The following is a 282,908-nucleotide window of genomic DNA, read 5'->3' as shown; positions in this document are numbered from 1 at the left end:
ACCAATATTCATTTACATGTCACAAAGTGTCAACATGACAATTTAAGTAGTAACTTATTGATCCCTGCTGTATCACAGGTTTCAATCGTATTGGTGTCCTGAGTTTACCAATACAATAGAAAGATGATGGAGAAATTCGGATTGTAGCTTCCCTCCAGGGGACCCAGAGCAGGAGCCCCAACGATAACACATATCTATCCATACCTTGCTCCTCCTGTACTGCTGGCAGCCAAGGATATTGCTTTAAAATGGCACTGAGCATGGCACCTCCTGGGCTGTCTTGGACCACAGGAGGAAGCTTTGAGTTCTGTCTGGCAAACTCTCTGTTGGCATGAAGGCCTGGGTGCCCACAGAAAGGGCTCTGAGTGCCACCTCTGGCACCAGTGCCATAGGTTCGCCACCACTGCCCTAGGTAATTGACCCTGGTAGTATCCAAATTGGGCTGTCTTGTGGTGTGCTGGGATGGTCCAAAACATATGTATTTTACTGCCTTATTACATAATTGGGTTTTAATGTATAGCCCAGGGTAGAAGGGGAAAACCAAGTATGGTGGACTTAGTCTTAGTTGCCAATGGCCAATGGTCTCTGTGCGTATCGACAGACATATTAGTCAGCGCAGTGCGGGATTAGGGTACCGTTGGCCCACCAGAGGTGAAGATGCCCCTATATTCTCTGTTAAATAGCTCATGAGTTGTATGTTGGGGCGAGACCAATCCTGACAATAAAACACTTTAAGTTAGGGGTTTCAAAATGTGAAAGCCATGATACCAGTGTGGTTGAAGTCTAAAAGTGTGTCTACTGCCAACCTCCGTGCAAATAACTTACCACTTCTCTACACAGCCCCCCCCCCCCCCCCACTGATCCATAACAAACACATAATACTTCAGGTTGGCCCAAAATATGACTGTAAAAATATGTGAGGCACACAACACAAGCCTCACATATTTTTACGGTAATTTTTTGGGCCAACCTGAAGTATTAATAGGGTTTGTTATGGATCAGTGTGGGGAGCTGCGTAGAGAAGTGGTAAGTTATATGCAAGGAGGGTTGGTCAATTTAGACAAGACACCGTGGGATGTCTCAAATGAAGGCGGGGGATGAGGAAGAACAAGGCTGCAGTGGTGGAGGTGCCTTATGTACACATCACTGCAAAGTTTTTCCAGGAAAACTAAAAGGGCAAACAGGATTACAAAGGTATGTTGGCGATTTATGTAGGATTTTGAGTAGCACATGGAGGGGCAGTGGAAGTGTCGATAAACTTCACTAAATTTATCTTACCCCAGTAATGAGAAACGACATTAGATTCCCGTGATGGATACATCGCCGTTACTTATCTCTATTTTTGTGTTCTGTTTTATTGGTTACATATAGCACCCACATGTGGTTCCTTTTAGGATCTTGGCACTGATCAGGTTTGCGGCATGATCCCTGGATAAGAAAATCTAATTAAGTGTGGTGGAGGATAAAATGTTATGTTCTAGGACAACGTGAATTGTCAGGTCATGTCCTGCTCCAGACAACCAGCTCCGGTATGTCGGCCACTGACTCCAGAACACAAGAGCCTCCTTTCATCAGTCATTCCGCTCACATGCCTTAATGCCAGGAGTGACTAGTAATGAAGGTAATTAAACATCCATCTATAATTAATTTCACACACTTCCCTGCCTCCGTCAGTCTGCATATAAAATCTCGGAGAACGCGGCCATGTGCTGGTACATCTTCCGTCTACCGAGATCAGCAAACAATATTGTCATTAATAATGTCCTCAGTAAATCTCTTTCTTCTTTTATGGGAAATTTTCTAAATAAAAATCTGAAAATGCTTGGATATAGGATAATGAAAGAGGATTTGGGGGTATAACTTTTAGATAGCACTTTCCCATAGAATTGTACTGCCATGACAAATGATGAACAGGTTGGTCGAATTCGTCCGAACAGTATGAAAAAATTTGGTTTGGGACACAGACTTGACCCCAAACACGAACCCTATTGAGATCAACAGAGACCCGAATTTTAGGGTTAAAGGGCAAAAAAATGGTGGTAATAACAGAGTAATTGCCCAGAAAAAACGTGATATGAAAAGTACTTAAAATATTAACATAACATAAAAAATAAAGAAGTAATAAAAAATTGCTGTTAATGTTACTGCGCTTAAATATGGTATGGGTAGTGATGAGTAGGCCCAACCAGAAATGTTCGTGGCAGAGGAGGCAGCTAGAAATTTCAAATAATTTCCATTTTCAAGGCAATGTCAAGTACTGCGTGTCTATTTTCAGAAGGAGAGGCCAGACAAAGTTTAGGCATTGGTCAATTACACCGAAAAGAGTGTCTGAAGTTCTATTGGGTTGTCTTCAACCCACTCCACCTCTTTTTGCAGCCCTCAACCCCATCCCCGTTCCAAACAGCAAGGACGTTTCAGCCACATGTCAAGGAGCAGGTACCGATACTCTATGATAACTCTCCTAGTTGGGATTCCATGGGTAATCCACCTGCCCCAGCCCCACATAGGGGCAAATTAATCACACACAGAGGCTCCTGCCTCCTGATACATCCCAGCTGGTGGTACGCTTCTCCAGGTCTGACCTGGCTTAGAATAGTTTCCTAGCCATCACAACTCATAGGGGCTCATTTACTAAGGGTCCGAACGCAGCACTTTCGTCGGATTTCCAATTTACGCTGAATTGCCCCGGGATTTTGGCACACACGATCGGATTGTGTCGTATCGGCGCCGGCTTTCACGCGACAGAAATCGGGGGGCGGGGCCATCAGACAACCCGTCGGATTCGGAAAAACCGCAGAATTTAAACAAGAATTTGTGATGCAAGATCAGGACTTACATGCACCGGGACGAAGAAGGTGAACTCCGGCGGACCTTGGCGCAACAGCGACACCTGTTGGATATCGGGTGCACGGACCTTAGTGAAACCCGGCAGACCCGAATCAGCGTCGGACAACGCGCGGCGGGATTTCGACCGGACCGGGTAAGTAAATGTGCCCCATAGAGTTCCCAGATACCCAACAACTTGTGTTGGAGGATGAAGATATGGACAGTGGACCATCACAGGACTTTTGCCACATTGAAGATGACACCAAAGGGCCAACTTCTGCGTCTTTCTGCAGTGTGGAGACTGACAAGGAGGGCAGTAGTGAGGGGTTGCGCCATTTTTTGCTCAGACTTTGCACGTTCTTTGATGTGCAGACTTCTTGACAGGTATTTAAGAAGTGTCCGCAACACACATTTGTCACAGGCGACTCATTTGTGTCTCAGCTGCTATACACCAGATGCCACACAAAATTCTTCACTTAAAGGGGAGTTCCAGTGCGCCATATTTACCGTTCGATAGAACTGTGTCGCATGCCCCATGTTAAAGGTGCACCAAAAAATTTTGTTGCACTCTGTTAGAGCAGTGCAGAGGGTGCCAGATTCATGAAGAACATGCGCCACAAATCCTTAATCTGGCGCCCCCTGTATACTTCACAGGCAAAATGCACTGTTTTTGATAAATGTGCCCTTATGTCCTAGACCCAATATAAATTAAAGGCAATGATAGTTAAGAGGATGAAGTGGTGGTCACAAAACCCTAGGTAGCCAGTAGACCGTGTCCAGGGGTGAGCATACAACGGCCGCCCAGAGGATCTCCCTGGCGTGGCATTTTTTCAAGCAATTTTCAAAAGACAAAACACGTGTCATTTGCACGCTGTCCTGACAGGTTTGAAGCGAGCACCACATGTATGATCAGGTCCCTCTGCTGCTTCGTTATCTAAGCCTCTACTGCCCACTGAGTGAGAAGCCAAAGGATAGATGTGACACCACCGCTAAGCCTGTCCACACCATCCCAGGAAAGGGTTCAGCTTTCTATCTCCCAAAAAATGGCTACCATTCCAGACAGCTTTAAAAATCTTATTGCAGTGACAGTCCCTGACACTTTTCTGGAAAGGCCATCCCCACCCATCACCAACAGGTTGTGGACAAAAGGTGCCCATCACAAATCATACATGGATAAGCAATCATGGGCAGAGGGACATTACATCTCTTTAGAGGAAATCAACAACATAAAAAACCAAAAAATCCTATTAATACTCACCCCCACTCCTCTTCACGGTGAGCCCAGTGCTGATCTCCACTAAGCTTGACACACCAAGATCACACTGGGAGAGCGAGGTGACGTCACGCAAGAGGTGCTAATTCATGCCCTGCACGTGACGTCACCTCCCTCTCCCAGAATGCTCCTTTAAGGTATTGCGATATATGCAGCATACAGGAATGCAAACAGTACTAACACTTGCCCTGCACTATAGCAGCCTATCAGTAGCTTAATACAGTTATACAGAGTGCCCTAAAAAGGGCAATTCGGGATCCCGTATTTATATATATATATTATTGGGGGATAGATTGAGGAATTAAGGGCGAATGTGTCCATCCAGTAACCCCTTAATAAACTGTTGCCATTGATTTTCATATATTCTGTCAAGTAATAATAACACAACACCTTGACTAGAATAACCAAGGTTATAGCAACTGCTAAAAGGTTCAATCTTCAGTTATAGGGTGCATATGGCAATGACGATAGTAATGGAAGAAGTTGCATTACTTTTTGCACTGTTGTAGATTTGCGACATCACTGTGTATATTATCCCTGTACTGTGACATCACTGTGTGTATTATCCCTGTACTGTGACATCACTGTGTGTATTATCCCTGTACTGTGACATCACTGTGTGTATTATCTCTGTACTGTGACATCACTGTGTGTATTATCCCTGTACTGTGACATCACTGTGTGTATTACCCCTGTACTGTTACATCACTGTGTGTATTACCCTGTACTGTGACATCACTGTGTGTATTATCCCTGTACTGTGACATCACTGTGTGTAGTATCCCTGTACTGTGACATCACTATGTATTATCCCTGTACTGTGACATCACTGTGTGTATTATCTCTGTACTGTGACATCGCAGTGTGTATTATCCCTGTACTGTGACATCACTGTGTGTATTATTCCTGTACTGTGACATCACTGTGTGTATTATCTCTGTACTGTGACATCACTGTGTGTATTATCCCTGTACTGTGACATCACTGTGTGTATTATCTCTGTACTGTGACATCACTGTGTGTATTATATCTGTACTGTGACATCACTGTGTGTATTATCCCTGTACTGTGACATCACTGTGTGTATTATCCCTGTACTGTGACATCACTGTGTGTATTATCCCTGTGCTGTGACATCACTGTGTGTATTATCCTGTACTGTGACATCACTATGTGTATTATCCCTGTACTGTGACATCACTGTGTATATTATCCCTGTACTGTGATATCACTGTGTGTATTATCCTGTACTGTGACATCACTGTGTGTATTATCCCTGTACTGTGACATCACTGTGTGTATTATCTCTGTACTGTGACATCACTGTGTGTATTATCCCTGTACTGTGACATCACTTTGTGTATTATCCCTGTACTGTGACATCACTGTGTGTATAATCCTGTACTGTGACATCACTGTGTGTATTATCCCTGTACTGTGACATCACTGTGTGTATTATACCTGTACTGTGACATCACTGTGTGTATTATCCCTGTACTGTGACATCACTGTGTGTATTATCCCTGTGCTGTGACATCACTGTGTGATGCAATTCAAAAAGATTGTGCGCTCAATTTCCTGCATGTGTCGCTTCTCCGCTCAGGTCCGCCAGAGTTCACCATCTTCTTCCTGGTGCATGTAAGTGCATTGTCTTGCGACACAATTTTAAAGTTACATTTCCTACACTCAGTCCGAATCCGTCGGATGCGATTTCGGTTGCATGAAAGTCTGTGCGATTGTGCCAAATCCGATCGCGTGCGACACAATCCCCTTCTAAATACCTGTCACAGCGGCGCAATCCCCGAAAACGTCGGAATATCTGAGGAAAGTGCGGCCACAGGACCCTTAGTAAATAAGCCCCCTTTGCTGTAATATATCTGCATTATGCTGACTGCGCCTATTTTATCTCAACTGAGTGCCATTAAAACTAATCATCATCTGCAGTGAGGGGTCTGAGGACACAACATTTAACTTCCTCCCCTACACTCAGACAGTGAGAAATGTCCCTGATTATTAGCGGTGTCGTCTCTTATTGTTGTGTCCTGATCATTTCTCCTAGACAAAAGGTTAATGACAAAAATGTCTATTTATGAGAAGGAATGGTCAGATCACATCAATACCGGACCAGTCATAGGAGAGTAATGGCAGGTCAGTGACTGTCCCAGCAGAATAGTGAGTGCAGCTCTGGAGTATAAAACATGATGTAACTCAGGATCTGTACAGGATAATGCTACATTCACACGAAAGTATGGAGGACGTATATATGGCCGACATATATACTTCCCCCAACCACGGCAATGGGTGCACGGCGCCGTACAGCACACATGCGACACCGTACCGTTCCATAGCCGGGAGAAAGATAGGACATGTCATATTTTTTCCCGGAATACAGCACCATGCGCCATATATTACTATGGAGAGGGGAAGGGGTGAGCAGCTCCTCTCCCCGACGCCAACGTGTGTCCACCGTACTACGGTACAGCGGGCATATATCGTGTGAATGTAGCCTAAGTAATTAACTGCACCCAGGGGTGAATTAAGACCGTCTGTCACTTCCTACATATGGGACTAGAATCAGCTTCTCGCAGAATGGAGGATGTGTCCCTTCTGTCTGCTCTCATTCTGCGGTTTCAGGACTGTTGGAGGACCTTCAAAGGTCCTGAAATGGCTCCTGTGTACTGAGAGCAGGAACAGATGTATGAGGATTTCATGGGTGAAGGTCTTTCTCAGCATAAACTATGGTGGGTGGCCATGGGGCCCCAGGAAGCTTGGGACTTGGGCTACCGCTCAAACCGCCTATGTTATAATCCACTACTGACTGCACCACTAGCAGAATAGTGAGTGCAGCTCTGGAGTATAATACATTAAAATACATTTTTGGTTATTCTTTCCATTTCTCCATTAAACTATAGAAACATTTAGATTCACAATATATAATCAAGCTATAAGCTGTTTCCCATCATATCAGTGCATTTTCCATCCCTCTGCGGGGGCCTAGTTATCCCCTGTGATGGATCTGACTAGGGTCTAACCCTTTTGTGAAATTTCTGGCTGTTTATCATTATGCAGTCAGCTTTTCCATTAATTAATTTCTCCTAATGTTTGTGAAAACACGCAGACAGAATGTAGCAAATTGTGTGTTCATTACAGGGAAATAATGAGCTAATGATTTTCTGCCACTAAAGCTCAGCTCTGCAGCACATTATTACTGCACGCAGTGCCCCTGGTCGGCCACTAGAGGCCAGCATTGTACTGTAGGAAAAACTTTTTCTGAAGGAGTCCAACTGTGCTGGGGACTAATTCCATCCCTGTTATTAGATTACAAACAACGAGACTTAGTTTCTTATAGATAATTAGCAATAATTAACAATTATTACATGTAATCTGGTAAATGACATACAGGGCAACTCTAATTCTGTAATGGCTTAACCCCTGATTTTCAAATCATCTTTATTAGCCCTGACACATATTGGGGCAGATTTGTCTTAGTCTGATGCAGGTTTTTTGGTTGTATTTTAGTAACTTTTTGGGCACATTGGTTTATAGGCTTAACTTTATGCTACTTTTTCCATCAGTGCGCCTAAAATAGGAGCTAAGACCACAAAGACAAATGAGGTGCAAAAAAAGAATCACTAGAGGCGCAAAAACAACCCGCCCTCCTAAAGTTGCACACAGAGCCCCTATGTATACGTTCACATACAGTACCCCTCTAGCTATTGAGTGATTCCAGCTATAATGTCACCCTCATTCATTTATACATAAGTTCTCCAGACTATACAGCCATCCTCTTCAGCCCCATTCTACTATACAGCATTCCCCTCCATTATACAGCACTGCCTCTTTTCCCCCACACAGCAGCCCTTTCTTTCCTGTCTATACAGTGCCCCCATTTATACAGCACCCACAGCTATACCGTGCCCCTCCACCCTGTGCCCTTCTAAACAACACCCCCAAGTTTTCTGTGCTCCCCTTATATTCAACAACCTTAAGTATTCTGTGCCCCTCGTCCACCCCAACCTACTAAACAGCACCCCAAGGTATACTCTGCCCCCCATCTTACAACTCCCCCTTCTATATAGCACCCCATCATGTACCCACTTCATAGCGCACCCCCTTTATTATGGACCCCCATTAATGCAGCTGATAAAATAATAAATAAAAGTTTACCTTACCTCCACCCATCCCCCCCACAGCACAGGCGCTTCTGTAGTCGGTCTCTACTTCTCTGACTACAGAGAGAGGAGGTCACAGATGATGCAAAGTATGAGTCAAACACTGTGCTGTCTGTGTCAGGGAGAGGATGCACACAGAGGTTTCTCTACCTGCATCCTCTGCCATTCTAGTTACCATTCCTATTCCTGTCAGCATAGCTTTTGTCAGTCCTGTACTTGGAACGGCTGATACCTATGGGGCCCCACGTTTCCCCTAGAACCACAGGCCCCATAGCAGCCACATAGTCTGCCTCCTTTGTAGTTAAGCCACTCACAAGGACCTCTAAACCCATGACTGACACACTAGGAGTGATGTCTGTAGCGGGCAATGTTTGAATAGAACAGCAGAAAAGTGAATGGGTGGTGGAAAAGTGTAATGCAGACTAGTAAGAGTACCGTAGTCCAGCTACAATCCTGGAATATAAATCCACATTCCACAGTCCTGCTACTAACAACACACACATAACGGTAGAATTACAAATCTGTCTGGTTACAATATATAACACCGGCCACAGCTTTGTATGGTCAAAACTGCTGACACACTCCCTTTAAGTGTCCCCTCCAAGTATACGCAGCATCAGTCCACAGCCTCTTTCATCAATTCTTCAGAATTACACAATTACACTCTCTCGACTTTAACAAGCTCCTTTGGCTAAGGTCCCGTTCATTAGGAGCCAATGATAGGCGCCTGCCAGCAGAATGGGCCGCACTCGCGTTACATTCATCAGACTGAATCACCACATTGATTTTCACAAAAAAATAAAATCTTCATTTCATGCAGGATTGTGGCCACAACGTGAAGCTGCTTATTACAATTTACTTGTAAGGACCTCATCTAATAACTTACAATTGTGCCGTTTGATGCGGCGCCGGGTGCAGTCGCGCCATTGCGTAAGGATTTCAGACCTCGGCAGATACTGATTAAGTCTGACCCGTTCCAACTTGGCTCCAGAATTTGAAATCCAGAACCACCTGTCATAGCAATAATTGTACAAATATCCCCCCTTCTCCCAAGTCAATGTTATCAGTCACCCAAGTTCATTTAATTAAAACGCATTGGCTGGCGCCCGGATCCCTGGTAGCGGAGTAAATCTTCTGGGCCCAGTCTATTACGTTATAATGCCCAAATTACTTAGTTCTGCATGAAGGGAGCGGATACATGCCAAGTGCTGGAAATCACTGCTGGAATGCACATTGTGAGGAGACCGAACGCCGCAGCAGACTTATTAATCCCGTTTTATAGCCAGACATGGCAAACTTAGTCTAGATGGTCTTTAAAGGGATTGTCCCACCTAAGACCCCCCAATAGTTGGAAGGACATGGCATCAGAAAGCCTCCTGAATCCTCTCCGTGAATGAAGTGTGCCTATATGACCAACACTCCAGTCACTTCTATGGGACAGCACTAGAATACCGCCCCAGCAGTCCCATAGAAGTGTATGGAGCACTAGTCATGCATGCATACTATCACCTTCATCAAGTTGGAGAAATTAAGGAGGGGATAAAGGACGCAGCATAAAAAACACCTCTGAATCCTGTCCTTGAATGAAGTGCGCCTACATGACTAGCACTCTATTGACTTCTATGAGACTGCACTAGAATACTGCCCCAGCAGTCCCATAAAAGTGAATGGAGCACTAGTCGTTCATGTTAACTGCCGCCTTCATTTAGGAGGTGGGTAGAGAACCCCCCCCTGATTCCAGCCCTTGAATGAAGTGTACCTTCTCTGTAGCCACCTCGGGAATAAGTGGGTTGTCATCTGGAAACTGGAACCCTGCAACAGGTCCTGTAGGCCGAATAGTAGGGTTTCTTGGTGTGTTTATCTCCCTCCTGCCTCTTCTTTTTCCAAAAATCTGGTGCAAAATGAACCCAAAACTGCTTAAATGCCTTGTGCCACGTGTGGTTTAGACAAATCTCAGACACTTGTACATGAAAAGGGGGAATGGCTTGACAAAAATGTCTTAAGGTGGTATACACTCTGAAATACAGATGTGCCCATGAGCCAAAATTTTGACCCATTTACCCATCAGGGTTTGTACAAGCCAAGATATAATCTCAATACCTGTCATCCCGCCAGTCATTGGGCTTATTTTCATGTTTACTCCACCTTAATGCCCAGTGGGAGTGAAGGGGGGTACGGCCAGGAGAGGAGTTGGACAGTGCAGGCCGTCCTTACCCCGCAGTCCTTGCCCCAGTACTCATTGCACCAAGTCCTTATGGATAAACTGAGCCAACATATGCTAGGTGTAAAGTTAGACTAGACAGTCCAATATGAGACAGATTGCCGATCGACCATGATCCACCTGACAAAGGTCCAAGTGCTGGTGCAAAACGCGTTGGAATACTAAATTCTTTTAACTTCAGCACCTGCTGTTGGGATTATCCATCATTCCTACTTCTTATCCAGCATGAGACACTTTGACACTTTGCGCCGAATTGCCCCGGGTTTGTGCCCTTGGATTGTGGCGCATAGGCGCCGGCTTGCATGCGACACAAATCGGGGGGCGTGGCCGTCGGACAACCCGACTGATTCGGACAAACCGCGCAATTTAAAAACGAAATTGTGTAGCAAGATCAAGCACTCACATGCACCAGGAAGAAGAAGGCGAACTCCGGCGGACCTCAGCGGGGAAGCAACACATGCAGGATATGGGGAGCATGATCTTAGTGAATCGCGGCAGACCCGAATCCTCGTCGGACAGGACCGGGTAAGTAAATGTGGCCCATAATGTCCTTCACCCACATCAGAGGAGAACGCAGTCATATTCAGGGGCAGATTTCAGCCGCAGTCTTTGATGGTCTCATACTGCAGGTCTCTACCTTTTTTGGATAGAATAATAGATTTTTCGGATTTACCTGCACCAACTTTTTTTTTCCTTTTCTTTGTAAACAAAACCAGAATTTGGCAGCATAAAATGTGCAAATTCACATCATCCAGTTTACGATTACAAACGCCGCTGGCAGCTTTCTTTCTCAGATTTGCCGCCAAAAAACAGAGCGGCGTTTGCCAACACATTCGGAAAGATGGAGGGGAAAAAAAATTATAGAAAGTCTAATGACTTTCACATCGAGTCGACACGTTCTGTATTACAGATGTAGATCCAAGTGCATCTCTGCTAATCACATTACATTAAAGTGATATAAATAATGGTCGCCTTCCTGCAGTGGGATCTACGCCACAGAGAAGACGTAAAAGCATCATAGGCATAACGTTTGTAGACATTAAAGGCATCGAAACCTACCATCAAAGTAGAGAAAGAGGTACAAAAGATGCGGCACAAAAATGTTTTTGCCCTAAGCCACGGCCCCTTATGCCCCCCTAAATTCTCTCTTAGTGTACTCCATATCCCCCTAACTTTGATCCCTCCCAGCTCCCTGTCACATTACATATGGTGCCACAAGCTCCCCGTTATATTAAAGCTCCCTGTTATTGTGCCCCCAGCAGCTCCACCTTATATTGTGCCCCCCCCCCCCTAGTAGCTCCCCTTCTTATTGTTTCCCCCAGCAAGGAGCTGCCCCTCATATTATGCCCCTCCAGGAACTCCCTCTCTTACTGTGCCACCCTAGCAGCTCACCCTCATATTGTGTCCCACGAGAACCTCTTATTTTGCCCCCCCAGTAGTTCCCCCTTATATTGTGCTCCCCTCTTACTATGCTACCCCCTCTTTTTAGCCCCTACAGCAGCTCCCCTCTTATTTTGCCCCCAGAGTAAAATAATAGACACAAATACTCACATTTCCTCGTTCTCCGGCAGCAGCTCTGCTGTTCTCTACTTCTGTTTGCAGATGACATCATCCGGCTCTACTACACATAGCAGAAGCAGAGGCACAGGGATAATGCAGGGAGCTGCCGGCTCTACTACACACATCAGAAGCAGAGGCACAGGGATAATGTAGGGAGCTGCCGGCTCTACTACACACAGCAAAAGCAGAGGCACATGGATAATGCAGGGAGCTGCCGGCTCTACTACACACAGCAGAAGCAGAGGCACAGGGATAATGCAAGGAGCTGCCGGCTCTGCTACACACAGCAGAAGCAGAGGCACAGGGATAATGCAGGGAGCTGCCGGCTCTGCTACACACAGCAGAAGCAGAGGCACAGGGATAATGTAGGGAGCTGCCGGCTCTACTACACACAGCAGAAGCAGAGGCACAGGGATAATACAGGGAGCTGCCGGCTCTACTACACACAGCAGAGGCACAGGGATAATGCAGGGAGCTGCCGGCTCTACTACACACAGCAGAAGCAGAGGCACATGGATAATGCAAGGAGCTTCCGGCTCTACTACACACAGCAGAAGCAGAGGCACAGGTATAGTTCAGGGAGCTGCCGGCTCTACTACACACAGCAGAAGCAGAGGCACAGGGATAATACAGGGAGCTGCCGGCTCTACTACACACAGCAGAAGCAGAGGCACATGGATAATGCAAGGAGCTGCCGGCTCTACTACACACAGCAGAAGCAGAGGCACATGGATAATGCAAGGAGCTGCCGGCTCTACTACACACAGCAGAAGCAGAGGCACAGGGATAATGCAGGGAGCTGCCGGCTCTACTACACACATCAGAAGCAGAGGCACAGGGATAATGTAGGGAGCTGCCGGCTCTACTACACACAGCAAAAGCAGAGGCACATGGATAATGCAGGGAGCTGCCGGCTCTACTACACACAGCAGAAGCAGAGGCACAGGGATAATACAGGGAGCTGCCGGCTCTACTACACACAGCAGAAGCAGAGGCACATGGATAATGCAAGGAGCTGCCGGCTCTACTACACACAGCAGAAGCAGAGGCACATGGATAATGCAAGGAGCTGCCGGCTCTACTACACACAGCAGAAGCAGAGGCACAGGGATGGTGCAGGGAGCTGCCGGCTCTACTACACACAGCAGAAGCAGAGGCACATGGATAATGCAGGGAGCTGCCGGCTCTACTACACACAGCAGAAGCAGAGGCACATGGATAATGCAAGGAGCTGCCGGCTCTACTACACACAGCAGAAGCAGAGGCACATGGATAATGCAAGGAGCTGCCAGCTCTACTACACACAGCAGAAGCAGAGGCACAGGGATAATGCAGGGAGCTGCCGGCTCTACTACACACAGCAGAAGCAGAGGCACAGGGATAATGCAGGGAGCTGCCGGCTCTACTACACACAGCAGAAGCAGAGGCACAGGGATAATGCAGGGAGCTTCCGGCTCTGCTACACACAGCAGAAGCAGAGGCACAGGGATGGTGCAGGGAGCTGCCGGCTCTACTACACACAGCAGAAGCAGAGGCACAGGGATAATGCAGGGAGCTGCCGGCTCTACTACACACAGCAGAAACAGAGGCACATGGATAATGCAGGGAGCTGCCGGCTCTACTACACACAGCAGAAGCAGAGGCACAGGGATAATGCAGGGAGCTGCCGGCTCTACTACACACAGCAGAAGCAGAGGCGCAGGGATATTGCAGGGAGCTGCCGGCTCTCCTACACACATCAGAAGCAGAGGCACAGGGATGGTGCAGGGAGCTGCCGGCTCTACTACACACAGCAGAAGCAGAGGCACAGGGATAATACAGGGAGCTGCCGGCTCTACTACACACAGCAGAAGCAGAGGCGCAGGGATATTGCAGGGAGCTGCCGGCTCTACTACACACAGCAGAAGCAGAGGCACAGGGATAATACAGGGAGCTGCCGGCTCTACTACACACAGCAGAAGCAGAGGCGCAGGGATATTGCAGGGAGCTGCCGGCTCAACTACACACAGCAGAAGCAGAGGCACAGGGATAATGCAGGGAGCTGCCGGCTCTACTACACACAGCAGAAGGAGAGGCACAGGGATAATGCAGGGAGCTGCCGGCTCTACTACACACAGCAGAAGCAGAGGCACAGGGATAATGCAGGGAGCTGCCGGCTCTACTACACACAGCAGAAGGAGAGGCACAGGGATAATGCAGGGAGCTGCCGGCTCTTCTACACACAGCAGAAGCAGAGGCGCAGGGATTTTGCAGGGAGCTGCCGGCTCTTCTACACACAGCAGAAGCAGAGGCACAGGGATAATGCAGGGAGCTGCCGGCTCTACTACACACAGCAGAAGCAGAGGCACAGGGATAATACAGGGAGCTGCCGGCTCTACTACACACAGCAGAAGCAGAGGCGCAGGGATATTGCAGGGAGCTGCCGGCTCTACTACACACAGCAGAAGCAGAGGCACAGGGATAATACAGGGAGCTGCCGGCTCTACTACACACAGCAGAAGCAGAGGCGCAGGGATATTGCAGGGAGCTGCCGGCTCTACTACACACAGCAGAAGCAGAGGCACAGGGATAATGCAGGGAGCTGCCGGCTCTACTACACACAGCAGAAGGAGAGGCACAGGGATAATGCAGGGAGCTGCCGTCTCTACTACACACAGCAGAAGCAGAGGCACAGGGATAATGCAGGGAGCTGCCGGCTCTACTACACACAGCAGAAGGAGAGGCACAGGGATAATGCAGGGAGCTGCCGGCTCTACTACACACAGCAGAAGGAGAGGCACAAGGATAATGCAGGGAGCTGCCGGCTCTTCTACACACAGCAGAAGCAGAGGCACAGGGATAATGCAGGGAGTACCCAGTATTACCCTATAATAATATGTTTTACTGTTAGAACCTGTTTTCTATACCTGAATGTAGCTTGAAACGACAAATAATATTGACAAGGAACTCACAGCAACAAAGCAATTTCCCTACAGCGGCCACTTCAGGGCAAACGTAGTATTACATGGCGACCATTCATATGACTGCCTTTCTATGTAGTACCCGGACCTCCTACACGCGAGCTGCTTGTATAGTGCAGATCCCTGAGTGGGCTCACAGAGGTGGCACGTGGACCCGGGCTGTCTCCATGAGATAACACCTTTAATATATTACAAGTGACCTCTCACCACCTTGACTTTGCGCAGTGCAGAGAGGAAGGTCTTGTGACTGGTCGTACTGCCATTCCTGACTAGGTAGGAACAGACGAAGATTAATTAGAACATCTCCGGGCCTTGGGATTTGTTCTTTGATTAATGAGGCTTTACACCACCGGTTCACAGGATGTCACAATGTACTCCGGACCATAAAGCAATCAGATTTTCTCTTTTATCTGTATAATACAGAGATTTCTATTAGTAGGAAGGATGACTATGATGCTCCTTACTTTACTCAGAATTAGCACCAGAAAATAATTGTCAATTAGTGTTAATATTTAGAAACCATATTTTGGGCATTTCGTGTAGATGGTACAGAGCTAAATTTGTCCTTTAACTATTTGGTGTAATTTGTACAAATTTTCAGGTCTTTGAGATGACATAGTGGGGCACATTTACTTACCTGTCCAGTCGCGATCCCCGCTGAGCGTTGTTCGACGAGGATTCGGGTCTGCCGCGATTCACTAAGATCGTGCGTCCAATTTCCTGCATGTGTCGCATCTCCGCTCAGGTCCGCCGGAGTTCACCTTCTTCTTCCCGGAGTGTTGATCTTGCGACACAATTTTTAAATTCCACGGTTTGTCCGATTCAGTCGTGTTGTCCGACGTCCACGCCCCCCCACCCCGATTTGTGTTGCATGCTAGATTTTTTACTAGAAAGAAAGTATAAAACATACAGATTGAACACGTTGTTAAATCATAGCTGGCAGTCTTCTGCTGCACCATTTATCATGTGTAATATCAGCACTTACTGTAAATCCAGCAACTAACACAGGGTGACTTTGGTCGGAGGAATTCTCTTTTTTCTTCTTCTTCTATCTGGAGGATATGTCAGCATCTACCAGCCAGAACTCAGCTCTGAAGATTAAGAAACTAGAAAAGTTAAGTTCCTCATTTTATTATCATCTTCTCCACCTTCTTATAACAAATGTAATAATGTTCCATTGTTCCCCCTTAGAGATTACAGTTAACCTCCTACAGTGGCAATAGTCACAGGGCTACCCCCCAAGTAGCCACAAGATAGCCCCCAGAAACCAATGAAGAAGCCAATGTTGCTTCAGTAGCCAGTAGTCACAGGGATGCCTCAGAAGCCACTGTGATCCCCCCAGTAGTCACAGTGATCCCCTCAGTAGCCAGTGCTACCCCCAAGTAGTCATAGTACTTGCCCTGATGTAGCCACCATGCTTGCCCACAAGTATCTGCAGTGCTTGTCCCAAAGTAGTCACAGTGATTCCTCGGTAGTCAATAGAAAAAAAAAGTGTATTTACCTTGCTCCTCTCGGCTTTGGAGCCATCTGCAGAGCTCCAGCACAGGTGATGTATTATGACATCCACCTGCATCAAGTCACACTGCAGCCCCACATTACTTCCATGTTACACTGCACCCCCAAATTACAGCCATGTAACCCTGCACCCCCACATTATATACATATTACACTGCACCCCCACATTACTGATTAATTAGTACTGCTCATATATCTGCTACTGTAGAGGCATTATGATTATATTGAGTACTGTGGGAGAATAATGGTGATCTCTTAGAGAGCAAAATAAAAGCATTATGTTTAAGATGGGTGGAGGAGATGATGATGATGAAGTGAGGATCCTAAAATGGCAGGAAGAAGCTGACATGGTGCCCGGAAAGAATAAAATGAAAGAGACTTTTCTGATCAAAGACGACTAGATTTGTAGTAAGTGATGGTTTTACCCATGAGTTCACCACACCAGATATATCCTCCAGCATCAGATACTATGATAAATCTGGTGCAGTATAAGGCTGTGTTACTTTTCATGGAGATCATCGCAGCTGATGAATCCTTATGTGATACAGACCTCTGGCAGTAACTATCCTCACTGTAGATGTTTTGCAGCAGACATGGTTTGTCCCCGTTACATAGCGCTCTGTTGTTTCTGCGATTGTTTGACTCCTTTTAATGAGTTTTATAATGCCACATTGTCCCGGCATCGCTGGAATGTGAAATAAATTGCCTGTAATAAGCAGATTTTCCTAACGTCATCTCTCATTTGCAATATTTTAGTGTGTCCCCGGAGAGGAGTTAGTGCGTCTGACGGAGGAGTCCTCCGCTGGTAAACAACTTTTTATTTAGATGATGTAGACACATTTTTCACTTTGTCTTCTAAATTTTAGATGTAATTGAGAACATTTCTCCTGTTTCCATATGTAGAAAGTGAAGGGGCCCCTGATGTAAGACAAGGAGAAATCTACAGCCACAAAGGGCGTCAGGTTTTTCTCTCTTTTTTTTTATACTTGTGACTTTTTTGCCACATTTGCATATTTCTGTCAAAATTTGTGATGTGGATGTTTAAAAATGGCGCAAAATATGGCAAAATTGCGGTACAGTGGCACATTTTTGGCTCAAATTCTGGTTTAAAGGTTGCAAATAAACTCCAGTCCAAATCAGACATAGGAAAAACTTGAGAAAGGGTTGCAGAATAGTTTGCAAACAGGGACTCAGCTGTCAGATACATAAACTTCTAAGATATATCGAACAAGTCCAAAAAACGGAATAACCAAAAAAAAGACTCGCACAAAGATAAATGACCCCCAAAGTATCATGTGCTGCTCAGCGTTTACTTCCTGCAGTTGTCAATGGACTAGTCAGCAGATTTGTGTAGTTTTCTCTGCGATTTCGCTCTCTAGCGCCACCTTTCGGGAGATAGATATCCTCTAAATAAATGTGGGACCCTTTAAAAGACCTTGCCACTTGTCTAGGATGTAATCCCAACTAAATACTCTTCTGCAGATCTGCTCCCTTTTGGTTTGGCCTAGCCGGTTTGCAAATAGGGACTCCCATCGCTGTCCATCAGGTGGATGAAAAAAACGTTATGTGAATGCAGCCTTAGTGTAGAGTCGCAACAGCAATCCAATGTCTTGTCGGGACGTTCCGTGTTTTTGTATATTATCCTCTCATACAGTATTACAGAAATAACCCAGCGCTTCCATATAACAAGAGGGGGAGATCTAGGGTCCATCCATCTCAACACTAACGTCTTCCTGGACAAGGATGATGGCCTCAGTGAGGAATATTTTAGTAGATCTTGGTCATAGCCTTTTGTCTAAAATGGCAAACAACTTTGGACCAAAATGTTTGTAATACAGGATATGACCAATGAGCAGATCATGTGATCAAAAGCTGTTGGTAATTGGTGGTAATGGTGACATTTAGGGGATGGGGTACGGTGCATTATAAAAAAAAAATGTCCCGGGATAAGGTAAGTCCAGTGGATGATATGGAGTGTCAGGATCAGTGGTAGACAATGACGTAAGCCGATAGCTGGAGTGGAGTGGAGTCTAAGTGGTACCCAGTTTTCACCAGAGCCCAACACAAAGCAGGTTGGACTTGTTGCGGCGTGGTACCACCTGGTCGTTCCACAGGCGCGATTACGGAATCGTGAGGCAGAAGAGTGGTCGGGGACAGGCAGAAGCTTGAGACAGGCAGCACAGGATCGGAGCCGGGGACGTAGCAGAAGGTCAGGACGGGAGGCACAGGAGCGAGGTCAGGAATGGAATCAAGGTCACAACGGGAAATCAGGATCATTGCACAGGGCATCAGAAAAGCTTTCTCTAAGACTATGAGGCACAAAGATCCAGAACGGAAGACAGGAAGAGGCTGAGACTTTATCAGAATTGGCAGCCAGCCAGCGGCAATTATCGGTGCACCGGCCCTTTAAATCTCTGGAAGCCGGTGCGCGCACCCTAGGAGCCCTGTTGGAGCCAGCGCTGTAACGAGAAGAAGTGAGAGCCGCGGCAGGGGCCGGGGGGTACAGGGAGGAGCACGGGTGTGACAAGGAGCTTTATCATTTTACTGTTAAACTAGTAAATGAGAACATAAAAGTTCTTGCCCCTCATCATCAGTGGGATCAGCTCCCTCCTTTTGGCCACTGCGGGTAGTGGAGTACAAGAGGCCTATAATGCCCTCTCTATCACCCAAGTCTCGCTGGTGTAATGGTGCACGAGATCTCCACATCCCGATGCCTGTTATATAGATTTTTACTCTTAGATTACAGGAAAGCGGTTGTGCAATAAATACACATCTTTTCCACTTGGGTTTTAGAATAGAGATTTCATTAATGGAGCTTCTAATTATATCTAAACAGGACTGGAAATGTAAAATTAGTGGTAGAATTTATTTGTCAGTGTTTTTGGCTTTGCTTCCCTTTGGAACTCCACTAAATGGATCGTTTTATGGTGAAGGAAGAAGTTTCTTTTATTTCTTTTACAACTAATTAAAGTAAATCTGCAGTAAAGTGCTGCCGGGGAATTACTACATATCCTTAAGTGAGCAGCGAGAGACACAACAGAAGGATTAAAAAACGGAGCTTTACACTATCAACAAAATTTGTTTTAAGAGGGACAATTATATCTAAAAATGTACAGGCGGTCCCCTACTTAAGAACACCCGACTTACAGACAACCCATAGTTACAAATGGACCTCGAGATGTTGGTAATTTACTGTACTTTAGCCCTAGGCTATAATAATCAGCTGTAGGAGTTATAAAATGGGGCAGATTTACTTACCCGGTCCATTCGCGATCCAGCGGCGCGTTCTCTGCGGTGGATTCGGGTCTTCCCGTGATTCACTAAGGTAGTTCGCTAAGTGTCGCTGCTGCGCTGAAGTTCGTCGGAGTTCACTGAAGTTCACCAAGCCAGGCCGGGTGCAGGTAAGCGCGTGTCAAGCGACACATTTTAAAAAAAAAATATGGCGGTTTCTCAGAATCCGACGGGTTTTCCGACGGCCTCGCCCCACCAATTTCCATTGCGTGCATGCCAGCGCCGATGAGCCACAATCCGATCGCGTGCGCCAAAATCTCGGGGCAATTCAGGGAAAATCAGCGCAAAACGGTAAAGCTTTATTGTTAATTCTGGTTCTTATGACAACCCAACATTTTTAAAATCCAGTTGTCACAGAGACCAAAAAAAATTCTGTCTGGGGTTACAATTATAAAATATACAGTTCCGACTTACATACAAATTCTACTTAAGAACAAACCTACGGTCCCTATCTTGTACGTAACCCTGTATAACTTTAATTTAAGCTTTTCTATGTTATTTCTGTTTCCAGGAGAGTTCTGGGAACCACATAAGTTACCATTAGTTTCAGCAAAATTTGTATATATCAGTGATCCAGTATATGAGGGAGTAACACTATTAGTGGTCATTATGTGATTCTGCAGATTTTAGCAGTTTTCCCCCCTTCAGGCTCTATCTCTAATTCTCAGTTGTCTCAGAGCCGGTGGATGGAGACTAGATGCTATGATGTTCCCCTTATACTGCATGTGGGAAGTAATGGAGAATATACTTCATAAGAAGCATAAACAGGATCATAAAGCACAATATAGAGCAGTACTGTGGTGAATAAGAAATGGGGGTTAACTAAAAAACTTATTATTATTTTCAGCTGCATAGGTGTCTTTCATTTCTCACTCAACTTCTGCTTCCCCCCTCCCTCTCCATAGAAACCTCTGTCAGCAATAAGTTAATGAGGGGGAAGAGGAAAAGGGACTGATAATTAGAGAAAGAGGAATTTTTATAAGTTGGCCAATTTTTTTTTAAAGGTTAGTTACAATTTATGATCATCTGACCTTTCTCGTTAGGATGCTGTGAACTACGTTAAGTAACAGCAGCCTCTAACCAGTACAGGGGGGTTCATTTATCTTTAAATGCAGCTGAAAATTCAACTATTCTTATCTCCCTCTATATTATAGGCGCGTCCAATATTTTGGAAAAAGTTGAATTTACCTAAAAGTCTCTATTAGCCTTAAAGGAAACCTACCATTTGATTTGATGCATTATGAAGCAAACATACCTTGAGAATGCTGTAGCTACACTGATGCAGAAACATATCTTGGTTAATCCCTGAGCTGAGTGGTTTTGCTGATAAAACAGATATAACATTATGATAATGAAGTTCTGTAGCTTCTATATCTGCTCTGGCGCTTGCTTTGCCGCTTCTCATAGCAGGAGAGTTTCTCTCTAATTGTATCATCATCTCCTGCACTTTTCTTCCTGCCAGACAGAATAATCAATTGCTGCACCATCCCCCAGCTGCTGTGTTTGAGTCATTCAGCTCAGGTTGATTAGTGCTTGACTAGTCATGCTTAGTCATTCTTTACATAGCAGCCATTTGCAATTCCAAGATCCCATTAGCCAGTCTGTCCCAGCTTTCCCAAGGTCCTGAATGGTATAATTGTTTTTTTCAGCAAAACCACTCAGCTCAGGGATTAACCAAGATATGATCCTGCATCAGTGTAGCTACAGCATTCTCAAGGTATGTTTGCTTCATAATGCACTAAATAAAATGGTAGGTTTCCTTTAAGTTTAGGTGTCTAGAGACAGATAAGTAGCTGTCACGTGGCTGTTTTCTACATTGATTTCATACAATGGCTCTCTAGGACGTTGAAGTATCATTTATCAAGCGCTAATCCGCACCTGACACCACCCAAAACCACAATCAGCCGTCATTAATAATTTAGATCAATCGCAATTAACTTTAAAGCAGATTAATTCAGAAGTGAAAACACTGGCAGCGTGGGCAGACATAAAAATCCCAAAGATTTTACATTGCACTAAAAGTTTAATGTATGAAATAACGAGCAAGTTAAATTGTGCTTAAGAGGAGAAATGAGAACGTTTAGTCTTTGTTAATTGGACTAATGAGTGATGTCACCGTGTTATGGCTGGATACAGATCACTTTTAATGATCATTTTTAGAAGTCACATGTTACATTTATTCTATATCTGAAAGATTATTTTCCAGAGGGGGAAAGGAAGAAAAATCTGAATTATTCAAGTTAGTCCCTTCATTGCTTATTTTTGCATCTGTACCTTAAATAATTCAAAAGTATATAAATATATATGTAGAAAATGCAGATTTTAGAGATACTCTGATGAGCCACAGTATGGATCTTCTCCAGACCAGGTTTCCCACTTTTTCTGAAAAATGGGATCCCTATCGATCATATGATTCCGATTGCCTCTGGTGCTGGAATCAACACAACTCATCTCTCTTTACTTGATTTGGGGCTGAGCTGTAGTTACCAGGGCTGGCCACTACATAGAGTATGGAGTTCTGCATCCATTCTCCATCTTGGTACCAGCAAACAGAAGATTGGGGGGTCCAGAATAGAGATGAGTGGACCCAATGTTTGCGTTCAGGTTGGCTACGTGACCTGGACATTTTGCCAGATTGGCCATTGATGACCCTAGTAACTGGGTGAGTCAACTTGCCGGATTGGTTATTTGGCCGCCAGTCGGACAATGGAGCACATTTACTTACCTGGTCCCTGCGCGAACCCCAATCCATACTGGTCGACGAGGATGAACTCTGCCACGATTCATGAAGATTGTGCGTCCGATTTCCTGTATGTGTCGCTTCCCCGCTCAGGTCCACCGGAGTTCACCTCCTTCTTCCTGTGTCTTGCGACACAATTTTTAAGTTGAATCCCGCGGTTTGTCTGAATCCGCCGGATCGCCGACGGCCTGCCCCCCAATTTGTGTCACATGAAAGCGGGCGTGATTGCGCTAAAAAACCCTTTTAAATCCCTGTCCCAGCAGCACGAAACGGAAATTGTCGGGATGTCCGACGAAAGTGCGGTCCGCGGGGCCCTTAGTAAATGAGCCCAATGATCTCACGTGGCCAAACTCGAAAACAAATCGGGTCTGCTCATCTCTAGTCCTGAGTTTTGAAGGCTCACCAACTTGATATTATTGACCTACCCTTGTAGAGAAGCTGAAGATCACCTTGAAATATTTAAATATTATTTTTCAATATCAGCCTGAGAGGAAGCTCTCTGTCACACAAGTGTATAAAAAAAGTTCCACACATCTGTAGTTGAATCAGAAGCTCCCCCAAGTATCATCAGCCTCCCGACGGGTTACCAACTTTGTGTCTTCTAAGGCGCCCAAGAACTAGATTTTACCCCACTACAAAGAAGGGATCTACCAGTTCCGCCAACCATAATGTATTGTTTGTAATACAGGCCTCCTCCTATAGGACTCATCAGCTCTCTAAGTCATTTTCCTCACTAACTGAAGTTATGACCCAGTTTGGGTTCAAATTTATGCTATGTTTCAATGTAAATAAAAGCAAGTCTGATGGATAGAAGGCCCCACCCTTTCCTTTAAATCCCACCCACTTTTAAAAGTAATAAGAGTACCATGAAATGGCCAAAGTCACAACTTGTGTGCGCCAAAATTAGCAATTTCACACTGACAATAAATTTGTCTAAATTTTTGGTAATCTTTAGTTCCCAACCACTCCAATGGTATATTACCGGTTTATACGACCCCCCACGTAGATAAAAGTTCACACAATGAAGGAAAGTTTCACTTTTTTTTTGAAAAGTATTATTTTTTTCTGGTTTGAAGAGATTTTATAGATTTCATGTCCAGATTTGAAGATCGGGAAATAGAGAAAGTTATGGAACTGGAAAAGCCAGTGAGAAGGGTCAGCGGAGGGCAGAGCTTGTGTCGGAATAATTTAGAAGAATAACTGTATGTCTCCGGGTGTCTGACAGATCACTGCCTCTTATTCCATATGGATGGAGCTCGCGTGCCAGGGAAGATGTTTGCAGGATGCTGACTGAACTCACGGGGGAATATCCTGATCAGAGCAGAGATTACGGGAGAGTTTACGGGGTCAAGTTGTGAAGCTTTCTCGTTTTATCTCTGTTTTTTTTTTTTGCAGAGCAGTTGTTATCCTGCTACATTAACACTCAATAATCATTATATAAAATATCCTCATCCCGGGGAAGTGTTACTACAGATTCTATTAACAGATGCTCACTAAAGATGGCTGCCGTGATTGGGATTATATCCCATCCGTACAATACGTCTACAGGCAGTCCCCGGGTTACATACAAGATAGGGTCAGTAGGTTTGTTCTTAAGTTGAATTTGTATGTAAGTCGGAACCCCATTGTAACCCCAGCCAGAACTTTTTTGGTCTCTGTGACAATTGGATTTTAAAAATGTTGGGTTGTCATAAGAATCAATATTAACAATAAATCTTCATTACAGACGCCTCTGATAACTGTTACAGCTGATCATTGTAGCCTAGGACTAAAGTACAGTAAACTACCAACATCCAGAGGTCAGTTTGTAACTAGGGGTCGTATGTAAGTCAGGTGTTCTAAAGTAGGGGACCGCCTGTATTTGATTATACATGGATTTGACTGGCAATGTTGTAATTTGAGGGGGTTCAGTTGCACCCAGGAACCGTAGAAGTCTAAAAAATTTTCTCTTTCCCATTCAAAAAGACCAGTACTAGAAATTATATATCTTAGTTACGAATCGGTTAAAGATTTTGCAACGCTCCTCTTCCGACATTTCCTTGGTCTTTTGTTGACCTCTACTTCCTCGCTCCTCCCAACACATAACTGCTCATCCAATCAGTAGTTAAGGTGGAGACCTAACTCAGTCATGTGACTGACCAAATTCCTGTTTTTGAAACGGGAACAGGAAGTTGAGAACAGTGGGGGATGTTATAGGGTGGATACATAATTAGTCTGAGAATGGTTTTATGTAACCAATATTTTTCTTTTTACATTAAAAAGGGCCCCCTCCTCTATAGAGAGTTAGGAATATAACCATGCGGTTCATGGTAATGTTCTTAAGGATTTAAAGGGTTGGTCTCAAAAATACATTCAATTTTCAGTATAAATCCAGCAAAGCCAAACATAATCTATTCAAATAAATCTGCAGTATATGATATATCTGTCACAGGGGCTCCTGTGATCCATGTCCCGGGTTACAGGCGCACCCGTGCTCCTCTCCGCTGCCCTGGACCCCCGATGTCTCACTCAGTTTGCCTCAGCTTGCGTGCGCCTGCTGCCGGAGATTTCAAGGGCCAGAGCGCCGGTAATTGGCGCTGGCCGGCCACCCACTCTGTTGAAATCCAGCCCCTTCCTGTTTCCCCTTCTGGATCTTTGTGTCTCGTGCCTCTGAGAAAGCTGGTCTCTCATGCCTAGTACTCGTTATGTGAATTCCTGTTGCGACCTCGGTTCCATCCCTGACTACGCACTTTTGCTGCCTGCCCTGACCTCCTGCTTTGCCTTTTACGTTGATCCTGGGCTGCGTGTCTCGACCTCCTGCCTATCTCCGACCACGGTTTTGCCTGGTGACCACGCCTAGTACCACACCACAGCAAGTGTAACCGGCTTTGCAGAAAGCTTTGGTGAAACCCTGGTGCCACTTACACTCCACTACCAGGTGTCGGCTTACGTCATCGTCCATGGTGGCACAGCGGGTCCACTACCCCTGAAGCCTGACAATATAGATGGCCCGGTATAGAAAATATCAGCTCTCCAGTCAGGTCCAGAGCATAAGGGACCTCCTTTATGACTTTTATGACTTCAAGAGACAACCCCTCTAATAACTCAACATTTTTTCAAGCAATGGTCATTAATTCAGCTAATTTTTCTCCAATTCCAATCCGATCCGATTTTCCAACCCCCACATAGAAGTGAATATATAACTGTGCATGTGAGGTCATGTATCAGGTGATAGTAGCCATGTCTCCAGATATCATAGGGGTTGGGGAGCCTCAATCTGGAGGTAGGTCATGGTCTTAAAGGTGCGATACTCTTCTATCAGCCATATACAGTATCTATGGATGGGAAGACACCTTTCAATCCTAATAGTCAAGGTCTTTAGTCTTCTTTCATGGAGTCTTAATATGAATATTGTAAAACCTTCTTTCTCCTTACGATATTACATTGATACTATGGGCGGTATTATACTAGACTGCAGCACAAAACCTGCTCCAAAGCTTTGGCAGTGACTACAGTGTTCTGTGCCCCATAAAGTGTTTAATCATAATTTGATGAGTTTGCTTTATGGCATGTGCGGGGTGTAATAAAATAATAGGGGGCAATGTTAGGAATATTGTCGTAATTTGTTTACCAGAAGATAACGACTGTGTTTAATTAGCAAGAAGTTGGCATTTCCTGCACCGTCCTCATTATCTTGGTCAACATTATCAAAATGATGTATAATTTATGTTGAAGCCAGAGGATTATTACATAGTTTTTTTTATATAAGATTGTTATGATCTTATTTGCTAAATTTGTCATAGCCTCTCTTCTTATTGAAGGGGTTATCTCATTATTAATATTTATTCCACAGGAAAGGTGATACTTGTATGACGGGGGAGGGTTTGGGCTGGTGTACAATATTGGCAGTTTGGCTGGAAGCCCGGGGTCCAAATTATCTAGGGGGCCCATGGCCACCCAAACCACCCACCCATGAAATTCTTGTAAATCTGTTCCTGCTTTCAATACACATATACAGAGGAGGCATTTCAGGACCTTTGAAGGTCCTCCAAATGTCCTGAAACTGCAGAATGAATGCAGACAGAAGGGACACATCCTCCATTCCTGAAGAAGCTGATTCTAGTACCAGATGTAGGAAGTGAAATATAGATTTGTAGGGGCTATAATATTCATACAGCCCAGGGCCCATGTCTTAATCCGCCCGTGGGACTGCTGGACCCCCTGCGATCAACAATATTAGGGATCACAAGTCCCCCTGATCTGCTCCATAGCTTGTGGACTTGTGGTTTTAGCTGTGCTGTAAGCTGATCCGGATGGCCCCATAGAGGTCAATGGAGCAGAGGACGGAACTACATTGACTTTCATGGGACTTTTCAATCATTAACCTAAAGTCCAGGGCAGATCAGGAAAACTTGTGTGGGGGGGGTCCAACACACAAGATCCTTTGCGACCTGGTAATACGGAATAAATAGTCTTAATGACATAAGCAGAGGGGGAATGGCTTAATGGGAAAAGGGCAGTTCTTAAAGGTAAGGGGCATGACTTAGAGTAATGACTGGCTAAAAACTGTGTCAACAATATACTCTACATATGCTCTAAATTTGTTAAACATCGCTGTCAATGTAATAAATTTAGACAATACATATATTGTCTGGTCCCGATTTAGACATTGGACAACATCTTTGAAATGCTGAGTACCGTTAATATAGTAGACCATAGCCAGGACTAGGGTAGAGTTGGTGGAGGCCATTGGGTGAAATATACAATGGAGGAGGTGAGCATCCAACCCACATGATCCATGAGTGAGTGTCCCTGGTTTATCATGATGGATTTTGATGGTAGATTTCCTTTAACTTCAGCCTCTTCTGGTCCAAGACCGCTATTATCCAGAAGAACCAACATGGGGTTACACGTGTCCTCCGGGCCGTCATCAGGGGGTGTTTAGTGTGACTGTGTTCAGGGGGCCCGAGGAGGAGAAGGGGCCCCAAGTCACATAAAACCCTCCTCACTTCCCAGGTGCAGGGAACTCATTGTGCACACAGGTCTGGATTATCATTCTGTGGGGGGCCCACAAAATTTGCCCGTCAGGGGCCCCAAACCTCCTAGTGGCGGCCCTGCATGTCCTTCTTATAACCTGACCATTTTGACATCCCTAAAATTACTCTAAATTGTTCCAAAGCTTTTTGAATTATCGCACCAATAAAATCCTAAAATGTCAATTCATTTGTTTTAAGCGCCAAATAAAAATGCATTTCTTTGCCACCAAAATTTTTCTCTTCAGGCAGAAAAATGTGATTTACGTCTCTCTGGATGGAGCTGGTATCTACTCACCCGGTTACATTGAGCTTCCCAGTATTGTGTGATTACAGTTCAGGGAGGATTATGGAATCTGCTTGGCACCAACACGCGGGCAGAATTTATCGTCTTCCACGTTAAATGAGGTCATTTATAGAGCGTAATCTGCATAGCCGCCGCTCGCCGCCTCCTCCTGGCAGACATAATGGGCCCATAATGGGGAAATATTGTACAAATTTAGGTAATAAGCAATTTACTCATAAATAGCAAAAAAACAATTTTGCTTATGTTTTTGGAAACAATTATTAGTCGGCATTTGGAGTCTATTATTAAGAGCACGGGCCGTGATGGCGGGCAAATAAAAACGGAGAGAAGTCCCATTAAATTTAATGAAATGGCAATTGTTTAGGAATAAAACATATTTAGATAAAGGGGAGGAATAGAAGAAGAGGTTTTATGTTACCCAAAATTGGAACATTGGTCTATTATTGTGTATTAATATCCTGGAAACTGAGGCGATATCGCAATAGTGAGGCACAAGAAAAAAGGATAAAATGAAAAAAATAGCTGCGGGCGATCGCTGTAATATAGAAATACATCCCAGAATATTCAAAATTAGAAGCATTTTATTGTTCTTCCGCTTCTTTTCCCGTTGCTTTACTAGTGTGGGAGCAGTATATGCTTATTGTCTACCTAACTTTATCTCGGTTTGGAAGATTTTTACCAAAACAGCGATTGAGAGTTCCTTGTTTCCCAGAGAAATTAAGCGCGTAAAGGGTGCACTGCTCCTTATAGCCACGCCCATGGTTCACTCATTTGCATCTAAGAAAAAATGAAGGGTTTTCAAGATTTATATTTGCCTAATGCTAAAGTTTACATACACTAAAATTACTATCCCTTTGAACAATTTGGGGCAGGCGATATGATGTGGCGCTGTCTTTGGAAGCTTCTGATTTATTGGCAACATCTGAGTTAATTTGAGACTCACCTGTGCATGTATTTGAAGGCACACGTGACTTCACACTGCCAATATATCAAGAAGAGAATTGTGAACATGCCCAAGTCTGGTTCATCCTTGGGTGCAATATCCAGAAACTTGAAGGTGCCTTTTTTATCTCTATAAACAATTATGTGCAAGTACAAACAAGATGGGAATGTCCAGCCATTATACCGCTCAGGGAGGAGTATGCGTTCTGTGTGCCAGAGATAAACTTGTTTTGGTCTTCAATGTACATATTCACTCAATAATAAAAGTAAAAGACCTTGTGAAGATGCTGAAGCTGGTAAGAGTGTGTTATTATCCGCAGTGAAACGAGTTGTGTATCGACATGGGCAGAGGCAAAGTGGCTTAAGAATAACAAAGTCATTGGCCCAGATTTATCAAAAGTGAGGAAAACTGTACTATGTGCAGAGTGCGGCAGATTATTGTATAATGGGGCGCGGTCTTCAATTATCTGGCGCTCCCTGCACTTCTCGGGGAGTTGCACCATCTTTTTTTTTGGTACACCTTTAACATAGAGCGTGCGACACAGTTCTGTCAAGTCGCTGTATTAAATGTGTCTCAAACTCAGACTAAGCAGTAACAGCCCCTCTAGGTGCAAATTTTTTTTTGACTTGTTGGACGCAGAGCTGCCGCGACACAAAACTGGCGCAGACTCTTCATCAATACATGTACAAGATCCAAAGACGTTCTTTACAGTGCAAAGTAAAACAGAAAACCGGCGCTTCCAGAATAATAGATCTGGCCCAGTGTTTTGGAGCGGCCATCACAAAGTCCTGATCCAATTGAAAATTGATGATAAAGCTAAAAATGCAGGTTGGAGTAGGGCAGCTACAGACATGGCTCAGCCACACCTGTCAGGAGGGACAGGCCCAAACTCCTACCAACAATAGTGAGAAGCTTGTGGAAGGAGATCCAAAACGTTTGACCCAAGTCATACATTTTAAAGGGAATCTGTCATCAGAAATTAGCCTAATGAAATATTACCAGCATGTTGTCGACTAGCTGAACTAGCTGAACAGCTTCTCATGTTTTTTTTTTTTGGTCCAGCTTGGAGGCATCATCAAGAATATCAACTTTGAAGTCAGGTGTTAACTGGTTGTATAAAGTCAGGGAGGCGGAGAGTTTAACACTGAAGTCAAGCTCTCTCAGCTTTTAAGTGCCTCGTCCCCTGTGATTTATATCATGCACAGGACTTCAGAAGATCTGGTCAATGATGTCCATGGAGGCAGGATCAACAATAACAGTGCAGGGGGCTGTCTGAGGCAGGGAAAGCTTGACTACAGTGTTAAACTCTCCGCCTTCTTGACTTCATAAAAGCAATTTACACCTCACTTCAAAGTTGATTTACTTGATAATGCCACCACACTTGGCTATGAAAGAAACATGATCTGGAAGCTGCTCAGCTGCCTGATAACATACTGGTAGTGGTTAAATTGGCAAATTTCGGATCACGGGTTCACTTTAAGGTAACAGACATTAATGGAATCTATGTAAACTTTTGACTTTGCAGCAAGTAATAAAAATGCCTTAAAAATTCTCTCTCTCAATATTCTGGCATGTGGCAAATATGAATTATTTTGGTTTCTAACTGACCTCAATCTAGAAAGGTTTATTCTAATTTCATGTCAGATAGTGAGAAAAACATCATCTGTGTGTTTTATATGGTGCAGGGAAACAACTGTATCTCACAGAAGATACAATGTAGCAAAAGTATCTATCAATGTATCAACTGATTAAAATATACAGAATAAGTGCACATCCGGGATTCCACTGCCCTTGGGATGTGCTATCATCAATCCGTGATTGGCAGAGGACTGGAGCGACTAAAAATATGATTTTTCCCCACCTTTTAATAGATATTTTTTTAACTTGCGCTCCCTATGAATATTTGAGTCTATTCACGGCTCCTTCAGCTTTGCTCTGGTTTGTAGAAGCAACATGAGATAACGGAGAACAAAGCTCCTCAGGAGGCGATCCCCCATGATCGCTCCTCATCCTGGGATTAGAAGGACCTTTGTCAAAGGTGAAGTGAAGTGAACACTATTTCGACAACCCCCGGACGTGGAGGCCAACTTCTGCTATTTTCATCCACCACTGGAGACGTGTAATGGTGTCTCCGATGACTCGCCTCCAGCTAAAAGGCTTCCGCCTGGCCGCTCCACATCATGTAAGTTTGTTTAGGATGCATAATTCATGAAGGGTACATAACACCCCCCTCCAATAACTCACCACTTACTCGATGGGAATGAAAGTGACAGAGCTGAGGAGCTCCTAAAATCCGAAATTATCACGCGATGTGTCCAGGGACGGTTTGTAGGAGAGACATCACCTCATTATTTTAGCCTCCTTAACTTTCTAGTGTCTTCTAGGAAAATCTCTGCAGATGGTTCACTTGTTGGAATTGTTAGATTTTTTTTTCTAAGAAGTTAATTTTAAATTTTTGGTATAAAGGAGAGGAGCGTGTATAGACCTAATGTTACAGGTTATAGTATATTCTTCTAGATAGAAGATATTGGGACACATTTACTTACCCATCCCGTTGACGCCGTCGATGCGGAATGTCCAACGAGGATTCAGAGTTGGCGCGATTCACTAAAATCGTGTGCCCGATATCCTGCATGTGTCGCTTCCTCGCTGAGGTCCGCCGGAGTTCACCTTCTTATTCCCGGTGCATGTAAGTGCTGATGTTGCAACACAATTTCATTTTTAAATTCCGCGGTTTGTCCAAAAGACTCGGGTTGTCCGACGGCCACGCGCACCCGATTTGTGTCACATGAAAGTTGGCGTTGATGCGCCACAATCCGATCATGTGTGCCAAAATCCCGGGGCAATTCAGCGCAAAATGGAAAAATCCGGGAAACCCAACGAAAATGCGTCCGACGGACCCTTAGTAAACCCAGAATTAATTTGTAACCATTTGTAACTGCTACTGTCAATATACATCTGGTTTAATAGTACAGCAGTCACTAAGAGCAGACGTGTCTCATTGCAGAGAGCTAAGAGCACAGCAGTGTGAGGACATAATCAGTATACACTGGCAAGACTACAATACTGGAATATAAAAATTTTTTAGCTGTTTTGCTACTACTATCAGTGTACTGAGGCAATCTCCGCCAGTTTAATAGAGATGAATGGAACAGAGCGGGCATGTGCGGTTGTCTGCTCCATTCATCTCTGGGAGTGACAAGGGTTCCGACAGAGGTACCTTGGACCCCTTTGGACCCCCCATTCTTATCACTGAGATCCCCACCGATCAACAAGTTAGGCCCTATCCTGAATGGTGGGAAAACCCCTTTAACGAGAGCAAAGAACACAGTAGGACAAGCCATCCCAGGGCTTCTTATGGATATTACAGCAGTCACTCAGTAAAAAGGGCTGTGGAAAATATTTTTGCAGAGAACTAAGAGCACAGCAGTGTGTGGGCATGTTCTCTTGAAGAAGCTGCAATCCTGGAATAGAAATCCAGATTTTGCAGTCTTTCTGCTACTAACAACACCCAGTGGAATGATTACACACATCTCCAGGAACAATAACAATGGGGCAAATTTACTAAGGGTCTGCACTCCGCACTTTCATCGGGTTTCGCAATTATTTCCGTTTTGTGCTGAATTGCCATGGGTTTTTGGCGCACGCGATCGGATTGTGGTGCATCGGCGCCGGCTTGCATGCAACAGAAATCGGAGGGCTTGGCCGTCCGACAACCTGATGGATTCGGACAAACCACGGAATTTAAAAAAGGAATTGTGTTGCAAGATCAAGCACTCACATGCACCAGGAAGAAGAAGGTGAACTCCGGCAGACCTTGACACAGAAGCGACAGATGCAGGACATGATCTTTGTAAATCCCGAAACCTCGTCGGACAACGCACCGGCGGGATCGCGACATGACCGGGTAAGTAAATGTGCCCCACTGTCTACATAGAACACAGGGCACAGCAATGTGAGGCCATGTTTCCATGAAGAAGCTACACTCCTGTAATACAAATCCATATTTCACAGTGCTGCTGCTACTTACAACATACATAAAGGAAGGATTACACATCACTCCAGGGACAATACCAAACACAGTCTGCAGAGAGCACAGGGCACAGCAGTGTGAGCGCACAATGGGGCACATTTACTTACCCGGTCCATTCGTGATCCAGCGACGCCTTCTCTGCGCTGGATTCGGGTCCGGCCGGGATTTATTAAAGTAGTTCCTCCGCCATCCACCAGGTGGCGCTGCTACGGTGAAAAGCATCGGAATGCGCTGGAGTTCACCGGCTCGGGCTGAGTGATGGAAAGTGCAAGCTCCGCGACAGATTTTTTGTTTTAAATGCGGCGGTTTTTCCGAATCCGCCGGGTTTTCATTCGGCCACGCCCCCCGATTTCGGTTGCGTGCATGCCAGCGCCGATGCGCCACAATCCGATCGCGTGCGCCAAAATCTCAGGGCAATTCAGGGGAAATCGGCGCAAATCGGAAATATTCGGGTAACACGTCGGGAAAAGGCGAATCGGGCCCTTAGTAAATGACCCCCATTCTCTTGTAGAAGTTTCAATCCTGAAATATAAATCCATATTTCACAGTGCTGCTGCTACTAACAACATACACAAAGGTAGAGGTACAAATCTCTCCCGGGACAGTACCTGACACAGCCTGCAGCTTTCTATGGTTATTTATAGGCTTTTTTTCAGAGTTGGATAAGAAATTGGAAGCACATTAAGATTTTGTCATTAAAGTATCTAGATCTTTCCATGTAAGGGATTGTAGATATTTCTATCACAGTCTCTATTTTGGAGCTGGGTCACAGCAGGGATTGCTGAAGTGCTGCTTAATCTATGAGCTTTCTACGTGTCCATTTGTCGCAGCTGTTTTCCTCTCAGCAGATGTCCCACAGTCGCTACGAATATAAAACCGCCATCCGTCCCGGTCACGAGCAGAAGAGTGATCAGCGCTGATGATTCTGACGCTCAGGACACTTCTAATGGCTTCTAAATGACCGGCATTTTATGAGCGAGACTTCGGGATGGGAATATATACAGTCATACGGAATGACAACATATTACATTTCATATATATTCGTTTATGCAAAATTAAAGTAACAAAGAATTATTATAGAGTCCAATCTGCCATTTGGATGGAGGAGAAAATGTGAGAAAAATCCTATAAAATCTTATGCTCTGCAGGGAAAAGTCATCTCACAATCACAAGGACTCGTCTCTTCACCGACAGAGAAGATGAGAAGAGAATTTCTACCCAAAGTTACCCAGTGGTTATAACATGGATAGAAAAATGTACAGACGGTCCCCTACTTAAAGGAAACCTACCATTTCAAATGGTCGGTGTAAGCTGTAAACACCGAGCACCAGCTCAGGGTGAGCTGGTGCCGGTGCTTAGTTTCGTTAGTGTTAAAACCGCAGTATCGCGGTTTTAACACTTTTTAAACTTTATAGCATAAACTGCTTCGGCGCTGCGTGCGCACGATCGTGCGCGCGCCTACATAGGAAATGCCGCACGGTCGCGCGCAGCGCCGAAGCGGCTTCTGCTATAAAGTTTAAAAAGTGTTAAAACCGCGATACCGCGGTTTTAACACTAACGAAACTAAGCACCGGCACCAGCTCACCCTGAGCTGGTGCTCGGTGTTTACAGCTTAAACCTACCATTTGAAATGGTAGGTTTCCTTTAAGGACACCCGACTTACAGACAACCCATAGTTACAGACGGACCCCTCTGCCCACTGTGACCTCTGGTGAAGCTCTCTGGATGCTTTACTATAGTCCCAGACTGCAATGATCAGCTGTAAGGTGTCTGTAATGAAGCTTTATTTATAATTCTTGGTCCAATTACACCAAAAATTTTGAAACTCCAATTGTCACTGGGGCAAAAGAAAAAAAATTGTATAAAACTTCCATTATAAAATATACAGTTTCGACTTACATACAAATTCAACTTAAGAACAAACCTCCAGACCCTATCTTGTATGTAACCCGGGGACTGCCTGTATAGGAGGAATCTATAATCAGATCTACTTGTGATTCCTCATGATAGTTTTCCTTTAAGGGGTGCAGGGATTAGGCAAGAAAATATAATTATAAATGGCACATGATATGTGGGGGCCACATTACAGATCTTGCATGGGGGTTAAGGTTTTTCAAGTTACAACCCTGACAGATATCAACTAGCTAGATAGATAGATATGAGATAGATAGATAGATATGAGATAGATAGATAGATAGATAGATAGATATGAGATAGATAGATAGATATGAGATAGATAGATAGATAGATAGATAGATAGATAGATAGATAGATATGAGATAGATAGATAGATAGATAGAAAGGAGATAGATAGATAGATATGAGATAGATAGATAGATAGATAGATAGATAGATAGATAGATAGATAGATAGATATGAGATAGATAGATAGATAGATAGATAGATATGAGATAGATGGAGGATAGATAGATAGATAGATAGATAGATAGATAGATAGATAGATATGAGATAGATAGATAGATATGAGATAGATAGATAGATAGATAGATATGAGATAGATAGATAGATAGATAGATAGATAGATAGATAGATAGATAGATAGATAGATAAAAGTAAGAGAAAATGGGCAGCACTCCAAAAAAGTCCGGTTTAAAGGTGAAGTCTTTATTCCATAGTGCCAAGTACAATAAAGTGCAACGTTTCGGCTCGACTTGGAGCCTTTCTCAAGCGGACTTTTTTGGAGTGCTGCCCATTTTCTCTTACTTTTGTCTGCGAGAGACCTGAGGCCTGGTCTCATTGAGCCTGCACCCATCTACATTGAATTGTTTGTGTGCTGCTTACACTTTCTACAAGTAGATAGATAGATAGATATGAGATAGATAGATAGATAGATAGATAGATAGATAGATAGATAGATATGAGATAAATAGATGGAGGATAGATAGATAGGAGATAGATAGATAGATAGATAGATAGATAGATAGATAGATAGGAGATAGATAGATAGATAGATAGGAGATAGATAGATAGATAGATAGATAGATAGATAGATAGATATGAGATACATATGAGGTAGATAGATAGATATTATACAGATAGATAGATAGATAGATAGATAGATAGATAGATAGATAGGAGATAGATAGATAGATATGAGATAGATAGATAGATAGATAGATAGATAGATAGATAGATAGATAGATAGATATGAGATAGATGGAGGATAGATAGATAGATAGATAGATAGATAGATAGATAGATAGATATGAGATAGATAGATAGATATGAGATAGATAGATAGATAGATAGATAGATAGATAGATATGAGATAGATAGATAGATAGATAGATAGATAGATATGAGATAGATAGATAGATAGGAGATAAATAGATGGAGGATAGATAGATAGGAGATAGATAGATAGATAGATAGATAGATAGATAGATAGATAGATAGATAGGAGATAGATAGATAGATAGATAGATAGATAGATAGATAGGAGATAGATAGATAGATAGATAGATAGATATGAGATACATATGAGGTAGATAGATAGATATTATACAGATAGATAGATAGATAGATAGGAGATAGATAGATAGATATGAGATAGATAGATATGAGATAGATAAATAAGAGATAGATAAATAGATATATAGATAGATATGAGATAGATAGATAGATCTGCAACATCCCCCACCGGGGGCCTAGCCTTTTCTTGGGGCCTGGAGACAGCCAGGGCCCAGAATACTGGAGTGGCTGGCGGTTGCGGCCTAGGCACGCTGGGGACTGGAGGGCTGTCCTACAGCCTGGTCTCCAGCAGGTGGTGTGTCCAAGAATTATGGAGGGAGAGGCTGATGCACTGGTTCTCCCTGGGGCAACCCCTGGGTGTCTGTAGGATGAATCCCTGGGTGATGGATGGGGAAGCCTGTGGTGGTAACAGCCGTATCCAGGGATCAAACGGAGGCAATGTTGTGCAAATCAACTTACTGTTCGTTATTCAACAGCAGGCAACGCTAAACAATTAACAGCAGGTTCAGCAAGCTGGAAGAGTCATGGAGAGCTGGTCCACAGGAAGGTTACACGCAGTCTGGTAGCAGCTTCGGGCTGGGCTGATACAGATGGAGCTGAGTCCGGGTGGTGGATCTCAGCACTGGGGCTTAAGTCTCCTGACTTGCCCTGGGTGCTAGGCGATGGCCTGAGGCACCTGTGGTTCCTGGTATTAGGACACTGGCTGGTGCAGCACTGTCATGTACTGTTCACTCTGACTGGACTCTGCAGACCATGAGGTCTGGATATCTCTGAAGAGTCTAGAGAAAGACCATGTGCTTCCACCCAACAGGGGTTTATATACTCCCCTGGTCAGGTGGTAGCACTTGTCCAATCAGCTTCCAGCTTGTTTTACAAGAACATCAGTGGACGGTAACATCTCACGGTTAACTCTTGCCTTACCAGACAGTGGCTACAGCTGCAATCACTAAGTTCTCCTAGCAGTAGCTTCTGAATGAGTTGCGCAGCCTCACCAGATAGATCCTGACATGGAGAGGGCGCTATTTCAACTACAATCTTGCCTATGCATTGGCAGGGGTGTTGCAGATGAATGAATAGAGAGATAAATAGATATATTTACGAAATAGATAGATATAAGAGATAGATATGAGACAGATAATTAGATGATAGATACGAGACAGCCAGTAGATAGATAGGAGATATATAGATGAAAGATATGAAAAATAGGTATTATGGGGGGATTTATCAGCGCTTGTGCACCAGTTTCGGTGATTGCTCGGATTTCACCCTTTCATCACCTTCTCGCCAAGTGAGTGTGAAGAGGTGCAAAGAGGGGCGAGCCCAGAGGAACCAAGATAGGGCAATGCTACCCCACGCCTGTGCACTACCTATAACCTGCACCAGCAGAGGGCAGCACATGCAGGGGGCGGGGCTTACATGCGCCAGCATATGATACATCCCCCCATATGTATTCGTTGTCACCCCCATATTGATATATCGCCATCAGCTGCTGACATGACAAGTGCTCCCCCCTCCACTGTGAATCCATTTAAAAAAGTTCTCAACAATCCTAGAAACAATTAACAATAAGAGGCGGCAGAACAAATAATGGATTTCTGCACATTACCCAATGTGTTACTTTATTGGTAAGCGATCTAAATGACAAAATGATTTGTAATTTATGCACCTGCAATTACTGCCAAAAATTCCCAGCAGAAGAATAACTTTCTAATTAACGGATGCAATCTCTCCGTCTTGGTAATACTCGAAAATGTTAAAACTAATGTTCCATTTTTATGTGAGTCATTGAACGCTCGGGGAATTTCTGAACAAAAAACCTTGGTATGAAAGAGAATTGGATTTGAAGACTTTTACGAGTGTGATCCGGGTCTGAGAGCCATTCTCCCAGGGAGTGCTGAGCGGGCGCTGAGCAGCGGTGATAATTAAAATTCTGCTGTTTGTGTCTTCACGACGATGCAGTTTGATCTATGCGCGCCGCGCCCCGCTCAAGGTTGACTCCTTTTTGAAGAACCTACAACATATTTTGGGTTATGCTGTTTGCTCGTCTTTTGTTCTTAGTTTGTGTTTAGTAAAAGTAACAAAGGACGTTTTGCCAGGAGACGCAGTCACTCGCTTAGGCTGAGTGCACAGCAGCGTCACCGGCTAAAAGTATTCCTGTGTGAGGAGTATTTTCAGCTAGAATTTGCAGTAATGTACATAATAATATAGGAAATATACAATGTAGCATGACAGGAAATAAGAGGGAGGGTTCTGGAGAAGAGGTCACATGACTTCTTGCCCCATCACTCCCTTCTTCTTTCGGAGTAACCTCCCCACCGGCTCGCCCTTCGTGTGTGACTGTTTCCTGGTTCTGATCTATCATACAACAAAATTTACCATACAAAGTCCATCCTGATAAACCAGGGAGACTGGGTGTCATGGATCCCAATAAACCAATATGAACTCTCTCAGGCCCTTTAATACTAAACCACATTACCAAACAAATAACCATCAAAAACACGCAGACTCTTCTTTTGTTGGGTATAAAAATTGGTCACAGCTTTATTTTTTAAATAACAATTTTCCAAAAAACTCTTAAACTCATGAAGGCACTTGATTGTGAACTCGTTCCATTGGCCCGGCCGCTGTATGCCAGCTGGCCTCCCAGCTGCCAAGTCGGCCAACCGAGCCTTCACCTCCATTGCTCATTTTCCGCCAGCTGTGACTTGAGGAAACTAAAAGAACAATAAATTAACAAGAAAACAAACACACAAATAGGGCGGGAGGGCGGGACCGCTTCTCTGCCAAGCTTGTGACAAAGAGGAAGCACCCACCCCTTACACCGGCTTAAATACCACCCGCCAGTAGGCGTGAATAACTATGAGGTAGTAGGGTGGGGATGAGCTATAACCCACCCCCAATTAAAGTGCCACCAGCCCTTGAACATAACCTTGAGTTAAACTAAAAGAGCAGGCACCAGTCTAGGGGCACCTTCCTTAATTAGTCAGGCGTACCCCGCACATTACTCATAGATCCAGGCACCGGGACTGTGGGAATCTTCTTATATTTGTTATCCATGGCTTCCTCCATTCTAAAATCAAAATCTAAAGTTATGCTAATGAGCCTGAGGGGTTACCCTAGCCCCTCTGTGATGTGGCTTTACAGGCTGTTACACCGTTCCCCCTATTCCTTAGCACTTGTGCAGTAAGCAGGTTAGGCATCCGACTCAACCCCCCCCTGCCGTTAACACCTATGATCGGCGCTCACATCAAGCATGGGTGTTATCCGTGGCCTCCTTTCTTCTAAAACAAACTTTAATAATTAGCTAATGAGCCTCTATGATATGGATTCACAGGCTGTTACACTGTCTCACTTGTGCAGTGACCACTTCCTGCTGTGATGCCAGTGAGACAGTGTAACAGCCTGTAACACCACATCACAGAGGGGCTAGGGTAACCCTCAGGCATAATTTTACGTTTATTTTAGAAGGAAGGAGACCATGGATAAGAAATATAAGACTATTACCAGAGTTATGGTCCCTGGATATGGTCCCTGGATGGTACATTTCCATTAACTTCAGCCTCTTGTGCTCCAGGACCGCCATATCCTCTGGATATATCATAGATACACAAGATGGGAAAATCCCTTTGAACAACAACTTACCTTTCCAATATCCTGTATAGAGGTCATTATTAGGTCAGGAAAAGCCTTAATATAACTGTTTCCCATGTATGTAATATAAGATGATATCATTTCTTAATTTATCTTACTTATCTTAATTATCGTACACTAAATTCAAGATTTAAAGGATGTTTCCAGACCCCTAAGCCAGGATAGAACATATGGGATGTAGCCTGTACAGCTATACAATGGCCTGGGCTAGTGATGGTGAACCTATGGCACGGGTGCCAGAGGTGGTACTCAGAGCCCTCTCTGTGGGTGCCCCAGCGCCGGGTTTGCCTGGCAGAATTCAGGGCGTCTTCTTACCTTGTCTTGGGGATAGGCAGGAAGAATTAGTAGGTATAGAGTTGTTCGGCTTTAGGGCCTACGATTTTTCCTGTTTAGGAGGACCCTTGAGCAAAGCTACATTGATAATCCAAATATCTCCTCCTTATTTCAACTGTATTTAGGTCTTTCAGGCACCAATACAGTTGCAAGATGTGATAGAGCATGAAATAGTAAGTTACTGCCATGTTAGCACTAGTTAGTAAGTGAGTTTTGACCATGACCATGGTTGACCATGACTGGCCTAGGCCGTAGAGGAGGACCACCAGAATGCTTTCATACATGTGTCCTCCTGACCACCAGAGATGTTCCTTACCATCCCTGCAGTGTCATAGGTCACAGGTCATAGGTACTCATGATCCCAGAGCACCCTCTGACTAGTAGTGATTGGGCTATGGCAGTGGTGGCGAACCTATGGCACGGGTGCCAGAGGTGGCACTCAGCTCCCTCTATATGGGCACCCTTGCCATCATCACAAGGTAGAGTTTGCCAGACAGGACTCAGGGCCTCTTGCAGTTCCAGGCAGCCCAGGACCCCAGAAGGAAGCTACAAGGATAATCCAAACTTGACCTCCTTCTTTCTATTGTATTGGTGTCCTCGGGTGCCTATACAATTTAAACCTGTCACTTTGCAGGTAGTCATAAGTTACTGCTTAAATTGTTGCATTGGCACTTTGCGAAAAATATGTGGGTTTTGGTTGTAGTTTGGGCACTCGGTGTCTAAAAGGTTTGCCATCACTGGGCTATGGGATATGTGGGGCCCACACCCCATAGGAAACAGAAAGCTAAGTACTCGCCACCTACCACAGCCAGTGAGTGAGGAGCTCTGGATACATCACACAGCTCATGGCAGCATTTGGTGGGGGCTAGAAAATTTTTTGGCTTGCCTATTAAGGTTATTAAAGGGGTCGGAGGTGGTGAAGGTGATAAAATGTCCCCTTTAAATATATTTTGTCATTCTTGTCAAACTGACCCAAGCAGCGACATCACTGGGGACCAACTAAGTGGCCTCAGTGTAGGATTGTCATATCTCCCGATCGTGGGATCATTGTACCTTATCCGTACGTTATCCTAAATCTAAATGAAAGGAGACAGGATTGCGCTGAAGAGATTAGACAGTGGCCATAACCAGCGGCCGGTCCCTATGGGGACATTGGAAGGGGGACAGGTCACTAAACTGCAGTTTATCAATGTCACATCCTCTACAATGTGAAATTCCATTTACGGTAACACATTGCATAGACAGGGGATTTCTCACAATCTGTGTCTCCTATAAGGCTATAGGGAGACGTAGCAGTATAGGAGCTGTATGGGGGCCCTGTTACACTCTGTACAAGCAAATATATATATACAGTGGGTGTAAAGTCACAATTGTCAATCCACATGTGGTGTGAAAGTGAGTCGACCTATTTAAATGAAATGTCTGAAATCTATAATGCATGAATTTCAGATAATACACAAGCTGACATTTATACAGATTGTTCCAACAAAGTATAATGGCATTTAGAAAAATGTGAGAATATGTTCTGTTTTTACAATATTATCCTCCAATGTATTTTACTCTATACATTTCTGCTTCATATATACATTCAGAGATACGACTTGTATTATACACCAGAGCTGCACTCACTATTCTGCTGCTGTGTACATACATGACATTACTTATCCTGTACTGATCCTGAGTTACATCCTGTATTATACCCCAGAGCTGCACTCACTATTCTGCTGCTGGTGCAGTCACTGTGTACATACATGACATTACTTATCCTGTACTGATCCTGAGTTACATCCGGCATTATACTCCAGAGCTGCACTCACTATTCTGCTGCTGGTGCGGTCACTGTGTACATACATGACATTACTTATCCTGTACTGATCCTGAGTTACATCCTGTAAATCTTTTATTTTATATATAAAAATGAAAAACATTACAACAATAAACATAAATCAAGCCATAACTTCTGGCAAAACAAAACAATAATAATAATAACAAAACAATAATACAAACTAAAAGAGACTTACGAAAATCTCCTGGCCCAGCCACACACACACACACCACACAATCAGCATTATAAAACAAAACCTTCACCCAATCCCACCACCTATTTTTTTTTTTTTTTCCATAAATAACTAAAGAATACACAGCAAAAAAAAGACAAACAGGAAATAAAAACATTAAATATAAACTAACTAAATCCCACGCCCATCACCCTCCCACCCAGACACTGGTCTAACGTCCAAAGTCCGCGCTATATAGTCCAGACCAGTGCCCAGGATCATATTGTCCAAATCCCGTCCACCCCCCTCCCAACCTAACACCCTAACACCAACACCCCAAAACCAACCAAGCTATATGCACATTAACTATAACTACATAAATACACAAGATACAAACACATTAAACATATCAACATAACAAACCAACCACATAAAGCCCAGGTTCGGCGCCTGCAAGCCGCTACATCACTATAACCTCAGGACACAAAACAAAAATCTACAGTGCAGCATCAGCCCAACACCAGGAGAGGAGACGACAGACTAAGGGACACTAAAGGAGAACCCCCTCCAAAGGAGAGAGGCCCTCCCCGTGCCCCGCCTCTCATACTCCAGAGAGAGCACCTTCACCAGGTCACCCAGAATGTTCCTAACCACCTCATCCACCGGGAGGATTTTACGCTGCGTCGATACTAAACACCGTGCGTTCCACGTGTGGTACCTGACTACTAGACTAACTAGGAATAACGTGCAGCGGTCCCGGCCACCCAGGCCTCTGAATGCTCCATAGGCCCACTCCGCATAGGAGAGACCGGCCAACCCGGGCCAATGGAGGGAAGCGCCCACCCGGTTGTACACCTCTGTGTTAAAGGGGCACTGAAGCAGGAAGTGGTCCATGCTCTCCAGCAGGCCACCGCACTCCTCCCGGGGACAACCCCTTTCCTCAGAGCTCCTACACTTCAGATTGTCCCTCACACACAGCTTTCCATGGAAGCAGCGCCAAGTCACGTCCCAAAACTTCAAGGGGATCCTGATGGAATTCAATAAACTCAAACCCACCCCAAGATCCCGACTTGGGCAATCCCTGAGGGCCAGAGGCTTCTGGAAATGGGTCAACAGAACCCTTTTGTCAAGGACTTTCCTCGACATGGTCCTGATCTCCCACATTCCCAGACCCCACCGGCGAATCACCTTCAGAACCGGGGTAGCGTAAGCCGGAAGATGCCCATGCAGTGTACGGAGATCCTTCACTCGCCCTCCTGTCTCCCATTCCTGGAAGAAAGGCCGAAACCATCCCCTGCAGGAGTATACCCACGGAGGAGCCCTCTCTTTCCAGAGGTTTGCTACATTGATCTTAAGAAAGGTATTCACTAGGAACACCACAGGGTTGACCATACACAACCCTCCTTGTCTCCTCGTGCGGTAAGTAACCTCCCTCTTGATTAGGTTCAGCCTATTCCCCCATAACAGCTGGAAGAACAGACTGTAGACCCGAGTCCAGAGGGGTTCCGGCAACATGCACACACTGCCCAGATAAATCAGCAACGGGAGCAGGTAAGTTTTAATCAGGTTAACCCTTTCTCTGAGGGTCAAAGACCAACCCTTCCACTGATCCACCTTCTGAGCGGCGATCTTAAGCCTGCCGTCCCAGTTTTGCATGGGGTAATCCCCCTGGCCAAATTCGATGCCGAGAACTTTGGCAGAGTCTTGGGGCCCTGGAAGAGTGTCCGGGAGATCAAAGCCTGGACCTCCCTCTCCCAGCCAGAGACTCTCACACTTATCCCGGTTGATCTTGGACCCAGAAACCTCTGAGTAGCGGTCAACCTCTGACATCACCCATTGCGCCTCCCCTCCCGAGGACACGAAAACGGTGACATCATCAGCATACGCTACCACCCTCAGAGTGGCTTCCGGTGCTGCCCGATCCATCCCGACTCCCACCAACGGCCCACGATCAACCCTCCTAAGGAATGGGTCAATCGCGAACACGTACAGTAGTGGGCTCAGAGGACAACCCTGGCGAACACCAGACCCGACCTCAAAAGAGCGGCCAATCCAACCGTTCACAAGCGGGAAACTCTCTGCCCCTGCGTACAAAACTTTCAGCCAATTGACAAACTCCCCCGGCAGGCCATACCTCAGAAGGACAGACCAGAGGTACTCGTGGTTAACCCGATCAAACGCTTTTGCCTGATCCAAGGAAAGCAGGTACCCCTTCCAGTTACCAGCCCTGCCCTGCTCCACTGCCTCCCGAACACAAAGCACAGCACTAACTGTACTGCGGCCTGGAACAGAGCAGTGCTGGGTCCCCGAAAGGAGTCGGGGCGCAAACTGCACCAGCCGATTAAACAGCACCTTTGCCAAAACCTTTCTGTCCGTATTGAGAAGCGCTATGGGACGCCAGTTCTCAACACGAGATCGGTCCTTACCCTTTGATAGGATGATCAGGGCTGACCTCCTCATTGACTTCGGCAGAGTGCCCGAGGAAAGATACTCATTGAATACCTCAGTCAAGAGGGGAACCAAGGCGTCCTTAAAGGTCTTATAGAACTCAGATGTTAAGCCATCCGGACCTGGCGATTTCTTGAGGGCGAGCCCTTCAATCGCCCGGCTGACTTCCTCTTCCCTGATCATTTCTGTCAAAACATCAAGAGAGGGGTCTACTCCTGGCTCAGGGACAGTTTCAGCCAGGAAAGCCGACATCACATCCCGATCTAGATCCTTCCTGCCCAAGAGGTGTGAGTAGAAGGATTTGACGACCTCCAGGATCCCTGATCTGGACCTTTTCAGGGACCCCGTACTGTCAACCAGTGCCGTGACAACTTTACCCTTCACTGACATCTTGCAGTTTCTGTAAGGGTCGGGCGAGCGGTATTTCCCGTAATCCCTCTCAAAAACCAAAGATGTGTGTCTATCGTACTGACACCTCTTCAGCAAAGATTTCACTCTGGAGATGTCCTCACGACTACCTCCAGTCGAGACGAGATGCTCGAGTTTCCTCCTCAGGCCCTGATACAGGCGGTACCTGTCCAGGCTCCTGAGGCTCGAGAGCTGGCGGAAGAATCTCGCCACCCTTTTCTTGAGCATCTCCCACCACTCTGACTTACTGCTACAAAGGCCCAGTAAAGGTACCTGGCTCTGAAGAAAGTCCTCGAAGGATTGTCTTATCTCCGCTTCTTCCAGGAGAGATGAATTGAGCTTCCAGTAGCCTCTTCCCATCCGGGTGGTCTCTGTAACATTCAGAGAAAACAAAATTAGACAGTGGTCGGAGAACTCCACCTCAACAACGGACACTGCTGAAGAGATGGCTTCCTCCTTTAAATAAAACCTGTCTATTCTAGACCTGCAGCTACCCCTATAATAGGTGAACCCCGCGTGGCCTGGGGTGTGCCGGATGTGGACATCCATCAGGCGAGCCTCACTGGCTATGCTATTAAGAGCAACGCTATCATAGGTCAGCTTGTCTCTGGAACCTCCCCTATCCTGGGACCTCGTGACAGCATTGAAGTCCCCTCCAAAGACCACCTGCCGACTTGTAAAAAGGTAGGGCTTGATCCTCATAAAGAGACACTTCCTGTCCCACTTGGACTGGGGACCATAGATGTTAATTAGGCGAAGTTCTTGTCCCTTCATGAGGACATCCAGGATCAGGCACCTCCCCATTTCTAACTCAATAACTCATGCGGTAAAAAGGACCGCCACTCCGCTATACGGCTCGGCCGCAAGAGACCAATAGGAAGGCCCGTGTCTCCATTCCCTCTTAGCTTTAAACACGGCCGCCAAATCTGGCAGCCTGGTCTCCTGCAAAAATAAAATGTCAGCTTCAACACGACCGAGAAAATCAAAGGCCGCAAATCTAGCCGCATCAGACTTAATGCTAGCGACATTAATGGACGCCAGCGTCAACGGAGTGGGTGCCGCCATCATGAGTGATTGAGTTGGACGGCTTTCTTTTTACCCATCTTACCACCACCCTCGGGAAATGAACACCCCCTTTTTAGACATATTGTGGTGTCCATCTCCCGCACCTCTGATGCTTCAGGGGCAGATCCAGGACCTGCCCCCTCATCCTCGTCTCCAGACTCTGGGCCAGTCTCCCCTCCTGAGGACCCTGACTCCCCAGGGGGAGACTCGGCACCCCCTGCAGGCTGCGCCACCTCTGGCCCTTCACCCTCAGCCCCTCCATCGGCAGGAGAGGCTCCATCCAGGGCCAGAAATCGATTTGAAAGTTCGACCAGCGGGGGGTCGGTTGCACCTTCCTTGGGTATCTTAGTCAGGGAGGGAGAAGATCTTACACCTCCCTTCTTTTTACCCTTTTTCTTCTTTTTGGCGCCACGCTTACGCTTTTCCTCTAGCCACGCCCTATTATCCTCTTCCATACTCTCATAATGGGAGGAGTCTGAGGACGTGGCACCTTCCTCTCTCTCGATCCTCCTGACCTCCTCATCCAGTACATCATCCCCTGGGGCCTCAGCGACAGGTGTGGTCTCCAGGATAGCGCCAGAGGTCGTCCCAGCAGCCCGAGACTCCCCCCGCTCTCTCTCCTGTTGACGCTTCTCTAAACGCCTTAGCTGGGCAGGCGTCTTTTTCCTGTCTTTCTTCCCTGGCCCCTCCATTCCTCCGCCTCTGCTAGTCCCCTCCCCAGCAGATTCAGCCTCATGGCTTTCACCCGCTGAGGCTGAGCCTGCATTAGCGAAGGAAAGAGGACAACTACTGTACGGGTGACCGAGATCACCACACAGGTTACACCTAATCTGCCCTGTACAGGATGCAGCGAGATGGCCGACACCCCCACACAACGCACACTTCTGCACCGTGCAGTTTGCGCTGAAATGTGTGGGGTCACCGCACCTGTGACACAGCTTAGGCTGCCCCCGGTAGAAGATCAGGATACGATCCCTCCCCAGGAAGGCTGATGAAGGGATGTGGGCGACTGAGTTACCTGAACGTCTCAACTTCACCATAAAGGTCCAGGCCCCTGACCAGATACCATACTCGTCACGATTTTTCTCTGGTACTCCCAGTACCTCTCCATAACGATTCATCCAGGTCATGATGTCAAAACAAGATAGTGATTCGTTACGGGTAAGAACGGTCACTTTCTTGAGTTCGCTCTGGCGGGACACTGCTTGCACAGCAAAGTCCCGCCACTCGGGCTCGTTGTATCTCAGCTCATAGTTGGACCAGAAGAGCTCAAGCCCCTCCGGCCGAACAAAGCTGATATCAAACTCAGATGTACAATAGGGATGGATCAAGGCAAAGATGTCAGCCGCCTTGAAGTCCATCTTCAGCAGCAGCTCAATTACCCGTGCCCGAGGGGGACACACATCACTGCCACGCCACCGAAGACGGACCACATTCCTACGGTTAGCACCCGGCCCGGTTGTCGGGAGCGACCCTGCCTCTTTGCTCTCGGAAGGCAGACAGGCCGTGCCTCTCTATCCAAAATGACAAATCAACCTCCTGCCCCGCTACATTGATCGTCCTTTCTCCCTTCTGTAAGGCCTGCAGGAGGCGCCGTTGCAAAAAGCCGCCCCCAGAGCCCAGAGACGAGGATGATGGAACCCTACTTCCCCCAGCAGCGACACTGGCATAGCTCTTAACGGGGGCCGCCACTGGGGGAGCAACCGGACCAACCCCTGCACCCACCTCATTAACACTACCCACCTCAGCCGCGCCACCCACACCATCAGTCACTCCATCACTCACTCCCATAACTGGTAACGGTTCTGCACCACTCACACCATTCACATTATCCACCACAACATTACTGACACCATTCACACTGGCTGGACCAGCACCAACATCAGGGGACATGACCGCAGAGCATCACCCAAAGGGGACACTAACTCTTGTCACACTTGTGCCCTCCGCATCATTGGTAGCAGATGTTATTTTACTTTTTCTGTTGCTTGGTAGTATTCGCCGCTGATCTTTAGCCGGTGTGAGGCGCCGCTGATCTCCAGTCTCCACAGAATGTGCATTATCCCCAACACCGACACAAAATAATACTTTTTGTTTGGGAGGTTCGGAGCCCTCAGCCTCAGCGACCCCTCCACACTGCCCCCGCCTCTCAACTGAGTGATCAGCAGCGACAGCATGAAGAGGCGCCGAGGCACCGGAAGCTGCCACCAGTGCCGGGCTATCTCCCCCTCCCACTGGGGGACGCACCACAGCACTGGATTTTGATGTTATCGCCTCTGCTGAGCCGCCCTTACTGTCCGGCCTTGCGGCCGATGCCTCCCCTGCTCCCCCACTGTTACCACAAACAGAGACGGAGCCCATTGCCACATCAGATGTCAAACCTGTAATCTCCCTGCACCTTTGCACCGGGTCCACAGCAGAACTCGGGGGGGTTTGGGTAGCAGGGCTTGCACAGTGAGCTGACCCTGCGCTTTGCCCGGGGGGGTGTACAGGGAGGGGGGTAAAGATGAAACGTACCTCTTCTTGCTGCTTTGGCCTGGTCTTCTTACTCTTCCTCCGGCTGCTCCCCCCAGCGGCTTCCTCTGGGAGTTCATCACCAAAGGAAAAGTTCTCCATGCGCACTGGGGACTCGAGCAGCCGGATCTCAGCCAGGAGCGCCCCCTCCCTGGCTGCCGGTGTCACTGTCCTCCCCCGAGCGAAGTGTTACTGCTGGCTGTCCTGCAGGGGGCCCACTGCACGAGGCCTGCTGATCTTCCTGCAGGCTGCCAGGTGGGAACTGCTGCTCGTCATCATCATCCTCCTCCTCCTCCACCTGGCTCGCAGGCTGCAACCCCTTCAGCCTTTGCTCTCTGTTGTCAGCCATTTCTGAGAATCTGTCATCATTTAAAAGTTTTTCTTTAAACGGTCCGCTATTATCACAAATAAAGGTCTTTCTGGAATCCAGCTTTGCAATCTCTCCTTTTAGGCGATTAATCTCACCATTTATCTCCATCTTGCGCTTCTTTTGCACTGTAACAGCCCTGGCGCGGGCACATCGCAGCTCCTCACGGAGCCTCCTGATGGTCTTAGTCGCCTCTTCATACTCACAGAGGTGGCTCTGGACCCGGGAGGCATAGGTGGACAAAGACTCCCGGGGCCCCTGCACCGCCCAGCCTCCCCCCGCATGGTCAGCCTTACCTCTGTGAGCACTCCGCTTCATATCTCCAGCCCCGGAAGGACCGCTCTCACCCGCACCGACATCCAGCTTCTTGCTGCGCCGCTTCACACTAGACTCAGGGGGAGCAGGAATTGTATTACTACGACTCCTGGTGGAACGTCTCACCCCTGAGTCCTCCATAGCGCTGGCCGGTTCCTGGCTACCCCTGCCCCCCGCCGGCCTGGCCTGGGAAGCAGGAGCCTGGGGCTTGCCGCTCTGGCTCATGCCTGGAAACCCACCCCCTCCCTGGGAAGGGAGAGAGCAGGTCCCAGGTGGAGGTGGATTATTCCTGGAGCTCAGAGCAGCAGCACACAGCCTCTCACAGCAACAGACAGAGATAACGAGCTAACGAGATACACCTGAGATGCACTCACTATCTGCTGCTGGTGCAGTCACTGTGTACATACATGACATTACTTATCCTGTACTGATCCTGAGTTACATCCTGTATTATACTCCAGAGCTGCACTCACTATTCTGCTGCTGGTGCAGTCACTGTGTACATACATGACATTACTTATCCTGTACTGATCCTGAGTTACATCCTGTATTATACCCCAGAGCTGCACTCACTATTCTGCTGCTGGTGCAGTCACTGTGTACATACATGACATTACTTATCCTGTACTGATCCTGAGTTACATCCTGTATTATACCCCAGAGCTGCACTTACTATTCTACTGCTGGTGCAGTCACTGTGTACATACATGACATTACTTATCCTGTATTATACTCCAGAGCTGCACTCACTATTCTGCTGCTGGTGCAGTCACTGTGTACATACATGACATGACTTATCCTGTACTGATCCTGAGTTACATCCTGTATTATACCCCAGAGCTGCACTCACTATCTGCTGCTGGTGCAGTCACTGTGTACATACATGACATTACTTATCCTGTACTGATCCTGAGTTACATCCTGTATTATACCCCAGAGCTGCACTTACTATTCTGCTGCTGGTGCAGTCACTGTGTACATACATGACATTCCTTATCCTGTACTGATCCTGAGTTACATCCAGTATTATACCCCAGAGCTGCACTCACTATTCTGCTGCTGGTGCAGTCACTGTGTACATACATGACATTACTTATCCTGTACTGATCCTGAGTTACATTGTGTATTATACTCCAGAGCTGCACTCACTATTCTGCTGCTGGTGCAGTCACTGTGTACATACATGACATTACTTATCCTGTACTGATCCTGAGTTACATCCTGTATTATACCCCAGAGCTGCACTTACTATTCTACTGCTGGTGCAGTCACTGTGTACATACATGACATTACTTATCCTGTACTGATCCTGAGTTACATCCTGTATTATACTCCAGAGCTGCACTCACTATTCTGCTGCTGGTGCAGTCACTGTGTACATACATGACATTACTTATCCTGTACTGATCCTGAGTTACATCCTGTATTATACCCCAGAGCTGCACTTACTATTCTACTGCTGGTGCAGTCACTGTGTACATACATGACATTACTTATCCTGTACTGATCCTGAGTTACATCCTGTATTATACTCCAGAGCTGCACTCACTATTCTGCTGCTGGTGCAGTCACTGTGTACATACATGACATTACTTATCCTGTACTGATCCTGAGTTACATCCTGTATTATACCCCAGAGCTGCACTTACTATTCTACTGCTGGTGCAGTCACTGTGTACATACATGACATTACTTATCCTGTACTGATCCTGAGTTACATCCTGTATTATACTCCAGAGCTGCACTCACTATTCTGCTGCTGGTGCAGTCACTGTGTACATACATGACATTACTTATCCTGTACTGATCCTGAGTTACATCCTGTATTATACCCCAGAGCTGCACTTACTATTCTACTGCTGGTGCAGTCACTGTGTACATACATGACATTACTTATCCTGTATTATACTCCAGAGCTGCACTCACTATTCTGCTGCTGGTGCAGTCACTGTGTACATACATGACATGACTTATCCTGTACTGATCCTGAGTTACATCCTGTATTATACCCCAGAGCTGCACTCACTATCTGCTGCTGGTGCAGTCACTGTGTACATACATGACATTACTTATCCTGTACTGATCCTGAGTTACATCCTGTATTATACCCCAGAGCTGCACTCACTATTCTGCTGCTGGTGCAGTCACTGTGTACATACATGACATTACTTATCCTGTACTGATCCTGAGTTACATCCTGTATTATACCCCAGAGCTGCACTTACTATTCTGCTGCTGGTGCAGTCACTGTGTACATACATGACATTCCTTATCCTGTACTGATCCTGAGTTACATCCAGTATTATACCCCAGAGCTGCACTCACTATTCTGCTGCTGGTGCAGTCACTGTGTACATACATGACATTACTTATCCTGTACTGATCCTGAGTTACATTGTGTATTATACTCCAGAGCTGCACTCACTATTCTGCTGCTGGTGCAGTCACTGTGTACATACATGACATTACTTATCCTGTACTGATCCTGAGTTACATCCTGTATTATACCCCAGAGCTGCACTTACTATTCTACTGCTGGTGCAGTCACTGTGTACATACATGACATTACTTATCCTGTACTGATCCTGAGTTACATCCTGTATTATACTCCAGAGCTGCACTCACTATTCTGCTGCTGGTGCAGTCACTGTGTACATACATGACATTACTTATCCTGTACTGATCCTGAGTTACATCCTGTATTATACCCCAGAGCTGCACTTACTATTCTGCTGCTGGTGCAGTCACTGTGTACATACATGACATTACTTATCCTGTACTGATCCTGAGTTACATCCTGTATTATACCCCAGAGCTGCACTCACTATTCTGCTGGTGCAGTCACTGTGTACATACATGACATTCCTTATCCTGTACTGATCCTGAGTTACATCCTGTATTATACTCCAGCGCTGCACTCACTATTCTGCTGCTGGTGCAGTCACTGTGTACATACATGACATTACTTATCCTGTACTGATCCTGAGTTACATCCTGTATTATACTCCAGCGCTGCACTCACTATTCTGCTGCTGGTGCAGTCACTGTGTACATACATGACATTACTTATCCTGTACTGATCCTGAGTTACATCCTGTATCATCCTTTGTGTATACGGGTCTCCTTTAAGAAGAAGGATTGTTGAGTCTTTCCTCTCAGTAGTAGTAACTATGGCAGAACCCCAGTGAAACAATATAACCCAGCCCTAGATTTCGGCCACAATATTAAATAAGACCCCATTACAGGGAGCGTTACAGAGCAATTTCCTCCCATAAATAGGCAGAGACATTCATCTAGCATTGTGCTATGTGCTAGAAAGACAGAGGGGATTGTGAAAATATCCAATAATACACGGAACACAATGGCTGCGACACATGACTGATGATTTTACGAGTCAGTGACAATGAGGATTAATAACACTGTCCATCAAAAATACTTTTCTGACAGTCAAAAGTCAGAGGTGCAAATACAAAATTGACGGATCCTCAGCTTTTGTCAGCCGCAAAATATAGATGACTTTTCACAACGGAGCGATATGTTAACTCAAGCTCATTATAGTCACCAGACATCCCGTCAGCCACTGCTTACATTAATGGGCTCGGGGACCGTGGCTCTCTGCTGCCACAATACACAGGATACCATGGGAGGCCATTGTAATAGACTCAGACAGAGCCGGCATGACGGGGATGACAGCTACCTCCCATCTTAAAGGGGAACCGACAGTTACTTTTCAGAAACTGTTTTAAATATATAAATTTTGGTTTCATCAGGCCTCCGGTGGGTTAAAAATTGTAACCAGGTCCTTTGACCCCCTCCATCAACTTTGACAATCTGCATATTTTAATAGGAGATAATATTCAGAGTTGGAATGAATTAATTTAAAGGAAATCTACCATTCGGTTTTATGCATTGAGAACCAAACCTACCTTGAAAATGCTGTAGCAACACTGATGCAGAAACATATCTTGTTTAATCCCTGATCCGAATGGTTTCGCTCAAAAAACGAACTATAAAATGTATTACCTTGGGAAAGATGGATGCATACTGGCTGCTGTGTTTTACAGAGATTCCGGAACTGTCTAGACAGGACTAATCAACCTGAGCTGGATGACTCATACACAGCAGCTGGGGGATGGTGCAGCGATTGATTACTTCTGCCTGTCAGGGACAACACAGTGATGACGTATTCTTGGCTTATGCTGGGCAGGACAAGGCTTGAGCAGCGTAAAATTAGGGTAAGAGGAGAAGCGGCGGGGCAGCCACAGGAGCGACAGAGCCTCATTATCATAATTTTATAATTGTTTTTTCAGCAAAACCACGCAGTTCAGGGATTAAACAAGATATGTTTCTGCATCCGTATGGCTACAGCACTCTCAATGTATGTTTGGTTCATAATATATAGAATAAAATGGTAGATTTCCTTTAAGTAAATTATGTAATTTATGTTCAGATCTCTACTGTCCAGTGGGCGGAGCCAGGCTGTCTTTTCCACGACCACCGGTATGACAGTAGAGAGGCTAATTAGCATTAGGGTACTGAAAACAACCTGAAACGGTGCTGATTCGGACAAACAGCAGAATTTAAAAATGGATTTGTGTCACAAGATCAAGCACTCACATGCACCAGGAAGAAGTTTGGAAGTTGAACTCCGGCAGACCTCAGCGCGGAAGCGACGGATGCAAGAACTCGGGCGCACGATCTTAGTGAATCGCGCTGGACCCGAATCCTCATCGGACAATGCACCACGGGATTGTGACAGGACCGGGTAAGAAAATCTGCTCCACTGGGTCGACAAATTACGCCTCCTTTAAGGGTAAAGACTGATGCAGGGAAAACCGTGCAGCCACGAATAGAGGTTTAGAAAACCAAGGATGTTGCGGCTACGTTACAGCCAGAATGTCTAACCTTTCCCTAAAAGTCTCCCGTTAAACCTCCAATATTTTAACTTGTTTCCAAAACTGGTAGAAAACTCCAATATCATCCCTCCGAAACTCCAGCCCAATGCTCCATTACATAGCGTCAAGCCCCCCACCCCCCCCCACCCCCTTCACCCCCAAGATCTCGTCTTTTCAATCCACGGAATGTACAAACGACGTAAAATAGAAATCAATTTCCAAAAATGACAATACGTCCTCCGCAGCCTTAGAATCTAATACATTTCAGGTCTTTTTTGCATTTCAATGGGACATTACTGACCCGGTCCTGTTCTTTGTTGGGATTATTTACAATAACACGGGGAGCGCGGCGGCCGCCGATGGAAGACAAGATGAGGCTTTTGTATAATTGCGCAAATAACAATCCAGTGTAAATGACATGGCGCCGGTCGGGCGAGATGTAATACCTTCTATTGAAATCCGCCGCGCTTTCCCTATTTCTTGATTATATTTCCAATCCAAAGCAAAAAAAAATTTTGACGATGGGGAAATAAAATCAGAATGTGTTTATTTTTTTTGTTCCTTTTGTTCTGCAGAATCATGAATTTTTCAGCGCTGCTTGTCACGCCGTATTAGAGATTTGAAGCAATCTTTGGGTTTCGCCCGGTAACTTGTTGTGTCTGCGGAGGAGGCGCTGAGCGCTGAGAGAATCCGATCCTATCCGTGTTATTCCTCTCATGTTACATTAGCTGAAAGATGTATCAGATCTGATCTGGCATCCGGAAAAAATGATACGTAAATATGATAAAAACCTAGGAGACATATTCTACGCTGACGATATAATCGGCGCCACCAGGGATTTATTTCTATAGGAATGAGCCCCTTTTTGAATAGTAAATGAAAACATTGGGGCAGATTTACTTACCCGGTCCTGTCACGATCCTGTGGTGCCGTATCCCACGAGGACTCGGGTCCGGCGCGATTCACTAAGATTGTGCGCCCGAGTTTCTGCATCCATCGCTGCTGCGCCATTTTTAAATTCCACGGTTTGTCCGAATCCGTAGGGTTGTCCGACGGCCACGCCCCCCGATTTCTGACGCATGAAGGCCGGTACCGATGCACCACAATCCAATCGCGTAAGCCAAAAACCCGGGGCAATTCGGCACAAAACTGAAATATTCGGGAAACCTCATGAAAGTGCGGCGTTCGGACCCTTAGTAAATGTGCCCCATTGTCATCAGTTTCTAGGGGGTAACAAAAACGTTTTTGGAAGCAGAATTGGCACCTATTACGGCCTCATGTCTTACGCCCCCTAGTGTTTCTATGCCATAGCTTTCATCCCTTTAAACCACACCCTCTTCCGATTTTACATTTTTTGGTTTTCCAATTCCAACATTCCTAAAACCATAACTTTTTTATTTAAAAATTTACAGAGCCATGTGAGGTTTGGTATCTTCAGGTCAGTATAAACACAGAAATTCCAAATTTATAGAACTTTGTTATGTAACTGTGTTTTACCCCCTTAAACTTCCAGCCCCTTATGTAGCATAGGAAACGTGTTTTCAAGAATTCCATATTTTATGTTTACCTTTAAAAAATCTCCTTCAAAGTCATGCAAAAACTAGCAGAGAAGAGTCATATTTGTCAGAGAAGAGTCAGGCTTAGAGGCTGAAGAGGGAGGGTTTCTTTAGAAGCTTGTATATATATATATATATATTACGTGTAGCACTGGGTAATCTGTGTGCGCTATATAAAATATAGGAATTATTATTAGATTGGGTTCTATAGAAGGTTCACTCACCCCTGATAGGTTCCCTGGTTGTAGATCCCCATTATACATGTTCCGTACACAAGACAGCTCAATGTTGTTCATAAAAAGTCATGCCAATACATGGCAATACATACAAAACATTGATTAAATAAGCAATAGATAGAACCATGGATCTGGTAACAGTTTAAAGAAGAAAATCTCATTCTTCAAATTACATCTGTATCGTATTGTGGATCTATGATCTTCAGAACCGGAGATACAGGTAGATAAATAAATACACAGGAACTGGATTTTTATCTGAAGTTCAGATTTCCAGCAACGTATTTAACTGAATGTAACTCTGGTTCTGTAACATGAGAACTTCAAGCCTGGTGTGATCTGTAGGTTGAAATTCTTATCTTTAATATGACACCAGAATCATGTTTCTAAGTACAATAGAACTGAAGATAGAGGCGTCTGAAGTGACACTAGCCCTGCAACCTCTAAAAGTGACTCATCTCAGGTAAAATATGACTCTTCTCTGCTCATTTTTCCATCACATTGGAGGTGATTGGAAGTAAATGGGCGAGATTTCAAATAAAATGGAGAATTCTAGAATGGACATTTCATACTCCACCTGAGGGAGGTTGTGGTGGGGAGAACGTAGGTGATTTTCCCGATTTTCCGATTGATATATTAGGCCCCTCATTAATGTGGTGCTTGGATCCGTCTCACATTGTGCATGGATCTTACTTCTAAATTACAAAAAGACTCTGTTTCATGGGAGAGTGTGAGGATGTCAGCCAAGACGTCTCGCTCGAAATGGCTCTTTTCCCGGGAATCGTGTCTGGTGTGGCGAATAAAATATTCGATTACATTATTTTCTCATTTCTGTCTATTTTCTGTCAGGCTCTTGGGTGGTATATTTTCCAAAAGTTCTCAAATATTTTCCTGTTCACCATCTGGATGCTCGGACATGAGGGTTCGGATAAAACATCTGTGACCTGTGAGCGTGAAGCTGTCAGAACGTGGAGCTCGGGGGATTAGGATGTGAATTTTTATGATGTGAATATTAAAAAAGATCTTTTCTTAAACAAGTGTTCCAGCCAAAATTGTGTCGGAATTGGGGTTCTTTGACTAATGAGATGATTCTGGGTCCACAATCTACCATCTGGGGGAACTAAACCCTATAAGCCTCCAAACTGGGTGGACATCCAGAGGTCACAGTGGGTAGAGAGGTCCGTCTGTAACTAGGGGTCGTCTGTAAGTCGGGTTCATAAGAGCGTCATACCCAAGCACAGCAGTGCATTAAGATAAGTGCTGAGATCTTCCATTCAGGGTTCACTTCAGCTTTCCGTAGGCCACTGGGCGGCGGAACCTCAGTGGGCCCCTTTGCAGTGAATCCACGTGGCAGCATTCAAAATTCAGAAACTAAAAAATTCTCCTGCTTCCTAAAATATTCCCTAGTTTATCATAACAAACAGCCCCTCTTGGTTATTTTAAACAATCCCCCCTCTCACCCTACGGATTCCTTATGTACATCCTTATGTGCCCCCCCCCAACAGCTCTGGGCCCCGGCACTTGCCCAGGAATGCCCAGCGCTGGGGCCGGCCCTGCTTCAAGTCTATTTCTTCTGTTCCCTGCAGCGGCCAGTGAGTTTGAGGTTTATGGTGTTGAGCTGAAACATCATGACTTGTTTATACTCTACTGCAATAAAAAAGTTTAATTGATTCAACGACAAAGTGCCTGGATCTATTCTGAGTTCTATATTTTATACTTCGGTGCACAGAGCTGTGTATGGTGTCATTTTTGTTGCATGAGCTCATGTTTTCATTGATACCATTTGAGGACCTATACAACTTTTAGTTTCTATTTCTTTAACTTTTTTTTTAGTTATTTTATTTTACATATTTTAGGTCTCCTAAGGTATTTGAACCCTAGTGATTCTGCATGGCCATACAATACACTGAAATACAATTGTATTGTAGTAATAATAATAATTCCATTATATATATAGCGCACACAGATTACGCAGCGCTGCACAGAGGTTGCCAAATTAGTCCCTGTCCACATGGGGCTCACAATCTAATCGCCCTACCAGTATGTTTTGGAGTGTGGCAGGAAACCGGAGGACCCGGAGGAAACCCACACAAACACGGAGAGAACATACAAACTCTTTGCAGAGGCTGGAAGGAACTTGAGCTCCTGAGTGAAGTTGGCCCCCCCACCTTGTTCAAATCAAACAAAATTGTTGTCAAACGTTTGAGCTACATTTGTGCAGCAAAAATGTTCGTTTGTGCTGCTATCGTTTTTAAGATTTTAATGATAGTCTCTAGACGTCATCAGAGGTCAACCAGCCCCCCCACACACACATTGCCCACACCAAACAAAACTGGTGCTGATCAATTCTGCTACATTTGTGCTGGTTTGTGCTGCTCAAATTTTTGTTTGTGCTGCTTTTGTTTTGAATATATGAACAAAAAAAGGTCAAAAGTTCAAGCAGCCACCCCACATATACCCGGATCGAACAAAACTAGTGTCAAACGTTAGTGCTACGTTTGTGCTGGTTTGTGCAGCAAACATTTTTGTTTGTGCCGTTATCATTTTTAATATATTCATACTTTTTTCCAGAGGTCATCAGAGTTCATTTCTTCCAAAGTGCAATGTGTTTGCTAGCTCCCCCTGGTGATCAAAACAGGGAAGTGTCACTAGGTTTGTTTTTTACCAGTCCATCCTAAACACCTTTAACCTATATAAACACCTGAACATACCTTAAAAATGATAGCGGCACAAATTAAAAGTTTTGCTGCACAAACCAGCACAAATGTAGCACTAACGTTTGATGCCAGTTTTGTTTGATTCGGTTAATGTGGGGGGGCTGATTGAACTTTTGACCTTTAATTTTTTGTTCATATATTCAAAACAAAAGCAGCAAAAACCAGCACAAACGTAGCAGAATTGATCGGCATCAGGTGACTTGGGCCCAGGTCCCCCAGCGCTACAAGGTTGTAGCCACCAATTTGGGGGGATTTATCAAAGGTTATATATATGATATATGATATTGTAGATCTGGTGAGTGCCAGGGGGTGCTTGGTATGATAAATGTGTCCCCTTATGCATATTGTCTCTCCAGAGGAGCTGAATACACAAAACCATACAACATAAGAGCAAAAAATGAAGTGTGCAATGAAACTAATACAAATATGTTTCTTCTGAGTGATGAATAATTTTAGATTTTTCTCTAATGGCCTGTTTTCTGTCAATGAGACATCCAGATCACCGCCACGGTTTATGGATCTGAGCACAATGTTCTAATGAAAAGTCTACATCAGGTATAAGAAAAAGAGAAGACGTATTTACACATCTCTTCCCCCTGTGGATTCAGGATGCTTCTTTTAGATTGTTAAAGTCGAATACAATATGGAACATTGCCTTTAATGAAGCTTTAAGATCAATATAGAGGTCAGAGAGCCAACACCTTCGATAAAACGGGACACTTCCAAAATACAGAGAATGGAGAGAAGTGATAGAGATCAATATAATACACACAGGAGCTCCGTCTACTGACGGGTAGCAGGAGCCCATAGGGAATTACCCAGAATCCCCTATATACACTATCCTGTAGAAAGCATCACTGTCATATAGACATAATGGGGCACATTTACTTACCCGGTCCTGGCGCGATCCCCAATCCGGACGCTCCGACGAAGATGAAGTCTGGCGCGATTCACCAAGATCGTGCGCCCGAGATCCTGCATGTGTCGCTTCCCCGCTGAGGTCCGCCGGAGTTCACCTTCTTCTTCCTGGTGTATGTAAGTGCATGTCTTGCGACACAATTTGAGATGTTAAATCCCGCGTGTTGCTCGAATTACGTGAAAGCCGGCGCCAAAATTTGATCACGTCAGCCAAAAACCCTAGTTAAATGCGGCGCAAAACGGAAAAATTCAGGAAACCCGACGGAAATGCGTTCCGCGGACCCTTAGTAAATGTGCCCCAATATTAGTGGATTGCTGTCACGATGTTCCCCTCCTGACATGCCTGTTCAATGCTCTCCATGAAGTAACAATGGACTGTCCCTTTGTTATTCTTCCTGTAAATGTATGAGTAAGTTGACAAATGGGTTGGGTTGTGTCCCTGCATGATCTATCAGTGTCCACTCAGAACAGACAGGGGGTCATTCATCTTTTGGCTAGTTTTTGCCTGTCGTCTTTCTGTCGGCTTCTTTGGTAATGTATCAATCTCACTTTTTCCTTGTGTTAAATGAGGGATTTTTTTAGATCTCTTTTTGAGACATTTGTTACAAAGTCACTTCTTTACATTTTCTAAGTTTACCTTAAAGGGAACCTGTCACCGCTGTGAGAATTAGACAGGTTCCCTTAGAGCAGTGGTTCTCAACCTGTGGGTCGGGACCCCAGCGGGGGTCGAACGACCAAAACCGGGGGTCGCCTAAAGCCATTGGAGCCGCAATTTTACTTTGTTTTTACTGGGAGTTGCATGGTTTGGGGTCACCACAGCATGCGGAACTGTATTGCGGGGTCACAGCATTAGAAAGGTTGAGAACCACTGCCTTAGAGCCTTAACTAAGTTGATTGATGGTCACAAGTGGAGAAAATAAACTTTGATTTTCTGCCTGGAGGGTGCAGACCGCGTAAATGCTCAATGTGCATGAAAGCCGCCAGTTGCAAATTTTAGACAATTTGAAATGATAAATATCATTTGCGACATTTAGCACATCTGGAATAGAAGATAAATATGTCTCACTGACGAAAAACAAATGTCCGGTGGACATTTCAAAATGTCCCCAAAAAGGCGCAAAAATTGCAATGCGTCAAAAAATGTCTCAAAAAAGACCGAAAAAACTGGAAGAAAAATATCTATCTATCTATCTATCTATCTCATATCTATCTATCTATCTCATATCTATCTATCTCATATCTATCTCATATCTGTCTCATATCTATCTATCTCATATCTGTCTCAAATCTATCTATCTATCTCATATCTATCTATCTATCTATCTATCTATCTATCATCTATGTATGTATGTATGTATGTATGTATCTATCTATCTCCTATCTATCTATCTATCTATCTATCTATCTATCTATCTATCTATCTATCTATCATCTATGTATGTATGTATGTATCTATCTATCTATCTATCTATCTATCTATCTATCTATCTTTCCATCTATCTCATATCTATCTATCTATTAATATATACTCCACCTGTATTTTTTAGGAAGAAACTTCCAATCTTGTGTCTCACTTCAATCGGATGAAGAAGTGTCCCGGCTTGATGTTCCTTTAATGATTTGGAAATCCTATTATGCGCCTGTAAGTGGCGTCACGCAGAGACAAATGTGTTTTTAATGCTTTACTGTGGCTAACAGAGCATGGAGAAACTAAAATATACATATATACAGGGCCGCGCGCTGCTATGTCATAGAGACGGCGATGGGAAATACAGGGGATGAACATCTCACAAGACGTCGGGGTTAGAATTTTATTTCTTGCCTAATGAGCTCTGAAGGTATTAAAGTGTAAATCTCCAGCATCTAGAACAAGTGAGCGTCATATTATTCTGCTTATTAAGATGCAGGTGCAATGACGCCCCTATTGTCTCGATAAGTGGGGTCCTTGTTGTGAGATCATCTACATCTTACGAGGAAAGGTTGAAAACCTGACACAACCCCTTGACTTTTGGATATGGGATGGACCCTCACTTCGTCATTACAACTCAAGAGGAAACACTGGGGCACATTTATTTACCCGTCCGAGTCGCGATCTCCGATCCATACTCTCCGACAATGATGCACTGTGCCGCAATCCACATAGATTGTGCGCCCGATATCCTGCATGTGTTGCTCCCAGCTCAGGTCCAACGGAGTTCACCGTCTTATTCCTGGTGTATGTAAGGCCCCTTCTACACTAGCGAGTGTGATGCGATGAACTCGCATCACACTCGCAACGCAAGCTGCCGGGAACGCACGGCCCGAACGCTGCACCGCGGGAGTGAACTCAGCATGTCAGTTCACTCCCGCGGTGCAGGGTTCGGGCCGTGCGTTCCCGGCAGCTTGCGTTGCGAGTGTGATGCGAGTTCATCGCATCACACTCGCTAGTGTAGAAGGGGCCTAAGTGCTTGGCTTGCAACACAAATTTAAATGTTAAATCCCGTGCTTAGTCCGAATTTGTCGGATCGTCCGGCGGCACGCCCCCTGATTTGTGTTGTGTGAAAGTCGGTGCAATAGCGACACAATCCGATCGCGTGCGACACACTCCCAGACACGATCCCCGAAAAGTCGGGAAACCCGATGAAAATTCCCCCAACAAGACCCTTTGTAAATAAGCCCCCTTGTGTCGGGAAGAAAACCTGTTGTAGTCTGCCGAAGACCTAAGACTGGGACGGAGATTTATCTTCCAAAAAGATATCAATGATCCCAAACCGAAAGCAAAATCTACAATGGTAGGTTCACAAATAAACATATCCAGGTGTTAGAATGGCCAAGTCACAGTCCAGACCTGAATCCAATCCAGAATCCAAGGAAAACTGCTGTTCACAAACGCTCCATCCAACCTTCCCGAGCTCCAGCTGTTCTCCAAGGAAGAACGGGCAAGAATTTCAGTCTCTCGACGTGCAAAACTGATAGAAACCTGATACCAGAAGCGATTGCAGATGTAACCGCAGCAAAAGGTGGCGCTACAGAGTATTAACGTAAGGGGCCGAATAATATCGCAAGCCCCACTTTTCAGTTTATTATTTTTGACAAAAGTTTAAAATGTCCAATAAATTTCATTACACTTCACAATTGTGTCCCACTTGCTGTTGATTCTTCACCAAAAAATGACAATTTTATATCTTTATGTTTGAAGCCTGAAATGTGGCCAAAGATAGAAGTTCAAGGGGGCCGAACACCTTGGCAAGGCGCTGTATATAATGGAATATCATTAGGAAAGGCTTTCAATATTGGATTGGTGGGGGGGTGCCCCTACAATGACCCGCTGCCTGGTTCCGTCTGGAGAACAGAGCTGGAAGCAGATGCCTCTGTCATGTAGTGGACGTTCTGGTGTAATTCGGGTCAGTTTCTTTTAGCTTCTATTGAAGTAGTAGAGTAAGAACAGTCAGTAGTGATAGCCTTAAAGGCAAAGTTCATCAGATCAATGTTTGGAGGAGAATCATAGAAACTTTGTTACATTTATTACAGTGGTAATTTCACTCTTGGAAATCCCCAATAGCATCAAAACAAAAGTGCTGCACAGAATTGAGAAAATGGCAACATTGAGGCACATTTGATTACCCGTCTTTCCCATTCCCCGATCGGAAGTCTCCAACGAGAATGAACTCTGCCGCGATTCAAAAAGATTGTGCGCCCAATATCCTGCATGTATCCCTTGCCCCACTCAGGTCCGACAGAGATCACCATCTTCTTCCTGGTGCATGTAAGTGCATTGTCTTGCGACACAATTTTACTGTTAAATCCCGCGCTCAGTCCGAATCCGTCACATCGTCCGCCGGCTCACACCGTGATATCTGTCACATGAAAGCCGGCGCCGATGCACCAAAATCCGATCAATCCCCTTCTAAATGCCTGTCCCAGCGGCCCGATACCTGGAAACGTCGGGAAACAATCCGCGGGACCCTTAGTTAATAAGCCCCTATGTACTTTTCTCTATTCCTACAAATATGTGTTGCCCATTGTAATGTATTTCACCCTATCTTATGGTATAGGCTAAAATAATTCATCCATAAAAGTTCTTTGAAGCCCAGATGTAATCGGCAGCGGCGCTGTAGCCTCTCCAGAGCCTTTCAGCTCCACATTATAAAATATATTTGGTTCATGTTGTTGGACCATTAGCCTTTACATCTCCCCCTGACATTTCCGCACGGAGCCTTCCATCAACAGCCCCTTAAATTGCTTGTCCATATCCAATATGAGTTCAGTATAGATACCATCCACATCAGTAGACACCGAGCTTTATGAGAAATCATTTTCAGGAGTCTTCCAGCTTCTTATATTATACATCTTTGTGAGTGATTTCTCATCCTGACATACGCCAAACACTGAAAATGAAATAGAAAATCTCTGCCGGAAGATTCTAGAATTATCCATGGATGGAAGCCTGAGGAGCAGGGACCCCTGTGTATATGTACATTGTGCTCATACATAACATGGGCCGGATCCTGCCGGGTACTATGATGTTATTGTGCACTGGGAAGACACTGTGCATGATGTGTGTAGGTTTTATGTTATGGAATCCTTAGTATGAATCACATGGTTTGTATTTTGGACTATATACAGTTATTGTCCTTTGCGTGAGAATTTTTTTTTTTATGAAGTCGAGGCCCAGATTTCTTTTAATATTGATTGGGGAGCTTTGTCTAGTGACTGGGGTCTACACCAAGATAGTTGTGCTGGTGTTTTTTCATGATAGATAGATAGATAGATATGAGATAGATAGATAAATATGAGATAGATAGATAGATAGATAGATAGATAGATAGATAGATAGATAGATAGATAGATAGATATAACATAGAAATGCTCATCTCCTCTTTAACTTGATCCCGGCACTGTCTGTCATCAGTCTTGCCACACAAGGATCACCTATAAAAGAAAGTTCCAATTAGCAGCCCGGAACATGAGGACAAGATGTCCAGTGCTCCGGGCTGCTAATTATGCACACCACAGCACCTCCCTTACACATGCCTATTGTGTGACATTACTTCACTCTCTCAGCATGAGAGAGGGAGGTGTGTGGGTGTGCATAATTAGCAGCCCGGAGCGCCGGACATCTTGTCCCCATGTTACGGGCTGCTAATTATAACTTTCTTTTCTAGGTGATCCCATCATTTAGACTAGCGACAAACAGCACTCGGATCAAGATGAAGCTGAGCGGAGGTGAGTATTTGTAGGTTTTTTTTAATGTTTTTTTACATTGATTGATTTCCTTTAACAAGCTTCTACAGGTAATGATATAACTGTTTCATTAATCACTACATCCCTTACCCCACAGTATATAATATATGTGTATTATTATTTATATTTGTAGTTGGGAAATATTTGTTCAGGCTCGTTATGCAGATTGTTGGCTTGCAGTGTATTTGAGGAGACAGAACACAAAATAACCATGAAATAGAACAAAAATTGTGATGTATGAAGATAACCAGAGCCATCTAGAGGCGGCTTCAGCTCACCACAGGCACAGGACTCGAAACAAAGTCCGGGGATCAGAACATTCACTGGACATTCTATGGCTACGAAACGTTCCTAAACACCGAATCAAACAGCAGCACAAGAAAAGGTTTGGACTGTGTTCACACTTGAATTGGCTTCAATGCTGTTAAGGTATCTATTAAGGATGAGCAGATGTGTTCAAGTTCTGTTCGGGTTTGAGTTGACACCAATCGTGGTAGTTGCCCATTAAATGCTGCCGATAAAACATGAGCGCCACCATTTTACTACGGATCGGTATTTTAAGAGGTAACTCCGCTGCCTGTTGTGAGTGCCGATTGTGGGTGTTAACGGCAGAGGGGTGGGTCGGATGCCTACACTGCTTACTGCACAAGTGCTGAGGCAGCAGGGGGTAGGGTGAGACAGTGTAACAGCCCATAAAACCACATCACAGAGGGGCTAGGGTAAGCCCTCAGGCTCATTTGCATAACTTTAAAAGTTGATTTTAGAAGGCAGGAGGCCATGGATAACAAATATAGGAAGATTACCAAAGTCACGGTGCCTGGATCTATGAGTAATGTCCCTGGTTTATCAGGATGGATTTTGATGGTAGATTTTTTAAAAATAGAACCTATGATCTCTCCTGACACATCCAATTCACTGAATACTTGTAACAAAAGTCTCAGATAGACACACCGTTTTTTGCGGTGTCTACCCCATCTTGACAGAAAAAACTGAAATTTAATTTATTAAACAAGAAAAACTGAAATATCACATGGTCATAAGTATTCCGACCCTTGCTGTGACACTCATATTTAACTCACATGCTGTCCATTTCCTTCTGATCCTCCTTGAGATGATTCTACTCCTTCATTGGAGTCCAGCTGTGTTTAATAAAGCTTATTGGACTTGATTAGGAAAGGCGCACACCTGTCTATATAAGACCTCACAGCTCATAGTGCAGGTCAGAGCACATGAGAATCATGAGGTCTAAGCAACTGCCCAAGGAGCTCAGAGACAGAATTGTGGCAAGGAACAGATTGGCCAAGATAACAAAAGAATTTCTGCAGGACTCAAGCTTCATAAAATCACAGTGGCCTCCATAATCCTTGAATGGAAGAAATTTGGGACAAGCAAAACTCTTTCTCGACCTGGCCGTCCAGTCAAACTAAGCAGTCGTGGGCGAAGAGCTTTGGTGAGAGAGGTAAAGAAAAACCCTGTGGCTGAGCTCCAGAGATGCAGTAGGGAGATGGGAGAAACTTCCACAAAGTCAACTATCACTACAGCCTCTCCACCAGTCGGGGCTTTATGGCGGAGACTGCCGACGGAAGCCTCTCCCCAGTGCAAGACTTATGAAAGCCGCAAAACAGAAGAAGGACTCCCAGACTATGAGAAATAGGATTCTCTGGTCTGATCAGATGAATATTGAACTTTTTGGTATGAATTCTAAGCAGTGGAGAAAACCAGGCACCGCTCATCACCTGGCAAATACAATCCCAGCAGTGACATGGGGGTCAGCATCAGGCTATGGGGAGGGGGACCACTGGGTGTAATGGAAGAAAAGATGAATGCGGCCAAGTACAGAGATATCCTGGATGAGAACCTCTTCCAGAAGCTCTGGACCTCAAACTGGGGCAGACTTACTTTCCCGGTCCTGAAACAATCCAGCGACGCGTTCTCCGTCGAGGATTCGGGTCTTCTGGCGATTCACTAAGGTAGTGCACCCGATGTCCACCAGGTGTCTCTGCTGAGCCGAGGTCCTCCGAGGTTCGCCGGAGTTTACCAACCTTTTCCTGGTGCATATATGCGCTTGCCAAGCAACACATTTAAAAAAAAAAAAATACTGTGGTTTTCCGATGGCCATGTTCCCCGTTTGCATGCATGCCGGCGCCGATGCGCCACAATCCACTCGCATGTGCCAAAATCCTGGGGCAATTCGGTGCAAACCGGTAATTTTCAGGAAACCCGATGAAAAAGAGCAATTCGGACCCTTAATAAATGAGCCCCAATGACCCTAAGCACTAAGAAAAAAATTCTAAAATTAAAATAATTTTTATCATTTTTGGGGACATATCTGATAAATAACTAAAATTATTTGTTTTAGATTTTTCTCCAAAGATTAGAAAATACAATAATTCTGAATATTTGATACTTCGGAACCTATTGGGTTTATAGCAGTGAGAAAACTTTCCCGTCTCATCTCTATGATTTTCACGGCTCGGGGGGGAAATGTAAAAAAAAATTCCTAATGTTTCTTTTTTTCCTCCACATTCATTGAAGTTGAGTAATCTCCCGGCTATATATTGCAGTTTGATGCGATTCTTCTTGACATGCTAAAAGCCACAACCTGGTTCTGAACATCTGAGACGCAGATAAACAGGTTTGCTTTGAAAACGAGTGGATAAAAGCTTCTATCTGTAATATTCTGTATTCCTCTGCCAGGATTTGGCGGCATGGTCCCCGCTGATAAGAGCTGACGTCAGGCTGACGGGAATATACGGCACATTTCTATGACTCCTGGTCACAAATCTAAGAATTATCCTGACATTGCATTTTATAGGGTCGTTTTCTGCTATTGAAGACCCTTGAACACCCCCTACTACCTAATGGGCAGATAAACCTGACCCTTCCCTTTAAGAAATTTGTACCTAAAGGGAACCTGTCACCAGGAGTCCCATTTTTACCACTCCCCCAGTCCCCACAGAGCATAGTACATACACTGCCAAAGTGTTTTTGTATAAAAAATAGGTTTTACAGAAAAAAAGATATGTTATATTGTACATTTCATTAGCATGTGCTGTGTGACCAGGCAGTTGCCCACTGGGAGGGGCTGGAAAGGAGCAGTTCCCCCCCACCCTTGGGGAACAGCTACTCCATGTGACCTTTTCAAATATATGAAAACACCCATCACTTGGCTTAGCGACGCCCCCTGCTCCTCTTCAGCCAATCTTGAGTAATGGGTGTTTTCATATATTTGAAAAGTACACATGGAGGAGCAGTTTCACAAGAGTGGGGGGGAAACTGCTCCTTTCCAGCCACTCCCAGTGGACGAGTGCCTAGTCACACAGCACATGTTAATGAAAGGTACAATATAACACATCTTTTTTTCTGTAAAACCTAATTTTTATCCAAAAACACTTTGGCAGTGTATGTACTAAGCTCTGTGGGGACTGGGGGAGTGCTAAAAATGGGTCTCCTGGTGACAGGTTCCCTTTAAGATCTGTTTTTGCATATATCAAGTTGGCCCTATTTAACTTATTGGGACAGTGTTTAATTTTAGGACACATTACCAGCTTGTCCTGGTATAAAAAAGGGGCAGTATTTCCCAAAATTTGGCCCAAAATTATCAGGTCCACCTGGTTTGTAGGGATAGCTCCAATATTGGTAAGTTCGTATTTCTTTAGTACAGCAGTTGTTTGCTTTATGGCAAGCTTAGATAAGTGGGAGTTCATTGGGAGAGAATTATCTCAAAGACTACAGGAAATGATGTCATAAAGCCCCACCCCTGAGGAGCGGAGAAGAGTTTCATCTCCATGTTAGGTGTTCATACGCCATACTCAAGCCTTTATGATTTAAGATTTATCCCTGGTGGTTCTGGGTGCATGTGCATTCAGTCTTCCATAGCTTATTAAAAGTAAAAGCACACACATTTTCTTACTTATACACCCATAACCTAAGCTAGACAACTAGAAATATGTTTATCCTGTACAGCAAAAAATAAAAATAAAATACATTAAAAAATGCTAAAATTAACTTATTTATGTCAGCAACAAAAAATATGTTTAAATGGATCAAAAAGCTTTAAGAATCTTAGTGTTGCACAGATGAAAACGACCGATCTTTCTGCAAAAAACAAGCCCTAAAAAGAAATTCAAAAGGTTAGGCTCCTGGAAGGTAACGATGCAGAAAGTTCATTTTGAAATATAATGGGGCAGATTTACTTACCCGGCCCATTCGCGATCCAGCAGCGCGTTTTCTGCACAGGATTCGGGTCCGGACGGGATTTATGAAGGTAGTTCCTCCGCCGTCCACCAGGTGGCGCTGCTGCGCTGGAAAGCATCTGAAGGCGCCGGAATACACCAGCTCGGACCAAGTGAAGGTAAGCGCTTCCCAAGCGACACTTTTTCGGTTTTTAAATGCGGCGGTTTTTCCGAATCCGTCGGGTTTTCGTTCGGCCACGCCCCCCGATTTCCGTCGCGCGCATGCCGGCGCCAATGCGCCACAATCTGATCGCGTGCGCCACAATCCCGGGGCAATTCAGGTACAATCGGCTTAAATCGGAAATATTCGGGTAACACGTCGGGAAAACGCGAATCGGGCCCTTAGTAAATGACCCCCAATGTATGGAAAAGGTTAATAAAAGTAACCAAACGGATCTTTGAAACAAAAACAGAAATTCCTATTAAAAACTACAATTTGTTCCGCATAAAACAAGACCCCGTACAGTTATAGAGACAGAAAAAATAAAGTTTACAAGGCATTGACAAATAGGTTGGTCATTAAAGGAGTATTCCTCCCACAAAGACAAGTATATATACTCAGGATAACAAAATATCACATTCTCTAATTCACTGTTATTAACAAAAATACAGAATTTCACAGATATAATTCCAACCTGTCTCTATCAGTCCTGGTGTACACAATTTCAGTTGCCCCTAGACACGACCCTGTAACTTTTGACTTAGGGTTGGGTGCCATCTTGGATTTGTATGTGACAGCCATGCAGATGAGATTTATGTCTCCCTCTTGCAGCGCTGGGGTCCTGGGTTCAAGTACCACCAAGGTCAACATCTGCAAAGAATTTGTATGTTCTTTCCGCGTTTGCGTGGGTTTCCTCCAGGTCCTCTGGTTTCCTCCCACACTCCAAAAACATACTTGTAGGTTGTTTAGATTGTGAGCCCCATTGGGGACTGATTTGGAAAGCTCTGTGCAGCGCTGCGTAATCTGTAATCTGTATAGAAATAAAGAATTATTATTATATTATTATCTCTCTGATGTGTGCCTGTAGCCCCGCCCCCTGCACAGAGCACAGGGACACTCACTGATCACTTCCTGCCAGGAGATCAGGCACATATCTGTGAGATGTAGCAGAGCTAAAAGTGTAACAGTGCAAAAGTCTGTCAGCCTCTGTGTAATAGGCATCTCATCATCTCTGATCTGTCTCATATCTCCTTCTATGTGTCAATGTGTTAGAACAATGTCAGAATCCAGATGATGTATATACACCTGTACCCTGATAATATAACCCCATTGTCACCCCACAGAACTAGATGGATCATAATTTGTCTGCTTAGAGAGTCCCCGCCCTCACCCTGGGATTTTGCACTGAGCACCCTAGGGAGTAGGGATAGGAGCTAAAACAGCAATAAAACTAAGTAAAATTGTAAAGTAAGGGGTTAAAACGATCTGTATTGTGTAAACATCACTAGGGGATTGAGATGTGAGAATTTTCTTTTGTGGGAAAACCCCTTTAATGTGCAAAATAGGTGTGGCAGTAAGGGGTTAAAGGGGTTGTTGTGTTGGTACAGCCCTTGAAGTGTTTCACAAATGTGTCCACACAACAATCAGAGCTTTATGCCTCTTTAAATATGAATGACTAGACTTATGTTTTTCCACTTTTCTATAAAATAACTTGATGGACTAGTAACGGATCTGCTCTCGGCGTCTGTACTTTAGACACCACTTGTCTTATTTCCACTGAAGACAAATAAACCTAAAAAAAAAACATTAATGGATAATAAATTATTGAGGAGACACTTAAAGCTACAGAAACAGCAGTTCCTCTAAAAGCTCCAAGTACAGTCAGTCCCCTGTTTACATACAAAGATAGGTCCCTTGGGTTTGTACTTAAGTTGAATTTGTATGTAAGTCGGAACTGTATATTTTATAATTGTAGCTCCAGACAAAATTTTTTTTTTCCCAGTGACAGTTGGATTGTCAAATTTTTTTGCTGTAATGGGACCAAGGATTATCAATAAAGCTTCATTACAGACTCCTTACAGCTGATTATTGCAGCCTGGGACTATAGTAACATCCAGAGAGGTCACCAGAGGTCACAGTGGGCAGAGGGGTCCGTCTTTAACTATGGATCGTCTGTAAGTCGGGTATCCTTAAGTAGCGGACCGCCTGTATACGTCTCACCCTCCAGAAGAACCTTCATGTTGCTGTTTGATCCAAAAGATGTCGTCTACGAGTAGAAGCCAATAACATGTGAGTGAGCGTCACTTCTGCGCATATACAAGAGCTTCTCAAAAAAAAAACAGCAAAAAGTTCTTTTTATTTCAGTACAGGCAGTCCCCGGGTTATGTACAGGAAAGGTTTTTCATGTTTGTTCTTAAAGGGGTGTTCCTATTTCAGAAAGTAATTAATATTGTTTGCACAATGAAAAGTTATACAAATTTCCAATGTACTTGCCAGATTCAGGGGAGGGAGGGGGGGGGGATATGCACAGTCGGGCCTGTTAATCACTAGGCAGGGGGCCAGGACAGATCGGCGGGTTGGGCCTGGGCAGCTTAAATAAATAACAGCACTCCCTGCTGGCCCCTGTAATGAAGTTGCACCGCAGCACATGATAAATGATGATTCGCCTGTGCGCTACGGGCCCCTTGCCCTTTTAGGGCCCCATAGCAGTCACTAAAGCTAAAGTTACACCCCTGGCAGAGAGGTCTGTCTGTAACTAAGGGTTGTCTGTAAGTCGGGTAGCCTTAAGTCCGGGGGGGGGGGGGTGTAAGAATGTGTCTCAGGTTCCGCCAGTCTTCTGCTGCGCCAGATTTATCACTGCGATGATGAATTCTGGTGCAGCACAAGACTGTCACTTCCTACAGAATTTGGGGCACACAGATTATTTCCCACAAGCCACACCTCTTTCTCTAAAGGCCACACCCTGAGGTCGGAAATGTGCCATAAAAAGGTCTAAAAGCCTTAATAAATGTGGTGCAAAGAATTTTAGACAAAGTTTTTAGCCCAAAATCACCAGAATTGTGGCAAACGTGCGTTAATACCTCCCCCCCAATATGTTTAACATACAGAAGTTATAGTACAGGGATAATACACACAGTGATGTCACAGTACAGGGATAATACACACAGTGATGTCACAGTACAGGGATAATACACACAGTGATGTCACAGTACAGGAATAATATACACAGTGATGTCACAGTACAGGGATAATACACACAGTGATGTCACAGTACAGAGATAATACACACAGTGATGTCACAGTACAGGGATAATACACACAGTGATGTCACAGTACAAGGATAATACACACAGTGATGTCACAGTACAGGGATAATACACACAGTGATGTCACAGTACAGGGATAATACACAAGGTGATGTCACAGTACAGGGATAATACACACAGTGATGTCACAGTACAGGATAATACACACAGTAATGTCACAGTACAGGGATAATACACACAGTGATGTCACAGTACAGGGATCATACACACAGTGATGTCACAGTACAGAGATAATACACACAGTGATGTCACAGTACAGGGATAATACACACAGTGATGTCACAGTACAGGATAATACACACAGTGATGTCACAGTACAGGGATAATGCACACAGCGATGTCACAGTACAGGGATAATACACAGTGATGTCACAGTACAGGATAATACACACAGTAATGTCACAGTACAGGGATAATACACACAGTGATGTCACAGTACAGGAATAATACACAAAGTGATGTCACAGTACAGTGATAATACACACAGTGATGTCACAGTACAGGGATAATACACACAGTGATGTCACAGTACAGGATAATACACACAGTGATGTCACAGTACAGGGATAATGCACACAGCGATGTCACAGTACAGGGATAATACACACAGTGATGTCACAGTACAGGGATAATACGCACAGTGATGTCACAGTACAGGGATAATACACACAGTGATGTCACAGTACAGGGGTAATACACACAGTGATGTCACAGTACATAGATAATACACACAGTGATATCACAGTGCAGGGATAATACACACAGTGATGTCACAGTGCAGGGATAATACACACAGTGATGTCACAGTACAGGGATAATACGCACAGTGATGTCACAGTACAGGGATAATACACACAGTGATGTCACAGTACAGGGATAATACACACAGTGATGTCACAGTGCAGGGATAATACACACAGTGATGTCACAGTACAGGGATAATACACACAGTGATGTCACAGTACAGGGATAATACACACAGTGATGTCACAGTACAGAGATAATACACACAGTGATGTCACAGTACAGGCATAATACACACAGTGATGTCACAGTACAGGATAATACACACAGTGATGTCACAGTACATAGATAATACACACAGTGATGTCACAGTGCAGGGATAATACACACAGTGATGTCACAGTACAGAGATAATACACACAGTGATGTCACAGTACAGGGATAATACGCACAGTGATGTCACAGTACAGGGATAATACACACAGTGATGTCACAGTACTGGAATAATACACACAGTGATGTCACAGTACAGGGATAATACACACAGTGATGTCACAGTACAGGGGATAATACACACAGTGATGTCACAGTAGAGGGATAATACACACAGTGATGTCACAGTACAGGGATAATACACACAGTGATGTCACAGTACAGGGATAATACACACAGTGATGTCACAGTACAGGGGATAATACACACAGTGATGTCACAGTAGAGGGATAATACACACAGTGATGTCACAGTACAGGGATAATACAATTTTGTGATACATTAGAAGTATGAAGCTGCTTTTCAGTTCTATTTCAAATCTACTATTGGTTATTAGTTTATTACTGAATAAGATCTTTTGAGCATAAACCCCATAACTATCTGCAGATGTGATGTAATAATCAGTCCATGAATGCGCATAAATAAAGCAGGTAATGGTCAGGTGATTATAATGATGGAAGGAGCGGGGGATGGGAGGTGCGCGCTCTACATGGAGATGATCTCTCGCTCTGGTAATTAGCAAACAGCAGATTTCTATTGTTTTAATAAATATTTCATTGTGTGTCACTCGCTCCTCCGAATTCGGCTGATGGGTTACAGCGGCTGCATATTGAGCAGTCTCCCTGTGACACAGGACGCGCTCATTACGCCGAGATCTAACAAATTTACAGAGGGGAAGGCAGTGAAATTTGACAGGACATGCCAGGGGCCGTGTATCAAGGTTATACTGAGCACAGCGCTCTTCATCTCCGCTGGTTTGATATTCCAGCGCTGTCCTCCTGCTCTGTAACCCGGCGCAGGGCTCACGCGTGTTGGTTAAAAAACGACATATTTTATTGTTAATTTTTAACAATTTTTTGGAAATGTAGAAACCTTCTTCAGGTCGTCAGAAGAACCACGCGGAGTGTCCACCGTAATAATGGACCACGGATCAAAAAGATCGAAACATTCTACAGAAAGGGTTAATGTGTTCCGTAATTAGTGATGAGCGGACCGGAACATGTGACAAGCATTGCATGTTCTGGTCCCTGTAGCCGAATCCAGACTTCAGACAGAAGTTGGCACAGGTGTTAAAGAACATCTGTCAGGTTGATTTTGGACCCTAAATCAACTACAGGTCCTTATGGACCTGTGGTTTAGGGTTCCAAATTGACCTTTTTGAAGTTTTTAAATGATTGGAAAATTAAAAAAAATAAACTTAAATACTTACCTGGATACAAGTCCGATGAGGCACATTGGACTCGCATCCGGAGATTCTGCGCTGGGACAGTATCCTGGCTCCACTGTGCAGGTGCTGTAATTATGGCGCATGCGCAGTGAAGCGGGGTGCCGGAACTTGCAGGCGGCGAGGGATCAAGTTAAGTATTAAGTTTTTTTTTTTTAACCCAAATGCCTAAAAATGATACAGGGCGATTTGGGACAGTAATCCCCCGGTCCATAAGGACCTGTGGGTGGTTTAGTGTCCCATGACAGGTTCCCTTTAACTCTTAAAATGCCCTCAGCTACGTGCACTTCGCCATTTTCATAAGGATCGTCATTTGGCCGGTGTTACCAGTGGCGGGGTTGAGCGTTCAGATTCGGGACCCAAACTGGAACCAAACCTTAAGGGGTCCGCTCATCCCTATCAAAAATATACATTGTGCAGCAGGACAATAATAAACAAAAATGTGTCCTAAAAGTGATTATAAGACCACCACAGAATCTTGACTCTACAGAGTCTACATCCACAGATGTAGTTCTATAAGATGTCTGGAACATCCTCTCTGCCGAGTTCCTTCAATACCTGTATGTTCCTAGAAGAAAAAGAAACATTCTTAAAGTGATGATATGCCCCCTCCAGAGCCCTGATCTCATCATCATTCATCCAAGAGACAGAAGGATCCGAGCAAGCCTACATCCACAGAAGATCGGTGCATAGTTCTCCAAAATGTCTGCAACAACCTCCCTGCCAAGTTCCTTCAATACCTGTATGTTCCTAGAAGAAAAAGAAGAGTTCTTAAAGTAATGATATGGTCCCTCCAAAGCCCTGATCTCATTATCATCCATCCAAGAGACAGAAGGATCCGAGCAAGCCTACATCCACAGAAGATCGGTGCATAGTTCTCTAAGATGTCTGGAACAACCTCACTGCTGAGTTCCTTCAATACCTGTATGTTCCTAGAAGAAAAAGAAGAGTTCTTAAAGTGATGATATGGTCCCTCCAGAGCCCTGATCTCATCATCATCCATCCAACAGACAGATTAATCCATGGGGCCCTACAGCCACAGAAGATCAGTGCTTAGTTCTTCGAGATGTCTGGAACAACCTCCCTGCGGAGTTCCTTCAAAACCTGTGTTCAGTAGAAGAACTGTTGCCCTTTAGAAGACAGAAAGGTGACACCAATATTGACCCAAAACCGATTTCTATTTAGTGCATTTACTTTGCATTTTGCTATTTGATAAATATTATTTATCTTTTTAACACCTGCCTAAAATTTTTGCACAGGACTGTATTGTATGTTGCTTGGGGTTTAGCATATAATGCTCTTCCTGAAATAGGGGCAATAGACCAAGTGATTGGATCAATTCATGAGGATGTGGACCGAACCAGGAATGGCCAAATACAAAAAGAAGCTAAAAAAAACGAACGCCATTAACCTCCCTTTAACTAGAGGTCAATGGGATATAGGGTTGGACAATATTATACATCACACTCTATGTTTAGGTCATGGTACTAAAAGGGTTTGTCCAAATTATCTTCTAAAATGGCTGGAAATGCGATAAACCAAAAAATTAATAAATACATTTTCCCCTATTCCACTGCTGGGAATGTGATCCCTACTGCTACCGATCCTTGCCAGGCAGGAAGTCACATGACTGCTGCACTTCTGATCCAACAAGGGGCAGATCAGCAATAGGGGACAAGAGGTCATGCCACAGGTTTGATCATATGTTGCTGAATGAGGGGGTCCACCTTCTGGGACCCCATCAACCCTGAGAATAGGGTCCAGTCTGCGCAGGTGCACATCTCTGCCCTATTTCTATGGGATTGACCGCAATATACAAATATAGCGCTCAGTTATCTCCCTCAGTCTCAAAGAGACTTAAAGGGGTAGTACCCAGGTTACATCTTATCCCATATCCACAGAATAAAGGATAACAAGCCGATCAATGAGGCACATGGATGTTGGGTCCTGTTCTCACTGTCCATGTGAGTAATAGAGATAGTTGAGCGCTGTGGTCAGCAACGTCCTATTCTCCCATAGTATTGGATGGTCACCATCTGCTGCTCCACCAATTAGTGAGAATAGGACCCCCATTCTCCAGAAACTCGGGGTCTGTTCTTGTTATTGAACATGAAATCGGAACCCCCCTAGCAATAGCAATGGGAGTCCTGTCTTCACTGTCCATGTAAGTGACAGAGATTGCTGACCACAGCGCTCAACTATTTTCTATGCTACCACAGTATTGGATGGAGGTACAGGACTTCCCAAATTAGTGAGAACAGGACCCCTAATTTCCAGAACCTTGGGAGTCTATACTTGTGATCTGTAACTGATGATGAGAAAACAGAAACCCCCCAGCAATTCTGGGAATGGGAGTCCTGTTCTCACTGTATATGTAAGTGCTGGAGATAGTGAGCGCTGTGTTCAGCAGTTTTCTATACTCCCATAGTATTTACTGCTGCTCCACCCATTAGTGAGAATGAGACCCTCATTCTCCAGTACTCTGGTCAAAGGGGGTCCCAGCAGTAAGACCCTCACCAATCAGCTTAGCTGCTATCCTGTGGTTGGGGGTAACTTGCTATCTTAGTATAACTTGCCGCTTCATTGAAAGCAGAATGACCGGGGTTCCCTACGGTTGGACCTCCTCCTATATACCAATTATAACATATCCTGTAATAATTATCACGGATCTGCTTAGAGAAGGGTTAACGTTCTCCACAACAAGTGCTGCTCTTTTATTGCACAGTGGCCATGGATGGTACTGCAGGTCTCTTCCATTAACTGCAGTACCATCCTTGGCCACTGTGCAGTGTATGGAGCTGTTTCTTCTGGATTTAGGCCTTCATGTGGCAGTATTATGGGATGTTTTTGGCTTTCCTCTCAGCCGTGTGTTTCTCCTCTGCGGTGACATATGTGTTCTGCTGCTATATATTCATCAAGGACAATTAAAGGGATTTTTTATCTTCGTGTTTGGATGTAAAAGATACATATATCTGTGCCGCCATATGCTTCCCCCGTCTGTGCAGAGCCGGCGTCACCCCATAGAAAGACGACGCGGGGAACGGCTCTAATTTATGATTAAAAAAAAAACTGAAAAGTTTTCACAGATCTGACATGTGCAATGTGCGCTCGCAGCTTTGGGTTTGAGATATTTTTACATGTCGGATATTAAACCTACGCGCAGTGACATCTGCTGCCACCAGCACAAACAAATAAATACATACATTTGTAAGAAAAAAGTGCAAAAACACGGTTATTTTTATATTGTTTTTAGTTAAAGGGGCCCCCTACCTAGAAAAAGTTGACTTACACACACGCCCAGTGATCAGAGAGCTCCAAATACATTGGGGCAGATTTACTTACCCGGTCCATTCGCGATCCAGCGGCACATTCTCTGCGGTGGATTCGGGTCCGGCCGGGATTCAACAAGGTAGTTCCTCCGCCGTCCACCAGGTGTCGCTGCTGCGCTGAAAAGCATCTGAACGCACTCAAGTTCACCGGGCTGGACCAAGTGAAGTTAAGCGCGTCCCAAGCGACACTTTTATTGTTTGAAATGCAGCGGTTTTTCCGAATCCGTCGGATTTTTGCTCGGCCACGCCCCCGATTTCCGTCGCGTGCATGCCGGCACCGATGCAACACAATCCGATCGCATGCGCCAAAAACCCGGGGCAATACAGGGGAAATCGTCGCAAATCGGAAATATTCAGGTAACACGTCGGGAAAACGCGAATCGGGCCCTTAGTAAATGACCCCCATTATTTGTTTTCCCTGTAGCACCCCCAGAGGTGAAATGAAGTATTACACACATATCAGGCTGAGTGCTCCATCCAGCGAGATGTTATTAGTAATTGCTCTTTGTTCGTTCTTCGTTAGTTCATAATTTTTGGAAGGAATAGTTAACATTCAGTATTTCTGGTACACATCCTATGGCAAGTGAGCACCCCCAGAGGAAAAGTGAGGCATTACACAATTCTTACACTGAGTCCTCCAAAGTAGAAGATTTTCTTCTGTTATTTCTTAGGGTCAAGAACCCCCTTTGTTAGCTCAGGATTTGCTTACAGGGTATTAGGGTATCACTCAAAAATCCTAATTTTGATAGTTCTACAATAATTTCTATAGAACATGAGCATCTATAGAGGAAACATAAACCAATACATCAATCAATGATCAGGCATTCTACACAGTCAGGAAGGAGGATCCTGCTCTGTGAGTTCAGATTTTGTCCATCTCTTCTGGAACAGTTCCTGGTGAAGATAAGCAAAACCCCTGCAGCACCCCCAGAGGTGATGTATAGCATTACACTGTTCCTATATTGCACTTCTCTCTTCTAATGAAGAAGGATTGTTCTACCCAAAATGTAAAAACAGAGTGTTTACAATCTTAATTCTAGAACAGATACTATGGAAGGTGAGTAATCCTGCAGCACCCCCAGAGGCCCCTTGAAGAATTACAGTTCCTCTGCTGGGTCCTCCAGAGCCAGAGATGTTCTGAGTTGTGGTTTTCTGCTCTTCTTATGGTAAAGAAGGGGGTCCTGCGCCATTAGTTTAAAATATTCTAAATTTTCTAAGAAGTTTCTATAGAAGATTAGTGAACCCTACAACACCCCTAGAGGTATAATGAAGCATTACATAGTCAGAGATGTTCTTTGTAGTTGTAAGTTCTTCCCATGGGCGTGAAGGGGGATCTTTCTCTGTTAATCTAAAATAAACTAACAGAACATTCCTAAGAAGTTTCTACACAAGATGAGCAACACCTACAACACCCCTAGAGGTGAAATGAAGCATTACATGTATTCTGTGCAGTCTTCCTGGTTTTTAGATATTCTTTATAGTTGATGTCAGTATTTGTCCGGGTCATAAAGGGAGATTGCACTCTGTTCAATCTCATAAGGCAGATTTACCTACCCGGTCCAGTCGCGATCCCGCGGCGCGTTGTCCGACGAGGATTCGGGTCTGCCGGGATTCACTAAGGTCGTGTGCCCGATATCCAGTAGGTGTCGCTGCTGCCCCGAGGTCCGCCGGAGTTCACCTTCTTTTTCCCGGTGCATGTAAGTGCTTGATCTTGCATCAGAAATCGGTTTTTAAATTCCGCGGTTTTTCCGAATCCGTTTGGTTGTCCGACAGTCACGCACCCCGATTTCTGTCGCGTGAAAGCCGGCGCCGATGCGCCACAATCCGATCGTGTGCACCAAAATCCCGGGGCAATTCATCGCAAAACGGAAATATTCGGGAAACCCGTTGAAAGTGCAGCGTTCGGACCTTTAGTAAATGAGCCCCAATGTGTTTGTGATAATACCATACGCAGGCCACGGACAAGGGGGCACTGTTTCCTAAAAACTAAATCAGAAACTTTTTGTAGCCTCATTCAACCCCTATAAATGTTAGTTTTTTAACACAATTCTCATACGTGTCCATTTACGAGAATCTAAACATTCTGCAGTAACAAAAGTCGTAAAAGTTATCAATTCCCAGCGACGCACAGATGTGTTTCCATCGGAGAACGCCAGTGTCAGGAAGCTGGCGCCACCTGCAAAGCAATAGCACAAACTGGCAGACGGGACAACACTTCTGGCCGCCCCTCCAGAACCTTTGTAGCTTGGCACCGACTCCATGTCCAAACCCTGCGGACGGGAGCGGCGCCAATCTAACAGCTGGTCCTTACACATCCCCTGCCAGGGCGTCAGTATGTGCAGAAGATCTTGTCCTGGAGGAGCCCACAGCGGTGCAGCTATCGTTGCGGCTCGCCGCTGTCCGTGATGAATAAATAAAACGTCCTTCCTTTGGGAAAAAAAATTACGAAATTTTTGAAAGGTTGAGCCCAAAAAATAATTAAGAGAAAGTTGCGTGGATGGCAATGTTCATACTGGGGTTTTAGATTTGTTCCCGGAATAATCGGATGCGGTGGCAGAGGTGACGAGCGTCTTACCGGAACGCTAGGATTGAGGATTTCTGAGACGGTCACTTGCGTTATTGTCAGGCAAGCGAAACCTCAGCAGAATATTGAGGTAACAAATGAGGACCCGCTTGTCACAAACACCGGGAATAGGAAACATTCAAGAGTTAATAAAAGAGGTAAAATACTGTTCAAAAACGTAATAGTCACAACTCAATGGGGCACATTTACTTACCTGGTCCAGCCGCGATCCCCCTGTGCGTTGTCTGGTGAGGATTCGGGTCTGCCGTGATTCACTAAGATTGTGTGTCCAATTTCCTGCAGGTGTCGCTTCCCCGCTCAGGTCCTCCGGAGTTCACCTTCTTCTTCCCAGTGCATGTAAGTGCTGATCTTGCGACACAATTCCGTTTTTAAATTCCGCAGTTTGTCCGAATCCGTCGGGTTGTCTGATGGCCACGCCCCCTGATTTCTGTCGCATGCAAGCCGGCGCTGATGCGCCACAATCCGATCGCGTGCGGCAAAAACCCGGGACAATTCAGGGCAAAAAGGAAATATTCAGGAAACCCATCGGAATCGCGGTCCGCAGACCCTTAGTAAATTTGCCCCATTGACGGATAGATGATGCCCGCCTACATGTAAGGTAATTAGTGATGTGGGGGAAGGAGGGGGTTAAAAGGTGATCCGGACACTTTCCAGACAAATCTTATGTGTTTCGCAGCGATTTGAAATTTTAAAGGAAATCTACCATGAATATCCATCATGATAAACCAGGGACACTTGGGGCTTATTCAGAACTCGCAGACGTGTGATATCCGCGCTCAGTCCATATTGTATACACATCCGTTTTTTTATTAATAATAGTATTAAACAACTGTTACTATATTTTTAAGGATTGACATTTTGGGACGCAGTGATATATAACAGGTTTAGGGTTTTTACAGTCTTTTGAAGTTTTTATATCAATTTTAGAGGGGGGGGGTTAGAAATGAAAAAAAAAATTATTTAAAATGTTTTGTTTTTTTTTTAATTTTTCTACTATTTTACAGACCCCCCTAGGGTATTTTATCCCTAAATTGTCTGATTGATCCTAACATAATTAGCTATACAGGCAGTACCCGGGTTACATACAAGATAGGTTCTGTAGGCTTGTTCTTAAGTTGAATTTGTATGTAAGTCGAAATTGTATATTTTATAATTGTAGATCCAGACAAAAATTTCTTTGGCCCCAGTGACAATTGGAGTTTCAACATTTTTTGCTGTAATGGGACCCAGGATTATCAATAAAGCTTCATTACAGACACCTTACAGCTGATCATTGCAGTCTGGGACTATAGTAACATCCAGAGAGCTTCACCAGATGTTACAGTGGGCAGAGAGGTCCGTCTTTTAGTAGGGGTTGTCTGTAAGTCGGGTGTCCTTAAGTAGGGGACCGTCTGTATATGGGTATTTTAATTATCATCTACTACAATGTGCCACTGGCACATTGTCACAGATGCTGTGAAACTACACAGCGTCACATCTCTGCCTGGGGACCATAAAACCCCCTTATTACATCCATATAATGAGCTCCTTAAAGAGTCATCCGCTCAATTCTCAGGTGATATTGATCAAAGTCATTGAAGTTTTTGACTCCTCATCTTCCCTAAGAGACAATTATCTGGAATTGTCAATTTTTCAGGGTCAGGCGGCGGTTTAGACACGGATTGGTCGGGACATTATAGGACTTTTAATCTTGGATGAAACGAAAAAAAAAGAGATGAAATTGTCAATATTCGGATGAGTTACCATGACGGTGGGCGGCTAATGATACGGCGATTCCTTACACGCATGTAATTAAGGGAAAGAACAGAGTCTTCTCTTCACATTCATGACATGCACAACTAATAACGGAGGCGCCGACGGGGCGCCCGCTATTTATTTGCATGAAAAAGCTTCAATCTAGCATATACTTTAGAGGAATTAGATTTTAATCTCGGTAACGAGATGAGATTTTGACCCTGAACTGTTTTCTCCGCTACGACCTGGGAGAATTTATGCAGAAGTCGGAGTCGGACGCCGGCGCTGCCAGACAGCCATCAGTTTTTTCATTAGTTTTTTCAATGTCTCCCGCACTTAGAAGGACTGGAAAATTGCCTCCTTATAAAAGGCTCGGCCCGACACGAATTTGCTTTCATAAAGCGGAATCAGAAAGTGATGATGATAACCCCCCCCCCCCGCGGCGCCCCCACCCCCACCCGCACAGCGACGCTCCTAGCGCTGCGATTCATTGTCTCCCTTGACCTGTTGTGGGGTAAAACTTGTGTCTCAAGGAAAACAACGATTCTGCTCTGTTATTGCTGGAAACCGGAAGATTATGGGAAGGAAATTGGAGTTGAAGGAAATATTTGTTGCCTCTGATTATTAGGGGTCTGCACCCTCTGATACAGGGGGCTACGTGCTGGCACGGTGTAATATACAGTGATTGGTGGACTCTGAGCACCCACTGCCACCTCTGATACAGGGGTCTACATTCCGGTACATTACAATAAATGCAGGGATGGGTTGGACTATGAGCACTCACTGTCACCCCTAATACAGGGGGCTACATGCCGGTACGGTATAATATACGGTGATGAGATGGACTCTGAGCACTCTAATACAGGGGGCTACATGCCGGTACGGTATAATATACGGTGATGAGATGGACTCTGAGCACTCTAATACAGGGGGCTACATGCCGGTACGGTATAATATACGGTGATGAGATGGACTCTGAGCACTCTAATACAGGGGGCTACATGCCGGTACGGTATAATATACGGTGATGAGATGGACTCTGAGCACTCTAATACAGGGGGCTACATGCCGGTACGGTATAATATACGGTGATGAGATGGACTCTGAGCACTCTAATACAGGGGGCTACATGCCGGTACGGTATAATATACGGTGATGAGATGGACTCTGAGCACTCTAATACAGGGGGCTACAGTGTATATAGTGTAATATACGGTGATGGGGTGGACTATGAGCAACCACGCCCACCTCTGATACAGGGGCCATGTGATGGAACGGTGCAATTTACAATGATGGGATTAACTATGAGCACCCACCGACACCCCTGATACAGGGGGCTACGTGCCGGTACGGTGTAATATACGGTGATGGGTGGACTCTGAGCACTCACCGTCACCTCTGACATAGGAGGCTACATTCTGGTACAATATATACAGTGATGGGGTGGAGTATGAGCACCCACCGTCACCTCTGATACAAGGGGCTACGTGCCTGTACGGTGTAATATAAGGTGATGGGGTGGACTCTGAGCACCCACTGCCACCTCTAATACAGGGGCTATGTGCCGTTACGGTGTAATATACGTCGATGGGGTGGACTATAGGCACCCACTGGCACCTGTGACATAGCAGGGCACGTTCTGGTACAGTGTAATATACGGTGAAGGGATGGACTATGAGCACCCACAGCCACCACTGACATAGGGGGCTACGTGCCGGTATGGTGTAATATATACAGTGATGGGATGGACTATGGGCACCCAGTGTCACCTCTAATACAGGGGGCTATGTGCCGGTACGGTGTAATATACGGTGATGGGTGGACTCTGAGCACCCTCCCTCACCTCTGAAACGGACAATTCTATAGTCATCACTAGCTAAACATTGGCCTCATAGTTTGCCATAACTCATATCCTTGCAGTTCTGTAAGTCTGTTTATCTGTCCGTGCACCAGGAAGAACAGTATGAACTCCGCTGCAGTTCTCTCAGTGTTTCTGTGGCTATAATCTTCGGATGGAGGAAACACAGAGGGGTAGATTTACTTACCCGGTCCGTTCGCGATCCAGCGGCGCGTTCTCTGCGGTGGATTCGGGTCCGGCTGGGATTCATCAAGGTAGTTCCTCCGCCGTCCACCATGTGGCGCTGCTGCACTGAAAAGCATCTGAACGCACTCAACTTCACCGAGCCGAACCAAGTGAAGGTAAGCGCGTCCCAAGCGACACTTTTATTGTTTTAAATGCAGCGGTTTTTCTGAATCCGTCGGGTTTTCGCTCGGCCACGTCCCCTGATTTCCGTCGCGTGCATGTCGGCACCGATGCGCCACAATCCGATCGCGTGCGCCAAAATCCCGGGGCAATACAGGGAAAATCGTCGCAAATCGGAAATATTCGGGTAACACGTCGGGAAAACGCGAATCGGGCCCTTAGTAAATGACCCCCAGAATGTGAGAAATTAGAAACATGATGTCACAGGAAATAAATGGCAGCACTTCTCATTATTATGGTGGATTTTTCGGTGTTGCTCCTGATGTCGGCGCACGTTTTGCAGCACTGGCCTCACAGGCAGCAGCAGAGTACAGGTCTCTGGGGGGCCCATCCATCCTCACACTTCATGCATCACAGTCATTTTAGTGATGGAGTCGGGATGAGATGGTCCCTGCACCCACCATAGCACCCGCACATTTCTACCCTCTCCTCTAGGGCTGATCTCCGGGCGTGTATAACGTGTATAGCGGCCACTGCTTCTCTCGGATTAGCGCCGTCACCGTCCTGACTGACAGTCATGTAACCTGACTGCGTAGTTACCGCTCATTTATCAAGTGCCGGAAACACAGAGGCCTAAATATTTTAGACTGAGGCAGTGACAGGGGATGATGGATAACGTACAGCAAATGAGTCCATACCCACCATAATACACGGATAATGGAGAGCGCAACGCAGTCACATGTTACTTAAAGAAAACCTAATACCAAATATTCAATAACATTTCTTACCTGATGATTTGCAAAACCCTCATTAATGTGGTACATAGGCAGCATGTTATAGAGCAGGAGGAACTGATCATATTGTACATAGTGTTCTATCTGCAGGCAGCATGTTATAGAGCAGGAGGAGCAGTGCAGATTGTACATAGTGTCCTATCTGCAGGCAGCATGTTATAGAGCAGGAGGAACTGATCATATTGTACATAGTGTTCTATCTGCAGGCAGCATGTTATAGAGCAGGAGGAGCAGTGCAGATTGTACATAGTGTTCTATCTGCAGGCAGCATGTTATAGAGCAGGAGGAGCTGAGCAGATTGTACATAGTGTTCTATCTGCAGGCAGCATGTTATAGAGCAGGAGGAGCTGAGCAGATTGTACATAGTGTCCTATCTTCAGGCAGTATATTATAGAACAGGAGGAGCTGAGCAGATTGCACATAGTGTCCTATCTGCAGGCAGCATGTTATAGAGCAGGAGGGGCTGAGCAGATTGCACATAGTGTCCTATCTGCAGGCAGCATGTTATAGAGCAGGAGGGGCTGAGCAGATTGCACATAGTGGGGGTCATTTACCAAGGGCCCGATTCGCGTTTTCCCGACGTGTTACCCGAATATTTCCGATTTGCGCCGATTGTACCTGAATTGCCCCGGGATTTTGGCGCACGCGATCGGATTGTGGCGCATCGGCGCCGGCATGCGCGCGACGGAAATCGGGGGGCGTGGCCGAACGAAAACCCGACGTATTCGGAAAAACCGCCGCATTTAAGAACCGAAAATGTGTCGCTCGGGACCCGCTTACCTTCACTCAGACGGCCTCGGTGAATTCCGGCGCGTTAAAATGCTTTTCAGCGCAGCAGCGCCACCTGGTGGACGGCGGAGGAGCTTCCTTATTAAATCCCGGCCGGACCCGAATCCAGTGCAGAGAACCCGCCGCTGGATCGCGACTGGACCGGGTAAGTAAATGTGCCCCAGTGTCCTATCTGCAGGCAGCATGTTATAGAGCAGGAGGGGCTGAGCAGATTGTACCTAGTGTCCTATCTGCAGGCAGCATGTTATAGAGCAGGAGGGGCTGAGCAGATTGTACCTAGTGTCCTATCTGCAGGCAGCATGTTATAGAGCAGGAGTAGCTGGGTAGATTGTACATAGTATCCTATCTGCAGGCTGCATGTTATAGAGCAGGAGGAGCGTACACCTTATCTGTGATGGTCAGAAGTGTGATCATTATTTATGATAATTGTGACATGTGACTATTAAGACCAGATCTATAATAATAATATATACTGGTGATGGTATATAAGCCGCGTCAGGCTGTGTCTGGTATTTATCGCGCTGTCTGTTTGATTTGCTGCAAGGCTCCAAAATGAGGAGACAACAATGAAACAATAATAATAGAAAGGTGTGAAATCATCCACAGACGAGAAGTGGATCGGACAGGAATCAGGGAGAGATGGTCTGCAGGGAGGCCATGGGCAAGATGTTCTGAAGAGTAAAGGGAGGTTGCGAGCAGCTGCAAGAAACATTTAGAGCAAGAATTCGAAAACGCGAAGCAACATTCAGCTCTGGCTGTGACTCAGTCTCTCTGCCGTAATCATAATCAGCTTGTGTGTGCGGTAATATATTTTCAGTTGCAACATTTACATCATCTCTGATACTCCAGTCACATCCAGAGCCGTAGTCTTATCCTTGCGATTACGTACTCCAGTCACACCCCGAGCTGCAATCATCTATCTACCATTATATCATCTCAGGTGACTGCAGCTGTCATTGGAGTATCAATCTGCCATAATCATCCTTAGTATAAGGACACCACCCTGTAGACCCCTAGTTTAAGAAGGATCTGTATGATTTTTATGACCGGTTTGGGAGAACCTGCAGCCTACTACCTTAATGGGACCCCAATCCTGCCCCTGTCTCTACTGCGATACACTAAACATAATGGGGGTCATTTACTAAGGGCCCGAATTGCTCTTTTTCGTTGGGTTTCCCGAAAATTACCGTTTTGCGCCAAATTGCCCCGGGTTTTTAGCACGCGCGATCGGATTGTGGCACATCAGCGCCAACATGCAAGCGGCGGAAATTGGGGGAGTGGTCATCGGAAAACCCGACAGATTCGGAAAAACTGTGGTATTTTAAATAAAAATGTGTCACTTGACACGCGCTTACCTGCACCAGGATAGGATGGTGAACTCCGGCGAAATCTGGCGGACTTCAGTGCAGCAGCGACACCTGGTGGACATCGGGCGCACTACCTTATTGAATCCTCGGAAGACCCGAATCCTCGTCGGAGAACGCGCCGCTGGATCCCGTCAGGAGCGCTGGGGTGCTGGGTTCATGTCTTATCCAGGGTCAACATCTGCAAAGCGTTTGTATGTTCTCTCAGTGTTTGCGTGGGTTTCAACTGGGTCCTCCAGTTTCCTCCCACACTCTAAAACGTACAGGTAGGTGATTAGATTGTGAGCCCCATTGGGGACAGGGACCGATTTGGCAAAAACTGTGCAGCGCTGCGTAATCTGTGTGCGCTATATAAATAATTATAAGTATTATTTTTAAGAAATAATTTTCAGACACGTCCTTCCAAGCTATCCTGATATGGCGCCGCACGGATGTGCTGTCTCATTACACCGTCGCTTCCCTGCCTCGGAAAAATCATCCCTGACAAGTCCCAATCCCGGGAGAAGAAGCTGGAAGCACCAGGAGGCTGGAGCCTGGATGAAAGGGATTTGATGTGGATGGCGCCTGACATATGCAGGTTTGATATGCGCTCGGCTTCTAAGTGATGCCAAAACGCGGCTTACGAGAATCATCTACAGAAAAAGGAAACGCAAATTCCAGCAGATGATTGCGGAGATGGGGAAGGTCACCTTCAGCCCCGCAGACGGCCGCTGCTCAGATTACAAAACACAGATAATTCCCGTCTGATAAGGAGAATGGATGTGATACATTGGTGGAGCGCGGTAATTAAGAGGGCGCTCCGTATTCCGGGCAGGTAGCCGGCGCAGGAGGACGGTGACTTTATAATTGGCATCACATCTCCCACTTAATTGGCCTAAGTAATGGCCGACGAAGCCTGTATCTAAACACCTCGGGAGGATGAGGGAGCCGCAGGATAGTGAAATATCCTGTAATATAGGTCGCCTCGCTGTACATTATAAGAATATTAGAGGACACTCTGCAGCTCCAGGACTATAGAAGAAGTGTAGATGTCTGTACAGACCAAGGGATATGTTATAGTGGGTGGCATCAGTCCTAATATATACCTCACCTCAGGTGTGTATTATGATGTTCTGCAGCAGCTGAGGTATGTATTATGATGTTGTGCAGCAGCTGAGGTGTGTATTATGATGTTCTGCAGCAGCTGAGGTGTGTATTATGATGTTGTGCAGCAGCTGAGGTGTGTATTAGGATGTTGTGCAGCAGCTGAGGTGTGTATTATGATGTTGTGCAGCAGCTGAGGTGTGTATTATGATGTTGTGCAGCAGCTGAGGTGTGTATTATGATGTTGTGCAGCAGCTGAGGTGTGTATTATGATGTTGTGCAGCAGCTGAGGTGTGTATTAGGATGTTGTGCAGCAGCTGAGGTGTGTATTAGGATGTTGTGCAGCAGCTGAGGTGTGTATTATGATGTTGTGCAGCAGCTGAGGTGTGTATTATGATGTTGTGCAGCAGCTAAGGTGTGTATTAGGATGTTGTGCAGCAGCTGAGGTGTGTATTATGATGTTGTGCAGCAGCTGAGGTGTGTATTATGATGTTGTGCAGCAGCTAAGGTGTGTATTAGGATGTTGTGCAGCAGCTGAGGTGTGTATTATGAAGTTGTGCAGCAGCTGAGGTGTGTATTATGAAGTTGTGCAGCAGCTAAGGTGTGTATTATGATGTTCTGCAGACGAGGTGTGTATTATGATGTTCTGCAGACGAGGTGTGTATTATGATGTTCTGGAGCAGCTGGAGGTATATTAGGATGTTGTACAGTGGCTGAGATGTGTATTAGGATGTTCTGCAGCAGCTCTAGGTGTGTATTAGGATGTTCTGCAGCAGCTGTATCAGGTAGTATCACATGGTGGTCCACTGTGTAGTAGCAGTTCCCCTGTTGTCTGATAGAAGGAGGTCCCTCCATTATCTGCATGTACTAATAGAAGAGATAATAAATTCCCCCCCACCCCCCATACCTTCCTACAAGCTGCTTCATATCCGGAGCCAAATGTGAGCCCCCTACACCGCAGCAGATACACGTGAGAAAGGTAACACTCAAGTCTACAAGGATCTGACACCACATTTACACCCGACTCCTGAGATATTCATGTGACACCCTAAGGAGACGGAAAACACTAGAGAGAAACATCGAGGTGTCAGAGGCTTACTTAGAAAGATGATAAAGTGATGAAGGGGAATGCAATGTACATGGAGCAGTATTATAGTAGTTATATTCCTGTACATAGGGGGCAGTATTATAGTAGTTATATTCCTGTACATAGGGGGCAGTATTATAGTAGTTATATTCTTGTACATAGAGGGCAGTATTATAGTAGTTATATTCTTGTACATATGGGGCAGTATTATAGTAGTTATATTCCTGTACATAGGGGGTAGTATTATAGTAGTTATATTCCTGTACATAGGGGGTAGTATTATAGTAGTTATATTCGTGTACATAGGGGGCAGTATTATAGTAGTTATATTCTTGTACATAGGGGGCAGTATTATAGTAGTTATATTCTTGTACATAGAGGGCAGTATTATAGTAGTTATATTCTTGTACATATGGGGCAGTATTATAGTAGTTATATTCCTGTACATAGGGGGTAGTATTATAGTAGTTATATTCCTGTACATAGGGGGTAGTATTATAGTAGTTATATTCGTGTACATAGGGGGCAGTATTATAGTAGTTATATTCTTGTACATAGGGGGCAGTATTATAGTAGTTATATTCCTGTACATAGGGGGCAGTATTATAGTAGTTATATTCTTGTACACAGGGGGCAGTATTATAGTAGTTATATTCCTGTACATAGGGGGCAGTATTATAGTAGTTATATTCTTGTACATAGGGGGCAGTATTATAGTAGTTATATTCTTGTACATAGGGGGCAGTATTATAGTAGTTATATTCTTGTACATAGGGGACAGTATTATAGTAGTTATATTCTTGTACATAGGGGGGCAGTATTATAGTAGTTATATTCCTGTACATAGGGAGCAGTATTATAGTAGTTATATTCTTGTACATAGGGGGGAATATTATAGTAATTATATTCTTGTACATAGGGGGCAGTATTATAGTAGTTATATTCTTGTACATAGGGGGCAGTATTATAGTAGTTATATTCTTGTACATAGGGGGCAGTATTATAGTAGTTATATTTTTGTACATAGGGGGCAGTATTATAGTAGTTATATTTTTGTACATAGGGGGCAGTATTATAGTAGTTATATTCCTGTACATACGGGGTAGTATTATAGTAGTTATATTCCTGTACATAGGGGGCAGTATTATAGTAGTTATATTCCTGTACATAGGGGGCAGTATTATAGTAGTTATATTCCAGTACATAGGGGGCAGTATTATAGTAGTTATAGTCTTGTACATAGGGGAGCAGTATTATAGTAGTTATATTCTTATACATAGGGGAGCAGTATTATAGTAGTTATATTCCTGTACATAGGGGGCAGTATTATAGTAGTTATATTCTTGTACATAGGGGGCAGTATTATAGTAGTTGTATTCCTGTACATAGGGGGCAGTATTATAGTAGTTGTATTCCTGTACATAGGGGGGAGTATTATAGTAGTTGTATTCCTGTACATAGGGGGGAGTATTATAGTAGTTATATTCTTGTACATAGGGAGCAGTATTATAGTAGGTATATTCTTGTACATAGGGGACAGTATTATAGTAGTTATATTCCTGTACATAGGGAGCAGTATTATAGTAGTTATATTCTTGTACATAGGGAGCAGTATTATAGTAGTTATATTCTTGTACATAGGGGGCAGTATTATAGTAGTTATATTCTTGTACATAGGGGGCAGTATTATAGTAGTTATATTCTTGTACATAGGGGGCAGTATTATAGTAGTTATATTTTTGTACATAGGGGGCAGTATTATAGTAGTTATATTTTTGTACATAGGGGGCAGTATTATAGTAGTTATATTCCTGTACATAGGGGGCAGTATTATAGTAGTTATATTCTTGTACATAGGGGGTAGTATTATAGTAGTTATATTCCTGTACATGGAGCAGTATTATAGTAGTTATATTCCTGTACATACGGGGTAGTATTATAGTAGTTATATTCCTGTACATAGGGGGCAGTATTATAGTAGTTATATTCCTGTACATAGGGGGCAGTATTATAGTAGTTATATTCCTGTACATAGGGGGAGTATTATAGTAGTTATATTCTTGTACATAGGGGGCAGTATTATAGTAGTTATATTCCAGTACATAGGGGGCAGTATTATAGTAGTTATAGTCTTGTACATAGGGGGCAGTATTATAGTAGTTATATTCTTGCACATAGGGGGCAGTATTATAGTAGTTATATTCTTATACATAGGGGAGCAGTATTATAGTAGTTATATTCCTGCACATAGGGGGCAGTATTATAGTAGTTGTATTCCTGTACATAGGGGGCAGTATTATAGTAGTTATATTCTTGTACATAGGGAGCAGTATTATAGTAGGTATATTCTTGTACATAGGGGACAGTATTATAGTAGTTATATTCCTGTACATAGGTGGCAGTATTATAGTAGTTATATTCCTGTACATAGGGGGCAGTATTATAGTAGTTATATTCTTGTACATAGGGGGCAGTATTATAGTAGATATATTCCTGTACATAGGGGGCAGTATTATAGTAGGTATATTCTTGTACATAGGGGGCAGTATTATAGTAGTTATATTCTTGTACATAGGGGGGAGTATTATAGTAGTTATATTCTTGTACATAGGGGGCAGTATTATAGTAGTTATATTCTTGTACATAGGGGGCAGTATTATAGTAGTTATATTCTTGTACATAGGGGGCAATATTATAGTAGTTATATTCTTGTACATAGGGGGCAGTATTATAGTAGTTAAATTCTTGTACATAGGGGCAGTATTATAGTAGTTATATTCTTGTACATAGGGGGCAGTATTATAGCAGTTATATTCCTGTACATAGGGGGCAGTATTATAGTAGTTATATTCCTGTACATAGGGGGCAGTATTATAGGAGTTATATTCTTGTACATAGGGGGCAGTATTATAGCAGTTATATTCCTGTACATAGGGGGCAGTATTATAGTAGTTATATTCCTGTACATAGGGGGCAGTATTATAGTAGTTATATTCTTGTACATAGAGGGCAGTATTATAGTAGTTATATTCTTGTACATAGGGGGCAGTATTATAGTAGTTATATTCTTGTACATAGGGGGCAGTATTATAGTAGTTATATTCTTGTACATAGGGAGCAGTATTATAGTAGTTATATTCTTGTACATAGGGGCCAGTATTATAGTAGTTATATTCTTGCACATAGGGGGCAGTATTATAGTAGTTATATTCCTGTACATAGAGGGCAGTATTATAGTAGTTATATTCTTGTACATAGGGGGCAGTATTATAGTAGTTATATTCCTGTACATAGGGGGCAGTATTATAGTAGTTATATTCTTGTACATAGGGGCAGTATTATAGTAGTTATATTCCTGTACGTAGGGGGCAGTATTATAGTAGTTATATTCTTGTACATAGGGGCAGTATTATAGTAGTTATATTCTTGTACATAGGGGGCAGTATTATAGTAGTTATATTCTTGTACATAGGGGGCAGTAATATAGGAGCTATACAATAGATGGAGAACAGTAATTAGGTTTAGACTCTGTACTTTATGTTCGTCACATGAAGATTCCCATAACTAGTTTCCCATTAGATGTGTAGATATAGAAGCGGCAGCTGTGATCATTCACACTCCTCCCACACCCCCTGCATGTCCACAATATCCTCCCTCCATCTGCTTTGTCGTCTTTACATGTCTTGTTCTGTTCTTATCATCTGACGAGCCTTTTTTTGGTAGTTGTGACCTTTTCACAGGAAAAAACAAAAACACAGAAGTTATAAAATTAAACTAAAAAGACAATAGAATTCATTGTGTCTGTTGGTAACTCCAAAATAGACAACAATTTTAGGACATTTGTCAATTTTAGACATTTAAAGGGATATCATATAAAAAGTTCTCTTCATCATCTCTGTGGAGGTTTTTGGTGATCAGGATATTAATGGTTTATCGATGGGGATTCATCTACATGCCCCCGTGGCTGTCAGTTCCCCTGGGGTGCAGCGTTTACCAGTCTTCAGTTGTTACCTCTCCATCTCCTCTGCAGGATAGATTACATTGCAATTCTCTCACAATTGAGTCCTATCCATTCTGTGCAGAGCTTGGATATAAAAATTAAGATAACAACGATCTTCAGATTTTCTAAGTTCCGTCCAGTCCTGGGATTATTCAATTTAGAAAAAAGAAGGGTGAGGGGAGACCTCATTACAATGTACAAATACCTGAAAGGGCAGCACAAGGATCTCTCCAAAGATCTTTTTATACCTAGGCCTGAGACCAGGACAAGGGGGCATCCTCTACGCCTAGAGGAGAGGCGGCTCTACCATCACCATAGACAGGGGGCATCCTCTACATCTAGAGGAGAGGCAGTTATACCATCACCATAGACAGGGGGCATCCTCTACACCTAGAGGAGAGGAGGGTCTACCATCACCATAGACAGGGGCCATCCTCTACACATAGAGGGGAGGAGGTTCTATCATCACCATAGACAGGGGGCATCCTCTACGCCTAGAGGAGAGGAGGTTCTACCATCACCATAGACAGGGGGCATCCTCTACACCTAGAGGAGAGGCGGTTCTACCATCACCATAGACAGGAGGCATCCTGTACACCTAGAGGAGAGGAGGTTCTATCATCACCATAGACAGGGGGCATCCTCTACGCCTAGAGGAGAGGAGGTTCTACCATCACCATAGACAGGGGGCATCCTCTACACCTAGAGGAGAGGCGGTTCTACCATCACCATAGACAGGAGGCATCCTGTACACCTAGAGGAGAGGAGGTTCTATCATCACCATAGACAGGGGGCATCCTCTACGCCTAGAGGAGAGGAGGTTCTACCATCACCATAGACAGGGGGCATCCTCTACGCCTAGAGGAGAGGTGGTTCTACCATCACCATAGACAGGGGGCATCCTCTACACCTAGAGAAGGGAGGTTCTACCATCACCATAGACAGGGGACATCCTCTACACCTAGAGGAGAGGAGGTTCTACCATCACCATAGACAGGGGGCATCCTCTACACCTAGAGGAGAGGAGGTTCTACCATCACCATAGACAGGGGGCATCCTCTACACCTAGAGGAGAGGAGGTTCTACCATCACCATAGACAGGGGGCATCCTCTACACCTAGAGGAGAGGCGGTTCTACCATCACCATAGACAGGGGCATCCTCTACACCTAGAGGAGAGGCAGTTCTACCATCACCATAGACAGGGGGCATCCTCTACACCTACAGGAGGGGAGGTTCTACCATCACCATAGACAGGGAGCATCCTCTACACCTAGATGAGAGGAGGTTCTACCATCACCATAGACAGGGGGCATCCTCTACACCTAGAGGAGAGGTGGTTCTGCCATCACCATAGACAGGGGGCATCCTCTACACCTAGAGGAGAGGAGGTTCTACCATCACCATAGACAGAGGGCATCCTATACACCTAGAGGAGAGGAGGTTCTACCATCACCATAGACAGGGAAATCCTCTACATCTAGAGGAGAGGTGGTTCTACCATCACTATAGACAGGGGGCATCATCTACACCTAGAGGTGGTTCTACCATCACCATAGACAGGGGACATCATCTACACCTAGAGGAGGTTCTACCATCACCATAGACAGGGGACATCCTCTACACCTAGTGGAGAGGAGGTTCTACCATCACCATAGACAGGGGGCATCATCTACACCTAGAGGAGGTTCTACCATCACCATAGACAGGGGACATCCTCTACACCTAGTGGAGAGGAGGTTCTACCATCACCATAGACAGGGGGGATCCTCTACACCTAGAGGAGAGGTTCTACCATCACCATAGACAGGGGGCATCCTCTACACCTAGAGGAGAGGAGGTTCTACCATCACCATAGACAGGGGGCATCCTCTACACCTAGAGGAGAGGAGGTTCTACCATCACCATAGACAGGGTGCATCCTCTACACCTAGAGGAGAGGCGGTTCTACCATCGCCAAAGACAGGGGGCATCCTCTACACCTAGAGGAGAGAAGGTTCTACCATCACCTTAGACAGGGGGCATCATCTACACATAGAGGAGAGGTGGTTCCAACATTACCATAGACAGGGGGCATCCTCTACACCTAGAGGATAGGAGGTTCTACCATCACCATAGACATGAGGCATCCTCTACACCTAGAGGAGAGGCAGTTCTTCCATTACCATACACAGGGGGAATCCTCTACACCTAGAGGGGAGGAGATTTTATCATCACCATAGACAGCGGACATCCTCTACACCTAGAGGAGAGGTGGTTCTACCATCACCATAGACAGGGGGCATCCTCTACACCTAGAGGAGAGGAGGTTCTATTATCCCCATAGACAGGGGGCATCCTCTACACCTAGAGGAGAGGAGGTTCTACCATCACCATAGACAGGGGGCATCATCTACACCTAGAGGAGAGGAGGTTCTACCATCACCATAGACAGGGGGCATCCTCTACACCTAGAGGAGAGGAAGTTCTACCATCTCCCTAGACAGGGATCAACCTCTACACCTTGACGAGAGGAGGTTCTACCATCACCATAGACAGGGGGCATCCTCTACACCTTGACGAGAGGTGGTTCTACCATCACCATAGACAGGGGGCATCCTCTACACCTTGACGAGAGGAGGTTCTACCATCACCATAGACAGGGGGCATCCTCTACACCTTGACGAGAGGTGGTTCTACCATCACCATAGACTGGGGACATCCTCTACACCTAGAGGAGAGGAGGTTCTACCATCACCATAGACAGGGGCATACAAGAGCTATGAGGATTAAGGGGTGACACAAGAGCTTAAAGTCCATGAAGATGAAGGGGGTGACACAAGAGCTTACAGTATATGAGGATGAGGGGGTGACACAAGAGCTTACAGTCTATGAGGATGAGGGGTGACACAAGAGATTACAGTCTATGAGGATGAGGGGGTGACACAAGAGCTTACAGTTTATGAGGATGAGGAGGTGACACAAGAGCTAACAGTCTATGAGGATGAGGGGGGACAGAAGAGCTTACAGTCTATGAGGATGAGGGGGTGACACGAGCTTGAATAATGGTCCAGCCATTTGTATGAGGGAACGGAATGAAATAATTTTATAAAAATGCTGCAGCTTGAACCAGCTGCCATCTTATCTACAAAGTCAGTGGGACTGCAGAGACGCATTTTCCGAATAACTGATTGGTGGAGCACCCAGGATTGGTTAATAAAGAGTTAGAGTTGCATGCAGTTAAGAGTGTGATAGGCCTGTCTAAATAAATGAGTTTTTAGAGAACGTTTGAAGCTTGGATATATAACATTTGCTTTAAATTTAATCATTTATCCTAGGATTGAGACAGAAAATCCAAGAGCGAGAATAGCCCCCTCCCCCCAAAAACACGGATTCTGCAGTATTGTATAATACATCCTGACCGGCCCTGAAATGTTTCTCACTAAAAGGCAAAACAGGTCCACATATTTTAGGCATGCATATTACATTCTCCGAACTGAGGAGCAAAGAGAATATCTGCAAGACAGGAAAATGAATGAGGAACGTTGAATTTTTCATGATTTTCAGAGAAAAAAAATTGTGAAATATTTATCCGCGGTCTATGGCAGAACAACAAGTCAGATGTAGAGCAGAGGGATTCAGATGGGAGGACTGTGATGGCCAATTATATGGATTTCGTGTCTGGTAATCATATCCTCGTACGGTGTGTGATATGAATAGTACAAACAAGGAAAGCTTTATTTATAGCAAAGGAGACACTAACATGTCGAGGAGCAGCCATCTTTGATTGTTATGAATATTAGTCGGAGACGTCTCTGTGAGGTGGCCACCGATTGTTATGGGATAGAATTCTGTGAAGGAATCCCAAGCAGGTGGAAAAGATCTTTAGGATTCAGTAGACTTCACATAGTCATATGTATCCCGGACCTCCCAGTCCAAAGCCAGAAGACCTCATCTTTAACAACCTCAACAATCCCAAATTCTTCTTGAAGTTTCACTATATGTCAAGTGTTCACAAGGTCTTCCCAGGAGGCACTCTTTACGACAACTTCTTTCGTTGGCCTTAGACCTATGGATCATGACCTGGGAAATCGAGTGGTCCAAATGCACAGGAACGGTAGTATGGTCTTATCTTCTCTGACCTCCATAATTCATTGGCCAATTTCCGGTCAGTTTTGGATCAAGCCAACAGAATGGCACGTTTTCTATGCTAGGGGCCATGAAGCTGTATTCGAGAAGTATCTGTGATCCTATTATCAGGTGTCACTTAACAGTAAAAGTGTTGTCCAGCCAAGACGACTCAATAAATTGGTTGAGAAAGAAGAAGTAAAAAAAAATCTAAGTCATTATCGCAGATCCCTGCTTATTCTAATTTCACTACTTGATGTCCCGATAATCAAAAATGTGACGGCTGCATTCAATTGGTCTTGGGCGGATATTCAATTTAATGACTATACTAGAGTTTTATATCTATAGAGCACTAGGGTAGAAACAAGTAAGCAAACTGGCCTTCCCATAGGCTGATATAAAAAGCTGTGAAACTGAAAGGCTTGTCCAGTTTTTTAAACCCTATAAAAAGATTAAAGATGACAGGGCTTCTTTACTATGAGAACTGTCAATCTGTGGAATAGCCAGCCTCAGGCGCTGGTCACAGCAGGGACAGCAGAGAGCTTCAAGAAGGGCCTTTTTACATCTAAATAACATTGACTGTGAGGTTATATAGAATTGTTTCCCCTAAATCCCTTCCTCGTCCAATCCCTTCCTTGGTTGAAAAAAAGACAAACGTCCATCAAGTTCAACTGTATAAACTATGTAATATATTCTCATCTCTCCGTTTCCCAAGGAAGACACTGCACCTCCATCTTATCCAATTTGTATCTTTATTAGTGGAATCAAGACTCCCTTCAAACAAGTAAGAGGCCTATAACATCATATGACTACAAAAGAAGGATCGTTGGACCGACACTGCTGAAACTGTAGGGATAGAGGAGAATGTCCTTTGCCCCCTTTGAATCCTCAAGGGTGCTTGGCGTGGTGGTGTCACCCTCAGCCACAGATGAGGGGCTGCATCATTCTCCAGGAATCCTGCGGGGGTAAGTTAAAGCGCACTTGCTCTGCTCCATCTTTGAGGTGGTTTCCCATTCTGAGTGGCAGGTCAGCTATTCTGGCCGGGCCACAAATGCCAGGGGTCATGGGACTTGCTTGGTCGATTTACGGCCGCAGCTATGCTCGAATACATCATGAAATTCTGAAAGGCGTCTGGTGTGGTGCTACTCTCAGCCAGAGGAGCTGCATCATTAAAGGGGTTTTCTCACGGATTCAAGTGGATAGGGCATAACTTGCTGATCGATGGGGGTCTCGTTAATGAGTCCCCCACAGATTACGAAAACGAGGGGTCCAAAGGGGGGTCCAAGTGCCTCCGTTGGACCCCGCATTACTCCGGGAGAGTAAAAGAGCAGACGGCACTCTGCAATTTCTGTAGGCTCCATTGAAATATATGGAGCAGAATGGTCATGCGTGACCATCTACTCCATTACTCTCATGGAGCAACGGGGTCCGAGGGAGGCACCTGGGACCCCATCGGACTCCTCGTTTTTGTGATCTGTGGGGGTCTCAACACTGAGTCCCCCACCGATCCTCAGAATAGGGCCTAACTTGAATCTGTGGGAAAACCCCTTTAATATGTTCTCCAGGAATCCTGCAGAGGTAACCAAAACGCGAACATGCTCTGCCACGTCTTTCATCTTGGTATTGGTTTCCCATTGTTCGAAGCGGCCGGTTGGGTCAGAAATTCCAAGGGTTACGAGACCTGCTTTACTCAGTTGGTGGCTTTGGCCACTGTCTTCAGGAGTTACTCATGAACACGCCTCCAGGGAGCTTTCTAGGACTCCGAAATTGTCCAATCTAGTGTCCCATTCACAACCAAATACACGTTGGCCGTCCATTGCAAGGATATATTCAGCCTCTTATCATAGGACATATACAACCGTTTCCATGCAAATCCCCTTCCTATAGAAGAATAAAGTAGTCTGTAATATCCCTTTAATACGTTTTACATTCGGCACATAACGTGCGTTGCATCGGGCGGCGTGCCGCTAGGACCCCTCCCTGACAATTAGGAGAGGATTGTGTTGTGGTATTATCTCGTTTTCTACCTCACATGATATAAAGACTTGTGCACTTGATCCTCTGTCGTCCCTTCCCGGTGTGACTTACAGGCAATTAATCATCCTGTCATCTACCTGCTAACCTTCTATTTTTGCCGACAAAAAAACTGCTGTTCGCTTACACAATTATACAGCGGAAAATAACCTTGCTTCTCTTGCCGGTAAACCAGGCTTTTCATTTTACAATCGACCTAGTTCTGCTTTCAGAACATGTCCTCGTAGGGAAGAGTAACAAATGACGACGCCGGCGCAGGCGGCATATGCTTTTATTTCCCGTATAGCGCACACGCTGACCTTTCTTGGCATAAAATACAAATACCTTGTATAGGACTCTATTAAGTATGACAGATTTCCTACGCCCGAGGCTCAATTATCAGTTTATGATTGAGAGACCCAGCATCCCGGCGCCGCTGCCTCCCCCCCCACAATGGCTTCTGTGTTGCAGCGAGTTTTTAATGTTGCTCAGTACAGCAGTAAAATGTCAACTGGATGAGAAACACAGGAGAAAATTCACACAAGTCCTAGACTTTTCTTTCCCGCTCTACAACTAGATGGAATCTGGAGGTTATAGGTTAAAAGAGGTAAACTGAGGCATCATTGTATCATGAAAGAGTTAAAGGGGTATTCCGATTTTTTTGACCGATTGCTTAAACTTAGGCTTGGTGACCAATTTGTGATCAGTTGGGGGTGGTCAAATGTCCATAAAGCTCCGCTTCCCATTTCGGTAAAGTCACATGACCTGGTTGTAGCTCATTTTCATTAAAGCTATATGTTGTGCTGTAACACCGGGCACAACCGCTATACAAGTCTGCCCGAGGTCAGGGGGAAGGGCGCCGTCGGCCTGAGGTCAATGCTACCCAGGACAGCAGGAAAAAAACTATGATAGTATTTTAATTCGGACAACCCCAGTCCGGCTCATCTCCCCTCCTCTACTGTTGTATGAGAGCTGGTTATCGCAGGTTTCTAAAGTCACAATCGGGATTATTTCTACATTTGAAGCTGTCTGCAGGACACTGGAATCAGCCGTCACCATTGATAATCTGCCACAGATCAAGAAATCTTTATTGATTCATGGTCTGGAAGAAAAATAAAGCTCTAGTACAGTACACTGATGTATAACAGAGGTGATCCATATAAAATACACAGTCCAGGTATCTCTCCTGGCTCCTCCCTACATTAAAACTTCAAGACAGTGGAAAAATACTGGTATAAAATCAGCGACGGATTAGGATTTGTACGGTTTGGTTATTCCTGACATTCATCTATATTATGGACGTGTGGACTCCCTGATATTCCTGTAGATCGGCCTCCCAGCTGGCACTGCAGAATCACGATACATTCATGGTTAGAGGTCTCTGGGCATAAAGGGGGCGGAGTCTTTACTTCTTCCGGATGCTCGCGACGGCCTTTTTGGCGGCATCATCCAGGTCGTTGGCAGAGGTGATGGGCAGCCCGCTTTCTTTTAGGATTCGTTTGGCCTCGTTGACGTTAGTTCCTTTAAGACAAAAAAGGAAAATGAATATTTCGTTTTTTCACAAACAAGTAGCTCCTGTATTAAGCCTAAATTTCGGGTTTTACATAAAAGGCAATTGACAATTTTTTGCAGTGGTTTTCAATTACCAGAAAGATCTTTAGTGCTGTTGAGGAAAAGTATTGCATGGGATGATGGTGTAGTTAATGCTGTGAATAAGAAGTGGTCTCAGCAGTTTGGTGAACACAAAATAATTTTTTAAATATTGGGATCCTACCAAGTGTTGGCCAATGGGGCTGCCGTCACCCAAGTGTTGGCCAATGGGGCTGCCGTCACCCAAGTGTTGGCCAATGGGGCTGCCGTCACCCAAGTGTTGACCAATTTGGATGCTGTCATCCAAGCGTTGGTCTATATGGATGCCGTCACCCAATTTATGACCAATATGGCTGCCGGCTTTCCCCAAGTCCCGAGTGACGGCCCTTGATGTGCAGTTATAATAGAGAAGTGAAGCAGAATCCTTGCTACAAAGTTATACTTAAATATATTCTTAATGTCAGGTCTCAGCTGATTCTCAGGGTCGTCTTGTGTTCAGCTGATAATTTACCCAGTGACAGCTCACGCGCCCGACAATGGGGGGAGCAGTCTGTGCACCGAAATAAAAATGGTAATAACATATGGAAAAAGGTGCGAAAATACTTTGATATCTGCACAAAAGTGTGAGCAGGCAGAAGTTAACACCACCCTGCTGTGACACCATGTGTAGGTAGTACATAGCAATACGGAGCAGCGCTCAACCTACTGCTGCCAGAGATGGTTATAGAAGTTGCTGGGGAATCATGTATTCACCATACTCATAGGGATATAAAAAGCCCCACAAAATACTGCAGGGAATTTGGTGGTAGCCTCCACCTGGTCCTCACGACTTGATAAGCAAGATATTTAATAATGGGAAGATATTGACCACAATTCAAGCAAAAGTTTACTCCTACGATGGACAAGTTGTAAGACTAAAACTTGGCAGAGAAGAACATTGTGCCGGTTATTAGCCCATCAACCACCCAACCTCCTCATCATCACACCCTCCTTATTTTTGTCTACATTTCGATCTGATATTTTGAAAGGTTAAAACCATTAAATAAAGACTTCCCTTATCGACGAAACTTTACACCTCTTCTATAACTTGAGAAGAAGCAAGACCTCGACCACAATTTAGACGGCGCTACGTCTTACGCTCAATGTTTGTCACTAAGCCAAAGAAAGGATGTAGTAAAAGAGAATAGTGAGACTGCTGTGCCGTACAAGGTCCTCAAAGCCAAAAAACTTCAGCAACAAAAAGGAAAACAATAAGTGGAAAAACACACACGGAAGAGTTTGTAGCAATTGAGATCCTGAAACGCTACGCATCATCTCCAATTGAGGCTTCGGCAGCGTTACATAGAGCAAAGCGTTAAGAGTTGGAAGACTAAACCACCTGTTTCCAAAAGTCAAACCCAACTCTACGAAGAAAATTTAATGAAGACCAGGACACCGGCGAAATAAAATACTGGGTTAGAAAACTTCATACAAAACATTCTGAGATTTTTGATGCACAATGTGTGCTCATGGACTTGATGTGGACTGCGCTAGGGTTGTTACCTCCCTTTGGGGACAGGGTTCTTCACGTTTGAAGAGATCACCCCAAGTTCAAAAATCACGGTCCTACTCTACACAACAACATTGAAGTCTCTTGCGTATATTCTTACAACTTTCCACCTCAACCCAACTAAAGGCAGTCCTCGGGTTACGTACAAGATAGGGTCCGGAGGTTTGTTCTTAAGTTGAATTTGTATGCAAGTCGAAACTGTATATTTTATAATTGTAGATCCAGACGAAAAAGTTTTGGCACTAGTGACAATTGGAGTTTAAACAATTTTTGCTGTAATGGGACCAAGGATTATCAATAAAGCTTCATTACAGACACCTTACAGCTGATTATTGCAGTCTGGGAATATAGTAACATCCAGAGAGGTCACCAGAGGTCAGAGGGGTCTGTCTGTAAGTCGGGTGTCCTTAAGTAGGGGACCGTCTGTACTGAACTCATCCCACATATCCATCCCTCCATTTCACATAGCCTCTCTCTAGTCCAGGTGCCATGTTACGACTACTACCATATATACTCAACTATAAGCCTAGTTTTTCAGCACAAAAAAAAATGTGCTGAAAACCCAAACTCGGCTTATAGTCGAGTAAAAAAATTATAGGTTTTACCAGGGTTTTGCGGTAAAATTAGGGGCCTTGGCTTATACTTGGGTCGGCTTATACTCGAGTATATACGGTAATCATCACTTCTTGGCGTTTTCTCATTCTTTCAGTCTTCCAACCCCAAATCCTTCACTTTTCCCATCCTTTTTCTTCCAATATAAAAATCTAGTAGATCCAAAAGAGGAAATGTTGCTTGGTTCCTTACAGACTCTCCTAAATCTGGAGACCGTCATTAGCATGAGTGATTATAATACACAATCCTCCTCCGGTGCCGACCCATTCCCATCGAGAACTCCACGTTGGAATCGGCCACTCATCATAGCCGTCTGCTTTGCTATTCCCCTTTATGGCATTTGTGAAAAGACAGGAGAGCCTTGTAGGAAGAAGAATGTAGCGGCTGCTCTTTCCCCGCTCTCCCTCGTCTGCTGTTAGTCTGTATGGAGTCTGCAATTAATGGCAATTTAATATTTTATAACTTTGATTCCTCTCCTCGCCGCTCGAGGTGGGAGCAGAAGGATGTTCTATTATAATGGAGCCTGAAAAAGTCAAAATGTCATTCTGGGGAGCTTGTTATGGGAACGTAGCTGTGTATGGGGTGCAATCCGCTCAAACGTTATCTGCAGATCTTCTAAAAGACTGAGATAACATCTCATTACCACGAAGCAGACAGCGCTCCATAAAACGAATGGCTTCTTTATAAGTGTTACGTGTACAAAAGAGGAGCCAAGAAGAGGAGGAGGAGGGGGTAAAGAGGAGGACGAGGCGCCGTTTCCTCCATCCGTCCATGAAGTATAAGATTAGAGCAATCCTTCTTGGGAATAATCGCCAATGTTATACAGATTTACATCAAACCAGATTTCCTGCAGACCATCAATTCTTGAGTAACTTCTAAACTCACAACATGTTAAAGGAAACCTACCATGAGGAATCTACTATAACAAGTAGATGTGATGGTAGATTCCTCCTCTCTGCCCTAATCTTTAATTTAATTATCCTGGAACCCAACTTTATTTTAGTAATATGTAAATTAACTGCAGAGGCTACTGGGGCGTGGTGAAGCCTTATCTCCCGATGCCCGGCCAGGCTAGGACACGCCCCAGTAGCCTCTGCAGGTAATTTACATATTACTAAAATAAAGTTGGGTTCAACAAGTTGGGTTCCAGGATTATTAAATTATAGATTAGGGCAGAGACAGGCAAGAGGAATCTAACATCACATCTACTTCTAATGGTAGGTTCCTCATGGTTTCCTTTAAAGTCTAGGATTGTGTGGGTCCCCCTCATACTGCAAAACAGACCTCGAGAGGTGTCCCATGGACTTGGGCACCGAAATATCATCATCAGCAGATCGCGTTACCTTCCAGACATGTTTTTCCCTCACATCTCGTACATAGATTCTCATTTGGGCTAAGTAGTGGAAAATCTGGAGCCATGTGTTTTAACCTTAATCTCTTTTTAGGAGCCATTTATGAACACCATACAGACATATACAACGTGGAAGGATTGTCTTACCAAAACATTCCTGCGCCCTTTGGGGGCACCACTGACAAATCTGGGTACTCGCTGTGTACAAGGTTTAGGCAGGTGCTTAATGTTCCTGTATTATCCACATCAATGGTTAGCGCAAGGTTTCAGGGACATCACATGTTCTCCATCAGGGTCTTCTTTTAATACATCTTCACGTGACGCCCCCCCTCCCCTCCCCCTGTAGGAATGGGTCCCACCATAATTCAATTTGTAGCAAGCGGACACAAACTCATTCGGATCCAAGGAATATTGGACTTTTAGATTTTCGAAAGACCATTATAAACTCTGTTATATCACTACAGAATAAGCAAGGCCGGTCCTCTTCTTCAATGTTCCAAGTATTGATGGTCACGTGTCCACTATAGGCACTTTCAGTGGTGTGTAGGGGTCGGTCTGGCACTTCACTGTTCTACAGCTTCCCAGCCTCAACCTCTTCTACCTACGAGCCCTGGTGGAAGGTGTCCCACCATAATCCAATTTGTAGCAAACCAGGACGTACACTCATTCGGATGCAAATAATATCAGACTTTTGGACTCCCAAAATTTTTGAAAGACCCTTGCATTATATACAATTACAGAATAAGCAAATCCAGTCCTAACAACACATCTGCTACCATCCTGTATATTATATGCTCATAAATGCCAGGGTGAACCCCAATCGGCACATGGACTACTATTAGACCCCATATTCTCTATTCAGTCCTTTAAGCTGGTTCAATATAAATTCTGGAAAAAAAGGGAAAAAAAAAATGCATTTATTTTTTTCTACAGGGATCACCATTGGCCACTGGGTGGTGTCAGAGAGCTGTACAAAGTTCAGAGCGCGGGTTACACGGTAACAATACAATAGATGTTACACACGAAAGACGAGAGAAGAATCCATTTAACCCATCACTGTCAGGACATCCAGGACCTCTATTCATCCTGGAATGGTTGACATCAGGGAACAATAAACTGTATTCAACTTCACCGAAGACTTGAATATTACAGGTGTGTCATATCATGGGACCGAAATACTGTAAATTCAGAGATTTTTGTTGCAGATTAGCACTAAAAAGGGCCAAAATCTACAGGATGATATCAGGACAGAAACTACTGCAAAATGACCTTTTAAAATGGAAAAATCCACTATAGTAATCCGGATAAAGTTGCATCCAGAGTCCACATTCACCATAGCAACAGCAGACAATTTCTGGTCATGGAGGGCCGCTCCGCATTTGGGATCAATGGATGTAAATCTATATTTCTAGAACGTAAAACAATGCCGACACTAGTTGTTTTCATCCCTATGAAGCAGCATAGTCTCATACATCACCGCATCCCCTGCTGTTTCAGTGTCTGTTCAGCAGTGCATGGTACTGCTACTGCATCGGTGCATCTCACAGACGGAGGGAGGAGGTTATAACGCAGCTGTGGATGTGACTTGTGAAGACATTTATACTTATTACAATCAGAGCTGCTGTTAAAGGGGCGTTCGAGCTTATATCATTTATCACATATCCACTGGGAGGGACTTATCAGGTCAAGAAGTGAGTGGAGGAGTCTGATTGGTAGCAATAGTCGAGTACGTGTCCTGATGCTGAAGGTTGCCCGACATTTGTGGGAAACCCACCCGGAGGTTCTGATGGGACCAGAGACTAGGGAGCCAATGTATGTGATGTCATCAGTTCCAGTCCGATGGAACCAGAGACTGTGGAGCCAATGTATGTGACCTTATTAATTCCAGTCCAATGGGACCAGAGACTGGGGAGCCAATGAATATGACATCAGTTCCTGTCCAATGTGACCAGAGACTGAAGAGCCAGTGTAAGTGATGTTATCTGTTCCAGCCCAATTGGACCAAAGACTCGTGAGCCAATGTATGTGATGTTATCAGCTCATGTCGAATGTGACCAGAGACTGGGGAGACAAGGTATCTGAGATCATCAATTCCAGTCCGATGGAACCAAAGGCTGAAGAGCCAATGTAAGGGACGTTATCATTCTGGTCCAAAGGGACCAAAGAATCATGAGCTCAGGTATCTGACATCATCAGCTCCAGTCGGACATGACCCGAGACTGGGAAGCCAATCTATGTCACGTCATCAGCTTCAGTCCAATGGGAGGTGAGACTGGGGAGCCATCGTTCAAACAAAGGGTCCTCAGGAGTATAGGATTTTCTTAATCTCTGATAATCCCTTTAATTGAATCAGAGTTAAAGGAAAATACCAGCCAGAAGGATTCATCGTCTATCTACCGGTACCGGGCATTGACAAAATCCCTTTCCAGTGCCCACATTGGTGGCTACGGCACATGGACAGTCTGATACATGGAAAAGTACATAAGGGGGCAGTAATGGGTTAAAAGTAAGAGCGCCAGATCATGGATAAGTGGAATGTTGTATTATATAATGCCGGCACAGGTCGGATCGCTCCGGTGTCTCTCCATACGAGTATCACACAAGTATTGGGCATGTACCATCCTCCCACATCATATATAATCTCATGTAGTGGATAGTCCCTGGCGCCGCTCATCCCTGCAGAGTGACACTTTCATTCGCTTGGATTAGGAGCCTTTTATTGCTCTCATATCAGAGATTTCCTCTCCTCACAGACCTGGAGCCTATATCCCTGTCCCAATAAACCTGATCCCCGCTCTGCTCGGCGCTTCTTATCAAGGAGAAAATCCTATTAAAGTCCATCGCGGTGATACACACATCTCCTTTAAGAAGGACTGCGAGAAGTAATATCAATGAGCCGCTACACTCTACAACAGCGAGCGATCGGGTCCGGACTGACGGGCAGGGTTAGGACATCACCTTCTCTGCAGTATTTGCACATACATGTATTAATATCATCTAACAGTCACTGCAACTTTTCTGATAAAGTTCCAAAGTCCCAGCAAAAAATATAGTTAAATATTGAATTTATATGTACCGATGGCCACCACTAGGGGGAGCCCAAGTGTATTCGGCGTAAGTTTTACACATTGAACAACATAAACCTTTTGTGCCCCACCACGAGAGGCGATGCAAGGGTCAGTAGGTAAAACCAGTTTTAAAAAATGTATACTTTTTCTTTTTTAATTTTTTTTTTTATCAATTTCCTAAATTTTGGAAAACTTTTTTTTTTTAAATTCCAAACATCTCAAAATAGTTCAGTACAAGAAGTAGGAGATAAATAACAGGATGATGCGGTACAACAGTACAACCGCCGGTTCTGATGTGCGCCAAGTACATCACTCCCCCTCCCCCCTTCCCCCCCCCCCCCAAAAAAAACAGTCAATGTTCTTATTGCTGGTTTTTATTTCATGTTTCCTGTAACAAAACCTAATAATCCTCGGTCCCGGCAGGTGGGCCTCCTCTTCATTAGGCAAGTAAATATATACAATTAGAAAGTTGCCATGTTCAGAGGGGGCCGCTAATCCCCTCCCCTCATCCCCGGATCACACGGCCTGTAATTACTATACAGTTGGTAACAAAGATTTGCTGGTAAAATCCCCCTAAATCACGGCAGATTTGACTGATTAAAACTTTCCTCATCAAGACATTTTGTAATTCACTGAACGAGCAGAGAGATTACTCAGGCGGCGGTGCAGACAGATTCTTCGAGTTACTTCTAGTGAAAGACGCCAGGGTTTCTTAAAGGGAATCTGTCAGCAGTTTTGACCAGTGTTCGGTATTGTCCCTGGTAAAATGTGTAATCATACCCGTGTGTGTGGTAGTAGCAGCAGGACTGTGAATGGCGGTTTATCTTAATGGATTATAGCTTCTCAAAGTGCACAGTGGGCGTGTCCTCACACTGCTGTGCTCTGAGCAGCCAGCCACTATCATTGTGTATGTTAGTAGTTTCAAGGCTATAAATCAGTGTAAAAGTATTGTCCCTGTAGAGATGTGTAATCATACCTTTGTGGGTTTGGTTGGTAGAAGCAGGACTGTAAAATTATTGCAGCTTCTCCAAGTGCACTGGGAGCATGTCCTCACACAGCAGCGCTCTTAGTTCTCGGTCTTGAGGTAATCACAAGGCTCCGCCCCCTCTGTTCTGAGTGACTGCTGTACTATGTAACCAGAAGCCTGATACAGCAGAGGAAAGGAGCAGCTCAATGCAGACAGCACAGCAGTGTGAGGACAGACCCCAGAAGGACAATCCTCACAAAGTAAAACAGGAGGTGATTTTTACTACATTATTATTTGCAAAACTGTAGGTAATCTAAAGGACGCAGAAGTGAACTTATCACCCGCATATTATGCTATATGTGGTACATATGGGATTTCCTCATGTGAATGTGCCATTAACCCCTGGGGGGCCGTCATGAGGGTTGCACTGGGGTAGGAACCTCAGCCCTATTGCTGTACATAGGGCCATAGGACGCCCCCTACTGCACAGTCCTCCGCTCTATCATTGGGATTCAGCGGATGCGGAACAATAAATGGTATGACTCTATTCCTTACTCTATAAGATGCAGCTGGATTCTCCGGAGGACGCTGTGCAGAGTCTACGCCCGCGCTGCAGAGCTCAGATAACATAATACGCAAGTTGCCGGCTCCTGCTTTGTGGAGCCGGGGATGTTTGAAGAAGCCGCTATGGGCAATGCAATAGAATTATAAGAAGATGAGAAAATGTCTCTGTGTAGAGTGGTTTGTCTGAAATCACCCGGACACAACAGCTTCTTACAGACCCTGAGCGGGAGACTGGTAACACAAGGCATTGCCGGACATCACAGATTCAGAATAACAATACTGCCCATTACAGACAACATCAAGAAAGCAACACTGCTACCACTACTACCACATCCACATCTTATAATACCACCCCGTCCGCTGCCGCTGCCACTACCACCCCGTCCGCTGCCACTACCACCCCGTCCGCTGCCACTACCACCACCACCCCATCCGCTGCCACTACCACCACCACCCCATCCGCTGCCACTACCACCACCACCCCATCCGCTGCCACTACCACCACCACCCCATCCGCTGCCACTACCACCACCACCCCATCCGCTGCCACTACCACCCCCGCCACATCCGCTGCTAACTAGATATGGGAGGTTTTGGGCAAAATCAAAATCTCTTGCTTTAAACAAATAGATGATTCTCAATTTCAATCTCTAACTCTCTGCGCTCTTTGTATGTTACCCCCTACTTATCTCTCTAAACCCCCCTTCTTTGTATGGTACCTCCTACTTATTTCTATATGCCCCCCCCCTCTCTGTTAACTAAAACCAGAAGCTTCTAGGAGTATCTTTATACATTAGCTCCGTCCCTGCAGCCCAGCTAGCACCAATTTAGCAAAAAATAAAACTGCCCTGTTCCTCTGAATGAGCGAATTAATCAGATTACTCACTCAACCCTTTCACAGAGATGATAAAGGGGGCAGGGGTGTGTGTATATATTTTGGCAAATTTCTCTCCATTGGAGAGAGGCTGTCTGACACACAGTCTGTACATTTATTGAATTGAGAATTGTGTAATACCTATATTGCACCTGTGGGGGGTGCTGCAGGGAAAGAGAACACTTACTACAGGCTGCAGCAGATCGCTGTGATCAGGCTTTGTTTCACTTATTTAGTAATATAGAATGTAAGAGAACATGAGGATGCATACCTATGGTCTGACCGTGGCCCAGCACAAGCTTATAGGCACCACGCGTCCTCATAACTGGAGCTGGCGAGGTCCGAGATAACATTTATTATATCAATACTTGTGTTTACTGAATAAGTTTTGCCTCGTCTGCAGGATGCGAGTTTTGCTTGTGTACATTCAGACTTTTCGCCTGCCATCAGCATTGCTGACGCGGCACTTGTCAGGGTGCATTAGCATTGCCCGATGCAGACGGTGGGCATATCACAGCGCGGAGATACCTACAGTATCCAAATATTATCTGGGAATGCTCTCCGTACAATTTGTAACTTCTCCGTCTGGGATCCTGAAATCTCTACTTTCTAGAATCCAAAATATTGGTTGCTGCAGAACCAAAAATACATGGAAATGGCTTAAAATTCCTTTAAAAATTGGATTTAAAGGGAAACCATTAGTAGATTTGACAAAGCAAATCTGCAGATAGTGTTTTTGGCTTTGGAGAGATGTGTAATAATACATTTGTGTATGTTGTTAGTAGCAGCAGCACTGTGAAATGTGGATCTATATTCCAGGATTGTAGCAAGTGCATAGTGGTTTTATCCTCACACTGCTGTGCTCTGTAGTCTCTGCAAATAGTGTTATTGTCCCTGGAGAGATGTGCAATAAGACTTTTGTGTATATTGAAAAGGACTAGGAAAAAATGATTTATATTCTAGGGTTGTAGCTTCTCATAGAACACTACGAATCTATCCTTGCACTGCTGTTCTCTGTGCTCTCCCTGAACAGTGTTAGGGAGAACCCAGGTAATTTGTTTGTTAAGGTGGTCGTAAAAATGCATCTACACATGTCAGGGTCGCAGATTCTCTCTGGTGTTCTGGAGGATTGTCCTCACACTGCTGTGCTGTGGTGCACTGGGAGGATGTCCTAACACTGCTGTGCTTTTGGCTCTCTGCAATGAGCTGCTCCACAAATCCTCAATGGGGCTCAAAGAAAAAGCTGTAGCAAGCTGCTGGATGCATATAAAAATCTACATGAGACGGGAGGGGGTGTGGAGCAGCCCAAGGCTAAAGTACTTCAACACAGCAGTGTGAGGACAATCCCTCAGTGCACCAATACACAGCAGTGTGAGGACAACCCCCCCCCCCCCCCCAAGCACCAATACACAGCAGTGTGAGGACAATCCTCCAGAACACCAATACTTAGCTGTGCAAGGACAAACCCCCCCCCCCCCCCCCCCAAGCACCAATACACAGCAGTGCGAGGACAATCCCCCAGTGGACCACAGCACAGCAGTGTGAGGACAATCACCCCCAAAGCACCAATACACAGCAGTGTGAGGACAATCCCCCCAAGCACCAATACACAGCAGTGTGAGGACAATCCCCTCAAGCACCAATACACAGCAGTGTGAGGACAATCCCCCAGTGGACCACAGCACAGCAGTGTGAGGACAATCCCCCCAAGCACCAACACACAGCAGTGTGAGGACAATCCCCCCAAGCACCAATACACAGCAGTGTGAGGACAATCCCCCCAAGCACCAACACACAGCAGTGTGAGGACAATCCCCCCAAGCACCAATACACAGCAGTGTGAGGACAATCCCCCAGTGCACCAATTCACAGCAGTGTGAGGACAATCCCCCCAAACACCAATTCACAGCAGTGTGAGGACAATCCCCCCAAACACCAATTCACAGCAGTGTGAGGACAATCCCCCCAAACACCAATTCACAGCAGTGTTAGGAGATAATCCCCCCAGTACCAATACACAGCAGTGTGAGGACAATCCCCCCAAACACCAATTCACAGCAGTGTTAGGAGATAATCCCCCCCAGTACCAATACACAGCAGTGTGAGGACAATCCCCCCAAACACCAATTCACAGCAGTGTTAGGAGATAATCCCCCCCAGTACCAATACACAGCAGTGTGAGGACAATCCGCGGTGGACCACAGCACAGCAGTGTGAGGACAATCCCCCAGTGGACCACAGCACAGCAGTGTGAGGACAATCCCCCAGTGGACCACAGCACAGCAGTGTGAGGACAATCCCCCAGTGGACCACAGCACAGCAGTGTGAGGACAATCCCCCAGTGGACCACAGCACAGCAGTGTGAGGACAATCCCCCAGTGGACCACAGCACAGCAGTGTGAGGACAATCCCCAAGTGGGCCACAGCACAGCAGTGTGAGGACAATCCCCCCAAGCATCAATACACAGCAGTGTGAGGACAATCCCTCCAAGCACCAACACACACAGCAGTGTTAGGAGATAAGCCTCCCCCAGTACCAATACACAAAAGTGTGAGGACAACCCCCCCTCCCACAAGCACAAATACAAAGCAATGTTAGGAGATAACCCCCCAGTACCAATACACAGAAGTGTTAGGACTATCCCCCCAAGCACTCCTGCAGTTTACCAAGATGAATACTGGACTATAAATGCATGTTATTGGGCATTAAGTAGTAACAAAAGTAATGGACAAAAGATCGCCCACTAAGGAATCCAAAGCTGCTATTCATGGACGGCAAGTTCATAGAAGTCAATTACAATCCTTCGTCAGGAGGGTCTGGACCCCCAAGGTCTTCTGTGACGCTGCTAAGGTGTGGCAGGAGGTAGGGACCAATCTCAGGCTTCATCCCCACATGAGGCAGGGACAGGTGTGCAACCCCAATAGGCTCCGCAGAGCTGGAAACCGCATGATAGCGCCAAGCAGCTGCCTAAAGGGGCCAGGTTTTTGTCGTTCCTATGTGATCTCCTTATGATGGAGGGAAAACATCCGTCTATTTACAGAAACACCTGTAGCGACTACCGGGAAGACTCACCAAGGATTCTCTTTCATCTTACAGAAACAAGCACTTAAAGAACATTACAAGGAAGCTTTGAGGATTACATTTTGTGCTGTTTTCTGACATATTTTGATAGTTCAATGACAGCAAATTAATGTTCTTTTTACACAGAGTGATTACAGAGAAAACGAGTAATGCTTGGAGGCGCCGGGTAAGGCTGCGCGGTGCACGTCTCCCTCGCTCGCTCGCGCTTTCCCTTTCAAATTGTAGAACAAAAAGAGAAAAACATAAAAACTAGACACACATTCGCCTGTGGGATGTTTGAAAGGACGACACGTCCCTCTCTGTTGTGCCGGGGACAAAGGGAACTGACAGTAATGTGAGGACCCGGGTCCCTGTGTTCTAGAATTTGAGGTGAAAATGACAGGTGGTAAAGAGATTTAAAAAAAAAAAAAAAACAATAAAAACAATAAAAATAATGAAAAGCAAAAACTAAATATCCTTTGAAATAAAAGTTCTTCAAAAAATACAAAGAACCATTTTAAAAATCCCCAAAAATGTAACCTGATTCCACAATAACATTCCAGGACAGAGTACTTGGGGGCGTGTCCTCACACTGCTGTGCTCTTAGCTCTCTGCATTGAACTCCTCCTTAGCCCCTCCTCTCTGCTCTGTAGCAAACCTGATCGGATACTACAGAAGTCAATGTAGAGGGGCAACAGAGACACTGTGGAACAGTTTGAAGCAGAGATTTCAGAACACAGCAGTGTGAGGACACTCCCTCCAGTTCATTTGTTATCACAGTCCTGCTGCTAATAACTTAGACAAAGGGCAATACTATGGATATGGTCTTTTTAAAAGGATTATTCCAGGATTTTGGCTTTTTTCCATCATTAGAATATGTGATCAATACCAGATCTGTAGAGATCAGACACCAACAGCACCTCCCTCCTCCGACCGATGTCTACACAAGCACAGTGCTCTATATTGTATAGTGGCTATGGTTGGCATTGCAGTGAACACCCTATATGTTGAATAGGACCATGTGACCTCGGCACCGAGAAGCAGAAAAACCTCTTACCAGAGACCGGTGAAGCTTCAGCCATGACCTTGACCCTTGAAAACCTGTTACTGATCACCTATCCTTATACAAAGACAAAGCACTCAAGAAAATTACCTTCAAGTCTGACCACCAGAGGCACTTTGAGCTCCAGCTCTCGGCAGGCCTTTGTGATACCATTGGCGATGATGGCACAGTTGACTATTCCTCCAAAAATGTTAATCAGAATGGCTTCCACCTGTCAAAAGAACAACAGAAAGATTAATTTCCCAGTCCTGGTCCTTCATGATATATAACTTCATATGTGATTATCAGTGCAGAGAAGGTCCCTGAGATATGTGAGGTGGCCCATCATCTCCCCTCCTCCTAGTCCATCATCTCCCCTCCTAGTCCATCATCTCCCCTCCTCCATCATCTCCCCTCCTCCTAGTCCATCATCTCCCCTCCTCCTAGTCCATCATCTCCCCTCCTCCTAGTCCATCATCTCCCCTCCTCCTAGTCCATCATCTCTCCTCCTCCTAGTCCATCATCTCTCCTCCTCCTAGTCCATCATCTCCCCTCCTCCTAGTCCATCATCTCTCCCTCCTTGCCCATCATCTCTCCTCCTTATAGAACAAGGGAGCAACTAAGACATCAACGAACTCTAGAACCATGATAAAGATGCACAGGGTGATGGAGATCCCCTAAACGGCAGGAGCCTGTGTGATCTGTATCATTTACTCATGTTACCCATCATCAAGCTTGGACCTTGGAAACCTTCCATGTAAAATAATTTTGGCCTATTCCTCGTTGAACACTTGGTTTTCATCGATGAGAAACCAAAAGAAGAGAAATGGTGAATAGGGCGATGCTCAGTTTCTTAGGTGAAGCTACCTACTAACCAAGACTGAAAGTCCACTGAACATCCTTCAGCCACTTTCCAAGGTCAGTGAAAACAGTGAGGACATTGTTTCTTCAATGAAATTGGTGGAAAAACACAGTACAGGCGGTCCCCTACTTAAGAACACTCGACTTACATACGACCCCTAGTTACAAACTGACCTCTGGATGTTGGTAATTTATTGTACTTTAGTCCTAGGCTACAATAATCAGCTGTAACAGTTATCACAGGCGTCTGTAATGAAGCTTTAGTGGTAATCCTGATTCTTATGACAACCCAACATTTTTAAAATCGAATTGTCACAGAGACCAAAAAAGTTCTGGCTGGGATTACAATGATAAAATATACAGTTCCAACTTACATACAAATTCAATTAAGAACAAACCTACAGACCCTATCTTGTATGTAACCCGGGGACTGCCTGTATAGTATTTTTCGGACTATAAGGCGAACCGGATTATAATGCACACCATCAATAAATGCCTGCTAAAACGTCTAGGTTAATATATAAGGCGCAACGGATTATAAGGATGAATGACCAGCAGGTGGCAGACCTGTGCACAGTTCAAGGCAGCTGTTGTCTGTAAGTAAGGTTCGTATATAAGGCGCACTGGACTATAAGATGCACCTTTGATTTCTGAGAAAATCAAAGGATTTTTTGTGCGCCTTATAGTCCAAAAAATACAGTAAGCATACCTAGAAATCCCCTATTTACTATCATGGGTCATCTACAGAAGACCTCTTAGCGTTAGTGAAAGTATCATCAGTCACATTACCACCAACGAAATAATGAAAACCGCCTCATTTCCTTTGAAGTGCAGAAAACTCCGATTATAGTGAGTGGGGAGTAGTCAAAGTTTGCCGATTGCTCACCAAAACATAACTCCCAGGAAACCAGTTGATCATAGAAAATCGAGAAACTTGTGACTATGTTAGAACCTCTATGGGACCTCTACCACAACATGGTACCAATATAGGACCTGTTACATAGCATGGTACCCCAATAAGACATCTACCACAGCATGGTACCAATATAGGACCACTTACATAGCATGGTACCCCAATAAGACATCTACCACAGCATGGTACCCCTATAGGACCACTTACATAGCATGGTACCCCAATAAGACATCTACCACAGCATGGTACCCCTATAGGACCACTTACATAGCATGGTACCCCAATAAGACATCTACCACAGCATGGTACCCCTATAGGACCACTTACATAGCATGGTACCCCAATAAGACATCTACCACAGCATGGTACCCCTATAGGACCACTTACATAGCATGGTACCCCAATAGGACCTCTACCACAGCATGGTACCCCTATAGGACCACTTACATAGCATGGTACCCCTATAGGACCACTTACATAGCATGGTACCCCTATAGGACCACTTACATAGCATGGTACCCCTATAGGACCTCTTACGTAGCATGGTACCCCTATAGGACCTCTTACGTAGCATGGTACCCCTATAGGACCTCTTACGTAGCATGGTACCCCTATAGGACCTCTACCACAGCATGGTACCCCTATAGGACCTCTACCACAGCATGGTACCACTATAGGACCTCTACCACAGCATGGTACCACTATAGGCCCTCTTACGTAGCATGGTACCCCTATAGGACCTCTACCACAGCATGGTACCCCTATAGGACCTCTACCACAGCATGGTACCACTATAGGACCTCTACCACAGCATGGTACCACTATAGGACCTCTACCACAGCATGGTACCCCTATAGGACCTCTACCACAGCATGGTACCCCTATAGGACCTCTACCACAGCATGGTACCACTATAGGCCCTCTTACGTAGCATGGTACCCCTATAGGACCTCTTACGTAGCATGGTACCCCTATAGGACCTCTTACGTAGCATGGTACCCCTATAGGACCTCTACCACAGCATGGTACCCCTATAGGACCTCTACCACAGCATGGTACCCCTATAGGACCTCTACCACAGCATGGTACCACTATAGGACCTCTACCACAGCATGGTACCACTATAGGCCCTCTTACGTAGCATGGTACCCCTATAGGACCTCTACCACAGCATGGTACCCCTATAGGACCTCTACCACAGCATGGTACCACTATAGGACCTCTACCACAGCATGGTACCACTATAGGACCTCTACCACAGCATGGTACCCCTATAGGACCTCTACCACAGCATGGTACCACTATAGGACCTCTACCACAGCATGGTACCACTATAGGCCCTCTTACGTAGCATGGTACCCCTATAGGACCTCTACCACAGCATGGTACCGGCGTAGTCTACCTACTTGTGTGATTTTTCAAATGTGAAAGTATGGAAAGAACCAGAGACACTTCATGAGAACCTGCTTTGCACTAGGAACCAAGTGAGCCAAGGCCATATTAGAAAGTATCGCTATGAGCCAAACCCCGAGTGGTACAGTACCTGATGCAAACAACCAAGTCCAGGGTCAGGCAACCTCTCACTAAAAAGTAGACTTGGTGGGCAGAACAGTGGAGACACAGTAAAAAATTGCAGCAGTGATCAACTTTAACGACGCTCCATTAAATCGACATCAAACCAAGGCCGAAGCAGATGGCCAATCCTCAATTTCAATTGAAATGTGCCACCTGCATGGGCTTGGGTTTGACTATGTTTTAGTGGACCAACAATAAAAATGATGGACTTATAATAAATAAGTGGCACGTTAAAGTGGTCACTTAAGTATTGGATTTCCTTATTGCAAGGGACACAAGAACAATAGAAAAAAAAAAAACAGAACCGAGTTGGTACCATATGAAGAAAGACGGTGGACAAGTGGCTAATGTGAGGTCATTGAGGGTTGAAACCGGCAGAAAGGTGGATACAAACTTAATTTTTCCTTTTCTAGTTCATACAGAAAATCCTAATAAAAGAAAATAAAAGGCGACAAAAATAAAGCATTTGTTACCTGTGCATAAAGATGCCCGAAATCTCAGAATGATCAAACGGCGATTAATGCGAGATCTTTGTGTTTACGCACAAAAGCAGATTTAATCAACATCTGAGGCGGCGTGTGTTTGGTCTTGGCGAACATGAAAGTTGTCGCCTCCTCCCTTATCTGTTCTGTGTTGATCAAGGGATTCCAGGAAGCCACGTTTTTGTTTTTTTTCCTATTGATGAACGTGCCCGACTGCGTGCGAATGATTTATGGATGGAGCACGGATGACAGACACATGTCGGAGATGTAGTTAGTAGTCAAAGACTTACTGCTGGGCACTAGCACTGTGCCGGGAATCGGGGCTGGATGTGTCTGGGTACTTGGGTTTGGCCATGGAACCCAAATCTTACCAATTTCTAGAGTCATAAAACCATAGGAAGTTTAGTCTAAGGTTTCAGAAGAGCGTTTGCTGAAACATGATGCGGGCAGTCCCCCATTTTCACTAAGGATGGTCTGTACTGCTCGACAAACCCACCAGCATTAGATAGTAATCTACTAACTGGATGCAGAAGATCTTATAAAGGGTAAATTCACAGATTTGTTGCAATGTGTAGGGATGATTTTGTAGCAAACAGTGATTGTTGCCAAATCAGGTTCATCATAGAAGTGGCATTTATGAATTCACTTACACTAAGGCTTTAGTACACGTGCGTAGAGGTCGTGAGTTAGACCCATAGCTTTCTATTAGGAATGTTCACAGTGGTGCAAGCACCGTGCCTCACCGCACAATGAATGTGCCGATAAGGCCGTTGCAATCGACACGATTGGGGGTGAGCAGCGGCCGGATGTTGTGGTAACGACGAGGCCTATCTGGGTCCAGCAGAAGAGATTATGGTAGGGAATTTACTTTCATTCCCTTTATCACTACAGTCACTTGATCATGAAGGTCTTATGCCAGTGTGTTTGGTGCAATGACCCTAAAATTCGGTGCAGAATGGAAGTCCTGACTTTACATCATCTTGATAATCTTTGAAAAGTCGAAGGGGTTGAAATAAATTTTCCCTAGAAGCCCTAGCTGCTATAAAAGTAGTAAAGAAGTTACAACTAGCTCATAGAGGTGAAGCGATGATGTCACGTCTACTGCTTGTACAAACCAGAGGCTTACACAAGACCAAGGCTGAAGTGGGCCACACGCTCATCGTGATGCCTGCGCCCCAAAGCAGCAAGTGGCGATGGGGAAGTCCCACTTGGCCAGAGATAAGGGTCCCGGTAGGTAGAGATCGAGTGCCCAAAATGAGACCCAAAAACCACTAGCTTTTCCCAAAGTGCCAATTTAGGCAGTAACAAACTTATTGCTACCAGAATCTTTGAGCTCCAATCTGACCCTGTCCACACCTTTTTACTCTTCGGACAGGACCAAGCAGCACAGGATGGGTCACTTTAAAATATCAGGGCACTACTTGGACTGCCTGAGACTGCAGGAAGGTGCCATGTCTGGCAAACTCACACCGGTGCCATAGATTCGCCACCACTGCTCTATACTTTAACGACTCTTCTCAGTCAATCCCCATGAATCACCCCGTGAGCTACGCCGTTTTCTGACAGTGAGAAACACAAGTTTAATTTCTATATTTTCGACAGGAACAAAATTGTGGCTAGAAAAAAAAAAAAACCACATAGGAAAATAAGCGCACACAGCATTTCCCAGACGGGGAGATTTCCGAGAGCGCAGCATAAAAGCCGATTTTATTAAAAGTTCATTCCAAAATACTAAAAACTCCAAGCTCTGAACGTAACCTCCCGTAATAGACACATAAAACATGCTGTCTTTATGTAAACTACGGGCTGTTTGCATTTATGGCCCCGCATCGCTGTGAGCGCTGTTAGTCAGGGTCAATTGGAGAGGCAGACATTTTATCTGTGTTGTAAATAAGCTGGCGGGACGGAGTTCTTTAAGCTAATTAACTACACTATGCTTACAGTGAGAACGGTACGGCACCGGTGCAAACGCAACACGTGCCAGGACAAGACCGGCCTATTATCCAGGATTGTCCAAGAAATTCTTGGAAAGGCAAGAAATCAAAAAGACAAGTAGGTTGTTCCCATATCTGGGGGCGAGAGCTGCAGGCCAGGCTGAAAATGCTGCACTACCATGACCCACTGTAATCTAATCGTTTTTCAGTATAGATCATGTATACCACTAGTGATCGAGGACGATCAGAGGGAGGGGCCAAGGCATGAAAAGGGCGGAGCATACGTCTAAAAAGAATTTTTGAAAAGATATTCAAGTGTTTCTGTATTGGTGATGTATACTACTTATGACCAAAGAAGGACATAGGGGAGCGGCCTATTCAATAAAAGGCGGAGAATGAAGTGAAGGAGTTTCTTGCAGTACTGGTCATATATACCGATTGAGGTGGATTTGGGGAAGTAGTTTAAGAAATATTTTTCCAAATATAAATAATAATGACTTGGCTTCCACTCAGATTCTTCTTAGCCCATAGCACAAGAAGATTCCTACTCTACTGATGAATGATATATGTCCTTCATTATGCTGCGTCAAGTCCCACCCTACAGATTTCTCTAGACTGAATGCACCAGGAACATGCATATTAGGGTATAGGGGACACAATAGAAAGCATTGCTCAGGCTACCATAAAACGTAATCACAGCCATGAGAGTTGAGCGTAGTTTCTTACATTAGCGAGGAGTTACATTTTGGGCATATATCATTCACTTCACATGTACTTAAAGGAACGCACTAGGCAAAACTAGTTCATTGAGCATGACTTATTGTATCCCTACAACCTTGCTAGTCATGTTCGTCCCTTCAAGGTACAATTCAATGAATCAGGTTTAACTGGAGAGTTCCTTTAAAGGACGTCTACCACCAGGATGAAGGATTGTATAACAAGCACACTGATTTACTGGTGCGTGCCTACCCTGGCAGGATCCACTCTTTATTTTCTTAGGACCTTTTTTTTTTTTTTTTAAGGGCATAGGAAGCTACAAGAACAGTGGATCTTTCCAGAGGGAGCACACCAGTATGTCAGTGTGCTTGATTTATAATCCTTCATCCTGGTGCTAGATGTCCTTTAAAGAAACCTTAGATGTGAGGTTGCCTATCAAGTCAGAATGTGCACAACCCAATGAAGCAATAACCAGAAAGATGGAATGCAAATTTCTTTTGAGAGAAATATCAAAACTGAGTCTTCGACCCCATTCACAAGGGCCACGCGGGGGCGTATATATTCAAATTGAGGCCCGATATACGTCCCCATAGATGCCAATGACATGGGGCACGGTACTGAAAGAGATAGAAAGATAGAACTTGCAATATCTTTGGCCGTAAGAACAGCCGTGCAGTGCTATTTCCTATGGAGAGGAGTGGCCGGATGAGCACACATAAGCGTGAGTGTACCCTTAGACCGCGTAGGGCCCGAATAGCCCTCAAAGGCATTAAGTTAGTAGACCGCGATGTTTCGGAGAGACCATATATGTATGAAGCTGGAGAAGCTGAATATTGATGCTCAGCTCTGTTCTATGATATGGTTTAATTTGCAGTCCAGTAATTAATTCAGTTTCCCATTATGTGTTTTTGGCCCGTCCTTGCCTGATTCATGGCCGCTGCACTCCGCAGGCAGATGTATGTATTGTACCAGAACATATTGATGAATCGTGCGGCGTCCAGTAAGTCCATTTACATCGCTCCACTATTCCATCACATCTTGCAGGGTAAGGAGTCTCTTCATTTTTTTTTTTTTTTGCACTCGGATTTTACGTGCTATTAAATCGCTGCGATATTCATTATTTAATAGATTCCCATTAATTTCAACAGCAAAGAAAAAAAAAAAAACTCCGGATCGAGTTGGCAATAATTGCTTGCATGGTTAACACTTCTCGCAATCAGTATTATTGCAAATGAAATTAAGTTAAAAGAAGGAAAAAAAAATAAGTGTAGTGAACAAAGAGATTGTACAGTTTTAATATGTAGAAATAAGGGCTTCAGGGGATATACAAAAGGGAGGTTCTGGCTGTAGCCAGGTTCCAAATTATCATATTTTTAATATGGCTCAGACATATGAACCATAAAAGAGCCATTACTTCAGGCAGAATCTACAAAGAAGGTGAGAACTGGACCACAAATGCAACAATTACATAGGTTCTGTATCGTATCTTTGAATACTAAGTATCTATGTTCGTCATGTGTTCCAACTTCCTGACATGGGTCTTGTTTTCTCTTCAGCTGTGGCTCTGCTACATCATTCAGGTGCTGGCTGTGTGACTCGCTAAAGAGCTGTATGTGAGTGGCTGAAGAGAAATCAGCTCACTCCTCCCTCGGGAGTTCTTTTCAACGGGAGGTGGGGGTGAGCAGGAAGGACATGAATATGCCGGACACAGCCCACAGAGAAGACTACGTTGACTCTCCATCTATGCAAATGACCCCATGTGATTCCAGTCTTTACTAAAGGACTGTGGAACTTTTGAGGCATGGGAAATAACAATATAGGGATAGTTGTACTGCTGTATAATAGCAGTTATCAGGGATATGTTTAGTTATTATGGGTTAGTTGAAGTGCGGCACGGTGGCTGAGTGAGTAGCGCTTCTGCCTTGTAGCGCTGGCGTCCTGGGTTCAAGTCCCATCCAGGTCAACATCTGCAAAAAGTTTGTATGTTCTCTCCATGGTTACGTGGGTTTCCTCCCACACTCCAAAACATACTGGTAGGTTGTTTAAATTGTGAGCCCCATGGGGACAGGCACCAATTTGACATGCTTTGTGCAGCGCTGCGTAATCTGTGTGTGCTATATAAATAAAGAATTATTATTATTATTTATTTAATGGGGTTTTTATAGAAATCGAGAAACGAAAACCCTGGAGGCTGAAAAGTGATAACCAACATTTAATAATGTTGCTTAGCCTTGTTGAAATAAAAACTGCTAAAACTTTATTAAATAGTTGTATCCTTCCTTCCTTTAATGATTCAGGTAGGACCTGAAGTTTTAGTGCCTGGTATTCGTGAATACCAGATCAATATTACTCCAATGATTAAAGGAAACTTACCATGAGGAATCTACTATCAGAAGTAGATGTGATGGTAGATTCCTCCCGCCTGACTCTGCACGAATCTGCAATTTAATAATCCTGAAACCTAAAACTTTATTTTAGTAATATGTAAATTAACTGCAGAGGCTACTGGGGCGTGTCCTAGCCTTACTGGCTACACCCCAGTAGCCTCTGCAGTTATTTACATATTGCTACAATCATGTTTCTAACAGGTTAGGTGATAATCCAGGATTATTAAATTACAGATTCGGGCAGGCGGAAGGAATGTACTACACATCTACTTCTTATAGAAGATTCATCGTGGTAGGTTTCCTTTAAGGACGTTTACTTTTAAAAAGGTGGACATTTCTCTTACGCCTCTTCTTCACGTTGCGTTTTAGTGTCCCCCATAAAGATTATTTGGAATCTTCATAACGTTGATACATTACGGAAACCATAGCAGCAGTTCCGTTTGGTATAAATGTAACATTAGCTGCAGTTTCCTCCTTAAATTGTAGACTGCGGATTCGGAATCCACTAAAAAGGTCATCAAGCGTAACGCCATGGGAGAAGGCGCTGGCAGACCTCCAGCAGTATCTATTTAGAAGGCAGAGGTGAGAAAGATCTGATTATACGACTGCAGGACATGGAGGATCTATGTACTCCCTCTCCTTCCTTCTCCTGCTGCCGGGTTCACTATGGCTGCCAGCTTCAAAGTGAGGAAGTGTGTAATAAAAGTGCATCCGCAGCAGCGATCCCTCAGCCCCGTAATAAGCGGTAACGCACGGCCGCTCCATCTGAAGTTCTGTCTCTGCAGCTTTGGACCTGGAGATGGATTGCAGCGCTCCATCATCATTAGCTGGAGAATTAAAACGAGGGGGAAATCGTCAACGTCTTCTTCCTTCGCAGCACATTTATAAATCTATAAAGAGGACGTCTAAGTGTCTGCGCCTCCGACGTGCGAGTCTACTGGGGATCCTCCATATCCTGCCCATCTACACAAAAGGTTAAACCGAACGGCTGGGACCTTTCTCCTATAACCCAGCAGATGATTGTATAAAACTTTACGGTGTCAGGCGCGGTATAGCAGAATAAACTGTGATCCCTGGGCTCAGCGCCATGGTGCTCGTGGGTGTGTGGCAATGGGGCGAGTCCACCTGGAGATCAGCTGTAAAGGCAAATGGACCAACAAAAAGATTTCCAAAAAAATTTAAAACTAAAAACGTGTTAGAAAGGGAAGTGAAAATATAGATTAATTGCTTTGCGGTTTAAAATCACACTAGTTATAGTACATGATACATTGGGTCATTTAGGTATTTAAATCTGCCGCTCCTGCTGTATAACATGCTGCCTGCAGATAGGACACTATGTACAATCTGCTCAGCTCCTCCTGCTCTATAACATGCACTACTTAGGAGCCTGTGACATGCTTGGTCCTGCCATTGGAGTGTAAATACACCGGGTCGCATCACCGAGGGTTAAACAGTTACAGAATTGGCGCCAGACGGAGGTGCGAAATGGAATAATCCGAGGAGAAGTCAGAGACTGAATCTATTAGTTTTACATCTCATTGCACAATTCCACACCCTCCGCTGCATAAAATCAATGTATCGTTATTAGGTTTTATTGGTGATAGAATTGTGCACAGAAGTACATACATGTGACGAGGGGCGAGCGCTCCGCAGGGCTTCCACTACTTATCTATAGACGAGTTTCATTATTAGTCTGGTCCAGTTACTGAAGAACAGAAGTAACATTTTCTGAAAGTAGAAATACTTTTCAAGGCATCAAAACTCCTGCAGGCTGAAAGCCATTCCTTCCAAGTCCCCCATGTACATGCAAGCCTGCATTTAGGCAGGTGCTTTCCATGGGTGGGGGGTACACTATCCAATTACAATATCCAACATGCTTGATATTTTGTTTCCTTTGACATCTTCCAGCAGGACACTCGAAAAGTCATTACAAAATTACCGTATATACTGGCGTATAAGACGACTTTTGAAGACTTAAAAATCTTCTGTCCAGTCTGGGGTTGTCTTATACGCCGGTAATGTTTCTCACCTTTCCCGCGATCCACCGAAGCTCTGCTGCCGGTCAGTCAGAGGCCCGCACCTGACCCCTGCGCTGCGCTGATAACTCGGCGCAGCACAGCGGGCAGATGTTTTGAATTGTGACAGCCGCGGGCCTGCCTGTTACAGCGCACGGACTGTTCTGCATCTGGTCCGTGCACTGGATCAGGAGGGCCCGGAGCTGTCATAATTCAAAATTAGAACGGGCCCCCGATCCGCCCCCGTCACACCCGCCTCACACTACTTACCCGCCATCGACCCCATCGCTGACGCAGGCTATGTGACGCGTCTGCCTGCGCCGGGTCTGCTGAGGTCTATGACCCTGCACCTGACCTGCAGACGCATCATCAGCCGTCGCCTGCGCCGGATCCCCTGATGTTTTGTATGCGTTGGAAAAGGGGTAGTCTTATACGGCGAATATATCTTAAACTCTATATTTTAAACAGGAAAGTAGGGGGGTCATCTTATACACCAGGTCGTCTTATACGCCGGAATATACGGTATATACACTGGTTTAGCCGACGATCCTGTAATGTGGATTCTTCACAATTTCTTCTTGGATTGCAATAGCAATATCTAAAGATGTGACTGAGCAGCTGTGGCTTAAAGGGAATCCGTCATCAGTTTTGAACATAAACTGCAGATAGTGCGAGGTATAATCCCTGCAGAGATGGGCCATCGTAGCTTTGTGTGTGTAGTATGTAGCAGCAGGACTGTGAAAAATGAACATTTAATCCAGGTTTTCAGCTCCTGTAAGTGCTCTGGGCGGGTCTTTCAGCCTGAAGAGCTTTCTGCTCTTTGAAGTGAACTGATCAACAGCCCCTCCCCTCTGCTCTGATTGGCTGCTGTAGATATCCAACCAAAATCCTATTTCTGCTCCTACTCTTAGAAGAGGGGAGGGGCTTAGGACAGGACAGAGGGCAGAAAGCTCTTCAGGATGTTAGACCTGTACAAGGCTGCATTATAACTTCACTTTTCACAGTCCTGTTATTACTAACTATACAGATAGTGTATGGTCAAAGCTGTGTAAAGATTTTTCTTTAAACGCTCCAATAAAACATAATTTTTCTTTTTAAATATACAGCATTATAGTAGCCTCTGTGAGCCCCCGGAGCTATTTTGCATATACATAAAAGTAAAAAAACCTGATAGGTGAGTAAAAGGCAATTATCAGTGATTAGGGAGGAGTTAGATTTGAAGAATCAATTAAGCAAATAGATTCCTGACAACAGATTTCCATTTACATAGGAGGAAAATACATAAAAAGTCAGTCCTCCATGGACGATCTGGCTCTATCTATACATATGACACATCTATATATGCCCGTAACAAAGTAGTGGATTAGTCATGGGCAGTCATGACTTTCCCAAAGTCTACAAAAGGTAAAATATTACACAACAGGCAAATTACATGAATGGACCAGGAAGTTTGGGATGATCACTGCTCAACAAGATCATGCTTACTTTATGCAACTGGCCTAATAAACCACTGCCAGTATGTTGTCAAGTAGCTTAGCAGCTTCTAGATCATGTGTCTTTTATGGTCTGGTGGTGGTGTGTGGTGGCATCACCCAGAAAATCAACTTTGAAGTGTGATCTTAGTTGGTTGGTATGAAGTCAAGGAGGCGGAGTTTAACAGTGAAGTCAAGCACCTCCTGCCTTATAATGTTGTCCTAACTCTAATTGATAGTCCTGCATTCGAGGACATCATTGACCAGATCTCCTGGATTTTTGTGAATGATGTGAATCATATGAAAGGTGGTTTAAGAGGCTGGCAGAGCTTGACTTCAGTGTTAAACTCTCCGCCTCCCTGACTTTATACAACCAATTAACATCTCACTTCAAAAAGTTGGATTTTATGGATGATGCTACTAAGCTGGGCCATGAAACAAACATGGTCTAGAAGCTGCTGAGCTGCTGGACAACATAATGGTAGTGGTTTATTAGGCCCATTTCTGATGACAGGTTCCCCTTTAATTGTAGGAGGATAGAGTAAAAGCCTTCCAGGACCTGTTGCATGGCCTAACACCATACAACATAAAACAATCATGACCCCAATCCGGGGGCTTTGGTAATATCAAGTCTGATACAGTCAATGAATACAATCCTCAGTCGATTGGGATAGGTGCAGCTGCCCGCTCTCCGCCAAATCTCATAGCAGCAGCAATACATTACCCTAATCCTATTCATTACAGGAGAGCTTACACCTACATCTTTACTGGATTGTCCTAATACTTAAAATACTGTCCAGGTCAGACAGATAAGCGCAATGGCACTGTGTGACAGCCCCGGAGATTGTTCTGCAGGATTAATGTATTTCTCCTCTGTCAGCATCAGATTTTCTGATTAAAAAGGGGGGAGAGAAAAAGCAAAAGGAACGTCTGGCTGTCACCGATACTTTACAGCTCTTCATATCCGGCCATGTATTGTCCGGACGATTTCTTCCTTTGGCGGCCAGCAGATGTCTCTGAGCACAAGTCTCCGGGTACTCGGAAATCTCTTCAACACCTTGTGATCTCTGTAATTCCATCACAGAGCAGTGGTCAGCACGTATCTCTATGATGAATGATAGTAACGCCGCAGACCGTAGTGAAGATGCAGCTTCCTCATAATGGAGACGAGCCACATCTGTGCCAAGTAGGACCTTGTTGTTAGCAGTCCTCAAAACCACTTGGATGACTCAAGATGTTTCATGTATCCTGGCTGAGTGAGTAGCACTTGTGCCTTGCAGCGCTGGGGTCCTGGGTCAGTGGTTAGCACTTCTGCCTTGCAGCGCTGGGGTCCTAGGTTCAAATCCTACCCAGGTCAACATCTGCAAAGAGTTTGTATGTTCTCTCCGTGTTTGCGTGGGTTTCCTCCGGGTTCTCCGTTTTCCTCCCACACTCCAAAACATACCGTTAGGTTGTTAGATTGTGAGCCCTATGGGGACAGGGACCAATTTTACATGCTTTGTGCAGCGCTGGGTAATCTGTGTGTGCTATATAAATAAAGAATTATTATTATTATTATTATTAGTGAATTATTTGCAATACCACACTTCACCAGTAGAGGCCACTTTAGGAAAATCAAACAGCTGGCTGAAGCTTTCCTCGGTGGCATATTAATGATCGTTGTGATCAGCTGATTTCCAGGTTGGTGTCACCTGTAATTTTAATTATAATTTAATAATTATTATTTTTATTAGTATTCATTTTTATTAATTATTTTTAGTACTATTCATTATTATTCCAGAATTATTTATTATTATGTAAGTAGTATTAGATTATTATAATTATTTAATTGTTATTTAATTATTGTTATTATGTATTTATCCAGATTTAATTATTATTATAATTATTATGATTATTTATGAAGAAATCCCACACCACTATGTAATTTTATATCGTGGTTTAGGTTGTGGTCACACATAACGGTTGGATTGGGTTTAGAACTCAAAGCACATATGCGATTGGGCCAAACCCTCCCTGTTCTGGGTTGAATTAATTAAACCAGGTGTTTTGCAAATTCCATACAATGCAAAAAACGTGGTCCTCCTTACCGATTGCATGAGTTTGGGTTCATCGGCAAATGCAATGGGCTGAGCCCCTCGCAGTTTCTACAGGCAATCAAGTCGGAACGTGTGAACGCAGCCTCAGTCCAACATAGCCTTTCCCAACGTAAAAAGCTGTTTTCAAGTTGTCAACAGTAGTCAAAAGCTGGAAGATGATGGTTGACATCCTCCCAGAGGAGCAACCTAGATTGTGGTGGTTTAACCCCTTAGATGCTGTACTCAGTAGGGCAGGTAGGTAGTTGCAAAGGTGTGGGCCCTCATTGGAAATAAACTGATGATAGAGGGCCAATAGGTTTCCTCCATATCAATGTCAATAGTGGAGTTCTTCAGGGTTTACCTCTTCTTTGGACATCAGATCAACCGGGTTCTGTCAATAGATACCCTTACCTACCCGCTATTCTGAAACAGTCAGGGCATGGTTACTATTCAGGCCTGTGACATGACATCCACTCATCATTTGGCTCTCTAGTGAGGCTTGTTGGTTGTCAGACCACGGCCGATCAGATATCTAGAGATAAGTGATTGAGATAAATATGTGAAGGAAATCGGTCCCATAAAGAAGAGAGTGGTCCTCAATCGCTGTACGGACTTCAATGAGAACGGTGTAATTCCTCATACCTCCTGCGGGGGTGCTGTAGTGAAACAAAACACTTGCCGATACCTTTCCCAACCAATCCTGTCACCAGCTTCTTCATGGGAGGTAAAGACCCAAAGTCAATCTATAATGGATTATTAGCATCAAGACTTCAGCCAGATGCTAATACAACGTCTCGGTCTGGGATCTTAATAATGTAAATAATGATTACTGATGCCCGAATCTAATATTTACAAAAGCGACCCAACGTAAAACGACACAAAATACGTGAAGCGAAAATAACCTCAGCTAAACAACGCAACAAATAACTGCCGGACAGATTGCAGCCGAGAATAGAAACCATTCTGCCTTTTTTTTTTTGGGTGGCTGAGCATTTGTTGTATTTAACAAGACTGCAGTATACAAAACTCCACTAGGGGGCAGTAAGAGCCAAGCGGGAGAGACTTATTTGTTGTTTTTATGTATGCATTTTTTTTTTTATTCCATCCAAAATTACATCCTCTGTGTGGTCTTTTCGCTTCCCTAGTGATCTCCATTAGAAATCGAGAATCCAAATTTCAAAACTTTGTTTCAGTCGTTGACATATTTTGAGGACAGCAAATTACCCCCCCCCCCCCAAAAAAAAAAAAAGTGTCACATGCCAGGGAAAGAGAGATGAAAAAAAAAACATGTGAAATACTGAAATGCAGAGGGGCCGTGGATATCGGCAGATAGATCACTGGGTGGGAATGTAGAAAACTCCTTACGCAGATGTTTAGGCGGTAATGAGCCCCTGGCACCTCGCCCCATCTTCATTAGGAATATGAGAGGCAGGTGAAGATGTAATGTGTCTGTGATAAGTATTATATGGAGGCGTAAAGAGGTAAAGCAGCAGATGAGGAACACCTGCATACACTAGAGGGAGGACGAAGGAGGCAAAAAGCAGCCCAATAGCGTCACATAAGGCTCATTACTGCACAAAATCCAGAGCAACAGACATTGTAAGGAAATCCACCATCCTGATAAACCAGGGACACTTCCTCATAGATCCAGGCACAGTGACTGCGGCGATCTCTTTATATATTATATTACTTCCCTCTAAAAATCAACTTGTAAAAATATGCTAATGAGCCTGAAAGGCTAAGGGGTGGTTCCCAGAGCCCCTCTGTCCAGTTGATTGACAGGCTTTCTCACCCTGCCCCTCTGCTCCTGCTCAGCAATTGCTAATGCACAAGGTAACAGCCTGTGAATCTGCAGCACGGAGGGGCTCTGGGAGCACACCCAGGCTCAGTAGCATAATTATAAAAGTTGATTTTAGAAGGAAAGAGGCCGTGGCTAACAAATATAAGATATAAGAAACATAAGTGTCCCTGGTTTATCATCATAATGGATTTTGGTGGTAGATTTTATTTAAGGGGCAATCCAGTTTTTAAAAAGAACACAAATTTGAAACATTGTTGCTCAACCAAGAAAAGGCACAGATTTTGGAAACGATCAAGGAAAAATACCAAGTTGCCCATCAGCCCCCTGGATCACTGGAAGGATCAAAGCTCTTGTAAAGAAGAACAAGTTTTTATACAAGTTTTTCCCATCTCTGTTCACTGGTTTCTTTCTCCGAGTTCGGGGACAACACAGGAAGAAGAAGACGGATGTGACATCCTATTTCCGTAGAGGCCAGTGATTAAATGAAGTGATTACTTAAACTTCCGGTGGGATTCAGGGTTTGCAACCGGAAACAGCGGAGCAAGGCAGGAATCGGGAGCTGGAGTAGGGTCAAAATTCATCCCCTTTATGTACACAATTTCCCCGTAGAGGAACCTTCTGTCGATTTTGATGTATTTCAGATATCCCAAAGTGCATCACTTAAGAAGTAACATCTCTGCCTGCTGGGAGGACAGTGTAAATGGACACTTTCCCCAGTTTGAGGCCTGTCGGAACCTGGTGGACCCGTTGTATAATTGTGGTCGACTGCATGACTTGGTAATACTGTAGTGAGATGTGGTGCGCTCACACCGTGACCTGCTCAATGCAAGTCAAAGGCGGCCACGAGCTAGCTGTAGTGTGTGCGGCAAGTTCATGGACGCCATATATACGGTCATCTCCATGAAGCGACCGTGAAATTCCGCCACCCAGCAGAAGTCTACTTTACCGAAAATTTAAATCTTTGGACAGGGGTTCTCCAATTATGTGCTGTTTATACTATTGGAGGAGAACAATGTTGCCTTTGAGGTCCCACAAGAATTGGGAACCAGGTTCTTTGTTCCGCCCCACTTCGATAAACCCCAAGATCCGATACACGTCTGGTCTGAGCTGAACCTTCTAGAAGCTTATGATCACGCTCCACAGCCAGAAAAATCCTGGAGCTCATCAGACAATCATAACACTTCACAAATTAATGAACGTACCCGGCCATATGCTGTCGCCACGAAAGAATTTACCCACAAAACTCTCTGGCAAAAGTCAGAACAAAATGGAAAGAGACAGAATCTCAGCATCCTGTGCGGGGAACATACGCATATTGTGTATGGAGCAGAGACTTCCAACTACCAGCAGATGTACTGGCGGCTTCCTCCTGCTCCATTCTCTTTGTACTGGTGCCAGCTGTGCCATATAGCTCCTGGGTGCCAGTTCTCCGTGTTCCAGGAACCCTTGATATCTTCCTGCTCGCATATCCTTTTACGGAAGCCGTTCAATTACAGAAACACAATGGCCGACAAATTTCATTTTTGCTTTGAACACAGACTTTTTTGTTTGGGAACGTTACAAGGTACACGGTGAATCAGCACCGGAGAGGGAACAGTATGACCGAGACGCCGGCATGATGCAGGTCTTACAGCCACTGGACATTAGCATATCAAAGCCTTACATGAAAGTGACTGGCATCTATGTGGTTAATGTATAGCATTCAGTAGCATATACATGAGCAGAAACAGCGCCGTACCAGTCTACAGGTTATGTCTGGTATTGCAGTTCAAGCTTAAAGAGCTGCAAAGATATTTTATGTAATCTCTGTAGTTCTCTGTTGTAGTCTGATCCTGATGTATTACAGCTTTGTATCCATGCTCTACCTTTTTGTAATCTGTATGTTAGCAAAAAGTGGTGGAAATATGGAAAGGAGATCACCTGTAGGCTCAGACTACATATATAGTTTCTTTGCAGTCTGTTACCAGGGGAGACACAAATCCTTTAAGTATTTCATAAGTTCAAATTGTACTGGAGTTGTAGACACAAAATGGTTAAGTTATTTTAAATCATACTTTTTATTTAGATGTATTAAACAAAATTGGAAATGTGAAGCCTACTTTTAAAGTTAGGGCTACCCAGTCACCAAAATTATGCGTCCTTATCCACTTCTCCAAGTCCAATAATGACCCACCAAGTTCTTCGTAGCAGCATGTAGTGCAGTCATCATTCTCTCACAAAAAGAGGTACACTACCCAAAAGTAGCCTCAGGGAGCCTTTTCACAAAGCAGCAAGACAAGTTTTTTTTACACCCTCTTTCAGAAAGACCCAATGTGTAAATCAGACCACACCTATAAGCATTCATATCCCTGCCTGAGACATAACTGAATGTAGAGTCAACTTTATTTTGTCAATGAGTTGTGAATGGTACTAATACTGCTTCCTGCAATGTACTCAATCCCGGGGCACCGCACATAATGTACTCACTGCTCCATCCAGGGGAACTCTGTACGCTCCCCCCAAAGTACAACTGTAAAGTAAAACAACATTTGTCTAACTCTGCACTAAGCAAAAAAAAAAACCAAGCAATTCTCTAATTTTCTCCAATTTACTCTAACTAGCTATCTGCAGGTGTTTAGCTGCCAGCAGAGGCTTTCCTTTGCCCCCACCCCCAGGCTACTCTCCTTTTGTCATGGTTTCTGGTCACTATGGGAAACCATATTGGACAGCTAGAGAAAAGAAGAGGCATATTGGGAGGGGCTGTAAGAGAGGTGTGCAAGTAAATAGGACCTTGGGTGAAGACTCACAACATGCTTCAAGTCATTTAATTACAAACATTCTGTCCTGATTCATGTGAAAGGCTTTAGTGTTCTGGCAAAGGACCTTGAGTGATGTCACAAGCATGTGGCTCCTCACATGCTTCAGGTGGTCCAATTACAAACATGCTGTCCTGATACATATGAATGCCCTGAGTGCTCTGGCTTCAGTGCCCGTAGCTGATGTTACAACCAGTAAGTGCCACCCACTTCATGAATAGATGAATATGATTTTATAAAGAAGGGATGACAGATATACCAAGCTGTATCTCAGGCTAGGAAGAAGCCAGCAGCATGATACAGGTATCATTGGAATTGTTGTCAAAGGTTCTCTCCAGCTGTGCTATAACGATTATGCTTTAAGGCTCCTTTTTATTGTGTGGCACCTCCTGTGGTCCTTGCTGCTAATGAGCGTATTGTTCCATAAATACAAATGTTACAACCTCCTCCTTGTATAGCGTAAATGGGAATTACACATCACACTCCAGCTCTAATATTGTCTTCATTACAAGCAGAATGCTACGGGCAGTGCAGGCAGCTCACACTTCATTAGCATCTCATTTGCATGCTACAGCACCAGGAACCGCTATGCCAAATGGAATGTCAGGAGTAAATGATAACATGGGATTTATGCTGCACGGGGACGGCTGGGTTCAGCGTTCACATTTTATTTTAGGCAGAAGACGTCCGCGAATTGTTCTTCTGACGAGACAGGTACAATACGAACTTCGGTCATTGGGAAAGAATAATTATCAATTAGCAGGGAACAGCACGCGTGTTCTATTGCTCTCACCATGCTAAATCATTGCCCTATTTATTTAGGATATAAAGAAAAGATAAAAAAAATTTAAAGGGATCCTACAGGCTCCTGAAACCAAGACTCCATTTCCTCATCATACATGTAGAAATGGCCAAAAATGTAATACCCTGAAGCTATACCAATATTTATCCTTCTATGCAGTGACTTGGGCCCGCACTTAAAAAGGAAATCAACCACTAATATTAAACTAACTTAACCTAAACATACTCAACTAATGTCCTCTTCTCAATGATCCTGGAGAATTGATGGGGAAAAAAAAAAGTTAGAAAAAGCAGCCTGGAGTGCAGGGACACGATGTCCGGTGCTCCGGGCTATTAACTTTTACACACTAGGGAGGTGACTTCATGCCTTCTGCACGACCGATACCTCCCTCTCCCATGTAGGAGAGAGATGTGACGTTACGCGGTAGGAGTAAATATTTAACAGCTTGGAGTGCCAGACACGACGCCCCCGCGCTCAGGCTTCTTTTTCTAGGGCCCCATGCACAAGAACCTGTAGAGAACGTATTAAAACGGCTGTATATACGTCCGCATACGGTCATCCATGTACAAGGCCATATTGTCCACCATACTGTAAACAGGTTGTATAAAAATATAGATCATGTCCTATTTATGCTGTATTTCTATTCCGTATGGGCCATAGAAGTCATTGGGAAAGTATAAAATACAGGCTAAATACGTGCTGCATTGGGTTATGCACCGTATGCTGCCGTATATACTTGCAGTATCCAGAACCAGTGGGAGGTGCATTCTGTTAGCCAGCCAATAGTCAGCCATTCATCATCTGCCAGCCCGCTGTATTTAATACAGGGAATGATGCAATACGTCCCGTATTTACGGCCAGAATACAGCCGTATATGCAGAACAGAAAAGACCATCCGGTCGTTTTCATGAGGCCTAAGCACTGGGATCCTGGAGAAGAGGACTATAGGCAAGTACGTTTAGTTTAATTAAGTTTAATTTTAATGGTTGATTTCTTTTAAATACAGAATTCAAATCTGTGCAGGCAGAGCTGCAGCTGAAATTATTCGAGAACCAAGATACAGGGGCGTGTCCCAGACTAAAACAGACATCTTGTAGATAATGCAGCTAAATTTTAGTCAGAGGTGAAGGTACATGGAAAGAAGTTTAAGGGGTTATCCGGCTGTTAAAAAATACTGAGGGCCGGGCTGGGCTAGTTAAACATAATAAACATGTTCTTACCTCCTCCGGCGCCGCCGATGTCCTGAGCCGCGGTCCATTTGATCAATGCCCATGTTTGTTTACAGGGGCACAGAAGCCGCGCACACGGAGCTTGCAGTTGTCAATGCGGCCGGCTCCTCCCATCCGTCCCTATTTCTCAGCGTTGTAAGTGCTGGGAGATGGTGTCGGATGGGAGCTTCCGGCCGACCGGAAGCTCCCTGTGCGCCCCTGTAGACAAACCAGCGCACAGAGGAGACGGACAGCGGCGCGGGACATCAGCAGCGCCGGATGAGGCAAGTACATGTTTATTATGTTTAACTAGCCCACCCCAGCCCGGCTCTCAGTATTTTTTATGACCCAGATAACCCCTTTAAAATCCGAGCATTTAAACAGCCTTGGAACGTGACCAGGATAGAAGCCAAACAATCTGAAGACAAGAGTTTCAAGGGTTCTCTTACAAGAGCCCATAAAGATTCCTACAGATGCCAGGCTCTGAGCAAAACTGCTGGCCTGCTCTGCAAATTGCTCCTAGGGAAGCATTGTCTCCATAGTCAGACAAAGACTCTATGATAAGCTACGTGGGCTATGGTAAGCTACGGGTTCCAGCCGTAAAATTGTGGACCAAGTTTTGAAAAGCTGAGGAGAAATAGTAATTCTCTCAAAGGTCGTTGAGCTACAATTTGCAGACTTAATATTAAGCAATTAAAACCTGCCCTTCGAACCAGAACACCAAGTAATTCTGGCCATAAATGAAGTTTGAGGGTTTGTGTAGCCCATTTCTCCCATTTGCCCTCACGATTCAAAATCAATTGCAAGTATGGAGTCCAATTTTGAGTTACAATTCTTGCTGCCCAGTTTCTTACCAATAACAATAACTGTGGATTTTAAGGAAGCAGCTTCTAGAGACCGACGTCCTCACAGTAAAGTCTTCTCCATGACTCTACACACACCTAATTTTTTGTTTTAATCATTTTTACGACTAATAATTTTTCTCCTGCTGCCTCTCCACAGAGGCCAGGTTGACCTAAATCCAAAGCTCTGTGCTCGTGTATTCCCAATCGCACTGGGAATACATGTCAAAGCATCTTCTCAAGTGACAAAGCTGTGAGCTCCAGAGGCTCATTACAAGCTCTCGGTGAGGGAAAACGTGCACGCAGTAAAATACTCCAGCGTGGCCTTTTCTCCGCAGTTGGGGAACGGCGTTAGAATAGGAAATTAGTGAACATTGGAAGAAGACATCATTTGCACAAATTGGAGGAGAATATGTAGGAGAAATTATTGAGATGTAATGGGTGGTCCAACCATCCCCACTGGTTACTGTTACTGTATCCCGTCATCTTTGTAACCACTATGGAAGGACAGATATGCCACTAGATTTCAGCTCCCTATTAATTTGTGCAATTTGTTTTCTAGATAATTCATAAACATCCAATTAAAGGCTTGCCTGTGACTCCAACGAGTCTTCAAAGACGGCCACTGGAAATGGCTATGGAGTGGGGTCGAAAAACCTCCTGGTCTTCAGCTGTAACACATTCTTTGGGGATATGTTCTTTCTTTTAAGGACTTGTAGTTAATCTCTTTCTGGGAGATTTACTCAAAAGCTTTGGAACGAATGGAAGATTCACAGTAGGAAGCAAAGGAAAGAGCCAAGGAAAAGGTAACATGGAGTAGGAGACTAGCCGGTTTCGGTGGATACAGGCAATTAAGGTCAAGATGGAACACAATGGACCACAAAAATTTGAAGACACCCAGATCCTACTGATATATATCCCCGAAAATAAATACCAAGACATTCCGGTCCCACATTTGAGTCCTAGGGGAACCTCGTTTGCTACAAAATTGAGTAGCTGTAAGAACAAAGCCGATGGAGGATGGATCCAAGTTAATTCAATGCAAATGAAGTCGTGCATGGTCTTTTACTTCCAAGTGTTAGATAAATAAAGCAAAAATAATGAGAATGAAATAAAACTAACCTCATTATGAGATGACAAGCACTTCTTGGATACTATGCAAAAAGAGGAGGCAGAGAACATGCAGTCGATGACCTCACAACTCAACACCACCAGCCCCCTCAGGGCTAGTTATCAGATTAACAAGAGATTTTTTATTTTTTTAATTTCAAAAGACTTTGCCTTCGAAAGTAAATTGCTTTATTGACCACTGTAGATGGTTAAATGATTCAATCAGTGAGAAGTCCTATTGATTTTGGTGAGTGGGTGGTCATTAGCACTGGTCTTCCTATCGACAGCCATACTTCCTGCTTTTAGCAGGCCTTAGAGGCTTGCAGAACGGGGGGAAATAGCAAGACAACATGTACTGACCTGGGTCACGAGAACAATTGTCTGTAAACTAAGAGGTCATTGGAGAAGACCAGATATTGATGAGTTTATTTTGCTTTTAATTGTTGTAGAAAAGACTCAGAGCTCATTGATCAACTGTTCACGATTCGTTGCATAAACGAAAATTTCCCCACATTCAAGCATATATAGGAAACATAATTTTCATCGAAGTTAAAACTGGGAAGGACTTGGTTTCTAATGGTCTACCACAAGCTAACGCAAGATGTAACAACTATTACCTTACTATGTGAAGTCATCATTGCAGGGCAACATTCCCCTTTAGGTTCAACCTTAACATTTGAAATACATTTTGGAAGTGTCTTTTTTTGTTATTCTTCTGCTTTATCCTAGTGGAAATATGTGTGTAATATGTATATAAACCTTCATATTAAATCTTTATTATGCCCACTACATTAAAATAAAGTTTAGTCCCCCCAGTTCTAGTTGCGGGTCACAAATCCACACACCCATTATCTTCTTTGGGTCTCTGGTCCTATCCTCGGCTTCCAGCAGCGTCCCTTATTGGGCAGGATCAGTGGGCGCCATCTTCTTCAGTGGTGCTGGTTTGAATCACCCAAATTCAGCTCTGCACATGCGCAGTGTGTCACAGCTGTGCCTCCGCTCACTGAACAGAGACGCCGCTATGAACACTTACAGCAGAGGATATCACATGTTCCTCCAGTAAATGAGACGCGAAAGTTGTCCAGCAAGTCAAGAGAAGACAAAAGATGGAGAAGAGTCTGCAGGATCGCAATGGAGAATTGGGACAACAAGGGTGAATTCCTTATGAAGGCAAGTGACATAGATGTTTTTTAGCCTGCTCCAAAGACCTACCAGAAAATTGATTAACGGATCAGTGTACTGAAGCTAGACATGTCCTACTAAGAAGCTGCTGACGAACTATGCTCCTCATGACGTCTTTCATCATAACTGTATACACTGTGATTGCGGCAATATAGAGTTATAAAGATGATAATAAGTCTGGGGTGCTCCGGCTACGTCCCCAGAGTGCCAAGTCTGATACAAGTCCCGCCCATCCACAGTGCTGACTGGCGGGACTTGTATTGTATGGTGGAGTGAATAGGTTAGAACACAAGGTGCTTAGGGTGACGTAGCCTGAGTGCCCCAGACCGATTAACATACCATTTGAATATATCTCGTTTTTCCAACATGTTTTTCATGTACAACTACCATGAACACGCATACTGTATTCCCATTCTTTTTTATACATTTTATTTCTTCCCTTGAGTGGTCGTTACTTTATTCTCAAGTGTAATCTCAAATGTCAAGCTTCCATTTTCAAAAAATTTAAATAAAAAAATTTACCATTTTATTCCCTCCCCCGAACAAATGATAAAGTGATTTTTAATTTAGCAAAATAAGTCGACTTTGCCCTTACAAAATGGAAAGTGCTGCATCCTGCGGTGCCTAAAAACACATTATCTCGAACAAAATAAAAGGAACAAAAAAAAAGAAAAACCCTAAAGGATTCCAACTACTTAAGATTTTGAAAGCAAATTAAAGTATAAAATTAGAGGAATTTACAAAAGCCAAATCTGCTCTAATTATAAAATAATAAAATTTGTCAAATTAACTTGTAGCGCATTTACTTAAAGCGATTACTAACACATCAGCCTTTTGATGAAGGTCAAGAGCCAAGTCCTGGGTAGAGGAAGGGAGAAGTTTATCCCCCAATCTCCATTTATTTATTACTGAACACCAGGCAATAAAGGGAAGTCCCCTCCACAAATAATCAGCTATCTCCACATGGGCATCTATTCCGGAATGAACAATGCCGGGCTTTAGACGAGCCTCTTATCACCCAGGCATTCTACAGTCCATTGTCCCAGCAAACAAAATGGCAAAATATTAAGCAGTTTACATCCTAATCTGCTAAGACAATGGCTTCGTTTTATCTGTTCATTTCAGGCGTCTTTTAAAAGAGGTTTCCATCACAAAAATAGCCACCGAAAAATGGGTAATCTAGGCATGACTGAAATGAAAGGAGATTCAACTAGACAAGAAGTTTTTGATGGTTGGCCAAGTCAGGTTTTCTGGTCTACACATCAAGGTAAGTGAAGATTTGTGGATAATGACTAAGAGACAGGTCAAACAAAAAAGTTTTCCATCCCCACGGGCACAACAAAATGGTGGCTGAAATGAGTAATACAACAAAGGTTTTTTTCTCATCTTTTAAAAGACCACAAGGCCCCCGCTGCAAGCTCAAGTAACCACCACCCAGGAGTCAATAAAATGTACGGTATACAAAACCCAAAAAAGTTTCATTTCCCACCTACCATAAGGCCAATTATCTAGGGACTTGTATAGGAATAGTCTAATTTATTCCTCCAGAACCCAACACTATTGCACCATCGTAGGTCATCAAAAAAAACTCTTTTCTGAGAACCTCTGAGTTGACCATCCAACATCAGGTTTTTGAACCCCCACTAAAACAAAGGACAGCAAAACTAGTTCAAAAAGTGAAAAGAAGCTCCAATATCAAAAGGGCAAACTCCTGAAGACTTACTGAGGTTCTACAGTAATCAAAGCCTCCTCACGGATGTCATGCCCATAAAACCATGATTCCAGACCATATTGGAGGAAAACTGAAAGCCATAGAAGGGCAAGTATTCTTTATTTTTCGGTACCCCTTAAATACACAGACTAAACCAATCACCGCGAAACAAACGTGCAAATATAAAGAAATAACCGGGCTGATAAATGGATCAATTACTAAAGAAAACATCTTTTTGCTGGTCGAAAAATGTATATTTCTGCCGAGGAGCAAAGTCTGTTGAACTTTAGCACAACATATTTGCACATAAACACTTAAGACAAAATAACATGAAAACCGTTCAATTCATCCAGCACCTGCACGCTAAAAAGCTCAAGAGCCGGCGCTCCCCACATCCGTCAGCAGCTGCAGAGGCGGCCGTACAGCTGCATGCTATAAGACATCGCAATAATGGACAAAATAAAGTTATTTGCAGCTCAATGGATTTTACAGATTTCGAAGCAAAAATAGCTCTCGATTCATTTTGTATTCTTGCTAATTACACGGCAAAACCAAAATGTGAAATTATTCTGCCTTCACATCCCATACTATATGTACATATAAGATAGATAAAGCGGACACTATTACTACTCTCCCCTATGACCAGCGGCGCCATACAAATATTTATGGCAGCTGGATGCACGACTGGATATATGCTCGATCCTTCTGAGGGGCACAACAAACCCAAAGTCTCTTGGTTGATGATGGTTCCAACTTTTGGACCATATTGGGAAGTGGTTGTGAACCTAGGGCACCCTGTGTGGGTACCCAGGCCATTGCCCCAGAATAGAGTTTGTAAGATAGGACTAAAGGCTTCCGTCCGCCATCCTGGGCAATCCAGGATATGCTACACTTAGCAATATTTGAAAGAAATACATTTTGGGCTGCCGGCGATTACAGTAGGAGCCTAGGAGTTGTGGAGCTCCTGTTCCGGGCACCGCCATTCTTCCTGTTCCTTTGGCCCTGTAGGGAAGCCAAAATGATAATCTCTTCCTCTAGACTGTATTGGTGGCCTAAGGGAGCCAATATGGTTCAAACTTCTGATAGCAGGGAGCTATGAGTAACTGCTTAAATTGCTGTGTTGGTACTCTGCAATATATAAGTGGGTTTTGGGTTGTAGAATTGGCACTTGGTCTCGCAATCGCTTATATAAGGAATAACGTAAGAAATGAGGCAGCCATTTCCTTGCAGTGCCACCGAGCATTGCAAATTGAGGAAAATTACCCAAGTTTTGCATAAAAATGGAAAGGTAGTCATTAAAATCCTACAGGATTGACCCTACACTTGCTCCCCCATACCTGATGATTGAGGGGGATCATGAGGGGTTGAATCATCACAAATCGGATTGTTATCTTGCTCACCCTTTGCTCCATTCAACAGGGAAAATAAGGATTAACAAATCTAGCGATCGTAGGGACCCCAACTGTTGAGGCCGGGACCAATCAGATTTCTATTACCTTAGCTTGGGGACAGGTTGCTTAACTTATGGAACAATTTAGCTTCTCTATTATTGAGAGTCCTGACCAGAGGACCTCCCTTCTGTTAACTCAATTTCCTAACAGGTTATAACGAAATTATTTCGCTCTCTCAGACAACTCCTTTAATATAACGTTTGCCCTTTAAAGATGTGTTAATATGTCGAAACTTCCCTAAGGAGTCGAGTAGCCAATTTGCTCTTTATGCCAAATACTTCATTCCTATAAATTCTGCTGCTTGCTCTAACAGTAATGCCGGATTTTCTCAACTCATGAACGAGATACTGTCAAGATGCTATTTAAGACTGAGACGTATCCCTCTTAGCAGAAAGTCAATACTCAGAAGCCTAACATGACACTGTAATTGCTTGTCTTAGGAGAGAGAGCTCTTGAAACAAAATGCTGAAAAGTTACAGAAATCTGTTGCAGCTAAAGTCTGGAATTGTATAGTAATCCCGGGACGTCTGAGGTGGTGCCGTCTTTTACATCAGAAGGGTAAATAGTGAAGTGTAGTTGACACAACCTACACATTTCACATAAATTTCCCCTAAATACATGACATATCTTTAAATTGAATGTCCCGAGTTGCAATACAAGATATTGCCAGTGAACAATGGTGGGACTCTTAGGCCCATTGCCACAAGCGAGTTTGTTTCAACAAACTTAATGGGGGTCATTTACTAAGGGCCCGAATCGCGTTTTTCTGTTGGGTTACCCGAATATTACCGTATCGCGCCGATTTCCCCTGAATTGCCCCGGGTTTTTGGCGCACGCGATCGTATTGTGGCGCAACGGCGCCGGCATGCACGCGCCGGAAATGGGGGGCGTGGCCGTCAGAAAACCCGACGGATTCGGAAAAAATTGCCGTATTTTAAAAAAGTGTTGCTTAACACGCGCTTACCTGCACCCAGCAACGGATCGTGAACTCCAGTGATCTCCGACGGACTTCAGCGCAGCAGCGACACCTGGTGGACATCAGGCGCACTACCTTAGTGAATCGCCGGAAGACCCGAATCCTCCACAGAGAAAGCGCAGCTGGATCGCGACAGGACCTGGGAAGTAAATCTGCCCCAATGTGTGTGAATATGGGATTTACTGGACTGAAACTAGGATCACTGCGGAGTTCAGATCAGTAGTTGAAGGTCTGGTCCAGTACAAGTTGGAACAGTGGGGAACAAGTGTCGGAGCAGAAACTTTTGGACGTGAAGAAGACTTCCCTCTCTTTGGCCATCTGTTCCCTCAACTTCCAGCGCTGGTCAGACCTGGGTTATGGTGGCTGTAGCCAATCACAGGCCATCAGTTACCTTGTATATAATGTGGTAGGGGGTATTTACACTTTAGTTTTGGTTGATATTTGAGGAAAGGGTGGAAGATTTTTGAATAAGATTCAATAGTTCTTGTAGGCCTCAAAAAATGTCTTCAGAAGAGCAAAAGATTCCTGGTAAGAGCATTGCACGGTGAATGATAGGAAAGAGATGCCATATATTAGGACTTGATGAAGCGCAACCAAAATTGTTTACAGGGCCCTCGTGCAGTGAATCTTCCAGGCAGAACCTTCGGAGTGATTCAAGGGAACCACTAAGAACACATTGTATAACACAGAACTTTATTAGAAGATTCCTCTCCCATCTATCACACGGCTGGTAGTGGTGGTAATAGAGGTTTGTTCCCGGTTTGGGCCTTCATAGAGGGGGACAGGCGGGTGGCGTGTACAAAATATGGGGTTGTGAGGGATGATGAACACGCCGGCTCTGTCATTGAAGGTTCTATATTAAAAAGCAAAGAAATGGATCTCTGGCTCATGACTCTTCCATATGGGGCATACATCATCTCCGAGGACTCCGAGACAAAGGGAATATAAATTTGTTCTGGGGAATTTGTCAGGCAACAAGATGAACACAATGAATTCCATGTTTCTAAAGCAGTTCACAGCAAGCATTGATTCGTCGCAAGTTACAGGTTTGTCATTTTCCGAGAGCCACTCAAAACTATTCCGATGTATGAGCTACACAGGGGTCTACGGAAGAAAGTGGGGGCAACTAGAATGAATCTCTAGCAGAGAGATTGGTGCTTAACCCAGTGTTGGCCATTGCCCGGTTTTGTTCCTTCAATCGGTCAATACAACCTGGAAGTCTGGGAAATTTAGAGCAGGCGCCTCCTGAATGGAAGGTAATGAGCCGATGACCTCTTCCAGCAGAGAGTTGTGGGCATGCTGTGTCACAGTTCATGGAAAGGGAGGGGGGCTGCATGGTTCCCATCACCTATTTCAATAGTGTAATCTTTTCTTAAGAGCTAAGATTTTTTTTTTTAAATGATATTTTACACATTTCCTTTTTTCGTTTTTTTCCCCCTGATGACATAACTGCTGACCCTGGATTACACAGAACAAGCTGAAAAGTGATCTCCCAAAAGCAGGAAGTGTTACCCAACTTTTTACCAAACTGAGGCTGCAGGATGAAAGGATGTAGCTTGCTATGTTTTTCCATCCTGCATTTTTTGACGGGCAGAACATATAGTAGCCAGCCGTGGGCAACAACTATGCCTCCACCTGTATTCGCATGTATATGCGCATACAATAAACGTGGTGTGAGCTCACCCTCATTTGGATGAAACTGACTTGAGGTGGTCAGAGAAAGAACGATGCTTGGACTGGTGACCTGCCGAGGCATGAGAGACAGCTCCTTGTTAAGAAGGATGATCTGCTAAAACTTTGGGATCACATGTTTTCTCTCTTAAAAAGAACCAAAGTTTGAGAATTTTAATTTATATCCTAGTAGAAAATTGCTTTAAATGGAACCTCTCACCACCCCACACCGCCAAATCCAGTTCTATATATCATTTAATGCTTGATGCTTCACTACATTGAATTAATACGTTTTAAAATTTTCTGCAGCCGCCATAATTATTATGTAATGAGCAGTATTAGTTTAGTCCCCAATACCCTATTTAGCGAGGACCTACCACCACTCACTTGCCAGTAGACAGCCTCGTTGTCCAGTGGGGTGCAGAATTTAACATCATTGACTACCTGGGTACAATCGGCTGCAAAATTGGAGAAGGGCAAACAACCCAAAAAAAAAAAATCAAGGGAACTGGAGTTGGTTGGGGTCTTCTTGAAGGTATTGACCAGTGTGCAATTCTTGGAAGGCAATAAAGCAGCAGTACTCAGCAGACTAGATCTACGTAAGACGGTAAATCCGCCTATATTCAAGTGTCGGAAAGGTTTATTTTTACTATTGTGTCAGGTTTTCATCTCCCCATTAGACATTTACAGAAAATCACCGCCTGACGCCTTACTTCCTCTAAGTGTCCAATCCGATGTTCATTTGCAGCCGCATCCACTTAGTGTTGCGGATAGTGTTTGGCGTCCGCTAATTGAACGTATCCATTTGTCCACCCGATGGCTTGTCAGTCGCAGAGGACGGATCCGGTGACAGGTAGCCCTCGTCGTCCGGCGCGCCACTACTCGTTAAGTGTCAATATAAATGCGGGTGATAATGGCCCGATGCTTTATGCGCCCCTCATCTAAATGCATTGTCAGAATTGTCCTAAATCTGTTGCACAGTTGCCTTCAAAGTAAATGTCTTTGGAAATAATGAAAGCAGGTAATTTGTCAGATGCAGGCGCTGCTGCGTTCCCCACTGAGAATAATCTTTCTCCTGGATTACAGAAAATGGAATGTATTTCTCTCCCTCTGAATGTGCTTTGTAAAATGAAGGTTTTCTTCCAGTGAATAGATGAGAAGCTCCTGACGTACGGATAGGCTGCCGAGCACAAGAGCCGCATGCCCTTTCAAGGGCTCGGTGGTTGTCGTAGTCAGCTGAGGGTTACACGAAAGGTCTTGGCTTGATTCACCTTTGCCATATAGAACATATAGGTCCCTTGAGAGAATAATATCGTCAAGTGGAATTTTAAAATACCAATATATACAACCTCTTAAAGGGAATCTATCAACAGTTCTGACCATGCAGGCTGCAGCCAGTGTTCTGTATCGTCCCTGGAGGTGTGAGTAACCATAGCTTTGTGTGTGTTAGTAACAGTAGGAATGTGAAAAATGTATCTTTATTCCAAGATTGTAGCTTCAAGAACAATGGAGATGTGTCCTCACACTGCTGTGGACTTAGCTCTCTGCACTGAACTATTTCAAAGCCACGTCCCCTCCAAAGCAGTAGCAGGTTTCTGGTTTAATACTATAGCAGTGACTCAAAACAGAGGGGTTAGGCAGAGGAGAAGTTTAGTGCAAAGACCTGCGAGACTGCTCTAGTAGTCAATGCAAACGGGGAGAGGCTTTTGGAGCATCTCAATGCAGAGAACTGAGAACACAGCAGTGTGAGGACACACCCACAGTGTTAGTAGAAAAGCTACAATCCTAGCAGTCCTACAAGGTGGCGAAAAATCTAAAAAGCCATCATAATAAAATTTTGATCTTGGTGTTGGGTTTGTTTAAGTGGACACCAAACATGACCTCCATATTAAAGACAAGATCCCTCTCTCGTAATCACGAGCTACAGCTACAAACTCTTTGCAGATGCTGACCTGGATGGGACTTAAACCAGGGCTATAGTGCTAACCACTGAGCCACCATGCTGCCCATGTCAGTAGAGGTGACCTTCTCTCCAAGTTTTTCGACTAGATTAAGATACAACTTTAGTATGTGACCCCCTTAACTCATGGGCGATAGCCGCAGGACTTCTCTGTGGTACTACAGGTTGGTTCGCCAGGTTTCTCTTGCTATAATTTAGCACGTAAAAGCTTTCTTCCCTCTGTACAAGCTTTATGCATCTCAAAAACTGCTCAGCCAAATTTACCGGACCACTGGGGACCAGCCTGGAGCCGCAGTCACTAAGCCGCTGCCAAAAACTCTTCTGACTAACGACTGCAGCCAAGACTTTGAGTTACTGGGGGAGGAGAACACATTGAATAAGGAGTAGCCGGCCGGGGGGACTGGCCGGTGCGGTTTACAGGTTTTACGTCAATTAAATAACTTGATTTAAAAATATACTAATTACCCTCCCGAGAGGCTTGTGGCTTCTCCTGCACCAGGCCAGCCGGGGGAAGCTGGAAGCCATATCTTGCAGATAGCTGGATGACCGCAGCCCGTGTAAGACAGTCTCCGGGAAACTCGGATGCAAGGATTTCATCGTTATCTGCGTGTATGACATTTATGGAAAAGGCAGAAGGTCCGATGTAAAGTCCCTTATCTACGGCTTATGGCCGGCACATGTTCTGCCACCTGCAGATAAGGTGAAGGAAGCCATTTCCCAGCCTGAGCTAATAAAGTATATCCATATCTTACAACAATGTATATACCATGCGCATAAATTATACACTTGGGGGGGGGCGGGGTACAAGGACTAAATGGAAATACACCAAGTACCTGTGACTCTGTAACCTTGTGACCTCCATGTGGAAGACAACAGATCCCTCTCTCATAATCACTAGTTACATCATGGGACCCAAGTGTGTTTAAGGTAACACAGAGGTCATTGTACAGGGAGGGGAGGAGATAAGCTGTGACATCATCTATTGTCAGTAGTGATGTAATGATGGGTCAGTGTTATCTATATAGAGGTCATTGTACAGGGAAGGGGGAGGGGATAAGCTGTGACATCATCTATTGTCAGTAGTTATGTAATGATGGGTCAGTGTTATCTATATAGAGGTCATTGTACAGGGAGGGGGAGGAGATAAGCTGTGACATCATCTATTGTCAGTAGTGATGTAATGATGGGTCAGTGTTATCTATATAGAGGTCATTGTACAGGAAGGGGGGAGGGGATAAGCTGTGACATCATCTATTGTCAGTAGTGATGTAATGATGGGTCAGTGTTATCTATATAGAGGTCATTATACAGGGAGGGGGAGGAGATAAGCTGTGACATCATCTATTGTCAGTAGTGATGTAATGATGGGTCAGTGTTATCTATATAGAGGTCATTGTACAGGGAGGGGGAGGAGATAAGCTGTGACATCATCTATTGTCAGTAGTGATGTAATGATGGGTCAGTGTTATCTATATAGAGGTCATTGTACAGGGAGGGGGAGGAGATAAGCTGTGACATCTATTGTCAGTAGTGATGTAATGATGGGTCAGTGTTATCTATATAGAGGTCATTGTACAGGGAGGGGGAGGAGATAAGCTGTGACATCTATTGTCAGTAGTGATGTAATGATGGGTCAGTGTTATCTATATAGAGGTCATTGTACAGGGAGAGGAGGAGATAAGCTGTGACATCATCTATTGTCAGTAGTGATGTAATGATGGGACAGTGTTATCTATATAGAGGTCATTGTACAGGGAGGGGGAGGAGATAAGCTGTGACATCATCTATTGTCAGTTGTGATGTAATGATGGGTCAGTGTTCTCTATATAGAGGTCATTGTACAGGGAGGGGGAGGAGATAAGCTGTGACATCATCTTTTGTCAGTAGTGATGTAATGATGGGTCAGTGTTATCTATATAGAGGTCATTGTACAGGGAGGGGAGGAGATAAGCTGTGACATCATCTATTGTCAGTAGTGATGTAATGATGGTATTACCATATATACTCGAGTATAAGCCTAGTTTTTAAGCACAAAAAATGTGCTGAAAACCCAAACTTGGCTTATACTCGAGTAAAAAAAAATATAGGTTTTACCAGTTTTTTTTGGTAAAATTAGGGGCCTCGGCTTATATTTGGGTCGGCTAATACTCGAGTATATACAGTATTTTCATTTGTTATCCAGAATTAGCAAGTGTCAGTCTGTCATTAAAGTGGACGATTTCTAAGCGTTTTACTTGAATTTTTTCTCGCCAATTTTCACCTTATGATTTTCTCGTTTTCCGAGTATTTTTCCGTCATTATTTCTACCTTTATTCCAGGTGAACTGGCAAGCTCTCTTGGCGCGGCACAGATTATATAGTGGCAAGAATTGAAAGCGAATAGATTAGAAACTTGAGCGGTATCACTCTCGCTACTCTGCTCAAGTAATTTCCCCCACTGACACTCGGCGTTACGTCTTGGGGGACATTTAACCTCCGGATCTGGACACCGCACTTTAGCGCGGGCACATTTCTTAAGGCGGCAGCAGAGTGGTTACTCCTAGTGACAGTTTTCTAATTATTCTGTCAAGCATCAATCTAAGAAGCTCCCGGGCCGCTCCGGCCATGACTGACAAGGCAATCAGCCCCTTACTTAAAGCTTAAGTATCAACCAATGTTTGGCCGAGCAGCGGAAAAACTATATATCTACATGGAGGAATAAGACTTATATTCACCAATCTATATGGATGCTGCGTATGCGGAGGAGACGCACCATGCATGATAAAGGGGGAGGGGGGTATATAAATCGAATAAGTATCTGACATTTACGGATAGAGATTCTGTCTGTAACATTCACTTTATAGACCGCAATTATTGATTTATAAGCGAAGTCGGGGAATTGACTTAATAGTCGGTTTCTTGTAAGAAAATAGGGTTAAATGGTCCCCAGGGAAGGGACTAAAGTGTGTGCGTCTGCACCTTACAGGGGATAATTGTTTCTTACTAGCCCTGAGCCGCTACGGTACAAAGAGAGTATTAAATATATCATCAGAATCCATCATGATAAACCAGCGACACTTAGGGCTTATTCAGAAAACGCGGATATCAGTGTTCGGTCCATATTGTACACACATACGTTTTTTTTTTTTTTACATCTGTATCCCATCACAGATTACAACACAGAAGGTTTTTTAATGTATACTTTGCTCAACCCGGCTGGTTGCCTGGCAATGTTTGTGTAAAAACGGACTGCATACGGATCTCATCCGTCGCTTTTGCAGATCCATTGACTTCCATGGAGGTCCGTGTTCTGCATGTGAATAAAAAAAAGGAATTAGTCCTTACCGGTAATTCAATTTCCATAAGTCCACCATGACGGCCCCACTGGAGGTTGCTTCCCCTTCCTCTGTAGGGACAGGAAATTGAGAGCATTAAATAGCCCCTCCCTCAACCTCCCACCAGTGTTTATCAAATAACTACACCAGTATAGGTTGCAACATAATTTTATTTTAGTATGTTAAATTTCACATACATAGGCAAAGATCCAAAAATACTTTTATATACATGGGTGGGAAATATCAGGGCCGTCATGGTGGACTTATGGAAATTGAATTACCGGTAAGGACTAATTCCTTTTTTCCATTTCGTCACCATGACGGCCCCACTGGAGACATACCAAATTTATGCCCAGTTTAGGGAGGGACTACAGCCTGAAGCACTTTTCGGCCAAATGCCAGATCTTTGGCAGCTAAGACATTTAGCCTATAGTGCTTTGCAAATGTGACATTTGTACTCCACGTAGTGGCTTTGCAGATTTCTTCAATGGATGCACCTCCTTTCTCAGCCCATGATGTAGACATGGCCCTAGTGGAATGGGCTTTGACAGAGAGAGGTAGTGGAACACCTTTGATTTTATAACATTCTTTAATGGTATCTGTAATCCAGCGTCCAATAGTGGCTTTTGAAGCTTTCTTGCCTTTATTTCTTCCTGCAAATTGAACAAATAAATTTAAATCTTTTCTCCAAGGATTGGATGCTTCGAGATATTTAAGAACAGTACGTCTTACATCCAGTAGGTGCCATTTCTCTTCCACAGGATTTTTTGGATGGCAAAACGTGGGTAAGATTATCTCCTGGTTCCTATGGAAATTTGAGACAATTTTTGGTAAAAAATTTCTGTCAAGTCTGAGCGTGATCCTATCTTCTGACACAGATAAATAGGGTTCACAAATGGACAAGGCCTGTAACTCGCCCAGTCTTCTAGCAGATGTAATGGCGATTAAAAAGGCAGTTTTTTGTGTCAAAAAACGCATATGACTAGGGTCGATCGGCTCGAAGGGCCCCATAGTTAAAGCATCTAGAACTAGAGATAGATCCCACTGAGGGGATGAATCTTTAACAGTAGGACGTAAGCGTGAGCAGGCTTGAAAGAACCTCTTTACCCACCTGTGTTCTGTCAGCGCTGTATCGAAGTAGGCGCTCAAGGCTGAGACCTGGACTCTCAAGGTGCTAGGTCGTAGTCCCTTCTCGAACCCCTCCTGCAGAAAATCAAGAATCTGACAGATATTTGGGGAACCCTGGTTAGGCATATCTTTTGACCAGGAACAAAACTTTTTCCATATTTTAAAGTATATGGCATGGGTTACAGGTTTTCTACTATTCTTTAAGGTTTTTATTACCTTATATGATAAACCTTTTGATCTTAAGAAGGTGCTTTCAGGATCCAGGCTGCTAGGTTTAGGAACCCTGGGTTCTGATGAAGGACTGGTCCCTGATGTAGAAGGTCCGGCCTCCTGGGTAGGATAAACGGAAGGTCCATCGCCAACTTTTGTAGACTTGGGAACCAATTTTTCTTTGGCCAAAAGGGTGCTACTAAGATGAGCTTGGTTGGACTGACTAGTAGTTTTTGCAACACCTTGCTTATCAATGGAATCGGAGGGAAAGCATACACTAGGTCCTGGTTCCAGGTCTGTGAAAAAGCGTCTAGTCCCCAGGGGACTTCTTTTGGGTTCAAGGAAAAGAACTTTTTCACTTTGGAATTCTTTCTGGAGGCAAACAAGTCGATGTCCGGCAGTCCCCACCTTAGAACAATCTCTTGAAAGACTTCCTCGTTCAAGCTCCATTCGTGGGGAAGAATTTGGGACCGGCTGAGGTAATCTGCTACTACATTTTCTGAACCCCTCAGATGGATGGCCGAGATCGACTGGATATTTTCTTCTGCCCAGGAAAATATTTGTTGTGATATTTTCAGTAGCCTTTTTGATCTGGTACCTCCTTGTCTTCTTAGATAGGCAACCGTGGTAGTGTTGTCCGACATAATTTTCACATGGTGACCCTTCAGCTCGCTGGTACAGGATTTTAGAGTGTTCAGGACCGCTTTTAGTTCTCTCTCGTTCGAAGAGGTATGTGCTGTTTCCTGGGTCCAGCAACCCTGGATATATTTGCCCGGAAGGAGAGCCCCCCATCCGGAGCTGCTGGCGTCTGTTTGGATCTGGGTCAATGGCCATTGGACCCAATTTACGCCTTTCCGTAGATTCCCGGGATTTTTCCACCATCTTAGTGATTCCTTCACTTTTGAGGGGATTATCAATGGGAAATGAAGATGATGATGATTTTTGTCCCATTTTGTAAGAATCCATGACTGTAGTGTTCTTGAGTGATTTTGGCACCAGGCCACACTTTGGATGCATGATGTCATGGTCCCCAGAAGACTCATAGCTGTCCTTACTGAGACAGACTTCCTCTTCTCGAATTTCTTGACTTTCCCAAGAAGATTTTTCATCTTTTCTGAATCTCCTATTATTAGGAAGTCGTCTAAGTATGGAATCACGCTGATTTCTTCCGTTCGGAGATATTTTACTACCTCTGCCATGACCTTGGTAAAAACCCGGGGGGCTCTTTCTTCTGGATGGACTGGGCAGATGACATTCAATTTTAGCAGGTCGGAAACTTCCTTCCAAAGGTGACATGTTAGTCTGTCCGATGGTTGCCTGTTGGATGTTATATTTTTCCAATGGGGGAGAAAATTTTCCAATCTTCCCCCCACTCTGGCGTCATTGTTTCTTCTCTTGTTTATTTGAGGCACCAAAAAGAAAGGATTTGTTCTTTCCTCCTTTGGCTGTATTCCAGTACCCCTGTTTCCAGGTCTGCTTGCTCCTGAATCTTGGCTGTTCTTTAGTGGGGCGAAAGCTCCGAAAAATTTGCTTCTTGGGTTGTTGTTTGGCCTCTGGAAACCCCTTCTTTTTATCCGCTGCTTTAGCTAGGATTTCATCCAATTCTGGTCCAAATAAAAAATCACCCGAAAAAGGCAGGCTACACAGTTTTGCTTTTGAGCGCACGTCTCCAGACCATTGCCTCAACCAAAGGGCTCTTCTGGTCGCATTAGATAATGCAGCTTCTCTTGCTGAAAACCGGATGGTTTCTGCTGAGGCATCTGCCAGAAAAGCTGCTGCTGATCTTAATAACGGAATAGAGTCTAGCATTTCTTCTCTGGACGTGCCTTCTCTAAGATGATCCTCCAGCTGTCCTAGCCAAAAAAACAGAGTACGTGATACAGAGGTAGTGGTAATATTTGTTTTTAGGATTGCCATGGAAGCTTCCCAAGCTTTTTTGAGCAAACAATCTGATTTACGGTCCATGGCATCTTTTAGTTGGGTGGAATCTTCAAAGGGTAGATCGGTTTTTTTAACTACTTTAGCTATAGGGATGTCAACTTTAGGAACACTATCCCAGACTTTTGTTTCTTCTGGATCAAATAACATACGGTTTTTAAATTCCTTAGGCATTGTTATACGCTTCTCTGGTTCTTTCCATTCATCCTGGATAAGATCCTTCAAGTTTTCAATAATGGGAAAAACTCTAGCCTTCTTCCTTCTTAATCCACCAAATAATTCATCTACTACCGACCTTTCTTCTATGGTGTCTTCAATATTTAAGGTATCCCTTAATGCTTTTATTAGCCCATCCAAATCCTCATTAGGAAATAAATATTTGGGGTCATTTGGTATTGATTGATGCGTCACCATATCCTGTTCCTCCATGTCTAGCTCATAAGAACAAGAGGGCTGCTCGTCATCTGAATCCAAACATACAGGGTTCTGCCTGACTTTTTTATGTGGTGGGCTCTTTGATGCCCTAATTTCTTCACGCATAACAACACGCAATTCGTCCAAGAATGATGACTTTTCCTCTTTTAGCACTTTATCCAAACAATCTTTGCATAAACTTTTCTTATAATTAATATCCAATTTTGTATTACAAATGTGGCAACGTTTGGATGGTGCCTTCTTAGGTTTTTCTTTATCACACACTTTGGTTTTTTCTTTTTCTTTTACAGGGATATCCTTCTCCTGTTGTTTTTAGAAAAAGAAAAAGGAGTATTGCTTAGTAGAAGCCGACTCCCCACAGCATATAGTGCCAAAACCTATTGGCGTTCAGCTAATGTCCTACTTACAGAGCCCAGGGTTAAGGAACCGAATTCAGCCTCATCCATGCTGGATATTCGCTGCTCCACATAGACCTCAGCAGACCTGCAGACTTGGTGGAAGCTTCTCCTTGCTTACCTTCCGGCGTCTGACGTCATCTTTAATGGCCTGTCTCCTAGGCCGAGACGCTGAGGTCTCTGACGTCACTTCCGGTTCGCGCTCCGTAACCCGGAAGTGACCATGCGCCAGAACGTGCGCGTGCGCCAGAACATGCGCCAGAACATGCGCCAGAACATGCGCTTTATGTGCCGGCAGCCGCGGACCCCCGAGAGGGCCGTAAAAAGCTGCCGGTACTGCCCGATGTCTCCTGCATGCCGCAGGAGATCCAATTTTGGCAATCCGGGACCTGGAGACCCCAAGTAGGACTCACGAGGAGGCCGGACGAGGGAAGCCCCGGGGAAACAAGCACCCACGAGAGGTACGAGGTTCTACCCCCCCCCCCCCCCCCCCGAGAGGAGAGAGAGGTTTACTCTCAACCTTTCCCTGTAGGGACAGGAAAAACACTGGTGGGAGGTTGAGGGAGGGGCTATTTAATGCTCTCAATTTCCTGTCCCTACAGAGGAAGGGGAAGCAACCTCCAGTGGGGCCGTCATGGTGACGAAATGGAAAATATATATTGCATGCTGCAATTTTTTTTTTTTTTTTTTTTTATAGTCAGCACAACAGTGAAAAAAAAAAAAAACGGACTTGTGAACAGACCCATAGAAATCAATGGGTCAGTATGCGGTCTGCAAAAAAATAAATAAATAAAAAACGTTGATACTCATAGTATCCAGGCACCATGACCGTGGTAATCCTCTTATATTTGAAACCCAGAGACTATGAAGTGACGGCACAACTACAGCCTGTACCCGTTACCAGTTTCGGGTACGAGTGTAGCTGGTGCATGTGGTCAATGCTACGCCACCGATGGGCCTCTGGTCCAGGACATACCATCGGTCTGTTTGTGTACAGAGACTATGAAGTGACGGCACAACTACAGCCTGTACCCGTTACCAGTTTCGGGTACGAGTGTAGCTGGTGCATGTGGTCAGTGCTACGCCCCTGCTGAGCCTCTGGTCCAGGACACACCATCGGTCACCACCGGTCTCTGTTTGTGTACAGAGGCTCAGTGGTGGCGTAGCACTGACCACATGCACCAGCTACACTCGTACCCGAAACTGGTAATGGGTACAGGCTGTAGTTGTGCCGTCACTTCATAGTCTCTGTACACAAACAGACCGATGGTATGTCCTGGACCAGAAGCTCATCGGTGGCGTAGCATTGACCACATGCACCAGCTACAATCAAACCTGAAACCGTTAACGGGAACAGGCTGTAGTCTTGCTGTCACTTCACAGTCTCCGTACACAAACAGAGACCGGTGGTGACCGATGGCGTGTCCTGGACCAGAGGCTCATCGTTATCGTAGCATTGACCACGTGCTGCAGCTACAGTCATACCCGAAAAGGGAACAGGCTGTAGTGTTGCCGTCTCTTCACAGCCTCTGTATACAAACAGAAGACGCTGGAGCGCAGAGCTGGACAAGGCCAAGGATAGGCTGTTTGTTATTTTTACATACACTGGGGCCCAGATAAATAAAACCTTAATCCAAGAAAACCCCTACATAACGGTTTAAAAAGAGTCTACGAACTCCCAAATCCCCCTAAAAGCAAAACCAGCATTGCGTTGGGCACTTTATAGACTCATTTCGAACAATCAGGAAGTCCGTAAACAAGGGGGTGATTTCCGATACCCTAAACATAGAAATATAAACTAGAACTAAAACAGCGAAAAAAATGTGATTATCGAACATCGGTAAACGGATTGTAACGTCACAACACCGAGGGGATCGGCTGCCATCCTCATCATAATAAATGGCAATAAATGGGTGGGATGGGAGCACAGCCGGGGTTTGCTGAGTGGATATTTACTCTGGAATATGGAAACCGTAATTATCCAGGGGCCTCGTTCTTATCTACACGAGGATTTAGTTGTGCAACTTAATTTATGACACTGCCGGCTTTGCCAGAAGAATTAACCTGCAACTGGAGATACGCTCACATTTCCACTAGAGACCGTATTCATCATCTCCTTCACAATTTCCAGCTTTTAAAGCATTAACACTGCGCTTTCAACAGAATTGATTACCGACAATACGTTGGCAGGCCGCACACCGCGGAGGCGCGCTGTCACAATCATCCGGCAAAATGTAAATACTCATTTCATGAAAATCTGACGCTACGGATTTTACTGATGCAAATTGTTTTATTAGTGTTGTTTGGAATGAAAGGTAAGAAAATCCAAATTGACCATGTTACAAAAAAAAAACAAAACAAAAAAACATATGGAGTGGCTGGATTGTGTACAGAGGGAGGGGGAAGTGCTCCTGCACAGTTTAACAGCCTGTGAAGCAGCAGCACGGAGGGTGCTCTTGTCACGCTCCCCGGAGAACCTCAGGCTAATTAACCTAATTTTGAAAGTTGATTTTAGAAGGATGGAAGTAACAAATAAAAGAAGATTACCACATTTTTTAGCCACTTACTTTGCAATTTTAGTCAGTTTTATTGCTGTTTTAGCTCCTATCACTCCCTAGACAGGTCAGTGTAAGATTCCAGAGTGTGAGCAGGGACTCTCTAGAAGACAATTCATGACCCCTCTGGTGCTGTAAGATGCAGTGTGCTAACAATGTGCTAAGATTATAAGGCTGCAGGGTTTATCTACACTTTCATTTATCTTCTGAACATTTACTAGTATCGGACACAAAGAGAGAAGCGACAGATCAGAGATGAGAGATGATTAGATCCATGAGATGGATATAAGACACAATGACACTCAGCTCTGCTACCTCACCTAATCAATAAAACACACCGGCAGCTCTGCTATAAAATACCTTATCTGTCTGTAGCTTGAAGAGCAAATCTCTGCACGCTGCTGCTTGCTGGCAGGTCCTGTGTCTGAGCTGGCCTTGTTTTGCAGGAGGGGGTGTGGGTCAGGAGGCAGAATTGTGCAGATAAGCGAAGCTATTAGTGATGAGAATTCCAGCTTTTCTTAGTGAGCTGGCTCATTAGGTTCCGCTCACTAAGAAGAGCCAGCTCTTCTGGCTCCTGAACGGCTCCCGGTTATATGTGTCATAGGCAGGCCAGGAAATCACCTTATTCCACACCACTTTTAACGCGATTGTATCGGGTTAAAAGGGGCATGGTGAGTCGGTTAGGGGCGGGGTTAAGAGAGCCAACAGCTCACAGAGGGGAGCCGGCTCCCATCATCCACGATTGGAGCCAGCTAGTTCGCGAATGTCACATCACAAGAAGCTATTTATGAGAAGAATCCGACCTCTCAGAAGATATATACGGTCTGATCCATGGACAACAAAAACAGTGATACTAAACGTGTTTGGCTCTGAATTATTGTAACTTAGGAAAGTCGAGGCTATAATGAATATTTCACAAACTTTTAGAAAAAAAAATAATCCTCATTAATATGATTCCAAAATAGAGAAAAGACAAAAATAAAAATAGACACACAAAAAAAAAAAACCTACCCAATTATTGCAAATTGCTTTCTAAAGAAACCTAATATCTGGAAACCGCAGCTTTATCTTCCCTGTACAACTATTTCATTTCCGTATGCAAAACCGGCAGCACATGACTGTAGCGGCTTGTTAAAAAAAACGTGATTAGTACAATAAAACATAATTAACAGTTTGTAACACTACCTCCAGGAGACTGGCAAAGCATACAAATTATTGTGACAAACATAATCCGCATTAAATTGGGCTGCGGGATGAATACAGAACACAAATCTCGCTCTGTAACCGATGCCATCTGAGCCGCTTCACAAAACGTCAAAGCGTCGGATCACTGTCTGCCGGAGAAGGATTCCTCCCGATTTGCCTCCTTCTCGGTAACGCCTAACAGGATCTGTGTTCCCAAGTTGGACGTAGATGTAACAAAATGTGGTATTTTATACATCAGCATATAAAATATATGTCTCATTAACTCTAGACAGTCTAAGCATTGGAGGTTTCCAATAGGTTCCTCTTTCTAATTTTTTTTTTTTTAATTACAAAAATCTGATTACTAAAATATAGAAAAAATACTGGGGTGATAAAAAAGTAGTGCCATGTTTTCTTCCCACTGTCCCATTGAGATATCCGTCCAATCTGCCTAGAGTGAAGGGAGGAAGCTGATTGGAAGCCGAGCCATTCCAGAACTAATTTTGCTTTACTAATCAGATTTTTTTCTCATTAAATAGTATAAAAGCATTATAATTGGTCTAATCCTACCAGCACATGTTACAAGGGAAGCAAAAATTTAATGAAAAACTCAAGATACAGGTCATCATTTGAGGACTCGGTAGCAAAACGTCACCGCAGACATCCCCTAACTATTCGTACTGTAGACGTGTGCCAAGAACCACAGCTATCAAATGATCAGTGGAAATGCCAGGAGTTACACCCCCATAGAACCCATAGATCATTAAATCAATGCAATAGAAATTTAAGGGGAGAAAAGAATTGGGCATTTTAAAGGGAACCTGTCAAAAACCGCACAACTGTAAAGCTAAACACATACCTTATAGGGCAGTGGTGGCGAACCTATGGCACAGGTGCCAGAGGTGGCACTTGGAGCCCTCTCCAGGCCATCACCCAGCACAAAGGTCACCATTCAGGACTCCTCCTCCTCCTGCAGTCACAGGCAGCCTAGAACGTGCCATGTTCAGCACTATTTTAAAGGGACTTGAAGAGTAAGGGAGGAGCAAGGAGGTGTGGACAGAGCTTGATTATCATTGAAGCCCCTTCTCAGGGCCTGTTATTCATCCTGTTAAGGGGACCTTAGAGGGAAGCTACAATAATAATCCAAATTTCTCCATCTTTCTACTGTATTGGTGTCTTCCGGACGCCAATACGTTCGAATCTGTGACACAGCAGGGAGCAATAAGTTGCATTAAATTGGCATTTGGCACTTTGTGAAAATATGTGGCTTTCGGTTGTAGTTTGGGCAATCAGTCTCAAAAAGGTTCGCCATCACTGTCTAGGCATGTCTTAAAAATGCTTAAAAACTGGCTTTACACTGAAATAAAAACTTATATTTACAAACCGGTACCAGTCAGGGGGGTGGGATTTGGGGTAGAAGAGTCAAATGAAGTCGGGAGTGACAGGAGGCAGGGAAGGTATCCGTTCGACAAAGGGAAGGAGGCGAGTGCGCCGATGGCAGCACACACAAGGGGCTGGCTGTATACTGGGGGGCAGGGGGCTGGTTATATACTAGTGGGCATTGGCTGGCTGGCTATATACTGGAGGTCAGGAAGCTGGCTATATACTGGGGGCATGGACAGGATAGCTATATACCGGGTGGAGGCTCTGACCAATGCATTTTCCACCCTAGGCTTATACTCGAGTCAATAGGTTCTCACAGTTTTTGTTGTGTTAAAATTAGGTGCCTCAGCTTGTACTCGGGTCGGCTTACACTCGAGTACATACGGTATAAATGTACAACTTTTCATTACACAAACAATATCACTTATTTGCTGAACGTGGACAACTCACTTTAAGGCTTCAATCATGCACCATGGCCTAAACTTCTCTCACCACCAAATTCCTTAGCAATTTCAAGATCCTATCATCATCAGACAGACAGAGGTTGTCCCTTTGTGACTGCTCTATCCCATGTCGAGCCTCCAGCTTAGCGAGTTACCACCTATCTATAATGCCTCGATTCCCAACACAATCACCCCAAAATGGCACAAGATCAAAACCTCAAAATACACAAAAATATCTTTGTTTGTAATGGGGTACAAATATACATAATCAAGATGGGGGTAAAGTAGTTGCAATTGGATGAGTCCAATAAGATATGGAGAAGAGCACCGAGTAGCTCGGAGAGGACCCGTCGGCAGAGTGTTGTGTCTCCCTACAAGACTTGTATTTTGTAATAAGAATTTGCAGACACGGAGAATGAAAGCCCTACAAGTCCTACCTGCACTTCGGAGGGGACGGGGAGGGAGAATTATTTGCTTTTCCCTCAGACAGAACAGTGTGTGCTTCCATGCAAGTCCTTTTAAAGAAAAATCCTTCACAATCCAGAGAGCATATACTCAATCAGCAGTCGGAGAAGAAAAGCTCCAGGGAGCGGCAGGAACTAAACAGTTCTGATAAGGTTCCTACGACTTTCCAACTAAACGGTAATTTGTTCTTTTATGTACCGTCATTGAGAAGTCACACGTTGGGATTCCAAAACCTTAAATCATTTTTTTCCCCACCCTCTCCTTTTCTTCTCTTCGCCGGGTATCACTTATTCAACTCTCATAACATAAGATATTGAATTTGCCCTCTTCACCACTTTTTTATTTAATCAAATTATTGATTTTCCGGCTTCTCCCCCCCCCCCTTACCCGTTTCCTGAACCATGAAAATAGCTGCAGTCTCCGTCAAGGAACATGGGTGGGTGATCGAATTCTGACCAGGCAGATACGGTCATGGCGTTCGACAGGTTCACAAATGTGCGTGTGTCACTCAAGGCGATATTCAGCTAAATGTTAAGGAATATAATCAAGAATTGCATTTCGGGTGCTCTATAAACTCCATTTAATTGCTAATTTGTGGGATATAAATATGTTATGGTGAAATAGGACTTCAATTTCTTGATTTTCAGACCTGGAAGTGACTACAAACACATCTTTCACTCGGGAGGACCCAGAACTGCACAGAAAGCATATTGATTTTAATGGGAATTGTGCAATACTGGAGTTCTCCTGTGGGGGCACTATGGGGAAAAGGGATCACTTGCAGCAAGGTTTACTATTAAAATACCGTGAGTCCCCAGGTTATGTACAAGATAGGTTCCATAGGTTTGTTCTTAAGTTGAATATGTATGGAAGTCGAAACTGTATATTTTATCATTGTAGATCCAGACCAAAAATGTTTTTGTCCCAGCGACAATTGGAGTTTCAAAATTTTTTAGTTGTAATTGGACCAAGGATTAATCCATAAAGCTTTATGAGAAACGCCTTATAGCTGATCATTGCAGTCAGGAGAGCTTCACTAGAGGTCACAGTGGGCAGAGGGGTCAGTCTTTAACTAGGGGTCGTCTGTAAGTCGAGTGTGCTTAAGTAGAGGACCGCCTGTACACATGATTACTAAGTGTCCTAGAAGCCAGATACCTTCTCATCTAATTATTGTTGGTGGTTCTTTTGATAAAAATGTGTTGTAGAATAGGAACAAGTCATATTCTGTCTCCTAGTGCACAGAACTTAAAGGACACCTGTCATCATGTCTGTGTCACTTGTCCTGTCACCTCTACCTGTTGGAGCAGCTCACAAGGATCCCATCCCAGCCTTTATCTAGTCAATTCCTACATTAATCATTGTAAAATTATCTTTTCTTTATTATGTAAATGAGGCTGGTCACATGGTCAGAGGCAGTGATGTCACCCCTGTTACCCCTCCCCTCTCCTCGCCTGCTCAGGTCTGTGTGTAATGTATAGTAAAGTATTACTAGTGTGCATCTGCTGACATGCTGCATCCTCCTAATACACAGAGACACAAACATCAGCTACACAAGTACCTGACATATTCTGCTGTAACATGGCTGCAGCCTGGAGCTGTTGTATCTCTCCTATACACACACAGGGGGCGCCAGCACCAGGAAGCACATCATTATACAACCTCACATCATTATACAGGCTGTCAGTCAAGCACTGGGGGTGTGTCCGTACCTCCCACTCATTAATAAGCTGGACAGCTTGAATATGCTAATGCTTCATTGGACATTTCACAGGTCATTTGCATACAGCTTCAGGACCTCATTGCTTAGGTTTACAGGCATGTAGAGGGACAATGAAGGGATAGAGGCAATGCTCTCTAATGGCAGTTTATGAAAATATATTTAGTTTAGGGGGTTCTCTTTAAAGGAATTTTGTGTTGATTGGAGGTAGGTCACCAACCAGCACTGGTTAAGTAAATGGAAGCCACAGTTGCAAAACCGGTTGCTCCATGTTTTGACGAGACAGTGGCATAATGCGTAGACAAATCCCCCACACTCCGAATTTGGCAATACCCAGTTGTTAGTTACTAGGAGGACTTAAAACTCCTAGAATTAGTAGTTTTGGTACCATATATGCTAATTGGGTTCTCTACTGTCAGACAGGTGGTCCTGGTAGCAAGACTCTACACATCCGGTGGAAGAAATGCAAAAATGTAGACATCGACTACCCAGCAACCGTGGGGGTTAGAGAGAAAATGGCCAACTACTTTAAGATTGGTTGAGGGATGAAAAGAGTTGATGAAGTTGATGGAGGTGATCAAAACTCCGAAGGGAAGGTCATAAGAAATGTGGTTGCTAGAGCTTGTTGATGAAAACAAGAGTATCCAACCCCCCCACCAGAGATGCACCAAAAAACTAAAATAATTATCACAATATATTTCTAGCTCTACAAATCTGGGAGCTAAAAAAAACACACGTCTCGTTGCGGCTAGACACCGTCTTATACCCAATAAAAACAAATATGTTGCTGGCTGTGCAGATTTATGATAATATAGTATAACGTGCTTATAATTAAAAAGACAATCAGTCTTAAATCGAGCCGTCTCTTATGAAGGGTGAAAAGTCAGGAAAAACAGAATGAGTAATACCTGGTCCAGAAAGAAAAGTGTCTGATGGTGGAGGGTCCGAGGGCTAGAACTCAAAAGATCAGAACAGGGGACAAAAAAAAAATCCAGTGAATAGTGAACAGAGTGCAAGTGAGCATGCTCGACCTGGGGGCTCCATTCACTTCTATGGGACGTCTGGGACATCAAACAAGAATAACTGCAATTCTACTGATCATCGGGAATGTTGGCGGTGCCATCAGGAAAAACAACTGCAATCAGACACTACCAATAGGTAAAGTTTCTACCCCTTTGAATCCACACGTTTGTCCTGGAATTACCGCCTCCCCCCACCACCACCCAAGTCATTGCTTTCCATATCTCCACCCAATACAACTACCCATGCTTCAGATAATTATGGGCTCCTCTTAAAACCTTTGCATTCTACTACTTCTATTATATAATGTATAAACACATTGACAAAGGGGTGTGTCCTTATATAAGAATACCTTCCCATTTATCAACAGTGTAACATGCCCTCCTGATGCAGAAAACGGCAGAGTTAAGCTGGTGGCACAATTTTGCATGGAAGACCTGCAAAATAATGTGGCTATTGCAGGACAAGACCGATTGAGGCTTCCACAATGTGCGGTTGCCCGATTGTAAGTAAATTGTAAGTTTGTATTATATTGTATAAATGCATAAAAATTGAGAATTGTTATTAGGGGAACAATGTTTCCTAAAAACCCATCTAAGTCCGGCCCCTTATCAATTAGCAATGAACATCTCTCACTCTGGAGGACCCAACAGGGTCCAAGTGTTGCAGGTAAGTGTAATGATTTTAATGAGAACTGTGTAATACTTTATTTCTCCTGAGGAGGCGCTGCAGAAAAACACTTCTACTGAGAATACTGGGGCACATTTACCATGGGTCCGCACAACACATTTCCGTCGGGTTTCTTAACTATTTTCAATTTGTGCCGCATTTAACAGGGTTTTTTGGCGCACGCGATCAGATTTTGACGCAATCGGGACGACTTTCCACAAATTAGGGGGCTGACTGATTCGGACTAAGCGCGGGATTTTAAATTCAAATTGTGTCGCAAGACCAAGCACTTACATGCACCAGGAAGAAGAAGGTGAACTCCGGCGGACCTGAGCGGGGAAGCGGCACGTGCAGGATATTGGACTTATGATATTAGTGAATTGCGCCGGACTTCATCCTCGTCGGACAACGCACTTTGGGGATTGCAACAGGACCGGGTAAGTAAATGTGCCCCATTGAGTTCAAAAAGGAAAAAAACCCTTTTTTTCTGCATCCGACATGATCATCTTCAAGGGTCAAAGTGAAAGACCCCATTTTATACTTTCACACAAAGTCAGAAAAAGTTGAACTCCCTCTATGAAACCCTTACGAAACCACCATCTGACTAATCTACGATATGCCTGCACCGCAGCTAGATTTACATACGTTGTGCCAAATGATCCCTTAAACGGCCAAAAGCTCTGGAATAGAAGGTTGGGGGGGGGGGGGGGGACCATTAAAAAGCTAACGGCTCGCGTGGAGCCTCTTGACCCGATTTTCAAGCTTAATTCGCATTATGGCTTCGATAAAATGTCATTATTTTGCTCAATGTAAAATAAAAGACGGATTAGCGAACGCTACGAGCTACCCACACACCATCTGAAGGCTGTATTTTGTAACAAGTAAGGAGAGTAAATTAAATCATAGCCAAATGCTCAGGAAAGAAAAGAAGAAAATTGGGGAAGGTGGGGGATTTGGGGGGGGGGGGATGGAGGTAGAAATAAAAATCATGCTTTAAAGGGATTAAATGCTCGGGGAACAATAACAGGTTACAATCCTTCTGTGAAAAACTAAATTCCTAGTAATTTTACAAAGGGAGGAATGAATTAGACAACCTCTGTGATTGTAGTACATGGCGGATCTGGAGGAGCAAGCGGGGAAAATTATACACTGTAAAACATAATGGAGGGGAAACTAAGAGGAAGCGAATGGGGGGGTAAAGTTTCTGCAGCTATTATGGACCTTAAAAGGTTACAAGAAAATTAAAAACACCAACAAATATACCTATATGTTATTATAGCTATAGGAAGACTTCGCCGGACTGGTCAAGTGAATAGGGCCATGGCGCCATGCCCTGCTTGAAATAGTGTTGCAGCCCAATTATGTTCGGGATCAGTCATAAGCCCAGAGGTACCACCCCCACAATCATTAAATGATGGTATGACCCAGTATGACATCACTTTCAATGATGAATATAAGGAGTCATTACCGAGTATTCTTTTATGCTCCTCATACTCTTCTCAATTATCGTGCCATCAATGCTGTTATGACAGTCTACTTTATATACGGCATACAGGAAACATCTGCTCAGTCAATCATCAGCAGACACGATTGGCTGAGTGAGATTTCATGAATGTTAACAACAAGCCTTTGACGGTCGAGGACTGTGGAGGCCACAGGAAAAGAAGAGTAATAGAGAGCCACTGGACATAAGTTTGGAGGGAGCTCTCATGCTACAGCTCCTCCTATTCAACCGAGCTCAGAAATGTAAATAAAGAAGCACGGAGAGTCTGCACACAGCACAAAAGTAAGTCGCAGAAATGCAGAATCGCTTGACAAACATTCAGGAATTATACACAAGGCAATAAGGGAGCATGGGCAATTTATGCAAAAGTGGGGCCAATCCCTGTAATGAACTACGTATAGGGGTCTTCCAGGACTACTGCATGTTCCATATACTTCAATAAGAGCAGCATCTTGAAGTCTGGACGACCAGCATACTTTGATAGGAGTCTTTCCATTGATAGCTCCAATCTCCTGATCGGCAATGGTGGTGGATGATGCAGTGCTGCGGTATAAAGCATGGTGGAGGAAAATGGAGATGCTTTATACAACCAAATGATCAAAAATCAAGTAATTTTTATTCAATCCGTCTCACTTTACAGAAGCGCAACCTTTATTTCCAACAATATGCACATACTAACAACTCGGGCAATGATCTCCCCAACCAGACTCAACCCCACACGACGACTGTGTGAGCGATTAGGACTTTGAGGGGTTTTATTTTGTCTATGAAACCCACAAGCTGTTATTTATCCTCTCGCTAAAAGCAGGAAAAAATTCAATAATCGCGTTTAACCTTCTGTAGAACGAGTTCAACTCTTAAATGTGTTAATTACAGGCTGTTTACAGACGTACGGCGAGGTCTCCAATTATTCCGGCGCAGCCACAGATGTTTGCTCGGAAACAATTTTGCTTTTGTTTTAATTGAGGAGAGAAGCCGAGGAAAGGTGCATCGCCTGTGATAGCGATTAATAGGGAGGAAGAGAAAAGAACTCCCTGATAAGCCGAAAATAAAATAATTAACCTAGGAGAGAGCGGCGAGAAGCCTTAGGGAGGATTGCCAGCGCCAGGCAGAGCCCTCTCCGGATTTCACCCGTGCTAGCTGTAGATAATGCAGAGAATTCAGATACATAGGCGGGAGTGTGACAAGAACACCAGGGCCGGGCAGGCTCTGACACCGCTCCGCCGCTACCAGGATTCGGGGAAATGTAATTCTATTAGCTGGAGATAGCAGGGACTCCGGATTTCTTGGGATTAGACCACGAGACGTAACCTACGTGATCGCAGAAAATAAGACTTTTTTGGAAAGAAAAAATGTTAACTCCTTTGAGTAATATAAGCAAAAAGAGACTGCGGCTCTGGAGACGTATTTTTGGAAGAGAATTTATTAGGATTGTCCCGTAATAATCCCATAAAACAAGTAAAGTTTGTGTTAGCCACAAGCGGATCTGATGGTCAGGTTTGGCATTTGTGTTTAGCCGCCTGAGCTGGACATATTGCCTGATTGAAGGCCCAAGCGCCAATCTGGCAAAGGGATGCTCCTCGCCTGTAGCCTTGGTCAGTCGGTCAAGCCCGAACGCCAAACCCAACCATCGGGTCGGCTCATCTCTACTCATGGCCATTGCAATGTTTGGTCTGTGTGGTGGGTCAGGATTCAGGATTCCAGTCCCATACTATACCTTGGCCTGGGTTTATATATGATGTTTAGATAGGGAAATAGTCATCATAAATACAATCCTTATATAGCCGCCGTCTGAGCAGCAGATGCAGAGTTTATCTCCATAACCCGCACCCACTCTTAATCGAGGGTCTTCTAGTCAACCCACTGTATACAGGTGGAGAAAAGCGTGGACATGTATATGAGAACCAAGATAAGAGACCAAGACACTTGTTCAACTTTGCAAGACGTCAACCAAAAGCCGCTCCAGGCAGTACCTAGGTGAGGAAGGACCAAGTAGAAGGACATACATCTATCAGACATTTGAGGATTATCCTGGGGATTGGACATCCTTTTCTAAAGTGTAATTTTTTCATAATGCCATAAAAATCTGAAAGATGCAAGTCTCGCCTCTGGAAAAAGCACCTGTATCAAGAACAGGGGTGGGGGTTAGTTGGGAATATTCCAATGACTAGGACATCAAAAGTAGCTGGACATGAACATCTCAAATAAAGCAGAAGACGACACAATAATCTGTTGAAGTTAACACTGTATGAATAGAGCCACCACTTATACATTTACAGTGACTCCAACACCAGGGTCCCATCTACATGACATATGGATATGCCCCAAGTGTCTAATATGGGGTCCCCCCTTTAAACAGCGATTAATTTAGTCATTTTGAAGAAAATTGAAGTGTAGTTTGCCTGGTATCTTAGGGTTTGTCAGAGTCAACCGCACCATCATAAAGCGGAAGACAAATAAAACTCCGGCAGCGCACACATTCATCACGGGACGGCGGCACGTCACAGGCCGCGCTGTAAATTCCGGTTTTCTGCATAGATGGGCCGCTAATTAGATTAATGTTTTATTTCTTCTGTAACACGGTGAGATGATTTATCTGTACACTACTCATAATCAATTACTCCGCACACTGGGACCAATTACAAGTGTGATATAGACTCCTCGGCACCAGAACGGAAGGCAGAGCTCAACCGGGGTTTCTGGGTTTCGGATTCTCCGGTGTCACTAAACATCGGGGCTATTTTTACCTTCGCATAAATAAGAGTTCAACGTGTACAAAGACTGAACTTGGAAAGTCAAAAAGTCCTAGAAATATCCGAACAATAGCTGCAGATGCTAAATAGTGAATTGAAAATTTAGGGGCAGGTACATCCGGCTCTCAATACTGCTCTTCTGTTTTGTTTATACGAAAAAAAAAAGGTTTATTCTGAATCCCAAGGTGGTTTTCGGAAAATGCAATCCCTATTTACTGAATATCAGGTGGAAGCATAACTAATGGGAGCGCCATTACATTACCCTGATCCCTCCAGATGAAAGAAATGTTGGAGTTAAATTGGAGGGAAAGGTGAACCTTACAACGAGGAAAAAGTATACAGTGAGGCAGCCCGCTCCCGCAAACAGTGGAAGGTCGTAGACAGGTTACAAACACTTTATGCAGGAGTAGTTCTTCAAAGCTGCAGTAGCCTGTGTCTCCTCCACACCATCCGACTCCTGGACGAGCGTGGAGGAGAGGAGACAGACACCAGCGCACTGGATGTTGCAGTTGCCCCACTTCCTGAACTGGTAATGTGAAATAAAGTTTTATAAAGTAGTTAAATGATACAAAATTATGCCAAACATATTTTTAAAATCATCATACCATAGGCCAGTAATGGCAAAACTTTTAGAGACCGAGTGCCCAAATTGCAAACCAAAACCCACTTATTTATTGCAAAGTGCCAACACAGCAATTCATGCAGTAACTTATTGCAATATTCTTGCTCCCTTTTATACCACAGCTTGCAACAGTCCTGAGAACACCAATATAGTTGATTAAACGATGGCGAAATTTGGATAGCCATTGGGCCAAGAGCAGAAGCTCCAATGAAAATCTAAACCTGGATACACCTTCTCCTGTAGACCAGGATGTTTCCCTGTAAATTAACACTGAGCATGGCATATTATGGGCTACCAGGGGCTGCAGGAGGATCCCTACAGTCCTCTCTGATGAACTCTGTGCTGGGGCAACAACCCGAGTGCCCACAGAGGACTCCAATTACACCTCTGGTACTTACGCCATAGGTTCGCCACCACTGGCATAGGCTATTGGAACCTGTCACCAGCTAAAAATAACATCACCGCTAACAGGTTCCCTATAAATGGTTTGTCTGACAATAGAAAAACATGGTGGCTTTTATCCATCAAAACAGAAATCCTCTTAACAAGGCTTTCCCTTTTGGGGCTGGTGCTGTTCTTTGGCTGCTGCACCCAGAAATAATGGGGGTCGATATGGTTAGGCCTATTGGTGGACTACTGGAAAGGAGGGATGTTACTTGTCATTTCAGAGCAAGTGAGATGTAAAGGTCTGAGAAGATGATGAGAGTTTGCCTCCATGTACCTGGGTGCATTAGATTCCCATTAATATGCACGATATAAATTTGCATTGTAAGGTAAAGTGTCACTTCGCAGACCATTGTGTTCAGTAGAAAGCTCGGTGAGGATAACTACTGTAATGGAGGATCCTAGTCTAGATTTCATCCCATTACCTTGGGGTCGGCAGTGAGCAGCTTGAAGGCTTGATAGACTTGAGACTCTTTCACACCACCTCCGAGATCAAGGAAGTTTGCAGGTTTTCCTCCATGAAGGTCAATGATGTCACATGTAGCCATGGCGAGACCGGCCCCATTTACTGGAGAGAAAAAAAGGGACATAGAGATGAAGGAGTTAAAATTATATTACATCATATTCCTTTATGCCCAACTTATAATACCATAACATTTACCATCAGGATCAAGGACTGCAAACTCAGCACACTGACATACAGGTGTGTGCACCCTCTTTAAAATTATGCAAATGAGTCTCAGGGGCTCCATTAACTATGGAGCCAGGAGCGCTTATTTGCATAATTTTAAAAGCCTAAAAAAAAAAAAAAAAAAAAAAACAGGGCATAAAAAGCTAAAAGAGGCACAGATCTTGCCAGATGGGACACACACCAGTAAGTCAGTAGGCTTGGTTTACAATCCAGGATTTTGATGGTAGGTGTCCCTTAATCTCATGTATGTACACAGTGACTGCACCAGCATCAGAATAGTGAGCGCAGCTCTGGAGTATAATACAGGATGTAACTCAGGATCAGTACAGGATAAGTAATGTCATGTATGTACACAGTGACTGCACCAGCAGCAGAATAGTGAGTGCAGCTCTGGAGTATAATACAGGATGTAACTCAGGATCAGTACAGGATAAGTAATGTCATGTATGTACACAGTGACTGCACCAGCAGCAGAATAGTGAGTGCAGCTCTGGAGTATAATACAGGATATAACTCAGAATCAGTACAGGATAAGTAATGTCATGTATGTACACAGTGACTGCACCAGCAGCAGAATAGTGAGTGAAGCTCTATGTAATATCTTAGTAAATAATAGATTGCACATATAACAGGATCCGTGGCCCTTTAATTCTTAGCGTCAAGCAAATTCATGTCCTGAATTGAAAATGCAGCTCATCAGCATCCACGGCAGAGCACACAATATTGTTAGTCAAAATTAGGACAGGAGAACAATACAAACACAAGGATCACATTGTTCCCTCTGCCATTGGAACACAGTCACCAAACCAATGGAATAATAGCTGCGTTAAATGAGCGGTTAGCAGATACAATAGATCAGTTACAATACTTGTGTTCTTACCGAAGCAAGCAATGTTCCCCTCCATCCCGATGTACTTCAAGTCGTACTTTGCCGCCTCGCTCTCAATGGGATCGGTTTCCGACGTGTCATCCATTGCAAAAATCTCCTTTTGTCTAAACTCCGCATTGTCGTCAAAGTTAATTTTTGCATCAAAGCAGACGACTGTGGCGATAAAGAAGGGGAGAAGAGAAGAATGGAAAGTTACCCGGTGCCAATACAATCCTCCGGCTTAGAAGATTAGCAAACACAATGCAAAAGAAGAAGAAAAATCCCCCCATATAAAACACATCCTTCTACGTAACAATGACACAAACATCTATTGTCCATCAAAAGCCGACGGCGGGAAGGCTGCGCAAATCTAAGGAAAGAGAAGAATTAGCAGGCCGCCATTACTTCCTATTGTTTTGACGCCTTATTATTTGATGGCGCTAATTAGGTTTATTGAGTACAAGCCGTTTCATCAATTAAACGGAAAGACGTTTCGTTTCAAGAATTCCGAGGCGAATACAGTAACGGGATGACAATGAGACAACAGAAGAGAACAGGGAGATAATAGGAGGAGAAATGAGGCTCTTTCTCAGTTTCTAAGATGTACAAATCAGATTGTTTAAGGGGTCGTCCGGTCAGAAGGGGGCAGCACGGTGGCTGGGTGAGTAGCACATCTGCCTTGCAGCACTGGGGTCCTGTGGTCCACCAATCCCACCAAGGTCAACATCTGCAAAGAGTTTGTATGTTCTCTCTGTGTTTGTGTGGGTTTCCTCCGGGTACTCAAGTTTCCTCCCACACTCCAAAACATGCTGGTAGGTTGTTTAGATTGTGAGCCCCATGGGGACAGGGACCGATTTGGGAAGCTTTGTGCAGCGCTGTGTAATCTGTGTGCGCTATATAAATAAAGTATTATTATTATTATTCAGAGGTTATGGAGTGTCATGGTATCCGATTCATCCAATGAGTGTCCCCTTTACAGAACAGGAAGTCACTTAGGTTTTACTGGGGACTTCACTTCCTGTGTTGCCCCCTGGTTTGCAGAGGCCACTCAATGGATGACTAGTGACCCTCTGGAACTTGCAGTCTGATAATACAAGAGTCACGTGTAAATTGGGAGTCGGAGTGGGGAAAGTATGTCTTGTTCTCGTCCCCCACCCCCTGCCTGGTGGGAGTTTTCCATGTCACATGTATTTACTAGGGCTAGCACAATAATAAAAGGAACCTTTACTTAAAGGAAATCTACTTACTTAGTATTAATAATAATAATAATAATAAATTATTCGTTATTATTATAGCGCACACAGATCCCGCAGCACTGCACAGAGTTTGCCAAATCAGTCCCTGTCCCCATGGGGCTCACAATCTAATCAACCTACCAGTATGTTTTGGAGTGTGGGAGGAAACCGGAGGACCCAGAGGAAACCCACACAAACACGGAGAGAAGATACAAACTCTTTGCAGATGATGACCCTGGGAATGAACCCAGGTCCCCAGCACTGCAAGGCTGTAGTGACAAGCACTGAGCCACCTGCTGCCCCTTAGTAGATATTGATGGTAGATTCCTCAATGATGTCGCTCCCCTAAACGGTTTTTTGTGTGTTTAAACTTTATTTCACGTTTATGCCAATTTCCTTCAGAAAAGCTTTTCTTACGTTTAAAATACTCACAGATGTACACTGACGGAGCTATGGCTTCCAACCCAAAAACAAACTGTAGATAGAAGCTTGGCACTTTATATATTTTCTAATTCCCTTCAGAGGTTACTCTAAGGGTGTGGAGTCGCCTCTGTGAGATCCGGGGTGAAGGCTACCCCCTTGACGCAAGTACTCTGAAGAGCGGTTCCCTTGCGCGTCCATGTTATTCTTTAACAACACACCTGCACATCCAGTGCAGGTGTGGTGGCAGCTAGAGGCAAGTTCTGCGCATGCACAAGCCACGCTGCCCATAGTCCATAGGTGACAACGACAATCAGGGGACGGTTCTTTAAAGGGATACTTGGGACGTGGAGAAGGCTTCGACCCGGAGCTCACTTAGGCCTTTCCACGCCTCAGAGTAGCCTCTGAAGAGAATTAGCATATATAGGCGGTCCCCTACTTAAGGATACCCGACTTACAGACGACCCCTAGTTAAAAGAAGGACCCCTCTGCCCACTGTGACCTCTGGTGACCTCTCTGGATGTTACTATAGTCCCAGGCTGCAATGATCAGCTGTAAGGTGTCTGTAATGAAGCTTTATTCATAATCCTTGGTATCATTACAGCAAAATATTTGGAAACTCCAATTGTCACTGGGGCAAAAAAAAAAAAAAATTGCCCCGAACTACAATTATAAAATATAGTTTCAACTTACATACAAATTCAACTTAAGAACAAACCTTCGGAACCCATCTTGTACGTAACCCGGGGACCCGCCTGTACATGAAATAAAGAAAACTGCTCAACCAATCAGTGACCCATGTCAGCCAGTGATCGGCCGAGCAGGCTCCTCCTAGTAGTTGAGTGCAGTAAGTAACGGCATATGGCAATTTGTATTCAGGGGTGCTACAGCGAAGGAGGAAATAAATAAAACACAACATTTTTTTTTAGAAACTTCAAACTTTAGACTTCTTGGTATTAAAGTGATTAAATATAGCCTTTAATATAAAGCCTTGGCTGTGTTTTTGATCCAAAATTAGGTTCCCAATGATTTTTGAAAAATAAATTTAAAAAAAGTGCAGGGTATAGGATTTGATACATAGAATAAAACCTGGATAAAAAGGCATCTTTAGGAAATCTACAGTACAATGAAAATCCATAATATTACTCATGGATCCAGGCACTGTGACGGTGGTAAATCCTCTTACATTTGTTATGCATGGACTCCTACCTTCTAAAATCAACTTAAAAAATTATGGTAATAAACCTGAAAGGCTCCTGGGGGTGTTACAAGAGCCTTTCTGTGCTGTAGTTTCACTCTCTACCCATCACCCCTGCTCCTCCAGCACTCCCCCCCCCCTTTGTTTGATGTAATATGAAGTGGGAGGGAGGCGTGATCCTCTACCTGAAGCTACAGCAAGGAGGGGCTCTGGTAACACCTCACAGCACTTCTGGCTAATTAGCATAAATCATAAAAGTCCATTTTTAGATGGAAGGAGGCCGTGGATAACAAATATAAGAAGATGACCACAGTCCCGGTGCCTGGATCTATGAGTAAGTGTCCCTGGTTTATCATGATGAGTTTTGATGGTCAATTTATAATATGATGGTATCTCAGCTAGTATCTGCATACAGTCCTGTGAAGGAGGCCACACATTGAGAGCGACTTTACAGGTTAAGATTACTCTGTCTGAATGTATACAACAAATATACTGATATCAGGTACAGATAAAAGGGATTCTACAGAGAGCCAGCAGGGTCACACAATAAACCTAATGGACCTACAGAGCTCAAGACACAATATAACTCCAAATCTTCAATATATTTCTGAGAAATTCATCTATGTGCACATATCAGCTTTATAGCCACAGATTAGTAGAGAAGCTACAAGACTATGATAGATCAATCACATGATAAGATGACCGATCAGAGAAATGTTGATTAGGGGGCGGAGCCAAAGTGGGTGGAGAAAGAAGGATTTTTCTGATTGCACATATTGCAAAGATTGTTGTATTGACTTGTACTATTCATTAATGAAATGTTTATTAACAAGAGAGTGCCCATTTGCAAATATATGAAGTAGATTATTAATGTTTACAAAACCCCAGTTAAAAGTAAAGCATCATAGACGGTCTTCATCTTAAAGGAAATCTACCATCAAAATCCATCCTGATAAACCAGGGACATTACTCATAGATCCAGGCACCGTGACTGTGCTAATCTTCTTATATTTGTTATCCATGGCCTCCTGCCTTCTAAAATCCAGTTAGATTCTTCTGCTAATGAGCCTACAGGGCTCCAGGGGGTGTTACCAGAGCCTCTTTGTGTTGCAGACTGTTCCACAGTGCAGGAGTCTTTCCCCCTCCCAACATGTGCTGAAATGTCCCCTACTGCAGCGACATCATCAACGGGAAGGGGGAATCAGAAAAGGGATCATTAAGAGGGATTAGATGGGGAGACAGTGTAACAGCCTGTGTATCTGCAGCGCGGAAGGGGCTCCAGTAATGCCGCCAAGAGTCCTACAGACTCATTAAAAAAGTTTTTAAGGTTGATTTGATTTACCATGCTTGAGTTTGATGATAGATTTCCTTTAAAGGCGATATCCAGAGGGAAAAAAAAAAAGTTATTCGAATCAATATTTACCAAGCAAGATAATATGGTTTGCGTTCCACAAGTAAATAGGTCTGCCTGAAAAAAGAAGGTTTAAAATGTATTCACTTTATTCATTCATCTCCCAAAAACAATTGAGGCTTTTAGTGATAGTAATGTGCTAAAACAAATCGGGGCACGGAACAGACGGACTACGGCACAGGACATCAGCCGCGTCGGAGGTGGCCAATACATGTTTATTTTTTTTAAAAAGCCCGCCCCTAATTTATTAATACTCTTGGATAACCCCTTTAAAGGGGTTATCCGGGTTTAAAAATTTCTTATGGCCGGGCTGGGGAGGGATAGTTAAACATAATAAACATGGACTTACCTCCTCCGGCGCCGCCGATGTCCCGCGCCGCGGTCACTTCGATCCGTGCCCCTGTAAACAAACAGGGGCACGGAAGCCGCGCACAGGGAGCTTCCGGTCCGTGTTGTGGACGGCTCCTCCCATCCGTCCCTATCTCTCAGCGTTGTAAGCGCTGGAAGATGGTGCACATGGGAGCTTCCGGCCGGAAGCTCCCTGTGCGCCGATGTAATGAAACCGGCGCACAGAGAAGACCGGCCGCGGGACATCAGCGGCACCGGAGGAGGTAAGTACATGTTTATTATGTTTAAATAGCCCTCCCCAGCCCGGCCATAAAAAAATTTTTAAACCCGGAAAACCCCTTTAAGATTACTAGTAATCAGATTGTCATACCCCATCATGTCCATAGGAGATACCAATAAAAATTGGTACAATCTAAGATATTTCTGAAAGAGGTCGGGAGGGGGCACATTCACCGACATCGTGGTTCCTCTCGATGGATTGGCAATTGCTTGCAGTTTACGGATCTCTGTATTATAGGATTAGGCAAATGCCTTCTCTACCCGGCACACAATACGGTCACATTTAACAGAGTAATATTTCCAGGCAACAAAATACGGCAACGCTGTGTCTCTCCCAACAGCGACCGACGGAGCAAGATTAACCCATTATTTAATCCCAGCAAGTAAACAACTTCATCATAAACCGATAGACACAAGTTACTTAACTTTAATTGGCTTTTTCTTTATTATCCCGATTGCGGCATAACATAGTGGAGAACAGATGGAGACCGTCCATACATCCATACAGGAGCATTAAACTGGCAGGGGAACATTTTATTTGACCATTAACAGACAATTAGATATTTTTACAGGTTTTAAACTCCTCCTATAATGGACGAGACGGGCGATTCCAGGATCGGTATTTACATCGAGAGCAATTTGCCAGGATTGTGGCTTCCTGCTATGTTCCCACACGAGATGAAAAGCGTTGGGATACAGTAGGAAGCCATTGCTCACGCGGGTACAGGATACAAAGTTGACCAATCTGCAGAGCGGTTGTAGGCACTATATGTATTTGCATACCTATTTGTTTTCACCCACATATTGATGGGTTGAATGTTGATCAAAGCCATTGGTTTCCTTTATCCAAGGCCTCATTTACACGGCCGTATGGGGGACATACATACGGGGTGAGATATACGGCAACGTATATACGTCAGGTGTACGTCCCCCATAGGCCGGCAATGGGCGCACGGCACTGTAACGTTCTGTAGCCGTGAAAAGACAGGACATGTCCTATATTTTCTCAGCATACGGCGCCATGTGCCATATATCCCTATGGAGAGGGGCGGGGATGAGCAAAAGGGAGACTTGATGTGTCCAACAGCGGAATAGCTGGTTCTGTCTATTTAGAACATATGCATCCCGGATGAGCCACATATTCATGGATTAAAGGGAACCAAAAGTAGCAGCAGTCAGCCGCTTACATCACAGGTTCATCTTTTCTGGTGTACTTCCTAGCGCTAGCCCCTTCTTCAGTCTGTAATATGGTGCTCACTTTTCTGTGGAAGGTAGACGGCTCCACACTGCAAAATACACAGCTAGTATTGTAATACCCACAAAACATGGCTGAGATGCCATTAATCGCACTAAGGACATCCGACCGGACTGTCCACACTGTCCTCAAGTAGACTCTGTTCACTCCTGCATTCCTTTAACACGATAAGCCACAAGGGGTTCCAGTTGAACAGTGCCGACTTGTAATGGAAACCATTAGATTGCAGAAGCGAACAGAAGGCAACTTTTGGCTTTCCAAAAAAAAAATTTCCTTTTATCATGCCGGAGTCTTAATTCCTTTCCCTGTAAGACTTACAGCTGATTCATCGCCATCCTTGTATCTTACATTCCGGGTGCAGGGGAAGCCTTTCAATTAAATTGTCGACAAGGCCCGTTACAAGTAGCATCCAGCGTGTGATTTCCGGAAACCACCAGCGACTCTGATGTCATTCACGAATGAATTAACGCCTACGTATCGGATGGGATTGAAGTCTGGGTCGGGTATATGGGGAAAGCGATACATGCATAATGTAAACTCTACTTGACAGCAGAAGGATGTGAAGGAGCCGGTGTCTCGTCGTGATTTACGCAGCCTGGAAGGGCTTATATCCCATTGCTTAGTCATAAGCAGCGCAAATATATTCCGGAATAGAGAGTCTAAATCATTTTTTTCCTATTGTCTATGCAGAGGCCGAAATACAAATGAGATATTATCCGACTCAGAGGTGCTGACAACACCATCCGCAGGACCCCCCCTTCATGTACTCGCCATTAGCGACCCAGCCTGGGTTATTTTCCAATACAGCTCTCGGAATTAGATTATCCGCCTGCCCTCTCCCCGAAATGAGCCGATACTATTTTCCAAAAGAAACTTCAAAGTTTTATTTGACTGTGTGTTCTGCTTACAGTGCAAATATCTGATCTAATGCGCGCTGCGCTGCCGCTACAAATTCCTATTAGGTTAGACTACAGCAAAAATTGACTTACAATTCCTAAATTGAAAAATAGAGCGAGCGCGGGGCTGTTTTTGGCAGGTTTATAGCAGAGGCAGATAAGCGGTAATCCGCGAATCGGAGGAGGATAAAAACCTATTGGTTTTTACTTTAGAATTTAAATCTAATATCTGGAGTCGTTACCAAGCCATTTGGCTCGGAAAAAACTTGTGTCCAATTCGAAACATTCAGATTTACGGAGGGTTTTACGGGGCGCGGAAGCAAAGATGGAGTCATCCGCAGATTTGTAGAGGATCGCAGTGAAAGCCTCAATTGCACATCAGAACTGAGATTTGCAAACAATATTCAGAATTGGGGTGTGAAAAACAGATTTTTATTTTGTTTTTAAACAATTTTTTAAAAAATATACTGTATATATTTGATAATAAGCCTAGTTTTTCAGCACAAAAATTGTGCTGAAAAACCCCTTACTCGACTTTTACTCGAGGCTAAAAAAAAAAAATTAACCCAGTACAGGTAGTCCCGGGGTTACGTACAAGATAGGGTCTGTAGGTTTGTTCTTAAGTTGAATTTGTATGCAAGTCGAAACTGTATAGTTTATAATTATAGCCCCAGCAAAAACATTTTTTGGTCTCTGTGACAATTGGATTTTAAAAATGTTGGGTTGTTATAAGAACCAGGATTAACAATAAAACTTCATTACAGACACCTGTGATAACTGTTACAGCTGTTTATTGTAACCAAAGGCAAAAGTACAATAAATTACCAACATCCAGAGGTCCGTTTGTAACTAGGGGTCGTCTGTAAGTCGGGTGTTCTTAAGTAGGGGACCGCCTGTACTCACCTTTCCGAACCCCACTCCAGGTCCTATTCTTGCTTCCGATGCCTCCTCGAGTCCTTCTGCTCCTCTTCGGGTTTATTGCGACGCCGGCGGCTCACAAACAATGACGTCGGCAAACGGCTGACATCACTGAGTGTGCCGGCTGTGTGCAGGGACTCGTAGAGGACCCGAAACACCTGAAGACTGTTATGCAGAAATCCTGTTACAATCAGATTTCTCATGATTCCAAATCTTTTTTTTCCTCTTAGAATGGAATTGTAACGGAAGGCAACATTCCGCACATGGGCGTCAAAGCAACTTTGTTTTTTCGGTTGACCCGGAACGCAGGCGTGAAGGGAGCCTAATAAAAGGTGGATGACTTCACTGTAGGTACCCAAACTAAAGTATTTCCTAAGTATCCAAACTAAAAGATGATAAATACTACTAAATCCTTAATTTACAGTTTCTAATTTTCAGTCTTGACAGCCAAGTAGGGAAAAAAAACAATTGTCAACGGCTACACAGCAGTAAGAATTACATAAGACGCCTGGTGCTATTAACTGTATTAAAGGGGTTGTCCACCATCAGTAAAAAAAAACTGATAACGTTTGTGTAATGAAAAGTTCTACAATTTTCCACATATACTTTCTATATCAATGCCTCAGAGTTTTCTGGATCTCTGCTTGCTGTCATTCTACAGGAAGCTTCATGATATACTTCCTGTGGCTAAAAACCGCTCCCTGGACATGTGATGTCACACAGGTACACAATTCATTACATCTCTGGTCGTATAAGGTCATACAGGTGCACGGCTTACTATATCCCCGGCCTTGTGATGTCACACGAGTGCACGTCTCGTTATATCCCTGGTCATGTGATGTCACACAGGTACACGGTTGATTATATCCCTGGTCACAGGATGTCACACAGGTGCACTGCTCATTATATCTTTTGTCATGTGATGTCACACAGGTCCACGGCTCATTATATCACAAGTAATCAGATTTGTGTGTTCTAACAAGCTGTGCACCTGTTTGACATCACATGACCAGGAACAGATTTATATCCATAGGATGCAAGCAGAGATCTAGAAAAGTATATTGGTAAACTGTATAACTTATTACACAATCAAAATAGGGGTCCCGTGATTTGTAGCCATTTAGTGTTATGTTCACTTTACAGTGATAATGGCAGAGGTGATGACAACACTGCGGTAGCCAAATTTTGCAAATGTGATCAACTCTAGTATAAAGGACTGATGAAGGACCAAAGAGCATCGGTGAAGAATGTCCCAGTCAATTTTTTGACTTTTTTTTTCTAGTTCTTTTTTTAAAACTAATTTTAATTTGTTTTGGGTTTTAATGAAATTTAAGATTTTAATCTGATTAAGAACACTTTTTTTATACTGAATCAGTAAACAATGAACTATAAAATGTATAAACCATTGCGGAAATACGTCATAAATATGTATAGTTTCAATCAAATCAATACCCATTTTTCAGGGTCAGGGGCAGAGGGTGCATGTACTTCTCCAGCTCGTCCTGCTGACAGGCTGGGGGATGTCACTTCAAATGGTCATATCTCCTGAACCGTGGTACTTAGAAACACAAATACTGTGTCCAATTAAAGAGGACACTTTTCTCTCTAATATCAGTGATTGTGTTACTAGGTGCCAGGGTTCAGGAGTTGTGATCTTTTGAACTGGGACATTGTCAGTGTGTGTATATAGGTGGTATTGGCACGGTGCATATGTAGGACGTATGGCAATCGTGAAGGGGTTAAACCATTATATCATCTCAACTGTGACTACAGAAGCCTTATTATATTGTATAATGTTTCTACCCCCTTCTCCAATTTCACGAGTGTCACTAAAAGTAACGCTCAGTTTGTCAGTGTTCACATTTGTCAGTGACTGATTTGAATAATCTGCATTTCCTTTGCGGCTGAATTAAAGATTAATTCATAAATTTAACAGATTCCTCCTATGACTGTTAAAATGAAGCGTCTTAATAAGCTTTTAATTACCATTAGACAAGTTGGTAATCACAAGACTCTGCGCGTCACTCACATTAGGGGCCCCCGGTAATTAATTTGTCCCACTGTAACAATCACTAGGTGACAATTTCATGCTGCTTTACGTTATTTAACTCCTTCCGGTGCTAATTAGGCAAATCCTTCAGATGTAGAATATGGGTTGACATGTAAGGTGACAATAGGAGAGGGGGGGGGGGTGTCAAATAAAGGAAATGATTGAAATGTAGTAGAATGGGGTGTATTACTTTATTGTGGTTTTGTATTCATTTTGTGCTTCTAAGACCTGACAGCCATCGTTAAGACCACATAATTGGAGGTTAACGCGGAATAAAATATCATATTCATTGTACAAGTAATAGAATTATTTTCACATTTAAACGTGGTTGAAATGACCTTGAATAAAGTTATGAAATTTACTTATACAGTATGGCGCCACCTGGTGCTCACAATGTATAGTAGTATGCATGTCCGGTGAGTTCTGGTGGTCACACATGTCAAGTCACTCTCCTACCAGCCAGGTCCCTACAAAGTGATCCTAAGATCACTGTAGTGCAGCCAAGAAGATTATCCTCTTGCCCTGCTTGGCAGGATAGGAGCAGAACCTCTGCAGAACATAGCAGCAGAGTTTAGTGGACCTCTTCAGCAGTGTAAGTAAGACGGGACTATATTATCAGCTGTCAGATGGTGACAAATTGATCCTGACCAGAGCCTGTCCCGAGTAGCAACACCCAAAAGTTTTGTTTAAGCTCTTTACACCCACTGGGTAACAACCCACCATTTAGGATCAAATATTCTTACATAGTGACTTTCAATATGTCTTTTTGTGTTAAAAATTCTATTTCTGATAAAACGGAAAGTCGAACTACAAGGACTAATCTATAGCCACGTACAAACTGCTCAATAGAGGAAGCTAATAGCTACTTACACAACAATAATGGACCTAGCCGTGGTGCTTTTGTATGTCCCTACCACTGGAGATCATAGATACTTTATGGGGCCCCCGATTACAACCCGGCACTAAAACTCACAGACTCTTATATGCCGGAAAGTCAAAGCGCTACAATTCTGCCAACTAGATGCTACTAATGAAAGCCGTATACTGCACATTTCATTTAATAGCCTATAATGAGGTGGTTTAAGGCCTGACTTGTGGATCTTAGAATCCCGATTCCAAAATGAGGGCTGTGCGGCAATCCCGGGAGACGTCGGCTAATAATGGAAACCCTCAGTTGTTTCGTCTTTGCCGGAAATCACAGCTGTAACGAGGAGTTTCTCCTAGAAGCATAAGCTTTGTTTGGCACAGCGTCCATGACACTTCTGTGACTGCGTACTACCAGAGAAATACCTGGGGAATACTCCCTTCCAGCAAGAAATTCTGCTGGAATACAAGGTAAATTAAGAAATCAACTATTTTAATTTGGAATCTACCATCACTCACTGATTTTAGGGTCTAACCAAAGTAAGTGGAACGAAATGCAGTGCCCCCTCCGATGTCTACATTTTGGTCTTTCCCAACGACCCTGGAAAGTGGTTTGACCTATATATAGAAGAATTGTGATAAATCGATTTATATTCCAGGTTTATCAAGTGCACTGGGGGCGTGTCCTCACACTGCTGTGTTCTTAGCGCTCAGCATGGAGCTGCTCCAAAGCCACTCCCCTTTGCGGGTCTCTTGTAGGATTGCGTTAGTAGATGGATACATCATTTATCCTCAGGAGAGGCTGTGAAGCAGCTCAATGCAGAGAGCCAAAACACAGCAGTGTGAGGAAAAGTCCAAAGTGCTTATTAAAAGAAAAATAATGGGCTTTTATCTATGTTGGTTCGGTCAAATTTTGGCTTGGCGAACCTGTCAGTGCTGTGAGGCTATCCTGGAGTACAAACAATTGGATGATTTTTTTTTTGGTGCACAGTATTCCAACTGGGAACACACCCACTTCCTATGAAGACACACCCTTCCTGTCCAGCCAAGTTACACCCCCTTCTCCTACAAGTTAAAAGGGAATCTACCATGAAATCCATCCTGATAAACAATGTGCACTTAATCATAGATCCAGGCACTGTGACTGTGGTAATCTTTTTTTATTGGTATCTTTCCTTCTAAAACCAACTTTTAAAATTTTGCCTGGGGTGTTACTTCATCGATCCCCCAAGCTCTGCAGATTTACAGGCTGTCACAATGAGCCTCATAGCACACCCATTATATCTTTACTATAGCTGTAGCAGGAAGTGCAGGGGAGACCAGCCCTGCTTTTAACAGCATGTGAAGCTACAGCACAGAGGGACTATGGCAACGCCCACCAGAGCCCCTTAAAGAAAATCTTTACAAATCTTTCACTCTAGCCTCTACGGAAGCTTTTTGTGCGGCTCTTGTCTAGCTCTATATGAAAAATAGGATTATACAATGTTACCTATACTGTATAAGACGTTGGTGCCCAACGAGCCACACGAGATCATTTAGCCATAGCCGGGGCCAGATCCTCGTGCGTTGTGCAATGTGCCTTCTATAGTTATAAAAGTGTAATACCGCAAGGATTTTAATTTCCAGAACGAGAACCATTTTCTCCTTCGCACGCTGCCAATTCACCTGGCATTGATTAAGTGGCACCGGCCCATGCAGACAGAATGATTACTTCAGTTTGGACAAAAATTGATTTAAAAAACTTTGCGGCGAAGAAAAAAAAAAAAAAAAAAGTATTGTCAAGCGCGGCAGATTGATCTGGGGACTCAGAAATATGGATCTTCTGTACATTAAAAACTACACATGATGCATCAGCGCGGAGGGAAGCGTCTGCCTGACATCATCTACAGTATAAATGGCCGCTGAATGAGCCTCGTGTATCTCATTACCGATTCGCATTAATAAATCGCTTTTCGACGATCAACAGCTCCGAGGTTTACGAATGAACGTCTTGTTACTGCAAACTTGGGCTTGAAGGAGAAGATGTTACATTATATCATTGCAGATTTGCCAATAATTTTTTTCCCAGCATGCTTTGTGAGGTACGAGCTACATAAAAGGACATCTACCACCAGGATGAAGGATTGTAAACCAAGTACACTGACATACTGGTGTGTATCCCCTCTGGCAGGATCTGCTTTTCTTTTATACCCAGGATTTTGAAAAAAAAAAAAAAAATGCAAATGAGCCTGAGGGGCTCTGTGCTCCATAAGTGTTAATGGATCCTGGAGCCCCCAGGTTCATTTGCATAATCTCTTTAAAGAAGAGCATAGGAAGCTTAAAGAAGAGCAGATCCTGCCAGAGGGGGCACACACCAGTATGTCAGTGTAACTGGTTTACAATCTTTCATCCTGGTGGTAGATTTCCTTTAAAACAAAGGTATTCCAGACTTATAACTTTGAAATCCTGTATTAAAAGTAATTCCTATAAATTATTTCCTGCCTCTGTCCTACAATCAGAGTGTCCAGGGTGTATAAAACCCTGCAGCGTATTACGCCATGGTATTAAAAATAATTTATCTGGTCAGAGGACCAGGTAGCCGTTCCTTTACACTGCTTTATAAGGAATCTCTGACTGCGGTGTATATAGTCTCCCTCTTCAGACAGTTAGCGTCATTTCTTCATGTGACCAGGGTCTAGACTACAGCTGCTGTACAGAAGGAATCCGGCCCCCTCAGTCACAGTGGCTAACAGACAATTGGAATTTCATCCTGGCCTTCTAAGGCTGAGAGGGCTGGATTTCTTCAGGACAGCAAAATGTATCCGAACTCATCCAATCACATAGTAAGAGGATACGACTTTGGGAATGGAAGACGTGTGACTCCCGGAGATTCCGCGGGTCGGAGATTCCTTGTAAAACAGAGTAAGGCATTGCTCCCTGCTCCTTCAGACCAGATACATTAACCTAATAGTAAAGCAATCAGGAAGGGGATAACAGTTACCAGTATATTCACTGCTGAGTAAGGTCCCTAGATAATTGGTAATGTATGTCGCCAAAGCAGAGTGTTGACTTGCCCACTTTCGGCTCTTATTATCCATCTTTCTTTCTGCTAAATTCCATCTTGCTAGCAGGATGGTAAGATGCTCACTGAGATGACAGATGATATAAAAGTATTTCATGGGCAATTTACTAAAACCTCTGTTCTTGTTGAGATGTTGGGTGTTCCTCAGCTGTATCGGTAAGACATCATAAAGTGAATCAGTACAACAGTGATGGGGACTATTGTAGAGGGCCCTCATACCAGCAGCGGCAAAATCCTGCTAAATACCAGGATCACTCCACAAACCATCTTGACCTTTCTTCCTTTTTAAGACAGAACAAAACAATCTAATTGATGGTAACGCTCTACTCCCCGGAGCACCAAGCGATGAGGATGATGAGGATTGGGAAAAACACAATTACAATTCTCTCTCTCTCTCTCTTGTTCCTCTTACCTTGTCCTTCCGGAGTTTCACCGAAGGGATTGACTTCAACCTGAGTAGCATCGACTTTCAGGAAAAGCTCGTAGAGTCTCTTAATCTGATCCGCGGCCTGCGTATCATTAAACACAACACAATTACAACGCTGAGGTCGGCACGGTGTATGAAATATTAAATCGTTTTATTAAAGGCTTGGAAAATGTAAAAACGAGGATGCAAAAACAGAGAGGGAGACAGAGAGAAGACAGATGTGTATAGCCAAGGAGATATCAGACCACCGAGATGTCTTACGAGACAGTACAGAGGAAGCAAGTCTATAGGACGGATCACATATTAACACTGTTTAACATATAAGTCAATGGGGGTCATTTACTAAGGGCCCGATTCACGTTTTTACGGCGGTTTACCCAAATTTTTCCGTTTTGCGCCGATTTTCCCTGTATTGCCCCGGGATTTTGGCGCACGCGATCGGATTGTGTCGCATCGGCACCGGCATGCACGTGACGGAAATCGGGGGGCGTGGCCATACGAAAACCCAACGGATTCGGAAAAACCGCCGCATTTAAAAAAAAAAAAAAAAATTACGCTGGACACGCACTTACCTTCGCTCGGCCCGGCTTGGTGAAGTTCAGTGCATTCAGCACAGCAGCGACACCTGGTGGACGTTGGAGGAACTGCCTTAGTGAATCGCCGGAAGACCCGAATCCACCGCAAATTGTGTGATGACCCATCAACACTAAAGGGGGAAACTTGCTGAACGGTTGGGTCAGGCACAATTTTCTGGCATAGAAACCTGGAAATAGTCATAATTCCTTGCAATCCGACAGGAATTATGATTATTTTCAGCAAGTGGGAGTAGAGGGGGCTGTGCCAAGGTGTCAGAGTGGACCGGTGGGGGAGTTCCTGCCCCGCGTGTGTGCACCGGTTACAACATGCGCCTGATCTGGTGAAGATTACAGTGCAATTCTATGCCAGACAGGGCCTGATGTAGAAATATCCACCAGCACAGTCGGCTGTCTGATACATCAGGCGGCATAAGCCTCCAATATACCTGGCACTGCGGAGTTTACATAACCAGATATGCCAGGATATTATAAATCCCTTATTATAGTGTATCAATATATTTCTTATGGTATCTGATAAACCCAAAGACATGCTGCAGAGCAGAGGAATATTCTGCGTAACCCAACGGCGTCTCATACTATGGTGGATGGAGCAGCTTTGGATGTAACACAGGGTTTGGTACAGCACTTATGCTAAATGCGTTGTAAACAGAAAGGTAATAAAATGCTACGTTGGGACGCAGCAGGTTGCCAGCAATATACAATCTTTATTTCTGCTTGTTATACTTTTTATAGAGAAAATTGGAAGCTCGGCGCTGCGTCAATCAAAATCAGATTCCTTACTGGGCAGAAAGTTAATTTTAATCCGTTGACTGCTGCTGTCTGATCTAGAGTATAAGAGCCAAGAAGAAGCCTTCGAGAGTTTGCAAAGTTTCGTATGGATGTAGAATTTGGGTTATGTTTATGGGCATGTACATGCTGGGAGTTCCTGCTTTCAGAAAGACAGAGAGCTGCATCTCCTAATACAGAGATGTCAAACTTTTTAGACACAGAGTGCCCAAACTACAACCAAAACCTGCATATTTTTAGCAAAGTGCCAATGCGACAATTTAAGCAGTAACTTATTACTCCCTGCTCTGTCACAGGTTTAAATCGTATAGGCACCTGAGGACACCAATACAGTAGAAAGAAGTTTGGATTATCCTTGTAGCTTCCTTCTAGGGTCCTGGGATGCCTGGGACTGCAAGAGGCCTTGAGTCCTGTTTGGCAAACTCTACCCTGGGGTGATGGGGCAGGTGCCCATATAGAGGGCTCGGAGTGCCACCTCGGGCACCCGTGCCATAGGTTCGCCACCACTGTCCTAATATATGGACACAGAATACGTCTGGCTTAGAGGGAAGCCATCAGCGTAAATCGACCTAATAAAACTCTACCAGTATGTTGTCAAACAGTATATTTCTTTCATCGTCCAGTGTGGTGGCGTCATCCAGAAAATGTGAAATGTACAGTTGTATAAAGTCAAGAAGGCAGCGAGTATAGAACTAAAGTCCAGCTCTCCCAGACTCAGAATCCCCCCCTTCTCTGTCCTTTACAACTCCACATCCAGGGACATCACCATAAGGTTCTATTAAAGTCCAGTGCATGGTGTCAATCACAGCAGTAGGGGCGTTCTGATGTTGGGAGAGCTTGACTTCAGTGGTAAAATCTCCAACTATGGAGAGGTGTGAACAAGTCCAAATCTGGGGCAATGCTGTTGTCTGATAAAAATGATCAGGGGTGGATGTGACCATTCAATCCCCTCTACAAGAGCTCTGGTAGCAGCGCAGCCAGACAGCCAATATACTATAGATGGAGATGTGATGTTGTAGCTCAAACCGTAGTACATAAAATCTCTTCAAAGCTGATCAACTACTAAATCCAATAAAGTTCTTAGGGAATGTAACTTCTATAGGTTCCAATAGCAAAAGTTCTTATAAATCACGACTGAAAATTAGATTTTTTTTACAAAAACATCAGCCGAGTCTTGTTTCACTCAGTCGGGAACAAATCCGAGTAATATTTCAGAATTTTATGGCTGAAGAAGCAGGAAATCTGTAATAATCCATAACACAAGAACTGCAGGTCTTTACACATAAATGATGGATCTACAGCCGACAAGATCAAATAAAGACCGGAGCGGTTTAGTTATAGGCAGAGCCCTGTGTATATATTACATCACGTTAAGGACGAGCAAGCGCCGATTGTCAGGACGCAGAGACGTCGCTGTTTACGAACAATGACATTTCTATTCCTATTCCCAAAGTGGAACAACAACAACACCACACAGAAGGAGAATGTGCCAGCCCGGGTCCGGGGAAGCGGGAACGCAGCGGCAGATGTATCCATCCCTTGGAATTTGTCATCCGGCTGCTCCATGATTCCAATTGTTTAAGGTTGACTTGTTGGGTGTAATAATACTTAAGTTATTGATGTGCTGTGGGGTAAGTGCACTCCTGATAGGAGATAACAGCCCTCAGTAGGAGACGGGGCATCCAGCCAGGCGGCTTCATTAGGAAATTGTATACTGCAGTAACACTTCTAAAGGTGGATAATACTCGAGACGGGAAAGTGCTACTCGAAACGCAGGATGTGGTTAACTTCTACACGTCCGATGCGAATTCAGAGGAAAGTGGATGCAACTTTGTTACTCTTCTAAAAAGGAAATAGTTGTGCAGGTTTGTTCTTAAGTTGAATTTGTATGTAAGTCGGAACTGCATATTGTATAATTGTAACCCAGGTCAAAATTTTTGACACCTTTGACACCTTTAATAACTTATAGCTGTTTATTGTAGCCTAGGGCTAAAGTACAGTAAATTTACAAAAATCCAGAGGTTCGTTTGTAACTAGCGGTCGTCTGTAAGTCGGGTGTTCTTAAGTAGAGGACTGTCAGTACTTTGAAAACCAAGCACTTACTCATAGATCCAGGCATCTTGACTGGTTAAATTCCTATCCATGGCCTCCTTCCTTCTATAAGCAACTTTCAAAATTATGCTAATGAGTCTAAAGGACTATGGAGGTGGTGTCCAGAGCCTCTCCATGTTGTATCACAGGCTGTTAGACTGTCTCCACCTCCCTGATTCCTCAGCACCTCCCCTCCCTCTGCCTTGTATAATCTCACTGCAGTTTCAGCACATAGGGAGAGGAGGAAAGCTTCTGCACAGGGTAACAGCCTAAGAAGCTGCAAACAAGGACAGGCTCTGGTAATACCCCAGTAGCCCTTTAAGCTCATTAGCATAATGTTGAAAGTGTGATTTTTAGAAGGAAGGAGGCCACGGATAACAAATATAAGGAGACAACTATAGTCAAGGCAATAGAAAAATCAACATCCAGCTTCTGGTTAGTGTAGAAAAAACCTTTACTATCGTTTCTTGCGACCTGCAAAACAATTTGCTGGTGACCAAGAATCACAATCATCTGCAAATTGCTTTAGATGTTGCGAGAGACAATATTTAAGGCTTTTCTACATTATCCAACAGCAGGACGTGGGTTTTTCTATTATGCTATGCCTACCCTATAGCAGGGTGGTCCTGGCATGAAATAGTTAAAGAGTAACTGTAAAGTATAAAAACTTTTGCATAACGCTGCACCAAAAATAAGCAATTCTTTAATTTACTCTAATTGGCTATCTGCAGGTGTTTAGCCTCTAGCAGAGGTTTTACCTTGTTCCCTCAGGCTATTCTCCATTTGCGATGCTTCCTGGTAACCATGGGAATCCGTATATGACAGCTGGATGGGCTTGATGGTAGGGGGCAGTAGAAGGAGTGCAAGAAAACAGGACCTTTTGTCACAAGCATGCTTCACGTCATACTATTACAAACCTTCTGTCCTGATCTATATGAATGCCCTTCATACTCTGGCTTCAGTGCCCTTAGATGAGGTCACAACCAGGAAGTGCCGCCCACTACAGGAATAACCGAGTATGATTTTATAAGAAATGATGATCGATATACCAGGTTATATCTCAGGCTAGGAAGAAGCCAGCAGCATGATACAGGTATCGTTGGAACGGTTGTCAAAGGATCTTCCCAGCTGTGCTATAACTAATTTTTGTCAATAACTGGCAAACAGAAGCAGGGAGACAGAAAGGGTGAGCTGGGGTTACTTTCTCTCGATACCACAGTCACGGTGCCTGGATCTATGAGTAAGTGTCCCTGGTTTATCATGATGGATTCTGATGGTAGCTTTCCTTTAAAGCCTGTTCACAAGGCAGTGTTTATAGCTGTAGAGACAAGTCAGACCTCTCGCATTCTAATACAGAAGATACGTCATCAATATCTATTCATTAGCAACGAGACATCCATAGCTCATACTTTGGAGATACCAATGAAGATCTTCTAGGAGACATCTTCTTTAATACTAGTTTATAGTTCTGCGCTCTTCATAACAAGACATGGTAAAAAAAAAACTACAGGTTTTATTTGATGCCTCTAAGCCATTACGGCGGGAACAGTCCTTTTATGAGGGACACTTTATAGCGTGAGGCTTTTCCTGTTACAGTGCTCCAAATCACCAGCTTTTCTCAACAGGCACAGAGTTAACCCTTAGAAGACCTGGCCGATGTTTGCCTTGAAATTATATATGTTCTGTGTACTTGTCGGGGTTGGCCACTTTACCTCATGTAGTTTTGTAATGTGTGCGTAAGGGCGGGAGGGCAGGTGATTTACCAATATATATCTAGTAATAGTTCTGCTCCGGTTTTCCTGATATATAAAGTGAAGCCTCCTGTCTGTTACCTCATCAGCCAGACATTCCTGTCCATAACATGGCCGCAGATGGAGAGTCATGTGATCTCTATCTGTCCATGAACAATCGCCCTGCCAAGACCTTATGATATTATTCATGAATACTAGCATAAGGTCCTAGCAGGTGATTGCTCATGGGCATATAGAGATCACTTGACCCTCCATCTGTGGCCATTTTATGGACAGGAATCTCCGGCTGATGAGGTAACAAACAGGAGGCATCACTTTATACATTTTTAAAAAATTCTACTCCGCTTTCTTGATATGTAAAGGTAAATTACCTAATATTCACCAGACCCCATCATTTTCCCCTCCCAAATCTCCAGATTTCAGCAACAAACTGCTGAAAAAGTTAAAAAGTTTGAGACTCTAAAACCAAGGTGCATGAAGATACGCAAAACTACAGCTTGTCCTGGTGCTCTATACAATACTATGAGAGAGTCAGGAATTGCTGAGAACAGCGCTCTGATATATCCAGCACTCTCGTAGAATGCTCAACCTGTCTCTTCATTCAGTTGGCAACAAAACCCTCAGCAATAGGTGTAAAAGGGGTCTTGTTCTCACTACTGGCCCGAGCGGCAAGTTCAGCATGTGTCCTGCTGCTCCATTCTCAACTATAGGAGTGTCCTAAATTGTTGAGCACAGCGCTCAGGTATCTCTGCCACTCCCATTCACGGTTTAAGTGAGTTCTGGAGATACTGAAGTACAACACACCCATAATATTGAATAGAGTGTCAGTAAGAATGAGTCCCACATTCTCTGGACTGCTGGGGGACCCATCCTTACGATCGGTGGGCGCCCTTTCTGTTGGACCCTCACCAATCACAGGATAGGAAATAACTTGAGGAGCTAGCCCTTTAAGTTCTTGAAAAACCCCTTTAAAAAAAAAAAAAAAATACTGCAAAAGGGTAATTCAGTCCTCCTCACCTGTTGTCTTAAAGGTCCCTTGAATCCCAAGTTGTCGGCCATCCGCAAGGCCTGGCTGTCCTGAATACCTTCGAATATATCAATTTCCTCCTGTAAGAGTAATAAATAACAAGTAATGTAAATATTTAAGTCGGATGTAAATGAAAAATTAATATGCACCCGGCTCCAGGAGCGGGCGCCCAGAGGGTACATTTTAATTAAGTCACCACCTTGTGAATGAGGTCCTTCCACAACAAGGCGGTGGCGCGGTGACAAGACAATCTGACAACACTTTTCACTTCTAATTACCGGCCAGATGGCTTTGACAAACATGAAGCAGCTCATTTTTATGACAGGCGCCGCAATCTTATGGTGTTCATGTACCGACCCAGCAATGTTATCACAAAATACGCTTAAAGGGGCAGGAGGGGTCTCCGTTTTGGCACTGACCATCATCATCACAGATCATTCCAGGAAAATGGTAACTTAGAGACAGCCAGACTAGAACTGAACGGCTGTAAAACCTCATTTGTCAAGCAACTTCCATTTAGTGTTTACAGCTCCCATGCAGGTAAATGCGCCTCCGTGGTATGCGCTCCATAAACTAATCCTGTGTGCTCCAATATTGCCGTCGCGTTTCCTTCCATCTGTCATCTATTTCTAGTACATAAACATTATTAGATCAGCGAGAAGCAGGGAGTATGACTACAGAATCTGACTACACAGGGTTTGTTTGTAGTCTGTAGCTATGGCGACACACAGGACCCAAAATGATACATTTTAAACAAAGACTAACGACAAAGTTGTCTGGATAAAGAAAGTTTCGGCAGCATCCAAAAAACATGGTTCTTTAATGCCACAGAACCCAAAATGCAAAGTTCACTGGAGAAAACATATTGATACATTGCATTCTGTTACTAATGTATGAAGCCTACGCTGCCTACCATTACTTGTGTGTACTCCTTATTAAGAAGAGACATTGATTTTGATTCTACATGGGAGAGAACATGGGCAATTATATATATTATATACATACACACACACATATATACTTTTTTTAAAAATGAAAAATAAGACTAAAGAATGACATTACTAAAAACCTAAAAATCAAAAAGAAAGAGATACAAACCTCGACTATTCTCCACCAAACTCTTACAGCAAGTTCCGATTTCCTACCTGTCCCTATATCCTGGTTTCCTGCACGTGACTATTCACCCAATCACTGGCCGGAGTGGTGACTTGTCTCAACAAGCGATTGGTTGAGCATCTTTTCCCGTATTAACCCCTTCGTGTCTAAGCCATTTTAGACCTTTAGGACCAGGCCTGATTTTTTAAAATTTGCCCTGTGTCATTATAGGAGGTTATAACTTCGCGACGCTTTAACATATCCAGGGGATTTTGAGATTGTTTTACCGTCGCACATTGTACTTCAAAGGAATAGAAACATTTTGATGATATCTTTTGTGTTTAGTTATTGAAAAAAATTGAAATTTGGCAAAAATTTCTAAAAATTATTCATTTTCAAAGTTCAAAATTTTCTGCTTTTCAGGCAGATAGTCATAGCACCCAAGTAACTTTATAACTAACATTTCCCGAATGTCTGCTTTATATCGGCACAGGGTTTTTTGCATCCTCTCTCTTTTCTAGGTTGTTAGGAGGTTCAGAATTTTGGGTGCAATTTTTCTCATTTTTATGAAAATCACCAAAACCCTTATTTAGAGGCACATGCTGAGCTTTAACTGACTGTGAGAGGCCTAAACAGCAGTAAACCCCCATATATCACGCCATTTTAGAAACTACACCCCTCAATGTGTAAAAAAAATCAACAAGTGTGTTAACCGTTTAGATGCTTCACATGGGTTAAAACAATATGGAGGTGTAATTTACAAGCTGTAATTTTTTTAGACAATGTATTAATTTTGGCCAAAAATTAAACCGTTACAAAGTAATAAATGACAAAAAACTCCACAAAGTTTGATACCCAATTTCTCCCGAGTATAAGGATGCCCCATATGTGGTGGTGACTGCTGTATGGGCACACGGCTGCGCATAGAAGGGAAGCTGCGCCATTCAGAGCAGATCTGCAATGTCACATCTTACAGGCTATAAAATGTTTTGTTTTTTTTTTGTAATTTGGACATATGGGAGATTATTTTTTTTTGTGGATGAGATCCACTTTTCAGGTAAATCATTTACGGGGGGGCTCAATAGCTAATAATCAGATTTTATTAACTCTTTCTTGGTGGTTGTTAAAAAAATCATTAATTCTTGTTTATGGTTTTTAGCAATTTTTCATGGACGTTCACCATACCATAAAAATGTGTTATCTTTATTCTACGGGTCATCACGATTACGGTGACACCCCATTTATATGGCTTTTTTATGGTGCACTTGTTTTGCAGAATATAGAACTAATTTTGTGAGAAATTTGCTTGTCTTTGTATCGCCATGTAACAATGGGCAGAACATTTATATTTTTTTTGTTTACGGAGCTGGTTTATAGCTTATTTTTTGCAGGACAAGCTGTACTTGTTCTTGGTATCATGTCGGGGTAAAATTAAAAATGTTAAATTTTTGTGTTTTTTTTTTCGCCGTTCAAGGTACGGGTTCAGTGACGATTTTATTTTATTGTACGGGTTGTAAACGGACGTTGTGATGCCCAATATGTTGTGTTTTTTTTGTGATTTTCACTTTTTTTATGTTTTATTGTATTATTGCATGGCATGGGACTTCAAGAGACTTTTATTCTTTTTTAATAATTTTTTTTAACTGCACTTTGTTTTTTTTAACTTTTTTTTACTGTTTTATTTTGTCCCAGGGTGGGACATGAACAAGTGATCATTTGATCACTTGTTCATTGTAATATACTGCAATACTAATGTATTGCAGCATATTACATAGTCAGCCTATGCATTCTGCATAGGCTGACATCAGCACTGTTAGATTGTGCTTACAGCACGATCCTAACAGGCTTCTAGTAAAGGCAACCCTGGGGTCCTTATCGGGCTTCAGGGTTGCCATGGCAACGATCGGCACCTCCGTACCGTGGCGATAATCGCGATCCTGACTGTTACTGCGGGATCCCGGCTACCGCTTACCGCCGGGATCCCGCGGCGATCGCCCGGGCGATCGCCATGACGTGATACTACGTCAAGGTGCGGGAACGACCCGCATCCTATGACGTAGTATCACGTCAGGGTGCGCAAAGGGGTTAAAAAAAAAAAAAAACACGAAGAAAAAAATTGAGCGTCGCTCACCAAAATTGTCTTCTTAGCTTGTCTATTACTTACAAAGTCAATACAGATATAAGGATGCGAGCAAGAAAAAAAAAGTGTCACGACCGTGAAACGGCCTGTGCCTTTTACACTGTGGTGAGGTCCTGCACAGCCCTCCCTCGCTTTCCTTATGTCTCTATTGGCTTTGTAGTATTACTGAATAAATGACAAGCTTAAAAAAAAAGACAATTTTGGCGAGTGCCTCTCGATTTTTTTCTTAGTTTTTATATAGTGAACTGCACTTTACTCACAGCTGAGCAACAACTAGAGTTCATGTTTACCAACAGAAGTCCGGGGCCCACTTTGTAACTTATTCTACAACGGAATACAAATCTGGCAAATCTGTAATTTCCATAAGGAAGCAGCGTCCACCGTTTTAAGTGCTTTTAGAGCTTTTCCCGTATGTTGACAGGAAGGAGAGACTGCGGAGAACCCAGGAAGCAGGGAACTGGTGGGTCTGTAAGGATGTATTGTTAGTTCTTGCCTTTTTTATGCTATTTTTATGTACATTTTTTTGGAACGAAGCAAAAGAGGAAAAAACGTCTCACCTTAAAGATAAGTTCCGGTGTTTTCTCAGCAACTTCTTCAATGTCAACTCCACCTTGAGGGCTGCCGACGATCACGGGTCCATTGCATGCGCGGTCCATTAGAATTGCTAAATAAGTTTCTCTGGAGATATCCAGGGCCTCGGCCACCATCACCTACAACATTAATTGCTTCAATTAAAGCCCACGGAGTCCTGAGTCAGCAGATACTCAGCACCGCACCAGTTATTACTATAATGACATAGACCTCTGCTGATGTCTGGGGGAAGAGGAGCTTTCTTATAAAGATGAAAGAAAACTTTCTGTCATTGGTCTCAGATTTTTCCTGTCCAGGCATCTTCTAGGATCACCGATACCTTTATCGTCTTCTAGTCTTGGCAGCTGAGGTGACGCTAAAGTAAGTATCTCCCCAGATGGCGCTCCCCAGGGTTGGATAATTCACAAGATAATCGAGATGGAAGTCCCATGGGTACAGAACGCCTCATTGACGTGGACCAATTACAACAATAACTACAAGGACAATGATGGAAGAGCCGCCCTGGGCACCGTGCGGAGCATGTATGAACGAGGAACGAGTCGTATCGGGAGAGCTGGTACATGCTGGTTCTCCTACACATGTCAAAACACATAAATCTAGAGAAGATCTGTCACCAAGGAGAAGAAGCTGGATGACATGACTTTTCGAGAAGTAACCATTACCCTTTTGAATACTCCAATTTTCACTCGTCTCAGAGCCGGTGGCTGGAGACCAGCTGCTACAATGTCTCCCATACACTGCACAAAGATAGTAAAGGAAGTCCTGCTCCATTACGCTCTATCCATCACTCAGTAGTAGCATCAGCAAGATCATATTGAAAAATATAGAGAAGAACTGACCTGTGCTTGTGTGAATTAAGTGCTTGATGAATAATAGAAACTTACTACTAGCTCCAGCAGACTGTCTGCACCCTTTTCACCCAGTACAGCTCATTTCCCCTCCCCAGTAACTAGACTCCTATTTTCAGTCCTTCTTCCTCATACAAGATGGATTCAGCAAATATTTTATACTAGAGTATAAGTTTAGGTAGGAGGGGCAGGAAAAGAGCCTCACAGGTAGAGAAAGTAGCTTTTATTTTATTAGTGTTATTTATATTCGCTTGCACTAGTAACATATGGAACAGTTTGTTGGATGTTTTTTGCCCACTTATTTCCCATTATAAAACCGAAGTCCAGCTCTCCGCACCGGACTGCGCTGTATGTGACCGTCCTGCCACGTCTTTACTACCAGCGCAGAAGAATTCCTACCTCTCGCTAATGAAAACGGCTAATTTTAGACTAATGAAGAGAGTTTCTCCGTCTTCCGTATAAAGGTGCAGAGCTGCAGTTAAACAGGGAGTATAATGAGGCCGTTTTTTTTACCATCACTTGACGTCTTTTGTTTTCTACGTTTAAAGAAAAGTGTTTCCTACAGTAGCAGGAACATGGACGTCTGCCAGGAGCCCAGAGAGCGGCTCATTAATTACTTGGGTCTCGCAATTCGCTGAGGTGGATTTTTATGCTGAAGTAAAGGGGGCAACAGTGAACTGCTCGACGCTCATCACACTGGATTTTACATTCCTGCAAAAAAACGTCATTATTTCAGATCAAACACGGGAACAATGGGAGTCTTCTTAGAGGAAAATTTTGGGGGGATTATTATATGTGTAATGCAGACACAGTAGTCTCATAGCTAAAGGCACACATTATACATAGTGTTTTGGGTCGGGGGGGGGGGATGTAGACAGTCTCGAGGACTCTCCAAATTTTAGCTGAGACCAGGAAGAAGTAGGTCGTAATCAAAGATGTGGAATTTAGTTCTAAAAGTTCTACCGTCATTGAGGGATTTCTTATGAAGTAAGTTTCCTCCGAGTCATTGCAAGGGGGTCCAAGTTCTGCCCTTTGACCAAATGTACCGTTCACGTGTTGAAGTATAAGGGGTTAGGGTGGGTGTTTCATATCACAATACAGCCGTATACATGAAACTATGGGAGTTGTAGTCTCAAGGTAGCCCTCCAGATCACAGCCCTCAATAGAGATCTACGGAACCTGGTTACCGAGTGGTGACCACATTGTGTCACATCATGATCTGCACGGTGGCCGATCGGCTTTCTATGGAGAGGATGAGGAGTGCTCACTCCTTCCTCCTCCACCCAGCTGTGTGCTCGGCCGGATAATCCGTAGTTGGAGAACTCTGGTCATTTCCATCTGAAACATTAATGGATTTTCATCTGGAAAGACACTTACACCTGTTGTGTGAGGGTCGATCATTCCTGGTTTTGGCTCACAATAACTGGAGACCTAACGGAGATGTGAACTAAGAGACTCTGGGACCTGCATCTATCTCGAGACTGTAGCAAACCAAAGAAGTACTGCTACTTCTTTGGTTTGCTATTGGAACGTAGCGGTCTTGGATCAGACACGCTGTAGCCTGCACCCATCGGGTTGAACCCTTTCTGTACACTGTGCCGCCCACCCAAACAGTTGCTATCTCAAGACTGTATGTATGTGGCTCTCTCCAGTCACACTTATGGTCAGCTATTCTTCGAGGGCCCATCTACGACCCAACTCTTGAGATGAGATGAGAGTCTCAAAGCTGTGGCACACATGTAATGGACATATCCTGCCCAATGAAAATGTGTAAAGTACATACCAGGGCATTCTCCATTAGACCAGCAAGCACTGAAAAAGTACATAGAAGAAGCCAAAGCTATAATCAGGACCCTCACCAATATCTAAAGGGCCACATTGTGCATCTATAGACCTCTAAATTCATACAACGGCCCTTTGCTTCACCAGGCGTCTTACCTTGTTCACTTTGACGCCGCCCTGGGGGGTCTGCTTTGTGGAAAGGTTGTATCCGATCATTTGTTTTGTAAGAACTTCTACCTTGTTGGGGCTGCAACAGAAGCAGAGAAAAGAAGAAAAAATTGAAAATTGGATGCGGGCACAATAATATGGTCCAGATCACAGCAACCAACAGATAGGCCATGATTGTACTGTACGCCTGTTACAGTCCAGATAAAGTGTAAGGATTTCAAGTCTTGATAATAAACCAGTGCCGCATTTCTATGTGCTGCTTGGCACCAGTGCCGCAGTTCTATGTGCTGCTTGGCACCAGTGCCGCATTTCTATGTGCTGCTTGGCACCAGTGCTGCATTTCTATGTGCTGCTTGGTACCAGTGCTGCATTTCTATGTGCTGCTTGGTACCAGTGCTGCATTTCTATCTGCTGCTTGGTACCAGTGCTGCATTTCTATCTGCTGCTTGGTACCAGTGCTGCATTTCTATCTGCTGCTTGGTACCAGTGCTGCATTTCTATCTGCTGCTTGGTACCAGTGCTGCATTTCTATCTGCTGCTTGGTACCAGTGCTGCATTTCTATGTGCTACATTTCTATGTGGAGCTCTGTACTGGTGCTGTATTTCTATACTGGTAGTAAAGTTTATGTCAAAATTAATTTTGTACAAAAATTTATTGGATTTTAAATGACTTCCATGGTAGAGAAAAGGAACTTTTTGTGATTTGTCATATTGGGCAAGGTACCTACAAACTGGCCTTCTTCCATACATATATACTGGTACAAATCTGATGATACTCAGTGGAGGAAATGCATAAAGTACTGGGGCTCACTGCTCCCCTCATGACGAGCCTGATATATAATTTTTCGGCGCTGTCGGTGTAATGTCTATGGCAGGTAGGGTAAAATCTTTGCAATTCCCGGATATGCTCCAGGAATTGCGACCAAATTACGGCTTGTGCGCTGGTATTTAGTCATAAAACCCCACCAGAAATAGTAAAGAAGTACTTACTCAGTAGTTAAATGGACTCCCCCTTTGAGCCCGCTGTCGAATACACCTTTGCCTCTCCCTCCGGCCAAGATCTGGGCTTTTAAAACGATTTCCCGCGCCTCTGCAGAAATATAAGTAAAACATGTATGTGCATTTAATGATGAGATGACCTATATACATATCCCACCTCCCATGTATACATCCAATTTATCCATCTATAACCTCACCCACCAAAACCGCAAAAATAGACATCCATTTAGGAGTCCACTGTAATGGATAGCTGCCATGTCTCTGACCACCGATGTTGGTCCTGGACATCTGATCATGCATCGAAACAGATAAAAACTCTTAAAGTTTTTCCCAAAAAGTTCTAGAACTCCAGTTATAAAAGAAAACACGCCCAGAAAACTCTGATGAATAGCATAAAAGTAACATTTTAATGTACAAAACAAACCCAACAGCCAATAAGCTGAGCCCTTATTAGATAAATGTTAGACCTGCTCTACGATCGATATGACACCGGTACTGTACCTTCCAGCCTCCCGGGCAACTAGGACCTTAAAATTGGATTTTGGAGATTTATTCCCAGTTCTTTTTGTGCCCTTTATCACCAGTTCCCATTTACTTAAATATCTGAGTTTAAGAGAACAAATAATTTTCATTTTCTCTTATTTTTTTTTAGTTTCTTATTTAATTTTATATTTTTTTTTAGTATTTTTTTTTTCCACCCTTCAATATTTATTCCTTCACAGTTCAAATTCCCTAACGGGATTACGAGAAAATGTTCCTTAGTAGAAAATGTAATTTTAGTTGCAATGATACGTGCTCTACTCTCTTAGGTACCGTCTACCAAAAAATTGCAAAGGGCATAATGGATTTTTTATGGAAATATCCCAGCCACGGTACAAATTGAGTTACTACAGACAAATGTTAGCTCTCCGACGGCTCTAAAACACAGGATAAAATTATGTTCCAATCATGCGTTCCTCGGCCCCCGTTCAGTGGAAGCAAATTCTTCATACAAAGAAATTAGACACTGGTTCATTGAGCCATTAAAAGCCTAAAGACGTGCGCCGGGTAATTTATTCTCGTCAGAGCTTTTCAGTTCAATGGAAAACAGAAAATCGGGCACGAGAATCACAGCTGACTATACATTATATGAACAGATTGCAGCGCTAATCAGACGGGAACTCAAATATATGTATAAAAAGAACAAAGCCGCAGCCTCCATTCTACACTTGTCACAGTCCCTGTAGATTTGGCAAAGCAACGATGATGCGTTCCGGTCAAATATCTGCAAAGTTGAGCAGAAGAATGTATTATAAGCAAATATGTAACAAAAGGAAAGGAATTGTGTCTTCCCCATGTGCCAAAATTTTCAGCAAAAATGTATTAGTTTACTTTCCTGCACTGATAGGACCCCCACCACCAAAAAAAGAAGTCCCATGTCTCCTGAAGCATTAATACTACTACTAGGTAGGGATCCTCATTCTCACGATTGGTGGGTTCCTGGCTTTCTCATATCCAATGATGATATATTTATCCTGGTTATGAAGGGGACAGCACTCAAACATTGAATAGTTCAAGAATCTGATGCATTAACAAGGGAATCCGTCATCAGTAATTACCTAACCAAACCACTTGGCGATGCCCACACATGCCAAATATACCTTTTTTTTTCTCCAGCTGCTCCTTCCAGCCAGGCCAAAACTTTCACCTTCCCTCATCCACCACCTACCCCATCAGCCACGCTACTCCTGGGTCCGGCAAGATGTTTAGGAGTAGCACTCTCTACTATACATTGGTTGGAGCTGAAAGACTGAGTGGCTCCTGCCCCATCTGCACTGCAGCTCCTCCCCCATCTGCACTGCAGCTCCTCCCCCATCTGCACTGCAGCTCCTCCCCCATCTGCACTGCAGCTCCTCCCCCATCTGCACTGCAGCTCCTCCCCCATCTGCACTGCAGCTCCTCCCCCATCTGCACTGCAGCTCCTCCCCCATCTGCACTGCAGCTCCTCCCCCATCTGCACTGCAGCTCCTCCCCCATCTGCACTGCAGCTCCTCCCCCATCTGCACTGCAGCTCCTCCCCCATCTGCACTGCAGCTCCTCCCCCATCTGCACTGCAGCTCCTCCCCCAACTGCACTGCAGCTCCTCCCCCAACTGCACTGCAGCTCCTCCCCCAACTGCACTGCAGCTCCTCCCCAAACTGTTGCTAAATAAGACCCCCACCAATAAGACACTGAAGACCTAATCGGAAGTAGAAGAACACGCTCCCATCCCATCTCTATTGAGCTTACAGCACCAAAGGGATTGATCAAAACTGGCGAAACTGAAAATAATGCAGTTGTCTAAGCAACCAAAGTCCATCACCGATTGACTGAGGTTTCACAAAACTGAAAAAGTTAAAATATTGATTTCCCTTAATACCGGTTTGTTCGATTTACAACTTTATCAAAATTTGGCAAAATTGTAAAAAACAAGGTTAAACAGGAGCCGTGCACTTTGACTCTCTGAGTTGTTAGCCAGAATATCACAGGTCCGAAAAAAGGAGAATTTGTTTCTCAGGAAACTCCTGGGATTAAGTCCATTTAGAAGACGACTCCCCCAAGCGTAATATCTTGAATCAAAGAGACACAGATTCCCCGGAGTCGCAGGAGCCTAAGAGCACTTGATTAATGTGCTGCGGCTCCCAGACACGGATATCTTCATCTTACACAACCGCAACGCGGCCGTCATTGGACATAAACCACCAGTCTCTCTCATCTGCCGCATAAAAGTGGATGATATCCTCAGGAGAGTATAAAATAGGAAGATTTTTGGTTCCACAAATTCTGGCCCGACTGTGGATCTAATAGTAATCATGAGATCAAGGGATCTATGAGGAGATGAGTTTGGCTCCTTAGAGTTTCATCAAGGCCAGACGTTACAGCCGTGATAGATGCAGGGGATTTGGGAACCATTGATAGTCCAGAATTTGCTCTAGACACGTCTATATGTATTTGGCTTTGTGAACTGTACACAAATGCCTCTCCTTCAATGCCAAAGGTAAACTTGTGCCTCTAGTCCTTATATTGGATGCTCGCTCATTATTGGTCAATGCCCGATTCACATGAAGCTTGTGACACCAATAATGATTGAACCAATCCGGTCCTATTTGTAGGCAGCCATCATTTCAGAGGTTTTCCTCCATCAGTGCAATGCGGAGAACTGGGCTCGGTGAAGGGATCCACTAATCGTTGGCCTATGTCATGTTTCAAGGCTTCTTGATAGTCGGGCATTGACTAATAGGGAGCTACTTTCCAATGGGTGAGACTTGAGCAGGGCTGTACAACCAGGTTGCAATGATCTTCCAGGAGATCTTCCTCCAACACCATCTCTTGGAAGGTTGTTATCCTACGAGTCAATGCCCGACCCTTTAACATGCCGTACCAAATGACTAGGATCTGGATAGGGTTTACATCTTAGTCATGACATAGGTCACAGACTTAAGACGGAAGCCTTCCAAAGCTGAGAAATAGGAGGGACAGGTTTTATTTTTCTGGAGAAAAAAAAATAATAAATTATCAAGCGCAGGCACTGTCTTGAGACGTCAAAGACAAAAGAAAAGTTTAAAGTTTAGAGGTTAAAAAAATATGGATAACATAATAAGGTCCTTAAAAGACATCTACCACCAGGATGAAAGACTGTATGCAAATGAGCCTCAGGGGCTCCATTATCACCTACGGAGCCTGGAGCCCCTCAGGCTAATTTGCATATAGCCATTCATCCTGGTGGTAGATGCCCTATAATATCAAAAATTGGTGACGACTTAACATCAGCCACCCATTTACTTTATGGAGCAGGAAGCACACAGCGCCGTTCTCCTTGAAGTGGTCAGACATGGTTACTGCAGAGCAGATCTAACACTGATGACAATGCGTCTAGGATATGACAACCAAAGTTTTTGCCTGGAAAACCACTTTAAGGCAAGTTGTTAATTGAGTTTTGCAACTTTACAGGCATTTTATACAAAAAGTGAAAGAAGATACAAGCAGCAGACACAAGACATTCTGCGGTGTCTTCTCATAGCCCCAAGTAATTCCTAATAAAGCTAAAAACACATTTTTCTAAAAAAGACTAATCCGAAGCATTGCACCTTTTTATATCATGTGTCTAGGGGACTGGAGTGTGGTGGTGGGGGGAGAGCGGGAGGAGAGACCTCCAGAGGACCTCTCACATCTGCCTCTTACTTGCACCTAAACCTTCTGGATTTCAAAGAAGCGGAACATGAAAGACAGACACGACTTTCACAACAACTACAGACAAAACAAAAATAAAAAACAGCAAATGCTTCTGCTTAAAGGATTGCAAAATTTTAAGGAGACTCGAAAAGTTTAACAGGAAAGGGAAATTAAAACTTGCTGTGATCCCTCCTCCCTCCATAGAAAACAGCGGCGCGCAGCCGCACACTCGCCAAAAGATACAGGACGCTCTATATTTTTGCGGTGGACAGTGCGGATCGGTGCCACACGTGTATGTCCCCCACAGACGGCCGTGTGAATGAGCCCTTACCTTGTATCTGCCGAACACCACGTTTTGGCTTTGTGTAGCACACAACTTCTAGAAAGATTCCGGCTGTTTGCCTCCTGCCCCGAACTTACATGATCTTTGACTGCTCTTTGCGGTGTCCACTGGCAGTCGCCTTTTCCTTTAGTGTCAATGAAGCCCAGATCGTCGTACAGAGATTAAAGGGTGAAAAACGTTGGAGACACTAGGGTAATGCCCTTTGGTACGGGCTTAAAGCCAAGCTGATTGGACGATACAGTGAGTTCAACAACCTACCGTTCATTAAAAAGCAAAGCCGAATTTCAGCAATTCCATACAGTTGAATGGAGTGGAAGCGCACCAACACTTAACCGCAGCCCCATTAAATAGGATGGGAGATACAGGGGCAACTGATTGAAGCCCCCTAAGGCTATATTCACATGAGACGTGTATATATACGGCCAACGTATACGGGCTACTCCGTAGTAAGATAGGACATGTCCCATCTCTCTCCGGAATACGTGCGCCATTACTTCCTATGGAGAGGAGCGGGGGTGAGCGCTGTGTGCCGGACGTACTACGGTATGTCGGCCAACGGCAGTCTGAATATAGCCTTAAAAAAAGATTAGAAATTACAAAAAAAAAAAAAAAAAAAACAATTTGTACCCCAAAAATCTACAGATTTTAAAGACATATTTTTATTAAATGATCTAGGGTTTTCAAAACATCAAATGTATTTTTAGATCTGTCTGACTACATAAGTATTGTTTGTAGTCTGTTACCATGGAGACACAAAAGTCTGCATTGTACTTGTATTTGCCCAACAAACATTCAAACCTTAAGTAAAAATATTCTTGTGCAAATTTTAAAAGGGAGTTGGTAAAGCGGATGGGAGGAAGGCTAATACACTGTGCTTAAAGAATTGTAACACATTTCCGTAAAAAACAAAACAAAAAAACAACAGCAAATTGTGAGATATAAATACAAAAATATACTTGTATTCCCAGCTGTTTCTGTTAAATATGTAGAAAAGAACACGTCTCCATGACACCGACAAGTGTGCACCGAGAGTGAAGGGAGTGCGTCCCCGGGGAAATTTAAGACAATTTATTGACTTGACGACTTAAATATCTTCCTCCGTGTTGTAAGACGTCTGGGATAGAAAGCTGCTAATTTCTCCCACAACTGTTGTTGAAAGGCCCATAATTGGAAGGGTAAATCTGGTAACAGGAGAACCAGGAGAGACGAGGGATGAGAGTTTCATGTATCTACCTACACATATTACCACAATCTTCCACTAACTGGATTATATCTCTCAGGTGCCCAAAGCTGCATCTACTCTGCATACAAAATATCTAAAAATTAAAGGGAACCCGTAACCACAATTTTTACAAAAACAGATAAAGCTTCATCACCACAATGGCACCCTTCTTTAATCTAGAGAAATCCCCAGCTCACAACCCCATAAAATTAACTTTGTTGCCTTACCAGCCTGATCCCGCATAGAGTAAGAGGGGGCGCGGTCTCCTTTGCCGAGTCCAGCGAACCCTCTCATCCTCACTCAGCAACTCCAGCCCCTTGAGATATGTCATCCGGCCGAAATCATGAAGCCTTGGGTCATGCCCAGTGAACCCTACTCTCCGAGTTCCAGACTAGAAGGGGTGATGAGACACACCGGAGAGAGTTATGCAAACTCGATGGGGAGTTGCGTACCGCTCCCAAATACGCAGTAAACCAGCGGAGAGCGCAAAACCACTCCATCGCATGACTGGAGATTTAAGAGGAGTACGCAGGCGCTGAAAATCTGCAATCTGGACACATCTCAAGGGGGTGGAGCGTTACTGAGCAATGATGGGAGGGGCCACTGGACTTGGTCGAGAATACCACGCCCCCTCAAACTCGCTGCTGGATGTGGAAGGATGTCTGGTAAGTCAACAATGTTAATTTTATGTGATTTATAGCTCATTAAAAAAAATATATATATATGTGGCGCAGTTCCCTTTAAAGACCTAATTTTCTAACAATAAATAATAGGTCTGGAGTTCAAATGTTTAAAGGTTTATTCATAAGTGAAAAATGTTTGCTCTGATCAAAAGATCAATTCCCCAGCATAGCATCATGTGGGCAGTTAGATACTGTCCCCCCAGCAGGCACAGATAGTATAATGTAATTAACCTTCTAAAAAAATAATAATAATAATTTACAGATTACGCAGCGCTGCACAGAGCCTTCCAAATCAGTCCCTGTCCCCAATGGGGCTCACAATCTAATCACCCTACCAGTATGTTTTGGAGTGTGGGAGGAAACTGGAGGACCCGGAGGAAACCCACGCAAACACGGAGAGAACATACAAACTCTTTGCAGATGTTGACCCTGGGACTTGAACCCAGGTCCCCAGCGCTGCAAGGCTGTAGTGCTGACCACTAAAATTAGGTCATCTCTATCAGCAGTAGCTGCAATAGGACTCATTGAACACTTTGGGCTTTGTTGGTGGCAGTAATTTTAATATCTTCCCCTCTGTTATTTGCAGTGTAACTTGACAAGTGCAAACCTCGCCCAACACTGGCAGCTTGAGGTACAAGTCTACAGCTAGGCCAAGTAGCCGGGGAGAAGTTATGGTCTCACTTTGATTCGACGCCTTCAAGAATGGACCACTAGAACCCACCATGGGTGGCTACAAAAGCATGGGACCTCCACAGATCACTAAAAATATGACGTCTGATGAGGTTGATGTACCCCGGTTGGACCCCTCATCGCTCCCAATGTGCTGTCCTGTTCATCTCTATGGAGCTGAAGGAGATTGCCGATGTACAAAAGACCCAAATCTAGGCCCAATTCCAACTTCTGCGTCCCAAGACTGTACTGTGGAACTGGCAAGTGGGCGGGGCTTACATATATTTGCAAACTTTCAAGATAGTGGACTCTACTTGGAGATTTTGTGTGCAAAACAATCTTCGAAGGAACATTATAGGAAACCTCCTTTCGTGCCGAACTCGAGTCCCTTTTATTCTTCTCTTCCTTTTTATGTGCAGGAATTTTTCTCAGAAATCGAGGGGGGGGGGGAAAAACCCACAATGAAAACAGCAAAAAGCCGACAAATATCTGGCCCTTTCAGGCTGCGCTCATTGTGCGCTTGTGAGAAATGTTCTTGATGGAAATCCAGTCCATTAAGACACAAAGCTCCGGTGTAACGAGACGCGCCGGACGTAATGTGCTCGGCTCAATGTCTTTTGCTTTCCCGCTGCTATAAATTGTATTCCATATAATTGCGCCTCTCATTGTATTAGTTGGCGAAGCAGTATTGTGTGTGTAGAACAAGAGCGCTTGTGTTTTAGGGCTCCTACTGCTAATGAGATGAAATTAAAATGACGGGAATTATGGGGAAGACGCCAGAACCGGGGGCCATTTAAAAAAAGGGCTCAATACCAAGGAGACATTTATGAAGTAGCAATGTTATTAGGATTGTTCCTTTAAGGCGATGCTTAAAGGGGAAGCCCGCTAAGTGATTTCATCAATATCATCAACACATAGCAGGCTGCTGTGACTTCATGTGGTCAGATATGTGCATGGGGTAGAGTTTGCTTTTGTTAAGACGCTAAAGGACCCGAGATGAAGTGTGACCAGTATGGAGGCATAAGGCATGGGGAGGATTAGATGGGAGGGGCCGGACAAGCAGGACACGCCCCCTCTGATGCCAGGTTATATAAGATAAAAGCTGATTTATGTGGATGCAAGCAAAATAATTTTTAGATAAAAGAAGGGAGGCAATCAGTTAATAGAGCTCTATACAAACCTGTCACTAGCTGTATATGTGCAAATGTGGTGACAGGTTCCCTTTAAGACAGCCCCTGTCTAAGAAACCATAATAGGGTAAAGAAACAGTACCAAGCTTGTGCATAGGAACCAGGACCATGGCGCGAGATTCTGCAGCCAAATATAGGAGCATTGGAAGAGACTTTCCCCCTCAAGCCTCATTGCAATCAAAAAATGACTCTTCTCAGGTCATTTGCATAAAACTTTGGAGGGTTTTTTTTTTTTTTTTAACAAATGAGAGAATGCAAGTAAGGATATTTTTACCCAACCTGAGGGAGTTGCTAGTTTATTGGGATAAAAGCAGTTGACAGATTCCCTTTAAAAGGAGTAAAAAAAAAAAAAAAATCCTTGAAGATGAAAGAGAAACGGCTAGCCTTAAAGGAATCATCCATCAAAACAAAGCATTATAAACTTACTCTTAGATCCAGACACCATGACTTTGTCAGTTTTCTTATATTTGTTAACTATAAACTCCAACCTTCTACAATCAGCTAATAAAATTATGCTGATGAGCTTGAAGTGCTCTGAGGGGGCGTTACTAGAGAGCCCCTTCATGCTGCAGCTTCACAGGCTGTTACACTGTACAGAGGTACCACTGTCTGCTGAATCTTCCGGGTGCCATAATATTACATTAGGGAGAGTGAATGGGATGAAACAGTATAACAGCCTGTGAAGCTACAGCATGGAAGGGCTCTGATAATGATACCCATAGCACTTTTGGTTAATTGGCATAATTTTAGAAGGAAAGAGGCCATGGATAACGAATATAAGAATATAAGAGTTCTCTGCTGTTACCTTCTCGTGTTCCGCTCTCCGGTAGGTATGTTTACAATTTTATAAAGGAATGGAAGATGCCGAACAATAAGTCAGCGAAACATTAGTGTCTCACATGTGAAATGAGATTTTGATTTGTGGTCCTCCCGCCCATTACACTCATTACTGTAAATCTAGGCGATACGGGGTCATTTTGGAAAAGTACGAACAGTTATGAAGCGGCGGCGGAATGGAAAGCGAGTGCGGAGCAGCGGGATTACGGCAGCGACGAGCTCGTTCCGTCACCTTTAATGGCGACGTGCCTGCCGACTGCCGAAAAACGGCAATGATTCAATATAATCACGCTAAATGGGAAAAGGAACATAAAAACTCGCACAACACATGGATGTAACAGTCAGACTTCAGCCCGAACTACTATCCGTAACAACGGGGAAGAAACACAGTCATCTCTGCCTCGAAACCCTGGACAACCGGAGAGGAATCAATGTAAAAAAAACGTAAGTCCTATTAGTAGATATAAGCGGACCTCTTGTTCCTAATCGGGTTGGGCGTGTAACCTGGACACATTACCGGATAGTCAGCCGAAAAGCCAATCCGGAAAACGGACAGCCATAGCAACTAGTCATGACTGATTGGTCAGGAACTTGCCCGTGACCACTCATAGCCATGGCTAGCTGTAACGGGCATCAATTTGCAGGATTTGCTCTTCGGCCACCAATCCGGTAATGTGTCTGGGTCATGCGCCGAACCCGATTGGGAATGTGAGGTTCGCTTATCTCTACCCATTAGGACAATCTGCTCATACAAGACTTTCAGGAGGTAAAAATTTAGGAAGTAGATGTAGATTTTTCTCCTCTTGCATAGTTTCCCCTCTTTAGGATTGGGGAGGGAAAAAAAAAAATTAAAAAAATGGATGAATGCAGGCTCCAAAACCTTTCCAAATTCTTCCAAACTTATGTGTGCGCCATTTTAAAAAAGTTTTTCATTTTATTTTTCCCCACCAAAAAAAAAAAAAAAAAAAAAAACCTGTCAGGTCTCTGCTGTGGCTTTGCCGATTTGTGAGGTTTTTTTTGTTTTTGTTTTTAATGGAAGACTATGGGCCAGTGAAAACCACAAAAATTTTGTACTGCACATACCCTACATAACAAAAAATCCAGGTCAAAAATTGGACCAGAATTCAATGTTTGGCTTTTCCCGATGTGAATTTTGTCGAAATCTCCCATCTTCCAAGTATCACGGCCCATCAGAACGCAGACAGAATGGGGCTCATTAACCAAGGGGCCGAATCGCGCACTTTCGTCAGGTTTCCCAACGATTTCCGATTTGCCCTGAATTGCCCCGGGATTTTGGCGCATCGGCGCCGGCTTGCATGCAACGGAAATCGTGAGGCCTGGCCGTCAGAAATCCCGACGGATTTGGAAAAAACGTGGAATTTAAAAAAAAATAAATAAAATTTGTGTAGCAAGATCAGCACTTACATGCACCAAGGAGAAGGTGGTGAACTCCGGCGGACCTCCATGCAGCAGCGACACCTGGTGGTCATTGGACGCACGGACCTTAGTGAATCCCGGCAGAACCCGAATCCTCGTCGGAGAACGCGCCGCTGGATCGCAACAGGAAAGGGTAAGTAAATGAGCCCCAATACCTCGTATGTTGTTGAGGTGACCTCAGGAGCCAATCACACGCCTTAGGGTTGACCTTCTCATAACCTACGATGAAAGATCTATGTGACAACAGTGTTCCGTGCCGGTTCCTGCTCCCCAATTCCACAGGTCCGAGAATTGGGGAGCAGGAACCGGCACAGAACACTGTGCTCACATAGATCTTTCATTTTACTCATCGGGAGTCTAGGATTTTAGAAGGACGACCCCTTTTAGTCTATTATAATACTAATAATAATTACGAGCCTATAAAGCTGATGCAACTTTTAATATAGAGGAGAAAAAAAAAAAACAAATAGTGATCATTAAATTTCACAGTTTTGGCCCAAAACAAAACTGTGGGATCCTGCTGTGAACAATAACACACAAAAAAAATGTAATTTTAATGGAGCCATTTGCAACACAACGGAGAGGACTGCAGTGCGGAGATGGGAAAAAAACGTTAATTGTTAACCCATCGGGCTCCGGCTGACCTGTAAATACAAAGGCTACAAGGGAGGATGCGAGGGATTACACAGCGCATGTCACTTAGGTCTTACTGGGATCAGGGCACAAACTCCCGCTTATAGGAACCAGAATTGGGAGCAACTATGGGAAACCTAATCCATCCATATAGTGGCCATATAATATAAAATATATATATATATATGTGCAAGATGTGCAACTAAAGGACATAAACGGAACTGGTCAACAGATTTTATCCCATTAAACTACTAGACACATCAGACTGGGTATGAAATCCCAGAACCACAAGCCTGATGTGATTTGAAAGATGAGATTCTTATCTTTAATACAACACCAGAAGTTTCCTTCTAGGTGCTATAGAAAAGATGATTGGGGGGGGGGTCTGAACACTTCTCCTGCAGCCTCGAAATTTGACTAATTTCAGGCAAAATCTGACTCTTCCCTGCTCATTTTCAAGTGACTTAAGATTTCACATAAAAGAGGGAATTCTAGAAGGAATAAGTTCCCTTGGAATCTACCTCTACCTGGATTACCCCAAAAGTAGAAAATACTTTCTAGACCAGCTCTTCTTGTATTCCAATAATCCAATAGAAAATGACATTTTTAGCTGTATGCATATTAGCTTCCGTTGCACAATAGGCGGGGCTGTGCCCGCTCCGACACCTATTTTTGTTATTCTTCCTACCAAGCACAAACCCCTTCTCACAATTATTGACATCTCCCAAAGAATTAAGGAATAAAAAGGCAATATTTCACCGGGGGCCTCTCCTCACACTGCTGTTCTCTTAACTCTCTGTGGCGGGCTGTTTCCCAGCCCCTCCCCTGCGCTACAGTAGTTACTCAGAGCAGAGGGGAGAAGCTGTGGAAAAGTTTGGTGTCAGTTTTTATGGAGAGTTTCCCTTCAATACCTTTTCTTGAACACTTGCTGTGCCTCTGTTATTCCTTGAAAAAAGTCTAAATAAAGAGGCGGCGAGTTTCACCATTCTCCTCCGCTATGAGGGTCGCTCTAACACAATCTAACAGCACGGCATTAGTGCTTATAAGGTCAGGCTATAAAAGCAGAAACCGCACTGACAAAGAGGAAGGCAGATTGATTCAGCAATTTCCAGGAGGAATAACAGCGGTTTTCATAATATTAGGCAATCATAGCGATTCCTACAGGAAGGTAACTCATACTTAGTCTCTTGGCGGCCTCAAGGGCTTCGGGAGCGCTGTCCGCGACAAAGAACCTCTGTACCGTGACGCCGTTATCCGCCATCAGCTTCTTGCTCTGATATTCCTGCAGGTTCAGCCATCGCCTGGTGGTCACTTGGGCGCCCTAGAATATAAAACATAAATAAAATTTATCACTTATTACTTTAATTTCACCTTTTGCACTGATCTCACGTGACTGCTACACCAAGTGCGGAAACATAGCTACTATACGGAACACGAAAGAACATGTTCGGGACTATCAAACGATCTGAAATATCAAGGGAGAAAAAAAATATGTAAAAACAAAAAAAAACAAAAAAAAAAAAGGGTTTATGTATTTTTTTTTAAGAATTTGTGAAGGTACAGTAAAAAAAAAAAAAATAAAGTTTAGCAAATATTAGCTCTTTGAGATGTTGACTGCAGATAGGGCACTATTTTCAATCTGCTCCACTTCCACTGCTCTATAACACACCTTCTGCAGATACAATATACAATATGCCCAGCTCCTCCTGCTCTATAACATTCTGCCTGCAGATAGGACACTATGTACAATCTCCTCAGCTCCTCTTGCTATATAGGATGCTGCCTGCAGATAGGACACTATGTACAATCTGCTAACCTTATCCTGCTCTATAACATGCTGCCTGCAGATAGGACACTATGTACAATCTGCTCAGCTCCTCCTGCTCTATAACATGCTGCCTGCAGATAGGACACTATGTACAATCTGCTGAGCTCCACCTGCTCTATAACATGCTGCCTGCAGATAGGACTATATTCCAATATGACAGGATCCCTTTAAGACCATTTTTCACAAAGCTTTAACAATACGGTAGAAGTGAACGCCCTTTACCCTCTTCCTGTCTTTAGCCCAGCCGATTTTAGTTTTATTTCAAAACCGGTGATAGAAAATCCAACAAACCGAAAAGAAAAAAAACCCCATAAAAGGCCACAGGCCTAGTTTTATTACAAATATGGATTTTAAGTAATTTTAAGCAAACCATGAAATAGATTTCTCTCATCCGTTTGCTGCGTCTTCCCCTAAAAACTGTACGAGCGAGGAAATTCTCCTAAAGAAACTGCTGCAATAAATGAAAAATTTTGTATTTATTATTTTATCGATGGAATTCACGGTATTATAATGAACGGCGGCCACAGAGTGCGCAGCCAGGAATTCATTCTGCTTAAAAACGCTAAAATACAAAAGGAAAAAAAAAAAAATTTGAACTCTTATTCGTTACCAGAGGGGAAAAAAAATGCAAAAAATTAAAAAAATAAATAAAAACACTTTACTACTGACCCGTAAAACACTCTTTTCATAGTCAAAACAATAAAAAAAAGTAACTGTAAAATGCAAAAAAATAAAGATATATAAAAAAAAACCTGAGCCTTAAAGTTTTACGATTGCAAATGTTCAGCATTTCAACTCTATTTGTGGGGAAAGGTTGATCATAAAACCTCGCTGTGAGCGATTCCACAGCGAGAACACGTTAAATCTGAAAACTGCATCTCTACCTTGTCACAAAGGCCCCCGAGCGCAAAAGACGAACATCTGTGAAGACATGGACGGCCGGGGTCTCTCCCAGCTGGGAACGTGTGCGCTTAACTCTTCGCCTGCAGGAAGGAGGAGGAGGAGGAGGAGGAGAGGTACGGGGGAGCCGCGCCAATACCATTCTCCATTCTACAGGACTAAGACTCAAAAAAAAAAAAAAAAACAGGAAAATCGCCTTTTTTCAGGTAACTAAAAATTTCCAACGTATCCTTTAAAGGGGATGGAGCAAAGTGACAGGTCATCACTCAATGAGAGGACCTAATGGCACCAGTGAGGGTCTAAACACTAAGACCCCCCCCTCCGATCCAGGCACCGGGACTGTGGTCTTCTTAAATTCATTATCAATGGCCTCCTTCCTTCTAAAATCAACTTTTAAAATTATGCTAATGAGTCAGAAGGGCTCTGGTGGGCGTTTCCAGAGCTCATCAGAGTAACAGCATTAGAGGCTGTTACAATGAGCAGAACATGTCTCCCCCTCTGCTCCCCTCTCCCGCCTCCATCTGCCTGTATAATCTAGCGGCCGTTACACTGTCTCAAACCCACCCCCACCATTGCCATCTCTGTACTTCCCCCCCCCCCCCCCTCTGCCTGCTGTTATTCGCAAAAAGTGGGGGTGGGAGAATGGGGGGATAACAGCCTATGTTATAGTAACGAGTCCCCAGAGCGGTTCTAGAACCAGAGCATATTATGAAAAGTTGATTTTAAAAGGAAGGAGACCAAATATCCTGATGGATTTTAGTTGTGGATTTCGTCAGGAGGAGTATGTCCTCACACTGCTGGGTCCTTAGATGACTGCACTAAACTGCTCCTGAGGGGTGCAGCCACATCAGAACATCGCTGTCTACAGTTAGGAATCGGTTTCTTTTGGAATAGATGAACTGGTTTGGTTTAAAACCTGCATCATGTCATTAGGCTTCTTGAAAGTCATGCTCGATGTCAAGGGAGAAGCTTTACAAAGTAGCTAAAAGGGGTGTGGTTTTCCTTATCCTGAAAAACTTATTTGAATATTTTCCAGAATCCCCTAGTGGAGCATCAATGGCTTTAAGTGTCCACACGCCTAGATGGCGACCTTAATGGGCAAAGTCTCCGTAAAGAGCACTCTTACTTCCCGACCACAGCCCTCTACTCGGAGTGGAGGCTCTAGCAGGTCCATGGAGACACATGGAGCAAAAGTCACTTGAAGAAGAGGAGAAAGAGACTATGAAGAAGCTCAATGCATAGAACAGCAGTGTGAGGAGACCCTTACAAGGTGTCCTCACTTAAAAGCAGTCTTAGCAAGTCCTCGAGATAGGACCTAATTGGTGGGAGTCTCAGTGATGGGGGACCCCCACAGATCTCAAGAACTGGATGCACTCACGATAACCGGAGCAGCCAGTTGCGCTTGCTTCGGATGCTCCGTTCATCTCTATGATGCTCACGAGCACAACAGGGGTACAGGACTCCCGTTATCAAGATCCATGGGGGTCCCATAGCGGAGAGTCCCACTCATGTCGACAGGGGCCAACTTGCAATGACTGGAGAACATCATGCTACAAGCTACAATCATGCAAAATAAAAATAGATTTTTCACAGTCCTGCAGCTACGGAGCACACAAAGACTATGGTTACATGAATCTCTAGGGCCGATTCCTGGTACCATCTAATTCGGCACGCTCAAATCTACTGACGGACTCCATTCGAAGAAATATGGTGTAGGAATTATTCTGATCTACACCTTTAAATTTCAGCTCCGATCCCACAAGTTGTTTACTCTGTGAAAGAGGCGCGTGCTACCACGGAGGAGACACAGAACTGTACAATTATACTCCAGCCTGACCACACAGAGAGAGCGGCGCGGCCAACGCCTGACGCTACCCAGCAGATACTGGCAATAACAGCAATGTACTCAGCAAACACCCACAGTAATTGGAAGGTTTAAAGGGGGCTCTAGGGCGTCCAAAAGCTTGGGATGTTCCACAGAAAGAAGAACATGCAGCCACAGAAGAAGAGCCAAATATCACCGGCCAACTCCAACATAAGTCACCACCGAAGAGGAGGGAGAAACAGAGTAAAACTGTGTCACTATAGTCAATATATGCAGAAATAATCTGCGGAAAAAGGGAGTAAAATTGTAAATACTAGACGTTACTTATCCTGTACTGATCCTGAGTTACATCCTGTATTATACTCCAGAGCTGCACTCACTATTCTGCTGCTGGTGCAGTCACTGTGTACATACATGACATTACTTATCCTGTACTGATCCTGAGTTACATCCTGTATTATACCCCAGAGCTGCTCCCACTATTCTGCTGCTGGTGCAGTCACCGTGTACATACATGACATTACTTATCCTGTACTGATCCTGAGTTACATCCTGTATTATACTCCAGAGCTGCACGCACTATTCTGCTGCTGGTGCAGTCACTGTGTACATACATGACATTACTTATCCTGTACTGATCCTGAGTTACATCCTGTATTATACTCCAGAGCTGCACTCACTATTCTGCTGCTGGTGCAGTCACTGTGTACATACATGACGTTACTTATCCTGTACTGATCCTGAGTTACATCCTGTATTATACCGCAGAGCTGCACTCACTATTCTGCTGCTGGTGCAGTCACTGTGTACATACATGACATTACTTATCCTGTCCTGATCCTGAGTTACATCCTGTATTATACTCCAGAACTGCACTCACTATTCTGCTGCTGGAGCAGTCACTGTGTACATACATGACAATACTTACCCTGTACTGATCCTGAGTTACATCCTGTATTATACCCCAGAGCTGCACTCACTATTCTGCTGCTGGTGCAGTCACTGTGTACATACATGACATTACTTATCCTGTACTGATCCTGAGTTATATCCTTTATTATACCCCAGAGCTGCACTCACTATTCTGCTGCTGGTGCAGTCACTGTGTACATACATGACATTACTTATCCTGTACTGATCCTGAGTTATATCCTTTATTATACCCCAGAGCTGCACTCACTATTCTGCTGCTGGTGAAGTCACTATGTACATACATTACATTACTTATCCTGTACTGATCCCGAGTTACATCCTGTATTATACTCCAGAGCTGCACTCACTATTCTGCTGCTGGTGCAGTCACTGTGTACATACATGACATTAGTTATCCTGTACTGATCCTGAGTTACATCCTGTATTATACCCCAGAGCTGCACTCACTATTCTGCTGCTGGTGCAGTCACTGTGTACATACATGACATTACTTATCCTGTACTGATCCTGAGTTACATCCTGTATTATACCCCAGAGCTGCACTCACTATTCTGCTGCTGGTGCAGTCACTGTGTACATACATGACATTACTTATCCTGTACTGATCCTGAGTTACATCCTGTATTATACTCCAGAGCTGCACTCACTATTCTGCTGCTGGTGCAGTCACTGTGTACATACATGACATTACTTATCCTGTACGGATCTCGAGTTACTCAAGAGCTGAATTTGTGTTACAGCAGAAGTCCACCAAAAACCCCGCTCTCTTACTGAATTGTATGGTAATTGCAGTTATCAGAGATTCAGTGGTTACAATATTTGGTAACATTCCAGAACAGGAAGAGCTGCTACATAAACCTAAAGCTCAAGAAACTAAATAAGAGGGTAAAGGTAAAATAATCAGAAGAACTTGAGCAGAACTAGTTTGTGGCATCAGTAAGAAGATAATAAGTGCAGATTGCTTCTGGGGGAGGCAGATCTGTGTGTGGGAAGTCCTGAGCTGCACACGTCTGCCGCACCATATGTACACATCCCAGCGCTCTGCACACGGCTCATCTGGACAACATTTCATCTCTTCAGTAAAATCATAGTCTCCCCTCACCCTAAACGCCAGGCCGTCCACCTATGTATGAGTGCAGTAGGGGAAAAATTGGATAACGGACGGAGCTCCGGCAGGACCAGACACATCCATCAGATTGGTGTGACAGCTATACTGCAAATGCAAACAGACAGCAATGGTGTATGACTGGTGCCCATCTACTGAATGTTCTCTAGTAAAACCTTAATTTCCCATCTCAGATGGCGGAGAGTGAGGGGTCTCTGCTCCTTATGCAGAATATTCAATGTTTCTTTCCCCGAAATGAGTTACTACCATTTGTGATGCATTATGAAGCACACATACCTTGAGAATGCTGTGGCTACACTGATGCAGGATCATATCTTGGTTAATCCCTGAGCTGAGTGGTTTTGCTGATAAAACAGATTTGATAATGAAGCTCTGTCCCTTCTATGGCTGGTTCAGTGCTTCTCCTAGCACTGAGTTATTCACTGCAGGAGAGGATGATGTAATCCCTGGGTTGTGCCTGAAGGCAGAATAATCAATTGCTGCACCATCCCCCAGCTGCTGTGTATGAGTGATCCAGCTCAGGTTGATTAGTCATGTCTTGACTAACCTCCATTTGTAATTACAAACTCCGTGTGTAATGTGTTGAACAAGGAACCCAGTCTGACTCCTGACAAGCTCCTGAATGTTATAATAGTTTTTTCAGAAAAACCACTCAACTCAGGGATTAACCAAGACAGGATCCTGCATTAGTGTAGCTACAGCAGTCTCAAGGTATGTTTACTTCATAACGCATCAAATCAAATGGTAGGTTTCATTTAAACATTACACACGCCCATGACAAGAACACAGGGTGCTACCTGTCGCCTCTCTTGTGCCTTGGACCAGAATCTGTACATATGCAGCTTTTTGCTGCTAGGATGATGCTGCTGTGTGGCACATTAAGAGAGAATGTGACTAGGGCGAGGTCATCTAAGGTCCTGTTACATTTGCAATGTCTTCCACATGTATGTATCCAATCACATGAAATCACAGCAGCCTCCATGGAGGATGAGGAGAAGTAGAAGTATATGGAGTCTGCTGTGATTTCATGTGACCAGATATATGCATGGGGTAAATGTTGCAAACGTAACTGGGTAAAGGACCTTAGATGACATCACCCAAATGACATGCTGAGAAAAGGCTTGGGACATGGAAAGGAGTAGATAGGAGGGATTATACAAGATAATACAAGATAAAGTTGATTTATAGGAATCTAGGTGGAAATTATCTTTTTACATTAAGTAAAATGTAAATAAATGTAAAAAAAAAATGTAACAGGGCCCTATGGGTACCTGTCACTGCCATTTTTTGTGCTGTGGCCAAAGGACTTAAGATACAATTATCTTAATAATCCTCTGCAGCACTACACAGAGCTTTGCCAAATCAGTTCCTGTCCCCAATGGGGCTCACAATCTAATCTAAGTTTTGGAGTGTGGGAGGAAACCGGAGGAGACCCACGCAAACACAGAGAGAACATACAAACTCTTTGCAGATGTTGACCTGGTTGGGACTTGAATCCAGGACCCCAGCGCTGCAAGGCTGTAATGCTAACCACTGAGCCACCTTCTACCCTATACCTATAACATTGACCTATAGTGCTGTCCATAGCTCAATTTTATTCTGACTACACTACAAAAACCCCCAAGTTTTTCTCTTTTCCATCTATAATTAAATGTGGGAGGAAAAAAAAAAAACCTCTTTCCCATGACATCAGGCACAATCTGATCTATCTGCTTGTCTGTCCCTTTAAGCTACAGAAACACAAAACCCCATGTAACCTTTTAAAACCCAATTCCGATTTTTTTTTTTTCTTTTAAGTAATTGTTCTATTTTTCTCGGCACGTCCTGGCATTTTACATTTCCACTATCTCTGGCCTTTGCAAACTGCATAAGAAGTAACGTGCAAGATGTAATAGTGTTTTCCACTTATAAAACAAGGCAAGGTGAACTTTCTCCTCTCCGCTCAGCAGGCAATAAACTCTTACACTTTTTACATACATAGACGGAGAGATTTATGCATTTGGTTTATTTTGCTTTTTTAAAACTTTCCTGCATCCAGCTGCTGAAGATCTCATCACAAATACATCGGCAGCAAAGACCTGAAAGGTTTCCTCATACGGCATATAATAAGCCGAGTATCTGGTGTAAGATTTATGACAAGTATTTTAGCCGCAGAGGGGAGTCTCTGCGATAATCAGACTGTGAGGGCCTAAGCACAACGCGTTTTACAATGTCAATCAATTATTTAAAGCGGTGGCATGCAATACCACTCACCTCCTGTAGTGGCCACTGTGGGGAACCTAGAGCAATCTGCAATCAGATGATCATAAAGGGCTTAACTACTGAACACAAAGTGGGGGCATTTACTAAGACTGCCATTTTAAAACATCAGCCTTGGGGTGATGCCACACACAACGTTTTTGGTCCGTTTTTAAGAATGGGTTTTCAATCCGTTTAAAAACGCAACAGTTTTTGACAGTTTACCAAGTTTGGCTGCTTACAACCTGTTCATTCATTAAGATAATTGGGAAAAATGGACAAAAACTTTCACAAACTGATGTTTTTTTAAACGGACTGAAAACGCATGCTTAAAAACTGACCAAAACGCCGTTTGAGGCATCACCCTTACTGCACACCAAATTTAGATAGAGCCTCTTAGTAAATCCAAAATGGAGACCCGCCGCTCTACCCTGATCTATGCCAGGTTCCACTGGTTTAGAACAAGTCAAATCTGGTCCAAAATTTAGGAGAAGTCATGTGGAGAGACCGTGGGAAGGGGACCCGTCCGTTCAGCTCCACACCCTATCTATTCCAAAGTGGCGTGTTGGGTTGCAAACAAATAGAAATCATGCTGATGAGATTTGCCCGATTAGGTTGCTATTAACATTTGCGGTGTATTTTGTTAACACAATGTTACCAGATTGTGTTAACATCACGTTTTGTAAACAAATGTCAACAGCAATGTCATTTTAAAAAATCTGCTCTCCCCAGCTGTAAATGTAAACGCCGCGTGTGAACGCAGCCAGGGGGGGAAAAAAAAGTTGAGTTGAAATAAAGGTCTGGTTATAAATCATATTTACTGCATATTCCTATAGAGAACTGCCCATAGATATATTGTGGCTGGGGGATTAAACCAACAGAACTAAAATGGATTGTAAAACCTCATATTAGGACCATTAGTGATCAATGAGGCCACATGCAAAATACTACCTCCATCGAGAGATTTGGGGAGCCCCAGTGTACAATCTAGGAGGGTCCCAGTGTTCAGATGGTCATAGATTATACATCTGTCCATTGGATAGGGGACATGATGTTTAAAGAGAACCTGACCAGGCAAATGACCCACCCAAAATAAAGGCTTCATAAAAAAAATCTATGGTTAAAAAAAAACATTGCCCTTATCCCTTAATAGTTCCATTCCGTGCCTGCAATGTTATAAAAACCAGTTTGTAAACTTATATGCAAGCGAGTCCTGCATAGTAGAGGCCTGCATAGTAGAGTCCTGCATAGTAGATTTTACTTTATTGACTTGTTTCTGATGGATAGGCTATGATATTCAGCTATATGGACAGCTCTGTTACATCATTGGACACTTAAAATCATGTGCACACCAAAGGTCCTGTTACATCTGCAAAGTCTATGTACCCAACACATAAAAATTACAGCAGCCTCCATGGAGGATGGGGAGAAATAGAAGTCCATGAAGGCTGCTGTCTTTTCATGTGATCAGATATATGCACGGTGTATAATTTGCTAATGTTAGGAGGCTAAAGGACCTGTGATGATGTCACTCAGGTCACATGACATACTGAAAAGAGAGATGGGAGGGGCCGATGGAGCAAGACAAGCCTTCTCTGATGCCAGGGAATATAAGATAAAGTTGATTTATGGGGATGTAAGAGAAACAATTTTTTACTAAGAATGGGTGTCTATAGGTTAGTGATGGCGAACCTTTTAGAGACCGAGTGCCCAAGCTACAACCAAAATCCACTTATTTACCGTGAAGTGCCAACATGGCATTTTTAGCAGTAACTTATTGCTACTTGTTCTTCCACATCTTTCAATTGTATCGGCCCCCGAGGACACCAATACAGTTGAAAGAAGGAGAGCAAATTAAGACTCTCATTGTAGCTTCTCTCCAGGGTTTCTCTGTAGAGGAAAAATAAAGGGTCCAGCAGGAGGACCTCCGAAGATAATTCAGTCCTGTCCACACCTTCTCACTTTCCCTCAGTTCCAAACAGCCAATGAAGTGTTGCTTAAAACTAGCACTAAGAGCAGCAACTCTAAAGTTACCTGGGACTGCAGAGAAATGGCTCTGAGTGCCACCTCTGGCACCCGTGCCATAGGTAGCTAATAGTGCTCTATGGGAACCGGTCACTAGCTGTATATGTTAAAATGTGGTGACCTTTATAGGAAAGCCCTTTGACATCCTTTAGACTCTCTCTCAACCGGACTACCTATTCTGCATGAGCAGTGCCAATGGGCTGACCATAGAGGGTTTTGGCCACGCCTTTTTGGCTCCCGTGAAGAACGGATGTTTTTTTTTAGGAAATGTATATAAAAAATGTTAAAAAAATTATAATAATAATTTTGATATAATATTTTATATATAAATACCGTATATACTCGAGTATAAGCCGAGGCCCCTAATTTTACCACAAAAACCTGGAAAACATATTGACTCGAGTATAAGCCGAGGGTGGGAAATGCATTGGTCCCTGCCCCGCAGTATATAGCCGGCCCCCTGCCCCGCAGTATATAGCCGGCCCCCTGCCCCGCAGTATATAGCCGGCCCCCTGCCCCGCAGTATATAGCCGGCCCCCTGCCCCGCAGTATATAGCCGGCCCCCTGCCCCGCAGTATATAGCCGGCCCCCTGCCCCGCAGTATATAGCCGGCCCCCTGCCCCGCAGTATATAGCCGGCCCCCTGCCCCGCAGTATATAGCCGGCCCCCTGCCCCGCAGTATATAGCCGGCCCCCTGCCCCGCAGTATATAGCCGGCCCCCTGCCCCGCAGTATATAGCCGGCCCCCTGCCCCGCAGTATATAGCCGGCCCCCTGCCCCGCAGTATATAGCCGGCCCCCTGCCCCGCAGTATATAGCCGGCCCCCTGCCCCGCAGTATATAGCCAGCCCCCTGCCCCGCAGTATATAGCCAGCCCCCTGCCCCGCAGTATATAGCCAGCCCCCTGCCCCAGTATATAGCCAGCCCCCTGCCCCAGTATATAGCCAGCCCCCTGCCCCAGTATATAGCCAGCAGCGGGGGAAGCCAGAAAGGCGAGTTTTGATATGTTTTTTTACTTGAGTATAAGCCGAGTTTTTTTGTGCTGAATACTTGAGTATATATGGTATATAATAAAATAATATACATAAATAATAATAAATATACATAGGCATGGCCATTAGATCTGTTTCTATGTAGCACAAGGATTCATAGTCCTGGCCACATCTCTGCAGTCAATCCCATGCAGCCGGCGCACTATCCACAAGTCTCTAGTGGTCCCGGGGTCCATCACGAGCTGCGGCACTTGATTAGTGGATTGTGTCAAATCTTGAGCCGCATAATTCTTGCCCCATAATCATCAGAACAGAGCGGATCAATATAACAAGCGCGTTGTGCGCTCATACTTGAAGCATGAATCAAATTCGGCCTACACTCATTGTTACGTGATTACTGGTGATTACATTCAGCCTGTACCTGACGCGGACAATACATCCCCGAAGGCTTCGAGACAAAAAAAAGGTAAAAGGGATTTCTATAGCCCATCGAGAGAAAAAAAAAAATTCCTTTCTCCTCCAGCACAAAGGTGAACTGCCTGTAAATCAAAGATCGTCATTAAAGAACAAACCGCATCTTGTGACCTTAAAGAGGGACTCGGCGGGAGGGCACCACCTATAATAAATACCCACGGCGCAGAATAGCGCAGGCCCTTAATTTGCATTACACCTCCGCGGGGGATTCAGTGCTACATTTACTATAGAAGCATGCTCCCAGCTCCCGAAAAAACCCCAGGTGATCGCTTTAAAATGAACAGGTTTACAAGAGCCATCGTACGTTGTGCTGGGGCGAGGGAGGGGGGAGGGGGAGAGACAAGTTTGGTCTGACACCCGCTATTCACAACCACCTGCGATCACATTCATCATTGGAAATGTTGGCGGCTTTACAAATCATCCCCACGTTAAGTAGCACACGCTGGCTCCAGATTGACTTACAATCGCCCCACGCTGACGTTTCCCGCCTGGGCGAGGGTCTTTGTTAATTTATAAGAGGCCTTTTTGTTTCACCCTCCCCTCACATAATGAGAACATGTGACTTGTATTGTAAGAAAATTAAGAGATTGTCCGCTGAAGTTTGATCCGAGTCTTGGAATAAGTAAGTAACTTGTAAGGACACTTTATTCCATTCGATGAGGTCACCCTGCTCAAACACCTCTGGTTTTTGGGCCTGAGATCATTGGGCCCTCAACAGCCGACAACTGGCCTCCTCAGACCAGAGGACGGGACGTAAAGTCCTGGAGAAACTGAAGTGACGTCCCATGGAACAAAGAAGCCACTCATTGGATGAAAAAGCTCTTCATGACCCTACGGAAACATCTAGCCTGTTGCAGGCCTGAAAAATCGGATGTAAAACTGGGAATGGGGAAACTGGGAGCCAGAGAAGGGTAAAAATTAGTGTTTTTATTTTCCACCCAAGTCCCAGCCCCTTTATAATATAACACAGCCCCTTTCAGATCCTTAAAGAGAACCCGTCATGCAAAATAACCCCCCTAAACTAAATATATTTTCATAAACTGCCATTAGAGAGCATTGCCTGTATCCCTTCATTGTCCCTCTACATGTCTGTAAACCTAAGCAATGAGGTCCTAAAGCTGTATGCAAATGACCTGTAAAATGTCCAATGAGTCATTAGCATATTCAAGCTGTCCACTCTATTCATGAGTGGGAGGTACAGCCACACCCCCAGTGCTTGACTGACAGCCTGTATAATGGTGTGAGGCTGTATAATGATGTGCTTCCTGGTGCTGGCACCCCCTGCAGCCTGTGTGTGTGTGTGTGTGTGTGTGTGTGTGTGTGTGTGTGTGTGTGTGTGTGTGTGTGTGTGTATAGGAGAGATACAGCAGCTCCATGCAGCCATGTTATAGCAGAACATGTCAGATTCATGTGTAGCTGATGTCTGTGTCTCTCACCTGTATATTAGGAGGATGCAGCATGTCAGCAGATGCAGCACACACACTAGCAATGCTTTACTATACATTATACACAGACATGAGCAGGGGGAGGAGAGGGGAGGGGTAACAGGGGTGACATCACTGCCTCTGACCATGTGACCAGCCTCATTTACATGATAAAGAATAGATGATTTTACAATGAATAATGTATGAAATAACTAGATAAAGGCTGTGATGGGATCCTTGTGAGCTGCTCCAACAGGAAGAGGTGACAGGACAAGTGACAGAGACCTGATGACAGGTGTCCTTTAACCATCGAGAGCCGACAGTATTGAGGGGAGGCTCCTTCTGCAGTCACTTGTATCAAAGCCAAAAGAGAACTTTAAAGAGAAATCAGAAGGAACTGGATGATCTCCTGGGAGACATAAAGAAGATTTTTTTTGTTTTCATAGTAGTTCTCAGTTTTGATTTCAGTATGAGAGAGAATAAGATCAAAAGGAGAGAGAGAAGACGCCTGGGGTGGTGAGCAGAGGGATCATAGAGAGGAAGGCAATATATATCGCCAGCCTCCGCCATCTTTACTTCTGCTCTAATTACCTTTTACATATACATGGGATAGGATTGCATATGTATGGAGACGACCAGCATTAGAATCAATGAGGAAATATTGAATGATACGAGTCTACAGATTCCTAGCCTTAGGGAGTTTCCAGGAATCTCAAGGGCTGGAACAAGGGTCAACCAAACCTGATCCGGCTACAGCGTCCCATTGGTTTGGGTCCTTAATAGCGCCTGCTGGGTCAAAGGAGTTGGGGGATTACGGGACAGTGTTGTGTCCAATCAGTTGCCTATGTGAAGTCGTTTGTGCCATATCATCGTGGCCCACATTGACCCTAGTAGCACCGTGACCCACGACACTTCCAGAACCGAAAGCCAACGTGACGCTGAAATCAAGAGAGAAACAAAAATTCAGACTGTGTCCATGAGAGATTTACACACGGAGGGAAATTTATCAAAAGTGTCTGAGAACAAAACTGATCCAAAACTTTCATTTTCCCAGAGCCGTTTATATAAAATTAAACCTGAACTCCGATTGGTTCAATCGACAACTAGAACAATTTTACTTCAGACACTTCTGACAAATCTCCAATGAATGGACAACCGACCTCCAAGAAGCCTATACTTGACCACTGCTCAATCCATATAATAAACCAAGCGTCCATAGTTCTACAAATCTACACGAATCTCCGCTTGGCTCCAATCTAGAATTCTACTCCGGCCCAATGAAGAGAGAAAATATCCCTTAAACATTAAGTTAGAAGTAGTGGGACAGATGGAAGGGGACATGACTACAGGATCAGACTACACAGGGGTTCTTTGTAGTCTGTCACCATGGAGACACAAGGATTTGCAGAGGAGCTATGAACAGCAGGGGATGAAACTTATTGCACAGTTAGTTGTTTTTTTTTTTTATGTGATGAAGCAATAATGTACTTACCGTAAATGGAAAATTATAGTGCACAACAACATGGTATATATATATATATACGGCAGAAGAGTTTGTAGTCAGGATGTTGTCTTTCCATAAAACCTTATTTACTATTGTATTTTACTGTATAACTGATAAATCTGGAGGGTAATGGAGCCGACCTCTCCGCTGGTTAACAGACCAGTAAGAAGGTAGAGGAATCTGCGGCGTCTAATGATCATAAAACAGTGGGGGGGAATGACAACCATTAAGCAGCTGTGCTCCATCTGCGGGGCTGTCACTGCATGGCGGAGATTACACCCGTCACATACGGCAATACACAACAATGCATGGAGGAATACAGAATACTGTGAGGAATACAGGCCGTTCTCGCATCAATGTTCATGGGTCACGCAGAGTTCCAGGAACTAGGGATAAATTTGGCAAGGGGAACGGGGGTCTGGTTTCCTGTAAATGATGGGCCCCCTGCTTATCCATTCAGTGTCTGTGGGACTGGCGGAAATTGATGAACGCGCCGCTATTCTCATGGGGGACCCACATTCTAATAATAGGTGGGGGACCCTGTGGTCAATCCACCAAACTAAAAATGTATCTCCTATCCACAAGACAGGAGTTAAAGGGAACCCATCATCAGTTTTGACTATAGTAAACTATAGCCAGCGCCAAGTAAAGGCCTGGGAGAGCTGTGTAATCACAGTGTGTGTTTAGAAAGTGGCAGCAGTGAAAAGTGAATTCCTGCAAGTGCTCTGGGCGGGTCTTACAGCCCGTCACCAGGAATGTAATTTTTAGCTGGTGACAGGTTCCAATAGCCTGAGCAAAGCAGATTTTAAAAAAAAAAATGCCTTTGTCAGCATTCTGATCATTTCAGTACTTTATATAATTTTATTTCACATAACCTGGCTCCTTGCAGCAACGTCTCCCGGCGGGTTCAATGGCCTGTGTTCCTATGTCTCAGTCTCTTCATGCATTCTTCCTCCTCCCCTGCCTGCTCAATGCACATCACAGGGAGTGGATAGGTGGAGGGAGCTGGATGTAGAGGAGACAGATACAGACACACAAAGGCTGTAGCTGAATCCCCCTTCCCCCAGGACTCACCGCATGATGCCGACAGTGAGCCAGGTAATGTGAAATAAACTATTATAAAAGTACTGAATTTGTTAATTTGTGCCGAAAAAGGCATTTAAAAAAAAAAAAAAAAAAAAAAAATCAGCACAGCACAGGCTACTGGAACCTGTCAACAGCTAAAAATCACATTCCTGGTTCATTTTAAGTCAAATTTTTTCCTCCATTCTTCTGTCAAGTAGCAAAAATGACTAAAACGTAAGGTTTCTCTGTATAAAAGCCGCTCTGCAAGACCGGCCGCAGCTTTTAGAAAAAAAAAAAAAATTTTTTTATTTTTAAAAAAAAGTGCTAAAAGAAAGTGCCAGTAATTGGTAGAAGTCTTGTATGTGACATGCTCGGCGCGAGAGGTTAACAGGTCTGTTATTAGCCGGCACCCGCTCTCTTTTCGCGGGAGAGATTATGCTAGCATGCACCCTCCGGCGCACTACAAGGAAATTCACCCACTTCACTGCTGGGCTCGGATTTTTTTTTTTAAATCACAAAAAAAAACTTTATTATGTGAAACGTTTCTAATTGAACTTGTGAGGAAAATCCCTTTAATGAACGGTAAGGGGAGAGAGACGTGCAGCGCGCTGTGATTAGAAATTAATATCGCCTGGATTGCACCTTTCAACATCTAATGCGCCAATCCCTCCAGGAAAAAAAAAATCCCCCAAATAAAGGCAATAAAATTCTCTTCCCTACCACAAGCCCCTTTGTTTTATGGTCTTAACCGCTTCAGTGCCGACGCACCAGGGCGTGGAAATGGTAACGATGGGTGAAATGTGCTAAAACCTGGGCCCCGTACACACAGGAACCAAATGGATTGTATTATGGATCCCTAAGTGTATACCCCTCTTCTCAGGCACCCGGGACCAATATGCAATACAGCAAGTAATGCCGCTGTCAGGGCATGGGCCCATACTGACCTATAGGCATGGGTCCACTCAGTGACCTGATCCCTCAGGATTAAGGTCCCTGCAAGGTCATACACAACAATATGAGGCCATCTATGACTCCCCTCAAGAGAATCCGGCACCTCTCTGATGCCCCTGGGGCAGCCGGAGCAGGGCAAGTATGCCTTTTTTTCTTTTGGTCCCTTTACCCCAGCACCCAGTCCTTTAAAATGGAAAATGTTCAGGGCAATGTTGGATACTAAATCCCCCACAGGTCCTTATGAATCTGTGGGTTTGTGTCCCAAAATACCCAATATCCCTGCTGTCCTTGGCCATTATTTCATAAAAATCCCATCTCTGGTGCTTTTAGTGCCTATGTGCGGATTCATAGTGCACCCAATCTCCAGTGCACATGTGCCCTACAGGTGGGGGTGCAGAGTGGTATAGTGTCCCCACGAACCACTACTTGTCCCCTTTTATTTTGATCTTTTCAAAATTTCATCAGGTCATCAAAATATGCAAGTATTTCATAACAATGATTCCTAGCTAAGCGTTCAAGGACATAAACTGATTCCAAGTCTCACCTTGTCCTATATGATGCATCTTCAGCCTCCTGCTTATCATAGGGTTCTCCCTGGCAGCTCTTACAAGCAGGAGGAGTAGTGGGTCTGCAGACAGCACATACTACTAATGAAGATATACAAGTGATTGGAAGAAAATGGGGTAAGCAAATAGAAGCGCTACATCCGTAATAGAGACAACATTGAATTTATGAACATTTTATTGGAGATAGGACAACGTGTTTCACCGCCGCATTGAGGGGTCTTCATCAGGTCAAAACCACACAATGACTGTGTATGTAAAAACAAAGCAATCAATAAAATTAGTTGATGTTTGTAAAGAACAAGATAAAAAACAATAACCCAGGATAGACTATTTGAAAGTAATAAAATCAATGATCACAATCATAATGAAGTTATCAAACGTTGTATGGACTCAGCAACAATGTAACAATGTGCAAGATGGAAGGACAACCAGGACCATCTGGATGCAGGGAGGTAATGCACTTGGCAAAACTGCAAAATTGTGAATGAAGTGCCCAAAGTTGTCTGAATCTACAGATTTTAGCCGTTTAAAGAGAACCCGTCATGCAAAATAACCCCCCTAAACTAAATATATTTTCATAAACTGCCATTAGAGAGCATTGCCTCTATCCTTTCATTGTCCCTCTACATGCCTGTAAACCTAAGCAATGAGGTCCTAAAGCTGTATGCAAATGACCTGTGAAATGTCCAATGAAGCATTAGCATATTCAAGCTGTCCAGCTTATTCATGAGTGGGAGGCACAGCCACACCCCCAGTGCTTGACTGACAGCCTGTATAATGTTGTGAGGCTGTATAATGATGTGCTTCCTGGTGCTGGTGGCCACGCCCCCTGTGTGTGCGTGTATAGGAGAGATACAGCAGCTCCATGCAGCAGCCATGTTACAGCAGAACATGTCAGATTCATGTGTAGCTGATGTCTGTGTATTAGGAGGATGCAGCATGTCAGCAGATGCAGCACACACACTAGCCATGCTTTACTATACATTACACACAGACATGAGCAGGGGGAGGAGAGGGGAGGGGTAACAGGGGTGACATCACTGCCTCTGACCATGTGACCAGCCTCATTTACATAATAAAGAATAGATGATTTTACAATGAATAATGTATGAACTAACTAGATAAAGGCTGGGATGGGATCCTTGTGAGCTGCTCCAACAGGTAGTGGTGACAGGACTAGTGACACAGACCTGATGACAGGTGTCCTTTAAGCGGAATGCAATGCATTAGAGGTCAGGAGAAGATTAGGGTTTGATGGATTTGACAAACTCCTCCATTTAAGTTCAGTGTACATGTGTATTTGCACTGGGGGAAAACAGAATATCTGTATGGCTACCTCTTAAAAGGGATGACAATTTCCCATGTTCTAGATACAGTATTCTGGGTGCCCATGTCACGTTCATATTAAAAAAAAAAAAAAAAAAAAACACACACACGCACACATTATGACTACCATTTAAACACATAATAAACCAGGGACATTACTCACAGATCCAGGCACCAGGACTGTGGTAATCTTCTTATATTTGTTATCCATGGCCTCCTTCCTTCTGAAATCAACTATTAAAATTATTCTAATGAGACAGAAAGACTCTGAGGACGTTACCAGAGTCCCTGCGTTCTGCAAGCTTTACAGGCATTCACATGGCGTGAGATTACAGCAAGCAGAGGGAAGGGAAGTGCTGAGGCAGCAGGGGAGAGACAGTGTAACAGCCTGTAAAGCTTGAGCACAGAAGAACTCTGGTAACTCATTAGGATTAATTTGAAAGTTTTTTTTATGAGAAAGAAGACCATGGATAACAAATGTAAGAAGATTATCACAGTCCCGGTGCCCGAATCTATGAATGAGTGTCCCTGGTTTATCATGATGGATTTCATGGTAGATTTCTTTTAAACGTCTCTTTTATAAAATGACGCCGGACCACTGTTTAATCTGTAATTAATGTTCCTGGATTTGTCATTGGGGTCCTATGTTATTCTGAGCCAGGATGTATAAAGTAAAGCATAAAATGACAAAAACAAAAAGAAAGAAAGAAGAATGGATACATCTTCCCTGGAATTACAGATTCTGAGAACACTGAAAAAAAAAATATCCCCAGTATTGCTCGAAATGACTTAATGAACCTTCGTGGAGTCTTGAAAAACAGACAAACATCTGCAGACGGCGGTATCGCTTCCCTCTTTAACTTTTTATGATGCGTTTGTGCCTAGTTTTCTGCCTGCATTAGCAATCAGCCTGGAGATCACTTTGTGAAGGTTACTCCAAATGTAATGTGTCCGTTAAATAGCCTCGGATGCCTCTCTGCCGGATAATGGCTTCCTCCCCTTAAGGTAAACATAAAATCCTGGGTAAATACGTCTTTTACAGATCATTGTGTCTTTTCCTGGTACAGTTTTGCTAAGTAAGACCATTTCAGTCAGCGACGTGACGGGCCAAATGCCTTTATGGCAAGACAGGGCGGGATGGATGTCGGGACCCTCCTAAGAGTTTATTTTCCTCTATTAAAGGGAATTGTTTTACAAAGACAATTGCCCGTGTCTGTATGAAGGTTTGAGAAGAGTCTCCTCGCCCCCATAAGTCACTATTAAAAGGGAAAAAAATTATTAAAAATCATACTCCCCTCGATAAACTCTGGATGCTTCCGTTTTCCAATCGGTTTCTACTTCCTGCTGCACCCACGACAAAGGGATACATTGACGGATAGATCACCAAATGGTCACTGTTCCATTTCTTCAATTATATGTTATTAAAATTTTTTTTTTTACCTGGGTGAATTACACTGAGCAATGCAGTGTGCAGAAAGGAGAAGCTATTCAAGAGAGGAACCAACCATAGTCAAAATATTTATGGTCATATCCAGGGACAACCAAAATCACCAGGACTGATAGAGACAGGTTGTTTTTATTGTATCTGTGAAACGCTGTATTTAGGTTAATAACAGTGAATTAGGATAACAAAATAACAAATTCACTGAGTATATATTTAAGAATTTTGTCTTCATGGGAGGAATACCCCTTTAAGTCTGGTAGAGTCTAAACCAGTCTTAAGGTCTAAACACAAGCCTGAAACTCAAAAGGCTGAGGCCATACACAACACAAAACGTTGATGAATAAAAAAAAAGCACAGGTATCAGAAAGAACGAGAAATCAGCGAACAAAACATCAAAAAAATTCACAATTACAGAGACCTTACCGGCTGTAAGAGACGGAGGGCTACACGCGCTCGGCTCTCGGTGACCCAGGTGAGGCAGTGTAACATTTAATATCATTACCCGCTTTGCTCATTCTAAAGGTCATTGCAAATTGCAGATATATCAACAGCCAACGCCACCTCCAACATCCATCCATTCCCACAAATATCACCAGCATCTATCTCACATTCTACAGACAGGTCGACATGACAGCGACTCCTCAAAGTGACAACATTCATCTGTAATGGGGGTGGGGGTGGGGGGGGGACAAAAGAGAGAGAACATTGATACCAGATATGAAAAAATAGAAGGTATGAATATTACATGTTCATAGTCCGCTAACTCCATGGTTCACCGCAACTCTCCGAAAAACAAAACCACCTTGATGCTGGGAGTTGTAGTTTTCCAATAGCTGGAGGACCTCATGCTATGGTCACTGGATATGCAGCGTATACAGTGCACATGGCCATAAGTTACCTTTTGTTAGGCCATCGACCGGTCTCGTCACAAATCAGCATTTAAGACTAAGACAGCGATGGAACCACATATAGACGGGTTATGGGGTGCTGTAACTCCAGGATTAGCCCACATTCACTTCGATCAGATATTTAGGTCATCAATATCTGATTGAAATGATCAGAATTGGACAACTGTGCACAGAACTGCAATCATGATGTGTTTGTAAAGATGTGATTTTCATCTTCCCAATGACACCAGAAGCCTGTGCTACAGCGCACAATTTAGGAGTGTCAGAACTGATGCTCCACTTCCAGCCTTTAAAACGGAGTCAGCTGAGTCAAAAAGTGACTCTTCATCTGCATGTGACTTTGGAGGCAATTTTTCGATTTTGGCAAAATACTTGCATTTTAACCGAAGAGAGAATTGCTAGAAAGGATATTTCATCCCCTACCTGAGGGGGCCGGTAGTTCCCATGAAACAAGTTTGGCCCCATCGTCAGGATAGGGCCCAAGTTGCTTATCATTAGGGATCCCCACAGATCACAAGATCGCTCCCCAAGATGAGCAGAGCTGCCCAGTTCATCTCTATGGAGCTGATGGAGATAACCGAGCCCCATACTCAGCAATCTCCATCAGCTTCATAGAGATGAATGGGGGCAGCATAGCCATGAGTGACTAGCTGCTCCGCTCTTCTCAGGGCGCAACAAGGGGTCCAACGGGGGTACATCGGACCCCCTGCTCTCGTGATCTGTGGGGGTCTCATCACTCCTGTGGATAGGGCCTAACTTGGTTGGAAAACTTCTTGGGTTTAAAATCAGGTTCATCCTTTAAGTTTTAGTTTACAATCTCGGAAGAGTCTTGGCAAACACATCCGCTTTAGGTGGTCGGCGAATCCATCTTTGGAGTCAGGTGACATTATTCGGGTGTATGGGTACAAATCGGGCGCAAATATGAAGAATTCAAATAAAAGATGATAACAAGACATGACTTTTAGTAAAAGGCGACCACATAATCACCTGGTAAACAGAACGCAATCGTGCATCTTCTGGTGACGCAGCCATCGAATAAAAACCACATCATAATTTTAGATTTAAATCCTTTTTCCATAATGTGATTATTAAATAAAAGCCGCAATCTTTCCCGATAAAACGTCCTGCAAATGGTAAATCTATTTAATCACAATTATTGGATCAAAAAACGCTTCCAGCGTCTCCCGCGCTACGTGACCAATTTAATGTTTACTGCCTGTTGCTTTAATTACAAGGCGGCTTCATGTCCCCGGGTAATAGAAGAACGATAAAAGATAAAGATATACATTTTCTCTTCAATGGGAAATTTATGCCGTTATTGTAACGACAGACCAAGAAGGAACACAAAAAAAATTAAAAAATAAATAAATAAAAATCAATGACAGATGAGAGAGATGAAAGACAGCGCCACACATGCGCATGGACTGAAAGTGGTATTGCAGTTCTGTACCATTCATCAGAGTTCGATACCACTCATGACCCACTGACTACGGTGGCGCAGTTTCTAGGAGAATACAGGAATACAGCCATGTTATTAAATTTTTTTTCCAGGGTCAGTTATTAATTAGCTATCCATAGGTAAGGAGTTGGCAACTTACAGTAAATTTTAAAATGGTGGGTATAGAGCCCAAATTGGGTCACAGCAAGACATGGGGCTTCCTATGATGTTCCATATCTGGTTGGCTTTTGGGGGGATGGAGGAGGCCATGCAGACATTACTATACTATTACTATATTCATGGCTCCCTCTGTCCCCAGACGGCCAGGGACATCATAGGAAGTTAAGGTGTTCTACTAACCCTCTTAAAGTGTCCTAAAAGACACAAACTTCCTGTGATGTTCATTGTCATTCTGGCTCCCTGGGGTTGGAGGGAGCCATGGATATAGTAATGTCTGCATGGCCTCCTCCATCACCCAGAAGCCAGTCAGACACAGAACGTTACAGGATGCTGCTGCCCGGCTAATATGGGCGACCCAATTAGGGCTCTAAACCTACCCTTTTAAAATTTCCTGTAAGTGGCCAACTCCTTTAATAGGTGAGCAGTACGGTGGGATGGGAGCACCCTACAACCAGCCATTTAGCCAGGAGACAGGTCTATATTATTACCCCCTAAACTGGGGATGACAATCAGCGAGGGTCCGACCAATGAGACCTCTAATGATCATGAGATCTGGGGTGTCTTATTCTCAGTATTAGATGGAGCGGCAAGTTGAGCATGGGACCTGTCGCTCCATTCAATACTCTGGACATGTTGGAAATTGCAGAGCACAGCGCTAAGGTCTCTGTGGCACCCCCATTTCCAGTATCAATTAGTATGAGTAGGACTCCCATTCTCATTATCCAAGATCCAAGTGGCCAGACCCCCACCCATCACAGGATAAGGGATAACAATATAACTGGATACAATAATACTGGATTTTAAGGCAAAACACATCTCATGAAAATGCATTTAATGGGGTCTTTGTACAAACTAACTCAATGGAGGTGAGATGCAGCAGCCAAGCGCTGCGAGGATTGCCCAATTCTGCCGTCAGTTAATCAGTTGGGTTCCTAGAAAACTCCTTAATAGGAGAGGGGGGGGGACAGTGTAACAACCTTGAATGTGCAGCACAGAGGGGCTCTGGCAACACCACCACCCCCCTTCCAGAGCACTTCTGGCTCATTAGCATAATTTTACAAGTTGTGTAAGTGTCCCTGGTTTATAATGATGAATTCTGATGGTAGATTTCCTTTAAGGTGTGACACCTAAAGAGCAGGAATAGATATTTCCCAAGGCATACCAACCTCTATATTCAACATGGGGAATCCGCTCCGACGGTATGACATCTCGGCAGATAAGAATAGAGCATCCTCTATTTCCGAATACAATAATTTCTGTCCTTAATCTTCAAAACCCGCAGAAATCATTGTTTTTCTGTGACCTGAAAATGTCTATTGGCAAAAATGTAAAGTGCTGACATACGGGAGGCGGCAGTCACCAGCGCTGCGCCCGGAGGAGCGCGCCTGCACCGCAGCAGAGGATATACAGCCGGCAATTTACAGGAGATCAGCACTACCCAATATCTTCAGGGAGCGGCGCTTTACTACCTCGCCCTGCGATTTATGAAAACTTTAACCTCGTAATTTTAAGTGATATTAAAATGATATTTTTAGGCAAAGGCTAATAACCAAAGAGAATTTCTTTACATTTCATCTGAGAAGTGAACAACGTGTCCGGCCTTACAAGGAGGGAGAAAAAGATAGAAGTGCGGCCCCGTTATTACAAGGCTCCTGCTCCTGGTTTAATGGATTCTAAAGGATGTGAGTAGGAGACGGCCACTAAGAGCCTTGGGCCTTGGATTGTACATAGTGTCCTATCTGCAGGCAGCATGTTATAGAAGAGGAGGTGCTGGACAGATTGTACATAATGTCCTATCTGCAAGCAGCATGTTATAGAGCAGAAGAAGCTGAGCATATTGTACATAGTGTCCTATCTGCAGGCAGCATGTTATAGAGCAGGAGGAACTGAGCAGATTGTACATAGTGTCCTATCTGCAGGCAGCATGTTATAGAGCAGAAGAAGCTGAGCAGATTGTACATAGTGTCCTATCTGCAGGCAGCATGTTATAGAGCAGAAGAAGCTGAGCAACCGTCCCTTTTGAGGCTGAAATGCCATTTGGTGGACAATCCCAGTGGTAATCAGGGCACCAAATAACCTCTAGACTTGTCCATTACTCAAATACCCAACTTTACCCTGATAACCCTGTGCACTCCATGACTTAGGTGCTTCCTACATCACACAGTAGGGTTCAGGGTGGGTTCACTATTCGGCAGGATCCTTGGCATCCAGACAGATAATAAATTATGTATCCGCCGCCTCCCTAATCTTACAGTCTGTGTGATGTGGAGGTTTGATGTTCGATGTCCCGCGTGGCTCAGCCGCTGCTGCAAAAACTGCTGAAATCCTTTATCTGCCGCATTATTATCCTAACGGCAATGCAGAAATATACAGTCAGAACGTGAAATCTAGTAAACGCAGCCTTAGGGGTTGGGGTAGCAAGACGCAGAAAGCACTGCAAAAGAGAAGAATCCAACCATCCGAGGAGCACAGCAGTGTGAGGACTATAAGTTATGACTTTGGAATATAAATCAAGTTTTCACAGTCCTGCAGCTACTACAATGGTAGTGCTTCATAGCTCTACAAATCCTATACATAACACACAGGTCTACATGGCCAAACCTGCGGTCTGATCCCTTTAATGGGGTCTAGCAGTTGTGACATGTAATAGGCCTTTAACTTAAGTACGTATGATGTACATGTAACCAGGAAAATGGCTCCACTTACAAGAAGAGACCTTCCAACCTATGACTCTTAGATTCAAGCTGGAGAGATAGAAAATTAGTGCCCCCCCCCCAAACTTGATTCTTCATTGCGGGAACTTTTGTTTCAGATACAACAGCAGTCTATGGTTTTCTGCCCGTGTCCAGGATAGAAGTCGCTCCGGGCTAATGATTAACCAGAATTATCTAGTGAAAAACACATTCTGTCACCAGCAATAAAGAAGCCGACTCAGCAGTTGTTTAACTATTGACCAAGGTGAAGGGACACAAAGGGCAGAACATCACCTAAACCCAGACTTGGGACATAAAACAAAAAGGAATCCTGATGATCTAGGAAACATTACTACTATATTTTGGCCAAACTTTCAAAATTTCAAGGAACTTTCTTTGATAGGGGTTTTGTTCAACCAAGACATCCGCTCTTACAGAGAAGATGCACCATTCAATTAAAGGACTAACTTTAAAACTTAAAGGGGTTGCGTTTTAAAAACATGGCTGCTGTCTTCTACCATCAGCACCACTCCTGTCCATGGGGTTGTGCCTGGCATTGAAGCTCGGCTCCATTACAGCGGATACTGCCCTGGTCAGGTGTGAACCACAGGAAGTGCAGGGTCGGGGTCTTATGGACAGACAACACTGCTGAGGATAGGGGTATATGATGCAAGGAGCCCCTGTTGCTTGGGGGAAGCACGAACTCTGTGTATTAGCTATAACTGTGATATCTGTAGCCCTTTCAAGTAATTAGGGACTTCATAACCAGTGGCAACCTACGGACAGATGTAGCATCATTTATGAGAGAAAGCTATGCTTTAATAATCCTGGGCAACCCCACAAAAACCACATTTCCTTCAAAGTCAGGTGAAAAGGTAAACAGAAAGCTCATATTTTCAATTAGAAGAGTCGAGTTTAAAGGCTGCAGGGGCAGCGTTCCTTCAGACAGACCTATCCTCAGTACTAAGTTGTCTAGAAACATTCCTAAAAACCCCAGTGGAACTTCTAAACTTGACTCATCTCAGGAAAAATATGACCCTTCTCTGCTCATTTTCACATGACTTTGGAAATGGTTTTTAGAGGTAAATGAAGAAGACTTCACAAGAGGGAATTATAAAAAGGACATTTCATTCCCTACCTGAGAGAACTGCTAGTTAAATGGGGTAAAATTTGGCGTCACTGTTCCTTTAGGAGGAAGGGTTTGATCCCACAGGAGTTAAACAGTGCAGCAGTTAAGTGCAGCAACACAGATCATTTTGCACTTAAATGGGATCTTCAAAAATTAATTAAAAATTGATCAGAACAGATGTGCAATTAAAATGCATCATGAAAAGAAATGCACCACCTTTTCCTCTATTCTGTCCACGTCAGTCCCAGCCCTGCACTGCTCACTCCTTATCCGGCTGGGTCTATATAGGGCAAAGCGACAGTGGAAAAACAACAGGCAGGAATTCACATCACATGACCAGCCCTTAAACATATGACGAGCCGAGAAGAGGATCGGGGATGTCCTATAAATATATATGTCCCCGTTACCCTGACACAGAGCAGACTCCATGTGTACAGCCCGGAGTTACTGCTGTGGGACTATAGGTTGCAGACTTTCAGGACTTTCCAGTTCTCCTATTTGTTGATCCAGTAAATACACAAACCCAATAATTAAACTTTGGAACTGCAGGGCATAGGGCAAAGGGAGGACGGGCGCCTGACTACAAGAGCTGCAGTATTCTCACTGGTGTGAGCAGGAACTTGTTCGAATTGAGTGACCACGATAACAGAAGCCCATAATTGCTTCATGTAAATAGAGGCCCAACCTGCCCTCCTTTCACTTCTGCAGAGCTTGGAGAGACATTGGTCTGAGAAGTCCCAAAGAAGTGAATGTGGTTCTGGTTGAGCATGTATACTAGCACTCCTCCACATGGACCACTACGGCGCTGGTTCTAGTAATAGCTGTAAGATCCCTAGCGAATAAAGAATATATCAAGTCCCAGCAGTGAGGGCCCCTATTGCTCAAGATCAGATTCAACAGGTTTTAGTTGATTTTAATGAATATATAGACATTTAATTCCCCTTACACAAAATCTACCATCAAAATCCATCATGATAAACCAGGGACAGTACTCATAGATCCAGGCACTGTGACTGTGGTAATCTTCTTATATTTGTTATCCATGGCCTCTTTCCTTCTAAAAAGATCAACTTTTAAAATTATGCTAATGAGTCAGAAGGGCTCCTGGGGGTGTTGCCAAAGCCCCTCTGTGTTGTAGCTTAACTGGCTGCTACACCGTTCCCACCTCCCCTCTGCTCTCTCAACCTCTCTCACCCATTTTCTGCTACAATATCACTGAAGCAGAGGAAGTTTTAGCACACAGTGGGGGGGGGGGGGGGGGGGGGGGGGGGGGAGGAAAGCTCCTGCACACTGACAGGCTGTGAAGCTACAGCACAGAAGGGCTCTGGCAACACCCCCAGGAGCCCTTCTGACTCATTAGCATAATTTTAAAAGTTGATCTTTTTTAGAAGGAAAGAGGCCATGGATACAAATATATACCACGGTCACGGTGCCTGGAGCTATGAGTAATGTCCCTGGTTTATCATGATGGATTTTAATTGCAGATTTCCTTTAAAGGGGTTGCCCCACTATTAAACACCCATCAATAGGATAGAGATCTCACTACTGAAACCCCCATAAATATAAGAACCCCCTCAAAGGCACATAAAGTACTGTGGAAAGAGATGCACATGCATGATCTGAGATCAGTTAACTTCTGTTGGAAAACAATGTCCTGCAAAGCCGAAAAAGGACTTTTAGCTTCCTAGTCCAATGATCGCTGGGGGTCCCTGTGGTTGGAGACCCTAGAAAACCTGTGGTATAAAGGGCATCTAGTGAGGGAATCCCAGTCATGTTATAAGTTTCAAAGCGTTCAGTGGATGATATTGGCAGAGATTCTCCCACCTGTAGTTATTCCCATCCGTGTGTTATCCATTATTTTTCCCGGATGCTACACGGACACATTCATTTCAATAGACCCCGGGACATAATTGCAACGGTCACTGATCCAGGTGGAGACTGTAGAAAACACAGGTCCTACTCCACCCGTGATAGCAGTCAGTGCCGTCTAATAGAGGTTTACACAATCATGTGAGCTTTCAAGGGGTATGGGATAAAATAGGTCCATAATTCGCAAGCTTTGCGTTTTCTTTTACGGATGCGCAAAATCAGGTGACAGTCGGATAACAGACAGAACCCTTTTGAGTACAAACGTCTCAGAAACTGATTACACCAACATACGGGCCATAGAACAGGGTAGCCTTAGTGTGCCGAAGTATTGTAGTGCACATCCCTTTAAGGATCAGCATCCCGTCAGTGACCGGTATCGCTCTTTGCTTAATGTTTTTCTCGCATTAGTTATCAATTACTCGTCAAGGATTTTCTGTTGTATCAATATTGAAGGAACAATTACACATTGTGAAGCAACACAGCAAAACCTGCACAAGGTCACAGGAACTACTAGAGGTCACTGGAGAGGCAAAGTTAACTCTTTCTGCACCACAATGAGCCAATAAGTGTTACAATGAGATCAGGGCCTGATGGGAATTGTAGTCCCAAATCATCACCCGCAGCAATGCACATATAAAGGACCCCAGTGTCATGATTAGAGGGGGGCTGCACCTTGGACCGGCTCCAGAGCATCGCTGTAACCTCAGCGAGATGTCAGAATTACTTATTTTATACTTATAACCTATTTTGAGGTGTGAGGTTTGACAGGGAGGAGACAGACATCCCCTTTAAGGCAATGCCATTGATGACAGTTCTGTATCACAACACGTCTGTACATTGCTCTATAGAGAGTAAGAGATCCACGATGTCTAATGCACCTCCAATACAAGATTAGTGGGGGTCATGGTATATTGATCTCCGGTGCATGCTGGGAGTCGTAGTGCTGTTGACATGAACACATAATAACCAGTCACTTTATATACACCTGTATACCTGCAGCAGTGACGTCAGCACTCAGGACACAGGTGTCACACACTACAGCAGGACCCTTTCACATCCTAATACAGCAGCCCCCGCCATGACACCTGCCCTAGTCCTCCCAGTGCAGCCTCCCCCGCCTGTCCTCACCTTATTCCTGCCGAGGAGGGAGGTTTTAGCGGTGAAATGTCTCAGCACTTGCCCTGCCATGGAGGCCGCCATGTCTGACCGGAAGTAAGAGTGAGGCTCCACATGGACTGGAGCTGAGTGTGTGGCGCTACGTCACCGGCCACACCCCCCTGACAGCTGATTGGGTGACTTTCCAGCGCTTCTGTCACGCCCACTGTGCCTCGTCCTCTTGTGACGTCATGCCGAAGAATTGAGATATCAATAAAGTTTTATTTCACTATCGTCTTTTATCTGGTCACAATATTCAGAGAAGTGACAGATTTCATTCTGGTTTACAAGTAGAATTGGAAGATATTAGAAAATAATTGAATGTGTTTTGAATATAATCAAATAAATTCAACTACTGTATATATACATAAAGTACATACATAAAAATATAAGTGTAATCACACAAACAGATATACAAACACAATGGTACTAGACCTCACACACTGATAACCAAGGGTCCATTGTTTACAGACCATTAAGTCATGAAGGGGCATGACCTAATGCAGTGATGGAGAACCTTTTAGAGCCTGAGTGCCCAAATTTCAACCAAAAGCCACTTATTTATTGCAAAGTGCCAGCACAGCAATTAAAGCTGTAATTTTTTTTCCTTGTTCTTTGACAACTTTCAGTCGTTCAGCCTCATAAAGACACCAACGCAGTTGAAAGGAGGAGGGCAAATTCCCCTATCATTGTAGGAAGATTCTATAGGAAGATGCTTTGAGTCTTGTCTGGTGAACTTCTTGCTGAGGTGATGGCCTTGGTGCCCACAGAGAGGGCCCCGAGTGCCGCCTCTGGCACCAGTGCCATAGGTTCGCCATCACTGACCTAATGGCTTGGGCGCAGCTGGATTCCCTTGGTACCCGAGTATCTGGCTCTGGTGTAGTTTAGCGCTATATTTGTCACAGTCGTTTGGTCCATGTGAAACCTCGTCCACCCAAAGCAGGTCCAATGAGGGGATGCAAGGGGACGGTGTACGTGTGATGTAGGTGTCTCCCGGTAGAGGGAAGACAAAACATACTGGAAAGAATGAAGTAGGCTACCTACTGTCCTTGGTTCGCAGTGGACAAGTAGTCAAGCCGATGGCACCTGTGTAGCATCTATATTTATTCACGTAGACTTATATGGGAAGAGAATAGGACCTCTGAGTTTTTGGCAGGCTCCATGTGGATCCATGAATAACACGTTCATGTGCATAGGTCCATTGAAATGAATGTGTCTGTGTGACATCAGGTAAAAAAAAATAGATAGTATGCAGATGTCAAACAAAGATCATGTGCATGAGATCACTCACACACCAGTAGGACTCATTATGCTATCTGTAATTTCAAGGGATAGAATATTGACCCTTTATAGTCCTTGTTTATTCTCATTTTAGTTTTTCTTCAAAGGATGAGTGGTATGAAATTTTAATAAAAGCTTGATAAAATATAACCTATGAGGTGTTAAGGTCTGCCGTGAATTTGCAACTTTGTTGTTACAAAAGTTGTGCAAAATTCACAGATTTTGACACAACTAGTTCTAAACTATTTTCTAGCCGGGGACTGGGGTGTTTTTTTAAGGTCACACATCATTATCATGATGGCTTATTCTTAAAAAAAAAACAATTACTTCTAAAAATATGCTAATGAACCTCAGGTGTTCCTGTGTACGTCGCAAAAGCCTATTTTGGCTCAGTTGCCTGTCACCCGCTCTCTGGCTAGGAAAGGGAGGAGACGGGCATAGGTACCCAAGGAAGGCGTGAATAATAAGCAGAAGCTGGAACTAGAAGGGGCTTCTGAGATGTACACAAGAGTCCCTGAGGCTCATTTGCATATTTATAAAAGTCAGTTTCCACTAAAAAATAAGCCATTAACAGCTAAATAAAGAACAGATCCTGTCTCAGAGGGACGAGCTAGTGGGTAGGTATGCTTGGATTAAAACCAATAAATCCATATGGTTGATTTTCTTTAAGCACCGCTATACACTCACCGGCCACTTTATTAGGTACACCATGCTAGTAACGGGTTGGACACCCTTTTGCCTTCAGAACTGCCTCAATTCTTCGTGGCATAGATTCAACAAGGTGCTGGAAGCTCCTCAGAGATTTTGGTCCATATTGACATGATGGCATCACACAGTTGCCGCAGATTTGTCGGCTGCACATCCATGATGTGAATCTCCCGTTCCACCACATCCCAAAGATGCTCTATTGGATTGAGATCTGGTGACTGTGGAGGCCATTTGTGTCCAGTGACCTCATTGTCATGTTCAAGAAACCAGTCTGAGATGATTCCAGCTTTATGACATGGCGCATTATCCTGCTGAAAGTAGCCATCAGATGTTCCAGGGTACATTGTGCTCATAAAGGGATGGACATGGTCAGCAACAATACTCAGGTAGGCTGTGGCGTTGCAACGATGCTCAATTGGTACCAAGGGGCCCAAAGAGTGTCAAGAAAATATTCCCCACACCATGACACCACCACCACCAGCCAGAACCGTTGATACAAGGCAGGATGGATCCATGCTTTCATGTTGTTGACGCCAAATTATGACCCTACCATCCGAATGTCGCAGCAGAAATCGAGACTCATCAGACCAGGCAACGTTTTTCCAATCTTCTACTGTCCAATTTCGATGAGCTTGTGCAAATTGTAGCCTCAGTTTCCTGTTCTTAGCTGAAAAGAGTGGCACCCGGTGTGGTCTTCTGCTGCTGTAGCCCATCTGCCTCAAAGTTCGACGTACTGTGCATTCAGACATGCTCTTCTGCCTACCTTGGTTGTAACGGGTGGCGATATGAGTCACTGTTGCCTTTCTATCAGCTCGAACCAGTCTGCCCATTCTCCTCTGACCTCTGGCATCAACAAGGCATTTCCGCCCACAGAACTGCCGCTCACTGGATGTTTTTTCTTTTTCGGACCATTCTCTGTAAACCCTAGAGATGGTTGTGTGTGAAAATCCCAGTAGATCAGCAGTTTCTGAAATACTCAGACCAGCCCTTCTGGCACCAACAACCATGCCACGTTCAAAGGCCACAAATCACCTTTCTTCCCCATACTGATGCTCGGTTTGAACTGCAGGAGATTGTCTTGACCATGTCTAGAAATTAAGTGTTAACGAGCAGTTGGACAGGTGTACCTAATAAAGTGGCCAGTGAGTGTATAACTGTACTATATATAACAATGCTTTAAAGATATTGTAAGATTGCATTTTTCCTTTTCCATTTTTTGTGTACATCACCCATTTTGAGTACATCACAAATATTTGAAGATTTCCCCGCCTTCATATTGGCTCGGCTGAAAGTAATAGGAAAAAAGTGAGAAATTTTCCATATTTCTGCTCCTAAGACATAATTGCAGATATTATGTCTTAGAGACTTACTCTTTGCATTGCTTTTCTGTTTACTTAATAGAGGCACAGCCGTATAAGACATTGATTTTTGGAGAATACGCTGTGTCTTGTGCAGTTTATTTCTATATTTTATAGAGTGTAGCCATTCAGAGCGCCCGGGGACGTCGTCCAAGTTTATTGTCATTAGTCTTTATTGTCACTTGTGGGTATAATACAGGAAGTTATAGGAAACTTTTATTGGTTATACCAGCCTGTGGATGTGGAATTAAAAGTTTATATCATACTATGCCACTTGATTTCAGGGTTTAAGGGGTTTTCCGGTATTTTACGATATCAATATTAGATCTCTGATCGGATTTGATTGTCCAGAGATGTGAGGACAACATAAATTATCATTAGTCTTGTTACAGTTCAGTCCCATTTAAGTGATTGGGGCTGAGTTGCAATACCAACCAAACCCACTTAACAATGTATGGCGCTGTGGTCTCTTATAAGAGTTTACTGGACTTCAACAAATCTCCAGAGGATAGGTCAGAGGGGAGTCTATGGAGAGGGTAGAAATGAGCAGCAACTACTAGTAACTTTTCTCTTTTACCCAAGTGCGTTACTTAGATGGTCTGTACTGTTGTAGCTTGTATGGAGCTTCTTCTGAATATGTCTGACTGTGTGAAGTAGAAGAATATTTTGTTCTTTCCATATGCTTTCCATGGGAGTCCTCATTTTTGCTTGTCTCCAGTTGCAGCTAGTCTCTCCACTTCACAGCCACCCGACAAGTGGAAACTGAAGTCTGGAAAAAGGAAAGCTACTAAAACTGCAAAATTCAAGATATAGATTGATCCATCATAGTGTATTTACATTGTCATACTCTCAGTTTTTAGCCTTCATATGTTTCGGCAGCCTAGGTATTACTTTGAAGAGCTGTTTAATCATATATTTGTAACATTGTTAGAAGCAGTCGGACTATAAAAAATGTAACTAAACTTTTGATTACATTTCCTACATCAATAGGCACTATTGTAATCAAATAGTGTAGGGAATCTAATGAAAGTTTATTATCATTGGCACAATGATAATTATAAACGTTGACATATACTTTGAATAAATATATTCCTGTGTCCTTCTTTTCCCCCTGCCTTTCTCCCTGATTTAAAGCGTAACTCCGGTGTCATAATACATTTTTACCAAATTGTCAAATGTGATTCCTCCTTTATAAACAAACAGAATGATGCCCATATTGTTATGCTTGTCCATTTCTTTCCGGAGTTATGACATTTTCTGTTCTAAAGTTACTTGTCAGAAATCTTCTTCAGCAGCAGTGACATTGGCAGAGTCTAACCTCTTCCTGTATCTTCTTTGCAGCTGAGACAAATTTAATCTGCCCACATGGTGCATTGTGTTCTCTTGTTAAGTAATTTAGCAGTAAGTTCAGTGAGATTCCTATAAGTAAATCCTATGAACACTGCATAGTGTACACAGAGGATGTACATAGGCACTACCCTGCTTTCATTGCATGGAGGAGCATGGAGAATGTAATAAGTAGTAGAAACCAGCAGTGAAATTGTTACATGAAGTGCATAGACTGTGCTGTGTGAGTACTAATGGTTAATAACTTTTCTGTTGTGCAAAAAGTGTCTGATGACTTAACTCTTTACTGAAATTATAGTCTAATCTCCTTCCAGAGATGAAATATTCTTTATGTATAGAAATAATTCATCATTAGCCTCCTTATCTTAAGTGGACAAAGATCTATATGAATTCACACTGTAAACTACAAAAGAAAGACCAAAAACAAGGCACCAAGAAGCTACTTTACTGAATGAAGTAAATTACAAAGCGTAAAATGGTTCAAAAGCTCAAATAGAGATCCATTTGTAAATCTTCTCCAGCCCCTCCCCACTCCATTACAAGACAAGCTCACACACAGACACTTCCTGCTGGCAAGCAGCAGTGTAAACAGACTTACTCTACAAGCTACAGATAAGATATTGGGGCAGATTTATCAAGTGTCTGAAAGTCAGAATATTTCTAGTTGCTCATGGCAACCAATCACAGCTCAGCTTTCATTTTACCAGTGCTCATGAGTATTTTAAAAGGGAGCTGTGATTGGTTGCCATGGGCAACTAGAAATATTCTGACTTTCAGACACTTGATAAATCTGCCCCATTGTCTTTATCCAAGGTAGGGAGGCACTCTGTGTGTGTTATAGCTCAAATGGAGCAGGGCTAACAGTGTGTCATTGTGTGTTATATGCCTCTCATCGCTCTCATAATCTTTCATCTCTCCTCTCTATTTATGTGTCAGATACTAGGATAATTTTCAGATGCTAAATAAATGAGTAGCTAAACCGTATACCCTGATAATCTAAGTACATTGTCAGCACACTGTATCTCATAGCACCCGAGGGATCATGAAGTGTCTGCTTAGAGAGTCCCCACTCACACTCTGGAATATTACACTGACCATCACATATGAGCTAAAACAGCAATAAAACTGATTAAAACTGGAAAGTAAGGGGTTAAAATAATCTTTCTTGTCTAAACATCACTAGGGTGTTAAAATTTGTGAAATTTCTTTCATGGGCAAACACCTTTAAGTCAATTTTTCACATTCCTGCTTCTACTAACAACATGCACAAAGATTTGATTACACAGCTCTCCAGGGACAATACCTAATACAAGTTGCTGTGAGATTTCCTTAAAGGAAATCTACCATTTAATGTCATGTATTATGAACCAAACATACCTTGAGAATGCTGCAGCTACACTGATGCAGGAACATAGCTTGATTAATTCCTGAGCTACACGGTTTTGCTATTAAAAAAAACTATTATAAAATTATGATAATGAAGCTCTTTTGCTTCTGTGGTTGCACCAGCATTTCTCCTCTCACAATAAGTATGCAGTGCTCGAGAGAATGATGTAATCACTGTGTTGTGCCTGACAGGCAGAAGTAATCAACCGCTGCACCATCCTCCAGCTGCTGTATATGAGTGATCCAGCTGAGGTTGATTAGTCCTGTCTGGGCAATTCTGGAAGCTCCCCAGCTTTCCCAAGGTCCTGAATGTTATAATTGTTTTTCAGCAACACCATTTAGCTAAGGGATTAAACAAGATATGTTTCTGCATCAGTGTAGCTACAGCATTCTCAAGGTATGTTTGCTTCATAATGCATGACATAAAAGGGTAGATTTCCTTTAAACATTGGGGGAGAGTCGGGAGTGCCCTATAACCTGGCCCAGCTAACAAACTTCAGCTTTTTTATTTTTCCCTTTATTTTTTCTATTTTTTTATTCTCCCCTATAGGCAACGCTGTGTGACTTCTCTCTAGCTCCACAGCTGACATCTGGATGTTACATTTTTAGATTTTAAACCCGAGCTATTAACTTGTGATTTGATGTGGTGGATATAATGCATGGACTTGTAGGTCCACATACAATAAAGTGTTAGTACAGAGGATTATAGACCCTGCAGATGTGGCCAGCTCTAGACTAGAGGCACAGGAGGACGCTCCCTGCAGGTCTACACGCCTGTGCCATACGTGTCCAGGTGTGAGTGTATGGGCGCTCACGTGTGCGACTGTGAGAGAAATAGGAATGAGAATATTTCTCTTCTCCCGTCGCTCAGTCTCTCCCTCTAAGCGCGGAGACCATAATGTTCCTAGATTGAATCATTGGGATTGCAGACACGTTCCACAGATGAAATCTTCGCAGTAAAGTAAGATTTTGTAACCCACAATTTCCTGCTATTCAATGTGTATTTGCATCACACGGAACAAAGGAAAGTGCTTGGTAACTTATGCAGAGGATAGTTGTAAAACAGAATGTTATAGAGATGTGAGCCGGCATTTTCTAAGGGAAATTTCCAATCCTGCTATGAGTATTCTAAGCATGGAAGTATCTCATATACTCCAGATATATATATATATATATATATATATATATATATATATATATATATATATATATATCCTCTATATATCTCATATATTCCAGCTATGTATATATATATATCCTCTATATATCTCATATATTCCAGCTATGTATATATATATATATAATATATATACTCTATATAGCTCATATATATATATATATATATATATATATATATATATATATATATATATATATACATACAGGCGGTCCCCTACTTAAGAACACTCGACTTACATACAACCCCTAGTTACAAACGGACCTCTGGATATTGGTAATTTATTGTACTTAAGTCCTCAGCTGTAGCAGTTATTAAATGTGTCTGCAATGAAGCTTTAGTGATAATCCTGGTTCTTATGACAACCCAACATTTTTAAAATCCAATTGTCACAGAGACCAAAAAAGTTCTGGCTGGGGGTTACAATGATAAAATATACAGTTCCGACTTACATACAAATGACCTCTATCTATCTCATATATTTCAGCTATATACAGGCAGTCCCCTAGTTAAAGAGGACCTGTCACCCCCGAAACACCCCCACCAAATTAGCTCCCCCTCATCCCTTCCCCAGCCCCTTTATATTTATTAACATTTGTGTTTTTATACTTAGTTTTAAACTTATCAAATAAGAGGTCGGATTGTCGTACAAGTTCCTTAGCAGTCGGCCATATTCATGAGGGGACCGGCCAACATCCCCCCCCCCCCTCTATGGCTATGCGATGAGGCCACAGAGGGGCTTATTCACAGCGCTGGTCGAACATTCAACCAGCGCTGTGAATAAGCCCCTCTGCCGCATCGCATAGAGCCGGCAGCGATTACGCAATACAGGTGCTTCTGCCGGTGATTCTTACAGGTCCCTGACTGACAGGGGCGTGAAGGGGGTGTGTCGGACGGCCCCCTCATGAATACGGCCGATTGCTAACGAACTTGTACGACGATCTAACCTCTTATTTGATAAGAGGTTGGATGGTTTAAAACTAAGTATAAAAACAAAAAATTTAATAAAAATTCAATAAATATAAAGGGGCTGGGGACAGGATGAAGGGGAGCTAATTTATTGGGGGTGTTTTTCCCGGGTGACAGGTCCTCTTTAAGAACACTCGACTTACAGACGACCCCTAGTTATAAACTTTTGGCTGGGGCTTCAAGTATAAAATATACAGTTCCGACTTACATACAAATTCAACTTAAGAACAAACCTACAGAACCGATCTTGTACGTAAACCGGGGACAGCCTGTATATGTATATATATCCTCTATCTTCTCTCTCATATGTATCTGTTATCTATCTGTCTATCTCATATTGGGGCAGATTTATCTTAGTCTGATGCACATTTTTTGGTTGGATTTTTGTGACTTTTTGAACACATTGGGGTATTTGCGCAATGTATTGCATCTTTTTCCAGCAGCTCCATGTAGCAGTTTTCTGGGTTGCACCTAATTTGTCTTTGTATTTCTCCTGCTTCCAAATGTTTGCGCCCTATTTAATATTGATTTGTGCCTATATGGGATTAACATTGATTTGCACCTTTTTATAAACTTGCGCCTAATAAAGCGCAAAAAAAACTTTATTTGACAAAAACAAATCAGGTGCAAAAAGGCGCAAAAAGAGCTCCGGAAAGGGGAAATAAGATAAATGATCCCCATTGTAAATGATCCATGTCGCGGATCGTGGGTAAACCCGTGCTCCACTGGGTCCCGGTCCCTGTCCCCCTGCCCGGACTTACCTCTCCACGAGCCTGCTTCCCGACTAGGCCGCATCTGCCTACACCACGCTCTCCCACTCCTAGGGTGCACGCGCTCTCTCTCCCAGCCTTAAAGGGCCAGCGTCCTCCTGATTGGCGCTGGCTAATCCGTCTAACCCCTTATAATCCGGCACCTCTCTTCCTTCCTGGACGGATCTTCAGCATTCTAACGGAACTTCCAAGGTTTCCACACCTCCCTTCCCACGGCGGTTCCTGTTGAAGTGATTGCCCATCAGCGTTTCCAGACGCTCCTGTCTTCCAGTGTTTCCAGACACCTCTGTGTTCCTCCAGCGTTTCCTGACGCCTCCGTGTCTCCTGTGTCCAGCATTCCCATACGCTTCCTGCTGTGCCTTCCAGGGTTCCAGTCCAGCGGTGTGTCCAGTCCGTGCCAGTGTCACCAGTGTTCCTCCGTGTTCCTGCTGTCATCCCAGGCTTGGACTGTTTCCTGCACATCTCTGTACCTTGGCTGCCACCGCGGGCAACATACCATCTCCCGCAGTGGTCCAGAGGGTCCACCGGTCCACAGACTCCTCCCTCCGGACTCTTCCCATGGAGACTTTCCTTTCGGGTACTCCCAGGTACCTTCCTGTTGTCTGTGTGACCCCTTACACCCATAGTCTAGCTATACCTATATTATCATCTATCTATCTTTCTATCTATATCTCTATCTATCATCTATTTTTTTATTTGTATTCTTTCATTCCTTTTTGCACTTTTTGTCACATTTGCACAATTTTTTTGCAACTTCTTTGAAGTTTGCCACGCAGTGGTTTTCCTGATTTGCGCCTAATTTATCTTTGAACTGCGCCGGTTGCCAGATGTTGACGCATGATTTATCGCCTAAAAAGTCGCAAAGTTAAGGGCAAATACACTCCAGTCCCCACCGAGGATAGGTAACAGATTAGTATAGGTTGTGGTATATTTCAGAAATGGTGCAAAAGTTTGCACGAAAAACATTTCTAAAGGAAATAAGGGTAAATCATAGAACATAAGTGCTCAAAAAAACCAAAAACACAAGCAAATTGTAAGACTTGGGTACATCTGACCCTATGTATGTAGAAATGCAAAATAAGAGCAGCATAATGTAAAGAAATAACAAATGAATTGGTGGGTAAAAATTGGCACTAACATCTGAGCCAGAGGTAAAATACAGTGGGTGACGGCAGCGCGCCCTTTACTTCAAACACAGCAGGAAAATACACATCAAAGTGCATATGTGTCCCCACAGAACGCAGCAGGGGTACATGTCTATCTACAGTATCTATAGATTTATCCATTATCAATATATCTCCTATACATCCACTGTACAGTATCTATCTATCTATCTATCTATCTATCTATCTATCTATCTATCTCATATCTATCCCATATCTATCCCATATCTCATATCTATCTATCTCATATCTATCTATCTATCTCATATCTATCTCACATATATCTTCTACCTATCTGTCATCCATGGGGGACATTAATCATAGGGGGTCTCAGGTTTGCCTATTTTTGCCGGAGTAGGCTAACCTATACCATCTGCGGTCCTGCTGTGCTGTGACTACGGCGGTAGTCATAATTTTATAACCCAGTTTTTATTCGGACTACGAGTCCACAATAAAGTAATCAAGATTTTTCACCACCTGGATGCAGCACGCTGGATTGTTCTTTCTCCTTTCCATTGCCTATTTTTGCGCCTGATTTGTTCTTTTTTTTGGCTTGTGATTTATGATGGATCTGGTTCTGCCTTAGTAAATGCGTTTTGGAATTGTCGCATGTCCGATTCATTAGCGCCTAATTTTGCGCCAAATTTGTCTCTAATTTTTACCCTACCAAGTAGATCTCATTTGTGACTATTAACGGAACAAGATTCAAAAAAGGTGACAGAACGTTCAGGGCTTTATTTTTGCACAAAACAGTCTCATTGTGATGTAACTGCAGGGACTAAAAGTTACAGAGATGTAAAAAAAAAAAAATTCTTGCTGAAATGAGTCTTTGCTTTTTTTTTATTATAATGTACAGGAAATGGAGACTGATAATATTCTCAGATCTGTACAATAAGACAATAATCACTCCCAGAGATGATCCCATAGACAATAATCACTCCTAGAGATGATCCCATAGACAATGATGAAGTCGTTACTGGAGAAATGTTACATTTTAAAACTGCTCCGAAGTATTTTCCATGTTGCATGGAGGGAATTTCTCATTTGGCAAACGAAAACCTTTGTTTTTAGTAATGAAAAGGGAAGTTTTTTGGAAGTGTAGCTGCTCAGAGGAGGTGCATTTTTGTGCCATTTTTGCGCCTTTTTAGGCGCAAATTAGTGATAGTTCCCGTGCAAACATCTGTATAGAACGCACTATCTATGTCAGATAAGGCGCAGGGACTCAAAACCACTAAGTGCCGAACTTTGCCGTGCACCAGAAAATGTCGCAAAAAAGCGCCAAATTAACGAACTGCGCCAGATTATTGTGCAAAAAAACCCCGATAGAAACAGTCTAAAAACTCTGATTAATGTCCCCCCATGTATTGATCTCTCTTGTAACTATCTATTGATATATACACATCTCTTATATGATTATCCATCTTACTATCTCGATCTATCCAGCTATTGATTATCCTATATCTATCCATCTATCTAATGATATATCTATCTCATGTCAACCTAGCTGCTTGTATATCTATTGATCCTCATCTTTCTATTTTCAGGACACTAAACCATCAGCAATTTGGTGTAAAGGGAACATATCGTCAAATAGGTACAAATCATGGGACTCCCCTCTTGATGACAAAGCCTCCTTGAAAGCATTGTCCACTTTCAGTGAATAAATGTTATTAGGCAAAGAAATGCTTTATGTATCGATTCCTCGCGGTTTTCTAGATCTCTGCTTGCTGTCATTACATAGAAAGCTTCACTCAGGTGCACAGCTGCTTATATCACAGAAAGTAATCAGAGCCATGTGATATATCCAGTGGTGCAACATCACATGGCCAGGGATATAGCAAGCAGTGCACTTGTGTGACATCACATGACCAGGGATATAGCAAGCAGTGCACCTGTGTGACATCACAAGACCAGGGATATAGCAAGCAGTGCACCTGTGTGACATCACATGACCAGGGATATAATGAGCTGTGCACCTGTGTGTGAGTGGTAGTACTTTACTGTGCCCATATATACAGGATAAGGATACATTCACACGCGGTATGCTCTATTTTTTTGCGGTGTGCGGCGCCGTTCTGTGGCACACATGTGTGGCACCGTACCGCCTCTGGGCCACCATGGCGTCTATGGGGACATATATGCGGCCGCATGTAAGTCCCCATGAACGGCCTTGTGAATGAGAACTAAGAGTAGTAATACTGTGATGTGCATATATATACAGGATAAGAGTAGTAGTAATATGCCTAGAAATATACAGAACAGGGGTAGTACTACAGTGCTGTGCCTATATAAACAGGATAGGAGTAGCAGTACTGTGCTGTGCCTACATAAACAGGATAGGAGTAGCAGTACTGTGCTGTGCCCGTATAAACAGGATAAGAGTAGTAGTACTGTGCTGTTCCTATATAAACAGGATAGGAGTAGTAGTACTGTGCTGTGCCGTATAAACAGGATAAGAGTAGTAGTACTGTGCTCTACCCATATATACAGGATAGGAGTAGCAGTACTGTGCTGTGCACATATATACAGGATAGGAGTAGTAGTACTGTGCTGTGCCCATACATACAGGATAGGAGTAGTAGTACTGTGCTGTGCCCATACATACAGGATAGGAGTAGTAGTACTGTGCTGTGCCTATATATACAGGATAGAAGAAGTAGTACTGTGCTGTACCCATATATACAGGATAGGAGTAGTAGTACTGTGCTGTGCCTATATATACAGGATAGAAGAAGTAGTACTGTGCTGTGCCCATATATACAGGATAGGAGTAGTAGTACTGAGCTGTGCCTATATATACAGGATAGGAGTAGTAGTACTGTGCTGTGCCCATATATACAGGATAGGAGTAGTAGTACTGTGCTGTGCCCATATATACAGGATAAGAGTAGTAGTACTGTGCTGTGCCCATATATACAGGATAGGAGTAGTAGTACTGTGCTGTCCCTATATATACAGTATAGGAGTAGTAGTACTGTGCTGTGCCTATAGATAAAGGATATGAGTAGTAGTACTGTGCTGTGCCCATATATACAGGATAGGAGTAGTAGTACTGTGCTGTCCCTATATATACAGTATAGGAGTAGTAGTACTGTGCTGTGCCTATAGATAAAGGATATGAGTAGTAGTACTGTGCTGTGGCCATATATGTAGAATAGGAGTCGTAGTACTGTGTTGTGCCCACTGTGTCCTGAGGATTACATCTGTCAGGGGGGTCAGCTGTTGTGATGGGTATGTGGTGCAGCTTCCCCCTTTGCCCTATGGTTAAAACCTCCCTGTTTTTGGATTACAATTCACGAAAAAGAAATCTTGCCGCATTCTGTCTATAGAGTATAAAACCTTCAGAGACCTGCGCCCCCTCGCTTGTCCCCCTGTACACAAGTTTTGGATGCAGACCACCTGATGAAGGTCCTGTCAGGCTGTGCAGCCGCTGACTTATACGTCCCCCATACAACAGCGCGATCATTACTGACTGATGAAGGAACATGCCTGTAAGTATTTCCCTCCACTCACCTCCAATTTATGTGTCAGCCAGTTATACGGTGAGGGATTTGAGCAGCGCCATTAGTGCAGGTTCTCTACTCCGCATCCCCTTCAGGCTACGCAGGAGCAACGCCACTTATTCCTCTCTACTAAAACTTCTAATTAGAAAAGAAAGAACTGTCAGCTGTCCTAAATGTTTAATGCCTTCAATATAGGAATTTGGGTTGGAGGTAACATGTTTTCAGACAACATGCAGTTATGAGATGATTTAACATTCTCCTGGCATGTGTTTCCCGGGAAAGGTTAGTGAGATTTTATTGTATCGTCTAGCGGAAAATCATTTCTCTCAGTTAATACTTTATTTACTTGCTGTCAACATGTGAGGAGAGCGGCCTGTGGTGTCAGGATATCTATCTATCCATCCATCCATCTCATATCTATCTATCTATCTATCTATCCATCCATCCATCTCATATCTATCCATCCATCCATCCATCTCATATCTATCTATCTATCTATCTATCTATCTATCTATCTATCTATCTATCTATCTATCCATCCATCCATCCATCTCATATCTATCTATCTATCTATCTATCTATCTATCTATCTATCCATCCATCCATCCATCTCATATCTATCTATCTATCTATCTAGAAAAGGAAAAAATTCACAGCAGCATAGCGTCAGGAAAGAACCCCTAAAAAAGGGGGGGGTGCAAAGACTCAGCAGTCCAGGTAGAAGACTGACAAGTATATAAATCCAAAAAAATGAGGCAGCACTCCAAATAGTGAATGGAAAACGGAAGGGTTTATTCCAAAACCGGCGACGTTTCGGTGTGTATCACCTTTTTCAAGCAATGTGTGCATACAAAAGAGCAAACTTATATACCCCCTTGGTGGGAGGGTTCACAAAGTGACATCATCAACAAATGTGCAAATACAGCATAATTAAGATAGCAGCAGTGATATAAAGTGTCAGTGCATAATTAATAAATATCATATACATATCACATCATGTACTGTGTATAGAAAAAGTCATGTGCGACTGATTACCGGTGTCCGGCGTCTCCATGTGTATACAATGGCGATCCAGCGCCTAATCGCGTCTACATAACTCTACAAAACTCTACTAAGGGAATCGCAACTTCTGTGTACAATTAAACGACTGGCAATATCGGGTCAGCGAAATTAGAGTATATCTATTGAAGATGTCTTATAGACACAAGTGTGTGGTGATATGTATAAATTAAGAGACCACGTCACCCAGTCTGGCCCGTGATGGGTGACGTGGTCTCTTAATTTATACATATCACCACACACTTGTGTCTATAAGACATCTTTAATAGATATACTCTAATTTCGCTGACCCGATATTGCCAGTCGTTTAATTGTACACAGAAGTTGCGATTCCCTTATCCAACATGGCCACCGTTTACCCTATTCTTCTCTCTACACATGCGCCTGTTTTAGACTTCCGGTCATGCGCAGTAGAGTTATGTAGACGCGATTAGGCGCCATTACAGATACATGGAGACGCCGGACACCGGTAATCAGTCGCACATGACTTTTTCTATACACAGTACATGATGTGATATGTATATGATATTTATTAATTATGCACTGACACTTTATATCACTGCTGCTATCTTAATAATGCTGTATTTGCACATTTGTTGTTGATGTCACTTTGTGAACCCTCCCACCAAGGGGGTATATAAGTTTGCTCTTTTGTATGCACACATTGCTTGAAAAAGGTGATACACACCGAAACATCGCCGGTTTTGGAATAAACCCTTCCGTTTTCCATTCACTATCTGGAGTGCTGCCTCATTTTTTTGGATTTATCTATCTATCTATCTATCTATCTATCTATCTATCTATCTATCTATCTATCTAATATCTATCTATCCATCCATCCATATCATATCTATCTATCTATCTATCTATCTATCTATCCCATATCTATCTATTCTATCTATTTCATATCTATCTATTTATCTATCTATCTCATATCTATCTATTTATCTAGAAAAAGGAAAGTTTAGAGCAGCACAGCAACTCCGGTGGGTGCAAGTCCGTAAGTCCCCAGGCAGGGGGACTGCAGTATAAAGTTTAGGAAGAGGCAGCACTCCAAAAGGTAGTTTCAAAAAAGTGGGGTGTCTTTATTCCATGAGCGACGTTTCAGCTCCTTACGAGCCTTTTTCAAGCATGGTGAAAGGAGGCCAGCAATCAAACATATAAAGGCCTGCTATGCATTTCATTGGTCCACATGGACCGTGTGTGCATACATAATAATACAAGTGTTACATCATATGATATATACTAGTGTTAACATAAGATCAATATCACAGTTAAACAGTGAAAATACATAGTGAAGAGTGAGATAATTCATTGTGAAATCTTACACCTAAGTGAATGACAACCAATCGGCTACCGGATCCTCCCCATCTCGGCACGTTCATTCATAAATTCCTCATTGATTGTATCTCCAGCTGAGTGAGGGCGCGGAGTTTGTCTCCCACTACCAGAAAGAGGGAGTGTTCTGGACTTAATTCCCCAGAGTGGGCGGAAGAACAATGTGTGCTGTAAACATGCCCGAATAATACAAGAATTGGCGCATGTGCGCTAGACCTCTGTGCATCGGCGGCCATCTTGGAAGAGGGTAAGTAGTGCTTAGGACCAAGTCCGGTGCCCATGTGTCAAATTAGTGAAGCAAAGGGAGCCGTGGTTCCCATGGAAACCGAGGTAAACAGCATACTGCCTCTCCTGGATCCCGGTGCATGTGGGTGGACCTGGGTAGTTAGATCACCGCCCTGGTACCCTTGCACGGACTCACGGGCCTTGAGATGGCGCAATCGGTGAGACTGTCGCCTTCCTTACTCGGTGTCCTCCCGGTCCCTACGGAGATGTGGCATCGCTGTGCAAACCACCTCGGATCCGATGACTGGGCTATCATACGAGGTCCTGTATAGCACATGTGGACAAAAAGTAAAAAAATGTCAGAGAATTGGCATGTAGCACAGTATAAAAAAATGAAATCAAATAGTGCACGAGACTTGAGGGGATCTTGATCCTGGCCGATAACGGCTGTCTGTTCATTTTCATTCTAAGAAGCAAGAGAACAGAGAGAGTAAAAAAATAAATCAAACAAATACATATCGAAAAAAATGTTGTTATATAGCTTGCCACAGGAGTGTTAACTCCTTACCAGCATCACACTATAGGTCGGAATGCAGTAAAGTTATGCAGAGAAGAACAACTGACACTTTCTATTGGACCACCGTTAATAAACATATAATTACAAGATACTTCCCAGATTGTACTCGATGTTCAGGCCATTGGGTTGTAAAGTACCCAACGTCTGTATCCATCGAAGTTCTTTCTTGCGCAAAAGCGTTTCCCTATTGCCTCCTCGTCTAAGCGGGGGAATATGGTCAATAATCCTAAATTTAAGGTCACTTTCTTTATGTCCAGCCTCGTGAAAGTGTCTGCTGACAGGTAAGTCATTCCTTTTCTTTCTCACAGTGTACCTATGTTGTGTGAATCTCGTTTTAAAGTCTAACGTTGTCTCTCCAACGTATTTTAAGTCACACGGGCATGTCAGCAAATAAATAACAAAGGTACTGTTGCAGTCAAGAAAAAAATTAATTCTGTATTGGGTACCATTATGGGTGAATGTATCACCTTTAATGGCATAGGAGCAGTTGACGCAGGATCGGCATGGGTAACACCCTTTGCGTGTAAGTCCAGTGATACCTCTTTGTATAGAGGTTTTTGTTGGACCTATATCAGTTTTGACTAGCCGGTCTCTGATGTTCCTAGCTCTCCTATAGGATAAAATTGGTGGGTTGTCAAATTCAGGTACCCCTGTGGGGTCACTCGTGAGGATCCTCCAGTGTTTTTTAATTATCGTGGATATTCTATTGCTAGTGTCACAGAAGGTGGAAATAAAGGGAATCCTGTGTTGTTTGTCAGGTCGGGGGTTAGACATTAAAAGTTCTTCTCTGTCTTTGGCATCTAACGTCTGCTTATTCTTCCTAAGGACTCGTTGCGGATATCCTCTGTGTTTAAATTTTAGCAGCATTTGGTTAGTGTTCTTTTCTAGTTTGTCTTGGTCACTTGAGATGCGTTTGACCCTGTACAATTGACTGAGTGGAAGTGAGTTTATCATGGGTCGTGGATGACTACTATTAAAATGTAGTATTGTGTTTCTGTCGGTAGTTTTAACAAAAACGTCAGTGGAAATTCCCTGAGGTGTATTCTCCACTGATACATCCAGAAATTGTAAGACATGTTTTGACTGGACCATGGTAAATTTTATATCATGGTCGATCGTGTTCAGATATTCATGAAAGATCATCAGCTGTTCAAGACTGCCTGTCCACAAGAGGAAGACGTCGTCTATGTATCGCCACCACCTCATGACGTGCTGGAAGTGGTGGGACACATAGACGAAGTCCTCCTCAAGTGTGGTCATAACGATGTTGGCGTATGTGGGGGCCATATTGGCCCCCATTGCCACACCCCTCAATTGCATAAAAAAGTCATTACCGAACAGAAAGTAATTGTTATGTAAAATCAGCCCTAAGAGTTCAAGAATGAAGGCTGTTTCCTGTGTGTTGAAACTAGAATTTTGAAGTTGTTTCTCAACGCACTTGAGACCCATCTGGTGGTTGATTGACGTATATAAGGAGACTACGTCAAATGAGACGAGTGTTATTTGGGAAGTATCAGTGACATGGAGTTGGCGTAATTTGCACAGAAAATCAGTGGTGTCTCGAATGTGTGATTGTCCCCTCGTCGAGAGCTCTCTAAGAGCCTGGTCCAAGAAAATGGCAATATTGGATGTGATAGAGTCCCTGCCTGACACAATTGGTCTCCCCGGAGGGTTTTCCAAATTCTTGTGTATTTTGGGCAGTGTATACAAAATTGGGGTACGGGGATTTGAGACTGTAAGGAATTTGTGCATGTTGTCACTAATGATTGCTTTGTCTTTAGCAGAGTCTAAAATAACTGAAATTCGACGTTGAAGTTCGAATTTAGGGTCAATGTTGACCTGTTTATAAACTGTGTCGTCATTCAATTGGCGTCTAATTTCTGTAACGTACGTCGATGTATCCATAACCACAATTGCGCCGCCTTTATCCGCGGGCCTAATGGAAAGACTGTTGTCCCGGGCTAGTCGGTCAAGGGCTGTAATCTCATCAGAGCTCAAATTGGCCTGTGTGAGATTACTCCCTCTCTCTTGTTTAAGTATGTCAACATCATGTTTCACAGCATTTATGAATGCTAGAATGGCTGGGCTTTCTACATTCGGGCAAAAATTACTTCTGTGGGGTAAATTAAAGCGTTTTGGGTCAAGATTGTCATATGTCTTAGGTATCAAAGGGTGGTTGTGAAACCAGTATTTTAAACCAACACTACGGTACAGTCTAAATAAATCCACATCAAGCTGAAACCAATCAGTGTTAGAGCACGGACAGTACGATAAACCCTTTTGTAACAAGGACAGTTCATTATTGGATAACTTTTTAGATGATATATTTACCACTACTGTGTCGACTTTTTCTTGTTGTTCACAGCTCGCGGTGGTAGAGATGGGGAGGATCCGGTAGCCGATTGGTTGTCATTCACTTAGGTGTAAGATTTCACAATGAATTATCTCACTCTTCACTATGTATTTTCACTGTTTAACTGTGATATTGATCTTATGTTAACACTAGTATATATCATATGATGTAACACTTGTATTATTATGTATGCACACACGGTCCATGTGGACCAATGAAATGCATAGCAGGCCTTTATATGTTTGATTGCTGGCCTCCTTTCACCATGCTTGAAAAAGGCTCGTAAGGAGCTGAAACGTCGCTCATGGAATAAAGACACCCCACTTTTTTGAAACTACCTTTTGGAGTGCTGCCTCTTCCTAAACTTTATCTATTTATCTATCTATCTATCTATCTATCTATCTATCTCATATCTATCTATCTATCTCATATCTATCTATCTATCTATCTATCTATCTATCTATCTATCTATCTATCTATCTATCTATCTATCTATCTATCTATCTATCTATCTCATATCTATCTATCTATCTCATATCTATCTCATATCTATCTATCTATCTCATATCTATCTATCTATCTATCTATCTATCTATCTATCTATCTATCTATCTATCCATCTATCTATCTATCTATCTCATATCTATCTATCTATCTATCTATCTATCTATCTGTGATTGATCTATTTATGTAATCATCAATCATTTCAATGTCAATTGATCTATCTACAAGAGGCAAGGGGAAGGGCTTCCTTTTGGGATTTATTGCAAGGGGGCACATTTACTTACCCGGTCCAGTCGCGATCCAGCGGCGCGTTCTCTGCTCTGGATTCGGGTCCGGCCGGGATTTATGAATGTAGTTCTTCCGCCGTCCACCAGGTGGCGCTGCTGCGCTGAAAGTCATCTCATCGCGCCGGAATGCACCACCTCGGACCAGGTGAAGGTAAGCGCTCCCCAAGCGACACTTTTTCGGTTTTTAAATGCGGCGGTTTTTCCGAATACGTCGGGTTTTCGTTCGGCCACGCCCCCCCCGATTTCCGTCGCGCGCATGCCGGCGCCGATGCGCCACAATCCGATCGCGTGCGCCACAATCCCTGGGCAATTCAGGTACAATCGGCGCAAATCGGAAATATTCGGGTAACACGTCGGGAAAACGCGAATCGGGCCCTTAGTAAATTACCCCCAAGGTGTCCATTATTCTAGTCTATAACAGAATAGACTGAAAGACACCACTGGTAGGGTTGTGAATTTAGCCTTAGTAGCTATGAATGCCATGAAGGGGTTGGCCACTTTTCAATAAATCTCTTCCATTAGACATGTCTCTGCATCTATATGTACCTGTACATTTACCTCCTTAGAGAGCTTCAGCCTCAAAGTAAACTTTCAGGCTTTTGGGGTAGTGAACCCCGTGGACCACTGCGAATGATGACACAAGCCGACACCTGGGACCGGAGTCTAAGTGGCACCTGCTTTTCACCAGAGCCCGCCGCAAAGCGGGTTGGACTTGCTGCGGCGTGGTACCACTAGGTTGTTCCACAGGCGCTGTGGCTGCCAGGGTCGTGGTACAGAATCAGTAGGCAATCTCGTGGTCGGGGACATTCAATAGGTCAATGCGGGCGGCAACGGTTCAGGGTCAGGGAAGAAGCAGCAGGTAGCAGGAGGCAGGAGGTCACAGCGGGAGGTCAATACACGGAAACAGGTTGCAAGGAGCTGCTTTCTCTTAGACATGAGCACAAAACTCAGAACGGGGAAACAGATGGCCAACACCAATTATCGGTGCGGTGGCCCTTTAGATGCCTATAGAATGATAGCAAACAGAGATCTAGAAAATCAAGAGGATTTAACACAGAAAGTTTATTTGAAAATTTCATCATACAAATAAAAACATTTAATTGCTATAAAGGCACAAGCTTTAACTTAAAGCTGGCGGTCGTGGTCCATTGCCCTGATTCCGTCTCGAGTCTCAGACCCATAGTGAAACCTCGGTCAGTACATCTTGCTTCACTGCGCATGCGCCCGACGTTCTCACTTAGTGTATTGACCTGCTCAGTGCGTGAAGGTTTAATGTTAACCCAGACTACCACAGACATGGTTAAAGGATTTGTTGCAAGTTCTAAACTATCCTTTATCCACCGAATAGCGTTATCCGTGATGGTTCAACTACTGGGACCCCACCAATTACCTAAAAGGGATCCCTGTCATGTGACTATGTAAGTGCCAGAAACAGCAGAGCACAGCACTCCCATACACTTGGGACAATCCCTTTAAGGTAAAAGAATTACTGAGGGCATATTGGGGGTAAAGGGGACCCAACCTTACCTTACTATTTTTATTGGTTATTATACCATACCAAATGGAAATAAACTTTTAATGATGACACATCCCCTTTAAATATGAGGTTGGCTACTTGGAGCAGAATTCACAGCAAGCAGTGTTAAAATGATGCAGCCGCACTTGTGAGGAGGCGAGCCGTAGCGTGAGAGCCAGCCATGCGTTTCATGACTATTGACATCATGTCCTCCATGGGATCGATACGTTTCATGCCAGTACACGTCGTTCTCCCCAACAATTCTGTCCAAGAAGTTCTGGAGTCACGGAAAGCCGCGCTGTCTGTTTGTTCATATCTGTCTTTGTAAAGTTCACAGATGGAAGACACATACCTCCAGATAATAACCGGATACCGCATTGTATTAAAAAGTTAGAGCCGCGGGATGAATTAATAACGTCCACGCCGTGCATCATGGGAGGATTCCTGTTTTATTGAGCAGGGAGACAGATATAAAACAGATGTTGTGTTTGGCTTCTGAAAGTTAAAAAAACTAAATATCAGCAGCGAATATTAGTCCTTCATTCGACCTCCTTCCTCAGGTCTCTGACAATTCAGAGCAGAAGCTTCCAGAAAATCCAGGAAAGGGGATAGCAATCTGATCATTGAGGTTCTGATTTCTTGGACCTGCACGATCACGAGAACTAATTGATCTAGCGTCTCCTCTCAAAACTAAGCGAGTATCGGAAATTTCTGAGCACACCCCTTGGTTGTCTCTGGACTAAGGTTCCCTTTGACTACCAGATAAAATCATTCTGGTAGCCAACCATCTCTCATCCCATTGGAATAGACCCCACCTAGCCCACAAATTAGGATGCCTATGGCTGAATTTCTGGGTTCCAGGATTGGGTGAGAGTCTGGGCCCACCGGAAGATCCTCCGATTCCCTGGTGGGCCAATCTGATACTGTCTCCGACACTGTGATCACTGTCTATGAGAGTGCCACAGATAGTTGACTGCTATGCTTGGGAATATCCAACACTCCCATCATATTGAACGGGACCCCACTCTAGTGATCGGTGGGAATCTAAGCAGTCAGAACTGAATTTTATCCCCTACCATATGGATCATGAATAACAATCAAACTTGGTAGAACCCTTTAAGGGGTATTTACATCTGAGCAATTATGGCTATGTCCTGCCTGAAAGAAGTTGATCCTGCTTTTGCATCATCATGCACATCCATCCTGAAAATGGAATTGTGCATGGCAAAATATATTGGGTTGTGCACGCTCAAGGATCCCCATTTTACTATATGGGAGTTCCGGAAATAGCCAAATGAAGAGATTAGCCCATGTACATGATTCTTCTATTAAGTCATGGCCACAAATAGTTCCTTATACTTGAGACGGACAGGAATCTCAGACATGCAACCCACTTTAATCTGGCGTTGATGGCATACCCTATTGGTATACCCATAAATTCTGAACTGGGAATATCCCTTTAAGGAAAAGTGCAGCACACTCTACATGCCGCCGTGGCTCTCTTGCATGGCCCTTTTCAATGAGATTTGTAAAGCCCCATAAAAAGCTTCTAGAACTCTGGTGATGAAACTACAACTCCCAACATGTCACGAGGGCCAGTTGGAGAGTCTCAGAAAACAGTTTTTTTTAGGGTAGAATACGGTCATTAGCGTTTTATGACCGATCCAGAAGACTTTCCTATGTTAATAGCTTCTACTCCCCAAATAATAGAGGAGATCCATTTATTCCCTCCACGCAGAACAGAGGGGCCGCTAAACCGCGCTCTGCTAAATTATGTTCACAATATGAATTATTTAAATATTGATGAGGATTTTGCCAGTTTAATTTTGCTCCAGATTATTCTAGCGCAGAGACAGGAGTAAACCCATATGTTTTATCGTACATTATTCAGGCGCGTCTCTGCCTCCTTAAAGCTGTTTTGATAACCTTGCGATTGCTCTCCACATGGGGCCCCACTGGGGTGTGTTTCACACAGCGGATTGTTATTAGGAAACACAACATTGCAGCTTTTTTTTTAAAGCGGGGGCTGTCACACTTTTCAACAATAAAGCCACAGAATGGGAGTTTAGCAGAGGGATGAAGAACCCTGGAAGAGCTCTGGAACCTACACTAAATATGGGCCACCACCTCTACATTCTACCTTGGAATCCACCATTCAGAAGTTCCAGGACTCCTTTCTATTTTGATAGCCCGTAGGTGCTTAGCCGTTGGGCTAATGACTGTCTTCAGGGGTTGGGGTGATCCAGTATTGCATTGAGTAAAGCAACATGGACTCTTTCACGGTGGTAGTTTTGTTCCCCCTTTATCTTATGGTCTACGAGGGTTACGTGATGGTGGGCTGTCTATGAGAGTATGGCCCTGGGGGTGGAGTAACAAAAGTGCAATGGTTGGGCGTGCTCACCCTCTCTTCCTGCAGAGAGCTGTTCCTCGGATGACACTGTCTGTCGATGTATCAATGATGAGAAATCCGCCTGGCTGTCCTCCCTCTAGCAGAGGCACAGGCTTCCGTGTTTTTGCCCCCTCCGTCTCTCCTTTCTCCAGTCGAGGGGGTACATTGGTCAGTTAGACAGTCATGGACGCCTCAGCACTTGTCCTCAGCAGTGCAGGCGGCCGTGCGTTATATAACCGTGGTAGCAATGGTAGCTCGGTTGGCGTTCCCAGACTGCATTCCCCCCACGCTTGTGCTGGCAAAGCTGTCCTCATGCCGGCACAGGCAGCCCCTAGTTAGTGCTGCTGCCGGGAGAGGGGGATTAACTGGGGGCTAGAATATTTTTAATGGTGGGCGCTCTTCTATATTTCACCAATGGTCTTTTTGGGATCATAGTTTTTTAAATTTGGTTTTTCTTGTTTAGGAGGATTTTTTTCAATCTCAATGGGGCTCATTTACTAAGGGTCCGCAGCGCACATTTTCGCCAGGTTTCCCGTCGATTTCAGTTTTGCGACGCATTACGCCGGGGATTATCAGCGCAAGCTTGCACACGACACAAATCGGGGGGCGGGCCGTCAGAATTGTGTCGCAATCCAATGCACTTACAAGCACCGGGAAGAAGAAGGTGAACTCCAGCGGACCTCCGCGGGGAAGCGACAGATGCAGGAACTCGGACGTACGAGCTTTGTGAATCGGGCCGGACTTCATCTTCGTCGGACCGTCCGAATCGGGGATCACCACAGGACCAGGTAAGTAAATTTGCCCCATTGAGCGTTGTGCAGGTGGTAAATTCTCTCACTTCCTCTTCTCTTCGTCATCTGTCTAATGCGTCGTCTAGTTTTGAGGTGCTTGCAGAATACATTTTTTTTTTGAGGCCCGTCATGTCCCTGGTGTAGATAATTCTGTTGCTGACACCCTCTCCTGTTTTAATTGGCAGGTGTTTCAGAATCTCTGTCCTTCGGTGGATGTGGATGGGACATGTAGGTGGGGATATGTAGGCTGGGTCGGCAGGGGTCAATTCTTGTGAAATTTCAGACTCCCAGCTATCAGTTTGTTATCCGCTATCCTGCAGTTAGAGTATAATATACATGCCTGGGACAATCCCTTTAAAAGCATAGTTACTGCCACCAGTGGTGAAAACTGGCATTAAATATGTAAACAAAATAAATATGTAAACTGCCTAAAATATGTAAATAATTGCAAAGATACCGGACAAAACTGTGTATGTTATTCTTTAGAACATGACAATTTCATATTCTGCTGTCTTTCCCATTAATAACTCAGAGATACTAAAAGTAAATCCAACATCAAAATCCATAATAATAACCCAGGGACATTACTCATAGATCCAGGCACCGTGACTGTGGTAATGTTCTTATATTTGTTATCCATGGCCTCCTTCCTTCTAAAATCAACTACTAATGAGCCAGGAGGGCTTTGGGGATGTTACCAGAGACCCTCCATACTGTGGCTTCATGGCCTGTTACACTGTGCAGTAACACTTCCCCCTGTCACCGTGTGAGATTACATCAGATAGAGGAAGGAGGAAACAGTGTTACAGCATGTGAAGCTACAGCACGGTGGAGCTCTGGTAACACCCTTCAGGCTCATTAGCATAATCTTAAAAGATGATTTTAGAAGGAAGGATGCAAATAACAAATATATGAATTAAAATCACAATAATAATAGCCAAAAATGTTTTATTCCCCTTTAAATGTCACCAGACATAAGGATTATGATTGACTCTTTTCTATGACTTGGGGTTTAGTGGTCTCAGGTGACCCCCGGCTTATAAGACGGCAGGAAATGTGTTGTTTTAGTGGAAGATGATGTTGTATCTATCATTATTATTTGTCTTAAAAAATGTAGATCCATGGGTGTAAATCCATCAGTGACACGGTACAGGGAAGGAGATGGATGGATAGATTTGTTAGGATATAGGAAATTGCAGACAAGTGACAGCGGGTCACCTGGGACGGGCATCCTGCAATGTAGCCCTCGCACATGATAAATGTCAGAGCCTGAGCTGTGTCTGCGAGGAAAGCGCTCAATGTTCTCATCACAAGCTAAAAATGGACTAAATCTTATGGCAGCAAAATAGTCAATGATTTCCATATTCTCTTCTGTCCTAGTTCTTCTGTATTCTAAGTCCATTTATTAAAGGGATTTTCCAGGATTTGTATCTTTAGGATAGGTCTTTAATGGGGGTTCAACACCTGGAACTACACATTGAAAGAATATGGCTCCATCCAATGTGGCCATACTGTAGGTCAGGCCCCCACTGCTTCATTGGGAGATGAGCTGCAGTTCCTTGGTCCACCTTCAGCAAATAATCAATATTGTTTGTGTAGTTTAAAACTTTCTGTAACAATTTCTCACTGTTTTATAGATCTCTGCTTGAACAGGAAGCTTCATTGTTTACTTCCTGTGGATAGAAATCTGTTCCTGGTCATGTGATGTCACACAGGTGCACCTGTATGACATCACATGACCAGGGATATAGTGAGCCGTGCACCTGTGCGACATCACATGACCAAGGATATAATGAGCCATGCACCTGTGTGACATCACATGACCAGGGATACAACGAGCCGTGCACCTGTGTGACATCACATGACCAGGGATACAACGAGCCGTGCACCTGTGTGACATCGCAGGACCAGAGATATAACAAGCCGTGCACCTGTGTGACATCACATGAGCAGGGATATAACGAGCCGTGCACCTGTGTGACATCACATGAGCAGGGATATGATGAGCCGTGCACCTGTGTGACATCACCTGAGCAGGGATATAACAAGACGTGCACCTGTGTGACATCACATGACCAGGGATATAATGAGCCATGCACCTGTGTGACATCACATGACCAAGGATATAACAAGCCGTGCACCTGTGTGACATCACATGACCAGGGATATAATGAGCCATGCACCTGTGTGACATTACATGACCAGAGATATAATGACCCGTACACCTGTGTGACATCACATGACCAGGGATACAACGAGCCGTGCACCTGTGTGACATCGCAGGACCAGAGATATAACAAGCCGTGCACCTGTGTGACATCACATGAGCAGGGATATAACGAGCCGTGCACCTGTGTGACATCACATGAGCAGGGATATGATGAGCCGTGCACCTGTGTGACATCACATGAGCAGGGATATAACAAGACGTGCACCTGTGTGACATCACATGACCAGGGATATAATGAGCCATGCACCTGTGTGACATCACATGACCAAGGATATAACAAGCCGTGCACCTGTGTGACATCACATGACCAGGGATATAATGAGCCATGCACCTGTGTGACATTACATGACCAGAGATATAATGACCCGTACACCTGTGTGACATCACATGACCAGGGATATAATGAGCCGTGCACCTGTGTGACATCACATGAGCAGGGATATAACAAGACGTGCACCTGTGTGACATCACATGACCAGGGATATAACAAGCCATGCATCTGTGTGACATCACATGACCAAGGATATAACAAGCCGTGCACCTGTGTGACATCACATGAACAGGGATATAACGAGACGTGCACCTTGTGACATCACATGAACAGGGATATAACGAGACGTGCACCTGTGTGACATCACATGAACAGGGATATAACGAGACGTGCACCTGTGTGACATCACATGAACAGGGATATAACGAGACGTGCACCTGTGTGACATCACATCGAAGGTCATTTGCAGATCAGCAGGGAATAGTCACTTTGTGCCAGAGATGAGTCACAACTGGAGAGGGAGCATCACTTCAGACACTACCTGCTTACGTTCTTTTACAAAACCAGCCAACTTTACTCTGGTTCTTATGCAAAACTACGCCAGGTCAGACTGATGAGTTGTACTTTGCACCTCCTATTCGTTGGTCTGGTTTTCTGGCCAGAATATTGAATTTCCTGTTAGGTCACGCCCCTTTTAATACAAAGGACACACCCTTTTATGGAGTTAGAAAACTGCCTAAAAATGGTTTAAAATCTTCAATAAATGCGGCTTACAGCATTTCAGGAGCAAATGACTCCATTATTCTGACGAGGATTGATCACAGGATTGACCCCCCGCAGTTTTGATCTACAGAAATTCCTGAATATGTTTTCAACCAATTATATCTTTAGAACACAGTCCTATGTGCTTTAAAAGATGAGATTCTCATCTTAACAATGATACCAGAAATATAGTTCTAGCTGCTATTGAGCCCAGGATAGCAGTGTCTAAAGCGCCTCATCTCAGGCAAAAACGGACTCGTCCCAATTAATTTGTATATGGCTTTAGAGGGGTTTTTGTTTTGTTTAAGGTAAATGGCTGAATGCTGGAAAGGACATGTCATACCCTACCTCAGGGGGCTGTTAGTTGTGAAGGTTTTTTAGGTGTATAAGCTGCTGACAGGTTCCCTTTAAGTAACGAGTACATGTTATAGGTAATGGCATTCTATACACCAAGGCTACCATCACCTAAATCTTGTTACCCGTATATACTCGAGTATAAGCCGACCCAAGTATAAGCCAAGGTCCCTAATTCTACCACAAAAACCTGGGAAAACCTATCGACTCGAGTATAAGCCAAAGGTGGGAAATGCATTGGTCACAGCCTCCCCAGTATATAGCCTGCCAGACCCTTCCCCATAGTATATAGCCTGCACCTGCCCCTCAGTATATAGCCTGCCACCCCTTATCTCCCAGTATATAGCCAGACCCCTGCCCCAGTATATAGCCAGCACCGGCCCCCCAGTATATAGCCTGGCAGCCCATATCCCCCAGTATATAGCCAGCACCTGCCCCCAGTATATAGCCTGGCAGCCAATATCCCCCAGTATATAGCCAGCCCCCTGCCCCAGTATATAGCCTGGCAGCCCATATCCCCCAGTATATAGCCAGCCCCCTGCCCCAGTATATAGCCTGGCAGCCAATATCCCCCAGTATATAGCCAGCCCCCTGCCCCAGTATATAGCCTGGCAGCCCATATCCCCCAGTATATAGCCAGCCCCCTGCCCCAGTATATAGCCAGCCCTCTGTCCCAGTATATAGCCAACAGCAGGGGAAGCTGGAAAGGTAAGTTTTGATATATTTTTTTTTACTCGAGTATAAGCCGAGTTTGGGTTTTCAGCACTTTTTTTGTGCTGAAAAACTAGGCTTATACTCGAGTATATATGGTATTTCTCCATTTTCCATATATTCATCCCTATATTCTGTGATTCACAGCACATACTTATGGGTAATAGGAAGGAATAATTATATCAGGGATCTCAGTCCGGAGACGTGTGATACTGAAGGACTGGACGGAGGAGACTGATGGAGTGAAGAAATGTTCTTTCTCCTAAATGTTTTACAATTTATTATCCTGTTGGGGTAAATTCTGCCGCAGGACAAGGCCAGAGCACTATATTAGTGTATATATATTTAATGAGCCGGGGGAGCAGGGACTCATTAGTATGGATTTCGCCCGCCACATCTTGTATTTTACACATGAATTTGCCTTCTATGCCTCTTCTGTTAATGTTTTATGAATTTTTTTTCTTAATTTTTACTTCTTTTTTTGATGCTTTTTTCCCCTGTTTTTGCCGTAACGCCGCAACAAGAAGCCCTATGCCGAAATCACATCCTAACCTAATAAATCTCTCCGATTCTCTCCGGTCGGAATCCGTCTCCTGTCGCAGTCATAAATTATCGCTGAGTTATTTATGTGCTTCAGCTTGGGTTTGTTTGAGTATTAAAGGGAAAGTTTACATTTAGGTTGTGGTTACATGTGCTGGATGTGATATAAGATTCCTGTTCCCGGATCCATAGGAAGAACATCTAAGCGGATGATATAAATTCATAAAATGTGACCTACAGATGGATTTTTAATCCACGGGATGTCAATTGATCACAAATATGTAACCAAATTTTAGTTTGAGGCTGGGTGCTGACCAACATATTCTGCTCCTAACTCACAGACTGAACAGATTGCACAGGATGGGAGTCCTTGCATCATACAGAAATATGATGCAAGGACTCCTGCTTTCTCTAAGATTGTTACAGTTCTTACAGTGCAGGTGCTAAGGTTTGGCCATCAGAGTGGGAGTCCTTGCATCATATTTCTGTATGATTCATTGACTCCCATGAAGTGCAATGTGTGCAGTCCGTGTGATCAGACCGACATACCAGTCAGTTTCCACATGCTGGATGCGTTCATCTGTAGCCAACCTAAGCCATGATATTCCTGCAGTGCTGGATGGAGCTCATTTCAGCAATGAGTTCACATGCTGCAGATTATAAAAGAGCAGCCTGTATCAGTTTCTACTGCAGGTTCTTCTCGCAGCAAATGGATGGAATTCATTTAAAGGGAACCAGTCAGCGAAAATGATCTGATAAACCGCCAGTATATTGTCAAGCAGAGTAACACTTTATGGACTTAGGGTCGGGCAGGAGAGATTCTTCTCATGAAAAGCTTCTCATGTATGCTCACTGCAGTGTGTGTCTGCATCGGCCCCTCCCCACTGCATTTCAAGACAAGCTCAGACACTTCCTGCCAGCAAGCCGCGTTCAAGATAAGGTCTTTATAGCAGGGGAAGGAGTTTAGCAGAGCTGACTGTGTGTTTTATAACTCAGATGCAACAGATCTGAAGAGTGTTATTGTGTGTTATATGCATCTCATGGATCTCATAATCTCTGATCTGTCTCATCTCTCTTTCTATGTGTCCGATACTAGTAGAATTTTCTGAAGCTAAATGAAAGTCCATATAAACCTGTACCCTGATAATCTAAGCACATTGTCAGCACACAGCATCTCATAGCACTAGAGGAATCATGAAGTGTCTGCTCAGACTCCCCGCCCACACTCTGGAATCTTACACTGACCATCACTGAGTGATAGGGGTTAAAACAGCAATAAAACTGAGAAAATTGTAAAGTAAGGGGTTAAAATGATCTTTATTGTGTCACTAGGTCACATAACTAGGGGATTCAAATGTGAGAACTTTCTTTTATGGGAAAACCCCTTTAAGCCTTCTGCTGATTCGATAAAATCCAAATAATATCCCATTATTTGGGACCCTGCTGCAAACTCACCTTGTATGTCCCGGGCCTAAACTGGATTCTAGAAACATTTCCTTTAAAATATTCCAGTTACAAATCTCCGTTAATGATCCTACATATACAAGATCTCTCTGGATGGGAAAGCTGGTGATTTCCCCGTCCTCGTCCCATGTTACACGTTACATCCATTTCTATGGAAGAGAAACAGATGGTCATTTCGCCATTTTATTGGGATAAGGATATAAACCTTCATAGTGTGTGTGTGCGCGCCGGAATAGCCGCAAAGCCGCGCAATACATTTTGTATCCCACATTAAAATGACCATCTGCTTCTTTTAGGTGTAACGATAGAATCACCGCCGTGATTTTTTAATGCCCATATTTAGGCAAAGTTTACACGAAGGTTAATATCCCTTTAATATTCCGCACTTATATATAACGACATGCGGCGGCGAACCGTGGATGAACATGATCTGTGCAGAATTATGCCATCCCCTTATTCACTTTTTATATGAACACAATGGGGCTCATTTACTAAGGGTCCGCGGTCCGCGGAATACCCGACGATTTCCGATGTGCACCACATTTAGTCTTTTGGGGCACATGATCGCGTTTTGGCGCATCGGCGCCGGCTTTCACGCGACACAAATCGAGGGGTGGGCTGTCGGATGATCCGACTGATTCGGACTGAGCGCGGGATTTAACTTTCAAATTATGTCACAAGATCAAGCACTTACATGCACCAGGAAGAAGAAGGTGAACTCGGACTGTCCGGATCAGGGATCGCGACAGTGGCATTAGTGAATCGCGGCGCAGGGCATTATCGCCGGACAATGCACTCTCATGAACTCCGTGGGATCGGGTAAGTAAATGTGCCCAAAAATGTACCCCAATCCTATAGTTTCCTCCTTCACTGCAAACCCACTGACGAGAACCGGCCCATCTGGCCACCAGAAGATCTTCCGCTGACAGCATCGGAGCCCAGTAGACAATCCAATATGGAGGCTATTTATTCTATGGTCTTTGATGGAGGCGAATCTCCAAGAATCATTGGGGGAGTTCTTAAGACGGGTGTTTTTAATGCCAGTCTTAATATTACCCCCACCGGCTCCCTGGTACCAGTATCTGTTCTGGACTTAGGTCAGTCCTAAGACCAGGTCTGATTTAGGGGGGATTTCTTATACAGTCTTATTTAGACTGTAGTAAATGCGACAGGCCGGCCGTTCATACTACCTGCCCACCCCCGTCTGCCCGCTCCCTGCCCCGACACAACCAAAGTGGCCTGTGGGTCAGAAAAGTACAGAAAGTGGTGGCGATGGGGAGATTTAGATGTCTTCTCTATCAGAAAACTGGCAGAGAAGGCATAAAGCATCTCCCATTGTATCTGGTGGGCTCTAAGAACACGTCCAACCCTGGTTATGGCTTTAATAATGAGGAAGAAGAATGAAAAATAATGAAGAAGAAATCGATCAATAGATGTCCTGATATTGAGGTTACCAGAGAACATAAGTTATCAGCTCAGAGATTCTCCATTGAAATGGGTTCATAAAGATTGGATCTAACGCCTTTAGCTCTGTGTTCAGCACCATGGACAACATATCACATAGCTGTGCATCACAGGGGACGTTACAGGTTGTTGTTGCAACTTTCTGTTTTCACTTGTGATCTACAAAAGATATTACAAATCTATTGAATTCTCAGACAATTCCGTTTTTTTCTTGATCAGCCACTTGACCACCTTCTCATTGATTGTGACTTTCCTGCATTGCAGCCATGTTCCGGACGTAGCCAAAAATATAGCCTCCTCACCCACAGACATAGCCACAAATATAGCCTCCTTACCCACAGAAATAGCCAAAAATATAGCCTCCTCACCCACAGAAATAGCCACAAATATAGCCTCCTCACCCACAAACATAGCCAAAAACATAGCCTCCTCACCCATTACTTATTATGAAATTTCCCATCCAGTTATGAAATGAAAGATCATCCTGGGACTTTTGACTCATGCAGTATGTTGAAGAAAGAGTTTGGGGGGTCTGACAGCCCCAAACCCATTTAGTTAACCCCAAAAAAGAGACAATGTAAATAGTGGTTGTAACTTTGGCGGTACTCTACTATAGGCCTGTGCTATACTATTACTAGGCCAATACTATACTATTAATAGACCTGTACTATAGGCCTGTGCAACACCCCTGCCAACGCATAGGCAAGGCGGTAGTTGTGAATAGCGCCCTCTCCATGTCAGGAGCTGTTAGGGAGACTGATCACCAATCTAGGAGGTCTCTAAGTACTGGAGAACTTAGTGATTGCCGCTGTAGCCACTTCCTGGTAAGGCAAGAGTTAACACTGTGAGATGTTACTGTCCAATGATGTTCTTGTAAAGCAAGCTGGAAGCTGATTGGAGAAGTGCTACTGCCTGACCAAGGGAGTATATAAACCCCTGGTGGGCAGGAGCACAGGGCCAGAGCAGAGAGTCAGACCTAATGGTCTGAAGACAGTGTTTTAGTCTGCAGAGATCAATAAGGAGAGAACCGGACCTCATGGTCTGTGTCCTAATACCAGGAACCATAGGTGCCTCAGACCATCGCCTAGCACCCAGGACAAGTCAGGAGACTTTAGCCCAGAGCCGACTCAGCTCCATCCCTACCAGACAAGTCTGAATAAACTACCAGACTGCGTGTAACCTTACTGTGGACCGCCTCTCCATGACTCTTCCAGCTTGCCGAATCTGCTGCTGAATCTGCTGTTGTCGTTTGGCCGTTGCCTGCTGTTGAATAAAGAACTGTAAGTTGATTTGCACAACGTTGCCACCGTCTGATCCCTGGATACGGATGTTACCACCACGTGCTCCCCATCCATTACCCAGGGACTCATAATACCGACACTCAGTGGTTGCCCCAGGGAGATTTAGTACATCAGCCTCTCCCTCCATATTTCTTGCACACCCCACCTGCTGGAGAGCTGCCAGACTGTAGGACAGCCCTCCGGTCCCCATACCAAGCACCGTGACCACAGCGTGCCTAGGCCCCAACCGCCAGCCACTCAGGTACTGCGGGCCCCGGCTGCCTCCAGGCCCCAAGAAAAGGCTAGGCCCCGGTGGGGGATGTTGCACCTGTACTATACTATTGGCCTGTACTATACTATTGGACTGCACTATACTATACTTTCCTGTTTTCCTTCACTTTTGACTCTTGAGACTGAACGATACATCAATAATTCCTCAGACATCACTTGAATGTATCTTTCATACTCCCCATAACATGTCATGGTGTAAAGGTAGTGACAGCCGCTGTTGCTTTGATCTCGCTCCCTTCCTCTTACAGCTATAGTGGTGGGTGCAAGGGTCTGACTCCCGTAATAATATTAACGATCTGAGAGAACGTTGCAGAACAGAAGACTATCAATATTCATTCCATATTGAGCGAGACTCAGCTATGTGTAGCCACATACACCTTTCCACCAAAGCGGCCCGGATTATGAACTATGTCGTATTGATTTTAATTCTCACATTTAAATTTACTGCAAACTGTGTTATTCTTACTGGGGGATTGATTTCGCTAGAGGAAGACGCCCCTATGACAACAGATTGCTTTCATTGGATTTACCGTACAATGACAAAGCCGATGCAATAGCGGCTGCCTCTAGAACATGATCTATGGCTTTTGAACCGAGTTGTAAATGTTCCTGTGGGGCTTTAAGACATGGAAGATATAGATTAAGGGGGTTTCAAGCATCAGTTATCAATTGTCAATAAAACAATAGGGCAGATTTACTTACCCGGTCCATTCGCGATCCAGCGGCACGCTCTCTGCGGTGGATTCGGGTCTTCCGGCAATTCACTAAGGCAGTTCCTCCGACGTCCACCAGGTGTCGCTGCTGCGCTGAAGTCCGCCGAGGTCCGCCGGAGTTCACGATCCGTTGCTGGGTGCAGGTAAGCGCGTGTCCAGCGACACTTTTTTTTTAAAAATGAGGTGGTTTTTCCAAATCCGTCAGGTTTTCGTTCGGCCACGCCCCCTGATTTCCGTCGCGTGCACGCCGGCGCCGATGCGCCACAATCCGATCACGTGTGCCAAAATCCCGGGGCAATTCAGGGAAAATCGGTGCAAATCGGAAAAATTTGGGTAACCCGCCGTAAAAACGAGATTCGGGCCCTTAGTAAATGACCCTCAATATATTTGGTTCTACGCTCCCCTGTAATCAAGATTTATCTCGATTGTCACACTCAACTTCTTTACAGTATATACCACTGGATGTTTCATATTGCAGGGGTTGTCTCACTTTTCTTCCCCTCCATCCTTATTGACTGTCAAGTGATGTTATGCTTGTTTATGCTGTCATATTATTTTATCAATGAACCTTACTTCAACGTAAAAACAAAAAGTATTATATCTGATGCAAAGGACGTTTGCCCAATCTTCCCTGGCTGTGGGAGGACTCTCCTTTGGGTGCACCTCAGGGGCAGGTCATAAATAATAATTCTTTATTTATATAGCGCACACAGATTATGCAGCGCTGCACAAAGCATGACAATGTGGTCCCTATCCCCATGGGGCTCACAATCTAAACAACCTTCCAGTATGTTTTGGAGTGTGTAAGGAAACCGGAGGACCCGGAGGAAACCCACGCAAACACGGAGAGAACATACAAACTCTTTGCAGATGTTGACCCTGGGTGGGACTAAAACCCAGGACTCCAGTGCTGCAAGGCAGAAGTGCTACTCACTCGGTCACCTTGCTGCCCTAAACATCCCTATTGCCCATGATAAAATGCCACTGGTGAAGTCCCTGGATGAATGTCACGGGTGTCCCTGCGATCCATGCCACGGATCACAGGCACACCCGTGCCCCTCCCCGTTGCAGTGCCCGGTCCCTACCGCACTCACCTCTCCATGGTCCCGTCCGGGCTGGCCAGCGTGTGCGTCCCCCCTCACCTATGCGCGCGCATTGGCACTTGTAGATTTAAAGGGCCAGCATTCTGGGTTTTCCATAAAGGCCGGCCTCTCCCAGCAACACCTACTGGATCTTTGCGCTCATATTCCTCAGATAAAGCTCTCCCTGCGATTTCCCTGTGTTCCTTGTGTTCCAGCTCTGACCTCCCATTGTGACCCCGGATCTGACCCTGACCTAACATCTTTGTCGCCTTCCTTGACTATCTGCCTGTTCCTGACTCTGAGACTGCATTGTGTGCCACCGTGGACAAGTCGCACCTGTTGAACGACCTGGTGGCACCACGCCGCAGCAAGACCATCCTGCTTTGCGGTGAAGACTGGGTGCCACTTAGATTCCGGTCCCAGGTGTCGGCTTGTGCCATCATCCGCGGTGGTCCAGAGGGTACACTGACCCCGAGTCCTGACAATGAATGAACATGCTTGGATGAATAAACACGGTTACACACGTGGATTGCCTCCCCGCAAGCTGTAACGCTTTACTTACATACACTGCAATATGTTTGACGCCTTCCGTACATTTTTCAAACCCAAAGATTTAGTTATTATTTTTTTTAATGCGGACTTGTCAGATGGAAATAATAAGCCGGAGTAGATGCTAAAGACTGTGGCCGGCAGGTTAAGCCGTCATATTTTATAGTCTGAACGTCAGACAAGCATTAAGCGGAGTCTTCCAGGCTGACCTTACACTGCACCTGGATTTTCCCGGACACACACACTGCAGGACCGTATACAGTAACTATGCTGTTAACATACACGGATTGCATTCTTTTCATTAAAACAATGTGACAGCCGCCCCATAAACAAGGCTGGGGATAAAGACACGGGAAATAACCTTATTGCTAGCAGCCCAGGGATAGCTGAAACTGTTCATCCGGGAGACATTTGATCCTTTAGCTGGAAATGAACATGCTACATTGTATCATAAAAACGAGTCTTCCTTTATATGTTCATGCCTCATTGATCTGTCCACAGAGAACAGCTTGCTTTCCGTTCACCCCATGCACATCTCAGTACCCTTGTCAGATAATTGAATATGCATTATTAACCCTAAAGACTGCACAAAAATCCTTCTTCCTAATATGCTGAGCTATGCCGTACATGAGCATACGTCATGGGGTATCATAAGACCCAGAGGAGGAACCTAATGTTCCCCCGTCTCCAATGAAAATCCTACTAATGCCTGGGATTATTACATGGAAATTGTAGCACTTACTACATTGTTATTCTAAATTGTAAAGTAATTAATTTAGCACAATTAAGATTTCCAAAAACTTGAGCATCAAACAGAGACCCCTAACGTGGTCATCAATTTTTCAACCAAGATATTGGGGCAGATTTACTTACCCGGTCCAGTCGCGATCCAGCGGCCCGTTCTCCGACACTGATTTGGGTTCTGCCGGGATTCACTAAGGTCGTGCGACCGATATGCACTAGGTGTCGCTGCTTCGCTGAAGTCCGCCGGAGTTCACCTTCTCCGTCTTGGTGTATGTGAGTGCTATTCTTGCAACACATTTTTTTTTTTAAATTCTGGGGGTTTTCCGAATCCGTAGGGTTTTCCGTCGGCCACAGAAATTTTCTGTGAAAAGACGGCGCCAATGCGCCACAATCCGATCGCGTGCGGCAAAATCCCGGGGTAATATGGCACAAAACGGATAAATTCGGGAAACCGGAAGGAAATGCGCGATTTGGACACTTAGTAAATGATCCCCATAATCTTAATTTTCTGTAGTAAATATATATATAAGCCTACCTAGTTCATTGTACCAGCCAAAAACATATCTTGATCATCATACCCTCAATCTAGAATTTACCATACCTTTGTCACCATACCAGACACAACCATAACTTAACCCCACCATACCCTCAACCTAGAATTAAAGGGGTATTCCCATCTGGGCATTCACATTCAGTTTAATTATTCTACCATATATAAACATTTCTTCAATTGGATGTTATTAAAAAAAAATGTTCCCGTGTGAAGATAATTTCTCATAAAAGTAGTGATTTGGTCCCTTAGAAACAAGACTGACTCCTCAGATACGACCACCTCTGCTGGAGGGATTGCACAAGGAAACAAAAAGTTTCTGAATATTAAATGTCCGAGGAGTTACTGCAGGTCCCACCGCCGTCCTGCTGTACCCAGTGTACCCTGCTGTACCCAGTGAGTCAGATAGAACTCTATAGCGCATATCTGGCCACCGCTGTCAAAATGTGAGGTGGTCGTAACCGAGGAAGCTATCTCGTTTCTAAGGGACAACAGGACTACATTTGAAATTATCTTCACACAGGAACATTTTTTTTAATAACATCCAATTAAAAAAATGTTTACATATGGCAAATGAATTAAAATAAATGTGAACGCCCAGATGGGAATACCCCTTTAACCATACCTTGGCCATCATACCGGACAAAACCATAGCTTAGCCATCAATCCCTCAGCCTTGAATTAACCTACATTGGTTCATCAAAGAAACCCAGATACTACTGCAATATCCATACCAGCATCATCTTCTGTCTGCAAATGCAGCTTAGAAGTCATTGATTTCTGATTGTGTGTTTCTGTGTGTGAACTATGATTTAAGTTTTCTCTGTGTCTGTTTATTCAGTAACAACTAGCACCCTGCAGCTCAGCCCTATCCAGCGAATGGTTGCTGACAGAGGTGTGTACAAGAACTCCTTAGTCGGACAAGTCGGAAAGGTGCCAAAAACGGTCTAAAAGCCTTGATAAATGTGGTGCAAAGCATTTTAGACAGTGTTTTTGATGCAAAACCACCAGAATTGTGGCACAATTGCGTTAATAAATCCCCCCGATGTGCATAACTTGAGGCTACTATAGTATGTAGAGACATAGATCCACAGCTATATAATACGATCCAACTTCTTTATTAACTACATAATTATTTATTAACTACATGATGTAGAAGTTCTTATGAGAAGTCAGGGCCCTGAAGATGTTGATGATGATGTTGGGCCTTTGACTCGTCCTTCAACAACTCAGGAGAGGAAAAACCCCCGGTGGAGGAAACCTCTAGGGAACCATGGCTGAAGGACTGCCCTTCCCTTGGGCAATGGCTGAGTCTTTGTGAGGGCAGAGACTCAGCCCGGAATCTGCCTCTCGAAGTGCGGGTCAAGTGATCCTTACATGGTGGCCACCATGTTATTGTGGGAAGACCCCGCTCTATGATGGCTCATTAGCATAATTTTAAAAGTTGTTTTAGAAGGAAGGAGGGCAATGATAACAAATATAAGACGACTACCACAGTCAAAGTACCTGGATCTATGTCCCTGGTTTATCATGATGGATTTTGAATGTGGATTTCATTTCTTGGTGTTATTATCCTATTATTGTTCTTCGGATTGTCATGGCATGCAGTAATTTCAAAGCAAATAGCAAAAAATAATTTTTTACCCTATGGGGCAGATTTACTTACCCGGTCCGTTCGCGATCCAGCGGCGTGTTCTCTGCGCTGGATTCGGGTCCGGCCGGGCTTCATCAAGGCAGTTCCTCCGACGTTCACCAGGTGGCCCTGCTGCGCTGAAGTTCCCTGAAATGCACTGAAGTTCACGATCCTATCCTGGATGAAGGTAAGTGCAAGCTCCGCGACACAATTTCCTTTTTTAAATGCAGCGGTTTTTCCGAATCCGTCGGGTTTTCGTTCGGCCACGCCCCCGATTTCCATCGCGTGCATGCCGGTGCCGATGTGCCACAATCTGATCGCGTGCGCCAAAATCCAGGGGCAATTCAGGTAAATCAGCGCAAATCGGAAATATTCGGGTAACACATCCGAAAACGCGAATCGGGCCCTTAGTAAATGACCCCCAATGTGTTGTACAGCTTTGGACACAACGTAAAACTTTGCCAACTCCAGGGACTTGGAGATTTCTTCTTGTTTGTTACTGGATCTTCTATAAAAACGCTCCAAATCCTGGACTTCCGGTAGATGCCTATTACATGGCAGCCGGCGTGCCGCTGCTTTATCCTCCACGATTGTGGAGCATGACCTGGACTTGGGTTATTATTTCGTCAACTTAACACCATCTCATGCCCCGTAAAAACACTAGATAAGATATCGACTGAAGTGTCAGACAAATGACATTTTCCACAAATCTCCTATTCTGATCGGATGTTCTTAGTTGTACATGTAGGAGCACAAATTTAGTCATGGACATTGTTTGAATCATGGTTTCCACGGACATGTTGAATTCCATAAATTTTTCTTCATTTTCAGAGTTTCTGCAAATTCAGGTAGGTTGTGACGAGTCTTATGATATCTTAACTCAAAGTGGGAGGTCCCTCTCAGTCGATTAGGGGTAGAGCCAGTATCTGCGGGGTTTACCTAACGAGGCGGCCTTGATTGTGGCTGTCTGCTTTACTGCTGTTCCCTGAACACCACCCCCCTGACTGGTAGCTGTCCAAGGGTATAATTGTAATTTTCCGGATAAAGGCAGCACTGGCAATTTATAAAGACATGGCTAGAAGACAGTTAACGGCCCTTATAAGGTACGTTTCATGGATAAGAAGCAATGCGGCTGGTGACAGGTTCCCTTTAATGGAATTTACTTCCATCATATGGTAGTAGAATCAAGCTACTTGGGAAAGTAGGGGTCCCTTCTGTCCACTTTTAGTTCTGCAGTTGGAGGACCTTTGGAGGACATTTAAAGGTCCTGGTAGTACCCTTGTATACATATTTGTTGAGAGCATAAGGATTTCTTTATTATCTCTACAGGGCATTATCGAACTTTATGATTGGTCATGGGCCCGATTAGAAGTTTTGAGTCCTTGTCGATTAGTCATGGGCCCCCTAGAAGCTATGGGTCCTAGACGGCAGCCAAAACCACCTACATTATAAGTCACTATTGTATCTTAGTTAGCACTAACTCATTTGGAACATAAAGACTGGCCTTTGCTCTCAATCTCCATGGATGAGCCTCGGATCCTGTCAATAGGTTCAACAGAATTCATTCCTTGGACCACTTTTGGGGAAGTTTTTACCAGTGCATATGGAAAAGAGCCAGCAAAGCCTTCCATTTTGGCCATTCACCGACCCCGTCATCGCAATTACAATTAGGCTCTTCTTTGAGGGAAGCTACCACCTCCTAATTTCCAGCACAACTGATAAAGTCTTTATGTAGGAAATCTTCTAACCTTCATAGATGTATGTTTCCTTTTTAGCATTCATCTGTAATTTAGAGAAAATTAAGAAAATATCTTCATGCAAATAAACTTTTGGTGCTGGCTATTGTCACCGGGTTTCTTGTTTCCATACATTATTTCTACATGGGAATGTGAACCATTGTGTAGGGAACATTGCTTGATGGTGATGGTCAGCATAAAAAGAAGAGAACAGGTGGACCGGCAGTCATGGCCACACCCCTGGTCCACTAAGAAGGGTCCAAAGTCCAAGCAATTGCTCATACCTTGCTTGTATCGGAAGAGAACATGCTTCCAAGTAGGGCAGGGTGCACAAGCAGCTGGTATTCATGTTACCATGAATAAGAACCACGTGGTGCGAAACGCGTAGCTCTAGTCCAGTGTGACCATGACGTCTGCACAGCTTAAATAAAGTTTTGATGTTTTATGGAAGTGCCACAGCTCCTGCAGCATTTTTTTCTATGCCCTAAGACGGTAATTTGCATAAAGTTATGAACTGAATTTTCTCTAAAATGGTATATTTCGGGGAAATAGGAAAGGTATTTCTGGAAAGCTTATTACTCTTCACAATGCTTTTCTCGCTTGTGGGGTGATTTGGGAGCTGGTTGACTCCCTTTAAAGGTGCCTGGATTCTTACGCTTACTGATTCTTCCTGCTTCCTACACGAAGTGGTCACTTATGGCCTAATACTGCACATCCCACTTCATCTCAGGTGCGATTGTCATAAATCAATGACACATCACCTTCCATGGTATTAATGCTACGGCTGCTCGGAGTGTGCTTTGTTATTGCTGCCCTCAGCTTAGTCTCCGTGCCGGTGCTTCTGTGCAGCCGAGTTCTCGTTAAAACGGGTCCAGACTATTAAGGCTTTCTTGCTTGTTGGAAAATGACAGCGATTCCCAAAGGGCCTAAACTCATTTCTCAACAATGTAGTAAGAACTGCAGGAGAAGACGACAATTTATCCTTCCCACCTGCCCCCAAATTGCACACTCAAGCCCCCCCCCACCTCAATGGAGCCAGATAACCTCCTTGTGAACTTTGCCTATGGATGTTTTATCCACAGTCTTGCGCTAATATGGATTTATTTTGGCAATATAGAGGACATTTAGCAGATAAAGTTAAAAGCAAACATTCCATTACCGGCCTTCGTCTAAATTACACAACGCTCGCAAATGAATTTTCGCTTCTGCTACTATGATAAAGCAGGTCTGGATGCGAAGATTTGTCCACTCGCTCGTCTTCATATTGACTTTTAATTATTTATGGCTTAGGGAAAAAATGGAAAGAGGCCATGCGGTCGCCTTTGGGATAATTAATACCGGACGGGTGTTTGGGGTTGGCTTGAGTTAGTGGCAGCAATGCAGTGGGGAACAATGAGAGATAATTAAATAGGAGGATAACAGGTGTCACTGCATGGACAGAACACATCCCCCATGTCTCTAACAACTCCTCAGAAACCGGAATTGCAAAGCGTATGGCTAATTGACTGAGAACGTTAGTTATTGCATCAACGTTAGAACTGTTTCATGCATCCGTCCTTGCTACAGTTTCTGTAAAACATACAATTGTGACTTTGGTGGCCCATCAACAGATCCAGGTCCAAGTAATAAAGCCAAACCGATATACATGTGACATATGTATTTATCCTAATTTTTAGCCAGTGACAGGTTCCAATAGCCTATGCTACGCTCATTAAAAAAAATACCTTTGTCAGCATTCTGAATCATATCAGTAGTTTATAAAAGTTTAATTCACATTACGTGACTCCCTGCCAGCTTGTAGTGAGTCCCGGGGAAGGGGCAGTAGCAGCCTGTGTGTGCCTGTTTCAGTCTCCTCTTTTCCACACTCATCTAACCCCCTCTCCACTTTCTCTCATGTGCATTGAGAAGGGAGGGGGATGGTGTGGAGGAGAGGAAGAATAAATGATGAGACACAGGCACACACAGGCTGCAGCTGCTCTTCTCCTGGGACTCACCACATGCTACTAGCAGG

General features: G+C 44.0%; 2 protein-coding genes across 2 annotated transcripts; both read right to left on the bottom strand.

Moving 5' to 3' along the window:
* Nucleotides 1-101,096: 101,096 nt before the first annotated feature.
* SUCLG2 (succinate-CoA ligase GDP-forming subunit beta) lies at nucleotides 101,097-239,955 on the bottom strand. The gene is made up of 11 exons (XM_072126993.1): nucleotides 239,796-239,955; nucleotides 211,011-211,152; nucleotides 198,618-198,717; nucleotides 197,616-197,706; nucleotides 194,796-194,948; nucleotides 190,994-191,083; nucleotides 184,738-184,834; nucleotides 170,403-170,564; nucleotides 169,257-169,399; nucleotides 114,824-114,944; nucleotides 101,097-101,555 (listed from the first exon to the last, which is right to left on the bottom strand). The coding sequence occupies exons 1-11, from the start codon at nucleotides 239,865-239,867 to the stop codon at nucleotides 101,440-101,442; spliced, it is 1,287 nt and encodes a 428-aa protein (XP_071983094.1). The 5' UTR covers nucleotides 239,868-239,955; the 3' UTR covers nucleotides 101,097-101,439.
* Nucleotides 149,977-152,603, bottom strand: LOC140104320 (uncharacterized). Its single transcript, XM_072127815.1, has 2 exons — nucleotides 151,077-152,603; nucleotides 149,977-150,770 (listed from the first exon to the last, which is right to left on the bottom strand). Exons 1-2 carry the CDS (start codon nucleotides 152,597-152,599, stop codon nucleotides 150,323-150,325), a joined length of 1,971 nt encoding a protein of 656 aa, XP_071983916.1. The 5' UTR covers nucleotides 152,600-152,603; the 3' UTR covers nucleotides 149,977-150,322.
* Nucleotides 239,956-282,908: the final 42,953 nt, after the last annotated feature.

The sequence above is a fragment of the Engystomops pustulosus genome, chromosome 10, assembly GCF_040894005.1.
Source record: "Engystomops pustulosus chromosome 10, aEngPut4.maternal, whole genome shotgun sequence".
NCBI lineage: Eukaryota > Metazoa > Chordata > Amphibia > Anura > Leptodactylidae > Engystomops > Engystomops pustulosus.
This window is presented reverse-complemented; position numbering and strand designations above follow the sequence as displayed.

Coding starts and splice junctions, on each gene's coding strand:
- SUCLG2 (XM_072126993.1), bottom strand. CDS start 239,867: ATGGCGGCCTCCATGGCAGGGCAAGTGCTGAGACATTTCACCGCTAAA. Junction 211,153..239,795: donor CCCTCCTCGGCAGGAATAAG/GTGAGGACAGGC, acceptor TTTATATTCTAG/GGCGCCCAAGTGACCACCAG. Junction 114,945..169,256: donor TGCTCACTGCCGACCCCAAG/GTAATGGGATGA, acceptor TTCTTTTGACAG/GTGGAAGCCATTCTGATTAA.
- LOC140104320 (XM_072127815.1), bottom strand. CDS start 152,599: ATGTCACCTTTGGAAGGAAGTTTCCGACCTGCTAAAATTGAATGTCAT. Junction 150,771..151,076: donor ACAGCGCTGACAGAACACAG/GTGGGTAAAGAG, acceptor AAATTTCCATAG/GAACCAGGAGATAATCTTAC.